The following is a 205,850-nucleotide window of genomic DNA, read 5'->3' as shown; positions in this document are numbered from 1 at the left end:
ATGCCTCCTATTTCTTTTTCTTGCCTTATTGCACTGGTGAGAAGGCCCAGTACAGTGTTGGGTAGGTGTGGTGAGAGTGACCATCCGTGTCTTTTCCTTTTTTTAAAGTTAAAATACTTCTGTATATTTGCAAATGCATAACATTTTCCTGGAAAAATGGGTAAGAAATTGGTCATACTGATTTTCTCAAGGAAAGGGAACTGGGTGGTTGAGGGATAGGGAAGAAGGGTAGTCCTAATAAGTCATTTGTCCTTTTTGCTTCTTGTTCCAGGAGCATTTAAATCCTTTTGAAAATATTAAATGAAGTTAAAACATTACAGAAAATGCTGGAATTCCTTTTCTCCACTGTGTCCAATTCTCATTCCTTCTTGACGTCCCTCTAAGTTGCTTTTTCTGGGGGATAGTCTTTATATTTACAAACATTGTATTATTTTAAGTTTTAAAAAGGAGAACATACTAGGGTATTCTTCCAGTGCTTTTCTCCTGCTTTTACATAAATATGTGTATACATCCACAGAAACCATAGAGTAACATTTTGTATTGTATATGTGCATACTATGTAAATGAAATTATACAGCACATAGAATTCTGCTTGTTTTTTGCTTTATCATTTGTTCAGGAGCTTTATATTGTTATACATACACATCTAGCTCTTCCTTTTTAATAGCTGCCCAGTATTATATAACATGAAGATGTTACTTTATCTACCCTAGAATTTCTCTAGGGTAGCTATAGAGTAATGAAATTATTGGTCCTCAGGGGAAACATATTTGTTGTTGTTTTAGCAAATACTACCAAATTGCTCTATGAAGTGAGTATACCAGTTTATTTCACCCACCAATCAAGTATTTTGTGAGGGTCTACACATTCCCCTACTGACTTGCTGTGACCCTGATTGAGCAAGGCATGTTTTCTCTCTGGACCCCTAGTGACTCCATCTGTAGGAGGAGGGAGTTGGGTGGACCCCACAAGTGTACGAGATGGCGTAATGATAGGCTGTGCAGCCTCAGAGTGGGTCGGGAACGACTGCCCTGGACACAACGGGGAGAGGAGGAGGACGTGGGTAACAGCCAAGCTGAAGCCAGGCAATTTATAAGCATTTGGCCCTTATCTCAACTCCTCCATTAGCACAGTGAAAATGTATCATGAGTTTTCACCCAAAAGCCCCCTCTGGAAGGCCCGGATACCCTTTTCTGGGGGGAATTCACCTCCCAGGGTCTCCCAAAGGAAAGAATGGCAAGCAGGGTTAGCAAAATGTGTGTATGGTAATTTTGCCGTTGAACAAATAAATGCTCTTAACAAATAGAGAGCGATATAATTGCACTGGTCAAAGATAATTACAAGATTTATAGACAATATTAATTCATAATGTACTACAGATGGTGCGGTCCAGCAATGCAACACACATTTACAACTGTATGAAGAATATTTTTTCTTTTTCATCCCTGTCAGTGTGATGCAGTGACTGAACATATGTGTCTTTGGAGAAGTCTAAATTTGAGCAACTTTCTGAATGTGAGATGCACCAAATACTCTCCCATCTTCTCCACCCTACCCAGGCTCAACCATTCCGAGGCTGGCAGTGAAAAGATACAACATGTTTAACGTTTCTAAATCTGATGCCTGTGTCGATTACCCACACTTGGAGCAAATCCGGATGCATTTTATGGTTTCCCAATGTATGCATCTGGAATAAAAGAGAAAAAAAAAGTTCTTCCTCCTTTGGACTTAAGAAAAGGGGGGAGATGACAGGGATGAATGGATTTTAAGACATGATAAAGGTAGATTCTGGGCCACAGTAGATGTGGATTCTGAGCAATAATAGAGATGGTAGAGGTGGTTTCTGAGAGAGACAAGGTGGATTCTGGGACATCCTAGAGGTAGGCTCTGGGACAAAGGTGAGGTGGATTCTGGGGCATGGAAGAGGTGAGTTCTGGGACAGGGACCAGGTGGGTTCTGGGAAGGGGCAAGGTGGATTCTGGGTCAGGGAGAGGTGGATTCTGGGTCGGGGGTGGTGAGAAGTGGATTCTGGGAAGGGGCAAGGTGGGTTCTGGGTGTGGGGGTGGTGGGAGGTGGGGTCTGCGAAGGGGCAAGGTGGATTCTGGGATAGAACGGATGGGCTGTGGGCTGGCCCTCCCACTCCGTGTTTCTAGAGCCCACTCATGCATAGTTCCCCCGGAGCCCACAACACGACCAACGGCCCCTGTTATCTGTCTCCCACAAGCCTTCGGTCGAACATCACTTGCTCAGAGAGGCCTCCCTGGCGACTCCAACCCCGCATTAGGTCCCCCTGTTACACATTCTCATCCTGTCCTTTCTCTTGGTAACCACTCTGCCTGGTAGGTGACTATAGATGTGTACCTGTGATTACTTGGGCACCGCCTACTCCTGTGAGTCCCTGCGGGCAGGGGCCGCGTCTGGACTGCTCGCCAGAGAGCGCAGGGCCAGCCCCAGGGAGGTTGCCTAATAATCATTTGTATCAAGCGAATGAGTTTTTCTTCCATGAAGCTTAAGGATCCTGTTTGATTTGCGGTTTCATTCCAAGTGCCTGCGAGGCCTCTTAAGTATATGAATGAATCAATAAAGAAACAGGGTGTCAGGGCAAGAGGAAGTAAGGGAGAAAAGAAGAGGAAGGGAAAGTGAAAGAGAAGGAAAGGAGGAAATGTAGGAGAGAGAAGCAGAGAAAGGAGAGAGACCAAGGGAGAGAGAACAGAGAGGCACAGAGGGAGAACCAGGAGCGGGTGAATTAACGCCCGCCGGACTTCATGAATTACCCAACGCCCGCCCGCGCGCGCCCTGGGACTGGGCGGGCAGTGCATCTCCCCGCTCGGGCCCACGGCCGCGCCCGCAAAAGCCACGCGAGCGGGCGGCGCAATCCCGGCCCCAGGTCACCCCACGTGCGACTAGCGCCGCTGGCCGCTGGGGGTCTCGGCCCCGCCCCTGAGGCCGCCCGGCGCTGGCCCCGCCCTGCCCGCTCCCGCACACCCTCCTCGAGCCGCCCGGCCGCGCGCGGCATTGTGGGAGTTGTGGTCCCCGCGGCCCCGCGGAGCGCAACGCGGCGTCGGCATCGGCTGGGGACCGGCTCGGCTCTGGCTCTGGCGGCGTGGGCCGGGCAGCAGCGGGGGCTCCGCGGCGTGGGCAGGGGGCGTCCGGGCGTCCGCGCCCTCGGGCGGCGGCGTCGCCCCGGCCCCAGCGGCCGCCCCCGCCACCCGCGCGCTCGGGCGCAGGTAAGCGGCTTCTCCGGGGGCTGCGGGGCAGGACGGCGGCGTAACGGCACAGACCCTGCGAGAGGGGGAAAAGGTGGGGGCCAGGCGGCTGCAGGCCCGCGGTCCCCACGCCTGGCTTCGCGGCCACCGAGGGTGCTCAGCGCCCTGCATCTCGGCCCGGCCGAGGGGCCCCCGCCGCCCAGCGCGCGCTACGTGCTGAGCGCCGCCGCCTTGGCAGTGTACGCGGCCCGGGCCGGGCATCATCCTCCTTGTCCCCTTGCCCCCGCGCGACTCTGTCCAGCGTGTTAACATGCCCCATCACCATCACCTTCTCGGTCACCACCCTCCCAGGTCCCTTCTCTTGTTGCTCTCCCCCTCCCCCCCATCCCTGTGCATCACCCATTTCCCTTATTTCCCGTGGTGACCCTCCTCCCCTGTCCCATGAGCCTCCTTCCCTAATCGCCCACTTTTCCTGTCAGTACCTTTCCGTTGTCCCATTCCCCCCACCCCACCCCTCCTCCCGCCCCGACCTCCTGGTGGTCACCATCTGTATTAACCTATCCTGTGCACTCCCCTTTTCCCCCACTCTCCCGAGTGGGTGGATACTGAAAAAGCTGGACAAGAAAGTGAGGAGGAGAGGTCTCCGGTTCCCCGCAGCAGAGGGCTGGCGCCAGGGCAGCTCTCAAGCTCCTGGATGCATGCATCACACTCCTTGCCTTGCTCCTTGGGGGGCTTCTAGGGTACCCTGACAGTGAGCAGAAGCTCTCCGGCACTGGGCAGCCTCTTGGACTGGTAATGTGAACTGGATTAACCAGGTTTGAGCCGAGTGTCTCTCTCCCTAGGTGTTCATTGTATCAGAAGTTATATTTGATTGGACTTGCTCACCAAAAAGTGGCCATGAATTCGGACCCTATTCCCCAGAGCTGGCTGACTTTGAAGATCTGGAGTTGCGTATTATTAAAGTGCAGAACTGCAGTGAGGTGTCCCCATCCCTGATGAGGACAAGAAATGGGAATAGATGTGTAAAGGAAGCTGGAAGTTACTGTGGTCACAGAGACAAGAGCTGGGGGGTGGGAGTGGGGGTTGGAATTCATGCTCTCCCAGCTGCAGGGCTGGGGTCTATGAGGATCATATGTTTGAACCAGTACTTGATAAACTGCCAATCATCCTGCAAAGGTAACGGTTTAATTTAGTGTCACGTTTCAGCTGTGAGCTTGTTAATCCACCTCCGGGCTCAGGGTCCTGCCAGCGTAGTTTGGGTAAAAGTACATGACAGATGTGAAAAATCCTTACTTGAGCGCTCAGTGCTGTTTGTGATCTTGTGAGCAGGGTCTGAAGCTGGGGTCCAGGGCATGAGGAGCTTCTGCGTTTTGTTTATAGCTCAGCTTAGGGAGCGTTCATGGCTGGTGGTGTACAGAATGAGGCTTCCCTGGGGAGAGGGTAAGTGGTGTGACTGTCCAATGGAGAGATTCCCTCGTCATCTACCCGCTACTCCGCGTCTTCATTTTGATTGACTTAAACTTCAAGCAGGGCTGATGGGAACTAACACTTAACAGGTGTTTGTTAAATGATCATCATGTCACTCTTAGAACATTTAAGAAAAACCTCTCTTCCTGAGAGACTGTGTTTTAAAAGTTCCGATTAGGGCCTCAGCTCAGTGATGGGGAAATCCTTTTAGTAAAAGTGCTTGTTATCATACAGATGTTAGTTTCACCCAGAATTTCAAGAATCCTGGGGTTCTGTTTGGGAGATGGCTTGCAAACAAAATACCTTTCATCATGATTTTCCTTCCCTTTTCCTCAAGAGGAAACAGCTGCCAGTTATGGGAGGACTAGTCAAGAACCAGGGCCCCCGGGGTGAGCGGGGGAGGGGCTCTGTTTCCATCCAGGGGGCCCAGCCTTTCCCTCGTCTTCCAAATCTGTGAAGAAATGGAGAACGTATGAGGAAAAAATTCAGCTTCTAACCTCCCGACTCTTGTATTTTTCCTAGAAACATAAAAATGTCCATGAATATTCAGCATATGCGTTTCTGACTGAATATTATAGTCAAGCGATTCTTTATTCAACCTAAGCTGGGAAGATATAAGTAGGGAGTTAAGGACAATCTAAGGTTTCCCTTTAATTTTAATAGCTTTGCACGTCTGGGGACCCCCCCAAAAAGATTCCTTGAGATGTGTGGCAGCAAGAGTTTACCTTTGGCTGTTGGAATTCTCAGACCTGAGATACCTTTCCCTGATGGCCAACCTGTGGTTTGCTGGCTAATAGAGATGGGAATCCACATGTCACAGCGGTCACTAGCACATTCTGAACTGTCACCATGATGTGATCATCAGTGCTTTCAACCCATCATTCCCCTTGATCCAATGAGAGGAGCATTACCCCATCTTACAGATGAGCAAACTGAGACTTAGAGAGGGGAGTGACCTGCCCAGTTTGGGTTCTTAACCTCTCTGCTACGTTGCAAACAAGAATGTTCGGGCCAAATTTAGTCCCCGGAGAAGGGGGAGGGTACAGCTTTCCTGTTTTTGTTAGTTGCCTTCTCACATTCCTGTGAGACAAGGGAGAGCATGGTACCGAGCGAAATTTCTGAACTATTCTGCTCCTCGAGGTGAGGGAATGTATTACACATGTAGTAGAACATAGACCTGGCTGTTTTCATCCAATTAGAGCAGGATGGACAGAGAGTTTCACCTGGGAAACACGGCCCGGGTTTTATAGACACAGGCAACGAGACAGCTGGGCTTCGATCATCTTTTAGGTTGTTAAGGATAATCAGCATGCTAGACACTGGCCCAAACCATCGGCAGGATACGTGGCAAAGCACAGCACTTCTGTGTGTTTTGGAGACAGACCGGAAAGGGCTTCTATTTTCATTCCATCCATCATTTCACTTTCATAATCCCATGGGTGAGGCCAGTAGATAGCCTCCCAAGCGAGTAGACAGAAAATGCCTGGTGTCCGCCACAGATGTGACCCCGGGGAGCCCACTTCCTTTTCCAGCTTGATTTAAGCCCGACCTATGTCAGAAGGGCAAGAGAGATTAAATAAGAATGATGAAGTGCTGTGAAAAGAGAAAGTAAAATGGAGAATACGCCTTTCCAAATTCCTTTACCATTTGTAAGATGCTTTTGAATCCAGCTTTCTCTGTAATAAAAGATAGAGATTTAAGGAGAGTAAGCATTTATTACATATCTATTATGCAAGAGCATAGCAAAATGGATAGATATTGCTTTGAAGTGAGATGGGCTCTGTGTTCCTGCCCCAGCTGCATGAACTGGGGTGAGTTATAGGACCTCTCTGAGCCTCAGTTTCCTCATCCATAAAATGGGGATCACAGCACCTCCTAAGGATGACAGAAAACAGATGGGACTACTGTAATGATCAAACAGTACTTGATGCAGATTAAACACTACTGGCCTTTTGGGAAAGGGGGTGGTGATAAAATGGAGGGAGAAGGTACAGGATTGAGAAGTGTGTCCCCTTCCAACAGAGACCTGACAAAACAAGCTGGGGCTTTGCGTTTCACTTGAGGACTTTTCCAGGCGTAAAAATTTATGCCGGGTTTTTTGTTTTTTTTTTCAGGTTTGGACTGCTTAAAAAAGTCATTTCATGGTGACCAGCCCCACTTGCCGACGTGACCTCAAGCCGCTCCTTTGCCCCCACCCGCAGTGACTTTTGCCGGGAGCGGGGGGCTGGGCACGGATGTCTGTCCATGCCGCCCTTGGCAGGACCCGAGGAACCGTGGCAGCCATGCCTCCGCCTGCCCCAGCCGCCCCTCACCCCCTACGCTGACCTGCGTGGTATGCATGCCCTCGGGACCCCCAAGGACTGACCGGCTGGCCTCGCTTCGGATCCCCAACAGCTCCCCCAAAATGTCGCTCGAGTGGCTGGTGGCCTGGAGCTGGTCGCTGGACGGCCTGAGGGACTGCATCGCCACCGGCATCCAGTCCGTGCGGGACTGCGACACCACGGCCGCGGTCACCGTGGCCTGCCTGCTGGTCCTGTTCGTGTGGTACTGTTACCACGTGGGCAGGGAGCAGCCCCGGCCCTACGTCTCGGTCAACGCCCTGATGCAGGGCCCCGATGCCACGGGCGCGCAGAACGGGTTCGTGTACTGCCAGTCCCCCGAGTGCGTGCGCTGCAGCCACAGTGAGGGCCTCAACCAGAAGCTCTACCACAACCTTCAGGAGTACGCCAAGCGCTACTCCTGGTCCGGCATGGGCCGCATCCACAAGGGCATCCGCGAGCAGGGCCGCTACCTCAGCAGCCGGCCCTCCATCCAGAAGCCCGAGGTCTTCTTCCTGCCCGACCTCCCCACCTCGCCCTACTTCGCCCGGGACGCGCAGAAGCACGACGTGGAGCTGCTGGAGCGCAACTTCCAGGCGGTCCTGGGCGAGTTCGAGGCCCTGTACCGGGCGTTCTCGAACTGCAGCCTCCCACAGGGCTGGAGGATGAACAGCACCCCCAGTGGGGAGTGGGTCACCTTTCACTTGGTCAACCAGGGGGTCTGCGTCCCCCGGAACTGCAGGAAGTGCCCACGGACGTACCGCTTGCTTGGAAGCCTTCGGACCTGTATTGGGAACAATGTTTTTGGGAACGCGTGCATCTCCGTGCTGAGCCCCGGCACCGTGATAACGGAGCACTACGGACCCACCAACATCCGCATCCGATGCCATTTAGGTATGTGGCGGGGACGGGGCCTCCCGGCACGTGCTGTTCTGATAAGTACCTCCCAGCCCGTCTGCCGGATGGGAGTCCAGACACCACGGATTGTAGTCAGTAGCCAGGATTGTGCTTTTTCACATGCTTCGCTGTACTCTGATCAAAAATTGATGGGTCACATGTAAACAGTGTTGGCAGCAGAGGAATGAGTCAGAAAAGAAACGTGTGGTCGGTATAAACCTAATTTGTGACAGAAACCCCATCCGAAGGAGCTGTCTGCTGAGATGGGAATGGTCTCCATCTGCACTGTCCAGTGCAGGAACCACCAGCTGCATGTAACTTGAGTGCCTGAAAGGTGACCAGTGCAACTAAGGAGCTCAATTTTTACTTGACTCCAAATTTTAAAATATGACGGTTGCCTACTGTATTGGACAGAGTAGCTCTAGAGCCGAAGGCTATTGGGGTGATTCAGGAGGCTGAAAGATACCCAAGTGCCTTCCGAACCACCAAGGACGCAGTGACGCTTTGTGTGAAGTTGATTTTATTCGGCTCCCAGGGAGGTTGGTAATATGGGTAGTGTGTGTAGCAGTGGTTTTGAGAACAGGGTCTGGAGTCAGATTGCCTGTGTTTGCGTCCTCACCCCACCGTGAGCTGGCTGTGTTACTTTGGGCAAGTCAGTCCACCTCTCTGGGCCTCGGTTTCCTCATTTGGGAAGTGGAGGTATTATAAAAAGATCATCTTGTACAGAGTTATGTTGAGGCTCTGGTATGATAACACGCGTCGTGAAGCATTTGTTCACGCAGAGCCTGTTAGTGAGTACTTGATAAAAGCAGGCTCAAAAACTCCTCGGGGAAGAGGGATGTTAGTTCCCCAGAATGCCTCCTTCCTAGTGAGTCATGATAGCATATTGGTTACCAGGGCAATGGCACCACTGGTTAGCATCCCAGACTAGAGGAGCTGCCGAGAGCCTGAGCGGGGTCCAGCTTTGGAAGTTCGCAGTGTGCCCGCCCCAGCTTTGTCCAGTGTAGGCTGGAGAAGGGGGTTCGTAACTATGGTCCACAGAGGAGCCTCGGGGCCGCCTGGGTACCTGAGCCCGAAGCCCCGGGCCCTCCGGCCCCTCCGGCTCCTCTTCACCCAGAGCCCTCTGCTCCTCCCACTCTCTGTGGGGACTGGACAGAGGGCTTCACCGCTTTAAAAAAACAAAAGGAACTAGATTCGAGCAATTGACATGGTTTTGAGTATTTCAAGAGTGAAAGCAGGACAGGGTAGGGGCTCTGGAGGGAGTGGCCTGGCCTCGTGGCTGGCTGTGAGACTTTGGGAAATAACCACGTCTCTCTGGGCCTCAGTCGCCACATCTGTAAAATGAGGAGATAGTACTTACTCAGCAATGTTGAGAGGTTTCAATAAAGTACTATCTGCCATGGCTACTTGACACGGCGCCCGGCACGCGACGGTATTCGATAAACGGTAGCTAGTAGCTTTGATGATCAAACACTTGTTGGGCAGTGTGAAAAGAGACCCATGGGACATAGTCCCTGCCCCCAGGAAACAGTGGAAAATGAGCAGACTCTCGAAGCGAACATACCTGGACTCAGATCCCGGCTTAGCCGCGTTTGCCGGGTGTCCCTGGGCAGGCTCTGAAACTGAGCCTCCAAATTCTCCTCTCTGAAATGGGCGTAGCACCTACCTGGAGGGCTGTTTGGAAGATTAGAAGTATGTCCCGTGTGTGAAGTGCTTGGCGGGTAGAGGGCAGTCAGTTAAAGGGGGCTCTGGTTGATCTAAGAAGTGAGATGATCGTCTTAGTGATGATTACTGTAATAAAATCTCTGTGTGAGGCACCAGGGCGTACTCTGAGCTCAGGGGACACAGGGGCTGCCTGTGGGCTGCTCCGGGAAGGGAGTCTGACCCTGCAGGACGGCTGGGACCGCCGGGGTGGAGCAAAGGAGGAGCCTTCCCCTGGGGTTGGGGCGCCGTATCTGGGCTAGCTGGGGAGCCCGCTGGTGGGGCTCAGCTTGACCAGCTCAGTGGGAGCAAGCCGCAGGGGGCCTCCCTGCCAGGCTGTGGGCGTCGGGGAGCGATGCTGTTCTTTTTAAAGGTTTTCCTTGTAAGTTTTTTAAAAGCTTCAGAACGACGTGTAGGGAAGGGCATTTGAGGTCGATGTGGTAGAATTCTGGGCAGCTGTGTGGAGTAGGAAGGGCTGGTGGCAACAACACCTATAGGATCTGCCTCCCGGGTGTTCATGCCTGCTGTGTATCTGTGGGGTGTGTGTGTGTTTGTAACGTGTGCCCGCGTGGGCCTCTTTATGACCCATCATTCCCCTCCCGGCCCAGAGAGTCACTTGCCACCAGAAAAACCGGGTCATCCGTGTCACCCTGGACAGCACGCGGCGTTGGAAGGCGTCCCACTAGCGTGGGCTGTCCCCATGGCAAGGGTGAGCGCCAGGGTTGGGTTTGCTCCGTTTCCTCCTCTCCTCTGTCCTTCCACCCAGGAAGGAAAGAGAGGGGTGTGAGACTCACGTGACCTCGTGTGTTGACATAGGGAGTGTCCGGAGAATGAGGTCAGAGGCAGGAAGGGCCTGGTACGTGCCAGCGGCCACACCTCCGCCAGTTACCTGGCAGACGTGGGGAGGCACCTGCGGTTCCAGAACTGTGTCCTTTTTTTTTTTTTTTTTTTTTTTTGCCGTACGCGGGCCTCTCACTGTCGTGGCCTCCCCTACTGCGGAGCACAGGCTCTGGACGTGCAGGCTCAGCGGCCATGGCTCACGAGCCCAGCCGCTCCGCGGCACGTGGGATCTTCCCGGACCGGGGCACGAACCCGCGTCCCCTGCATCGGCAGGCGGACTCTCAACCACTGCGCCACCAGGGAAGCCCCAGAACTGTGTCCGTGAAGTGCCCCGCAGCCTCCCTTTCCGCCTTCCATCTTGAGTGGGGACTGGGGGCGTGGCCCAGCCACCGCTCTTCAGCCGTCAGCGCCTCCGGATGGCACACGTTTGCCGAGCCTGCTCTGAGCTTCTGCTAGAGGTGGCATCACTCAGCACCCCCTCCGTGCAGCCCAGCCGTCACCCAGCATCGTGTACGGGGCTGCGAGGTCCCCACCCACTGTCAACAACCTCCAGGGAACAACCTCTGAAACTAATCAGGCAGCTGTTAGCCAGGAGGCAGATACCGGTCCAGTGGCGGACCCTCAGGGAAGGGTAGATGAAAATGAGTGTATCCAGATTCTCGCTACAAAAGCCCATTAGGCTCTCATTTTCCTTTCGTGAGTATATTGTTGGATTTCCTGGCCGTCCGACTGGGTGATACAAGCTGGTCAGCTCCTGTCTGCCTTGCCCACCCTGAGTGCCAGCTGCCAGCCTCCTGAAGCGGTGGACAGAGCCCTTTCTCCACCCGTCTTGCGCCTCTGTCCATGGGCATTGGGGACAAAGCAGTGAGCCCTAAGCCAGAGGGGGCCTGGGGATATGGGACTGGCCGAGGCCACGCGTGGGGCCTGTCTGTCCCCAGGAGCCGCCCTAATGCTCTGTTTGGGCGAGTGTCGATCATATCTGCCAGCCAGGCTGGTTTCTGGCAGTGGGCGGGGGTGGTGGGCCGCTGGAAGGCTGGGGCGCAGTGAAGGGAGGCGGAGGCGAGTGAGCAGGGGCTGGGAAGCCGGCAAGCCAGGCCGTTTTTCTGTTGTACCATACGGGGTGGTGATGAATCATTTCGTGGCCCAGAAAAGGGGGAGCTTCTTTTTGGAATCCTGGGCTGTTCTGTCCCTGCAGAGAACCACCTCTCCCTAAAGGCCTTCTCCACTGAACCAAGCGGTGAGGGCATGCATGGAAAGGTGTGGCGTGTGGGGCTCTGCATCCAGGCCAGTGAGCGGCAGGCAGAGCTCCTTACAGCCCTGACCTCCCCAGTGGCTGTTAACGGCAGGGGAGGCCCTGGTTCCCAGGCAGAAGGGACAGCGCCAGCTGATTCAGTGAGATGTTCTGTTGACAGTTGAAACTTATTAACTACAGGGAAGTTGACAACCACTTAGCCTCACTGCTACCGATGTAACAGCTAGCATTTACATCCTACTGTCCAGTGTTGTAAGAGCCTGTTCCATGGAGCCAGGCAGTTTGGGTTCAAACCTCAGTTCCCACAGGACTAAATAGCGACTTCCAGCAGGTCACTTAACTTCTCTAAAGCTCAGTTGCTCCATCTGGAAAGTGTGGGAAGTGATGTCCGTAAAGTGTTTATTTAACACAAACCTGCTTACAGTAAGTCTTCAGTGATCGGTAGCAAGGACAGTGGCCACACAGCCTGGAAGGCAGGTGTGCTCATGGCCTCTCTTTACAGATGAGGAGGCTATAGCTCAGAGAGGTTGAGTGACTTGCTCGGAGTCACCCAGCACGTAAGGGTGGTCGTCTGACCTGAAGTCCTCTCTCCTGTCCATTACTCCACGTGACCTCTTCGTTTGAATTCTTACTCCATATGTGCTTCTTGGAGCCATCCATTTCTGGTTCAGAGGGTGTGTTAACTCCTCAGGCTGTTAGAGAGTACGCTGTTTCATGTGTGTCGTAGGGACATTAAATCAGAGCGGGGATGCTGACCGGCCCAGAGTAGTGACTGTCAGGGCGGGTCACTGAAGACAGAACACCATGACCCCAGGCCCTCTCGCAGGGCCCACCTCCTCCCGGATCGGGGCCTACCCAGCCTCCTCCGAGTCAGTTAGGTCACTGTGCCGGTGCCTTCATTCACAGACGACCAGGTAGTGCCGGGGCCAGGCGTTCCTTCAGACCCTTGAGTTGGAAACGGGGGTGTGGAAGTGCATGCACGGCAGTGTTTGAAGTAGACCCCCCTTTCCGGGGTTATATACCCGAGCTCGGGTTCCCCACCTGCATTTTGAACATATGGCTCCCTACGAGGGTGGCAGTCTGTTTCCTCTGAAAGCTCAGGCGTTGCTTTAGGGGTGTCACCCTTTTCCCAGAATGAGGCTGGGGAAACTGGGACTGGGAACACGCCATCCTCAGGCCTCACAGTGGATTTAAACGTTGGACCCTAAAGAGGAGGGCGCTGTGTGAGTCCCCGAGTCTTTAATCTCGACTGAAGCAGCCTTTGCCTATTGGGCAGGCAGGGTTCTGAACCTGGCCTCCCTCGGTTTCCGGGGTCCCACGACTGGGCTTCCGGAGTCTCACGCATGTAGCACAAACCTTGGTCCGTGCTTTAATCAGAGTAGTCCCTGGCCCAGAACAGAGTGAGCCAGCAGAGGAATGAGTTTCTCCAGGGAGCACGGCAGGTGCACAGAGGATGCAGGTGCGCGGCCTGCATCTGTCCTAACGGGCTGCCTCCACCCACCCACCAAGCGGGGCTCCCGAGGGGCGAGGCGCAGGGTCGGGGCTTTGGAGGTTGAGAGCTCCCTCCAGAGCTCGCCACTCCCGACTTCCGGGTCCCTGGCCCTGCCTGCCTTCATTTTCTTTTCTCTGCTTTGCCCCCAGGTCTGAAAACTCCGAGCGGCTGTGAGCTGGTGGTGGGCGGGGAGCCCCAGTGTTGGGCAGAAGGCCGCTGCCTCCTCTTCGATGATTCTTTCCTGCACGCCGCGTTCCATGAAGGTGAGTGTCTGTGGGCCCCGTGGCCGCCTTTAAAAATATAACTATATCTATTTACGTGTATATTTAAACTTTCTTTTTAGAGCAGTTTTTGGTTTCCAGAAAAACTGAGCAGGAAGTACAGAGTGTGCTCCTTGACGTGACCCCCCATAAATTTCCCCTTCTGTGAGCCTCTGGTAATAGTGCGGTACGTTTGTTACAAGGGACGCGCCAGTTTCGACACATCGTCATTAACTCAGGTCCGTAGTTTACATGAAGGTTCACTCTTGCTGTTGTACACTCTGTGGGTCTGGACAAACGTGTGATGTCACGTGTCCACCGTGACAGGATGGCACGGAATAACCTGCCTGCCCTAAAAATCCTCCGCGGTCCACCTACCACGTTTTCACCCTTCCCTCCCTCTGCCTGTTTCCTTTCGCGCACTCTGCTCAGAACCTTCTGGGGGCCTTCTGATAATGTTGTTGATCAGAGAGGAGGAGAGCTTGCGATCTGTGCTGGGGTCAGCCGGGGTCCCTGCCTGAAAGCTGACCGCGTGGGTCTGGCTCTGCCCGGGTCCTGGCTCCGGGCGGTTTGAACCTCTCCTCTCTCGCCGCCCTCCCCCAGGTTCGGCGGAGGACGGCCCACGGGTGGTTTTCATGGTGGATCTGTGGCATCCCAACGTCGCAGCGGCCGAACGGCAGGCCCTGGATTTCATCTTTGCCCCGGGACGATGAGAACATTGGTCGTGCTGGAGTCGCCGAGAGTGGCCGCGGTCCGCCTGGGCAGACGGGTGCGGCCCGGCCCCTGCCCCTGTTCCAATTCCATGCTCAGAAACCTGTCTCGACAGAATGCTCTCATTTGGGATTTGTTTTTTAGATCATGTTGGGTCCCTCTTTCCTTCGGTTATTGAAAAATGGGAAATTTTCAGCTTGTATTTCCTTAGATTTTTTTTTTTTTTCCCTTCCAATCATTTGCTTCTGCGATTCCTTTCTGCCTAAAAGCGCATTACTTTGCTCTGTGACCAGAGGCTCTCGGTGTCCCTGTCATCTGTGTCATGCTGCTACTTGGTTTCGTCAGTGCTCTGAAATAGGATCGCCAAATGGTTACTCGTCTGGATGTAATAGCATAAATCTTCTTGTCATCTTAAAAGAAAAAAACAAGAGAAAACACTGCAGATCCGAGAGCTGGAGGACGTGGCCTCTGCTGCTGTCACGGTCACCCTGGGCCTCAGCCGCCCGGGCAGGGGGGCCCGCGGTCCACATCCCTGGCCGTCCCCGGCTGGCTTCCTCGGCAGGGTGGCCCGGTCCGGGCGGGGCAGACTCACCATTGCTCACCTCACCCTGAACCCAGTCAGGTCCCTGATGGCAAGAGCATCGGGCTGGTGGCACACTGGAGGCTTTTCTGTAGACATTGCTTTCCGACAAAGCTGAGGCTGGTGTCTTCGAGAGCCAAGCTGGGGCTCCCTCGGATCAGCAGCTGAACATGTGATTTGATTACCTCACTGCCTACAGAAGCCCTACTGCCAAACCGGGCCTGGAGAACTCCCCGTTTGAGCTGTTTGGAGTCCACGGTGATGAGCGTTCAGACCAGCCGGCTGGCTGATGGGCGCCGAGGTGGGATAAGACCTCACTCATCCAGTGACGTTCTGCAAAAGCCTTTCTCTGGCAAAACTGCAATCGTAGATCCGCCCAAAGTGTCTGCTTTGCTTTGGAGTTCTGTTGCCTATGATTTTCCATTTATTTGTCTGTACATAAGTGTTCAAACGCTAGGCTCAGAGATCATGGCAGAGTCAGCCCTGTGTCTCTGTCAGTGCACAAGGGTGCAGTGAGGGCCACCTAAGCCAGTGTGTGCACGTGAGGACACTGGGGGGACCTACAGACCCAAAGGACCCACGGTCGCGGCGCTGGGTTTCCTGTGAAGGACGTGGCCAGTTTGAGGCACTGAGCCTAGAAACGGCCCCCCGTTAGCCAATGTGTGAAGGAGTCTCCTCCAGCCACACTAGAGATGCCTTCTTTGAATAATGTATTACGGCAGAGTCAGGTTTATAAAGCCTTGGAGCGGCACGGAACATACTGCTTGTCCCATGTCTGGGTCCAGTGTTTCCATCCGAACGGAAACCAGCAGCTTCTGGGAGGAACAAGCGTCAGAAGTAAACGCGGTCTGAAACGCACTAGGTAGTTACTAGCAAGTGTGCAAAGAAACCGTGTCTACATTTGAGTACAGTTTCTACACAGATATTTTTCAGCGATTAGAACGCAGGAAAGGGCAGAAATGTCAAACACACCTGAAGTCTTTTTACTTGTTAAGTTTCTTGTTAACGAATCACTGAGGTGCATGATTTCTATACGTACTGACTGCTCTACGTTTACAAAGCCGGCAGCCCACGCAGGTCCCTGGCTACCTGTGCTCACGTGACGCGGTTGGGGAGCAGGGGGTAAATAAAAGATCTTGCTGAAAACCAGAGTGAAGTGGTAAAGTGGTCTGTTGGAAAGGTGACGTGTGACTTAGGCAGAGGCTCCGAGAGGGCCACTCGTTGGAGGCTCTCGGTTTCTGGATCGTGTCACAGAGACAGGCGGGCCCCTGACGGTGATCATGTACAGGGAATGAAGCAAGATGTAGTTCTAAGTAATGGGCATGGAGGGGGGCGGAAAGGGCAGATCCATGGAATGTTCGGGAACTGCAGATGTCACTCTGGACAAAGAACAAGGACCGTGCTTCGGGAAAGCTGAGGATTCGGGACTCGGTGCCAGGAACTTGCTCCCATGTTACCTTGGGCAAGTCACGGAGCCTCTGGGAGCCTCAGTTTCCTTCACTGTAGACACAGTGCCTGGCACATGAAGCAGCGAGGTTGGTTCCCTTCCTGACATAGCAGTGGTTCTAAGCAGTTATAGAAAAACAGGTGAGGAGGAAGGATGGGTGAGGAAGAGATGGACGAACCCACTGGATCAGTGGTAGAGGTGGCCAGGGGCGCTGCGGCTTCTTGCCGTTGTCTGTGTCGAACCTCGGGGAGAAGCAGGGCCCGTGGTGGCTCTGTTTTGAATTTTTCCCCTTGTCTTAGAAGAAGGACGGGGGGCTCTGGTGGCCTGGAGCCCCAGGAGATGCCTGGCTGCCAGGTGGTTTCACAGCAAAGCTGGCCAGGCTGCCACAGCAAGTGGGAGGGAAGAGCACATGGGCCACGATATTTCTCACTCTCCTGAAGTGTGCGTTGCCAACTAGGCAATTGCTAAAGTAATTTACATGTTGCAGCCGGGGATGCCCAAGGTGAGAGAAGGGAGGCAGCATGCCTGCCCAGCTTCGAATGGGAAGCCCTGCCTCCCACCCGGAGACAGCCTGCCTCAGCTGCAAGGCCGGATCGGTAACTCAGTTTGACAAGGTCACCTCCCAGGTCTCCCAGGCACCTGCTCGTCACCCCCCAAAGTCGCCTAGATTGTCTGGGTTCTGAGCCCTCCTTTGCTGACAGCAGCCATCCTTGTAGCATTGAGTAGGGCCCTGCAGCGTGTGGTGGAGGAGGAGAAGGGTGGTCCTCACCCACTGGTTCTGGACTTTGGCTGCACAGTACAATCACCCAGGGAGCTTTTGAGAAATACTGATGCCCACGCCCTGCCCCCAAGGCATCTCAGTTCTTGGGCCGGGTCTCGGTATTTGTTTCAACTCATTTCCTGGGCTGACTCTAATGTGTACCTGGAGCTGAGGGTCCATGCCCCGAGTAGCAAAAATGGCAAGGCCTTTGAAATCAGCCAGCTGGAGGCTCAAGGCTCAGCTGTGCCCCTGTGTGATACTGGGATAGGCCACCTACCCTTGGCCTCTAGGGGATGGTCACTGTTTTAACACTCTCCTCCAGCAGTACTTTGAGGAGCCTCTTGCAAGACCGTAACATTCCCCTTTCTCAGTCCTTGGAGTTCCAGGACCTGACCCAACCCCAGCTGCAGGGCTAGGCACCTGACCCACACCTGACCAATCAGAGCCTTCCAAACTCCTGGGTACTTAGGGATTGGGTCAGCCCTGGGCACATGACTCACACCTGACCAATCAGAGCTTTCCCAACTCCTGCGTGCGAAGAGATTGCATCAGGGCTGGGCACATGATCCAAGTTCTTTACTGGGACCATTGAGAAAGAGAGGCTTACTTTTCGAGGGATGGGAGTGGGGGATCCAGTGTAAAGAAAATCTGAGAGTGAAACCCACAGAGGAGAGCAGGTCTCTCATCTTGTGGAGATCATCTGAGTCCTAATATAGCTTTACCTGGAACCAGCCCTACCTCTGGACTTTTCCGTTACACGAGCCAATAAACTCCCTTTTAACTCTTAAGTCTGAGTTGTGGTTTCTGACTGTCGCTACCAAATGTCCAAATCCACTCCGTGAACTTCATCTCTAAAATGTGCCTAATGCTTCCTCTAGTGGGCTTAAAGTGAGGTCTGAATAAGGTAAGATTACGGCAAGTTGTGGGTGGGTAGGAAGTGCTTCTTACATGCTTTTAAAATGTAAATATGAGAAGCGGAGGATAAGTGCAAAATGCTGTTTTTAAGGACCATCATGCCCTGCTGGCAGCCGCCTCCCCATGACATGTATGTCCCCGGCTGAATCTTGCTAACCAGATGTAAACATAGGGAACAGGACAGAATAAGGCTATATATTTTAGAGCTGCTGACAGATGGCAGTGAAAATACTCAAGCAGACTGTAGCATTGGGTGGCAGGAGGCAACACACACAGAGATTGACTGACTTTCCGCCTCCTTCCCAGGCACGCACGTTGGTCCTAACTTCGGATCACCTACCCTTCCCCATGTTTCCCACTTCCGCCGCGTTAGCCAGCCCAGATTCAAGGTGAGTGTGTTTCGTCCTCGAGTACAGACAGCACTGTTCCCTCTGGAAGATTCTGTTGTATACATTATTATCCCATAATACTTGTGGCCCCGCGGGGGTGGGTGCTGGGACAGTTATGCACACTTAACACGAGAAAACGTAGGCTCGGGGCGGTGGGCGAGTTCAAGGCTGTGGTGCCGGCTGGCGGGCAAGCCGGAAACAGAAGCCAGGTGTCCTCGCTCACGGCTCAGCATCCCCAGGCTTTTGAACTCCGGTCATGTGTTCAGGCCTCTCTCTCCACGCGCTCAGAGGGACCCCCCCCCCACGCCCACCCCCGGGAGGCCGTTTGCCTTCTCAGGACACACACACTGAGCCCCACTTTCTGTGTGTCCACGACATGCCACACTTTACGTACATCGCCTTTCCTCTGCATTTTAAAGAAGATACTGAGAGTTTCCGCAGCACTAAGTGGTAGAGCTGCGATCTGAGCCCTGGTCTCACACCAAAGCCGAGCGCTCCTGCTGCCCCAGGAACCAGCTGGCGCTGATTGGAGAGCAAGGACACACCCTCTGAGCACACGGGAGGGGGGAGTGGGAGTGGGGAGAGGGCTTGCCCCACCCTCCCCGTGCCCCACGCCCTTCCCAGGGGTCTCTCCGGCCCGCTGAGCAGGAGAGCAGGGCAGAGAAGGGCTAGCGCTCGGCTTGGACCCCAGCACACTTAGGCTCTCATGAAATGGCCTCTTCTTGGCGCTTGACAGGATTCAAAAGGCACTCTGGGTTTTGTTCCCCAGAGAAACACAGCTGGTTTCAAGGTCAGACATTGAAAATAAACAGAGAGGAAGTGTCCTTTTTCAGCCTTGAAGCCCTTAGAATCTTCACCTTAAGCTTCCCAGATTCAATGAATGTACTGAGAAAAGATCCAGAGCGTCTTTTTTTTCTGGAGCTAGGGTGATGAGCGTGGCTCTTACACCCCGCCCCCCGGGGGAGGGGACAGGGTACTTCCCCTCCTGCTGCTCTTCTCCCAGGACAATCCACAGTGAAGGGGTGTGTGTGTGTATAAGGCGGGAGGGGGTGAACAGATGCTAGCGTTGCACGCAGTTCGAGAGCGTCAGCCGTCGGTTCCCTGCTCACCCCCGTGGACCCCTTATTAGTAGGGGTCTCCCTCTCCCTGTGGCTTCCTCCGTCCGGAGACAGTGCCCATCATAAAGCAGGCACATGCCTCTGTCTGCCCCAAGTGGGGCGCTTCCAGTCTCCCAAGTAGTCCTCAGATCTGCCCATTTCTCTCAGTCCTGTCACCTCCCTGCTCCGCGCCACTAGCCCTTCCCCCCTGGACAGGCACAGCCTCCTGGTGGGCCCACTCCTGCCGCTTCTCACCCACCTGAGAGCCGGTGGTGTTCCCAACGAGAACCAAATTGAGTCACTGCCCTGCTAAAGGCTCCCCTTCGCCCAGTGTCTCGGCCACCTTGCAAGGACCTTCGCGGTGCGAGCCCTCGCTCCCCGCCCGCGCTCCGTGGCACCGCACTGTTGAAAGACAGAGGCTTGGAATGGCCAGAAGGACAGACACGTCGAGTTTGCAGGGTGGGCGCGTGGCTGCTCTAACAAACGACTACGAACCTGGTGGCTTAAAACAACCGAACTCGTTCGCTCATGCTTCTGGAGGCCAAGGTGCAGAACTGGTTTCGCTGGGCCTAAGTCAGCGCGCTGACAGAGTCCTGCCCTCTAGTGGAGAGTCCATCCTTTGCCCCTTCTGTATCTTGTGGCCGCATCGCTCAACCTCTGCCTCCGTCCTCACTTGTCCTTCTCTTCCGTGAGTCACCTTCTTCTGCCTCTGTGACCAGCACACCTGTGACGGCACTCGGGTGACCTGCGTCTCAAGACCCTTCCTCACGCCTGCGCGACCCTGATCACACGACGCAACCCTCACAGGACCCGGTTGGTATCTTTGGGGGCCACGGCTGGGCCCACAGCGACACAGGGCCTGTGGTCCGGTGTGAGAATGCACACTCAGCGGGGAGCAGCCGCACCACCTCACTTCCTGCAGGACGGGTGTGAGGAACGCAGTGACGGGGGCAATGTGAAGAGCATCTCGGCCACACGAGAAAGGCCCACCACGGGGCTTCAACGCTCAAGAGAGGGGGACCAGTCTCCACTGGCTGTACTGCCAAGGTGACAAGAGCCATAAGCCTCGATGCTTCCCTCCAGCGGGAGGCAGTTTGATTAGGCTCAGCAGCCCTGCGAGGAGCAGAGAGCCTCTCCCGGCAGGAGTCTGATTGATTGCTGCTGCTAATCACGCCACGGGTCTTTTTTCCCTGAGGTTCGCAGGTGGCAGCCGCGGGGACTGAGCCCAAACAGAGCCTCTCACTCCTCTCCTTCCTCCCGTGTTCCCCGCTCACTGGCGGGAGGCAGTTGTCCTGGATGATGGGGGCACTCGGGGGTGTGCCGTAAATCAGGGCGTCCTGCAGACACCGCCGTCCCTGGGGGGCACCGGTGTGGAGGAGTGGGGCTCGCCCCCGCGGGAAGGATCGGACTCTGGAACTGGCAGGAAGACAGGGGAGGGAGCGCTGTTTCTTCCTTAGTGGTGCGGCCCGGTGGGCGAGCTGGTGGCTGGGATACGGACCGAGGCTTCGTCCAGAATTTGGCTGAAGGGTCCCCGGACCACAGCTCTAGGGAACCTGGTCGGGGGGTAAGATGTGGGCTTGCGAGTGTACTGTCTATTGCTGTGACAGATCACCCCAAGAGTGGCTTCAAACAACACACATTTATTATCTCCCACAATTCCTGAGGTCTAGGAGTTCAGAAGTGGTTCGGCTTGATGGTTCTGGCTGTTTCTTACGAGGTTGAGTCACATGTCGGCAGGGGCTGCAGTCCTCTGAAGGCAACCGGGCTGGGGGGCCTGCTTCCAAGAAGGCTCACTCACGTGGCCATGGGCAGGAGACCCTCACCACGAGGGCTTCCCCATAGGGCTGCCCGGATGTCAGCCTCTCCCCAAAATAGGTGAACTGAGAGAGAGGTGGCAGCGGTGATGCTTTGTAACCTACTCTCAGAAGTCACACTGTCATTTTTGCCACATTCTAGTCATTAAAAATGAATCACTAAGTACAGCCCACACTCGGGGGAGAATCAGGTCCCTAATTTGTAGCAAAGAAATTGTGGACTTATTTTAAAATGGCCGTCGCATGCAGGTCTCACATTCTGCTGTGCGGACCTGAGATCACAGGACCTCATACCTGTGATCGCTGAGACTCAGCTCAGAGGGAAGCACCGGGCTGCCTCGAGCACTGATTCTCAGAAACAAACGTTTTGTATTACACACGTTTGAGGCTCAGCAGCAGCCCTGGGAAATTAGATGGGAAGAGAGGTTTCTGAAAGCAAAACAGAGGAGATTAAGCTCTGCCAATGGCCTGACAGCAAGGAAAGGGCTCAGAGACAGGCAGGAGATTTCCTTGTGAAGCACATCTTGTTTGGAAGAGTCCCTGAGCCCAGGTAGTTAGCTGAGGTACCGGGGTGGGGGGGGGGCCGATGAAAATGGACTCGGGGGCTCCAAGTGCTGTCCCTGCGTCAACACGTTGACAGGTCAGAATTTCACCAAACTCAGGACTTGGAGATCTCACAATTCTGGAGCTTCAGTGGCAAGAGGAAAAAAAGTGTGGATGCTTGAAAATACCCCAGGACAGAAAGGGAACAAGTTCTGTGTAAGTCAGTCATGGGAATGTTCCTTGAAAGCTTGGCCCCGGGATTTGTAAGGGACTTTTCCTTGGAGAATCAGGCAGAGAAGCAGGACGTTGTACATTTCTCCTAGCTTGAGGTGTGGTCCTCCTCCATCTGGGAAGCTCACCTCTTAGGCCAGCCAGTGGCAGGAGGGACCCCAGAGAGGTGACAGAAAGGGTGACGAGGGCCTGGTGTGCGGTCCAGCAGCGCTGAAGCTGCTGCTCCCTGGAACAGCCCCCCCCCCCCCCGAGACCGTTCGGACGTGCGCTCTTCCTCTCCCGGCCAGGCTGGACCAGGCAGGGCAAAGAGAAATGTGACCACGTGAAATATACACGTATGTACATATATACGTACATTCCTTCATCCTTACTTTGTCACTAGAGATGTTAACTGTTACTCAGAACTCATTAGTGTTTTTGGCTATTTTATTTTTAGCCCTTAGAAACTTGTTTCAAGAAAAAGACACCATGTCAGAAACATGAGATAATGGTTCACTGACATGAAGTGATTAACATCACAATTTTCAAATGGAATCTCAGGTACTTCCAGTGAACATCTGGTTAGGATTTTGTGAAATATTTTCATCCTGTGATCTGCATCATATCATCGTAAAATGTCAGAATATATTATGTAACAGAACTGATGTTCTAGTACTACTCCAGCCCAGCAACACACAAACGAATGCTGTTCCCTTTCACACACCCACCGCTGAAAAGCACAGTTCTGCTTTCGCACCAAAACCTTTTAGAAACTCTCGTTTGGGACACTCACTTGGGAGGAACCAGCAGCACAGCCCACTTCCAACCAAGGGGCCCAGTCTGGCCTGTCGTCACCCAGCTCTCGGTCCCGGCACCCCAAACTCCCTTCCACGTCGTTGAGATCTGCCCCCGCTACGGGTAAGCCAAAGAGCAGGCTCCTCATTTTGAATATAGTTCCAGAAGATCCAAACAGGTGGTTTCAGCACCCCTGACTGCTTCGCTGCACTAGGCGTCCCGACCTCCCAGAAGGACTGCTCTGAAGATAGCCTGAGAAGTGGGGGCTCCGGTCTGCTAGCCGACAAGTCCGTCTCCTGGCTGGGCAGTCACACCTCACACCGGCCCCCTGGAGGCAGGGCTGGACAAGCACTCTAGACGGGGCCAACCTGGTTCTAGGAAAAACGCCAGCCTGGGTTTTTATGGTCCGAGTTAAGGCTGCGGTGCAACAGCAGCAAGAAGTGTCAGGTGCCCGGGGCTCAGTGTGACAGGGGGACTCACTGGCCCTGTGCCCCTTGGGTGTAAGGAGCCAAGGCGCCCAGTCTGGCCGCAGTGCTGCCCACATCATCAAGTTCTTTACCACGTGCTCTAGGTCTGCTGAGCCGGAGGGCTACCTCCTCCAACGCCAATCTGCAGAAGGGGCAACAAACACTCAAATATCGTTACATTCCTAAAAACAAGGGACTCTTGCAAGGAAAACAAAATAGAGGGACTTTTCCATTTAACGAGGCAGAGCTTCCTTTGCTGGGATTCGATGTGAGAGTCATCTGCTGGGGTCATGAACCCACGGTTCAAAGTAAGTTCACCCCGTGCTTCAGCAGCTTCTGCTTGGCTTTGCCCGGGAGGCTGAAGGCGCTGTCCTGCGGACTCGGGAAGCCGGAGCTCCGCCCCGCCGACGCCAGCTGCTGGAAATAGGTTTCCTGGACGGGGCTGCAGCAGGCGTACACAGCCGTGGAGGCATTCCTGTTGGAGGAAGAAAGGAGACCACAGTCCAACGCTGCCTGTGAGCCCTCAGAGCCCGGAGACCCCCGGAGGTGCTGTCAGGGACCCGGCAGGACGTGTCATGGACCAGTCACTACGGCCGTGGAGGGGGGCACCTTGGCCTGCGGGTAACGAGCACGGATCTGGAGTCACACAGACCTAGGTGCTTATCCCACCGCTGCGACTTCCTGGCTGTGTGCCCTTGGCTGAGTTGCTCCAGCTTTCTGAGTCTCAAGCTTTCTCATCAGTCAAATGAATATGACAACAGTAAATTCCCTCACTGAGATTTTATAAAGAGAGTAAATGAGTAGGAATATATACAAACTGCTTAGCCCATGGTGAGTGGTTAAGAGATGGAGCCTGTTTTTTCTGTTTCTATTATTCAAATGAGCTACGTATCCCAACGCTAAAACCCTCTCAGCTCCAAGGAAGATGAAATACTACAGGGCCACAAGGTGGGTGATGGATCTAGGTTGCCAGCGTGGGGGCGGCTGTGACTTGGAGCCAGAGGAGACACATTTATTACGGAAAGATATACAGAAATATTGGCTGGAGATGGCGCTGGGCAGCAGAAGTGCCCGCATTCCTGTGTGGCCGGTGACAGGCATTAGAACCTGGTCAGCAGCAGAGCCGAGCCCAGAGCCCACACGCCTCCTTCTCAGCCACACTGTCCCTGGAACTGGAAACGTGTGTGTGGCGGGGCCATGTGCTTGGAGCTGAGACACCTGGGCTCAAATCCTGACTCAGCCTCTGAGTAAGAATGTGACCCTGGGGCGAGTCGTTCATTCTGTTTGTGCTTCAATTTCCTCATCCATAAAATGAGGCTCAGAAGAATGCGCTCGACCAAATCATCCCAAGGACTTAACTGAATGGTATACACAGAGCAGGCACCCCCCTTCTGACCCTCTAACTTGCCTTCTTTTCTGCTACCGGTTTCATAAGAGAAGCGTGTAGAGAGAAAAAGTAGAAATTCGGTTGGTTAAAGACTGTAAATGACAGTAATAATAATAGATCGAGATCTGCTGGCACAGCGGCGTTCAGGACATGCAACAAGGTGAAAAAAAGAAACTTGTAAAACAGCACATTAGTATGCTCCAGTTTTCTAGAAGAAAGACCATTAAATAATCAAAAATTCTAATCGTCTATCTTTTACATGCAAAAAATAAAAACAAAACCCAGCGAAACCTGGAGTAACACACACCAAACTGTTAACTGTGGGTGTCTTTGGGCCACACCGCCGGCGAGGGGAGGACAGCATTTGACTTGGGAGACTTGGTCGTGAGCATGCGGCGCGGGACTTGTTAAGTTAGAAGATGGAAGACAGCACTTCAGCATCGTTTATGGCCGAGACGGAGGCCCCTCCTCTCTCCCCAGTGACGGCTGGAAGCACTGAGGTGGTGAGGGCCTTAGGTCTCCTCCCTGCTGTACCCCAGTGTGTAAAGCAGTCCGAACCCCAGGATGGGACCCAGCAAATACATGACATGGGAAGCACAGGGGCAGATGACAGCAGCACCGGAGCAGATCAAAGAAAGCCCTGACTGGTTCCTGGACTGTCCTTCATTTGGTTATGAATGAGGCTCTGCCCGGACCCCGGGAAGGCGGCTCCCGGTGCAGGGCTGTCCGTGAGCCAGGGACGCTCACCTGACGGTCACTTCGTACAGCGCTGGCAGCCGGGCGAAGTCGGAATGCATCAGGCTGATGGCCTGGAGGAAGCGGCGGTCCTGGGCTGTGGCCACCTGTGGCAGGTTGGCTTCCAGAAGGGGACACAGAAGTCATGAGTGGCAGACCGCCCCCCTCCACCAACATCCCCCGAACCCAGAACCGTACGCTGGGACAGGGTGAGGCCCCGGCCTGGGGTACGGGTGCCCAGGGGCAGCGGGACAGAGGCCGGGGTGCTGGGCCCTCCAGCTGCGCCCCGCCACGGAGCACACGCCGCCCCCGATGGTGGGCAACACCGGCCTCTGCACACGAATGTCCGGATCGGGAGGCGACCTCATCACAGACACCTGAACGTGTGTGTGCTTCTCTCAAAATGTTGGAGAGACGGCCAAAATAAGATAAACGAGAAAAGAAGTGTTTGCCAAGAGAATTTAAACCCCGTGGGAGCTGGGCTCCAAGTGAGAAAGCAGCACCCTGACTGCAGGGCACTCACCCCGCGCGCGGGGCCCCGGTTCCCACTCCCACCCACCGGAGGCACTCCTTACCCGCCAGCACGTTCTGGACGCGGTCGTAGTGCGCGAAACCATAGGCTCTGGCCGTGGGGGCCGCCTGGTCCCGGGGCAGCGTCTCGTTCAGGTGCACCTCCAGCCCATTGAGGGACGCCAGGCTGCCGTGGTACTGCGGGGCAGGGAGGGGACAGGCTGCCACTGAGCAAGCCACCCAAGGGATGTCTGCGTGGCTGCCTGACTTAGCAAGAAGGACTCTGACCAGTGCTTTGACCTGTTGTTAGAGAAGTCCTGACTTCTGCCCTTATGTCCTAATGCATTTCAAACTTGTAGAAAACTCAGAAAATAGGAGGGAGCAGAAAAATAAAATAAAATTTTAAAAAAGCAAGGAAAAATGGCCCAGAATCTCACCATCCAGGCAGAGCCACTGGTGGCGCCCTGGCGCATCTCCTAACCACGGCTGGCGTTTGTGCCCCCGCCCCTCCTCCCCGACCCCGTGCTTCTTGACTGTCTGCAGTGAGGCCACCTCCCTCCCGTGTACCTAGAATGGTACCAGCCACTGTTCTCGAAGGACTGAGAAGTGTGGGTGAAATGGTTTTCTGTGCTCTCTGGCTCAGAGGAGGAACCCAGCTGAGGAAGGCCGTCCGGGAGGTGAGGCCCAAACACACCTGTATTTTAAAACACCTCCCAGGGGATGTCACCTGCAGGTGCAGTTGGGAACACTGGACTGTCCCGTTTTGTACGATTCGTTGTTTATAAACCAAAGATGGAGTCAGACCATAAATAACGACTGATACTAGTTCTGTGACCTAACGATCTAGCATGAACTTCGTCCTTCATCCTTGAACTATTTTCCTGCAACGTCATTTTCAAACGGCTGAACTCCACCGTGGGCCCCGCCAAATAGCTCCATCACGTCCAGATGGACTCAGCCTGTAACAGGGCCTCCTGGGGCTGCCCCAGGCTGCTAAAGCCGCAAGGAGGCCGCGGGCCGTTGGCCCCGGGCAGCAGCTGGCGCCCAGGTGAAGGACCTCCTGGCGCAGCCTGTTCCCGGCCAGATGACCCGGGGCAAGTTACTGGCTTTTCTGCGCCTCGCTTTTTTCCGTCTGCGAAATAGGGATACTACAGGGCTGCTGAGTGGCTGAGGTCAAATAGCATCTATCCATTCTGTCCGCTCTGAAGTGCCGGGTTCTTAAAGTCAAGAATATGAAAGCTGTCGTTATTAAAGAAGTGGGACCTCTTCCATGAGCGCTCGTCCCTAGACTAATACGACTTGTCTCTGGGTTGACATATTTCACAACAGCTGTGTAAAAAAATAAGCTCACATAAAAGGACCAGAGATGCAAAGAGAATGTTCTGAGGTGAATGTCATGAAACTCAAGTGTCATTCTGGGGAGTGTCCTGGACTTAAATTAGCATTTCTAGCCCATGTCGTAGAAATGGTACTTCAAGGCATCAGGTTTGGCAGCAGGGTTTATGTGACACCCTCATCTCTGCGTCCCCAGGGCCCAGCAGCGAGCCTGGCTCCCAGGAGGTGCCGCTATGCCAGACGACACACGGGCAATTTTCTGCTGGTAACCAAGTGCTTTCATATATACGAGGGGTCAGCAAACCATGGCCTATGAACCAAATCCAGTCTACTGACTGTTTTTGATAGCCTGAGAGCTGAGAGTGGTTTTTATATTTTTGTATGGTTAGGGAAAACAAACTCAAAAGGATAATATTGTTACGTGAAAATTATATCAAGCTTCAATTTTTGTGTCCATGAACAATGTACTGGAACACAGCCACGCCGTTTATTTACATATTGTTTATGGTTGTTTTTGTACTACAGCAGCAGATTCGAAGAGTTGTACAAAGCAGAAAACACCAGCTATGTGTTCCTTTACATTAAAGTTTGCCAACCCAAGACACACTAGCACATACAAGAGCCTCACGGCAGCCCGAGGAGACACGGAGCCGGGGCTGTTACTGGGTCCTCCGCCTTCTAGTCCACAGCAAAGCAAGCGGCTCCATGTCAGTGTGTCCCCAAACACGCAGAAGAAGTGATGCAGGAACACACATTTACTCGGAAGCACCAGTTTCACGGGAAAGGGGTGCTTTTTTGTATTTTACTAACACACTAAACCCAGGCTGTGTCTACTGTACCCATAGCTCCGTGTCCTACTGTAGTGATGAATAATTGAAGGTCAGTGAGAGCATTATCTTGGGTTTTGAGCAGGAAACGATCAGCGGCTCTCTGCTGCCCCCTGGCGGGAGCCTACTGTGTTCCTCTGAACCAGCGCCGCCCTCTCCTGGCTGCTCCCTCCATCACCCACTTCACCCAGCTCCCGCCCGCACCCTCAGCAAACAGAAAAGGTGGCAGTTGAGCCACTGAAAGGCGTGACGGCAGAACGACCCAGGGAGCCGTGGTGATGTGTCCTTCCCAAGGGGGGCTGTGCTCACGGTCACTTCTGAGCTGTCGCTTACCATGCTGCAGGGGTTGGCTTTTTCTAGACAGCAGCAGAGGGTCTGGAGGGAAATCAGGTCGACTGTTTCGTGTGCAGAACCGGGACAAAAAGGCAGTGAAAGCTCTGCTGATTATAAAATAGACGGCCTTTGGGTCTGATCAACCGACTCCACTCGCAAACCAGCAAGCTGATCAAAGTTCGTTAATGCCCTACTCTTCTAGAAAAGACTAGTTTTCTTTTTCCATAAAATTGCGTTCTCTTTCCTGCCCAACACCAAACCCTACTTTCCATGAAAGCCCAGGGAGGTCGTTGCCCTGACAACAAGGATGGGCTGTGACAGACCAAGTCCCATGTCCGAGTATCAAGGGCCACAGAAGGCAGGGCCTTTACTCCTTCACCTTCCCACCTACCATGCCAAGGTCAGATCCGCGGGGGACAGAGGGTTGAGCGTGGGAGACAAGAAAAAGGCAGGAATCCTGGACCCCACCATGTGCGTTAGGTCTTGATCTCAAAGAGGCGGTTTTCTTAAGGGCAAAATGGGAGTTACCGTGCCTGCCCCCAGAGCTAGCTGTTCCAAGGCTTGGCTAAAGTAGCAGATGTGAAGTATTTACATACAGCGAATGCAGAATACATCTTAATTTACCTTCTTCTCCCAGAGTAGCCTGCACTATTTTTTCTTTTTCTTTTTGGGGGGAAAGTAGAAAAAGAGGGGTGGTGTCCACTTTACTGCATGCCAACACTGGGCCTGCAAATGCCGCGTCTAAGCTCGGCGCTGAGCAGGACAGACCATGAAACCAAGGCGTCGGCCAGCAGATAGATGCACAGAACTGCAGCCCTGGATCCCTGAGCTGTTATAAGGAGGAGGAGGTGGAGACATCGCTCAGAGCCTTGGGGAAGGAAGTGGTGGGAAGCCCCCACTCAGAGAGGGTGCTGCGGGGCCTGTGGAAAGGGGAGAGGAGCCAGGCAGGTGCGAGAGGCGCAGGCTCTGTCTCCAGGCTCCGTGCGGAGGACCCACCGCCCTCCTCCACTGCGTTCCAGGGGACCCGCTCATTTACGGAGGGCCACGGGCCTGCCTGCTAATACGATGGGCTTAGAATAATATAGATTTAAGAACAGAAACAAGGCAAGCCCCAGGACACCATTCACCCTGCAGCAATTTCAACCTGCTGTTTTTGTCGCTGCTGTTGCCTGGCCAACTAAAGCAAGGCTGTTACTATGGCAACTGGATCCAGCGTGGGCCCAGGCCCCAGAGAAGGTCAGCTTACCGCTCGAAGGGGGGAAGGGGCTGCAAGGGTTTGAGAGGAGCCTTCTGGATCCAGTTAGCATTTCAGACGTCCTGGGCCTTCTAGGAAGGGGCTCCAGACGGAGGGAAACTCCCAGTCCAGGCGGTGACACGCACAGACTCCGGCCACACAGAGCCTAGAGCTGCCGGGCTAGGGAGTGAGACCGTGTGTGGTCATGGCCTGCGTGGTTGCACTGCACCCCACTGCTGATGACGAACCAGAGGCGCTGAGAAAATGGAAGAAGCTGGAAAGGGCAAGACTTGTGGATGCCTTTGCACTTGGCTCTGTGCTCAGCACTGGATGCTCGCTCACCCCCCACAAACAGCCGAGGAGGTGGGCACCACCGGCACCCCACCGTATGAACAAGGATGTTTGGCACGAGGCCACACGGCTGCTGGCCGAGCGCCCCTGCCTGTCCCGGCTCCGAGGAGGCGGGGGCAGGCTGCCAGGGGCCGGGGGGCCTGCACACTCACCACGTCCTCGACGGCCGCGCCGTCTCCCAGCAGCGGCTCCTCGGCCAGCAGCAACAGCACCAGGCCTCTGACGCTGTGAGTGTAGAGGTTCATCCGCACGAGCCGCGCGCGGGACACGGGGGCCGCCCTGGACCCGGTTCCGTCTGCGGAGGGGCCGTCGCCTGGGGGGTCTGCCGAGCCCGAGGTGCGTTCCGGGCCGGAGGCGGAGCGACCCCCGGGAAGCCCATCGCCGCGCTGCCCCTCGCCTTGCTCCCCCACAGGCAGGTCTGTCCCCGTCTGCCTCGAATCCAAGCAAGGCGCCGGCAATGGCCCGCTCGCTGGGCTGAGGAGGTGGTCCCTGGGGACGGGGGCTTGGCTGCTGTTGCCAGGAAGGTCTCCGGGCCGTTCTAGGGCTCCATTCTGGGTGAGCATCTGAGGAGTGGAGGGAGGGAGGGGGCCGCCCACGGCTGTGCCCGCAGGCAGGGCCTCGGGTGGCTTGCTTCCGGGGTTGCCAGAGTCACTGACAGATGCCCTGCAGCCAGGAGGCCCGCCATCGGAGGCAGAGTAACCCAAGGATGCTCCCGTGTCCTGAGCTTCTGGAACGTGGATTTCAGACAAGTCCAGTTCCTCTTCCCCGCTGGACAAACCGCTCTCCTTCGCCAGGGAGAGGCCGAGCCCAGGCCCCTGGCCGCTGGTGGTGTGGTGCGGTGTTGGGGGCCTGATGCTCTTCAGATCACAGCCAGACCAGCGTCCGTTCTCCCCGCTGCCATTTGGCCAGGTGACGTCAGGAGACGTGGGCTCAGGGGTGGTCGCTGAGGTCCGAGCCGTGGATTCCACGTGTCTGGGGGCGTTTTCTTTCGGGGCAGATGTGTTCAAACCCTTTGGTGGGCGCTGGGCTGGGGGCTCCGGGAGTCTGGCTGGAGATGCCAGAGTGCTGGCGAACAAGGAGGGCGTGAGGAAGGGCAGGCGACAGCGTGGGCAAGGGCCCTGCCCTGGGGGAGACTAGAGCAGTGCTTCCCTAAAACGCACGGGCACTGGTGACAAGTGGGTGCTGAGGCCACAGAGCCTAAGAGGTCATGGTCAAAGCACAGGAGGAAACCTAGGGCAACGCCTGGCCCTCGGGGCTTCACACAGCGACACCGGGATCACCTACAGGAAACGGCAGAGCCCACTGAATCAGGGACACGTTTGGAGGCCGACTGTGAGTCAGGCCCTATACTGGGTGCTACACACATACTATGCCCAACTTTCGCAAGGAACCCGTGAAGCAGACATTACCGGGTCCATTTTACAGCTGAAAACACTGAGGCTCAGGCCAGGAATGGACTTGCCCAAGGTCACACAGCTGATAAGCAGCAGACCTGGCATTTGAAACCTACTGCTCATCTCACTCCGCCAGATGCCTCTGATCTCTATGCTGAAGCTCCAGATGCCCCCGCCAAGGCAGAGCGTGGAGAAGATGGAATCAGTTATCAAATACCAGGGGCTCACCTGGATAAATCCGTGGGAGGGAGTGCCCGATGCATGGGTTAAGAGGAACCCCTGTGAGCTCCCTTACCTGGTCGTGGGCTCCCGGGGGAACTCACGGAGACTGGCGGCTTCCTCCTCGGTCAGGAAAACGGGCACAATCTGGACGTTTGGAGGGAGAGCTGCTCCTAGAATTGCAAAGTGATGTGACCAGGGCCCTCCCCTGGGCCGGAGAAGACGGGGGCAGGGACTGTTCTTGGGGTGACGCATCCAACCCACAGGCCGGCTCAGAGAGCAGCTCTGGGCTATGTTCCTCAACCCAGAACAAAAGCCACAAAACTGCAGCTGCAACTTCAGCCATCAGCAGGGAAAAGCCCGTGTGGGCAGCTCTGCACCCAGGGTGACGTTTGGTGGAAGAAAATTTAGTGGCACTTAAAAAAAAGACAGAAGCTGGAAAAAAAGCACTTCACCTGACCAAACGGGTCTGCCCTGACTTATGATGCAAAATAAAACAAATCCCCCTCTTGGGGGCACCTGCACTGCTGCAAAAGGTCTTCCTGGCAGTGGCCGCCGATGGCGCCCTCTCCTAATCGTGACCTTCTGGAACTCGTCTGAGTAGTCTCACAATGGGGAGGATCTCATAAGGAGGATCTGAAAACGGGCATTTAAGAGGTGTGCCTAAAATCAGGAGCTTTACCACTGGGATTCTGATGGGTAACTTTGTCCTTGAAGCTCTATATATTTTCCTAATCTCACGAGCTGATGGAATAACCATATCGGACTACTCGGCCTTTCACGTGACTCAGATAGGGCCAGGCAGCTTAAAGACCATTCCCAAGATGCAACAAGGCACCTGATTACTTACCATGTTCCTGCAGGGCATCCCCTCCTATAGGTTTTCTCTGAAAATAAACACACAGAGAAGTTGGTGCTGGGCACCGCGTTCTCCCCCCAACCTAACCATCAGGACCGCGCGGTGCCATCTGTTCGTGAAATGTAGCCAGGCCCGGGGTGCTGGTGCCAGCCGCACGCCAACAGCAAAGCAGATGGAACAGAAGCTCCCCCAAGCTGCCTGCCCCCCGCCGTGGCTGGGGTCAGCCAAGAGCCGGGCCCACGCCGGCTGGGGCGGCCACACCACCCAGGCTCACGCCAGGCTTCCTCCCGTTCTGATTTCTCAGTTTCTCCTCTCTGGGAATAACAGCAAGCATTCATTCATGTTACCTCTCAGACCTCCAGGGAAGTCATCTCCTGGAATAAAGCCACATCTGCCATAGCCCTGGCCTAGAGCTCACACAGATATCCCATTATAACAAAAGTGTGAAGGGCCCGAGACCCTCACAAGAGAAGAATTCAACCTAAACCAGACGTGAGGTCAGATCTCTTGTTCTGATTTACAATCAAGGTGAGAAACCCATGAATCTCCTCAAAAGAGCTTTCCAGCCATCTCCACCTAAAGGTTCCAAAAGGACCCACCAAAACAAAACAAAAACTGCTCTTCTCCCCAAAGTGGCTTTCACTCCTAAGAAGTGTTGTGGTTTTCTTTTTTTCTTTACATAAACTAACTCTAGACAAAAATTCTTTTCCAAAAAAATCACATAGAATTCCCTCACCCACAAGCTAATCCTGTTAACATTGGGCACATTTTCCTTTAAGTCTATGCATTTTTTTAATACTCTGAGGCCACATTACGTAAAACTATTTTTTTTTCTGCTTGAAAGAGTGACACACAATTTCTGTCATTAAAGCATCTCTGGCCATTTGCAATGGCTGACTAAAATTTTATGAAGTTTACAGTGGTACGGGAGAATTCGTCGTTTCCCTACTTGAGACCAGCAACCGGCAACCAGTCTGTAAGTGGTGAGCTAGTGAATATTTTGGGCTTTGCGGCCATACAGTCTCTGTCCAACTACTCAACCTGCAGATGTGGCTCAAAAGCAGGCCAAGAAAATTCTGTCTGTAGGCGACTGGCCCACAGCCCACGGTCTGCCAGCTCCTACCGTAGACATTTAAGTTATATCTGATTTTTCACTTTCGTAAATCCTGTTGCGATAAATTTTGAGTATAAGCCTTCTTCAGCAGTCAGATGATTTCCTTAGTATTGATTCGTAGTGCTGAACAACGAGGAAAAAGGAAAGGGCATCCTCAAGCCTCTCATTATCAAATAGTTTACCAGGAAGGCTGTTCTAACGACCCCTGCATCACGGTGGGAAGGAGCCGGCTAGAGCCACACACGTGTTTTAAATGTCTACTGATTTAGTAAGTGTAAAAAGCTAGCCTGATGACACGTTTAAAACCAGAGTCTTGCACAGTAAGAATCAACTAGTAAAACAAAAGAAAAAAGAACTCAGAGGAAATATGCCAAATGCTAGCAGTGATTATCTCTGTGCAGTCCAGTTGTGGGCAGTTTTATTCCCATGAGCACATATGACTTTTCCTTCATTATTAAAAACAATTAAGTAAATATTTTTAAAGTTTCTGTTGTCCTAAGCCATCTTTTACAGTCTCTCTCTCTCTCTCTCTCTCTGAAAAATCCAACATCTCTTTGACATAAAGCCCATCCTTGAGGGAAGTCAAATTCTCAAAGCTCCACTTGGATCGAAGAAAAACCCACCAAGTCTACCACGCAGAAGACAACATTTTCTTTCAGCTTTGCCAGTGACCTCACTCGAAGGACACCACATGGATGGACCTGGGGTCCTGAGAAAGACAAGGCAGCAGCAGCCGCCCCCATCCATCTAGCACTGGGGACCAGCCCTGCCCGATATAAAGACGGCCTCGCCGGATGAAGCATCCCAGCCAGCAGGGTGGGCTCTGCGATACCTGGTCCCGACGCGGGGCTCGATGAAGCAGGACCTTGGCTGTGACAGAGGGAGGGAGCTGGGTGCTGACGATCCTGGGGGGTCAGACACAGGAACAAGGACACCGTGAGAAGAAACACACTCAGGACTCTGAACTGGAAACATTCCTGACACCCTGTGGTGGCGAGGATCTCGGGGACACAGCTGGTGGGAGTTTCAACTGGGAAAGCCCTCGTGGAGGGCACCCTGTCTGTTCCCTCAAAGTTTAAAATGTCCAAATCCTTGGACTCGACTTGTACCAAGGTGTGTGCTTAAGAATATTCTCGACGGGGAAAATGGTAAAATCATCTTTTAATGGGTAAATGATTTAAACATCCATCAAAAAGAGAGTAAATTCATCCTTTTTTTGTTTTATGACACCAAAAAACGTGCCGCTGTTACAAGAGTGAGGTGGACCAATAGGGACTGATAAAGAAATCCCTGCTATACACATTAGGGTGAGGGACCGTAGGATCCCATTTACAGAGACAGCAGAAATAAGCAAAATCAATACACGCGTATACGTGCAGGTGTGTGAAAACACGCAGAACAAAAAGGACGCTCAGCAAACCGCTAACAGTGGGGATGGCTGAGAGGGAGGGGGAGGGGAGGGGAACCTTTGTGCGCTGCATGTTTCTCTCTTGGTTCATTTTTTTTTTTACCATGAGAATGTGTTCACGCATTAGGTGTATGATTTAAAAATAACTAAGAAATGCAAAATAAGAAAAAAAATATGATCTTTGACACCACGTTGCTGGTGAGCTTGGCAGCACCACAGGCTGATTCAGAGCCGTCATTGTGAAGAGCAAGGGGAGGTCGTGTGTTGAGGGCCACTGGGAACAGGGACTGCACCCCATCGGTCACCTCATTTCCTTCTCCACCAAGTACGTCTACTTGCCAGAGGAGAGAGCGGAGATGAGGCAAGGTCTCCGGGGCTGGGAAGAAGCACAGCCAGAGCCCGCTGAGTGCCTGGAGGTCTTCTCCAGGGCCCATCCCTCTGGGATCAGAGAGCTCTGGGCACAGAGCACCAGCTCTCCTGCCTCACGCTGTGAGAGCCGAGCCCCCGCGGAGCCTGGAAGAGGCGTGGAGAGCTCTCGGGTGCTCAAGCTCACTAAGAGGCCCTCCAGCTGTGTGAAGAGCTGCAGTGAGACCTCAGAGGCCAACTGGAGATGGACCCAGCCAAGAGGCTGCAGGAGCCTGAGGTGGAGCTATGGCCAGCACACCAGGGCCCCGGGCAGCGGGGGAAGGTGCTGTGGGCCTCCTCCATGCCCCATCTGAGAATTTCACGGATCTCTTCAAAGCTGTCTTTTATATTCCCAACTCTTTTCTGGACACAACAGTTTGCAATTTCCCAGCTCTGCCCAAAGACAGGCAGGGACCCTATATCAAACCTAGACTACCCGCTAGTTGCCAAACAAGACCACCCGGAAGTGGCCACACACAGAGCTCCCCGATCGAGCCTGATAGATCAGGGCGGTCAGCTCTGCAGCAGGGGGAGGGCTGGAGGAGCAGGGCCCGGCAATACTCACAGTCCCTTATAGAGGATGCAGCCGGCTAGAACATGGGGCGAGCGCTGGCAGGTCTGCAGAATGAGGGCCGCCTTCAGCAACAGCAGGGGCTCCACCTGCGCCGGGCGAGAAGCGTGCCACAAAGTCAACACGCCTACCATCAGCGGAGGAGGGACAGGAAGGGGGCTCTGGAGAGCAGACGGACAGCTCAGAGCCCAAGCCTGGAGGGACAGCGTGCCGCACAGTGACGGCTCCGCCACGCCTCTGACACCCAGAGCAGCTGCCGCCACAAGTGCCAAATTCTGGGGACAAGGAGGCCTCTCTGGAAGCTGGAAGGTACAGCAGATATGGCATATGGCTCTTCACAGGTGACAGTGCAGATGGCCAAGGAGACCCTGACGATCAGCGCTGAGACCAGAAGGCAGCAGGAGAGGAGAACCTACCTCTCAAATTCAGGTCATGGTGCCGGTGAACCCACCCACCCGTCCTCCACCGTCCCCCTGAAGCCCAAGCACCCCTGTGACGCGGCTGGCTTGATGTCTGACCAGGTCCCGTAACTGTTGCGTAACAGAAAATGATAACATCATGGCCTTTCGCTCAGGGGTATATGCCTCAGTCCACGGTCCTTGTAAAAAGTCCCGAAAAAGACCAGAAAAGGATCTGACCCTGGTCAAGAATGGCCAGCAATAACCAAAAGCCTCTCTTCCTGCTTCCTGCTGGGCAGCGGTTAGAACCGAGTGCCAAGGAGCCAAGCAGGCAGTTAATTCTTTCACGCCCTCAAGACGCACCCAGGCCCAGCCAGCCAGTCTGGAAAGCTCTGGGCCAACTCCAAGAAGCCCTCCAAACAGGAGCGGGAATCCCGTCCCTGTTTCTAGCAGCATCCCGGTGCCGCATCCCTGTTAAAGGGACACAGTCAACGAGAGCAGCGAGAGCCAGCCCACACATAGCGGAAGGCTCCCGTCCCCCGAGATGCTCAGGGCACGGCGGGCAGTTCTCAAGGGGCAGCGCCTTGCATCTCCCTTTGGCTGCCTGACTGTGAGGGTGTGATGCTCACCACGATCAAGGCCACCGAGCAAGAGGCAGTGCAGGCGACCGGGCCAGCCACGCAGGTGGCCTCCTGTCACCGCGTGCCAATGGCAAAAGCGACAGCTCGGGGACAAAACACCTCCCAGTCCCGCAGTCCCAGATATGGCAACCCTGGTGTTAAAATGTCAGCCCTGGGCCTTTCTGGATGTCAAGAATAATTAAATCACATAACGGCGCTATCGAGAAGGGGACCTTCACATGACTGAGTTTCAACACTCCCGGGCATCAGCGAAACAGCAACACCCGTCACCGAGCACCTGCTTTCCGTCATTACGTGCTGTCCCATTTCATCAGCAGAACAGCTCTGGGAGGCAAGTCTTATGCTGTGGCCGTTTTACGGGTAAGGAGAATGCGGCTCTGGGAGGTGACCTGACTTGTCCAAGCCCACACGGCTCGTGAGGGCTGCATGGAATCTGAGTAAGGTCTTAACAACTGTGCGCACTGAGGTACACCTCATTCAAGGGGGAAAACACGTGTCCAGAAGCCCTATTCCTATCCGTGCAATGAGCAGGGGGCTGAGCCTGTTACTTTCGTTCGGTCCAGGTTCCAGAGGGAGTTGAATATCTTATGCAGGTCACCGGTGTTTCTCAGGATCTGGTCAATGAAGGTGTCCCACTCCCTGCTCAGTTCTTCCCGAGAGCAGCTCTGAAACAGAACAGCTGGAGGTCAACACCCAAGATTCCAAGAGACACACTCTTCGGCAAGGACTCCAACCACCCACAAAATTGTTCCTACACGAAAAACAGGCCAGAAGGGAGGGCCTGTCCTGAACTTCCCATCCAGGCGAGGCCTCACCCCCTGCCCCCCATAACCTGCCCCCCACAGAGCAGGGCCGCTCGGGGCAGGGAGTGGGGGGGAGGGTGTGACCAGGCCCTGCTCTTCCCAGCCATCCTAGGAAGGAGAGAACGGGCATAAACATTTGCGTGAATGGGACTCAGGCCACCGGGGAAGAAAGGCATCTGAGAGGGGCTCCAAGGGCCCATGCCCTTGTCGCTGACACGAAGTGTTTATGTCAAGTGTACCAGACCCCCGGGTGAACACTGTGTTCTGCCGACAGCGACTTTGCTAAGGAGGGTCCACCTAAGACTCCTCAACACCGTACCTTGTAGGCCAGAGAAACAGGCCCATTGTAAAAATTAAAGAAGCCGATGAGCTGATCCAGAAGCTGCTTGCAGCTGACATCAGGGAGCTCAACAGCACAGCCCAGCACCTGTAAAGGAGGACAGGCATCTTCCTTTTCTCTGAGGCCAAGCTCAGAATCCTGGCATCCAGGGCTCACTAAAGCCGGACTCCACTGGCCCATCAAAATCCATCTTCTGCTGTGTGACGCTGCACCCTCCACCAGCCTCGCTGGTCTCCACAGGAAACAAGTACTTTTTGTAACTACTCATGTTGCCCAAGCTGAAATCCCCCCGCCTCCCATTCTTGTTCATTTGCCTGGGACTCCGCCCCCCCCCGCCTGCCCCCCCGCCCCGTGCCCCCCACAGATGCCTGTTTTCATCACTCCAGACAATGCCGACCTGTTTCCTGATCCCTGGTATTGTAAGCACTGTTATTTGGACACTGGATGTTTCATTTGGGTTTCACAGCAAACACTGGACCCAGACCGTTTCATGAACGGCCATCCCGTCTCTCCAGCTGGATGGAGTGCTTCCAGAACGGGGACCGACCGCATCATCGCGCCAGCCACGAAAGATAAACACTTGCTCAGTTAGGAAATGATCTGGGCCGATGTTTAAAGAGCCTGAAAAAACTTCGTATTCTTTGACTCAGTAATTCTACCTGTAGGAATCTTTCCTAAGGGACTCATCAGAAACTTAAACAAACAAACCAACCCTGAAAGAAAACAAACAAACAAACAAAAATGCTCTCTGAATGTAAGCTCCACTGGGGCAAGGATCTGCATTTTGTTCACTGATGTAATCCAAGTGCTGACAACAGTCTGGCACCCAGTAGGTGCTTATGTCTCCCCTAATTAATCTATAGAGGGAATGAACTCCTAATAATCCCACCAGTTTTTCTTTAGAAACTGACAAACTGATTCTACGACAGAAATACAAAGGACCTAAAACATCCAAAGCTGTCTTGGAGAAGAATAAGTTTGGAGGACTTCCACCCTCTGATTTTAAGACTTATTATAAAGCTACAGACATCAAGACAGAGTAGTACTTGTATAGAATCTTCAGAAAGATCAATGGGAAAGAATAGTGAGCCCAGAAGTAGAGCCACACTGAAATGGTCATTTGATCTTCAACAAAGGAGCCACAGGAATCTAATAGGAAAAGGAAAGTTTTCAACAATGGTGCTGCATTAACTGGACATCCATATGGAAAAAAGGACCCTTGACCTCTGCTTCACACCATACACAAAGATATATCCAAGGTGGATTACAGACCTAAATTTAAAAGCGAAAACTGTGAAACTTACAAAACAAAAAATTGGAGAAAGTCTTCTCCAATGGGGTAGGCAATGGTTTTAGACAGAATACAGAAAGCAATAACCATAAAAGATAACACTGATAAATCAGACCTCCTTAAAACTAGGACTTCCCTGGCAGTGCAGTGGTTAAGAATCCACGTGCCAATGCAGGGGGCATGGGTTCGAGCCCTGGTCCGGGAAGATCCCACGTGCCGTGGAGCAACTAAGCCCGTGCGCCACAACTACTGAGCCTGAGCTCTAGAGCCCACGTGCCACAACTACTGAAGCCCACCCACCTGGAGCCCATGCTCCGCAACAAGAGAAGCCACCGCAGTGAGAAGCCTGTGCACTGCAATGAGGAGTAGTCCCCGCTCACCGCAACTAGAGGAAGCCCGTGTGCAGCGACGAAGACCCAACGCAGCCAAAAGTAAATAAAATAAATTTATTAAAAAAAAACTAAACTAAAAACTTCTCATCAAAAGACATTATTAAGAAAGTTAGGGCTTCCCTGGTGGCGCAGTGGTTGGGAGTCCGCCTGCCGATGCAGGGGACGCGGGTTCGTGCCCTGGTCCGGGAGGATCCCAAATGCCGCGGAGCGGCTGGGCCCGTGGGCCGTGGCCGCTGGGCCTGCGCGTCCGGAGCCTGTGCTCCGCAACGGGGGAGGCCGCGGCAGTGGGAGGCCCGCATACCGCAAAAAAAAAAAAAAAAAAGAAAAAAAGAAAAAAGAAAGTTAGGCAACACCACAAACTGGGAGAAAATATTTTTTAAATGTATATCTGACAAAGAACTGGTATCCAGTATGTATGAAGAAACCTACAACTCAAGCAAAAAAGAAAACCCAGCTTAAAAAATGGGCAAGAGCTTTGGACAAATACTTTGCGAAGGAAGATATACAAATGGCCGTATGCACACAAAAAAGCCTTAATATCACTAGTCATTGGGGAAATGCAAATTGAAACCACAATGAGATACCACTTCACATCCAGCAAAATGGCTAAAATTAAACGGATTGACCACATTACTGCTGATGAAGATGTGGCAGTGTCTGGAATCCTCACACACTGTTGGTGGGAATGTAAAATGGTGCAGCCGCTCTGGGCAAACGCCTGGCAGTTTCTTGTAAAATCAACACACACCTACCCTGTGACCCACCAATTCCATGCCTAGATATTTACCTATGAGAAATGAAAACATATGTCCACAGAAAGACTTGTATAGGAATGTTTCTAGAGCCTTAATCCTTTTTAAAATTTTATTTTCTTGAAGTACTGTTGATTTACAATGTTGTGTTAATTTCTGCTGTACAGCAAAGTGATTCAGTTATACGTAGATATACATTCTTTTTCAGATTCTTTTCCATTATGGTTTGTCATAGGACATTGAATATAGTTCCCTGTGCTATACAGTAGGACCTTGCTGTTTATCCATTCTCAGTATAATAGTTTGCATCTGTTAATCCCAAACTCTCAATCCTTCCCTTCCTCTATCCCCCTTCCCCTTGGCATCTACAAGTCCGTTCCCTATGTCTGTGAGTCTGTTTCTGTTTCACAGATGTTCCTTTGTGTCATATTTTAGATTCCACATATAAGTGGTATCATATGGTATTTGTCTTTCTCTTTCTGACTTACTTCACTTTCTGACTTACTTAACTTAGTATGATAATCTCTAGTTCGATCCATGTTGCTACAGATGGCTTTATTTCATTCTTTTATGGCTGAGTAGCATTCCATTGTACATATGTACCACACCTTCTTTATCCATTCATCTGTCGATGGGCATATAGGTTGTTTCCACGTCTTGGTTACTGTAAATAGTGCTGCTATGAACACAGGGGTGCGTGTATCTTTTTGAATTAGAGTTTTGTCCAGATATATGCCCAGGAGTGGGATTGCTGGGTCGTATGGTAATTCTATTTTTAGTTTTCTGAGGAACCTCCATACTGTTCTCCATAGTGGCTGCACCAACCTACATTCCCACCAGCAGTGTAGGAGGATTCCCTTTTCTCCATACCCTCTCCAGCACTTATTATTGGTAGACATTTTTTTAAAAATTTATTTATTTATTTATTATTTTTGGCTGCGTTGGGTCTTCGTTGCTGCGCGCGGGCTTTCTCTAGTTGTGGCGAGCGGGGGCTGCTCTTCGTTGTGGTGCGCGGGCTTCTCATTGCGGTGGCTTCTCTTGCTGCAAAGCTTGGGCTCTAGGCGCACAGGCTTCAGTAGTTGCGGCACATGGGCTCTAGAGCGCGGGCTCAGTAGTTGTGGTGCACGGGCTTAGTTGCTCCACGGCATGTGGGATCTTCCCAAGCCAGGGCTCGAACCGTGTCCCCTGCATTGGCAGGCAGATTCTTAACCACTGTGCCACCAAGAAAGTCCCATTATTGGTAGACTTTTTGATGATGGCCGTTCTCACTGGTGTGAGGTAGTACCTCACTGTAGTTTTGATTTGTATCTCTCTAGAGCCTAATTCTTTTTTAAAAAAAAAAAAATTTATTTATTTATTTACTTATTTGGCTGCGCCAGGTCTTAGTTGCAGCTTGCGGGATCTTTGCCGTGGCGTGCGGGATCTAGTTCCCTGACCAGGGATTGAACCCGGACGCCTTGCATTGGGAGCGTGGAGTCTTAACTGCTGGACAACCAGGGAAGTCCCTCCAGAGCCTTATTCTTAAGTGCCCCAAACTGGACACAGTTCATGTGTCCACAAAAAGGAGAGTGAATAAGTAGACTGTGATACATCCAGACTATGGAATTCTGCTCAGCAATAAACAGGAATGAACCACCGGTACCGGCCACAATGTGGATGAATCCCACAGGTGTTAAAAGAGAGGATAAAGCGCTGAATATATAAATGTGTGATAAAGCAGCTGTAATGGGGTGTTCTGTAGAATCTAGGAGCTGTGTGAGTATTCACTGTAAAACTCTCTCAGCTGTTCAGTATGTTAGAAAATTTTCATAACAAAATGTTGGAAATAGTACCTACGAAGGTGAAGATACTTCCTCACACTTAAGCATCCCATCCCCTCAGGAATAAATTTTTTTTTTTTTTTTTTTTTTTGCGGTACGCGGGCCTCTCACTGTTGTGGCCTCTCCCGTTGCGGAGCACAGGCTCCGGACGCACAGGCTCAGCGGCCATGGCTCACGGGCTTAGTTGCTCCGCGGCATGTGGGATCTTCCCGGACCAGGGCACGAACCCGTGTCTCCTGCATCGGCAGGCGGATTCTCAACCACTGCGCCACCAGGGAAGCCCAGGAATAAATTTAAAATAAGAGGAGGCATGAGACAACAGTACTTTAGAGTCTATGGTACTACTAGCTGTAAATTGTTCTTTTTTTCTTAATGGTTCTTTGAAACCTAACATATATGCACCCGTGTCTTCGAGTTTCTGGCTCCCTTCCCCAGTAAGCGTGGAGAATATAGGGAAGTATAGAGAGTAGAAACAAGAAAAGATGGAGATTAAAAACTCAATTTGCATCACAGAGCAAAGAGAATTTCCAGAGGATGACCTAAGTGTTTCAAAAGAGAGGAGAAAGCAGGCGGGTGCAATGCAGATGTGTTAGCAGTGTTTTGGAGAGAGCACTCAGTTCTGATGGGCACCTGCAGAGAGTGACATGGGAATCGCGGATGACGGGGGGGGGGGGCAGCACACGCGGGGAGAGGAGGAGGTTCTAGGCTCAAAATCCATGGCAAGCATTATTTCTAAACCCTAGCATCGCAATACTTCTCACCAAGACAAAAGACTCTTGGTAGAGGCTACCCTGCAAGCACTGGTTCAGCCTGGTACACTTACCCAAAGGTAATCACCGTCAGCCTTTACGGCGAACTTAAGTTTCCGCAGACGGACGATGGTGGGAGGAGAGCCGGAAATCTCAGAAATGCAGTGGACAACCCCGGCGATCTGTCCACAGAGCAGCTCCTGTTGGTCAAGCAGGGTCTAGGGAAAAGAGCCAATTCCAGACATGAAGTTGAAGTTCCCGAACTCCCGTGTCATTCCTTAGAGCAGGGGTTGGCAAATTATAGCCTGGAGGTCAGATCAACTCTGCTGCCTGTTGTTATATAATCCGGGAGCTAATGATGGTTTTTACATTTTTTAAGGGTTTTCAAAATAACAACAAAGAAAAATACATGATAGAGACCTCACATGGCTTGCAGAGACCAAAACATTCCCACATTGGCCCTTTTGAGACAGAGTTTGCCGAACCCTGCCTGAATTGTCACAAAACACCCACAGTGAATGCATAAGATGATTGCCTAGAACTATGTTTTTGTTCCTAGGATTATAGGCCTGTGCGTGGGTGGAAGAGTGAGCCTTTATCCCCGTTCAAATCCCCTGCAGAGTGGCCAGAGCAGCCTAGACTAGTCCCCACTCTCCAAGTCAAGTGTGATCACGAGTGAATACACAGGCCTCCTAATCCATCTTCGCGTTAACTAAACCGTGGGGCAGACAGACATCATGTGATACAACGGAAAACGGAGAACTCTTGACTGAAAGAGCTGAACTTGAACCTAATCAAGGCTCTAGATCTTACTACTAGTTTAAAGGAAATGCGCTGGGTAGAAAGCATTAAATGATACCATCGTGAGGAAGTAATCAGCCCAATCCAGAGTGGGGGACGTGCTGACATTCTACTGCATAAGAGACCTGGCTTCTTCAATAATTCAGTGGCACAGGGGGAAAAAAGGATGGGGGGAGGGGGGAGGAGTGTTATATGATAAAAGGGACTTGAAACACAAAATAACCAAATGGGGTATGTGAACCTTGCTTGAATGCTGATTAGGAGAGGGAGGGAAGCGGGGTGGGGAGGAAGGAAGGACTAAGTAACATCTAAGATAATAAAGGCAAAATTTGAATATAGACTGTATCAGATGATATTATTGTTACTAATTATTGTAACTTTTGCTGAGTGGGATGTTAACAAAATACACCTTTTTCAGTTAGAGACGTTACTTGATACTGGTGAGATGACACCATGTCTAGGATTTGCTTCAAAATACTTCAGGAATGGACTTCCCTGGTGGCAGTGCTTAAGAATCCGCCTGCCAGTGCAGGGGACACGGGTTCGAGCCCAGGTCCAGGAAGATCCCACGTGCCGCGGAGCAACGAAGCCCGTGCGCCACAACTACTGAGCCTGCGCTCTAGAGCCCGTGAGCCACAGCTCCTGAAGCCCGTGCGCCTACAGCCCATGCTCCACAACAAGAGAAGCCACTGCAATGAGCAGCCCGCGCACCACAAAGAAGAGTAGCCCCCGCTCGCCGCAACTAGAGAAAGCCCACGTGCAGCAACGAAGACCCAACGCAGCCAAAAATAAATACATTTATTTTTTTAAAAAATACGCCAGGAAAAAAAGAGTGGGGAGGAGTTAGGATAGCTCATATCACATTGGTCAAGTGTTGATTATTGTTGAAGCTGGTGATGGGAACGTGAGAGCCGACGATTCTCTCCTCTTTACTTTGGTATATGTTTGGAGAAAATTTTTGATCCCGCGGGGCAGACGGAAAATCATGTCGGTAACAGAGCTAGAGAAGGCGGAAGTACTGGGCTGCCTGGGCACTTCAACACCAGAACAAAAACAAATAATACAACTAAGAATGAGAGAGTAGAAGTGGAGAATGCCTGGACTACGCAAAGAAAACTGTCCATATGTTACCCTCCCTAGACCTTTGAAAAGTCACCACTTTGAGGCAGTGGGACCCCCACCAAACAAGAAAATGCTGTGTGGCTTACCTGAGGGGGAAAAAAGTAACAGATACCAGCTCTGGTTGGATCTCCTTCTCCCTTCACCTTGGAACCATCATAAAGGAAAAAATAATTCCACCTGTCAAGAGAACAGAAGGGAGCCGTGTTTCCTTCCATCCGGTGAGCTGGGCCTTGTAAAACACAGCTTCCTTTTGCCCAGCCGGAGAGGGGCTCACGATTCGGCATTTGAAAAGCCTTCTGGTGGCCCCAGAGGAGAAGGAACCCAAGAGCTACAAAGAGATAAAACCATTTCATAAGTGCAGCCAAGTCAAACTAAAGATACGCCTCTATCCAGCCGTCAGACCATCTGCCCCAAAAGACAGAAGAGCAGCTAAAGAAAGACAGGGCACCCACAATGATGCCTCTTATTTGAGACACTGAACCTTAACTCTATAGCCATGTGGTTTGGTCAAGTGTCTTTTAAGGCTCTGATAATGAAGTAAGTTAGGGATGTCTTAGTTGTCTTCATAACTGCTGGGCATGAGGTCTCTGGAAATTGCCCTTCTGCCATTTAACACATTAATGAATTAATTAATTAATTTAACACATTAATTCATTTAACACACATCTGCTGAGGGCCTGCGGTGTGCGCTGCGTTTGCCAGCCCCGGGGGCCATCGCGAGGAAGGGGAAACAGGAAATATGCAGTTTACCCACAGGGCAGGGAGTCTATAACGGGAAAAGCGGGGGCATCTGAGAGCTCAGAGAGGCACCACACCCCTCCTTTAACACGATCTCTCATCAAACTTCTGACTTCCTCCCTGCAGAGGAAGCTCTCTCCTCAATACCCATAACCCTCCACCCCTCCCTAAAGACTCGGGGCCTCCTCTCTGGTGTAACTACAATTACTTACTTTAAGACCGCAAAGCAAACTACCCAGGCTGGACCTGGGTTTTAACCTCTCAGTCTCCAAAAGCACACCCATCAGGCCAGAGCAGTGACTACTCTGTCACCTGCACTCTTCTCCCCTGATCTACGCCCTCCCTGGCTCCCACCTTATCTTCCTGATGACAGGCACTAACTCTGTTCCTAGCACAATCTGCTTTCCCGAGTTGTAGGTCCCAACATGCAGCTGGCTGCAGGGCATGGACAGATCAAAGAGCCTCCAAAATGTTTCAAGCCCAGCTCGGAAACCCCACTGCCAGGTGGTGAGCATATTGTAATGTATAGGAATAGCAAATCACTATGTTGGGCACAGTGTTATAGGTCAATTATACTTGAAACAAACTCAGAGAAAAAGAGTTCAGATTTGCAGTCATCGGAGGCAGGAGGTGGGGGGAGGGGGATTGGATAAAGGTGGTCAAAAGGTACAATCTTCCAGTTATAAGATAAAGAAGTACTAGGGGGCTTCCCTGGTGGTGCAGTGGTTGAGAATCCGCCTGCCGATGCAGGGGACACGGGTTCGTGCCCCGGTCCGGGAGGATCCCACGTGCCGCGGAGCTGCTGGGCCCGTGAGCCATGGCCGCTGAGCCTGCGCGTCCGGAGCCTGTGCCCCGCAACGGGAGAGGCCACGGCAGTGAGAGGCCCGCATACCACAAAAAAAAAAAAAAAAAAAAGAAGTACTAGGGATGTAATGTAGAACATGATACATGTAATTAACACTGCTGTATGTTATATATGAAAGTTTTTAAGAGTAAATCCTGAGTTCTCATTACAAGGAAAAAAAAATTTTTCCTTTTATTTTGTATCTATATGAGATGATAGATGTTCACTAAACTTGTGGTGATCTTTTCATGATTATGCGAGTTACAGTGCTGTAAGTCAACTATATGTCACTAAAACTGGAAGCTAGCTAGCTAGATGAATAATGGAATGAATGAATGAAACCCCACTGCTCGGCCCCATTCTACCGTTTCCTTATGTTCCCTGGGTGAAAGTGACCCACTCTTACAGGCACACAAAAGAAAAACTTACTGTCACTTTGAACTGCACACATATAATCAGTCATAAATCCCGCTCATTCTATTGAAACCATGCCTCTCACTTTCCTCTCCTTGATAAATGTTTGCTGAACCAAATTAAGACAGGCTTATTAACCCATTTGCGGTTGAGAAGGGAACTGAGTTTCAGGCAGACATTACGTAATACCCTTGAAGAGCCAGTCTGGCCAGACCTCTTCTCGTGGTGTAATTCTGCACCGCCACAGCTTCTTGTCTCTCAAAAGTGAACACTTCAGTGCCCACGGTATTATCAAGGCCGGCTGCAGCATCCAGCCACGGCTCTCTTTTCTACCTTCTACCAGCAATGCTGGACTCGTCAAATCCTGCAAGAGGCTCGTGTGGTTACAACACATCAGCTTTGGAGAGAAATGGCCCTTGATTCGCTGCTCTGAGGAAAATGGTATTTTTTATTTTTTCTTAATAAAATCAAGACAATCTGGCTGGGGATTCTCAGTTCACCCAAAACATCCGTGCAGCAGCCTGCAGGAACTAAACCCCTGCAGGCCCTGCTACTCACCAGGAGGCTGACTTCGTCTCTGTCAAGGTGGAGGTGGCCATTTACTCTTCGGTGGCCCTCATTCTCTTTATTTGGGTTTTCTTTTCCAGTCTGGCTTCTTTCTCCTCGGCAGTGACAGTTCCTCCGCTGAATCCGGATGTGGGACGTTTAGGTGTTTTCAGTCTCCAACAGTCTCTTGTCTAGTTTTCATTCAGCATGAAAGTGCTGCTTCCCTTCCTTCCACGCCCTTCGGTCCCATCAATACCTCCAGCCTCTCAGAGCTCTGGGAAAAAAATCAATAAAGCAAGAGAATTCTACCAGAAAGTCAAATCCACCAATCTGGTCCCGTGAGCATCGGCTCCCTGGCCCTCTGCAGAACGACCCCTTCAAAGAATGACCCCTTTGCCAGGGAAGCCTGACAGGGCAGCTGCATGCTGAAGGCGGTGCTCTGAAGCGATGTCTAGCTTGTCGGGTTCAAAGCCATTCTGAAGGTTTCTTTAAAAAGTTTTGAAGTCAGTCCCTTGACCCTAAAATAAACACAAGGAATAGATTATTTCAGAATCCCATGAGCGAGCATGTGACCCAGCAGGGTTAAACATATTGTATGCTTCAAGAGTTTTCCAGAAAGCTGAAAAGTGTTTCAAAATCCAAAAGAGAGGGGAGCAAAACTTCAGAGTATGTCCCATAGTTAACGTGAAGAGATATGTCACACAGAAGATAGAATTAGATAACCGGTGTGAAAAAACTCTGGGTGTCAAGGACAGCTATACAAATAAGGCGGTTGGTGTAGTAATAATGGAACTCAAATTAAGGAACTGTCACCTTGACAGCCCAAAATTAATCTTAACATGTAGAATCCCAGAGCTGGACAAGTTTCCGAAAGACAAAAAGAGAATTTAACAAGTGGCTTTCAAACTCCCACAAGAGGAAAGAGAATTCAGAGTATCAAGAAATTATAGGCTCAGAAGGGACGCTGGCATCACACACTCTAATCCTTACTCTCCTTCAAAAACTACCTTGACTGGCTCTTGCTTACTCCCTCCGGAGATAGGCAGTTCTCAGTGTTCAATCTATCCTTCCACCAAGCTGAAATTGGCTTCGCAGTAACCTCCACATACTCTCCAGGAAAACAAAACAAGGTCTCATCCTTCCACAAGTCAACCCTTTGGTCACTTCAAAACTGTATCCCTACTGTCACTTTCTCCAAGCTTAATGTCCCCAGCGACATGGTTTCAAAAGCTTGCTCACCATCTGCCATCCTCCTGGGAACACAAGAGAGTTTTTTTAAGCTCCTCTGGTAGAGGGAAGTCCCTAGAAAGGACACCACCGAATCTTTGAGGGCCTGTAAAACCTCTGTCTTTTCTCAGCTCTGGGTATCTTGGGGTGGGCCTCCCTCGGGTCATACTCATATTCGAATGCCTGTGGAGGCGGCATCTAAGCCCGTGGAACCAAGGACTGCAATCTGAAACCCCCATCCCTTGTTCCCATAGGACTGGGCCCTGCACTGCCAGGGTCCACTCGCTTATACTCTGAAAGGTCCAGAAGAAGCCGGTAATGGTCCGGCGGGGACAGGGCAGGTGTTGGGATGTGGCCAGAGAAGGCTCTGGCCTGGGAAGTGGCAGTAACGATCGGGGAATCGAGACGTGGCCGGCAAAGGCCTGGCGGGGCGCGGGGCGGGGGGGTGATGGTGTAGGAAGTGGCCTCGGTGTGTCAGCAGAGCAGGAAAAGGGGCGCTAATTATTGCGATGGGCCAGGAAGCGATCGGTAACCGCCGGCAGCAGTGGGAAGTGTGTGGCCTCAGCTCTAGGGGGCTGGGACTGGTGGGCAAAGAAGGTGCGGGGATCAATCGGCGCCGGGTCACAGCGCGGAGGGCCGCCAAAAGGCGCTCTCGGCCGGGGTCCCGCCCTTTGGTGTCCCCGCGCCGCCGGGCGCCGCCCACCCGCCGGAGTAGCCAGGCAGCCCGGGGATCCGGGGTCAAGGTTCGGGACTAGGGATCCGAAGGTCCCAGCGACTCCCGCCCGATACCTACGCGCGCGGCGGAGAGGCCCCAGGGTCACGCGCCACCTGCGCTTACCGCCCCCTAAAGTTCCCGCGGAGCTGGCGCGCGCCGATGACGTCAGAGACCAATGGAGGCGGCGGCGGCGTTGGAATCCTGGCAGGAGGCGTCTCGTCGGAGAAGGCGCTCGGCGGCGACGCGTCCGCGGCGTAGGGAGGCGGCGGCGGCGGCGGCCCGTGCCCCGGGAGCCCAGCCCGAGGTGGACGGCGGAGTCGTGCTTCGTCGCATCCAGGAAGCCAGGTGAGTACGGGCTCGGTCCTGGGTCCGAATCTTCACGCCCGTGGAAACCTCCCCAAGCCCCAGTCTCGCCATCTGTAAAGTGGGAATAACTGCAAACACTTTAAGGGTTATGGTAGGATTTAACGGAGGTAAAGAGCTCATTACAGACTGGAGCATAGTAAGCGTTCAATAAAGTTTGTCATTCCTCTTACTGCAGTTGTAGCTGCTTGACCTTGGGCAAGGTATGTAATCTTTGTGCCTCAATTTTCACATCTGTGAGATGGACGTGGAAATAGTACCTACATAGGCTTGTTTTGAGGATTCAGTGAATTAGTCAATGGTTTACCATCCCCAACAATGTCTGGCGTGTGGTAAGCGCAGTACCAGTGTTTGGTATTAATATTATGTTAATGTTGGTTATTAGCGGTTTTGCTCACACCATGGCCGCAATTTGCACACGTGATTGTCATCTTCACGATTATCATCACGCGTTAATTGAGGTTAATTGAGGCAGCTACGTGCCTGGCGCAGGCTTGAGCTCTCTACACACTTTGTCAGAATGAACATCTCAGCCACGCTAGGATCCTGGCAGGTCGCTCAGTCTCAAAGAAACATAGGTAATGTGTGGAACCAGGTTTCAATCCCATATCTTCGCTAACTTCAAAACCTGTGCTTAAAAACTCTCCGTTTTTCTGCTTTATCCCACCCCTCCCCCCATCATCGCTCCGTGCCTTGCTGTGTACCTTACGTAGTGTTGGGGAGGAAAAGGTTTTCCTCTACAAGTCTAGGTTCTTTTGGCTCGTCTAATAAGAAAATTGACACAAGGCAGGTTAACAGGAGGGAAAAACAAATTTAATCAGGAATGTGCAGGAGTCCCATAATAACATGGCACCCCCCAAAAGTGGCCAAATCAGGCACCTTTTATATCTTTCAGACAAGGAAACAATTATTTGTTAGAAAACAAAGGGGCTTGGACTTAGGGTAGCAAGTTCATGAAGTAACAAAGTGTGTTTATAAAGCGTTTCTTAGCCTTGCCTCATCTATCTCTGGCGATAAAGGTGCCTTCTATTCTCCTGGTATACGAGGACCGTTTCATACGGGAGTTTTATTTCCTGCCTTCAGGGGAACAAAGGAGGGTCAGAGTGTTCTTGGCAGTGAATGTTTCTCGAGTAACTATAATTCCAGATAATCAGTATGCCACAGTGGCATATTGGGGGGCAGTCTGCCCTGAACCCCATCAATAGCACTTAGAACAGTGCCTGACACCCAGGAAGCACTCAATAAATGTTACCTACTTTTGTTATTCATCATTGTGCCTTTATTTTCAGTCCTTTAAGGGCTCAATAAATAACAGCTTTTGTTAGTGGAAGGACCTTCACAACTGAGAGAAATGAGACTAATTTTATATATTCCCCTCCCCCAGAATTAGGGCCTAGAGTCAGTGGTGACTGAGCCTGAAAAAAAAAGCATCAGTGACTTTTTCTAGGATCTCAGGTGATGCTGGTGAGAATGAGTGTGCCTCGGGGCTTGGAGATCTCTTAAGAGGTGTCCTGACACTGTTATTCCTCCTCAGCTTCTTCAGTATCCCCTGGAACTCCCTGCTTCTCCCTGTAGCCCCAGGTGTGGTGCAGTCTCCATTGCCCTGAGTAGAGAAGAGCCCAGCACTTTACACGCTGTTCTCCTGTGCACACACTCACCAGTTTACAAAGCACTCCCTGTACATTACAACCCTCCTTTACCATCTGGGCAGAACCCGAGGGCAGCCTCTTCAATTCTGTCTCCTCTCTGAGTCCCCTGAACACTGGCTTCTGGCTTGTCTGTTCAAATTCCAACAAGTTGTGTTTTTTTTCTTTCAGTTTTTTTTGTGTGTGTGATGAGAGCTTAAGATCTGTCTTAGCAACTTTCAAGTACACCATACAGTATTTTTAACTGTAGTCGCCGTGCTGTACATTACATCCCCACGACTGATTTATTTTATAACTAGAAGTTTGTACCTTTGGGAACCCCTTCACCTGTTTCACAGCACCACCCCCTCCCACCCCTGCCCTTAGCAACCTCCAGTCTGTTCTCTGTATCTGTGAGCTTCATGTGTGTTTGTTATATTCCTCATATAAGTGAGATACACCATTTGCCTTTCTCTGACTTATTGCACTTAGCATAATGCCCTCAAGGTCCATCCATGTTGTCACAAATGGCAAGATTTCATTCTTTTATGGATGAATAATACTCCACTACATATATACACGTATAGTATGTGTGTGATATACACACACACACACATATATATCACGGTTTCTTTATCCATTCATTCATGATGAACACAACGGTTGTTTCCACATCTGGGCTATTATAAATAGTGCTGCAGTGAACGTGGGGGGTGCGTGTATATTTTCAAGTCAGTGTTTTCATTTTCTTTGGATAAATACCCAGAAGTGGAATTGCTGGCTCAAATGGTAGTTCTAACTTTGTGAGGAACCTCATACTGTATTCCATAGTAGCTGCAGCAATTGACATTTCCACCAGTGGTTCCCCTTTCTCCACATCCTCACCAACACTTAACTATTTCTTGTCTTTTTGCTATTGCCGTTCTCACAGGTGTGAGGTGGTGACTCCTGGTGGTTTTGATTTGCATTCCCTCCTGATTAATTAGGTTGAGCATCTTTTCATGAGCCTGTTGGCAATCTATATGTCTTCTTTAGAAAAATGTGAATTCAGATCTTCTGCCCATATTTTAAGTGGATTGTTTGGGGGTTTTTTGGTATTGAGTTGTGTGAATTCTTTATGTTTTGGATATTAACCCCTTATCAGATACATGATTTGCAAATATTTTCTCCCATTCAGTACGTTACCTTTTCATTTTGTCAATGATTACATTTGCCGTGCAGAAGCTTTTTAGTTTGATGTGGTTCCACTTGTTTATTTTTGCTTTTGTTGCTTTTACTTTTGGTGTCAGATTTTTAAAAATCATCGCCAAAAAAATAAAATAAAATAAAAATAAAAAATCATCACCAATACCTATGTCAAGGAGTTTACTGCCTGTGTTTTCTTCTAAGAGTTTTATGGTTTCAGGTCTTATATTTAAGTCTTAAATCCATTTTGAGTTAAGTTTTGTGTATGGTGTAAGGTAGTGGTCTAATTTTACTCATTTTTTGTATGTGGCTGTTGATTTTTCCAAACACTATTTATTAAAGAGACTGTCTTTTCCTTTGTATGTTCTTGGCTCCTTTGTCATAAATTAATTAACCATAGATGCATGGGTTTTTTTTCTCTGCTCTCCATTCTGTTCCATTGATCTGTGTGTCTGTTTTTAAGCCAGAACCATACTGTTAATTAATATAGCTTTGTAATAGAGTTTGAAATCAGAGAATATGATGCCTCCAGCTTGGTTCTTCTTTCTCAGGATTACTTTGGCTATTTGAGGTCTTTTGTGGTTCCATACAAATTTTAGGATTGACTGTCCTATTTCGTTAAAAATGCCATTGGGGGCTTCCCTGGTGGTGCAGTTGTTGAGAGTCTGCCTGCCGATGCAGGGGAAACGGGTTCGTGCCCCGGTCTGGGAGGATCCCACGTGCCGCGGAGCGGCTGGGCCCGTGAGCCATGGCCGCTGAGCCTGCGCGTCTGGAGCCTGTGCTCCGCAATGGGAGGGGCCACAACAGTGAGAGGCCCTCATACTACAAAAAAAAAAAAAAAAAGCCATTGGAATATTGATAGGGATTGCATTGAATCTGTAAATTGCTTTGGGTAGTATGGACATTTTAACAATATTAATTCCAATCCCTGAGCAGGGATAGCTTTCCATTTATTCTTGTCTTCTTCAGTTTCATAATGTCTTGTAATTTTCAGAATACAGGCCTTTCACCTCCTTAGCTAAATTTATTCTTAGGTACTTTATTCTTTTTAGTGCAATTGTACATGAGATTGTTTTCTTTTTTTCTGATAAATATTTTTTATTGAAGTATAGTTGATTTACAATGTTGTATTAGTTTCTGCTGTACAGCAAAGTGATTTAGTTATACATATATACACATTCTGTTTTTTAATATTCTTTTCCAGTATGGTTTATCATAAGGTATTGAATATAGTTCCCTGTGCTATACAGTAGGACCTTGGTGTTTATCCATTCTATATATAAAAGCTTACATCTGCTAACCCCAACCTCCCACTCCAGCCCTCCCAACCCGCTTCCCCTTGGCAACCACCAGGCTTTTCTCTATGTCCATAAGTCTGTTTCTGTTTTATAGGTAGGTTCATTTGTGTCATATTTTAGATTCCACATGTAAGTGATATGATATGGTATTTGTCTTTCTCTTTCTGACTTGCTTCACTTAGTATGATAATCTCTAGTTGCGTCCATGTTGCTGCAAATGGCATTATTTCATTCTTTTTTATGGCTGAGGAGTATTCCATTGTATATACACACCACATCTTCTTTATCCATTCATCTGTTGATGGACATTTAGGTTGTTTCCATGTCTTGGCTATTGTACATAGTGCTGCTATGAACATAGGGGTGCATGTATCTTTTTGGTTTTGTTTTTTTATAAATTTATGTATTTTATTTTTGGCTGTGTTGGGTCTTCGTTGCTGCACACGGGCTTTTCTCTGGTTGTGGAGAGCAGGGGCCACTCTTTGTTGCAGTTCACGGGCTTCTCATTGTGGTGGCTTCTCTTGTTGCAGAGCACGGGCTCTAGGCGTGCAGGCTTCAGTAGTTGTGGCACACAGGCTCAGTAGTTGTGGCGCATGGGCTTAAGTTGCTCCACGGCATGTGGGATCTTCCCGGACCAGGGCTCGAACCCATGTCCCCTGCATTGGCAGGCAGATTCTTAACCACTGTGCCACCAGGGAAGCCCCCACATGTATCTTTTTGAATTAGAGTTTTGTCTGGATATATGCCCAGGAGTGGGATTGCTGGATCATATGGTAATTATATTTTAACTTTTCTGAGGAACCTCCATACTGTTTTCCACAGTGGCTGCACCAACTTACTTACCACCAACACACCCACAGTGTAGGAGGGTTGCCTTTTCTCCACATCCTCTCCAGCATTTATTATTTGTAGACTTTTTAATGATGGCCATTCTGACCGCTGTGAGGTGGTACCTCATTGTAGTTTTGATTTGCATTTCTCTAATAATCAGCAACGATGAGCATCTTTTCATGTGCCTATTGACCATCTTTGGAGAAATGTCTGTTTAGGTCTTCTGCCCATGTTTTGACTGTGTTGTTTGTGGTTTTTTGTTGTTGAGTTGTATGAGCTGCTTATATATTTTGGAAATTAAGACCTTGTTGGTTGCATCATTTGCAAATATTTTCTCCCATTCTGTAGGTTGTATTTTCATTTTGTTTATCATCTCCTTTGCTGTGCAAAAGCTTATAAGTTTGATTAGGTCCCATTTGTTTATTTTTGCTTCTGTTTCTGTAGTCTTGGCAGACTGACCTAAGAAAACATTGGTGCAATTTATGTCAGAGAATGTTTTGCCTGTGATCTTTTCCAGGAGTTTTATGGTGTCATGTCTTATATTTAAGTCTTTAAGCCATTTTGAGTTTATTTTTGTTTATGGAGAGAGGGTGTGTTCTAACTGCATTGATTTACATGCGGCTGTCCAACTTTCCCAACACCACTGCCTTTTCCCGTTGTATATTGTCGCCTCCTTTGTCAAATATTAGTTGCGCATAGGTATGTGGGTTTATTTCTGGGTGCTCTATTCTGGTCCATTGATCCATAGGTCTGTTTTTTTGTTTGTTTTTTGTGTGTGTGGTATGCAGGCCTCTCACTGTTGTGGCCTCTCCCCTTGCGGAGCACAGGCTCCGGACACGCAGGCTCAACGGCCATGGCTCATGGGCCCAGCTGCTCTGCAGCATGTGGGATCTTCCCGAACCAGGGCACGAACCCTGTCCCCTGCATCGGCAGGCGGACTCTCAACCACTGCGCCACCAGGGAAGCTCCATAGGTCTGATTTGATTACTGTAACTTTGCAGTATTGTCTGAAGTCTGGGAAGATTATGCCTTCTGCTTTGTTCTTTTTCTTCAGGATTGCTGTGGCAATTCTGGGTCTTTTATGGTTCCATATGAATTTCAGGATTATTTGTTCTAGTTCTGTGAAAAAATGTCATGGGTAATTTGATAGGGATGCATTAAATCTGTAGATTGCTTTGGGTAGTATGGCCATTTTAGCAATATTCTTCCAATCCAAGAGCGTGGGATATCTTTCCATTTCTTTGAGGCATCTTCAGTTTCCTTTATTAATGTTTTCTTGTTCTTAGCGTATAAGTCTTTTACCTCCTTGGTCAGGTTTATTCCTAAGTATTTTATTTTTGGCAGTGCAATTTTAAAAGGTATTTTTTTTCATTCCCTTTCTGAATTTCATTGTTGGTGTAAAGAGATGCAGCCAATTTCTGTATGTTAATCGTGCATCCTGCTACCTTGCTGAATTCGTTTATCAGGTCTTGTAGTTTTTCTATGGAGTTTTTAGGGTTTTCTGTATATAGTGTCATATCATCTACATATAATGACAGTTTTACCTCATCCTTTCCAATTTGGATACCTTTAATTTCTTTTTCATGTCTGATTCCTGTGGCCAGGACTTCCAATACTGTGTTTAATAGAAAAGGTGAGAGTGGGCATCCTTGTCTTCTTCCAGATTTTAGCTGGAAGGCTTTCAGCTTTTCACCATTTAATATTATATTGGCTGGGGGTTCGTCATAAATAGCTTTTATTATATTGAGATGTGTTCCCTCTATACGTACGCACTTTAGTAAGAGTTTTTTTCATGAATGGTTATTGAATTTTGTCAAATGCTTTTTCTGTATCTATTGAGATGATCATGTGGTTTTTATCTTTTCTTTTGTTTATGTGGTGTATCACACTGATTGATTTGCATATGTTGAACCCTCCTCGTGAACTTGGGATGAATCTCACTTGGTGGTGGTGTATGATCGTTTTTTAAAATTAATTAATTTTATTTATTTATTTATTCATTTATTGGCTGTGTTGGGTCTTTGTTGCTGCATGCGGGCTTTCTTTAGTTGTGGCGAGCAGGAGCTACTCTTCGTTGCAGTGCATGGACTTCTCATTGCGGTGGCTTCTCTTGTGGAGTACGGGCTCTCGGCGCGCGGGCTTCAGTAGTTGTGGCTTGTGGGCTCTAAAGCACAGGCTCAGTAGTTGTGGCGCGTGGGCTTAGTTGCTCTGCGGCATGTGGGATCTTCCCAGACCAGGGCTCGAACCCATGTCCCCTGCATTGGCAGGCAGATTCTCAACCACTGCGCCACCAGTGAAGCCCATCTTTTTTGTGTTGTTGGATTCAGTTTGCTAATATTTTGTTGAGAATTTTTGCATCTATATTCATCAAAGATATTGGTCTATCGTTTTCTTTTTTTGGTGGTGTCTTTGTCTGGTTTTGGTATCAGAGTGATGGTGGCTTCATCAAATGTCTTTGGGAGTTTTCCCTCCTCTTCATTTTTTTGGAAGAGTTTGAGAAGGATTGGTATAAGTTCTTCTTTGTATGTTTGGTAGAATTCACCTGTGAAACCATGTGGTCCTGGATTTTGTTTGTAGGGAGTTTTAAAATTACAGATTCTATTTCACATCTACTGATCAGTCTGTTCAAATTATCTATTTCTTCTTGATTCAGTTCTGGTGGGCTCTATGTTTCTAGAAACTTATCCATTTCTTCTAGGTTGTCGAATTTGTAGGCATATAATTGTTCATAGTATTCCCTTACGGTTTTTTTGCCATATCAGTTGTTATGTCTTGTTTTTCATTTCTTATTTTGTTGATTTGGATTCTCTCTCTTTTCTTCTTGTTGAGCCTGGCCAGAGGTTTGTCAGTCTTGTTTATCCTTTCAAAGAACCAGCTCTTGGTTTTACTGAGTTTTTCTAATCTCTATTTTATTTATTTCCTCTCTGATCTCTATTATTTCCTTCCTTCTGTTGATTTTAGGTTTTGTTTGTTCTTTTCATAATTCTTTTAGGTGGTAGGTTAGGTTGTTTATTTGAGATTTTTCTTGTTTTTTGAGGAAGGCCTGTATCTCTGTGAACTTGCCTCTAAGAACTGCTTTTGCTGTATCACATAGATTTTTTTTTTTTTTTTTTTTTTTTTTGCGGTATGCGGGCCTCTCACCGCCGCGGCCTCTCCCGTTGCGGAGCACAGGCTCCGGACGCGCAGGCCCAGCGGCCACGGCTCACGGGCTCAGCCGCTCCGCGGCACGCGGGATCCTCCCGGACCAGGGCACGAACCCGTGACACCTGCATCGGCAGGCGGACTCCCAACCACTGTGCCACCAGGGAAGCCCTCACATAGATTTTGTATGGTTGTGTTTTCATTTTCATTTGTCTCAAGGTATTTTTAAATTTCTTCTTTGATTTCATCATTGACCCATTGGTTTTTTAGTAGCACGTTGTTTCATCTCCGTGTAATCATTTTATTCTCATTTCTTTTTCTGTGGTTAATTTCCAGTTTCATGCTTGTGTAGTCAGGAAAGATGCTTGACATAAATCCTGTGCTCTTAAATTTGTTGGGGCTTGTTTTGTGCCCTAGTATGTGGTGAAACCTAGAGAATGTTCCATGTGCAATTGAAAAAAAATGTGTATTCTGGGTTTTTTTGGATGTAATGTTCTAAAAATATCAATTAAGTCTAAAATTTTCTGTTGAATCGTTTAGGATCTCTGTTGCCTTGTTGATTTTCTGTATAGAAGATCTGTCCATTGATGTGAGTGAGGTGTTAAAGTCTCCTACTATTATTGTATTACTGTCAGTTTCTCCCTTTATGTCTGTTAGTATTTATTTTATGTATTTGGGTGCTCCTGTATTAGGTGCGTATATGTTGATGAGTTTAAAATCCTCTTCTTGGGCTTCCCTGGTGGCACAGTGGTTGAGAGTCTGCCTGCCAATGCAGGGGACACGGGTTCATGCCCCGGTCCTGGAAGATCCCACATGCCGCGGAGCGGCTAGGCCCGTGAGCCATGGCCGCTGAGCCTGCGCGTCTGGAGCCTGTGCTCCGCAACGGGAGAGGCCACAACGGTGAGAGGCCCGCATACCACACACACACACACAAAAAATCCTCTTCTTGTATTGATCCTTTTATCATTATATAGTGTCTTTCTTTACCTTTCTTTATGGCCTTTGTTTTAAAGTCCATTTTGTCTGATATGAGTATTGCAACCTCTGCTTTTCAACCTGTGTGTGTCCTTTGCCCTGAAGTGGGTCTCTCTTGTAGGCAGCATATTGTAGGCTCTTTTTTTTTTTTTTAAATCCAGTCTGCCACTCTGTCTTGTGTGTGTGTGTGTGTGTGTGTGTGTGTGTGTGTGTGTGTGTGTGTGTGGTACACTGGCCTCTCACTGTTGTGGCCTCTCCCGTTGCGGAGCACAGGCTCCGGACGTGCAGGCTCAGTGGCCATGGCTTACGGGCCCAGCCACTTCGCGGCATGTGGGATCTTCCCGGGCCGGGGCACGAACCCGTGTCCCCTGCATCGGCAGGCGGACTCTCAACCACTGCGCCACCAGGGAAGCCCCACTCTGTCATTTGATTGGAGCATTTAGTCCATTGACATTTAAGATAATTATTGAGAGGTATGTATTTATTGCCATTTTAAACCTGTTTTCCCATTGATTTTATGTTTCTTCTTTGTCCTTTTCATTTTTCCTTTTGTGGCTTGATGATTTTCTTTTGCATTATGTTTATGTTCTCTCCTTTTTGGTTTTTGTGAATCTATTGTATGTTTTTGATTTGTGGTTACCCTGTTTTTCATGTATGTTACCCCCTTCCTATATCTACTTGTCTTAGACTGGTACTCATATAGGCTCAAACACTTTCTAAGGAAAAACAAAACCTGCATTTTCGTACTCTCCTCCCCCACATTTTATGATTTTGACGCGTCCTCTGTTACATCTTCACGTTCATCCTTTTGCTGTTCACTGTGGTTATAATCACTGTCACAGAAATTTTTTGATTTTTTTAAAAATCTGTGTACTGGCTTATTTAAGTGATTTGCTTTCCCATTGTGATTTTTTTTTTGTTTCCTATATATTCTTCTTTTCTATTTTGGGAAGACTTTTCAATATTTCCTTTAGGATAGGTTTAGTATTGCTGTATTCTTTTAGTTTTTGCTTGTCTGAGAAATTGTGTATCTTTCCTTCTGTTCTAAATGATAATCTTGCTGGGTGGAGTATCCTAGGTTGCAGATTTTTCCCTTTCAGGACTTTGAATATATCTTGCCACTTCCTTCTGGCCTGCAACATTTATGGAGAGAAATTGATGGCCTTATGGTGGTGTTCCCTTGTAATTAACTCTTTGTTTTTCTCTTGCTGCCTTTAGAATCCTCTCTAACTTTTTTCCATTTTTATTATATGTCTTGGTGGAGGTCTGTTTAGGTTTATCTTGTTTGGGACCCTCTGTGCTTCCTGTACCTGGATATCTGTTTCCTTCTTTGTTTTTTAAAATTTATTTATTTAATTTATTTATTTGTGGCTGTGTTGGGGCTTCGTTGCTGCGTGTGGGCTGTCTCTAGTTGTGGTGCACGGGTTTCTCATTGTCGTGGCTTCTCTTGTTGCAGAGCACGGGCTCTAGGCACAGGCTTCAGTAGTTGTGGCACGTGGGCTCAGCAGCTGTGGCTTGCAGGGTCTAGAGCACAGGCTCAGTAGTTGTGGCACACGGGCTTAGCTGCTCTGCGGCATGTGGGATCTTCCTGGACCAAGGCTCGAACCGGTGTCCCCCGCATTGGCAGGCGGATTCTTAACCACTGCACCACCAGGGAAGCCCCTGATTCCTTCTTTAGGTTTGGGAAGTTTTCAGCCATAATTTCTTCAAATTCATTTTCGATCCCCTTGTCTCTTGCTTCTCCTTCTGGAATCCCTATTATGCATGCTTTATATTATCCTGTAGGTCTCTTATGTTGCTTTCATTTTTTTTCATTTGGCTTTCTGTCTGTTGTCCTGATTGGGTGATTTCCATTATTCTATCTTCAAGGTCACTTATTCATTCTTTTGCATTATTCATTCTGCTGTTCATTGCCTTTCAGTCAGCTTTCATATCTGTAAATGAGTTTTCTAATTTTTCTTGGTTCCTCTTTATAGTTTTACAGTACTCTGCATTTCTGTCGATAGCCTTTCTTAATTCCTTCAGTATTTTCATTATCTCATTTTTGAAATTGGTATCTATTATTTGGGCTTCCCTGGTGGCGCAGTGGTTGAGAATCCGCCTGCCAATGCAGGAGACACGGGTTCGTGCCCTGGTCCGGGAAGATCCCACATGCCGCGGAGCAACTAAGCCCGTGAGCCATGGCCGCTAGGCCTGCGCGTCCGGAGCCTGTGCTCCACAACGGGAGAGGCCACAACAGTGAGAGGCCCGCATACCGCAAAAAAAAAAAAAAAAAAAGAAAGAAATTGGTATCTATTAGACTGAAGAGGTCTGTTTCATTGTTCTTTCAGGGGAATTCTCTTGGTCATTTAATGGGGAGTTGTTCCTCTGCTTCTTCATTTTACTTACATTTCTCTTACTCTGTGAGTTTAGGAGAAACAGTTGTCTACTGTGGTCTCAGAGGGCTATTTATATGTGGAGGTGTCCCTGTGTAGCTTGTGGGGTGTTAATATATTTGGTGCAAGGGTTGTTTTTAGTATGGATGCCTGTCGCCTCTTTCTTCAGCGTGTGCTAGGCGTTGTCCCCTTGATAGGGGTGTGCAGATGTGGTGGCTGATGCCCAGTCCTGGGGTTCTTGGTGGCAGTGTTGGCTTAGGCGCACCCCCTGAACACACAGTGGGAGCGGAGGCGGCTCTCAACCGCCCCTGGCATGTGGGTGGGTGGCAGCGGCAGCTCACGACTGCCCCTGGAACCCATGCGGTGTCCTGCCCTCTGCGAGCACGCACACAGGTAAAAAGGCTACGGTGGTGGGTCCCGCCGCTCCCCTGTCCACCCCGCAAACAATGTCACCTGGCCCCTAAGGTGGTCTGGGCTTCCTCTGCATACACGCTCAGTTGTGGTCACACAGATTCCAGCCCCTCAACTCCCCGCCCCAAGCTTTTTTCCACACAGCCACCCCCAGCCCTCTCTCAGGGTCTGATCTCTGAAACCCAAGTTCCAGCACCCAGCCCCTGCCTGTGCCAGCGAATGCACGTCTCAGGTTGGGGAGTGCAGGGCAGCGGAACTGACCATCTGTGAAGTCCTCTGTCTGCCACAAACTGGCTGCTGTGTTCTCCCCAAGGCTCTGAAGCTGTCTGTCTGTCCTGGCCAATCTCCTGACCGGTGACGGGGCTTCCCAGGGTGTAGAAACCTTTCCTCATTCACAGCTCCCTCCCAGGGGCACAGGTTCTGTCCTGATTCCTTTCTCATTTTCTTTCTTTCTTTTTTTTTTCTTTCTATAGAAATGCAACAGATTTTTGTGTATTGATTGTCTGCTGCAACATTACTGAATTTGTTTATTCATTCTGACAGTTTTTTTGTAGAATCTTTAGGGTTTTCTATCTATAGTATCATGTCATCTGCAAATAGTGACAATTTTACTTTTTCCTTTCCAACTTGGATTCTTTTTACTTCTTTTTCTTGCCTAACTGCTTTGGCTAGAACTTCCAGTACCTTGTTGAATAAAAGTGTTGATAGTGGGCATTCTTGTCTTGTTCCTGATTGTAGAGGAAAGGCTTTCAGCTTTACATAGTTGAGAATAATGTTAGCTGTGGGGTTGTCATATATGGACTTTATTTTTTTTGTTTGTGTTTAAAGTACTTTATGATTTTACAGAGCATCTTAAAACACACAGTATCTTATGTGATCCTAACAATAACCCTAGAGGTATGGGTTACAATGCCAGTTTTACAGGGGAGGGAATGAAAGTGGTGAGATACACACAGGCACACTACTTAGAATTCTACTAAAACCTTAATGCTGTGAATCCTGGGACTGAGTGTTATCCTTGAAGAAAAGGATAGTTGTGAAAATGTGATCTGTTAATTAATAGAGAGAGATTTAAAAATAATACGGAATCCCACATTTTCCCTTTTTTTGGGGGGGGGGTGTCTGCCTTTTTTCTCCTTTGTCATTTTTAGCCCTTTCTTCATCTACACAAAATGTCTCCAGCTCTACTGAAATATTCTTTTTCTCCACAATCTATACTGGATATTTAAGGCATAAAATGCAAAGAGCTTTTTAGAATAATAAACGTCAGCATTTTTGTTTTTTATGATCAAAATATTATTGCTTGAAATGGACAGTTAATTTTTTTTTTTTTTTTTTGCCGGTATGCTGGCCTCTCCTGTTGCAGAGCACAGGCTCCAGATGCGCAGGCTCAGCGGCCATGGCTCACGGGCCCAGCCGCTCCGCGGCATGTGGGATCCTCCCGGACCAGGGCACGAACCCGTGTCCCCTGCATCGGCAGGCGGACTCAACCACTGCGCCACCAGGGAAGCCCTGGACAGTTAATTTAAGGAAACAAGCTTTGGTGTTTGGTTCAAATGTGTTGAATGAACTGCCCCAGCTCTACTTATTTCACTATAAAACTTGAAAAAGATAAGTTGTAATTTGGAGAATAAGACAAGAAAATATATTAACCAAATATTACTTTGTTAAAATTCTAAGGAATTTAAAAATCTTGATCTCCTCGGAACACCTATAGAGCCCTGTTCTTCCCCCCATATAGCTCTGCTGTGTTGTATAATTGCCTGTTTACATGTCTGTGTCTTTCAGAGACAGTTAGCTCTGTAAGGCCAGAGACAATAACTATCTTATTAGCTGTTAAGTCCAGCTCCAGAAGGTACACAAATGAACATATGCTGAATGAACAAATGAATGAGTGAACGAACGAATGGATTTTCTTTTCTGGCCTCCCTATCTCTGGTTGAGACTAGTGTTTTTGATGTAAAGAATCCACATAGAGTCAGTATCCATGGGATTTCTTCTAGAACCCAGTGGGTGACATCAGGTTCAGTAAGACAGCGGAGGAGTGGGTGGCAGAGGACTCCTGGGGCCTGGTGGGAGCCGTCCACCAGGCAGTACATGGGCAGCATCCCAGCTCAGAGCGCTGGCGGATGGTGTTGACAGTGGGGTACTGGAGTGGGGAGAGATGTGAGTGTGGGAGCAGAAGCCCAAACAGCACCAACAACCAGGAGAGGAAGCCATGTGGAAGCTGGGTACCAAACGGGAACCAAGGGTCGTTTGGAGGAGACACAAGGGATCTTGGAGTCAGTTGTGCTGATGACTTGTGCAGAGGTGAAGGGCCTTTTAACGAGATGGTAGCACAGCGTGTCCCACCCAACCCACCTGATCTTTTTTTTTTTAATTAATTAATTTATTTTTGGCCATGTTTGGTCTTTGTTGCTGCGTGCAGGCTTTCCCTAGTTGCGGCAAGCGGGGGCTACTCTTCATTGTGGTGCGCGGGCTTCTCATTGCAGTGGCTTCTCTTGTTGCGGAGCACGGGCTCTAGGCATGCAGGCTTCAGTAGTTGCCAACCCACCTGATCTTAAAAGGGCCCTGGCCTCCCTGTCTTCCCCATTGGTCCTGGGAATCCTCAACTTCGAGGAAAGCCAGTTGGTCTCCAGTAACCTTTAGGACCTGGTGGACCTATTGGACCTGGAATGTCTCATGGACCACCACCTCTAGTGGGACGGGACCTCTCTCTCCTTTTTCACCTGAGGGTCCAGGAGGACCTTGAATTAAAATGGTATTTTTCAATGTCTGAGAATGTTCCCAGTCTTTTAGCCTGAAATCATTAGTGATGTTACTCAGTAGTTTCACTTCTTTTATTTCCTGTTCCAAATGCACTTTTTTTCCCCCCGAGACATAATTTCTGCTGATGCATTGTATACATGCTCCTTTAACATCTCCTGCCACTATTCTGATGATAGGTACAAGAACTGCAAACACAAGGAGATAAAGGGCCATCAATGCAGCTTTGAAAGACTTACCTTCTCTTGAAGGGCAAGGCCATTTTTAGGATTCAGAGGAAGCAAAGCTGCCATTGAGCAAGCGTCAGACTTCACAAATTCTGAACAGCTATCAGTGTTCTCCTGTTGATTGGGAAAGCTATCCCACTGTGTCATACTTCTGAAGCAAAGCCACTAGAGCCATAAACTGGTGAGAACACTTAAATGATGATCATTTTGATGAATTCCTGGAAGCTGGGTGAGGACTAGTGTGAGAGTCTCTGAGAGACTTCTGGGGGCTGCAGTCCTAGGGGGCGCCCCCAAACTTTCCTGGGCTTCACCTCCAGGAACCCAACCAGGGTCTGACGGTGAAGAGCCAAGAAAAATCACCTGGTGCCTCTGGCAAAGGGAGGGGAAAACTAACCATTTAAAATACATCCAGAGCTTTCTTCATAATAAAGGCTTACTCTCCAGTGAAAAATCCATATGTATATGGCCTTTATTATGTTATGTTCCCTCTGTACCTGCTCTGTTCAGAGTTTTTATCATAAATGGAGGTTGAATTTTGTCAAATGCTTTTTCTGCTATTGAGATGATCATGTGATTTTTATCCTTCATTTTGTTAATGTGATGTTATTACATTGACTGATATGCAGATGTTGAGCCAACCTTGCATCCCTGGAATATTAAATCCCACTTAATCGTGGTGTATGATTTTTTTAATTCGGTTTGCTAATTTTTTAAAAAGACTTATTTATTTTATTTTTGGCTGCGTCAGGTCTTAGTTGCGGCACACAGGATCTTCGCTGAGGCACACAGGACCTTTTTGTGGCATGCAGGCCCTTCGTTGTGTGTGGGTTTTGTCTCTAGTTGTGGCGCGTGGGCTCTGTAGTTTGCAGCACGCGGGCTCTAGTTGAGGTGCGCCAGTTCAGTAGTTGTGGTGCAACAGGCCCAGTTGCACCGCGGCATGTGGGATCTTAGTTCCCTGACCAGGGAATGTGTCCCCTGCATTGTAAGGCAGATTCTCTACTACCGGACCACCAGGGAAGTCCCCGGTTTGCTAATATTTTTGATGAGCATTTTTGTATCTATGTTCATCAGGGGTATTGGCCTGTAATTTCCTTTCCTTATGGCATCCTTGTCTGGTTTTGCTAGGGTTATGCTGGCCTCATAAAATGAGTTTGGAAGTGTTCCCTCCTCTATTTTTGGAAGAGTTTGAGAAAGATCAGTATTCTTCTTTGAATATTTGGTAGAATTCACCAGTGAAGCTATTTGGTCCTGGACTTTTGTTTGTTGGGAGTTTTTTGATTACTGATTCAACCTCCTCACTAGTAATCAGTCTGTTCAGGTTTTCTATTTCCTCATGATTCAGTCTTGGAAGGTTATATATTTCTAGGAATTTCTCCATTTCTTCTGGGTCGTCCAGTTTGTTGGCATGTAATTGTTCCAAGTGGTTTTTATGATCCTTTATATTTCTATGGTATCAGTTGTTATGTCTCCTCTTTCATGATCTTCCCAGACCAGCCCTGTTTTTTTTTTTCCCTTGGTGAGTCTAGCTAACGGTTCGTCAATCTTTATCTTTTCAAAGAACCAGCTCTTAGTTTTATTGATCTTTTCTATTGTCTTTTTAGTCTTTATTTCCTTCATTTCTGCTCTGATCTTTTTTAAAAATAAATTTATTTCATTTATTTATTTTTGGCTGTATTGGGTCTTTGTTGCTGTGCACGGGCTTTCTCTAGTTGCAGAGAGCTGGGGCTACTCTTCGTTGTAGTGCACAGGCTTCTCATTGCGGTGGCTTCTCTTGCTGCGAAGCACAGCCTCTATGCGTTTGGGCTTCAGTAGTTGTGGCACATGGGCTCAGTAGTTGTGGCTCTTGGGCTCTAGGGCACGGGATCAGTAGTTGTGGCACACGGAATTAGTTGCTCTGCGGCATGTGGGATCTTCCCGGACCAGGGCTTGAACCTGTGTCCCCTGCATTGGCAAGTGGATTCTTAACCACTGCGCTACCAGGCAAATCCCAAGACTTTTCTTGTTTCTTGAGGAAGCCACTTATCACTATGAACATCCCTCTTAGAATAGCTTTTGCTGCATCCCGTAAATTTTGGTATGTCTCTGTTTTAAAGTCTATCTTGTCTAATAGAAGTATAGCTCTCCTGCTTTCTTTTGGTTTATATTTGCATGGGATATCTTTTCCTAGCCCTCATTTTCAGTCTGTGTGTCCTTACGTCAGAAATGATTCTCTTGTAGGTAGCATATAGATGGGTCCTGTTTTTTAATCCATTTAGCAACTCTATGTCTTTTGATTGGAGAATTCATTCATTTCATTTAAATTAACTATTGACTGTGTTTTGCTCGGGTTTGCGGAAAACAGTTTGACTTTAAAGAAAGCCTAGACACTTGGTTTTGCCCCTTCTTTTACTTTCACCTTGGAATTATTTGTAGTAACAGAGGCCATTTATTGAGTACTTGCTGTGTACCAGGCACTGTGTTGAGTGTTAACCCATTTCACTCCTCCCATAACCCTCTGTGATGGGTACGGTTCTTATCCCTATTTTAAAGATGAGGAAACTAAAGTTCAGAGGCTAAATTTCTGCATCTAACCACCAATTGTGGAGCTGCACCTGTGTGCCAAGACCCAGACTTGTCCCCAGGGGTCGGGGGCCTCCTCCAGGAAGCCCTCTCTCCTGCCCTCTCTGAGCCCCAGCAGCTCTGCTCTGGCCATATTCACCTGGTACCCTCCTCCAGTCTCACAGGTGGACTCTGCATTGGAGGGTGCTCCACCATCCCCACATCCCAGCCAGGAGGAAGGTCCCTGTTAGGGCAGCCCTGAAAGGGACGAGAGATGACCACGCCATTTTTTCTCAACAGGGAGGACCTGCTTATCTCTGATTTCTGGAGTTCAGCACTAGGTGGGTACCATCTGGCTCAAGCTGGAGGCGGTCAGGGTGGGAGGAGGGCCTGGATGTGGGCAAAGCAAGGAATCCAGCTCTCATTGGGTGATGTTTTGCTTCACAGAGTGGTGTGCATGCTGGGTTCTAATTCTGACTTCCCCCTTACAACTGTGTGTCTTATGGCACTTAACTCTCTGGTCCTCAGTTTCTTTATCTGTGGAAGGGACATGAAAATGTGCATATCCTGTAGTGTGATTTTGAATATTAAATGAGGCATTCAGTAAAGTGCTTACAACAGTGCTTACCTGCTGCACAGGAGGCAGTAAATGTTAGTTGTCATTATCAGTGTTGTTGAAATTTATATTTATCCTGCTCTTCCCCTTGATGTTACATTGTAGACCCCACCCCCTGCTGTTATAATCTCTTCCTAAACATAATCTGTGGTGACATAAATATTAATACACAATGTGAATATACCATAGTTGTAATTTTTATTGAGGGACACTTAGTTTGTTTCCTTTTTTTGTTGTTGCTTTTTAAAAATTTATTGTACATAATTTTTCTTTTTTTTAAACAGGAATCAAACCTTAAAAATTTTTTTCAATTAAAAAAATTTTTTTAGCCGCACCATGCAGTGTGTGGGATCTTAGTTCCCCAACCAGGGAATCAAACCCCTGCTCCCTGCGGTGGAAGCACAGAGTCTTAACCACTGGACCACCAGGGAATTCCCAATATACATAATTTTTCAGTGAGCACCCTTATGCATACAGCTTTTACCAAATTTAGGGCAACCTTCTTAGTCTATATTCCCAGAGGTGGAAGTGATCAACTTGATATCCACTGTCAAGCTGTTTTCCAAAAAAAGCTTTTACTGATTCTTTGACCAGCATGGATGAACAGAGCCAGCTTTTCGTGCAACCTTTCCCAGCCTGGGTCTTAATTAAAGATATCTTTGCTGCTAAGGCAAAACTGGTATCTAATTATGGGAATATAGGGCTGTTTGCTTTTTGTTTTGTTCTACATACAGATTTGTTCTGCTAAATTCTTCAGTACCAGTATAAGAGGAGAGACAAGAGAACTCACCACTCTGTGAAATGATTTAGACAGTATTTTTCATTTTTTTTTTTTTTTTTTTGGCGGGCCTCTCACTGTTGTGGCCTCTCCCGTTGCGGAGCACAGGCTCCGGACGCGCAGGCTCAGCAGCCATGGCTCACGGGCCCAGCCGCTCCGTGGCATGTGGGATCCTCCCGGACCGGGGTACGAACCCACGTCCCCTGCATCGGCAGGCGGACTCTCAACCACTGCGCCACCAGGGAAGCCCAACATTAAATATTCTTATTCCCAGTTATTTATAGTGTCATTTTGAGAGCTCTGCTCCTCTGTTCTTTTTTATGATAAGAAAAAAGTAGGTATTTCAGACCATAACTTGCATTTACCAGGTTGCCTCTTATTAAATTAGAATGAGTTGACAATGAGCATTAGATGGAAACCGTGCCCATGAATGAAACCTGACTTTTGCTTGAAACATTCCCTTCGGTTGTAGGCTGTGGGTAGCCAGGGACGGGACAGCCATCAGTTCTGAGTGGACGTGGCAGCACGTTTGGGAGCGAGGCCGGAGGAGCTGAAGCCTTTTCAAGCCTGCCCCTCTTCCCCCGGGTCTGTGGATGATTTCGTTCTCAGGGTCGGAGCGTGCCCTCTGACTGTACTGGGCCTGCTCTTTCAGAAACCATCAACAGGTGTCTTAGGAAATATCTGGAACAGCTGAAGGCCCCTGTGGGGCCTCTTTCAGAAGCCCTTGGAAACGTGCATCTCGACTCATCACCAGGTGAGTCAGATGTGGCCCCCGGCTCCGTCCCAGAAGAGACCCCAGTCACAGGATCCTGCCGTTTGAAGTGTGTGTGTTACGGCGTTGGGAACTTCGCCACCTGCGTCATAGCTAGAAACCAGCTCGCGTTTTTGCTTCTCTTTCTGGAAAAGTGCCAGGTAAATTTTGGTATCCTTCTTTATTGTCTCCTTCCTTGGTCTTGTGCACACAGATTTTGACTAAGCCACTCATTCGCCCTCTGCAGATCCCCAGAAGTCACTGCTGGGTGTATGACCCTCTGTTTAGCCAGCTGGAAATTGCGGTTCTTAGCACCCTTGGTGTGGCTGTTCTCCGTGAGAACGAGGTACGTGGTTTAAGAGAGGGGGGCAGGGCGGGCTGGGCAGCTGCTCACCAAGCTGACCCCGGGCCCTGTCCCTGGGCGCCAGGCTCTGTGTACTAGCGGTGCCTCCTCCCCAGGGTGTCCGCACGTGGCTGGTCTGTTACCCTGTTTGGACCTGTGTTGTGCCCGTCAGAAGAGAAAAATCACACGATGGCACAAACACGTTAGGTTTGCAAAATTCTCGTTAAGAGTGTGTCCCCATTTTATGCTCGGTTGGTATCTGCTGTTGCTGCAGGAGGATAAAGAGGGCACAGTCTCCGTACCTCAAATGAGGTCCTTCTGGTTGGAGCGTGCCCTGTCCCGGGGGAGGGAAGCCGTAGAGCAGTCACACGCATAGCACGTGGCTGAGAGTTACGGCTGAGTCCTTGGCCTACCCTGCACCCCCTAAAAAGGTTGGGATTCAAGATTTCTGAGACCTCTGAAAAAAAAACCTCATTGCACAAGCCAGGGGCCGGCGCGACTCGAGGCAGATGCGTCTCCGTTTAGTCGGGCAGTGTCTTGGGGTCACAGGATCATCATTTTACTCCTCTCTGTTTCTGAAACCGCCGTCTCACTGATTACGAAACATGAAAATTAGGCCCAGCTGAGAGGAGAGCCAGTCTCTGATGTTGGCGGGGTCCTAAAACACTGCCGTCCAGCTCAGGTCATCCTGAGCTCTGAGTGCCCGCTCTGTGCGAGGCAGGGAGCTCTGGGGAGCACGAGGGCAGTGGGTGCTGCTCGCCGCCACTGCAGGGCATGTGCCGTGAACGGGTGCATGAGTGGACAGCGAGCAGAGCCATGTCTAGGAACTGAGACCGAGGACACTGTGCTGTTCGGGCCTCCAGGAAGGCTTCCTGGGTCTGAGCTGGGATTTGAAGGTCTCCCGAGAGTTTGCTGAGAGCCAGGACTGCAGGCGGCCTGGGCAGAGCCGCTGCTCAGGACCCACGGCCAGTGTGTCACGGGCCGGGGAAGCTGCAGGGAGAGAGCTTCCAAGAGAGGCCTAGGGTCACCGGCACCAGACAGCAAGGGCCAGGGGGCTCGTTCCTGCCAGAGAGGTGGCAGAGATGGCATAGAGCAGAGGTTCTCAAGAGGCGGTGACTGGACCCCCAGGGCACGTTTGAAAAGGACTGAGTTACGATAGGGATCTGCAGAAAGTGACTCAGGAAAACACAGTACCTGAGGGACAGTGACCTCTGCTGTCCCTCCTGCGGTGCTGTCACGGACCCAAGCTGCCCCTTCCTTAGTCCAGAGCCTTCTGCGTTCGTGGGACACGCATTTGTTAAGTAAACACGAGTTCTTTCTGGACTTCATGATTTGACTTTTAGTCCCGTATAATCCTATAGATTTCACACGCACTACTAATGTAACTATTCCACAAGAGAACATAGGAGTTTTTTCCATTTGATGCTTCAGTTTGCCTTCCCCTCAGCTCATTATTTGTCCCGCTACATTGACCTGTGGTGACATGTGACGTGTTAAGTTGAAGGTGCACTAGTTGATTTGATGCGTTTTTCGTTTGTAAGATGACTGCAAGCGAGCGAACACACCCTTCAGCACCGCACACAATTACATTCACTTCTTGGTGGTGAGAACTCACGGCCACTCTCTCTGCCCTTCCCTCTCCCTCACCTTGTTGTAAGCAGTGTGTTTACACCTGTGCACATTGTACCCCAGGAAGGAAAACGGAGTGTGCACGGCGAGCCCACCGTCTTTTACATGCTCCACTGTGGGACGGCGCTCTACAACAACCTTCTATGGAGGAACTGGTCCATAGACGCCCTTTCCAAGATGGTCATCATGGGGAACAGTTTCAGGGGACTCGAGGAAAGGTAAGCCTGGGAATGCCGAGGGCCACCAGGCCCTGAGGTGAACCCACTCCTCAGACCTGCAAGCAGGAAACATTTCACACTTGGAAAGGCGTTTCCATCGGAACCTGGACAGAGGCTTGGAGCTGGGAGACGTCAGCCCTGAGTCAAGCAGGGAAGCAAGTTAAGGAGTCTTTCTGCCAATAATTCCTCCCTTCCCTTAGGACAGGCAGAAACGGCTTTTTAAAGTGGGGAAAAAAACACTTCTCTTCTTACAGCTACATAACATCCTCCTCCTGCTGCACGATGCCTCAGTGTCTGCTGTCATTTTTCCCTGATGAAATGGGCAGTGACTGGGGCATTCATACCTTCTACTAAATATTTAACCTACTCTGCATCCCACATTTTTAAAAGATTTTTTGATCTATTTCAGTCACCTTGCCCTTCTGTGTCTTAAGTTGAAACCACTCTCAAACCGCCTAATCAGATTTTTAAAAAATTTTTGTTCTAGGTTATTGACAAGGATTCTGCATAAACATTATCCATATGTTGCAAAGGTACCTGCCCGGGTGAAGGGGCTGGGGTGGGACATCATACATACATCTCCATCACCCTGGAGAATTCTGCCTTCACCTGTAGCGGCGGGAGCTCCTGAGGGGCTAACCGAAGGCACAGCGAGGTTATAGCACTGTCAGCTCTCGCGAGGGGTCTGTGTTCCAGAAAGCTAGGACGTTTTAGTGCAGCACCTCATTTTTTCCCAATTATTTCCTCTAGTCTTAGTATCTGGTCTGCTGTAGGCAGACCTGCCCTTGGGGCTTCCAACTCATTGCACAAAGCACTTAAAATACCTTACTCCGTATTTTTTTAAAAAAAGAATAACGTGGGAGGTGGGGGTGAACAGTAAAACGGGAATCTAACCCCAGGAGGGTGGGCCTTACCGGGACTCTCAAGGTTTTGCTTTACTTTTGAATTTTCCCGCTCAGATTTTGAAAGGACGGGAGGAGCTGGCGTTCCCTCAGACCTCACGGTACACGGATGTATTTAATGATACCTCCATCCACTGGTTTCCTGTACAAAAGCTAACCCAACTCTCCACGGACACTTGGGCCTTTCGGGAAGAACCAGATTACCAGGACTGTGAGGGTCTCGAGATCATCAGGAACAAGACAGAAGATCCTTCAGCCGCTGACTTGAACCCGCTGTGATGTGTCTGCTGGGCAGAGGCGGCCGCCACGGAGGGACTGCACGCAGTGAGTCCCCTTTCAGAGAGGGCAGGAAGTACGTCAACTGATTTAAAATGCTGTGTGTCTATTCACAAATCCGTCCGTGGCAGGTGCCGCGGTCTACTTGGCCATGTCAATCAGGCTCTGCAGGGAGGTGGGCACCCAGGTCTTCTCCCCCTGCACGAACACCACGCCCCGATCGATGTAGATGACGATGCGGCCGAAGGTGTACAGCTGCTTCCCTTCGTGTCGCTTCCCGATGACGGGCATGAAGACGATGTTGTGCTCCTCGGCCTTGGTCTCAATGAGGTCTTTAAAGTTCATGGGCACGGAGCTGGCAGCCACGCCGATGCCTCTCTGGGCCATGTTCTCAGCCTCGCGTCGCTCCTGCATGGCCTCGTACTGGAAGTCCTTCCGCCGCTCCGTGTGGGTGAGGTAGGCGATGTTCTCCCGTGCTCCGGGCTGCATGTAGGCACCTGGCAGACACAGAGGGTGGGGGAGGGACAGGTCCCAACATGACAGAAATGGAGATGCCGACTTGGCCTAGGGCTGGGTATGCCACAGGCGCCCTCTCCTAAGGCCTCCTGCTGCCTCAGAGCACTGGTTTAAAATGAACCAGACGATCAAGCACCTTGGGGGAAGTGTGTGGCCCGCTGGCTGCAGTTGCAGAAAAATTTCTGGTTATACCTAATAACCAGAGCTTATTAAATATTCCACATAATAAAGAAGCATCAGCAAGGGATTTCTTCTCTGACAGTCAGTAGCCACTGTTCCGTTCCCTTCTTGCTGGTTTTCACTCCACACTTCCCCCAGGGCAGCTTTTAGAACCCTGAAGACATATGGCCTATAGTAGTTATATATTTAACTTACCCGTGCAGGCCCCCAGCCCTGGAAGAACTTTAAATATATCTGGGGAGCTGAAACACAGATGTTTCCGCTTCACAGATGAAGGGGTAAAACAGGACCATACTTGCCTCATTAAATGCAGTATGTGTCTATGAATTCTAACTCCGTTTTCATGTAATAGGCTAAGTAGAAAGCCCCGCCTTGGGAAATGGAAATTACAAGCCCAGCTGCCACTCCGCTAGACTAGGTGCTCCACGGGCCTCCGCTTTGAGGCGTGAGCACCCTCTTCACACAGGACTGGCTGAGGGGCTCCCACGCAGAGGGACTTGCCTAGAGCTGAGTAGTTGGGGAACGGATAGTAAACGAACAGTCAGCTGCCTACTTCTGACACACCAAAGACACCACCTAGTGAGTCTATGCCATCCACGAACAGTACCGTGGTCCCTCTAGGTTCTTAATAAAAACCTGGAAGCAGGTCCTTAGGTAAAGAAAAGGAGCTAAAGAGGTTAAGCAACTACTCAGTGTTAGACTGTCACCCAGCTCCACGCCATGAGCCGTTACACTGGAGTGGCCACAGAACGCCGGCCAGGCAGACCTGCCCAAGAGCGTCCATTCAGGAAGAACGCCCCTCTGAGCCCCAGGAGGTGGGGGCGTGGCTGCTAGCTAAATAAGTACGTGATGGGTCTTGGGGGCAACAGTCGGTGTGCCCTGGAGGCGACTGCGAGCCCACTGGTACCTGAAAACTCTGTCATTTCCATGCTCAGAAACATGGAGCTCAGGCCCAGGACCTCCACAAAATGGAACCCTCACTCACCGACATTGGAGGACACCGCCCTGTTCATGATATCAAGTGCCTCGTTAAATTTGTCCTTGACAGATGGGTGCGCCAGCACTTGGTCTGAGAACATGGACTTCCAACCCAGGTACCACTTGGTGATCTCCTCGTAATTTGGGCTGTTACTGAGCCAGGAGCACAGCACCTGCCAAAAGGGAACAAATGAGAAACCTGCATCCACAGTGGCAACAAATGGGAGCAAAAGTTCCAAAGGGGCCACTTGTTTTGTTTGGGTCCTGCTCCTACAAGCTGATGATACCTGCAGGGGTTTTAGGGGGCCAGCTCGGTAACTAAGTGCCCTGCATGTAAACTGCACCTCGGCCTCCCACCTACACAAGCGATACCAGTCCCCACCTTGCAGGGCTGTTGTGAAGGCGGGCGGGGGGGGGGGGGGTGGCGGGCATGTGGCAAATGTCCAATAAAGTGGCGCTCGCCATTCCTGCCCGCCTCATTCTTACCTTGCCGTGTAGTTTATCTTCCCGGTGTGGCCACAGCACTGCCACCCAAGGCTCCAGTGACTCCCTCCCTGTCCCCAATGCACCCCCAACAAAGCGAAGCAAAGCATACCTGAAGCCACTTGGGGAAGAAGTGCTTTTCAAGAAGCCCCACCAGGCTGGAGACAGAGATCATCCCTTCCCAGTCGATGACCCAATAAAAAGCATCCATGTGCTGCTGGTGGGGGTTGATGACCAACTCCCCGAGGCACATCCCTGGAAGAGAAACCCAGCCTCTAAGGCAAAGCCACACAGCAGCGGCGTCACCAGACAACGTCGGCCTTCGATCTGCTTTTAAAGGTCAAGTGTAAGCTCTTGTGGCAATTCTTAAAAACTGTTTTCTTCCCTAATCCAGAAATAGCTCTATTTTTAGAATCCAGTATGACAAAAATTTCAGAATACCTGTGGCTATACTGTCGGCAAAGGCCCGAACCGGACCAATCAGGAGGCAGGCAGGGTCTGATGTGGTTAGTGCAGAAAGGGGCCTGGTTAACATTTATATTCGGCCTCAGTGCACAAAATGCCACCTCTTATATACTGAGAAATATCATGCGCTCAGAGCTCAGAGGCCATCTTTTTAAGCAGCACCATCATTACCACCAGCCACAGAAACCAGTCACTGAAGCTGCTTGACTTGGATGCATCTCCCCGTTTCCTTACCCAGTTTGGGCACTATGTTCTTGACCATGAATGCTTCCCAGGAGCCGGGGGTGAAGACATCTTTCCAGGGCTGGAGGATGAGCTTGGCCGAGGAGTCGCTGGGGTGCCACTTCTGCAGGGCGCTGGCCAGCTTGCTGCGGATGGGGGAGTAGAGCGGCTCCAGGCGTGCCTGCATGAGAGGTAGCCACGGGTGGATCCACGAGTGGATGGGGACGGTGTCTGTCAGCGGGTTCCAGTTTTCCACCTGCAGGAGGAGTGGGGGAAAGGCAGCAGTTCACGCGGCCTGTGGGGCAGTCACACGATGACCCCCGTGCTCTCCTGGCGGAGGTCCCCGTCTTTGGCGCGTGTATGGGCGACACGGTCTCCGTTACATTTCCCCCAGAAAGGGACACCGACCCACCAACAGATGCATGCCATCTGTATTAAAGCTCAGAAGTGGCACAATTCTGATTTTACTAAAGAAGCCAAGTAAATGGATTCCCTATTAAGGGGTGGTTTTGGGGAAAAGTGCTGAGCAAAGGGCTGGAGTTAAGGAGTTAACATTACAGAACAGCGGCCGTGCTGAAGAATTCTGTGAATTCTGCGCATTGTAACAGCAGAAGAGAAACGCGAAACGAGTCCCCGTGCTTCCTGATGACCACAGTTTCCCACGCCCGGCCCCACCTCCTTCTGCAGCTTGGGGAAGACAAGCTGGTCCAGGATGTTATCCAAGATCCACACGGGAATGATGTGCACCCAGCTATCCAGAAAGTCCACCATCGGGTCACAGTTCCTCGGCTGCCAGTGAGTGACGATATTTCGAACAAATGGCATCCAGACTTCCCATATCAGCCTATGTGAGAAAGGCAGAGGGCGGCTGGCTAAAAGCACTGACTGGTTTCCACGTGTGCAAAGTACACCGCCACCCACCTCTAGGGTAAGAATGAAAATGGCAACAGCGGGGCAATCCGGTCACAGAAAACCATCGGACTGGCCCATGTGTTGGCCAGACGTGTGCCTGCCTCGACCCTGCTCCCCTGGCCGCCCACTTGGCCTCGGGGCCTGTCTCCTCAGTAGCACCTGCCTCCCTGGCAGGGCTGCTGCCAGGTCCCTTCCCACACCCACCCCCCAACCCCGCCCCAAGCGTCGTGTGCCTCCCCAGCTGGAGCTCTATCTGCACAGCCGACGCCCCTCATGCTTTGGGTCACAGCTTCAACGTCACCTCCCCCGAGAGACCTGTGCCCCCCCCCACAGGTGCACATACACAGGTGGGCACCCTTGTCATTCTCTACTGCCGGACCCAGGTGGCAGCCTGGGTTTATCTGTCCACTTCCTTGGTTGCCACCTGCCTTTACCACCTGCCTTTTCCCCTCACTGGAGACAGGCCACCTCTCCACTCCCAGGGTAAAGGCAGCACGGAGCACAGGCAGGTCCTCAGCGGCCACTTGACAGGTGTGGGGTGAACTACTGAATGAATCTAACCCCCCCGAGCAGCTCCGGCACGTGGCCGAGGGCTCATACAGGCAGTGCCCCCGCCCCACCCCCGGAGCACCTGTGGAAGGCATCTGCCGAGAGGTCCTGCCCCCCATGGGACAACAGCTGGTCGTTCTCCAAGAGGCTTTTCCACTTGGAGATGATCTCGGTGCCGTGCGTACAGTCCTGAGGAGAAACACTGCAGCTGAGAGGTAGCCGGCTGACGGCCCCCTTGCCCGTCTCGCACCCAGGCCCGCCCCGGAGGAGAGGCAGCGCAGTGGACCCCCTGCCCACTCACCTTGAGGGGGTCCCACTCCTTGAAGTAGTCCTTCATGAGCGGGTAGACGATGGCCACGGCCAGGTCCACGCGGTCGGACATCCTGTACTCCTCGTAGTACTTGTCCTGCAGGGTCTCGAAGATGCGGGCGCACTCGTCCAGGGTGAGGGGGTCACTGCAGCTGGGCTGCAGGCGCCGCTCGCACTCCTCCGCGAGCTCCAGGACTTTGCTCAGGTTGGAGATGACCCGCTGCTCCTGCTCCAGGACCTCCGACATCTTCTCCAGCTCATGGGACAGGGTGACCACTGTGTCCCGCTCGTGCTGCAGCCGCCGGTCGTTCTGGATGATCTCCTGCTCTGTGAGGTCGATGAGCAGCTGCAGGTTGTGCTCCAGCTCCGGCAGCGCGAAGCCGGGGGCCTTGGCCTCCTTGCCGGGCTGCGGCGGCTGCTGGGACTGCAGCGGGAGCCCATCGTCGGGGACGCTGTGCTTGTGGCTGATCTGGCTGTAGCTGTAGTAGACCTTCTGCTCCCGGCCCGTCATGTCTATGACCTTGGAGAAAGCGGCAGAGGGCACGCAGGTTAACGCTCACCACTGCTGCCCCGTCGGACACACACCTGAGCCCGGGGAAGGCACGACACTAGTGGGAACGTGTCAAAACCACACCGGTCGGCAGAGCTGGAGAAGGGCAGTGTTTCTCAAAGTGGGGCCTGGGCTGCGCTAGATTGGAAGAGACTCCAGGAACAAAACAACCAGGTACAAACCACCATCCGGTTCTTGACTCTGTCCCTCTGGACCAACCGGGTGGAGAAGACTTTTTAGCAAAACTGATGAAATATGAATGTGGACTATTTAGTTGAGATGAAAGTCTATTTTCATGGAAAAGTAGAGGCTGTACTGATCAAAGCAGGCAATGAGACAACATACACAATCAAAATATTGTATTTTGGTACCAAAAAAGGCATATTTAGATAAAAACACCTGGAAGGATGTACATCACAGGTGTGAAAACCGGTCATTTATGGGAAAGGAAAGTAATTCTAATATTTTTGCCTTTATTTCCTAATTGTCTAAAATGTACTGCATACTGCTCTGTAATAATAGTTGTTTTTTGAATTTAAAAACAACATGAAACATAACAAAAGCCATAAAGGCAACCGAGGAAATGAGCTAACTTCAATGTCTGAAGGAGACTGAGGAAACGAGAACGTGGCTGTGCTGAAGGAAACAGAAGCATCGCCATCACCTGAGGTGAGAGGGTAACCTCTGAACCACCTGTATTAGAGATACCTGGGGGAAAATAACTGAGCATGAGCCCCCAGGCCCCGTCTAGATCTGCAGCCCCAAGTAACCTGATACACAACACCCTGCCCTTTCAGAACCCCACTCGACTTTCTGTAGTACACAAACACTGTATCTCCTACGCTATGTATGTCCCATACAACAGACATCTGTCACCAATGTTCTCTGGCCACTAGAGACAGTAATGGAAAAGCCTCAGAGACTATCTGTACAGAACAGTGGTAATCATCTTAAATGCAATGCTGGGATGCCCTGAGGGCCCACTCCTGCTCGAGAAGTGACAACCTTCCCATGATTTAAGAGCCTTAAAGACTTTAACCTGGTGCCTGCGCTTCTAGGAATCTATCCTTAACAGCTGTAAAACAAAGACAAGCCTTTATACATAAACCAACCTGCCCCAAACCAAACCAGAAATGTTAAAGGTCCAGCAACAGAATAACAGGAACGTCCACAGCAACAGAATGACAGGAGCATCATTAAATTCACTGACGGCAAGCTCCAGAAAGCCGGGGACATTGTTCGACTTAGCACTCTCGTGCCACAAAGAGCGCTTGGCACAGGGCCGGGACAGTGATGAGCCTGAGCGTGAGTGGGGGGAGTGGGCGCAGGCTGCTGCTTGCCACAGAAGCAGCACACACACAGCTGGGACGGAGGGCCCGCGGGAACCTCACGAGCAAATGTTCGGTGACTGCGCCGTGTGTGGGTTATTTGTGTCTTCCAAGCCCCCATCCTGGACCAGACATCCACGGGCCCCGTACCTTGACCTGAGAAAGCTCCTTCTGGGGAGCAGTGAGCTTCTTGCTAATCCTGCCCTTGGCTTTCAACTCTTCCACTGTCTTGTAAGAGTATTTGGGCTTCTTCTTGCTTCCACTGGGGTCTTTCCTCCACTGGCTGAGCTCCTTCTGAAATTCCTGAATCAGAGGGATACAGTCCATCACAAGAAGGAAGGGCCACTTTTCACCACAGGTGGGGTCACTGAGACGTTCACAAGGTTCTGTGCCAAGGACCGTGCTGTGTAACACTAAACCCAGCCAAGGACACTGCTTGACACCCGCTCCCCACCCTTACCAATGCTGAGACCCCTTCCCCACACACCCAACCTTACGTTCTCCCCAGGACTTCTTGGCACTACTGCTCTTTTCAACCACACCGTGGTTACTTGTTTACCACATCCCTGTCGACCAGGCTCCACACCCATCCAGCGTGGGACACCAGCCTCCAGCATGGTGAATGGCGCACGGTAGCTGAGCGGGTGAGCGAGGTGAACAAACACCAGCTGAAAGGGGCACAGACGGCACCCGGCCCGTCTCCTGACTCACCTCCTCGGCTTCTTCTTCGGAGTCAGCCATGGGGAAGTCTTGCAGGGGCTGAGTGGTGCGCTCCGAGCCATATGCCCCCACGGCGCCCTTCCCTTTTCTCTGCTTGGCTTCGATTGGGTTGATGATACCTGACAAATTTCAGCAAAAGACAGACTTCAGGTCACGGCAGTTGCCATGTGTGAGAGCCACTCGGGGACCGCGCTCCCGGGTCCTTACTCAAGACGACGCACCACCCAGGAAGGAGAGCGCACTTCTGCCCTCACAACACTGTTCCGCTCCCGCGTGACGGGAGGCGTCTGTGCATTTGCGCTGCCAGAGCAGTGTGCTGATGTCACCGTATGTATGTCCTAAATACAGATTTCCATTTCCACTTGGATTCACTTTTTTAGCGGATGGGGATATTCGTTTATAACTGGAAACTCTGGCATCCTAGAGTCTACATTTTGTTAATTTGGAAGCCTATTAATACAGAAAGGGCAGTAATTCAGATAATATATTAATTGTGATCAAAGTGAGGTGAAGCTGCCGTTTAATATGAAACTCCATCTATTTTACTTAGTACTTCATGTCTCCCATGCTTCACTTGTTCTATAACATGTTTAAGCCTTGGAAATAAACGTGTCTTTCCTGTAAAAAAGTTTACAAACAGGACTACATTTCAGTGAAGAACCGCCCTCACCCCAGACTTCCCACCACACCGCTTCCAGCCAGCACTGTGGAAACGCCACCTTAGAACGCCCCTCACTCTCATTCCACGTCACCTTTTCCATCTTCACTCAAGTCCATGGATTTTTCATACGGCTAATAGTTACCTGTCCTGCCCCTTTGTGAGCAGGGACCACAAACTCATATGCCTTCAGGGCCCAGAAACGTTAACAGGAACAAGGAAAGTGGGCTGGGGTGTGGAGAAGGTTTCCAGAATAAGGCCGTGGCTGCTACCTGGGGCGGGAAGATTCAGCTAAACCAATCACTGCCAAGCAAATCTAGAATTCAGATTTTTAAATACTGGCAACCAGCTTGATTCTTTTAGAAACACTTGGGCGGGCCAGAAAGAGGCCTGTTTTCGGCCTGTCAGCCTGCAGCCTATTTGAACCCTAACCTCTCCCTCCTGCTGAAATAAGTGTATTCTATGTAACGTGAGTTCTGATAAAGTGCAGTGGCTTGGAGCACAACTGTCATGTGCTGCCAGAAAAGCGAAAAAGCAGAGAAAAGGCAAACCACGCCCCAGCTGCTCTTCCGGCCTCTGCCTGGCCGCCCTCGTGTGAGACTGTGGAGTGGGGGTGCCGCACCTTGTGCATTCTTCCCTAGGCCTCTTCCAGGGACATAGCCCATCTTCTGAAGAAGCTTCTGTCCAATTCCTTTTGTGTGTCTTTCCCAGCTGCCAAAATCCATGAAAGACTTGGTTCCTCCTGCAAAACCTTTCTGGCTGGGTTTAAAATTGCCACCCTGAAAAGAAGAAAAAAGAAGGAAAAGCCTAAGAAAGCAAGCTTGGCTGATGGGAACATGGCCTGGCAGTCACAGAGCACTGTGAAAAGTATCCTACTGTACAAACCAAACATACCTGTGATGTGTCTCAGGAAAGAGACAAGACCGCACTGCACATATCACCCCTCAGGGAAGCCTACCTCACAGGGAGAGACCCACACGACCGGCCTCCAGCTGAACCCTCCCCCAGCGGATGCTTGGGCCAAAGTGATCTTCCAGGGATATTACTAAGGTCACAATCCTTCAATAAAAATGCTACCGTTTTTAACTTCTTTGGTCCGAAATCCTTAGGAAATTCATCCTGCTTAACAGGTTTCTCCTCATCGTCGGAGCCTTCCAGCTCCAGCTCTTCTGCCGCCCCCTTCTTGAGCCCCGCGCTGATGAAGTTGACTGGCGCCGAGTAGTCGCGGGCCCTGCAGGCAAACACAAGGCCCCACGGGGTCCATAAGAACTCTGCAGGCATCCCTTGTAGCAGCTTTGCTGGCCAGAGAACTTCCTTAGAGTGGACCTCGTAGGATCCATTTTAAAGACCAACCCATTGACTCGTATCAAAAGGGCCCCAGTAATCAATCACATTTGACATTTTTGCCTGATGTGTTCAAGTCAACTCCATGGCTTAAGAGTTACCAATAACAGGGCTTCCCTGGTGGCGCAGTGGTTGAGAATCTGCCTGCTAATGCAGGGGACACGGGTTCGAGCCCTGGTCTGGGAGGATCCCACATGCCGCGGAGCAACTAGGCCCGTGCGCCACAACTACTGAGCCTGTGCGTCTGGAGCCTGTGCTCTGCAACGAGAGGCCACGACAGTGAGAGGCCCGTGCACCGCGATGAAGAGTGGCCCCTGCTTGCCGCAACTAGAGAAGCCCTCGCACAGAAACAAAGACTCAACACAGCCATAAATAAATGAATAATAAACTCCTACCCCCAACATCTAAAAAAAAAAAGTTACCAATAACATAGTTGACTAAAAATTGTAAATATGATGTGACTGTCCACCTTCCTTTTACGTTTATAAAAAATTAACATACTTTAAAAAGCGTTTGTGACATTGAGTCAAGATGGCAGAGTAGGAGGATGTGGAGCTCAGCTCTCCCCACAGTACATCAAGAACACATGTACAAATGGAACAGTTCTCAGAGAACACCTGCTGAACACCAGTGGAGGACCTCGGACACCAGAAAGGACAAGAAAGAGCTCCGCGTAACCAGGTAGGACAAAAGAAAGACAAAAAAAAAATTTTTTTTAAAGCAGCAGGACAGGACCTGTGCCCCTGGGAGGGGAGGTCCTGTCACCGGCGGAGAGATCGGCCAGGACAGAAAAGGAGCTTCGGAGGCTCAGAGGAGAACGCAGCAACCGGTCCCTGGCAGGCAGGACAGAGTGAGAACTAGGCGGATGGTCTGTGCCGCAGCCCTACACACCCCAGCCTGAGGCCTGTGTCCGCTGGGGCGGGCAGGGGCTGCGTGCCCAAAAGTGGGGGTCAAAGAACAGACCCGGGGAGAGGACTGCTGCTAGCTGTGCAGAGACAGGCTGTAGGGGTGGGAGTGCGGAGCTCTGCAGCCAGGAATGCTGGTGGAAGCAGCCCAGGCCGCCACAGAAGCGAAGTGCCATTTTTACGACGCACGCGAAGTGCAGGGCCACCACCACAGCCTCTTCCCTGACGCGCGGCCCCTGCCTCTCCAGGCTCTGGGAGGGGCTCCTGTCTAGGCAGCCCGCTCGCCCAAGCCGGCTCGTGCGCTCCAGCAGCAGATGCCCGTGGGTGGTCCGCACGCAGAGGCGGGGCTGAAGCCACAGCTGAGCCCCAGGGGCTCTGGAACTACGGAAGAAGAGCTGAAGACTCTCCTTGCAGCTGCTCGAACTGGATTTACACCTCCGCTGACGGCTTTATGAATTCAGCTCCTGCTGAACGTCCGACTGGACGAGTGCCCCCTCAGCTTAAACAGGCCTGGCTTCAGCAGCCGAGGGCTCCCTAGGCACATACACGCAGGGCTGGGCCAGGCCGGAGTCCGAGCTGCCCCCACAGCAGGTCCAGGTGCAGCACTGCTGCGGTCCCGGGACCTGAGTTCATTGCATGTGCACTGGTGGCCTGGTGAAAACAATGCCTGAGAGTCACCGGGGCCAACTGCCGGCACACTGCAGTTAAGGTGGGACCAGTGCCGACAACAGCGTACTTTGTGAGCCCATGCAGCGGCGGAAGAGTGACACAACCGAGCACATTCACAGGTGAAAGCTCCAATGGAGGAGTACTGAGCGGCTTCTCTCCCAGTGGGAGTGCTCCAGCCCTGCCTACCTTGCCACCACAGCTCAGAAACACAGCTCAGAAACAGATCTGGGGGCTTCTATTCCAACAGCTAGGGAGCAGACCCTGCCCCTGACACGGCAGTGACAGCCACAGAGCAAAGAGGAGGCCTCACTCGATAGCCAGTGTAGGCTCTGGTCACCACAGCATCAGTCACACCACCTATCAAAGGGATAACGGCCAGCATACACTGAGGAAAGAGGTGGCAGACGTCCATTCTTAAGGCAGCACTTGCACTAAAAAAATATTAAACCCACGCAGGCTACACAGGGACATTCCCACTTAAAAATAGCCTTCCAGGGACTTCCCTGGTGGTCCAGTGATAAAGAAACGACCTCACAATCGAGGGATGTGGGTTTGATCCCTGGTTGGGGATCTAAGATCCCACATGGCGTGGGGCAACTAAGCCCGCGCGCCGCAACTACTGAGCTCACACACCTCAACCAGAGCACGCATGCTGCAAACTACAGAGCCCAGCCCTCTGGAACCTGTGCACCACAAAGAGAGAGAGAAAATCCACACGCCACAACGAGAGAGAAGCCCATGTACCACAACAAAGAGCCCGTGTGCCTCAACGAAGATCCCATGTGTGCCGCAACTAAGACCTGATGCAGCCAAAAATAAATAATAAATTAAATAAATAATAAATAAATCTTGAAAAAAAATTGCCTTCCAAAACAGTCTGAGGGTCTGGCGTCAAGAGGAGGAACCCCCAGGGCAATTTAGCTTTGAAGGCTAGTGGGGCTTGAGTGCAGGAGTTCCACAGGGCTGGGGAAACAGAGACTCTGCTTTTGAAGGGCACACACAAGGTCTTGCGTGCACTGGGACCCAGCACAAAGCAGTACCTCCATAGGAACCTGGGCTAGACCTACTTACAGGTCTTGGAGGGTCTCCTGGGGAGGCAGGGGTCAGCTATGGCTCACTGGGGGGAGCAAGGACACTGGTGACAGAGGCCCCGGGGAACACTGGTCAGTGTGAGCTCTCCTGGAGGTCCCCATTTTGGCACCAAGACCCGCCCCCACCCAACAACATGCAGGCTCCAGTGCTGAACGCCTCAGTCCAAACAACCAGCCAGATAGGAACACAGCCTCACCTATCAGCAGAGAGGCTGCCTAAAGTCATACTGAGCTTAAAGCCACCTCTTGACACAGCCCTCCCCACCAGAAGGAAAACACCCAGCTCCACCCACGACAGGGCAGGCATCACTCCCTCCCACCAGGAAGCCTGCATAAGTCCCTGGACCAACCTCACCCACCAGGGGGCAGACACCAGAATAAAGAGAAACTACAATCCTGCAGCCTGTGGAAAGGAGACCACAAACACAGAAGGACAAAATGAGATGACAGAGAAATATGTTTCAGATGAAGGCACAAGATAAAACCCACAAGAACAACTAAATGAAGAAGAGATAAGCGATCTGCCTGAAAGAGACTTCAGAGTAATGATAGTAAAGATGATTCAAAATCTCAGGAAAAGAACAGAGGCACAGACCGAGAAGACACAGAAATGTTTAACAAAGAGCTAGAAGATTTAAAGAACAAACAGATGAAGAATACAACTAAAATGAAAAATACACTAGAAGGGGGACTTCCCTGATGGTTCAGTGGTTAAGAATCCGCCTTCCAATGCAGGGTACACGGGTTTGATCCCTGGTCAGGGAACTAAGATCCCTCGTGCCACGGGGCAACTAAGCCTGCGTGCTCCAACTACTGAGCCTGTGTGCCTCAATGAGAGAGCCCACGTGCCGCAAACTACAGAGCCCACACACTCTGGAGCCCGTGCACCACAACTAGATAGAGAAAACCCACACACTACAACTAGAGAGAAGCCCACACAGAGAGAAGCCCACACATCACAACGAAAAGCCCACGTGCTGTAGGGCCTTAACTATACTTACACCCCTACTTCCCTATCGATACTTTTGAGCTTTAAGCTTTTTCGGCTGGCAATAAGATACTGGAATGTCCCCCCTGGGCAGAAACCGTTCCGAGCAAACAAGTATGGCGGGGGATGAGACCTCGAGCAAACCAGTATGGCGGGTGATAAGAATGATTAAGCCAGAGTTTAAAGGTCGCCCTAGCCAACCATAACTAACGTGACTCAACCCCCCACCACAAAAACACGAAAATGTAAAGTAGGCATCCGACAGCTAACCAATCAAGGAACTAGAGCCAAGACCCCACTCCGGTAAATGTAAAGTAGGCATCCGACAGCCAACCAATCAAGGAACTAGAGCCAAGTCCCCACTCCGGTCCGGAACAAACAAACCAATGAGAAAAAAACCCTTGATATATCCACACTTTGCATAATGAAAAATGAAAGCTATAAAATGTATGTGATTCCGCTTGGGGGGGGTTCCTCTTCGGCCTCCTGCGTGAGGACCAAGGAACCCCGGTGCACCGGCTCCTAATAAACCTCTTGCGTGTTGCAGCGACTCTCGACTCTTGGCGGTTCTTGGGCGAGCTGGGATCCCTCGGAGACCGTTCAGGTCTAACAGATTGGGGGCTCGTCCGGGATCCCCACTCGCCCCGGGTCGCAGGAACCTCGGGAGTTGAAGGTATCAGGTAGGCCTAATTGTCTGTCTGTTCGTCTTCTGTCCTCTGTAAGCCGCCATCAGAAAGAAGCCATGTGAACCGGCTCGCTGTGAAATCTGTATTGGACTCCTGGCTAGGCAGACGTGCCAATAGCTGGTGTCCACGGACCCTGGGGGACACCCTGGTGGTCCATCTGGAAGGAGAGACAAATTTTGTCTCCCCTTCACCGGTCCTGGCAGGATATACAAACTGCCATCTGAATCTGAGTTGGTTGCAGTTTTAAAACGAGCTCGCGGCGGCAATATTAAGGTATGTCTTCTGAAATTTTATTGTTCTCCTGTGCTCTTTCTCCTGACGGACGATAATGGGACAAACTATGACGACGCCTCTCTCTCTCACTCTAAGTCACTGGACCGAAGTTAAGTCTAGGGCCCACAACCTTTCGGTAGAAGTAAGGAAAGGGAGATGGCAAACGCTGTGTACCTCTGAGTGGCCTACATTTCAGACAGGGTGGCCACCCGAGGGATCCTTTATGTTAGATCAGATCAGGCTAGTCAAGTCTAGGGTCTTTAACACAGGACCCCATGGACACCCAGACCAGACACCATATATCCTGGTCTGGGAAGATCTAGTTCTCTCCCCGCCTCCATGGGTCCGGCCCTTTGTTCCCTCAACAGGCATGTCTACATGCGCACCAGCACGGTCGGAAGTACTGGCCCTGAAAAAAGCCCCGGACGCCGAGAAGTCATCTGAAGCCCCGGACCCACGGAAGGCGATATATCCAGACTTGCAGTCCGATCTGCTTCTCCTCGATCCCCCACCACCACCTTACCCTCCAGCCCTAGACCCCATACCGCCTCCCGATTCCCCAGCTCCACAACCCTCCGCACCAATAGGGCCACCTGTTGTGGCAGAGGGGGGTGGTCCCTCGGCGGGCACCAGAAGCCGGAGGGCTATTTCCCCGGATTCTACCGCTCTACCCCTTAGAGAATATGGCCCCCCCGATAACCACGGGAATAGGCCCCTCCAATACTGGCCCTTTTCCTCTGCAGATCTTTATAACTGGAAGATGCATAACCCTACTTTCTCTGAAAATCCACAGGCTCTCACTGCTCTAATAGAGTCTCTTGTCTTCTCCCACCAACCCACCTGGGACGATTGTCAACAGCTCCTCCAGACTCTCCTCACAACTGAGGAAAGGCAACGGGTTCTCTTGGTGGCTAGAAAGAATGTGTTAGGCGCCAATGGGCAACCTACCCAGTTGCCTAACGAGATTGATGCCGGTTTTCCACTCGTCAGGCCGATTTGGGACTTCAATACCCCAGAAGGTAAGGAGCACCTGAAGATGTATCGCCAGGCTCTGGTGGCGGGTCTCCATGGAGCGGCCAGGCGCCCCACGAATTTGGCCAAGGTAAGAGAGGTAACTCAGGGGCCCCAGGAGTCGCCAACCGTGTTCCTAGAACGCTTAATGGAGGCTTTTAGACGGTTCACTCCTTATGATCCAACTTCTGAGGAACATAAGGCCACCATAGCAATGGCCTTTATTGACCAGGCGGCCCCTGACATTAGAAAAAAGTTACAAAGGCTGGATGGCCTACAAGGTTTCTCAATTCAGGACTTAGTAAAAGAGGCAGATAAAGTATATAATAAGAGGGAAACAGAAGAGGAAAGGGAAGAAAGGAAGCAGAAGGAGCAAGAGGCCCGTGAATTAAGGCGGGACAAGCGGCAAGAGAGGAATTTGAGTAAGATACTGGCCACTGTAGTCAGAGGAGGAAATATTAGAGACAGGAATAGACAGGAAGGGCGGACAGGAAGGCGACCATTAGACAAGGATCAATGTGCTTACTGTAAAGAAAAAGGTCACTGGGTAAGAGAATGCCCTAAAAAGAAGAATGGGGGAAAACCAACCAGAGACAAAATTTTACCCCTGGAAGAAGAAGATTAGGGAAGTCAGGGCTCGGACCCTCTCCCCGAGCCCAGGGTAACTCTTAAAGTGGAGGGGGAACCCGTCCAGTTCTTGGTAGACACCGGCGCTCAGCACTCAGTCCTCCTCCACCCAAAAGGCCCCCTCTCAACTAAAAGGTCATGGGTCCAGGGGGCTACAGGAAATAAGCAGTACTCATGGACCACACGAAGGACAGTAGACCTTGGGATGGGACAAGTAACCCACTCATTCTTGGTCATACCTGAGTGCCCATACCCTCTGCTAGGCAGAGACATACTCTCTAAGGTGGGGGCCCATATCCACTTCCAACCAGAAGGACCCACCATAACTGACAACAAAGGGAGATTACTCCAAATTTTGACTATGAAGCTGGAAGATGAACATAGGTTATATGAAGTGCCCTAGCCTCCACAAGTTGATATGCAAGATTGGGTGACCAGGTTTCCACAGGCTTGGGCAGAAACTGCCGGTATGAGAATGGCAAAATATCGCCCCCCCGTGGTGGTAGAACTCAAAGCAACCGCCACCCCGGTGACAGTCCGCCAGTACCCTATGAGCAAGGAAGCCCGGGATGGCATTCGTCCTCACATACAAAGGTTGCTGGAATTAGGGATCCTGGTAAGGTGCCAATCTGCATGGAATACCCCTCTTTTACCAGTTAAAAAGCCAGGAACTAATGATTACCGGCCGGTACAAGACCTACGTGAGGTGAATAAGCAAGTAGTGGACCTCCACCCCACGGTGCCCAACCCCTACAACCTCTTAAGTACTCTTCCACCTCAGCACACTTGGTACACTGTTTTGGATCTTAAAGATGCTTTCTTCTGCCTGAGACTCTCCTCTCTCAGCCAGCCTTACTTTGCATTCGAATGGAAGGATCCAGCGTCGGGGATGTCAGGCCAGCTGACCTGGACTCGCCTACCCCAAGGATTCAAGAACTCCCCCACCATTTTCGACGAGGCCCTACACCAGGATTTGGCATCCTATAGAGAGTCCAACCCACAGGTAACTCTCCTTCAATATGTTGATGATCTTCTTTCAGCGGCAGAGACCCAAGAAGACTGCGTCAGGGGGACTGAAAGGCTATTAACGGAACTTGAGACACTGGGATATCGGGCTTCAACAAAGAAAGCACAAATATGTCAACGACAGGTCAGTTACCTGGGGTACTTGCTAAAAGGACAGAGATGGCTCTCGGAAAGCAGGAAAAACACCGTTGCCCACATACCGGCCCCCAAGAGTCCTAAACAGGTTAGGACATTTTGGGGGACGGCCGGATTCTGTAGGCTATGGATTCCGGGGTTTGCTGAATTAGCAGCCCCTTTGTATCCCCTGACCAAGAATGGCATCCCTTTCGCTTGGGGTGATAAAGAACAACGGGCTTTTGACCAAATTAAACGAGCCCTGCTATCAGCCCCGGCTTTGGGGCTACCAGATGTAACTAAGCCTTTCCATCTGTACGTGGCCGAGAATAAAGGTATCGCAAAGGGAGTACTAACTCAGAAACTGGGCCCCTGGAATCGCCCGGTTGCGTACCTATCAAAGAAATTGGATCCTGTGGCAACAGGATGGCCCGCCTGCTTAAAAATAACCGCCGCCGTGGCCGCTTTGGTCAAAGATGCTGACAAATTGACTTTGGGACGGAACTTAACGATAACAGCCCCCCATGCATTAGAAAGTGTGATTCGTCAGCCACCCGACAGGTGGCTAACAAATGCCAGAATGACTCATTACCAAACCCTGCTGTTAAATTCAGACCGTATTAAGTTTACATCAGCCACAGGACTTAACCCGGCCACCTTGCTGCCTGACCCCGACCTAGAAGGCACCACCATCATCCATGATTGTCAGGAAGTATTGGCTGCAGCACACGGTAGCAGGCCAGACTTGATGGATCAGCCTCTCCCCGATGCCAACTTTACCTGGTTTACCGATGGAAGCAGTTTCCTAGAAGAAGGTAAGCGTCGGGCGGGAGCAGCTGTGATAGACGGGAAAGAGGTCATCTGGGCAGCCGCATTACCGCAAGGGACATCGGCCCAACGGGCTGAACTAATTGCCATGACCAGGGCATTGGAACTAGCAGAAAACAAAAAGGTAAACATCTATACGGACAGTAGGTACGCATTTGCTACCGCCCACGTCCACGGAGCCATCTACCAACAAAGAGGGTTGCTCACCTCAGCGGGCAAAGAAATTAAAAACAAAGAGGAAATAGTGGCCCTGCTAGCTGCCCTCATGCTCCCCACTAAAGTCAGCATCATTCATTGCCCCGGGCACCAGAAGGACAATACCCCGGTGACAAGGGGCAACAACATGGCAGATAGGGTGGCACGAGAAGTGGCGCTAGGGGAAATCATACTAGAACTATCGGACAAGAGTCCTGGGGAACCAAATGACAGGGGAAGAACCCCCCCAGCCATAACCAAAGACACATTGTCTCCTCAACAAGCGAAACCCATGCTACAACAGATTCACAGATGGACACACTTGGGAACCAAAAAGATGGTATCCCTACTACACAAGGCAGGTTATGATACCCCTGGACTAACCAAATTAGCCGAACAGATTGCACGGGAGTACATTCCATGCCAACAGGTAAACTCCCATGAAGGAAAACTTGAGAGCGGGAAAAGGCTCAGAGGAGACCGCCCAGGAGCCTATTGGGAGGTCGACTTCACTGAAATACGCCCTGGAAGGTATGGTAACAGCTATCTCCTAGTTTTCATAGATACCTTCTCAGGATGGATAGAAGCTTTCCCAACGAAAAAGGAGACAGCTACTGTGGTGACCAAGAAGATCTTAGAAAAAATATTCCCCCGGTTCGGGGCACCAAAGGTAATAGGATCCGATAATGGTCCTGCCTTCATCGCCCAGGTAAGTCAGGGTGTGGCCAAATACCTGGGGACTGATTGGAAATTACATTGTGCCTATAGACCCCAGAGTTCAGGACAGGTAGAAAGAATGAATAGAACTCTAAAAGAGACCCTAACTAAATTGTCCATAGAGACTGGCGGTACAGATTGGACGGTGCTCCTTCCCTTAGCCCTGTTTCGGGCTAGAAATACCCCCTCCCGCTATCATCTCACTCCATTTGAAATTCTATACGGGGCCCCACCTCCCCTTCTCACGCTCGGGGAAGGAATAAGTCCTGACTGCCAGAATAACACTGACTTATATGCTAGGCTATTGGGACTCCAGTTGGTCCAAAAGGAGGTGTGGTCCCAGCTGGCAGAGGCTTACCGACCCGGAACACCAGCAGAGGCTCATCCTTTCCAAGTCGGAGATTCCGTGTACGTCCGTCGACACCGAACCCAGACACTAGAGCCTCGGTGGAAAGGACCATACATCGTCCTGCTCACCACCCCCACGGCTATAAAGGTAGACAGCATCGCTGCTTGGATTCACGCCTCACACGTAAAAGCTGCGCCAGCGTCTACATCATCATCGGAATGGCGGGCCCAAAAGACCAGCAACCCGCTCAAGCTCAAGCTCCTGCGCTCACCAGACTCATAACTCTGACTTTGTTACCCCTACTGGCTGTGAGTAACTTTAGTCCTCACCTGCCCCAGCGTTTAACCTGGCAGGTAATTTCCCAAACTGGAGATGTAATATGGTCTGTTAGCCATACCACTGCCCCTTGGACCTGGTGGCCAGACCTCTTCCCCGATGTTTGTAAGTTGGCCCTGGGAGCCCCCCCTAACTGGGATGTAGGGGGATATCACGATCAACAAACTGCCCCGAATCAGCGGCCGGGGACAGCGCCCGGGGACTGGGGATTAGTCCCTGGGGGGGGAAGTTGTTCGACCAAGAATCAGAAAATCATGCTCAGGGCCCTCTCCTTTTATGTATGCCCTGGATTCCATCGTCACCGGTCTTTAAATTATCGGTGCGGGGAAAGAGAACATTTCTATTGCAAGAGCTGGGGATATGAAACCACTGGGGACACCTACTGGAAACCCACCTCTAGCTGGGATTTTATCAAGGTAATGGCCAACTACACTCATCACGACAATGTGCCCGAATGTTCAACGTGGTGCCATCCCCTTAAAATTTCTTTTAGTGAACCTGGGAAGAAAAACAAAAATTGGATAGGTGGCCATTCATGGGGTATAAGGTTTTACAAAGCAGAATATGATGATGGGCTCCTAATGACCATCAAATTAAAGATCGAGACCCCTACTCCCGTCCCTATGGGCCCCAATCCTGAGATTGGGCACCCTCTGCTACCCTTGGCCCCACCCACAATACTACCAGGGATAAGAAACCAGACTTCTGGACTAAAAGAAATAACAATCAAACCCAGAGCCCCCCGAGACCGAATGCTCTCATTGGTCCAGGCGGCTTTTGGGGTCCTAAATGCCACAAATCCAGAGGCTACCAAATCATGTTGGCTTTGCTATGCTGCTCCTCCCCCTTATTATGATGCTATAGGATATAGTTCTAATTTTAGTAATGTCAACTCTTCAGATCAATGTCGATGGAAACAGGAAGGAAATAGTAAATTGACCTTGTCTTCAGTATCAGGAAACGGTACATGTGTAGGAACGCCCCCCCCCATCCCATCGACATCTCTGTACCAATTCAAGCCTCCCACAGGGCTCAGGATATCTCCTCCCTCCTCAGGATGGATGGTGGGCATGTAACACGGGATTGACCCCTTGCATTTCTCTAGAGGTCCTCAATGCTTCGGCCGACTTTTGTGTGTTAGTCCAGCTGGTCCCCAGACTTATCTATCATTCAGATTCATCTTTTCTAGACGAATATGAAGGCAAAAAGAGACTTAAGAGAGAGCCCGTAACCCTCACCCTGGCTGTACTCCTAGGACTAGGAACGGCAGTCGGGGTAGGAACAGGTGCAACAGCCCTCATCCAACAACCTCACTACTATGCTAACTTAAGACAGGCTGTAGATGTCGATCTCCGGGCGTTAGAAAGTTCCATAACTCAGTTAAAAGAATCACTCACCTCGCTCTCAGAGGTAGTAATGCAGAACAGGAGGGGACTAGACCTGCTGTTCCTTAAGGAAGGTGGACTATGTGCCGCACTAAAAGAAGAGTGCTGTTTTTATATTGATCATTCTGGGGCTATCACCGAAACTATGGACAGGCTTAGGGAGCGCCTGGACAAAAGGCAACAAGAAAGGAAAAATCAAAAAGGATGGTTCCAATCATGGTTTGACAAATCACCCTGGCTTACTACTTTAATTTCCACCTTGTTAGGACCCCTCATTATTTTGTTGCTGCTCTTAACTTTTGGACCATGCATTTTAAATCGCTTGATAGCCTTTATCAGGCAACGTGTCAGCGCAGTACAAGTGTTAATGCTAAGACAACAATATCAAAGCTTGCAGAGAGAGGCTGAAATTCCATGATTGAAATTAATTGCAAAAAGAAAAGGGGGGAATGTAGGGCCTTAACTATACTTACACCCCTACTTCCCTATCGATACTTTTGAGCTTTAAGCTTTTTCGGCTGGCAATAAGATACTGGAATGTCCCCCCTGGGCAGAAACCGTTCCGAGCAAACAAGTATGGCGGGGGATGAGACCTCGAGCAAACCAGTATGGCGGGTGATAAGAATGATTAAGCCAGAGTTTAAAGGTCGCCCTAGCCAACCATAACTCATGTGACTCAACCCCCCACCACAAAAACACGAAAATGTAAAGTAGGCATCCGACAGCTAACCAATCAAGGAACTAGAGCCAAGACCCCACTCCGGTAAATGTAAAGTAGGCATCCGACAGCCAACCAATCAAGGAACTAGAGCCAAGTCCCCACTCCGGTCCGGAACAAACAAACCAATGAGAAAAAAACCCTTGATATATCCACACTTTGCATAATGAAAAATGAAAGCTATAAAATGTATGTGATTCCGCTTGGGGGGGGTTCCTCTTCGGCCTCCTGCGTGAGGACCAAGGAACCCCGGTGCACCGGCTCCTAATAAACCTCTTGCGTGTTGCAGCGACTCTCGACTCTTGGCGGTTCTTGGGCGAGCTGGGATCCCTCGGAGACCGTTCAGGTCTAACAGTGCAACTAAGGCCCAATGCAGCAAAAATAAATAAATAAATATTAAAAAGATACATTAGAAGGGATCAGCAGCAGAATAACTGAGGCAGAACAAATAAGTGAGCTGGAAGAGTGGTGGAAATCACTGCCACAGAACAAAGAAAAAGAATGAAAGGAAATGAGGACAGTCTCAGAGACCTCTGGGATAACATTAAACACACCAACATTTGCATTATAGGGGTCCCAGAAGGAGACGAGAGAGAGAAAGGGCCTGAGAAAATATTTGAAGAGATTATAGCCAAAAACTTCCCTAACATGAGAAAGGAAACACTCAGTCAACTGCAGGAAGTGTAGAGAGTCCCATACAGAATAAATCCAAGGAGGAAACCACTGAGACACATATCAATCAAACTGACAAATACAAAGAAAAAATATTAAAAGCAACAAGGGAAAAGCAACAAACAACAAGGGAATCCCCAAAAGGTTATGAGCTGATTTTTCAGCAGAAACTCCGCAGGCCAGAAGGGAGTGGCACAATATATTTAAAGTGACAAAAGGGAAAAAAAGCTACAACCAAGAATACTCTACCTAGGACTTCCCTGGTAGTGCAGTGGTTAAGACTCTGTGTTCCCAATGCAGGGGGCCTGGGTTTGATCCCTGGTCAGGGAACTAGATCCCACATGCAGGCAGAACTAAGACTTCGCATGCCATAACTAAGGAGCCAGCAAGCCTCAACTAAGGAGCCCTCAAGCTGCAACTAAGGAGCCTGCCTGCCACAACTAAGACTCAGCACCACCAAATAAACAAATTATTTTTTTTTTAAATAAGAATACTCGACCCAGCAAGGCTCCCATTCAGGTTTGATGGAGAAGTCAAAAGCTTTACAAACAAGCAAAAGCGAAGAGAATTCAGCACCACCAAACCAGCTTTACAACAAATGCTAAAGGAACTTCTTGAGGCAGAAAAGGCCACAAACAGAAACAAGAAAATTATGAATGGGAAAGCTCACCAGTAAAGGAAAACATACAGTAAAGGAAAGAAATCATCCACACACAAATATGATATCAAAACCAGCAACTATGAGAAGAGGATAGTACAAATGCAGAAAACGGGAAATGCATCTAAATTAAGAGACCAGCAACTTAAAATAACGTGTGTGTGTGTGTGTGTGTGTGTGTGTGTGTGTGTGTAGGCTGCCATATCAAAACGTCATGGGAACTGCAAACCAAAAAACTACAATAGATACACACACAAAAAAGGAAAAGCAATCCAAACACAACACTAAAACAAAAGGAAAGAAAAAAGACCTACAAAAACAAACCTTAAACAATTAAGAAAATGGCAGTAAGAACATACATATTGATAATTACCTTAACTGTAAATGGATTAAATACTCCAACCAAAAGACAAACACTGGCTGAATGGATACAAAAACAAGACCCGTAAATATGCTGTCTACAAGAGACCCACTTCAGATCTAAGGACACATAGAGACTGAAAGTGAGGGGACGGAAAATGGTATTCCATGCAAATGGAAATCAAAAGAAAGCTGGGGTAGCAATATTCGTATAAGACAAAAGAGACTTTAAACGCTGTTACAAGAGACAAGGAAGGACACTACATAACGATCAAGGGATCAATCCAAGAAGAAGATATAACAATTGTAAATATTTATGCACCCAACATAGGAGCACCTCAATATGTAAGGCAAATGCTAACAGCCATAAAAGGAGAAATTGATTTTACAGCGCACTTTTATCAATGGACAGATCATCCAGACAGAAAATCAATAAGGAAACACAGGCCTTAAATGACACATTAAACAAGATGGACTTAATTGATACTTATAGAGCATTCCATCCAAAAGCAGCAGAATACACATTCTTCTCAAGTACACATGGAATATTCTCCAGGATTGATCGATCACATGCTGGGCCACAAAGTGAGCCTCAGTAAATTTAAGAAAACTGCAATCATATCAGGCAACTTTTCTGACCACAACACTATGAGATTAGAAATCAACTACAAGAAAAAAACTGTAAAAAACACAAACACATAGAGGCTGAACAATATGCTACTCAACACCCAAGGGATCACTAAAGAAATCAGAGAGGAAATCACACAATACCTAGAGACAAATGACAACAAAAACACGACAATCCAAAACCTATGGGACACAGCAAAAGCAGTCCTAAGAGGAAAGTTTATAGCAATACAATCTTACCTCAGGAAACAACAAAAATATCAAATAAACAACCTAAACTTACACCTAAAGCAACTAGAGAAAGAAGAAACAAAACCCAAAGTTAGCAGAAGGAAAGAAATCATAAAGATCAGAGGAGAACTAAATTAAATAGAGACAAAGAAAACAACAGAAAAGATCCACGAAACTAAAAGCTGGTTGTTTGAAAAGATAAATAAAACTGAAAAACCTTTAGCCAGAATATCAAGAAAAAAAAGGAGAGGGCTCAAATCAATAAAATTAGAAATGAAAAAGGAGAAGTTACAATGGACACCACATAAATACAAAGGATAAGAGACTACTGCAAGCATCTGTATATCAATAAAATGGACAACCTAGAAGAAATGGACAAATTCTTAGAAAGGTACAATCTCCCAACACTGAACCAGGAAGAAATAGAAAATATGAACAGACCAATCGCAGGTACTGAAATTGAAACTGAATAAAAAAACTGCCAACAAACGAAAGCCATCCAGGACTAAATGGCTTCACAGGCAAACTCTTACCAAACATTTAGAGAAGAGTTAACATCTATCCATCTGAAACTATTCCACAAACTTGCAGAGGAAGTTAACATTCCCAAACTCACTCTATGAGGCCACCATCACTCTGATATCAAAACCAAACAAAGATATCACAAAAAAGGAAAGAAAATTACAGGCTAGTTTCACTGATGAACATAGACGCAAAATCCTTAACAAAATACTAGGAAACCAAATTGAACAATACATTAAAAGGATCATACACTATGATCAAAGGGGACTCATCCCAGGGATGCAAGGATTCTTTAATATCCGCAAATCAATCAGTGTGAAACACATCAACAAACTGAAGAATAAAAACCATATTATAATCTCAATACATGCAGAAAAAGCTTTTGACAAAATTCAACACCCATTTATGATAAAAAAAAAAAAAAAGAACTCTCCAGAAAGTGGGCATAGAGGGAACATACCTCAACATAATAAAGGCCATATATGACAAACCTACAGCTAACATCATATTCAATGGTGAAAAGCTGAAAGCATTTCCTCTAAGATCAGGAACAAGGCAAGGATGTCCACTCTTGCCACTTTTATTCAACATAGTTTTGGAAGTCCTAGCCATGGCAATCAGAGAAGAAAAATAAATAAAAGAAATACAAATTGGAAAAGAAGAAGTAAAACTGTCACTGTTTGCAGATGACATGATACCATAACATAGAAAATCCTAAAGATGCTACCAGAAAACTACTAGAGCTCATCAATGAATCTGGTAAAGTTACAGGATACAAAAATTAATACATAGAAATCTTTTGCATTCCTATACACTAACAAAATATCAGAAAGAGAAATTAAAGAAACAACCCCATTTACCATCATCAAAAAGAATAAAATACCTAGGAGTAAACCTACCAAAAGACCTGTACTCTGAAAACTTTAAGATGCTGGTGAAAGAAACTGAAGATGACACCAACAGATGGAAAGATATACCATGATCCTGCATTGGAAGAATCAGTATTGTCAAAAAGAATATTCTACCCAAGGCAATCTACAGATTCAATGCAATCCCTATCAAATTACCAATGACATTTTTCACAGAACTAGAACAAAAAATTTTTAAATTTGTATGGAGACACAAAAGACCCCAAATAGCCAAAGCCATCTTGAGAAAGAAAAATGGAGCTGGAGGAATCAGGCTCCCTGACTTCAGACTATACTACAAAGCTACAGCCATCAAGAGTATGGTACTGGCACAAAACCAGAAATACATATCAATGGAACAGGATAGAAAGTCCAGAAATAAACCCACACACCTATGGTCAATTAATCTACAACAAAGGAGGCAAGACTCTACAATGGAAAAAAGACAGTCTCTTCAATAAATGGTGCTTGGAAAACTGGACAGCTATATGTAAAAGAGTGAAATTAGAACATTCTTTAACATCATACACAAAAATAAACACAAAATGGATTAAAGACCTAAATGTAAGACCTGATACTATAAAACTCGTAGAGGAAAACATAGGCAGAACACTCTCTGACATAAATTGCAGCAATATGTTTTTCGATCTGTCTCCTTGAGTAATGGAAATAAAAATAAAATAAACAAATGGGACCCAATTAAACTCAAAAGCTTTTGCACAGCAAAGGAAACCATAAACAAAACAAAAAGACAACCCACAGAATGGGAGAAAATATTTGCAAATGATGTGACCGATGAGAGATTAATCTCCAAAATCTACAAACAGCTCATGCAGCTCATTATCAAAACAAAACAAAACAGAAAACCAATCAAAAAATGGGCAGAAGACCTAAACAGACACTTCTTCAAGAAGACATATACATGACCAAGAGGCAAGTGAAAAGGTGCCCACATCACTAATTATTAGAGAAATGCAAATCAAAACTACAATGAGATATCACCTCACACCAATCAGAATGGCCATAATCAAAAAATCTATAAACAGTAAATACTGGAGAGCGTGTGGAGAAAAGGGAATCCTCCTATACTGTTGGTGGGAATGTAAATTGGTACAGCCACTTTGGAGAAGAGTATGGAGGGTCCTTAAAAAACTAAAAATAAAGCCATCATATGATCCAGCAATCCCACTCCTGGGCATATATCTGGGGAAAACCATAACTCAAAAAGATACATGTACCCCAATGTTCACCGCAGCACTATTTACAACAGCCAAGACATGAAAGCAACCTAAATGTCCACTGACAGATGAATGCATAAAGATGTGGTACAAACAATGTTCACTGCAGCTCTATTTACAACAGCCAGGACATGGTAGCAACCTAAGTGTCCATCAACAGATGAATGGATAAAGAAGATTTGGCACATATATACAATGGAATATTACGCAGCCATAAAAAGAAACGAAATTGAGTTATTTGTAGTGAGGTGGGTGGACCCAGAGACTGTCATACAGAGTGAAGTAGGTCAGAAAGAGAAAAACAAATGCCATATGCTAACACTTATGTATGGAATCTTAAAAAAAAAAAAAAAAAAAAGGCTCTGAAGAACCTAGGGGCAGGATAAAGATGCAGACGTAGAGAATGGACTTGAGGACATGGGGAGGGGAAGGGTAAGCTGGGACAAAGTGAGAGAGTAGCAGTGACATATATACACTACCAAATGTAAAATAGCTAGCTAGTGGGAAGCAGCTGCATCACACAGGAAGATCAGCTCGGTGCTTTGTGACCACCTAGAGGGGTGGGATAGGGAGGATGGGAGGGAGACGCAAGAGGGAGGAGATATGGGGATATATGTGTAGCTGATTCACTTTGTTACACAGCAGAAACTAACACACCATTGTAAAGCAATTATACTCCAATAAAGATGTTTAAAAAAAACAGATGTGGTACCTATATACAATGGAATATTACTCAGCCATAAAAAACAATGAAATAATGCCATTTGCAGCAACATGGATGGACCTAGAGATTATCATACTAAGTGAACTTATTTCCAAAACAGAAACAGACACACAGATCTGGAAGTCAAACTTATGGTTACCAAAGGGGAAACGTGGGGGGAAGGGATAAATTAGATTAGGATTAACATATACACACTATTGTATATAAAATACATAACTAATAAGGACCTACTGTGTAGCATAGAGAACTCTATTCTGTAATGACCTATATGGGAAAAGAATCTGAAAAAAAAAAAAAAAGCATTTGTTTCAGACACTATTTCAAGTAGAAAAATCAAACAAGAAAGACATTCTCATAAATCAAAATCATAAATAAAATATATTAAGAGAGATTATATGAATGTAAAGTATATTAGCAATTATATCAATCAGATTCTTAGAAAATCTCATGTCCATTAAATTTGTTTATGAAAACTAAAATACCTAAGAGGGACTTCCCTGGTGGTCCAGTGGCTAAGACTCTGTGCTCCCAATGCATGGGGCCCAGGTTGGATCCCTGGTCAGGGAACTAGATCCCACATGCTGCAACTAAGATGTCGCACAATGCAATAAAGATCCCACATGCCACAACTAAAATACCCCGCATGCCGCAACTAAAAAGATCCCGCATGCCGCAACTAAGACCCGGTGCAGCCAAATAAATAAATCAATCAAAATAAAATATTAAATAAATAAATAAAATACCTAGGAAATTAACTCCGTGAGATGGAAAGTATTGATTTTAACCCTGAATGCCTCAAGAACAGTAGTTACAATAAGTCATTAGCAACTGTTCCCTTTTGTACAAACGGCAGCTGATAGCTTTCTATTGTGTAGTTAAAGGGAGAGAAAAGATTCCAAAGAAAAGCCCCGGGAATACTGCAAAATAAGGTGATGCTTTACAAAATGACTAACCTAGTAAATAAACATCCCCATGGCAGCAATAAAATTCAGAGAATTTCTTCCTAAGAGATGCAATATAAGAGCCCAACTCTAGAGTCAGACAGGCCCAGATTCTCACAGCTTAGCTGCGTGACTTTTGGCTGCTGTTTCTTAATCTGTAAAATGGGATAATAATAATGGTACCTTTCTCGGACTTCCCCAGTGGCGCAGTGGTTAAGAATCCGCCTGCCAAATGCAGGGGACACCGGTTCAAGCCCTGGTCCGGGAAGATCTCACATGCTGCTGAGCAACTAAGTCTGTGCACCACAACTACCGAGCCTGCGCTCTAGACCTCGCGAACCACAACTACTGAGCCCGTGTGCCACAACTACTGAAACCCGCGCGCCTAGAGCCCAAGCTCCACAACGAGAAGCCACCGCAATGAGAAGCCCGTGCACCGCAATGAAGAGTAGCCCCCACTCGCTGCAACTAGAGAAAGCCCACATGCAGCAACGAAGACCCAATGCAGCCAAAAATAAATAAATAAATTTATTTATTTATTTATTTAAAAAAAATAAAAATAAAACAGTGGTACCATTCTCATAAGGTCAATGAGACCAGGACTGTGAAGAACCCACAGATTTTTGTTTTATTTAATTTATTTATTTTTGGCTGTGTTGGGTCTTCGTTGCTGTGTGAGGGCTTTCTCCAGTTGCGGCGAGCAGGGGCCACTCTTCATCGTGGTGCGCGGGCCTCTCACTATCGTGGCCTCTCTTGTTGCGGAGCACAGGCTCCAGAGGCGCAGGCTCAGAAGTTGTGGCTCATGGGATTAGCTGCTCCGTGGCATGCGGAATCTTCCCAGACCAGGGCTCAAACCCGTGTCCTCTGCATTGGTGGGCAGATTCCCAACCACTGCGCCACCAGGGAAGCCCAGAACCCATAGATTTTGGCTGCTATTATTATCTTATGATCTTGCAATTCTTGACCCCTGATCTATTCATCATCCGCTGTTAGATTTCTTGCCAGACGAAAAAAGGTTGAACTGATCTCTGCTCTTTCTCCCCAGTTTCTTTTGTGAAAAATGTACAATATCAATGGGCTGGAGCCTCCAAGCCTCAGGTGGGGACAGGGAGAAAAACCCAAATCTACTACACACTCTGGTCAAGTGAGTTGCAGCCAACACACACACGACTTCACACCAAGGAGGAGGCTTTCAGCCTGAATCCTCATCCCTGTGCTGCCATCTTAGCCCAGGTCTCGCAAACCTCTGCCAGGACCACTGCCTGGGCCTCCTCACAGAGCCCCCTCTTCCGCTGTGGCTCCCCGCCAACTCTGCACATGAGCAAAATGGTCTTCTACGCTTCTCCCCGGGTCATACCCTCTCTACACAAACCCACGGCCTCTTCTCAAACTATACTCCCCACTCTCTCCCCGCTTCAGCCCACAAAACCTCTCGTATCCTCGTGGGTGCCCTGCTGCCTCCCATCCAGGGCCTTTGCTTACTTGTGCCTCCCCTACCAGCCAATCTTCCCTGACCTCCCAGAATAGGTCATACTCCCTAAAATGTGTTCCCTCTCAGGTCCTAAATCAATGACACCCTTCCACTGTGTGAGCCTGTCTCCATCCACTAGAGTCTGGGCTCCTGGAAGGCAAGGACTGGGTCGACAGCACAAGGCTTAATATACATAACTGCTCACTTGACACCCACTGATGCTCAGCCAGTCAGAGAGCAGCACTCTAACCTAAAGCGGAACTGGGCTCCCGAGCTGATGTCGCAGCTAAGGGACTCAGTGAGGCAGGAGAGAAATGTACTCAGTGGGGTAGCTCCCCAGCTCCTGGGAGGCAGCCCGTGCCAGCCATACCGTTTGCCCCCAAAGCTGGGCCTCTCTTCATCCGAGTCTCGCTCTGCCCACACTCCGTAGGTGGCCTCTTCCTTGGTCTGCCAGTGGCGCTGCCGGTTGGGGTTGAATTCATTCTGGAGATCCCAGTCGGTGATCTCAAAGTTCTCCCGCTCGTCCTCATCGTCCATGTGGCCTTGGCCTTCCCCGTCCCGGTACAAGTGGGACAGTGACATGCCCTGTCACTAAAGGAAGGGATAACAAAAGGTAGAGTCTGTGACAAGTTCTGGGAGCAGCAGGCAGGCTTCCCTGTGAGTTCCCACTCCTCGCTGCCTTCAGACCTTCCTCCAAACTAAAATTCACTAACATCATTGTTACAATTCAATAAAGCAGACACTAAAAACATATTGTAGAAAACAGGTACTAAAACAGGTGGAACCAAAGACCAGTCCCAACAGTCCATGGGATTCTTAAGCATTTATTTCCTTGTCAATGTCGTAAAACATCACACACACTAACCACATAAAAACAACTAAGGAAGTATGTTGTTCTATGTATCATTGCCTCAGAAATGAGGTAGACATCTTCCTGGACCCCAGATTTTATTAGTTTTTTTCTATTGTCGAGTAAAGAGTTTCATCTGGACCTCTGACAGTCGCAGCACAGTGAGTTTTTTTCGAAGACGCTTTCTGAAACACATTATTTGATGAGAACCTCATCAAATGAGCCTTAGTTTTCCTCACAAAACATGAACCTCTTCTGAGGCGCCAGAAGGCCGTAGTAATTATGAACACGACCTTAACAGTACACAGCTGTGAAGTGGAATGCAGACATCATCTCAGGGTAGCTAGGTGATGAGATTCAGCTGTCTCTTAAGTGGACTAACTGCAGTACCAACCTTACAGCATGCTTGTAAGGCAGATTCAACGAGATGGTGCTTTAAAATCACTTAGCTCACAATAAGTGCTCAAGGAAGAGCTTGTTATGGTAATCCCATGATTAGGTTCATAGCCCTTCCTATTACTGGATTCGGGAAAGAGCCGAGCAAAGTGACTGTGAAACCAGCTGCTAAAATCACAGCCCGAGTTCAAATCTCCACTCTACCAGGTACTCAGTGTATGAGTATTAAATGCAGATGAAGTGCCACGCATGGGTCACCACACAGCAATACATTCAATATATGACAGCACTGTGATTTGCCCCTAGCAGTTGCTGCAAACAGCCTTCAGGGACGGGGGCTGGCTACTTCCCCAGGCGGTGTTAAACTCTGGTCAGCTCTGTTTGAAAGTTTTCCCTGCTTACTCTACTCACTGGCGCACTAGTTGGGTGCTGCCGGTCCCAGCCTCACCCAGGAGCGCAAAAGATGGAAACATTCTCAGAGGAGGCGGGGAGTCCCAGATACATGGGAGTCACTAACACCGCTGCCTCGCTGGGCACAGAGCATGGGGATAACCACATAGTTGTCACGAGTTATAGAGCCCCCGGGGGGTGCTAAGCACTCGCTGGACGCTTCAGGCCGATAATCTCAAGTAGGCATCAAGACACTTCTACGAGGAAGGTACTACTAGCGTCCTCAAACTTCGGATTAAGTAAAATGAGGCTAAGTTAAATAATTTGTCCTAGGTTCCACGGCTGGCGGGGCTCGAAACCAGGTGGGCCTGAAGCCAGGGCTCGGGTGTCTCCCTGCCACGCTGTCCAGGCCCCGCGGCGGAGACTTGGTGCCTAACTCGGCCCAGGCCCCAACTGCCCGGTGACCCCGAGCGGCCCGCCCCTCTCCCCGCCTCGGCAGAGCAGTCTGCGAAAGGGAAGCGCAACTGGCGAGGCCGAGGCCCACCTCCCCCGAACCGGAGCCCCCACTCCCACTAGCACTGAATCCCCCGAGTCCCCTGCCCACTCCCGGGCCCCCCTCACCTCTCTCCTGCTCAGCGTAACAAACACAACTGCCCGCTCCGAGATAGAAGCGCGTCGCTTCGGGGCCGGAACCCGGATGTGCCGGGACAGGCGCGCCGGAAATGACGTTTCTCCACAGCGGAAATGTCGCGCCGGTTACCATGGCAGCAAGGGAACGCTAGGGCGGCGTGGATCTAGAATGGCTGAGCTACTAGGGAGGGTTTTCAGGGCCCGGAATGGCGGAGGGCTGATTTCCCTGTCGCGCCCGCTTCGTGGCGACGCCCAGCCTGTGACGACGGGTGTGGACGTCGTCGAGCCACCCTAGCCTAGGGAGACTCCTTTGCCAGCCTAAGATTTTAAATCTGCAAAATGGGGATATAGGACTAGCTCATGGCATAGCTGTTGTGTGAGACATCTGCGGGGGGCGGGGGGCGAGTTAGAGGTGGGGACGGGACATGGCATTCAAATAGGAATAATGAAGGTCAAGACTGTCTCCTGGATCTTTGGGTCTCTCAGTATAAGTACCGTCGTGGACACAGATCAGTTGCCTTATACAGGTGTTTGAGGGAGTGAAGGAATGAATGGGCAAACTCTAGAACTCCCAAGTATTCCCGCCAGAAAATCTTTCTATTCTCTTCCTTTCCACCAGGTTGGTAAATAAATCCATTCAATGATCTAATAAAAATGTACTGAGGGCCTACACTGTGCTAGGCTCCAGAGATCCAGGGGAAAAAGAGGCACCAGGCACTCCCAGGGAATACTTCACCAGCTCTGGACTCTGTGGGTACACAGAGTCCAGAGTTCCGATCTCAGCTCTGCCACTTACCAACTGTGGACCTCGGGCAAGGCATTAATTACATGTTAAGCCTCAGTTTTCTCTTCTGAAAAACGGCTGAGATAAAATATGTAAGCAATTAAAACTGTACCTGGTATGTAACAGGTGATAACGGAGTGTTAGCTGCTAATTTTTGCTTTGTTTTCTCTCACTCTCTCTCTCTCTGTAAGATGAAAAGATCCAGGAGGAATTGTCAGAGTATACACAGAGCACTGGACTTGGAGTCAAAAGACTTGGGTCTAAGTTCCCATGGTTGTTATTAATTAAACGAGAACCTACATGAAGCCAATTACATGACAGCCTCTTGAGAACAGGGACTGTGACTTAATGGTCTCTGTATCCCAGTGACATGTCCAGTCCATGTGCCTTACACATAGACACACACTACATAGTATGTACTCAGGAAAGAATCTGGAAAGTGAGGTTTTAGTAGAGAAGAAGGCGGGGGAGAGAGTCTTACAGACTGAAAAGTCCACTTCGGAGCAGAGTGAGGGAAACACGGAGACAAGATAAACCATGCTGAGCCTGGGCCTGAAAATGTATATGCTTCTATTTATAGGTCAAAGTCAAAAATAAAAATAAGCCTGGCTTCTCAGTAGCTATGTCCATAGCTTTACAGCAGATTTTATGGATCTGAGTTACTTTGCTCTTGATGGACTGATGCTAGTGGATTTGTTTCACCAAATGGACCCTACCATGTGGCTTCTGGAAAAGGAAACCTTCTGGATGGTTGTGGGGTCATTGAGAATACAGGCTCTGATCAAGTGTGCGTCCCCTAGAATGGGGCGAATGGAAATCACGTGATAGGATGTCCTGAGAAGATCGACGCATCACTCCTGTGATTTCCTGCCAAGCTGCATAACCTGAATGGAATCATGAGGATACAGAAGGCAAACCCCATTAAAGGGACTTCTACAAAACAAACGGTCTGTCACCTTCAAAAGTGCCAAGGTCATGAAAATGAAAGACCCTACAACTCTTCCAGACTGAAGGTGACTAAAGAGACATGACAACTAAATGCAACACATGACTCTGAACTGGATCTTTTTGCTATAAAGGAAGTTATTGGGGCAGCTGTCAAAACTTAAATGGGGCCTGAGGTTTCCATGGTAGTGATGTGTCCATGTTCATTTCCTGATTTTGATGGTTGTCCTGTGGTTACGATGGAGAATGTCATTGTTTGTTGGAGATACTGAAGTATTTGGTGCGGGGTGGAGGGGCATCACACAGGCAACTAAATCTCAAATGATTAAGATAAATAATGTTTTCTCTATGTACTTAGAATTTTTTTAAAGTGAAGGTTCTGGAGTAAAACTTTAGGGATCCAAATCTCCACTTTGCTGCTTCCTAGATATGGGACCTGGAGCAGGTTGCTTTGCTTCCCTACACCTCAGTTTTCCCACCTCTGAAATGGAGATAACGATAGCACTGCTCTAAAAAGGTGGTTCCCAGGACCAAAATAAAAAGGGGGAAGGCTAATTAATGCATGTAAAGCCCCTGGCATAGTAAGATCTTCTTAAATGGTTGTGGCCCTTTTCATTTAAAAGACCCAATCTCATATCTCTGCATAGATGGTCTCTAGCCTCAAAGATAGTGGGTTTTCCAGATTTTTGGACTCAAATGCACAGCCTCAGGAAAAGCAAGGAGAGAGGTGGCCAGAGGTGTAGTTTCAGGATCTCATACCCAGCCTGGTCTCCTGGCACTGCCCAGATAAACCCTTGACTTGGGACCCAGGGACATCCAGGCCCATGTCTAGATTCCCAGTGAGGTGCTCAGACATGTAGCCTTCCCAGGAGGGGGGTGCCAGGCAGTAAGGTTCCTCAGCAGAAGCCTGGCAGGGCTCTCGGACAACCATTGGTCCACCCCTCCCTTCTCACAGAAGAGGCAACAGAGGAGGCCATGCCACAGGGGAGGTACCAGGGCCACACAGAGGACTGAAGGACACAGTCAGACCAGTCCTTTCTCTGCTACACGGTACATGCACCCACCCACATCGTTTCTGTCCGCTTAACTTGAGCTAATACTTATAGAGTGACTACTGTCTGTTCAGGGTCACAAAGACCTCTGCATATGTCATCTCTTCGATTCCTCAACCTTCCAAGGTCGTTTCTAAGCCGAGTCCACACTCCTAATCACCCCTTAGGCAGCTCACACCATGCAGCACTGTTTCCACATTGCCTTCAAAAGATCTGGAGGGGAAAATCCTCACTCAGTTACAACTTTAAATAGGTTGGTACCATAGAAACAATCTGTAAGTGGCATTTCAAAGATGATATATTTGAAGCCTAGCACAAGTACCTTTTCTGGGACACTGACATTCTACAGTTGCACATGGCTTAGTCTTATTTTGAGTTTTGTTCAAAAAATATATATATATCATGTCCTGAACTTGGCAGAATTGAAGACCCAGACCAGCTGAGATTGGCAAATTTGGTTTCCTTTTAAGTGTTTCTTACAGATGGTTTCTACCCTACTTATCTTTCAAGAATTTGTGAACACTATCCTTAGATAGAAAGCTGGGACGAGGTTCTGCAGGCCTGGGACATTATCTGTAAAGCCAAGCGTCCTCAAAAGGACACAGGTGAGGTGAGCGGAAGTGACACTGCACCAGACCCAGGCATATCCCTTAACTGCATGGCATCTACTCTGGGGGAGCCCAGCCACCATATAAGGAGCCTGCTTCACCATGCTACGAGGAAGTCCAGGCTCGCCGTGTGGAGAGGCTACATGATAATGACGCCTCCAGATCCTCCAACCATCCCAGCCCAGGCACCCACACATGTGACTGCAGGGGCCTTCAGTGGACAGAAGCCCCAGCCACCATCTGACTATGAGAACACGGAGCTCACTCTAATTAACTCCGAGAACTGAGAGATTCGACAATAAATGCTTTTAAGTCACGAAGCTGGGGGCTGTTGAGTCATGCAGCAATAGATGGGCGGAACAGCGAATGAGGCCGGATGTCTTCTGTTAACCCTTGAGGGGTGATCATGAGATTCCTGTGTCCGTGACTCCATCAACTACGCATCCCATCTCTGTCTCAAGACAAGGAGAGACGAGAGCTGCCTCACACTGCGGGCTCATCACACACCAGGCACCACTGCCCACGTCACCCATCGGCCCCTCCCAATAAACCTAGGAAGTTCTACCTTCCTCATTTTACAGATGAAGAAAACAGGGGAGCAAACCACACAGCTGGTACTCTGGCCTGACTCCAAAACTCCATACCCCACGCCACTGTGAGTAACTACCTGCCCAAAGCCTCACTACTGTCGTGGGAGCTAAGGCAAGGCAGTGTGGGTAAAGCATTTAACCCTGAAAAGATACCAAACTGTTCTGGGCCTGGTTGATCCCTAAGCATTTGAGCAGCCAAGGACGAACTCAGCAGGCTTGGAGAGTTCCAACAAACCCTGCAGGTGACAAAGAAAGGACCAGCCTGGACCAGCTCCTGGGAGCTCACCTCTGAGCCCTTGGGATGTCCTCACTAGAAGGAGTGTCTTTGAATACCTAGGACTCTGGACCACAACAGGCCATAGAGTCTATGTTAACAATGTGATTTATGGGGGGGGGTCTTGGATCACACTGTATCATTTGACCTCTGGAAGGGCTGGAGACCAAGTAACTACGGTCGGTTGCTGCATACCTTTGTGACTGATGCCAAGTAAAACATGCTGGACACTAATGCTCAGGTGAGCCTTCCTGGATGGCAATACTTCATACATGTTGTCACACATTGTTGGTGGGAGAATCACGAGTGTCTGTGAGACTCCACTGGGAGAGGACATCTGGGAGCTTGTGCCTGGGCTCTCCTGGACTCTGCCCTATGCGCCTTTTTCCCTTGCTGATTTTAATCCGTATCCTTTCGCTGTAATAAACTGTAACTGTGAGTCCACCAGGTTTTCTGAGTTCCGTGAGTCCTTGTAGCAAATCGCCAAACCCAAGGGTGGCCTTGGGGCTCTCTGACACAGGAGTTCAGCTGTGCCCTTGGGTGGACCTATTCTCCAGCCTTTGTTCATCATCAATCCATCTGACAAAACTTGACATGGAAGAAAAAAATCTATTCACTCTGTAAAGTAAGGCACAGACAAATGAGTCCCTGTTCAGTTTATTCAAATAATATATATATTTTTTTCTCTGTGAGTAGAACTGAGGAGAAATCAAAGAAAGCCTCATATATTAAATTCTTAAATAGATTCTTTGAATTCAAAAGTAAGGGTCAACAGGAGAGGCACGGGTGGTGGGCCTTGTCCCAGTAAACAAAGCCACCAAGGCAGTCCTTCAAATTCAGGAGGATGGCAAATCCATTTCTTAAAAAAAACTTCTCGAGGGGAAAAATATAAAATACCTAAGTTTCAAAAGCCGGACTACCTCCACGCTCTTGGTTCTCTACCCCAGACTATCCTAAGATAGAGTGTTTCAAGGTTAAGTTTTCGATGATTCAGCTTTTGCAAACATATGCAAATACATTCCTCGCGAGCAGTCCTGTTTTGGCGATTAATAGCAAGCAATATGCTTGGATTAGAGGTCCGATTTCCACTCAAATGCAAAGTTTCTTCTCTTCTGGCAACAAAGCCATTTGCAAAGATCTGAAAGGGGAGAAAACGGGTGTTAGGCCCATAGTCGCAATTCTGAAACAGATCTTGTATATTTGCATGTGTGACTGCAGGACAGATGGTCTTCATGCACTCATGTAAGCATGTGAGATTTTCTATAGCATCCAGATGGCTGGTGAGAATTTACCTTTAAAAATGTTTCTTGGGTCCTTACCCACATCTCAACCTGTCGCCACTTGACCTCAAAGATATCACTTTTCTGATTTATGAAGAGCAGATGGCAATGATTAGCTAAAGTACCCTGTCTCTGGGGCCTCATCTAAGGAGTAAAGAGAGAAATAGATCTGGCTTTCGTCAACGAGAAGGTTCAGGATTCTACTAATGAACCTGCAGAAAGAGAGAGAGGGAAATCGAGTTGGGGAAAAACCTGGAAGAAGACTGCTTTCAACGTGAGACTTCTGAGGAATTAAACGGAAGTCCTGGATCTTAGCACAACTCAAGATGGGAATGCTGACAGGCAGGGTGACTTCGTGTCTCCAGCCTCGTGGGCTGGTGCAAAGTGGATTTCAAGAAAAACTTAAAAATATGCTGATTATTTAAAAATAAGATAAGGAAACTAAAAATAGACTCGAGGCTAGGAGCACTTTTACAGTTTAAAAGAATAGGCCAAATATGCAGGCAAGTTGGTCCTGGCCTCTCTGACGCCCCCAGGTTTCCCTGAGGCTGATCAGGGAGGCTGAGGAGCATAAGGAAGTGAGCTCACTCGCCGGAGCCCTAACTCCAGTGCCCACGTCCGCCGCGAGGTCCCAGCGCTCCCAGCGATCCCACCCGGGCCGGCTCACTTCATCTCACAACCACCCTTGGAGGCGGACAGTGAAGAATCCCCATTCTCCAGATGGGGAAAACAGAGGCCAACGGGAGTTGAACCTCGAGTGAGTTCTTAAATCTTTGACTTCCCAAGTTCAGAACCTGTTTCCCTGCCCCTTGGCAAAACGTGGATGGATAAATATGCACTTAAAATCGTTTGTTAAAAGCAAACTCTGGGGGAGATGACTTTTGGTGCCTGTGTGGCCTTAGGCAAGTCAACGCCCTTCTCTGGGCTTTGGTTTTCTCCTCCGTAAAATGGGACAGTCATGTCACCTGCCTCCCAGGGATGCTGAGGGTTAAAGGAGTAACACGGGAAGAGCACTCAGCCCAGTGCAGTAGGGGTTATTCTTAGACCAGAACCGCTTGTGACTATTATTACAACGTTAATTGCTTTGGGCCAACCTGATGCTGTTTATAGAAGCTGGGTTGGTGGACAGCATTCTGTGCAAAATGGTTCTAGAATTCCCCCCATCACAACTGTCCTCTGTACCCCCTCCCCAATGCCAGATAAACCTTTTTCCGGTTGGTTCAGCATTGATCCCTGCCCACAAGCCGGATCCAGAGCTAGGAGACTAAGCCTTGATTCTATAAATAGCTCCCCAGGGAAGCTTTCCCCAGGCTGGGGCCAGGGAAACCTCCTGATGGGGCTGGGTCAGCCCACCTTGGTGGCCACTCCTCCCCAGGGAGGCTCAGGAAGGACAAGCTTTTCAGAAAAGTGACTCCTGGGCTCAGAAGTGTCGGAAGATCCCGGCAAAGTCTGCAGGCCTACCTGGAAATCATGAGCTTCCGAGGTGGGCAGAGGTGCTATTCTGGTTCACCTGGAGGAAGACAACACACAGAGAAAGGGTCACAGCCAAGTAAGTGGTGGTACGAGGGCCTCGCTGCCCTGAGGTCCAGCCCTCAGCATCACTGCATCGGGCACACTCCCTCAGCGAGTAGTTGCCGCACACCTACTATGTGCCGGGTGCTGGGGCTACTGTGAACATGAGATACACCCCATCCTATCCCCACCCAGCTCACATTCTCGTGGGGAGAGCCTGCTCGACAAACACATCCATAAGATACTATCAAGTCCAGGCAATACAGTGGGCTGATATGAGTGACTGGTGTTGGGGCTCCTTCAGATAAAGTGGTTCGGAGAGGCCACTACAGGGGGATGACATTTAAGGTGGAGTGTAATGAAAAACCTACATGCGATCTCTGCCTTGGGTTCCTGGCACCAAAGCTCCTAGAACCCTTGGAATCTCCCTAGTGAGAAAAAGCATCTTTTGTATGCAGATGAGACGACTGGTGGCTGGGGGCCCCTAGCTTCAGGATGGGGGCTTGGTTACCAAAAAGGCCAACGCATGATTAAAGGGTTGGAAATTTCAGCGCCCTCCATCCCAGCCTCTGGGGAAGGGAGGAGGCTGGAGATTAATAACCAACAGCCAATGATTTAATGCCTACTTAATGAAACCTCCATAAAAATCCATAAATGGTAGGGTTCAGGGAGTCGGGGTGGGTGAACACAGGGGGGTGCCGGGAGAGTGGTGCACCCAGAGAGGGCAGGGGAGCTCCACGCCCCTTCCCCCCTACCTCACCCTACACATCTCTTCCACTTGGCTGTTCCTGAGTTACAGCCTTTATGATAAACTGGTGATCTAGGAAGTAAAGTGTTTCCCTGAGTCCAGTGTGTTGTACTAGTGAATTACCAAACCTGAGTTGGGGGGGGTGGGCGTGGGGACCCTGCAAATGTGTAGTTGGCTGGTCAGGAAGGCAGGAAGCCTGGGCATCTGAAGTGGGGGCAGTTTTGTGGGGCTGGGCCCTTAACCTGTGGGGTCAGAGGCTATCTCTGGAAATCAGTGTCAGAATTGAACTGAATTACGCAACACCTAGTTGGTGTCCAGATAATCAGAGAATTAGTTGTTGGTGTTGGAAAACACCCCATAAGCAAAGAGCTAAAAGACGAAAACGAAGCCGGCCATGCACGGATGTGGGTAGAAAAGCATTCCCGGCACAGGGAATAGCAAAGCCCTGGGAAGGAGAGGGTGTTTGGAGTTTAGGGATTGAGTACACATTTTTGCATGAGCTGCCATTCTAATGCGTGAGCAGCTTTGGTTTGCTTGCTTCCTATCTTCCTATTTTTGGGGTTTCACGATTACCATTTTGGATGGCTACATAGTATTCTATACAATGTACACACCGCCGTTACTCAACTGTTGCCCTAAGATTGTTTCCAGGTTTTGCAATAATATCCGGCACGAGATCACGTGCACAGTGGGGGACAGTGGAGGAGAAAAGGGAAGAAAGAAGGGGTTTGACGTAATTTGTGGGGCAGCTCTCCGGAGGGTGGGACTGCTCACGATGACAGAGCATAGGCCATTCCTCTACATTTTGCTCCTAAGAGAGCAAAAAACAGTCCCAGGCCAGCTTGAATACGCCACACAGTGCAGGAGAGTGTAAACTGGTCCAACTCTTCCGAAAAGCAATTTTAACCTAGTAGTTCAAGAGTCTCAAAAAAAGACCCTCCCATGGGGAATTCCCTGGCAGTCCAGTGGTTAAGAATCCACGATTCCACTTCAAGTGGCACAGGTATGATCCCTGGTCGAGGAACTAAGATCCCACATGCAGCACGGCCAAAAAAAAAAAAAGACCCTCCCATCCTCTGATTCCACTCCTTAAAAATGTATTTGGGGACTTCCCTGGTGGTGCAGTGGTTAAGAATTCACCCGCCAATGCAGGAGACACCGGTTTGAGCCCTGGTCCGGGAGGATCCCACATGCTGCGGAGCAACTGAGCCCGTGTGCCACAACTACTGAGCCCACACTCTAGAGCCCATGAACACAACTACGGAGCCCGAGTGCCACAACTGCTGAAGCCTGTGCGCCTAGAGCCCGTGCTCCGCAACAAGAGAAGCCACCGCAATGAGAAGCCCGCGCACCGCAACGAAGAGTAGCCCCTGCTCGCCACAACTAGAGAAAGCCCACGCACAGCAATGAAAACCCGATGCAACCAAAAATAAATAAATAAATTTATATTAAAAAAATTGTATTCGAAGGGAACAATTCCATAGAGGCCCCCCCCAGCCCTCGCCCCACAGAAGAGAAGCAAAAATCAGGAAGATAGGTGCATGACATAATTTGAAATATTGCAAAATATTGCAAAAATTACATAGGGCAACAGTTAAGTAATTGGTGGCACATAATGCATTCCAGAGAAAACTATGTAGCCATCCGAAATGGCCACAGTGAGACCCCCCAAGATGGAAAAACAGTAAGAAAGTAAAACAAAGCAGCTCATACAACAGAATTGCAAGGAACACAAAAATGGATATCCAGGTGGGCAAAAAAAAAAAAGACTGTTATGTAAAAATGAAAAGAGCTTCAGATTGTGGCTAATTCCCCTTACCCCACCTCTGTCTGTTGTTCTCGTTACATCCTCTTTGGGTTAAAACAAATGAAAAATTAGTGCTGACTCATTGTGGCAATATTCTTTCACAGAGGCAAGAGATGGGTTTCTGATTCCCACAAAGGGAGTGTGGACTCATTCCCAAAGGACCAAAATCTCATTGCCCGACCCATGAGAGTCCGTGAGTTTGATGATTAAACTGGGGGTTAGCATAGGGTGGCCCAGCCTTTCCTGGCCAAGTTAAATAAAACACACACACAAACGGAAACTACTGATTGTAGCATCACTACCCTTCATGTAAAAAGGACCACTTTGGCACCAAAAGGAGGGTGCTAAAAGGTCAGTCCTGGGAGCGGTTCTTGACAAGGTTCAGGGACAGCCTCCACGGACACGCCCAGGATGCATGGGAGGCCAGCCTTTGGGGATGCGTGTGGGGACACAGGACCGTATTATGTCTACATCTGCACACATACCTGCACCACGTGACCCTCATTTTTTGGTAGACGGATGAAATTTTTGTGCTGGGTTGGGAACTGCCACTTTATACTTTTTTATTTTGGCCACACGGTGCGGCACGCGGAACTTCCCTGACCAGGGACCGAACCCACGCCCCCTGCAGTGAAAACACGGAATCTTAACCACTGGACCGCCAGGGAAGTCTGGGAACTGCCACTTTAAATGAAGCTGAATTTAAGGCGAGAGGCAGAAAGTCTGACAGAAAGTCCCCACTAGGTCCCTCCAACTGCTTTCAAGCCAGGGGACAAGGAAGGGGCTCAGGCTGAAGGGCTACTGAGATGTGGCCCCCGGTGGATCAGACACTTGAGAGCCTCTGGCCGGAATCCCACCCCCACCCAATTTTCTGATGGGCAAACCATCAACCGTATGAGAGAAGTGAAGTGTTCAAGGGCACAGAGGAAGCTAGTGGTGCCGCAGAATTCCCCCTGGGGCTTCTGACCTGAAGATAGCCTTTCAGATTGGCTGGTGTTCTATAGTCCCCTTTCAAGACCTAGGAGAGAAAAAATTATCGCTCTTGTAGAAATGATCAAAAAATAAAATTTAGTCCATCACTTGCACACCCACCCATCCATCCGGGTACCCACCCATCCACCCTCCCATGCATCTACCTCTCCATCCACCCACACCCCCCCATCCACCCTCCCATGCACGCCCCCCATCTACCCTGCCGCCCACCTACCCACCCGTTCATCCATCTATCCACCCAACCCACCCATCCACTTATCTATGTATCCATAGATACATCCATGTATCCATCCTACAAACATGTATTAATAAGCTCCTCTAATTCCGGGCATTATTCGAAGCTCGGAGGTGGGGAGGGGGTTGGGGGCCATTACAACATTGCCCAGACAATTAGAAGTTCCATCCTCCTGGAGCTTCCATTCTGGAGTGGGGAGGGCCAGACAATCCACAAGTGACAACAGACACAGTTAAACAAGAACATATCAAACCATGGGAAGTACTACAAGGAAAGTATGTGATTAGGAGTGGCCAGGGGGCTTCTTCTGAATGGGTGGTCAGAAAGGGCCCCTTGGAACGCATGGCCTTTGTGCTGAGACCTGAGTGACGAGGAAATCCTGCCAGGCTAAGCTCTGAAGGAGAAGCGTTCCAGCCAGAGGGCACAGGGAGGACAAAGGCCCTGAGGTGGGAACCAGAAAATTCCAGGCCTTTCCACCATCTCTCGAAATACAAGGCACTGGATAGACCAGCACTGTCCAACAGAATATAATGTGAACCTAGTCTGTAATTTAAAATTTTCTAGTAGCCACATTAAAAAAAAAAGTGAAACAGATGAAATTAATTCTAGTGGGTTTTTTTTTTTTTTTTTTTTCTGGCCACACCAAGCAGCTTGTGGGATCTTAGCTCCCCAACCAGGGATTGAACCTGGACCTTCAGCAGTGAAAGCATGGAGTCCTAACCACTGGACCGCCAGGGAATTCCCTCTAGTGGTATTTTTTATTTAACCTGATATAGCTAAAATATTAATACTTCAACATGTAATTGATGGGGTTCAGGGCAGGTCGCCCCCAAATCCACCACTTTGGCATATTCATTATTTTGAATTAAAGTTATTTAAGAAACAGCCGGTGCCAGAAGGACACTCTGACCCTCCTTTGTGCCCTTGAGAGCAGGGAATAAATCTCCCAGGTGAAAGGTACCCTCCCTGCAACAGGAGGTAGAGAGCCATCCTTATCACCAGAGATGGAGAAATCGGGGCCAAGAGGGCTGTGTACACAAACCTTGTTACTACTTCAGTAATTTACTACCCCAAGCCCAAATGTCTTTGTCTTATCCGTACTTCACAAATGGGTTCTTTCTTCATCTAAAAGGCATGAAAGATGCCTGCTTTGGCCCCTTCTTATGAGTCTCCTGTTTTTATGAGCCCCTGTATGTACGATATTAAATTTGTTTTCTCTCCTATTAATCTGCCTTACGTCAATTTCATTATCAGACCAGCCAAAGAACCTAGAAGGGAAAAAGGGAAAAGTTTTCCTTCCCTATGTAATCAATATAAAAATGATTAAGGAGAAGTTTTACATGCTTTTTTGGGGTACGAAGACCTCAAAATCCAGTGTGTGTTTCACACTTACACGGCACCTTTCAATTTGGACTCATCACATTTCACATTTCACTGGTCACATTTCAGTGGCCACACAAGCCTAGTGGCTTTAATGAACAGCATAGGTAGAGACAGTTACATTAGCACTGGGATCCTTACACACACACACACACACACACACACACACACACGCACACCCTTGTGGCTTTCAACGAGGGGACTTATCTTTGTAGTTATAGCAAAACCACTGTGAAGACTAAACAAGGTGTCTGGCACTTGTTAAAACTTGTGGAACCCCCAAGGAGTAAAGCTCTTTTGTTTTGTTTTTGTTTTTCCTTTTTTTGCTTTCTTGATTTTACTTTCCAAGTACACAGGGTCACAAAACTAGAGCAAGTTTTTGGCTTCTTTTAAACCACATTTAGTTCTCACAAATGTAAAAATCTGCACTGTTGGATATCTAAGCCAGAAACTTGAAATACAAAAAATCATTTTTGAAAGTGACCCTATCAATTCTCTACTTGCATAGATAGATGAAGTGTCAAAATATCTCTTCTCAGTAGTACAAGTGTTATTTGTCACAAAAATTCAGTTAGGGATGAGAACAAGTGAATCAGGGGACTGTGGTTCCCTTAACACTTGTGTCATTAAATAAGTTAGTAGAAAACAGAGTTTTTCTTCGGGGAGTAAACCTCTTTGGAAGAAACCCAGAGACATCTTCTGTTTTAAATAAACAGCAGAGCTCCAAAGAGCTGTTCTTACCCATCACTGCTCATCAGAATTTTTTTTATACAACACCCAAGGTCAGGCCTTACTCTGGGAGCTTCTGACCCATAGTCTAGGACCTGCCAGGGGCCTCTGCCTTTTAGAGAGACTTCAGAGGAGCTGCTGCTGGGTCCCTGGCTAAGAAAGCAGGTAAGGAGAGGCCAGCTTTCTCTGATGCTCTCATCCTGTCCCAGCCAACCCTTCTGAGAAGCATTTGGGGGCTGGATTTCAAGGTCATCACCAGCTGCTGCTGCTTCTTTTTAATCCCGTTAATGAATTTTTTTAAAAAAATAAATTTATTTATTTATTTTTGGCTGTGTTGGGTCTTCATTGCTGCATGCGGGCTTTCTCTAGTTGCGGTGAGTGGGGGCCTACTCTTCGATGCGGTGCATGGGCTTCTCATTGCGGTGGCTTCTCTGGTCGTGGAGCACGTGCTCTAGGCACGCAGGCTTCAGTAGCTGTGGCACGGGCTCAGTAGTTGTGGCGCACGGGCTCTAGAGCGCAGGCTCAGTAGTTGTGGCACACGGGCTTAGTTGCTCCGCGACATGTGGGATCTTCCCGGACCACAGCTCAAACCCGTGTCCCCTGCATTGGCATGTGGATTCTTAACCACTGTGCCACCAGGGAAGTCCCTAATCTCGTTAATGAATTTTTTATTATGAAATATAGCATATATACAGGAAAGTATATAAAGCACCTAAGTACAGTTTAAAGAATAATAACTATTATTAGTTAACATTAAAATTAATAATAAAAATATTTAAAACAAAAATAATAAAATCATAAAAATAAGCCACATCCAGGTTGCCAACACCCACACTCTCCATGCACTCTGGGTATCTACCTTGGATCCCTGAGTATTCCCACAAGTAGATGTTTACAAAATCAACTGATGTCGGGGGAAGAGGAAGTAATGAGACCTATAGATGGGCTTGCATTTCAAGGACAAGGGCAGAGCCGCCTACGCTCAGTGTTAGTAAATTCTCTCTGTTACAAAGAAAGCTTGTGGGAATTCCCTGGTGGTCCAGTGGTTAAGACTCTGCACTTCCAATGCAGGGGACATAGGTTCGAGCCCTGATCAGGGAACTAAGATCCCACATGTCGCACGGCGTGCCAAAAAATAGAAAAAGAAAGAGAGAGAGAGAGAGAGAAAGAAAGCAAGCTTGTACATGTTAAGGACTTGTTGGCATCAAATGGAGTCTTTCTCCTTGAGTCCATTGAAGAACTAAAGGAGAATAAAGAGTAATGACTCTCTCCCTTTCTGATTCAATACAAGAACTGTTGGGTTGGGAGGGGGGAGGTGAAATGGGTGAAGGGAGTCAAGATAATAAAAAAATAAATAACCCACAGGGATGTAATGTACAGCACGGTGATTATAGTCGGTAATATTGTACTGCATATGTTGTAAATTTGTATGGTGACAGACAGTGGGTAACTAGACTCAAACTGTGGTGATCGTTTTGCCATGTGCACAAATATCAAATCGTTCTGTCGTACACCTGAAACTACAATAATATAGTAAGTCAGTTATAAGGCAATAAAAAAAAGAGAAAGAAAAAAAAGAACTGTTTACTTTCTAAAATCAGCATGTGCTCAGAAATGCCAAACTCGGGTTTCCCTGGTGGCGCAGTGGTAAAGAATCCGCCTGCCAGTGCAGGGGACATGGGTTCGAGCCCTGGTCCAGGAAGATCCCACATGCCGCGGAGCAACTAAACACGTGCGCAACAACTACTGAGCCTGCGCTCTACAGCCCACGAGCCACAACCACTGAAGCCCATGCACCTACAGCCCGTGCTCCGCAACAAGAGAAGCCACTGCAATGAGAAGCCCGCGCACCGCAAGAAAAGTAGCCCCTGCTCGCCACAACTAGAGAAAGCCCGTGCGCAGCAGTGAAGACCCAATGCAGCCAAAAATAAATAAATTAAATAAATAAATTTAAGATGAGTGCCCTTTCTTCTCTACTTCAACAGACCAAACACAAAGTAGTTCTCTGAAAGCAGAATCAGAGGACTTTAGAATTAATTTAAAAAAAAAAAAAAGAAAAGAAAAAAGAAATGCCAAACTCAGCTTAAATTAAAACTCTGGGTCTCAATGACATAAGGGATAGAAGGGCTCTTCCTCAGGCCTGGGTCCCATTTTCAGATATTTTCATTAACTTAGTGTCTCTGAGGAAGCCAGAACACAGCAACCAGAGTAATGGAGAAGCTGTGGCAGTGACATGTAAATAATATCGACTTGGTTAACTGCTCCACCCGGGATTAGCCTACTTGTATGCTCCAAAAACATCTTCTCAGAGTCATTTCCCCTTGACCAACTACACTAAGGAGAAGTTAAAAAGTAATTTAAACCACCCTAAACTTACATTTGTCTTGAGAAGTAAACATTAAACCTTATGGGGGCAGGGACTTCCCTGGCGGTCCAGTGGTTAAGACTGCGCTTCCACTGCAGGGGGCATGCATGGTCTCGATCCCTGGTTGGGGAGCTAAGATCCCGCATGTCTCGAGGCAGGGCCAAAAATAAATAAATAAAATTAAAAATTAAACCTTACAGGGGCAATAAAGGGACCACTCGTTGATTTATTCACACCCAGTCTCAACAGAGACTTGAAGTGCTTTACAAAGAGACGAACAAACAGCCAGGGAAGCAGGGGGAAAAGGGTAAATCAAAGTAGAGAAATGGGATGAATTAGTGCACAAATGGGCCTGCCATGAGATGCTATACAGTGTGAGAGGCAGGCTGCCAGTTGGTTTCGAGCTTCCTTGTGGCCCAAGCAAAAATGGAAATACAAGCAGCCGTACGAAGCAACGTGTCCCCGAGGCAGAAACAAACCAGTGGCATAGGAATCAAGAAACTAAGTGTTTCCTGGGGTAGCAAGAGCCTCCAGCCCCACCGCAGCCCGAGCACGCCTCTCCCTGTGTGCGTGTGCACTCACCCGGTGTGTGTTGTTGATGACGATGGGATCGGGGTTGCCGTAGTTGGGCGGGTTTGCATAGGGGTCATAGCCGAGCCGAGCCAGCATGGGGGCAATCTGGGCCATGTCCCTCAACACATCCCCGGGGATGTGGCCAGTCCACTTGGAGAGAGCTTCCAGGTTCACGGGCTTGATGACCTGGTCTGTGGATCGCTCGATCCTGGGGAGAGAGGACGGGCTGGACGGGGCACGGGCAGACCCAGGTGGTGCTCAGGCGGGCTCCCTGCTCAGGGACTCCGGGGCAGCAGGAAACATTGGAGGGACTGGTCCCCAGGGCCCGCTCAGCTCTTATCAAGTATAAGAATGTGGGCAAGTCATATGGCCTCATCATACCTGCTCTGTACAATGGGGATAAAAGCACGGGTTGGGAAGCTGGGAGAAAGGGCTAGACAGTGCACACCACTTCAGCGGTGCTGAAATTCTGCTTCCTTGACCTCGCTGACTTTTTCTAAATTACTTTTTACTTATATGACTAAGATGGACATTTTGTTCTTGAGAAGTAATTCTAAGACACAAAGAGTAAGGCGAATAGCCCCTGGGGTCACCACTCCGAGTCCTTCAGCTCCCTACAGGGACCTGTCCATAGCATTCTAAAGCATAGCCTATCAATCTGTTTTCTGTACTTTTAAAAACAGAGTGGCTAAACGCAGACTCAGGGGCCAGACTGCCTGGGTGCAGATGCCAGCTGTATCAACACTGGCTGTGTGGCCTTGGGAGACTGACTGAACCTCTCTGAGCCTCAGTGTCCTCAACTGTAAAATGGGAATCATAATAGTACTTACCTCACGGGGCTGTTCTGGGGAGTAAAGGAGTTAACAATAAAAGAGTATCTGGTACATTTTAAGGTCTCAGTGTTAGCTCTCTCTCTCTTTCTCTCTCTTGCCCACACATATACACGCTGAAAATCTATGGTTTCGCTTGCAGATTTAAAAACAGAAATTATATGCTATACATAGTACTGGTTTGCAGGCAGGTTCTTTTTTTTTCCCCACTCTCTCAATACCTCATTCTTTTTCCATTCCCCTAAAGATGGATATTTAGGTTGTTTTCATTTTGCTGTTAGGATGAAACAGTCATCATCTTATATGTGCGTCCTTGCTCTCCCATATAATAGGGTTACCAAGCTGTGTGAATCATGACGATCTTACCAATTATAGTTCAGAGGCTTTATAGGATAGAGGGTGGGGAACTCCTAGGATCGAGGACCTATTTCTAGATGCTTCCATCCCAACTAATCGATAACTTGGGAACGAAGAACAGAAGCAAACAGAGCAAAAGGAAGATGGGAAGGGGGCTGAGGGGAACTGGGGAGGGGAAAGGGTGTGGACTGGTGGGGAGGGCACGGATCTGGAGTCTGCAGACCCGGATCTAAATCTCAACTCTAGCCAGTGTGTCAAAAATCACAAATACGGTTCTAGGTATTTTCACCATAAACATCTTCGCTGCAAGCAGTTTCACCCCACAATTGGCCATAAGGCCATTCTGTCATAAAGGATAAAATCACTGGTTGACAGCTACATTACATGAGAAAGTGGTAACATATCAGTTTCTGCAAATCCTTCGGTGAGCTAATCTAAGCCAGATTCTGTTAGAATTTTCACCGTTTGCAAGACACATCAGGAAGCAAGTAACATTCCTTTTTGAGGGGATAGGAGGAGCTTGATTCTTCTTTTGTCTTTTTTTTTCAAACTGAAGTATAGTTGATTTACAATGTTGTGTTAGTTTCTGGTATACAGCAAAGTGATTCAGTTATACATACGTGTGTGTGTGTGTGTGTGTGTGTGTGTGTGTGTATGAATTCTTTTTCATATTCTTTTCCATTATGGTTATTACAGGATATTGAATACAGTTACCTGTGCTATGCTGTAGGACCTTGTTGTTTACCTATTTTTTAATTTTTTAAATTTTTTTAATTTTTATTTTTTTGTTTTGCCTTTTAAACATCTTTATTTGAGTATAACTGTTTTACAATAGTGTGTTAGTTTCTCCTTTACAACAAAGTGAATCAGTTATACATATACATATGTTCCCATATCTCTTCCCTCTTGCATCACCCTCCCTCCCACCCTCCCTACCCCACCCCTCTAGCTGGTCACAAAGCACAGAGGTGATCTCCCTGTGCTATGCGGCAGCTTCCCACTAGCTATCTATTTTACATTTGGTAGTGTATATATGTCCCTGCCACTCTCTCACATCGTCACCGCTTACCCTTCCCCCTCCTCATATCCTCAAGTCCATGGTCTAGTAGGTCTGTGTTTTATTCCAGTCCTACCACTAATCTCTTCATGACATTTTATTTTCTTAGATTCCATATATATGTGTTAGCATACGGTATTTGTTTTTTTCCCTTCTAACTTACTTCACTCTGTATGACAGACTCCAGGTCTATCCACCTCATTACAAATAACTCAGTTTCATTTCTTTTTATGGCTGAGTAATATTCCATTGTATATATGTGCCACATCTTCTTTATCCATTCATCTGTTGATGGACACTTAGGTTGCTTCCATGTCCTGGCTATCGTAAATAGAGCTGCAATAAACATTTTGGTACATGACTCTTTTTGAATTATGGTTTTCTCAGGGTATATGCCCAGTAGTGGGATTGCTGGGTCATATGTTAGTTCTATTTTTAGTTTTTTAAGGAACCTCCATACTGTTCTCCATAGTGGCTGTATCAATTTACATTCCCACCAGCAGTGCAAGACAGTTCCCTTTTCTCCATACCCTCTCCAGCATTTATTGTTTCTAGAGTTTTTGATGATGGCCAATCTGACCGGTGTGAGGTGATATCTCATTGTAGTTTTGATTTGCATTTCTCTAATGATTAATGATGTTGAGCATTCTTTCATGCGTTTGTTGGCAATCTGTATATCTTCTTTGGAGAAATGTCTATTTAGTTCTTCTGCCCATTTTTGGATTGGGTTGTTTGTTTTTTTGTTATTGAGCTGCATGAGTTGCTTATAAATTTTGGATATTAATCCTTTGTCAGTTGCTTCATTTGCAAATATTTTCTCCCATTCTGAGGGTTGTCTTTTGGTCTTGTTTATGGTATCCTTTGCTGTGCAAAAGCTTTTAAGTTTCATTAGATCCCATTTGTTTATTTTTGTTTTTATTTCCATTTCTCTAGGAGATGGGTCAAAAAGGATCTTGCTGTGGTTTATGTCATAGAGTGTTCTGCCTATGTTTTCCTCTAAGAGTTTGATAGTGTCTGGCCTTACATTTGGGTCTTTAACCCATTTTGAGTTTATTTTTGTGTGTGGTGTTAGGGAGTGTTCTAATTTCATACTTCTACAGGTAGCCGTCCAGTTTTCCCAGCACCACTTATTGAAGAGCCTGTCTTTTCTCCACTGTATATCCTTCCCTCCTTTATCAAAGATAAGGTGTCCATATGTGTTTGGGTTTATCTCTGGGCTTTCTATCCTGTTCCATTGATCTATAATTCTGTTTTTGTGCCAGTACCATACTGTCTTGATTACTGTGGCCTTGTAGTATAGTCTGAAGTCAGGGAGCCTGATTCCTCCAGCTCCATTTCTCGTTCTCAAGATTGCTTTGGCTATTCGGGGTCTTTTGTGTTTCCATACAAATTGTGAAATTTTTTGTTCTAGTTCTGTAAAAAATGCCAGTGGTAATTTGATAGGGATTGCATTGAATCTGTAGATTGCTTTGGGTAATAGAGTCATTTTCACAATGTTGATTCTTCCAATCCAAGAACATGGTATATTTCTCCACCTATTTGTATCATCTTTAATTTCTTTCATCAGTGTCTTATAGTTTTCTGCACACAAGTCTTTTGTCTCCTTAGGTAGGTTTATTCCTAGATATTTTATTCTTTTTGTTGCAATGGTAAATGGGAGTGTTTTCTTAATTTCCCTCTCGGATTTTTCATCGTTAGTGTATAAGAATGCAAGAGATTTCTGTGCATTAATTTTGTATCCTGCTACTTTACCTATTTTTTAAAATTAATTAATTTATTTATTTATGGCTGCATTGGGTCTTCATTTCTGTGCAAGGGTTTTCTCTAGTTGCGGCGAGTGGGGGCCGCTCCTCATCATGGTGCGCGGGCCACTCACTATCGCGGCCTCTCTTGTTGCGGAGCACAGGCTCCAGACGCACAGGCTCAGTAGTTGTGGCTCACAGGCCCAGCTGCTCCGCAGCATGAGGGATCTTCCCGGACCAGGGCTCGAACCCGTGTCCCCTGCATTGGCAGGCAGATTCTCAACCACTGCGCCACCAGGGAAGTCCCTGTTTACCTATTTTATATACAGTAGTGTGTATCTATTAATCCCAAACTCCCAATCCATCCCTCCCCTACACCCTTTCCCCTTTGGGAATCATAAGTTTGTTTTCTACATCTGTGAGTTTGCTTCTTTTTCATGAATTAAGTTCATTTGTGTCATATTTTAGATTCCACATATAAGTGATATCATACAGTATTTGCCTTTCTCTGTCTGACTTACTTCACTTAGTATGATAATCTCTAGGTCCATCCATGTGGCTGCAAATGGCATTATTTCATTCTTTTTTATGGGTGAGTACTATTCCATTGTATATACACCACATCTTTATCCATTCACCTGTCGATGGACACTTAGGCTGCTTCCATGTCTTGGCTATTGTGAATAGTGCTGCTATGAACATGGCCTCCAATGTTTAATACTGTGTGATAAATCTGGTAAAGATGGCAGGAGAGAGAAAAGTAAATGTACCTAATTAGCTAAAGAATCATCATTAATGCTCTCAAAGGCAGCTGTCCCTTTCCTATGAACCACAGCTTGGTACCCTTTTGGTTTTGACAGGTGGGAGGGATAAGTGCCCACTGAAGTATTTGCAGAAACTGGTATGTTATCATTTCCTAGAGTAATGAAACCAGAACTGCCAATCAACCAGTTATTTCATCTTTTGTAACAAAATGCTTGCTGCAAAGATGTTTACAGTGAACATACCAGACACGATCAAACATGTGCCTGACCTTTGCCACAACCCTTGTGTCTCCAGGACTTCACGGGACAGAAATCACATAGATACATCCCAGAACTTGGACAGGAGCCAGGCTTGATACGAGTCAATAACCAAAGGGTCCAAAAATAGATGTTAAATAGAATCTGGTGATCGTGTAGTGGAATATTATGCAGCCATTCAAAATGATATCACTGCAGAGTGCTGGGGGCCATGGGCCAGTGTCCCAAATACAAGGTGAAGAAAGGTTACACGGAACATGACCAGCAGGACTCCAGTTTTATCAATATACCCTGATCAAGGACCAGCGAGCCACAAATCAAAATCTGGGTGCTGGGATTATGGGTGGTTTTTCTTTCCTGTTTTATGTATTTTCCCAATTTCCTGCAATCAGGATGTATTCCTCTGGTCATCTGATGTCTTGTCATGATGATTTACAAAAATCCCAGCTCCGGCACCAACTGGCGGGGGTACCCAGCCCATGGGCACTTCGCTGCCAGGAGCTGCTGAGAGCCCTCCGCTCTCAGGGATCTACTCAGGGATCAGGAGCTCTTGGGGGCAGAGCCTGGGAGGGTCCAGCCATGAAAGCAATGGGAGGTGCTGGCCCAGGAAGGACTGCCCTTCCACTGGGCTGTTAAGGATGATCGCAAATGACCAGGATGGAGACGTGGAGATGGCACAGTCTGGTCCTGCACTGTCTCAGGAGAGGGACGGCCTCCTCAAAGGAGGAAGGCAGACAGCAAGGGACAGGAAGAGAGGGCGGATGGGTCCCAGCCACGGAGAGCTTGAGAACACAGGCACCGGAGTCCAACAGACCTGCGTTCAAATCCTGGCACCACCCTTTGCTAGCTGTGTGGCCTTAGGCCAGTAACCTTCCTGAGACTCAGTTTCTCCATTTGTAAAATGGGGATAAGAGCAGTTCCTACGTTCTAGGTGGCTGTGGGGATTAAAGGAATAATGATTGTTTGTGGCTTCACTCAGTGCTGGCCACACAGCAGACACTCAATAAATGAGACTGAAGGTGAGCCTGATGCATATTCCAACAAAAGCAAGATCAACACTGAAACGATGATAACGGGAATAAACCACCTAACGTGTATTAACCCATCTGATGTTCACACGTGAACATAGGTCGATTCTATCCCTATGCTACAGATGAGGAAATGAAAGCACAGAGAGGGAGAATTACTTGCTCAAGGTCACACAGCTAAAAAGTGGCAGACCTGGGATTCAAACCCAGACAGCCTGGTTCCAGAAACTAAACTCTCAACCTTTACCTGCTACAGCTCACTACAAAGCATATTCACAGTCTGGAGAGGAACGACTGCCCCATGTTTTGGTTAATAAAGCCGAAATTCAGAGAGGTACAGAGACTTATTCAATGCCACGGAGCTATGAGGTGGGAGATCTGGTTCAAGGCTGTGCTCTTAACTGCTCTCTTCCCAGATCTTCTCCAGTACAACAGAGGAGGCTCAGAGAGGCACAGTGACTTGCCCAAGGCCACACAGCCTAGAGGGGCAGAGCTGACCTTCCCACTGAGTGCCTCTGACTCCGGGACCAGGGGTCTGAGCGGGAGGTGGGGGCTCCACTCACTTGGACAGGGAGACGCCGCCGGGCTTGCCGATGAGGTCCTCATGGTGCAGGACGGCGTCGCTCCAGGAGATGCCGAGGAAGTCGAGGATGAGCTTGAGGGAGCGCCGGGGGTGCAGCACCAGCTGCTCGTAGTACACGGGCAGGCACTTGTCCTTGCCCACCTCCATGCACTGGGCATACATCACCTCAATGGCCTTGTTCCACTTGGCGAGGCAGTCACGGTAGCTGCTGAGGTCGAAGCCGGCAATGGTGACCTTGCGGGTGATCATGGAGTGCACGGAGGCCCGGCCGTCCCGCACCATCAACAGGAACTTGGAGTTGGGGAACAGGCGCGACAGGTAGACAGAGGACTTGAGCGTGAAGGGGTCTTTGTTGCAGAGGATGCGGGCCGGCTCTCCGTGCTTGGCGATCACCTCCAGGATGAAGGCCTGCATGGCGGCGTCCAGCACCTCGTCTGTCACACCCGCCTCGTCCAGCCGCAGCTTCTCCCGGCCCGACTTGGACCAGGCCTGGCGCATGGCCAGCACGCGGGGGATGATGCGGGTCTCCTCCCCGCAGCGCACCTCGGGGTGGGCGTCCAGCATCGCACGCATGAGCGTGGTGCCACTCCGGGGCACGCCCCCCACGAAGATGAGCGGCATGGCCTTGCCATAGCGGTACTCCACGTGGTCCGTGCTCACCATCACCAGGTCCTCCTGCTCCGGCCGCATGGTACGCCGGGGGCCCCGGGGGCCCCCCAGCGCCGCCCGGCACTCCAGCACCTGCTGCCCCATCTGGACTGCCAGCAGCAAGGCCAGGGCGAGGCCGGCTGCCAGCAGTGCCCTCCGCGCCGACAGGCGCATGCTGGGCCCAGGGCGGGGGGCGCGCTTCAGCGACAGGTGGGCGGGAGCCCCGCCGGGCTCACATCTGGGGAGAGAGAGGGACACGGGCGGTCAGGGAGGCCTGACAGACTGCAGGCGCTTTACCATCCAGACCCCAAGAGCGGCAATATGAGGGTGCTGACGTTCAGAGCAGAACGCTGCAGGGCACTGCATCCATCTTAACTCATGAGATCCTCCAACGACCCTAAGTGTAGCTGCTACTATTATCTCAGGGGGCCCGGCGGCCTGGGTTCAAATCCCTCCTGGCTGCTTCCTAGCTGCGAGATCTTGCCCAGTTCCTTAACCACTCAATGCCTCAGTTTCCCCAACTGATAAATGCAAAGAGTAATAATGCTTTCAAAAATGGACTTTCTTGAAATACATTAATGTGAAATTCCTTACAATGTGAAAATAATAAAGCACCAGAACATCAGATTTCAGCAGCACACTCGTTTGATAAAGACATGAGTTTTGCCTGTTTTGTTCACGGCTGTCTCCCCAGCTCCTAGCACGGTGCCTGGCCCCTAGTAGATGCTTAACAAATATTTACAGAACGTGCTTGGGTCCAATGAGCGGGGCCTGGCACGGAGTAAGTGCTAGGAAATGGTTATGGTACAGAGAGGAGGAAACCAAGGTACAGAGGGACTGTTTACAGTTGTCCCGCCGGAAGGAGGCCAAGCCAGGGTCCATGATTTTGACCCAGGCCAGCAGGCTCATCAGCCGGCTCTGTGTCTGCTCTGAGTGACCACAGTCTGCCTCTGCAGGAGAGGCTTTTCAGAAGGTGCACAATATCCTGGCCTGGGCTTCTTCCAGAATCGCTGTCCATCCATTCAGTCTTCACTCAGAAGCAATAAAAGGTGTCAGGCACCTGCTCGAGGCTGGAGACAGGACAGTGGACGAGACAGCCAGGCCTCTGGCCTCAAGGAGCTTACAACCGAGTGGGGGATGTGGACGGTACACAAGCTACCGCCAGGCCGTGACAATGGCTTGCAAAGAAATAAGCTGGACACCACGAGAGAGATCAAGAAGGGGAAGGAAGAGGGAGATTAAGAAGGACTTCTTGGAGGAGGTGACGTCCAAGTTGAGACCTGGATGAGAGGGAGCTGGCGGTGTGAAAATGTGTGGGAAGGGTGCTCCAGGCAGAGGGAACGGAAAGTGCAAAACCCCAAGATGGGAGAGGGTTTGGCGTGTTCAAGAACCTGAGAGGAGGCTTCTGGGGCTGGAGGGGAGGGAAGGGGAAGATGGGGTGCAGCTGCCAGGCGTGTCCTCAGGGGATGGGGAAGGAGCTGGACTTACTCTAAGGGCAGCCCCTGGGGAGAGGGCCTGCAGGGGTGGGAATGGAGGCGGGGAGGTGAGTCAGGAGGCGCCTGCCCGTGTCCTGAGGAGACTTGGGGATGCTCAGACTGGGGGGGTGACGTGCGAACAGGGGGAGGGGATGACTTAGGACACGAATTATGACCCTGAGCCTAGCTCCTCACCCCTCCCAAATGTCACTAATAAAGATGATGAGACCTCAATGCCAATTCTTTAGGTAGGGGCTGGTTTCAAAAAGTAGGGGTCCACCCAGCCCAGCCACCCCTTCTCTAGTCACTCAAATGTCAGATCTGTCCTCCTCCCCAATTCACCCTCAAGGCCCTTTGATTATGCAACCTCAGCCCAACGCAAAAGGTGCAGACCCAGATGCTGGACAGACAGCCCACCTCCGACCACCCAGCCCTTCTCTGCCTCACCCCCTGCTGTGTTTCAGAACCTTCGTTTCCCCTCTCACCTCTTTCTAGAATCCAAGTGAGGGCTTGAGGTCTCTGGGCATTCAAGGAGTCAGACAGACCTGGGTTCCAATCCCAGCTCTGCCACTTCCTGTGTGGCTGTGTGAGCCTGGGCAACAGACTTCACTTCTCTGAGCCTCATCTATAAAATGGGTCTAGGAGTGTCCACCTCAAAGGGCTATGATGAACATTAAATGACCCCCTTTAAGAACTTAAGAATGTGCCCGGCACAGAGGGAGCATTCGAAAGAATATTAGCCATGATCACTGACTGGTTATTCATTTACCCCAACATTTCATGAGTTCCTACTGTGTGTGGGAGTTGGGCTATGGAGTTAAGAGACACAGCCTCAGCCCCCCGAGTCTACTCATTCTGTGGACCCACACTAGGGAGGGGGTGACAGGTTCGACCTGTGTAGGTGAGGGAAGGCTTCCTGTAGGAGGCAGCCCTTGTGCCGAGTTCTGAGCAGCGGACAGGGAAGAGTTTTGAACAGCCAGGTGGAGAAGAGAGAGAAGGGAGTTCCTGGCAAAGGGAACAGGCCAGTGCAAAGTCACAGGCAGGAAAGAGCCCAGCATGACGGGGGGCTTCAGGTGGCTTGGCAAATGGGACAGGGTCTGGAGGGAAAGGAGTGGGAGGCGGCTTTCTTCTTTGGATGGGAGGTTCAGCCGAAACCACCAAAGGACCCGGTTGGCAGCTGGACCAATCCACCCACGAGGGCCTGGGCTGCCTGTGGCCCCTCAGGCCATAGCAAGTGGAAAATAAACATCAAAGCTGAAGAAGCCCACAGCCTCGGGGCCTGGGGTCGAAACTGCTAAGAGGCCCTAGCATTTCCTGACCATGTGTCTTTGGGAGAGTCACTTCCTCCATCTAAGCCACAGTTTCCTCAGCTGCAAAGAGGGGTGGATCCACTGACCTCAAAGGCTGCTGTGAGGGTTCTAGAAGCAACTGACAAAGCAAAGATGAGTCTCATCCGGGGGTTGCTGGCTTCTCTGAGCATCAGAAAACAGCTGGGGACCCTCTCCCCCAGAAACCTGAGCCTATCATATGCTGCTGAAACTGTTGGCAGTTCATGTGTACACTGGATTCATGTCTGGCATGGGGAAATCTAATTCCAGGACTACTTTCGGGGGAAGGCAGGCTGGACAGGACACAAACTCCCTTAGAAATCCCTCTGTGGAGCCCTCGGCCTCTTTAAATGCTCACTGAAATTCTCCCCTTAGACCTGAGAGTAGAATTCTGCCAATGATTATTATTTCAGTGTCAAAACCCTGGGGGACTGTCAATCACACTTTAGCTTGAATTAGTACAATCACCCTTTCTTCCTGACGCTTGGTGGGGAGTGAGAGACTGAAGCTTTGGGGGAACAGATGGCGATGGGGGCTGCACAGAAAGGGAGAAAAGGGGATAATTTGGGAAAGTGGTTTCCAAAAAGGATAGACACAGTGTGCCAGCCCGTGTGTGTGTGTGTGGTGTGTGTCTGTGTGTGTGTGTGTGTGTGTGTCTGTGTGTGTGTCTGTGTGTGTTTACGTACTCTTCGAGCTTCTGTTTGGGGTTGGAAGTGATTTGGATACTAAATACCAGGGGAAAAGGCCTGGAAGAAGGGTTAGACAAAATGTTTTAAAATGTTATCAACTTGGGGCTTCCCTGGTGGCGCAGTGGTTGGGGGTCCGCCTGCCGATGCGGGGGACGCGGGTTCGTGCCCTGGTCTGGGAGGATCCCGCGTGCCGCAGAGCGGCTGGGCCCGTGGGCCGTGGCCGCTGAGCCTGTGCGTCCGGAGCCTGTGCCCCGCGGCGGGAGAGGCCATGGCAGTGAGAGGTCCGTGTACCACAAAAACCAAAAAAAAAAAAAAAATGTTATCAACTCATGAGTTTTGCTTAATACTGAGCATTCATCTGGCTACAGTACTTCAAAACAAAGCACTGAGTTGTGTGTTTTTACATTTACTGAGCACGTCCTCTGCTAAAGCTCATTCCATGCCTCACGTAGCGGGATCCTCTCCGCCACCTCTGGGGTAGGGATGCCTCCTGCCCAGCAAGCAGCTCAGAGAGAAGAGGCAACTTGCCCGAGATGGATGGCATGGCTGGAGTGGCCGGCCTGGATCAGAGCAGGCTGAGGCTGAGCTGTTCACTGTCCTTGGACAGCACCCAGTGAAGGACTCATCTCAGTCGCCAGGAGAAAACAGCTCAAAGCGGGCAAGTCAGCCGTGAGGAGGAGGCTGCACAGACCTGGAGGATGCCTTGAGAAGCAAAGGCAGGGCCACTTGGCAGAGGGAAAGCAGCTGGGAGCCTACAAAGCAGAAGGTGGCTTCCTGACCACACAGAATCAGACTCCGCCCATTCCAGGAAGGGCCAGGGGACTCCGGCCTGCCCTCCGTCCCCACCACCCTGTTGGACACTGTCAAGGGAGGTGTCCCAGCATCCTGGCAGTGAGGATGGTGGCTAAGACCCTCAGACTTGGAGTCTTACAGCCCCAGGTTCAAATCCAGCCCCTGCCACTTGCCAGCTGGAGAGCTGGACAAGGGACTTCGCCTCTCTGAGCTTCTGTTTTCTCCTCCACAAAAGGGGGGATGATAAGATCCCTTTCTCGGGGAGCTATTATGAGGTTCAGGGAGCTTTTGTGTGAAGGGCAAAGCAAGCACACCAAGAACACTGATGCTGGAAGGCGGCAGGCAGAGGGTTTGACTGGCCGTGCCTCGAATCTGCTCACTGATGCTGGGTAAGTCCTGCCTGCTCTGGGACTCAGCCTTCTCCCATCACCAGGAGAATCATTTTCCTAAGGGACGAGGAAGAGCAGAGGCCTGCCCTCTCCACGCTGCTGGGATCCAGCTTTGTCTGGCACTGGATTTCTAACAGAGGAGAGAGCTGCCTGGGGGAGTTTTCTCGGCTGCCCGAATCAGGAGGCTGGGGGCTATCCCTCCCTGGAGGAGCCGGGTCTCTGGGGGACCTTTGGGAAGCACTTACCTCCCCTGGACGCTCTCATCCCTGGGATCTAGCCCTCGTGGCTGCTTGCTAAGACTCTCCACGGGCTGAGCCCTGCAGAGGCAGAAGAGACGCTGCATTAGGTGCATTAGGGGTGGGTGCTATGGAGAGGGGCTGGGCCCCCTCGGAGGGGCAGAGGGGATGCTGGGCTTCCCAAGGGTGCCCAACAGTGACTCTGGGGGACGAGCGGCAAGGCAGGGACAGGCCACCTCAGCCCAAGATGTTGAAACTGGGGTCTAAATTCACTGATTCAGCCAGGGAGTGAACTGGCCCACTGCAGAGTGAACTCTGCCAGTGAACTGGTAGAGAGGTGGGAGCGGAGAACCTGAGCTAAGGCACTGTTGCCTTAGGAAGTAATGGGTCTCTTACAACCGGGCTCTCCCTTCTTCTTGGCCCAGGGACCTCGGACTTCAGGAAAAGTAAATATAACAAGAAGCAACAACCACCACCACTGTACCACTAATCACCATCTGGAACTGCTGGGTATGGTTGAACAGGCTGTGCACTGCTCAACTCCAAAGGGCACTGCGTACCCAGCCCATGACAAATATGGCAACCCCTGGAGTTGGAAAATGCCATGCCACCACTGCCACCTAACACTGACCAAATGCCTGCTGTGAGTGCCTTGTGCCATTTAATCTCCCAACGAGGAAAGTACGGTACTCCCAATTTTACAGGTGAGGAAATGACACTAAGAGGAGGAGCAACTGACCCAGGGAACCAGGATCGCCATCCACATCCACAGTCTGGCATGAAGCCTGGCTGATGTGGAACCAAGGGGATCCTGGTGTACATGTCACTACAATGTCCTTACCATTTACTGGCGGAGGGGGTGGGTGGCAGATTTTTAGTCCAATTCTCGCCTTCTCCCATTTTACAGATGTGAAAATTGAGGCTTGGGAGCAAAAATCTCTTCACAGAGTCACAGAGTCTGAGGCTCAACTTCCCTCTGCTTAGTCCCAGCCCAAGAGGTGGGGTGGGGGGGGTTTAAAGATGCAGCTCTGGAGTTGAATGATTCCCTGACTAGGTAGATTGTTGTTCTTCTGAGCCTCGGTTTTCCTATGCTGTAAAATGGGCTCTTGGGAGGTTTAAACAAGACAATAGCAAATACTCAAAAACCTCAGCAATTATTTTATTTGTGCCATGATGCAAATACATTGGGCATAGGACCATTTTGGGGGTCCTCTTTCCCTTCCTATTCGCTCTCTCCCTGGCTCTATACAGTTTTTTTTTCCTCTCCCTGAAACACCAGGGATTATTATACTAACCCCAGGAGAAGGGTTCCCAGACCCTCCCCCTCCTCCCAGCTACAGAATACACAGGCCTGGCATTCCCAGGGCATATGGGTGGCCAGTGAAGAGAAGCCTGGTTCTCGGAATAACAACAACAAACACAATTAGGGACCGGGGCCCTTGAAGCTTTTCCGGAGACGAGATGGCTCAGGCCCAGCTGCCCTCAGGCGGCCCTTGAAATGCCAGAGAGTTCAAGAGGCCTGCCAGGCAGGCAGCTCCCACGGCCCCTTTCAGGGCGGTGAAACAGGGCTGTCAGAGCCTTCAGTCACTCAGAGCTGCGATGCCAAGATTCCGACATGACTCATTAGCCACAGATCAGTATTTAAATTTAAATGAAGTAAAATGGGGACCTCTCTGGTGGCGCAGTGGTTAAGAATCCACCTGCCAATGCAGGGGACACGGGTTCGAGCCCTGGTCAAGGAAGATCCCACATGCCATGGAGCAACTAAGCCCGTGTACCGCAACTACTGAGCCTGCACTCAAGAGCCTGTGAGCCATAACTACTGAGCCTGTGTGCCACAACAAGAGGAGCCACCGCAATGAGAAGCCCACGCACCTCAACGAAGAGTAGCCCCTGCTCACCGCAACTAGAGAAAGCCGGTGCGCAGCAACAAAGACCCAACGCAGCCAAAATAAAATAAAATTAATTTAATTTAATTAATTAAAAATAAATAAATAAAGTAAAATTAAATAAAATTTAAAATCCAGCTCCTCATTGGCACTGGTCACAATTCAAGAGCCCAGTGGCCCCCTGGGGGGCTGGTATACATACAATACTGGGCAGAGCAGATTTAGGAAGGAGTCAGCACATGATGGCCCTACGCGCAGGCTCAGCGGCCATGGCTCATGGGCCCAGCCGCTCTGCGGCATGTGGGATCTTCCCGGACCGGGGCACGAACCCATGTCCCCTGAATCAGCAGGCGGACTCTCAACCACCGCGCCACCAGGGAAGCCCAAGAATGACTTATATATATATTTTTTTTTTTAAGGGAAAGAGGAGGAAGAGGACGTGGGGCGGGGCTGGGGGGGGGAGGGGGAGGGGGAAGCAGCAGCAATAAGAAAAATTCTACGTGTTCCCCAAAACCTGAAATATTTACTACCTGGTCATTTATAGAAAAAGTTTTCAGGCCCCTGATCTAGAATATTCCCATCATACACACAAAGTTCTACTCGATAATGCAGACTTGGCAGACACATGAGAGGCATGGGGAGGGGTCATTGAGCCCTCCTTTTCTTGTAGGAGGAACATCAGCATTCATTAAGCACCACTGTATATCTAATACCAGACCCAAGGGTGTTCCACACTGCTACCTCATTTTATCCTCACAATAACTCAATGGCAGGGCGGAGTGGAGAGGAGGCGCCTTGGTTCTCCAATTTACGGATGACAAGGGCCCATGGGGGTGCAGGGTAAGCATGACTATGCCAAAAAGCGAAACCGCCAAGTCAACCGAACTAATCAGCAAACACAAACCCCATGTACGAAAAATGAGAAGGGAACAGACTCAAAATGCCACAGGGGTGGTAGGTGATAATATTTTTCTCCTAAAAACACATGGTGTTGGGCTTCCCTGGTGGCGCAGTGGTTAAGAATCCGCCTGCTAATGCAGGAGACCTGGGTTCAAGCCCTGGTCTGGGAAGATCCCACATGCGGCAGAGCAACTAAGTCCGCGCGCCACCACTACTGAGCCTGCGCTCTGGAGCCCACGAGCCACAACTGCTGAAGCCCACGCGCCTAGAGCCCGTGTTCTGCAACAAGAGAAGCCACTGTAATGAGAAGCCCGCGCACCGCAACGAAGAGTAGCCCCCACTCTCAGCAACTAGAGAAAAGCCCGTGCGCAGCAATAAAGACCCAACGCAGCCAAAAATAAATAAATTTATTTTAAAAAAAAAACACATGGTGTTGTGATATTACCTTGATCTATATAATAATAAAATGGCTAGTATTTTTTGAATTGTATGCCAGCCATTGTAGGGGGTCAGACTGCTTGGGCTCAAATCCTGGCTCCACCAGTTACTGGCTGTGTGATCTCGGCAAGTCACTTAACCTCTCTGAGCCTCAGTTTCCTTCTGTAAAATGGAGATGACAACAATACCTCCTAGGAGGCTCACGTATGGCACCAGCGCACTAGAAATGTGGCCAGTGTAAATGTGGAACTAGCCTCATACGAGTATTGGGAAGTATAAATGTTAGAACATGTTAGAACAGAACCTGGCCCATAGCAAGTGTGCCTTACTAAGAGGGAAAGCCAGTTTCCAAATCTGGTTCTGTCTTAGCAATAACATCCTTGGTCTCGTGTCACATGGCTCATAAAATGGGGGCAGCAGGAGAGGATGGGAGAGGACTTCGCTCCCTTCCCACTGACCCATGGGCTGCCCTGAATGACCACTGGAAGGAAGGGGAGGGGAGGGGGCTGGTCAGTCTTCAAGATGCCCTTAGGCTGGATTCATTCATTCCCCAAATGTTTACTGAGCAGTATTATGCTTGGAAGTAGATGCTGGAACACGTTAAGGGAGGCACACCAAGGCCTCTGCCCTTACGGAGATGATGTTCTAGTGGGGATCCAGGAAACCAGCATGTCAGATAATCACGATTGTGATTGTGTAATGACCCCCGGTGGGAGGGGAAGACATACCCTAAGGGGTCAGACTCATTTGAACTTTCCAATTCTGCATGTTTTCTCCAAGCTCGGCAGATCAAGAGGTTCCCAAGATTGGGGGGCAGGTGTGGTGGGCTGAAGCACAGGACGCCAGCTCAGGGGGCAGGTCATGGGCACTTGCAGAGGAGCCTTGGAGGGGTACCTGGTAGCCACATGCCCAAGCTCAGCTATCAGCCTTGCAGGCCCTCTCAGCGGGGACCAGCTCCCAAACATTCCATCACCATGGCGACCACCTACCCCGTTGGGCCCTGCGACCTCACTGCCCCAAGCCTCCCGACCTCAGACCTCACTGCCCCAAGCCTCCCGAGCGGAGTAGGTCAGTAGGGAAGACGGGAGTTCCCCCTTCAGGATCCCTGGGGATCAGAGACCTCCAACCCACTCCAGAGGGAAGCCAGCCAAGAAGAGCCTGCCAGAATCCAATGGGGCAAGAGGAAAAGGCAAAAGAATAATTCTGAGGTTCTGGATGAGGCTTGAGCATAAGAAACACCACGGGGTGGCTCAAGAGGAAAAAGGAAAACCCAGGCTGGAGCGCGGCCTTCAAGATATTAGCTCATGCTTACCAAGCACTTTCTGTGCACCAGGTACTGAGCTAAGGGTTTTACATATATCACGGAATTTTGTCCTCACTATCCTGTCCATGACCCCATCTGACTCTCCCTTATTAACCACCTCTTTACTGGGGCTCAGAGAGGTAGGTTCACCTGCCCAAGGCCACACAGCTGGTAAGCAGGGGAGATAGAAGGAAAACCCAAATCTCCCTCTCTCTCCATAGCCCGTGCTCCTAGACCTCTCTCTTTCCTGGTGAGCTTTGCATTTTTTTTTAACCTAAAATGATCAAAGCTGGACCCCCACGTGCCACCCTGCCTCCCTCTCAGAGGCCCAGTTCAGCACCCTGCTGGCACAAGCTGAGGGTGGGGAGTGATGAGGGCGGAGGTTACTTCTTGGCTCTTGTACTCAGAGGCTGGGTGTCCTGCGTCAGTCCATCTCCCCAAGCCTCAGTGTTGCCACCTGAGAAACGGGAGTAACACTTGGGACCAAGAGAGTCATGAGGAATTCTGTGACTTCACTGTGCCCAGCACAGACGTGCAAAAACGTTAGCTCTGAATATCACGATCGTTGTCATCACAGCACGCGGATGAAGACTGGAAGGAACCCGAAGACGAAGAAGCCCGTGGCCCGGTGAGGCGGGGTTGGCAAACTTCTGTGAAGGGCCGGGAAGCCAATGATTTTGGCCCCGTGGGTCAGAGGGTCTGTGACAGCTACCCACTCTGCCTCTGCACCGTGAAAGCAGCCAGAAACAACACAGCCAGGAACGCAAATGGCTGGCTTCCGGCCGAGACTACTTACGAAATCAGGTGGCAACCTCGATGCGTCCCTCAGGCCATCGTGGGCCCTGCTCTGTATGAGCTCCCAGGGGAACTGGGACAAAACCACAAAATGCAAATGCCGTGGGTGACCCTGGAAGCCGGTGTACGTTCGGGTTCTGGGCCCAATCTCGGAAGGCCTAGTGGGAGGACTCAGGCAGCCGGCCTCTGGTGAGAAAAATGGACAACTCGGGAAAATATTTTATATTTTTTAGAAAAAGAAACGCACATGTGTCCACGGAACCAGCCGGTGTCTGGCCTGTTGCCAAGTAAAGATTTAAGGAGAGAGACTTGGGTGTGCCTGGCACTTTGCTGTGCATTTTGCCTCTAACAACCCCGGGGAGTAGGGGGAAGCCCGCTTATTAGCCCCGTTTGACAGAGGCGGAAGCTGAGGCTCAGAGAGGTGAAGTGTGCAGCCCGAGGTCGCACAGACAGGAACAGTCTGAGCCTGAAGTGGAACCCAGCTCTGTCTGATGCCAGAAGCCAAGCTTTTAACCATCACCCCCAAACCTCTACCTTGCCCAACTCACGGATGGGGGTGATGCACGTCCAAGGTCATGCAGCTGCCCGGGGCAGTAACCAGTTCAGCCTCTTGGCTCCCATGTCCCAGCCTTGCCCCCAGCGCCTGGTGCAGCCCTCCCTCTGGGCTTCCTGTTCGGGAACACACAGGCCCCTGCCTGATAGAGTATAAACAGGAAAGGGCCAGGGTGACCTTGCAAGGCGGGCTTCCTTCGCCCACGCCACACAACACACCACACACACACACACACACACACACACACACACACACGACCTATCTCCATTCCTCCGTCTAGAAGCTTCCAGAAGTAGGGGTGGGGGGATGAGATGAGCACCGTAATGGAAGTTGTACACACTGGGCTTGGAGTCCTGGTTCTGGTGGTTACTAGCAATGCAGCCTTGGTTGGAGCAGGGGAGGTAAAGAGTGATGTTACCTAACTCCTCTGTACCTCAGTTTTCTCATCTGTGGATGCTAACACGAACGGATAGTGCTCAGAGCTTTGTTACTGCGTCACTGTTATTTCTCCCCTTCAAGGTGGTTCGAAACCTCTGCGCGTATCAGAATCACCTGAAGTTCTTAAAAGACAGATTCCTGGGTCCTGCCCCCAAATATTCTGATTTGGAAGTTCCCCGACGGAGCCCAGGGATCTGCATTTACCGAGCGCTGCCCCTCCCCCTGAGCTATGAAACACTGCGTGGGGCACTGAATTCAGCATTTGAGGGCTATTTACTGGCCGGGCTCGGGAACTGCAGTGGTCCCGGCATGGAGGCCAAGAGCCGGACAGGCCCAGGTGCAATCTGGGCTCACCCCCCCACCAGCTGTGTGACCCTGAGCCAGCGACTTCTGCTTTCTGGGCCTTACTTGCCTCCTCTCCAGAATAAGGGTGCAAAGCGCACCCACCTGGTGGGCTGTGGTGAGGCTGGCACACAGCGTGAGCTTAGTGACATCGTTTCTTAGGAGACATGCAGGTCTGCCAGTGAGGAGTGTCAGGGCAACAGACAACAGGACAGACAGACAAGCCACCCACAGGGGGATGGACCCCGGGACAGGGGGCGTGCACATCCGGGTGCTAGAGCTCCCAGGGCCACATCCAATGGTCAGCCGGACGGACCCCGCAGGGGGCAGCATCCAGCACCATCACTGACTCTCCCACAACCCGGAGGGAGAAAGCACCTCTCTGATCAGGGCACAAAGAAGAAATGCCGACTGGGGAAGCGGCTGCCGTGCTCTCAGGACTTGAACCCACACCCAATGGGGTCTTTGACCTTTCCGCTGCCATGGACCCCCTAGGCCAACTGGTGAAACCTATGGACCCCTTCCCAGAAGAGTGTTTTTACATGGAATCAATTACGTAGGAGTAAAAGGAAACCATTTATAGTCGAGTCTGGCTAAGAACACACTGATGAAGATGCTGTGATACTGTCACCTATATGCTGCTTGATTAAAGCCATGAATAACCAGATGGAGGGGTGGGCCTCATAACGACTGTCATTTGCGTGTTGTGATGGGTAGAGGTGTCTGCGGCAACAGGAATAGGATATGAAGATACATATGGTTTCTATCGGTGACCAAGGCCCAGGTACTGCTGCTACTACTATGATTGCCATCTGTCACCTACACTGATGCCTAGAGATGTTAATTAGTATAAATAAATATGTCATTTTTTTTCTATCCAGATTCCCAGGCCCCTGGGAACCAAAGACTGTGACTCGGGAGCCAGGAGCTACACCCCGGCCTCAGGAGGGCCCCTGGGCTCCCATTCCTCCCTCTCCCTGCCCATTTCCCTGCTCCACCATCGAACAAGAGCATGGGAAGGGTGTGTACCAGGAAAAGCTCAATGGCATATTCTGGGGTGTGGTTTAGCTGTTTTCATTTTATTTAAAAAAATAAAAGGGACTTCCCTGGCGGTCCAGTGGTTAAGACTCTGTGCTTCCACTGCAGGGGGCCCAGGTTGGATCCCTGGTCGGGGAACTAAGATCCCGCATGCTGTGTGGCACGGGCAAAAAAATAAATAAATAATTTTTTAAAATAAATAAATAAAAATCAGAGACAATAGAACTATTATGAAAGGCATGGGACGTCCACCCATGCTGGCCTCACATGCCAGCACATGACCTTGGAGAGTAACTCCAGTCAAAAGTGGGCGGAGGACATCAGGGACCGGAGTGGGGGTGACCTTGGCCTCAGACACTGCACACAGGGCCCTGAGGGGAAGCAGGACAAGGCGTGTGCATCTCCGTTGCCAGCAGAGGACAGAGTCCCAGGTATGTGGTCAGTCGGCCCGGGTGTACACCTGCCTCTGCTCCAGGCCCCTAGTGGTGTCCTCTCCTCTCCCTGGGCCTCAGTTTCCTCATCTGTAAAATGGGTCCACCAACTCTTACTAGCAAGGCTGCGGCAAGGATTTAAGTGAGATGGAGGCTTAACTGTGAGAAAGCACAGAGGGCTGGGGCTGATGCTGTAGCTCTTGGATAAATATGGGTTCCACACGAACCTGTGAGACAGAAGTCAGCAATGGGGGGCAGGAGGGTGGGGAAAGGAGGTTGGCGGGGCCCAGGCTGTAAGTAAGGAGCTTGGGGTTATCCTGGGGGCAGTGAGAAGTGGTGAGTGCTGGTGAGGTTGGGGCTCTGGGGGTGGACACAGCTTTTTCTAGGGTAGGATTAGGATGGCTTAGAAGGCGAGGGCTGGAGGCCAGGTGAGAGGTGCCGGGGGATCCAGAGACCACCTCAAAGGAGAGGAGACAGAGGACAGAGGGAAGAAGGTGGCCAAGAGGCCAAATGCTCTGGGCCAGAGGAGGTGATACGGAGACCCCACTCTAGCCTCACGCCAGGCAAACTCACAGCCTTTCTTGCCATGGGCCTCACCGGCCTCATCTGCCCAATGGGAGCCAGAAGGGAGAAAGTGGCCAGGGAGCGCCTGGCCACCCAACGGAGAGCGAGAGGTTTGCCTGGCAGGGCCGGGATGATGAGGCCTTGACCACAAAATTTAAGGGGGTGCCCCCAACTCAGTAATCAAGATCAATAACATTTTAATGCAATGTTTAGAAACGAGTGCCCCAAAACAATGACGAACAAAACATCACATTTTTAAATAGGATAAATAATGGCGCTATGCTAAGCTGTATTAGAGCCTGAGGCAAAAGGCAAACAAATCAGTAATACTGATCCTGTCTTTGTTTAAAATGTGGACTTATTGTTCATCATGGATAGTTTTTCATCGATTTAGATTTTTTTTTTGCTAACGGCTTTACTGAGCTCTAATTCATCTATTGTAAATTCACCTATTTAGAGCGTACAATTCAACGGTTTTTCGCGCACAGAGTTGTGCAAACATCACCACGATCAACTTTAGAATATCTTCATCACCCCACGGAGAAGCCCCGCACTCAAGCTACACCCCCTACCCCTCCTCCCCCCAGCCCCTGGCAACCACTAATCTATTGGGTTGGCACAAAAGTTCGTTCTGGTTTTTCCACAACATTTTAGGGGAAAACCCGAACAAACTTTATGGCCAACCCAATACTTTCTGTCTCTATGGATCTGCCTCTTCTGAACGTTTCATATAAACGGAATAACATAAAACGGGGTCTTTCGCTTCTTTCCTTTAGCATAGTGTTTTCAAGGTTCACCTGTTGGTTTTGATTTTTTTTTAATTGGCATTAAAATAGTATTTATCTTGATTGCGGGGCTTTGGGGCACCCCCTTAAACTCTGTACCCAAGTCAAGTGCCTCACATACCTAATCTCAGCCCTGGGTCTTGGGATCCCTCCAGACTAAACCCGGGTATCTGCAAACCCTAAATTGAGAACACAGTTCTGTTCACACTGTACCCAGGAGCCGGGGAGCTTGGGACACCCCCCAAAACACCCCCGCTCTTGACAGCAGAGGCTGCTGCGAGTCCCTTGAGGAAATCCATGTGGAGTGGTGGAAATGGGTCCCACAAAGCCCCACTCCTCCTGGAGTGATTCTGTCTCCACCTGCCCTGAGAAATCCTACTGCAACTTCTGCTTTGAGAGGAGCATCTATTGAGCTCTGGCTGTATACCTCATGTGTCACCTCTCCACACACTGGGCTCAATGGGCAGCCACTTCATCCCCTTTCCTTGGACAGTCACAGCGCACCCACCTCACAGACAAAGGGCATCTGAGAACACGGGAGGTGAGGCACACGGCAGGGTGGCCCAGTGGTTAAAGGGCCTGCATGGAGGGCTCGGGAGGGGCTGGGGCCGCACCCGGCTCTGCCAAGGACAGGCCAGGAGACCTGGGCCGGGTTAACGTCAACAGCCTGTTTCCTCATCTGTAAAATGGGGCTGAACTGCCCACCTCAGAGGGTTGCTGTGATGACCACTGAGGCAAGTACTCAGGGCAGGACCCGGCAAGAGGAGGATTGCAGTAAATGCCAGCTCTTAATTTATCATCATCTCTAACTGGACACCCTAATTAAATACTCCACAGTACAACAATAACAGACCTGTTATTTTTTTATGGATATGACTGTAAAAAAAGAAGGATTCATCACCCTATGGGTCATCTGGGATGTGATGTTAGGTGATAAAAAGGTCATCTGAGTCCACTCTGGTAGACATTTATGTTGAGAAAATACTCCAGAAAGGTATACCCTAAACTGCTAACTGGAGCTTCATTAATTTCTCCTTTTTTCCCTCTGAATTTTCTAACTATTTTACAGTGTATATTTATCAATAGTGTGATGTAAAATAAAAGAATGGAAAAAAGAAATTGGGTGATTTCTAGGTTTGTTGCACAGTATTGAGACCTTAAGCCTCGGAATGTAGAGCTGGCCTGGGAGGAAGCCTGGTGAAAGCCCAGAGAGTCTGGCCAAGGTCACACAGCAAGGTCATGGTGCAGCCGGGCCTGGGCCCAGCTCTCCAGACACCCCGACCCAGGCTCCTCCCTGCTGGCATCACGCTGGTTCAGGCTGGCCTCCTGGTTAAGAGCCTGCCTCTGGAGTCAGGCTGCAGATCCTGGCGGGGCCATGAGCTACGTGACCCTGGGCAAGACGCTTAACTTCTGTGCACATCAGTTTCCTCCTCTGTACAATGAGAATCAGACTTGCAGCAGTGCCACAGGGCTTGTGTAAGAGTTAAATAAGATAATGCATGAAAAGCACTCTGTACCATGCCTACCAAACAGTAGGTACTCTAGGCCCTGTTATTATTATTGTTACTATTATTATCACTACCAGTATCAGCATTTGGAATCTAGCAATGTCATAGAGAATCTTTTGCAGGGCATGGAATGCTAACTCAACAAGGAAGGAAATTTCGACTTGGGTACTAGGGAGCCATGGCAGGTGTTTGAGCAGGAGAGGAGCAGTACGACTCTGCAGCTGCACAGGGCCGGCAGCCAGCACCCACCTACAGGGACTGTCTCCGCCAAGGTCCTCCATCACAGGCTCCACATCCTTGGCAGTCCTCCCAGAGCTGCTGGGCCAAACCACAGTGCAACTGCCACAGGCTACAGCCCTGCCACCTCTGGCCTTGCCCGCTTCCTGGGTGCCAGTTGGGCTGGCGAACATCAAGTGATCAACAAGCTGGGGGACTTGAAGCAGCCCACACAGCCTCACATGTTATGACCAGGAGGTCCAGATGCCCGGCAGGGAACACAGGGTGGCAGAGGAGAAGTGGCCCCTACATCAGAGCCATGAAGACCGATTTCCAGTCAAGCCTAGCTCCTACTTTGCTGTGTGACCTTGGGAAAGTCCCTTCCCATCTCTGAGCTCAAGTTTGCCCATATGGAAAGAGGAGCTTAACTGCTTCATATGCTTAGGGGCTGCCAGAGGGATGCAACACAGTAAAACAACAATGGTTTCCTCCGACTGCGCTTCTGCTAGGTGGCAGGCGCTGTGCTGAGCCCTTCCGGTGTGTACTCTCACTAAATCCCTGCACTCTAGAAGTGGGTCCCTGGACCATCCCTGTTTTTTAAATTTATTTAATTACTCAAGTCACAGTTATAACCTCCATATTTAAAAATAATAGAAAAGGCTTAAGTCTCCTTGGAGCAAAATCTCCAGTCTTGTCCTCTTCCCTCATTTCTAAGAGGTAACCGCTGTCGATCATCTTAGGGAGGAGCCCCCCTAACCTGCTAATGAAGTTACAGCCAAAATCATATCTGAATGGAAATCACATAGGGCCTCTCTCCCACCCTCCCTGACACCCATCCTTTCGTCCTTCCATTCACCCTTCCTCCTTCTAGCCACATACTGTCCTATCACACAGTAGATCTCAACTGGGCCTGATTTTGCCCCTCTGGGGCAAACTGGCAATGTCTGGAGACAGTCTGAGCTGTCACAACTAGGGGTCATCTGATGGGTAGAGGCCAGAGATGCTACAATGCCCAGCACCCAACACAAAGAATCATCCAGCCCCAAATGTCGGTAATGCTAGGGCTGAGAGGCCCTGGATCACACGTAACCTGAAACTGGCGCGGTTCACGCCACACCAGGTTGGGGAGATTTTCCCATGTCAGCATACTGATTCTGTCACTCAGTAAACACTGCCTGAGCACCTACTGTGTGCCAGGCCCTGTTCTAGCACGGGGCCACACCAGTTAATGACACAGGCAAAGCCCTGGCACTCAGAGAGTACTGCCATCCTCTCGGCAGACAAGACACATCAATGTGCAGGACCCCGATGGGTCTCCCTCCCTGTTTTTAATTGCTCCAGAGCATCCCCGGCAGGGATGGCTGACCATTCATTTGGCCAAAGCCTTCCTGATGGACATTTAGGCTATTTTCATCTTTGACGCAACACGCCCCATCACAAAGGGACGTGCCTCCTTGTGCTGGTGAGTGAGAGGCACCCCACGGCCTTGATAATGCATCAGCAGGGTTCCCTGGAAGCTTGCTAGTCCCACTCCAGAGGTACAGGATCAGAGTCTGCATTTTACCCAGCCCCCAGGCATCCCCACGCACATTAAAACTTGAGAAGCACGGCTCCACTCTAAGTAGCCACCTAAAAGCAGTCGGCTGGCTTGGGGGCCAGGCATCCTCTACGTTTCAGCAGAAGTGCCTTCCAAAGACCCTCCTGCCAACGGTCTGCAATTCCCCCGTCTGCACCAACCCTGTATTGTCAGATGTTACTGTTTTTGCCGAGCTGACGATTCCTCCCATTTTCCAGATGTGCAGACTGAGGCTAGACAACCAAAACCCGGGGCTGATGACTTCTGAGGCCTCTGCCATCTCTGGCTTTTAGGATTTGGCCACATCCTGGGCACGTTCCGTGTCAGCTTCCCGCCCAAGCACTCTGGCTCTCCGAAAGCAAAGCTGCTCACCTAGCAAAGGAAGACGTCCTGCGGGAGAGCAACTCTGGAGAGGGAAGGGGAGCTTCTGTAAACACCACCGGGGAGGCTGCCCTGTGCCCATTCATGCCCAGTCATCCGGGACACAGGACCAGCTGGATCCTGGTGCCCACCTGCCCTTTAATGCACAGGAGGTGACGCCAGGACTCCGGGATGAGGGCAAGGATGGGGGAAGGAAAGGGCTCTGGAGGCAAGGAGCTGGTGGGGACCCCAGCTTTGCTCTCACTAGCTGCACATCAGTTTCCTCTCCTGAAAAGTGGGCTCGTGCCACTCACTGTGGAGAGCTGCCGTGAGGACTTACGTGCAGATCAGTCAACAAACAGTAGCCGCCATCTGGGGCCCTGCCTCGGGCTGGCGCTGCGCTGCTGCACTCAGCTTACTACCGCTACACGGCAATCGGCTGTGCTCAGCATCGCCACCCTCCCCACTTGACAGATGAGGAAGCTGAGGCTCAGAGAGGTGCCGCGTCCTGCCCTTCAGCACACACTGAGCTATGGCCATGAGAGCGGTGGCCTTGGACCTTATAGGGTCAGACTCCTCATCAGAATCCTGCCTCTGTTGTGCCGTGTGATGCTGGGCAAGCTGCTTCGCCTCTCTGAGCTTCAGCTTCCAAAGCTGTGAAATGGGAACGTAGTGCAGGGATCAGAGATGGGAAACCCCTGCAAACTGGAGGACGTACCAGATGTTCCTCCCCCCGGGATCCATGCTGTCATCCCCCAAAAGACCCAGCCCAGGAAGACCCGTCACCTGTCAGCACCTATAATCTCTCCTGTACTCTCTGTACAACACGGGTGAGGCCAGGCAGAGCCGGTGGCCCGCTGGGAGGGAAAGCCACCTGCTCAGGGTCGCACGACTGGTAAGCAGCGGAGAGCAGGGCCAGGCAGCAAGAGGTGGGGTATCCAACCTGAGTGGGGTGCAGGCAGCAGCCAGGGTAGGGGTGCAGGCCAGGCTGGGGCTGGTGGGTGTCTGGAGCGGTGGCCACCAGGAACAGGTGGACCTGTACCGGCCGAGGTCTCTCCTACCGGCTCTTAGCAGTGAGGCCCCTTTGAAGGATTGGTCAGTCCCAGGATGTGCCCACGTCTCCCCAAACGCTCCTCCTCCCTGGGGGCCCAGCCTGGCCACCTGTTCATGGATTGGCCGTGGACACTACCCATCTGGGACATCACAGCTTCTCTCTGCGGCGAGAGCTCAGGCCTTCCAGGCTATTTGGTCTCCCTATGGCTGGCCTTGACCTGTCCTCTGGAATCTTCTCTCGCCACTGTGGCCAGAGGGTGTAGCTGCCACGGAAACCTGACCACGTCACCCCCAGTCTAAACCTTTCCATGAGCCCTCAGCCTCGGCATCATGCTCCAGCTCCTCCCCACGGTTTACAACAGCAACATCCAGTAGAAGTTCAAGGTCAGCCACACGCGAAAGTCAATTTTCCAGCAGCCACATTAAAAAGGTAAGAAGAAAAAGGTGAACTTAAACTTCAAAATAGATTTTATTTCACTCAGTATATCCAAAAATATTATTAATCAATATAAAAGTGATTAATGAGACAATTTACTTGCTTTCTTAGTACTAATTCTTTGGAATTGGGGCTGTGTCTTCTATCATCCGTGCATCTCAATTTGGATGATCAACTAACTGTCAGTAGAAATACCCGATCTGTAGCTAAAGTGCATAAAATTCACAGATGGAAAAGTACATCCACATCCCCGAATAGTTCTACACATATTTAAAAGTTCTCCAAGAATGGAATGGATTCTCTGTTTTGAAATCTAAATTTAAATCATATTAATAGAAAATTCAGTGCCTCAGCTGCATTAGCCACATTTTGAGGGCTCAACAGCCACAAGTGCCTTGTGGCTCCCGGCGCAGACACACAGGTTCACTCCTTAACTGTCTGGTCCCCACAGCCCTCTCACACCTCCTTTCCAGGCCTGGCCTAGACACGAGTGGACTCTCCGAGCACGCCCTGAGCTCCCATCACCGTGATTTCCTTTATCCGCGTCCTTCCTCAGCATCCCCCACTTCAAGCCCTCTCCGACATCCTCTGCTCATCTCTCTTATAATAATTTCACGTGGCGCTGGCATTGTCCATCTAGAGGTTCCCCAACCTCACCACTATCGACATTTGGGCCAGATAATTCTTCTTATGGGGCTGTCCTGTGCATTGTATAGCAGCATCCCTGGCCTCTATTTACTAGATGCCAGCAGCGTCCCCTCCCCAAGTGGTGACGGCCAAAACTATCTCCAAGTGTCCCCTGGGGACACAATCATTCCTGACAGGAAACCAGGGCCTGGTACACAGAAGGCACCCAAGCGTGCACCTAAACAGAAGAGGCTTACCCAAGTATACTCTACTATGAAGCTCGCCTACTCTGGGAAGCCTTCCATGATGCCCTAGCCCGCTTAGTGTTCTTCTGGGCTCCCACAGCCCCCTGAACTCACCCTGGTGCAACCTCCTCCAAGGGCAGGAACTGGGTCTTGTTCACTGCCATATTTGCAATCCCTAGCTCGGTGACTGCTAGATGCTTAATAGATATTTATAGAACTGACCCAAGAAACAGGGATGACTTATGCTGAAAAGCCCCACGGGGCTACTTTTGCCTGTTTTAGTTCAGGGCTTTCATCCCTGCAAAAGTGCTAATAACAGGCCCAGCTCCGTTTACACACCAAGCACTAGGCTAAACACTCTAGCCTAGCAGAGTGTTGAGAGAGGGAAACTGAGGCTCAGACAGGTGAGAGCTTGAGCTGTGCTCAAATCAATGACTTGGAGGCTTAAAACTCCTGGTTCTACCTCTTACTGATCAAAAGAAGTTACACATGGAAGAAGATATTTGCAATATATATGGCAAACAAGATATCTGTAACCAGAATATATAAAGAACTCTGGGAAATCAATAAGAACAGGACAGGCAACCCATTAGGAAAAGGGGCGAATTTTAAGAGACACGTCATCCAAGTCGTTATCTATATAGTTAATAAGCATGTGAAGAGGCGCTCAATCTCATTATCCAGCAGGGAAATAAATGCAAAATAAAAGTACAACGTGGGGCCACTATACCTCTGAATGGTTTAAAACAAGAAAAACAGAGGATAATACCAAGTGTTAGCAAGGATGTGATTCGATCAGAGCTTTCATGTTCCACGGGTGGGAGAGTAACCTGGCACAATCTCTTTGGAAAAACTCTTTGGCGTAAGAGACCAAAGCTGACCTTGCACCTTCCCTGTGACCAGCAATTCCACCGTTAAGTACATATCATCAGAAATGCAGCTAACTGTTCACCGCAGAGCACCTGTCATGTTCCTGGAAGCGTTACTTGCAACCGCCCTCAACTGGAAACTACTCAAATGCTCACTAACAAGAGGATGGATAAATAAGCAAATACAAATAAATCCATCCATACTGAACAGCCAGGAGAGAAAACAAGCCAAAACTTCACAAAATATGGGTAAATCGCTGAGATACTAGCCCCCAAAGCCAGCACAAAAGAGAACATAAGTTTTTATGTATGTAAAGCATTTTTATGTATGTAAAGCACTTTGTATGTAAATAAAGTACAAAGACAGGTGAAGTTAATCTCTCGTAGGAGACTTAGGGATGGTGGTCACCCTTTGTGGAGCCTGGAGGGGGCACAGGTGTCTTGGGGGGCTGGTGCTGGACATGTGTTTTTCTTGATCTGGGTACTGTCACACGGGCATGTTTATCTTTTGAAAATTCATCGAGCGGTCCTCTTATGATGCGTGCACCTTTCTGTATGTCTGCTTGACTTCAATAAAAATAGTCTTAAAGAATCACACTTTGCCAAATGCAGCTGGGCATCCTCCCACCCACACACCTTTCCTGTCTGTTCCAGAGGGAACACACAGGACTCCATTCACTCATTCAAGGACCTCTGGCTGCCAGACACTCTCCAGGGGCCCGGCTTGGTGCCAGGTGCCAGGGACAGAAAAGCGGATTGAGCCTCGGCCCCCGATTTTGCCACTCACACCCCAGTGCCTGGCACACATACCCCCCAAACCCACACGCAAAAAATGAGCCACCAGGCCGGGGTGGCTTCTGATCAGGGGCCGAGGAGGTGACGTCTGCTTGCTTTGCTCTCTCTCTCCCGCTAGGTGTGAGAAAGTTTTCAGGCTTTTTCCTTATGCTGGACCAATCCCGGCCATTCTGGCACAGGTAGAAAAGGTTTCGTACTCTGCTACTTGTCTGCCACCGTCTTTCCTCCCTCCTGCCAGGCTTTCCTCTGCTTCCCACAGGCTGAGGACTCCTGTGTTGTCATCTGCAGCCCAAATCTCTCTCCTCGACACCAGACTTGGCCATCAACTGTCTCCACGTCACCTCCACTTGGCGTTGAGTTGGGACCTCAAGCTTAACGTATCCAAAGCTGATCTCCTCGTTTCTCCCCCTAACTCACTCCACTCCAGTCGTGGGCAGCTCATTATGCCCAGGCCAAAAGCCTCAGAGGCAGCAAGAAGCCCTGACCCCTCTCTGTCTCTTCTACCCCAACCCAACGTTGCAGCCAGTCCTGTCAACTGCACCTTCCAAACAGAGCCAGGCAATGATTTCTTGGATCTGACAACAAAGGCACAGGTAATAAAAGAAGAGAAATAAACGAACTGGACTTCCTGAAAATGACAACACTCTGTGCTTCAAAAGACACCATCCACAGAGTAATAAGGCAAACCACAGAACGGGAAAATAATATTTGCAAAACACAGAACTGATGAGGGATTCATATCCAGAATCTACAGAGAACTCCTAAAACTCAACAACCAAAACCAAGCAACCCGATTCAAAAATTGCTAAAGGACCTGACAGGACATCTCTCCAAAGCAGATAGATATACAAATGGCCAACAAGGACATGAAAAGATGCTCAGCATCACTCATCATCAGGGAAATGCACATCCAAACTACAGTGAGATGCCACCTCACACGGAGTAGGATGGCTAGTGTTAAAAACTAACAAAACCCAGAAAAACAGAAAATAACAAGTTGGTCAGGATGTTGAAAAACTGGAACCCCTGTGCACTGTTGGTGGGGATCTAAAATGGTACAGCCGCTGTGAAAAACAGTATGGAGGGTCCGCAAAAAATTAAAAATATAATTACCATATGATCCAGCAATTCCAGGTCTGGGTGTCTACCCAAAAGAATTGAAAGCAGGGTCTCAAAGAGGTATTTTTACTCACAGCATTACTCACGATAGCTAAGATGTGGAAGCAACCCAAGTGTCCGTCGACAGATGAATATACCAACAAAATGTGGTAGTTTATACAATGGAATATTATTCAGCATTAAAAAAGGAAGGCAGTCCTGATACATGTTACAACATGGATGAACCTTGAGGATATTATGCTAAATGAAATAAGCCAGTCACAAGAAGACAAATACTGGATGATTCCACTTATATGAGGTCCCTAGAGCAGTCAAATTCATAGAGATAGAAAGTAGAATGGTGGCTGCCAGGGGCTGGGGGAGGGAGGATGCGGAGACAGTGTTTGATGAGTACAGAGCTTCAGTTTACAAGATGGATGAAAAGAGTTACTGGGGCGACGGATGGTGGTGATGGTTGAACAGCAACGTGAAGACATTTAATACCACTGAACTGCACATTTAAAGATGGTTAAGATGATAAATTTTATGTTGTGTGTATTCTACCACAATAAAAAGACAGACCCCCCCCCCACCAAACCAGAGCCAGAACCCACTTGCTCCATATCCCTCACACTTGCTGGGTGTTTGTATTTTGTGTATCCATGTCTCATCACCCTGGACCAAGGCACCCAGGTCTCTTGCCTGCCTAATTCCTAACTGGCCTCGCGGATGCCGCCCTCGTCTCCTCCACCCATTGTCAGTGAGCAGCCAGAGTGACTGGATAAAGGTGGAAATCAGGTCTCGGCCCTCCTCTGCTCTGAATCTTCCCATGGCTCCCACTTCACTCGGGAGAAGCCAGTGCCCACAGGCTCTAGAGGCTCAACCCTGCCCACTGCCTCTGTCCACATTCCACACCTGCCCTGCCTCGCCCTCCTCCAGCCACACGGCCCCCTTGCTGTTCCGTACACACACACGCGCGCACGCACGCACGCACGCTGCCTGGACGCCCTTTCCCCAGACATCCACTTGGTCTTCCTCTCCTCGTTCATGCCCCCTCCCCATCACCCATTTCACACTGCAACCTGCCCCCACCAACACAGCACCCCAGACCCCCCTAACCTGCACCATTTGTCTTTTCTCTCCAGCACTTCCCAGTAGCTAACAGGGCCCGTAACTGACTTCCCATACTTACTGTCTGGGGTCCTTGAGTGCTTTGCTCGCCAGAGTGGAGCATAGTGCATACTTAGCACTAAATACTTACTGAACAGAATTCTCGCCCTGGGCCCCTCTCCGGGCCCCTCTCTGCACAGCAATCATGAAATACCCAACTTCTCAGGGCGACCTCACATCCCCACGTTATCTCCTGACCTTGGTTCCCTTCCAGGCTTCCCTGTCGAACAAGCCAGAGAATCCAGATCCCTGTGAACCCCTTCCCTTCCATGAGCCTGATCCAGCTCACCACTCAGCCTTGTCCAGCACCCCAAAGCACCATCACCTCCGACCTGGCCCCCTGCTCTTGCCCCTCTCTGCACAGCGGGCCTGTCACTTTCTCCCTGTACGACACTGCTGAGACTCCCCAAGGCTCCCCACTACCTTCAGGAGGTAATTCTTCACATGGCTTATGGGGGCCTTGCAATCTGACCCCGAGCCCTGGCCAAACAGAACTACTACTATCAGCCCGGAGGGTGCCATGCACCCCTGATTTTCCTATCCACAATTCTCAGTCTACCTTAGACTCCAGGTGCGGACACCTGACCCCGGCCTGGATAATGATAGCATTCTGCTCCCAGGTCACAGTACTGGTTCAGGGATGGATACATGACTCAATCTAGGTCATTGGCAGTTGGCTAGAGACTCTCGCAAGATCCTCTGGGGAGGAGAAACAAGTAGGGTACAGGGCCATTTCTAGTCACCACTTCAGAGCCTTCCTGAGACTGAGGTCAACCCAAGAAGGTGGAGCTGAGAGATAGAGACATGAATCACTGATATTAGTTGGCCTCCTGGATCCACCCATGCCTGAACCCATCACTACCCCCCAACTTTTTACATGAGCCTATAAATTTACTTTTTTGCTTAATTCCATGGAAACTGGGTTTCTGTCTCTGTTACTCAAGAGCCCCAACTAACTGGTACCTACATACCCTCTCCTCATCCTTACCTTGGCCTGTTTGTTATTGCCTTTACTTAAGCATCACCTTTTCCAGAAAAATCTTCCCTGAACACCCAGCTTGTAGTAAGCACTCCACTATGTCTCCCGGTCCCCTATGTCCACCCCTTACCATTCTCTATGATAACTGCTGTTTGCACCTCCTTGAATGTCAGGAGCTCATGGACTGAGGGGTCCTACAGTCTTAAAAAAAATTTTTTTTTCTCTTCCCAACCTTAACACAGAGCTTGGCCCACCCAAAGGCATTCATATTTTATTTTTTGAGCTCACTCTGCAGGTTACTAAGTTTCCCCAGGTATCAGAGAGCTGTGAAAAAAAAAATGGGTTTTACAGGAAGATGGAGGTGAGTTTGAATTCTCCACCTGTCAGCTCTGTGACCTTAAGTGAGTCACTTAACCTCTCTGAGCCTCATTTTCTTACCTGTGAAAGAGGAGAGCAGCTAAATACACGTAAAGGCTTTAATACCATATTGGAGCAGATTAAATACTCCATTAAGGGCAGTGCCTGCTTCCACTTTCTCCCCCAGGACATAAACCCTGCCTTTCCCTTTCATTGCTGCTCCACCACTGGTGTGGGCATCTGTCAACCTGCCTGCTGAGAATGCATTCTCCAGTCTTCTGGGATCTGTCCTTGTGACTGGGGTACAGCTGACCCCATGCCCAAGACCAGCAGCTGAGGTCTGGTCAGTGAGAGGGTATAGATGCTCATGGATGGGTAAGAGACTCCAGGTGGATGAATAGGAATCAATCCCAGAATTTGCAAGAATTATTAGAGAAATAGTTCTCTTATAGCTGAGATAGCTAAATTAGCAGGATGTATGCCTGGAGATGTTACTGGGGACAGCATGCCTGAGAAAGAAGCCATCACAGAAGAAAGCCCATCTGAGAGACAGACAGCAAAAGAGAGAGTGCTCTGAGACAGTGGAGCACCTGGATACAGCTGTACCTGAAGGCAGTCTACCTTTGGACTTAACCATTTACCTAACTCAATAAATTCCCTTATCTTCCACCTTAACTATTTTAAATTCGGATTTTACCACTCAAAGCCAACTGATACAGACACATAATAGACTCTTTTTGACCTCTGCACACTTACCACTCAAGTGGTCTTCTCCCAGGCCCCAGCATGACTTTTTAAAAAATTTGTTTTGACAATCTAAGCAACGTTGATTTCCAAAGTCTTATTTGAAGACTCACAGTGATGGCTGGAGCCAGCTAACCACTCTCACTTCTGCCCCAAGAGTGTGGATCTGAGTTTTCCTCAAGCGAAACTAACCCGAGAATATCCTTACCAGAGGTCAGAAGGTTGCTCTGATACTTTATGCTTAGAAAGTCTTTGATTAACTTCCCCCTTCCCCTGCCCCTTAATTGTAGTTCATGGCTTTTCTGATTGCACTTCTTTGTTGTAGAGGTTTTGCAGTGGCCGACAGCCAAAAAGGTAGAAAGGCTTGACCAAGAACAAAGCAAGCGGGTAACAAATACTTGCTGATGTAATGTTCCCAGATAAGACAGGTCTTCGTCCAGGTGATCTTTAAGGCATCTGAGCAGGGGACGGGGGTGGGATTTGCGTGGGGGTCTTAAGAGCACAATTTGCAAGCAGCACATTCCTGGGAACCTAGTTTTCTGGGACATCAACCTGCCCTGCTGCTTCCCTCTTGGACAAATACAGCCCAGGACTGGGAGACCCTCCTCCCTCTCACTTGCTCCTGAAGCACGTGGAAAAGAAAGAATTTCAAAGAGCTTCAAGAGCTGCTCAGAACACAAACACTTGAAAAATCAAAGGGAGGAACCCATGATGACAACCGTCTCCCCACAGTTCACTGACTTCTGGAAGCCAGATTCAGAGTGAGTGAATGGCCTTTCCTTAAAGGAAAATGGTTTGGAGCTCTGAGGGGGCCTGGGACCTTGTTGGAGAGTATCTGAATCTGCAGACTTGCCCAGACATCAATAGGAACAGAGCCAGGGAGCAAGATGCTGTGGAGAGAGTCCCTGAACTTCTCTGAGTCTCAGTTTCCTCATCTATAAAATGGGTGAACAACACAAACCCAATCACTGTGAATTACTGAGCACGTCTATGCGTCAGGCACCACATAACCTTATCTATAATCGTGCCAGGAACTCAAGAGATGGTCACTAATATCATCCCCATTTTACAGGTGAGGAAACTGAGGCCCAGAGAGGGGAAGGGGCTGGCCCAAGGTTTCACAGATTGTGCACGAGCCAACTCAAGTGCGTCTGACCCAAAAGCCCCATCTTTCCACCAAATAAGCGCTCCTCTTGATGCCTGCCTCATGGGTCATTGTGAGGTGTCAATGACATCACACACAAAAAGATAAAGATGCAGCTGTTTGCTCAGAAACTGGCAAGTCATAGGGATTTAGGTATTTGAGAAATGAATGGATGGAGACACACAGAAACCTCCTGAGTCCTCATTACCTGCTTCATCTGGGCTCCTGCTGTCCCTAGTCCTAAGTGGAGAACGTCCCAGACAGCAGAGCTGGGAGACAGTGACAGTAAGCAAAATCACAGCCTTTCAGTAAAGGTGCACACACACCTGGGTGTCCTCACCCTCCAAAATGTGGGCTTTCCGCCAATGGGTCTGGCTGTGCCCACTACTTCCTGCCACACCCCCGGCCCCACGGGGAACTTGCCACCCACCAGTCGACCTCACCAGAAGCAGGCCAGGGAAGAGCCACCCCTTCTCACCCATCCGTGTGGGGCTTTTACCCCACACTGGTTTTCCTGGACCAGAAGATGAGAAGATGATGTGCTATGGACCTCCCCGCCCCATGCAGCCCAGGACCACCCAGGGTCTCCAGCAGGAAGACATGCTAAACGACCTCTGGGCTTCAAGGCAAGAGTCCAGCCTTCCGCACCTGCCCCGGCCCCACCAGTTTCACCTCCCACTACTCACTTATGGAGCCTGCAGGCCCCCCGAAGAAGGGCTGGGTTCAAATCCCATCCCTCCACTTCCCCAGATAAGAGGCCCAATTCCCCTCATCTGAAAATGAGGATAAAAATGCACCTCCCTGGAGGGTGAGATGACTTTTGTCCCTAGGAGGCCCTTAGCGGAATACCTGGCACACACTGGGTTATCAGTAAACACTGGCTACAAATATCATGATTGTGACACCAAATGCCTTCTTGTCCCTATACTGTCACTGACACTATACCTTCTCCCTGTGACACCTCCCTTCCCTTCTCATCTCCTCTAATAATTACGGTAATAACAATAGTAATAATCACAATTACCAATTGCTGAGGGCCTCTTACTTGCCAGACTGTGCCCAGAGTTCTTCACACGGCCTACCTCCTTCCCAGCACATCCTCCGGGAACAATGCCACTGTGATTCCTGTACTTCTCCTGTGATGGTTAATTGTATGTGTCAACCTGTTAATTGTATGGGCAACCTAAGGGATGCCCACATAGCTGGTCAAACATTCTGGGTGTGTCTGTGAGGGTGTTTCTGGAAAGGATTAACGTGTGAATTGTTAGACGGAGTAAAGATCCTAAAGGAGGGGCTTCCCTGGTGGCGCTAGTGGTTGAGAATCCACCTGCCGATGCAGGGGACATAGGTTCATGCCCCGGTCCGGGAAGATCCCACATGCTGCGGAGCGGCTGGGCCCGTGAGTCATGGCCGCTGAGCCTGTGCGTCCGGAACCTGTGCTCCACAACAGTGAGAGGCCCGCATACCACCAAAAAAAAAAAAAAAAAAAGATCCTAAAGGAGTAAAGATCCTAAAGATCGCCCTCAGCAATGTGGGCGGGAATCGTCCAATCCATTGAGAACAAAAACCTGGAGGAAGGAATTTGCTCTTTTTCTGCTGGAGATGCATGCTTGACATCCATCTCCTGCCCTCACACACAGATGCTCCTGGTTCTCAGGCCTTCAGACTCGGACTGATTTACACCAGCAGCATTCCTCGGTCTCCAGCCTGCAGATGGCAGATCATGGGGTTTCTCGGCCCCCATAACTGGGTGAGCTAATTCCTGCAATAAATCTCCTCTTAAAATACATCTGTCTCTCTCTACATGTCCCACTGGTTCTTCTGTTTCTCTGGCGAACCCTAATACATCTCTCTGTGCGTCTGTCTTTCCCCCTAAAACGTCAGCGCCCCAAGGGCAGGGATGGTGTGTCTCGTTCACTGCTGGATCCCCAGTGCCTAGCACGGAGTCTGGCATACAGAAGGTGCTCAATATTCGCTGCATAAATAAGACCCCATTGAATCCTCACCAAAACCTACTGACATCAATGATGACAGATAGTGTCACTTTAAACGGAAGATGTGAAGGGTACAAATAACTAAGAAAATTACCCAAGGCGGCACAGCGCTAAATGGTAAAGCTCAGATTTGAACTGGGGCTTTCAGACGCCAAGCTCATGCTCTTACGAATTAGGGAAATCCCACATCCCAAACAGGGCTCCACCTCACAACCGGGAGGCTGCCGATGGGGCCGGCCTTCTTGAAACACATCAAGGCTGTACTTTGCGGGTAACGTTTCCAAGGTGACCTTCCTTGTGCCATCAAAGCCTGGAGAAGTCGGATCTGAAGGAACCTGTGGGTCACCACGGGAGACTGATGCCCAGGTAACTGGATGACGGGCTGAATGAAGTGAGAGCTGGATTAGGGAAGTAAGTCATGGGATCAGGGAAGTCAGAAGGCTGTGGATTCTGGCTGGGGCAGGGCGGGGGCGTGGCGAGGCCCAAGCAGGAATCTGTGCTGAGTCTAAAAGGGTGGGCTGCGTTTTAGCAGGTGCAGAGGGGAGGGGAAGCACCCCAGGGGGAGGGCAGCGCTTGATCACAGAGGCCCGGAGGTGTGAATGTGCGCTGCAAATTAGGAGACCGGCAAAGGATTCCCCATAAGCAGAACAGTCTGGGGGTGTGGGTGGGGGAGAAGGGAAATTATAATGGTAATAAAAATAACAACAACAGTAATTGTAATAACAGCAAACATGGATATAGCGCTTACTCCGTGCCCGGGCACTGTTCTAGGAAGTATATATGTATTAGCTCATTTAATTCTCACAGCTAATCTATGAGACGGGTGCTGTTATTATCCCATTTCACAGACGAGGAAGCGGAGGCACAGAGAGGTAAAGTCCTCGCCTGAGAGCTCAAGGCAGGGAGATAGTGGAGCAGGGTCTTAAGCCTACACTGCCTGGTTTTAGAGCATGCACTACTATGGTGGTTCTCAAACTGGGTTCCCAGACAGCTGCATCCTGCAGCACCTGGGAACCGGTAAGAAATGCAAATTCTTGGGCCCCTTGCAGACCTGCTGGATGGGGGATTCTGGGTATGGGGTGCAGCAAGCTGTGTAGAACAAGCCCTCCAGGGGGTGCTGCTGCTTGTTCAAAGGTACTGCACTACCAGGAACCCTCTCACAAGGGGTGAGGAGGCGAGAGGTGGGCGGGGGCCGATCTCGGGGCCTGGAGTCGGGGGAGGAGGAGTACCCCTCCGTCCTCTGCAGGCAATAGGGAGTTATGTCTTCTCCTTCTGGGTTTCCCCAGCGAACCCACAATATAACCAGAGGACTAAGGTTCCCAAGGCTAGGGCAGCCACAGACACTGCTGAGAACAAGCACACTGTCTACCCGCTGTGAGGTCAGCAGCCTCCGACCCCAGAGACCCGACCCCGTCTGCAGTCCTCAGGACTGTGCATCGTTACCTGGAGGGTATGCAGAGACAGAGAGGGGCTCCAGGGAGGAAAAGCTTGCCCAGGGTCCCCCAGCAGGAGGGCAAGGTGGCCTCAAACCCGAGTCTCCCGCCTCCTAAGAGGTGGTTTTCACAGGACACCTACAGAGGGCCACTAGAGCACTCACCTGCTCTCCCTGTCTTGCTTGGGGTCGGGGACCCAGACTCTGCTCTGTGCTCCAAACCTGTTCGCACGATCCTCAGCAAATCACCTCAACTCTCTAGACATCAGTTTCCGCACTGGCGAAAGGAAGGGGCTGGACCCAATCTCTAATCTGGCTATGCTCCCCCAAACTCTCAGTCCTTAAATATGCACTGCTGCCCTACTGCATGCTCAAGGGGAGCCAAGGACACACTGCGTGGTGCCTGCCCGTGGAGCTCACAGCCTCTAGGTGGCCCAAGGAAGGGCAAAGGCGACATCCCATGGGCCTCGCACCTACTCCTGGGAGCCAGGATCCTCGATCAAACCGAAAGCAGCGTTCAGCCCTCTTGCTGTCAACCCAGGCTCCCTCTCCGCACCCTGGGCCCCCACGGCCTGGGGCCAGGGCTAGATTCCAAACCCTGGACTACGGCATGGCCTCCACAGACCTCCTAATCTCCCTCTCTTCACTGGGGAAGCGGCCCACACCAAGCCTCCCACACCTCCACTGGGGATGCTTGGCCGGGTCGCCCGGCTCTGCAAGGGCTCTGATGGTTCTGAGGCAGGATATCACTCACGGCCAAAGGAAGTGGGATGGAGATGGAGGAAGGGAAAGCAAGGAAGAGTGGTGTTAGGGTGTGTGCGTCGGGGGAGGAGAAGGGGAAGTAGTGCAGGTGGGGGAGGGAGACGACAGACAGACAGACAGAGATAGAGATGGGGGAACCAGGGATGCAGAGAGACAGAGGTGGGAGAGAGATGTGGGAGAGAGAAACAAGGAGAGACAGAGATGAAGGGAGACAGAGACAGGGGAGAGACATAAACAAGAGGGAGACAGGGATCAGAGAGACAGACAGGGAGCAACAAAAATAGAGACCAAGACAGACACAGGGCGTGAGGGAGGAGGGGCAAGGGGGAGAGGGAGTAGCCTGGAACAGGAACCTCGGCTGCCCAGCGAGAACCACGGCTGCCCAGCGAGAACCAGGACCCACGCCTGTACCACCATGGCTAGTGGAGTCCTCCCCCAGCCCCACCCCAGGTCAAGGCCCCTGGGGCTTCAGAGAAAGAGCAGAATATTAAGAAGAAGGCTGCTGCTGGTCTGGCCCCCTCCCGCCACGGGGCTCCCAAAATTCCCACCTGCTGAAGACCACCTTCATGATGCTGGCTACAGCCAGAACCCCCTTTACTCTCACCTACTTAATATTTTTGTTAAATGGATTCAATATCGTTAAAACATTTTCAAAGGAAACTCTAACCCCCCAGCTTAAATTAAAAACACGCCCTAATTAAAAGTAACTGCAAAAACACACGCAAAGGAAGCGGTCCTTCTGCCTTCTAGCTGGAGACTGCCGCCTGCCCAAGGACCCCAGCGGGGCCCAGTGGGGGTCTGCTCTTTCTTAATCCACAGGACTCCGGAGAGAAACACTGAGGTAGCACCTAGTGAAGACTCTGTCCAGGAAGTCATCAGAGGGTAGAAGGGGACTTGGAGAGGAAAACTCTTTTTCATTCTCCAGGGTAAAATCCAGGTTCTCTGACCTGGCCAATTTTAACACCCTCCCACCCACCACATACACACGCAAACATACTAAAATCTCAGTGCCATGAACTCTAACCTACAAAGCCCAGTTTTGTGGCTGTGGTTCCCTTCTCCCAGAAAACCTTTCCTGCCTTCCTCTACCCAGCTAACTCCTATTGATATAATTTATATCCCCTCCTCCAGGAAGCCTTCCCTGACTGCCTCCCATCCTTGTGTCAATGTCCCTCAAAGCGCTTAGCAGCCTGCATGGCCTCCTCCACCGGAAGGCAAAGGGCTGGGCATCCCCCACATCTTCTCAGGACTCAGCAAGGCCCCCAACTCCCAGCATGGGCTGCAAGGATATTTGTTGACTCAATGGAAGAACAGACAAATAAAGAAATGAAGGTACCTGAGCACCCTTGGACGGGTTGAAATCGAAACAAAAGCTTCTCTGCGCTCCGTGAAAAACGTCCAGGCAAAAGCTCTCATGTAAAAAGAATGAGCTGACCTGGTTCCAACCGGCCTCACCCAGCTCCTGGCCCCCCCAGTCTCTGGGCCAGCAACCCAATCCCTATGAGCCTCAGTTTTCTCACCTATAAAATGGATACAGCAGTGAACTACCCATAAAGTACCCAGGCGGCCCTCAAATGTTAACTGCAATCATTCTTTTTATTACCACCTTACACTCACCAAATCACAAAATATTATTACTTGAAGGAACCCAAGAGATGAGTAGATTGAGACTGCCAGACTTTCTGTAAAGGGCCCAATAATTGTTGTATTTTCAGTCCTGCAGACCACAGCGTTGTTGGAACTACTCTGCTCTGCCGCTGTAGATTGAAGCAGCCATAGACAAAATGTAAGTAAAAGCGTGGCTGTGTTCCAGTAAAACTTTACTTACACAAACAAGCAAATGGGCCGGATTTGGCCCAGGGGCTGTCGTTTCCTGACCTCTGATATAGGCTGTCACTGCTCCAAGTGTGGTCTTTAGACAAGCAGCACTAGAATCTGCTAGGAGCCGGCTAGAAAGGCAGTCACAGGCCCTGTCCCCACCCCACCCAATCAGGATCTACACTTTGGCAAGAGCTCTAGGGGATTCGTGAAAGTGTTTAAGTTTGAGAGGTGTGGTCCCCAGTTTCCCAGCTCGGCACCTTGGGTCAGAGATGTGATTTACCCTTTTTCTCGTTTGCTGCCTCTACCAGAAGGTGCACTCCGGAAAAAGTGGCACCTGGTGGCTTCCTGAATCCTGCACCCGGCCTCTAGCTGAGAACCTGTAGCATGTCCCTTTTCAGCAAGTTACTGAGTGCCCAGTATGACCCAGGCCCAGGGCCAGGTGCAGGGGACACGCCAATTACTGCAGACATCACTCCGTGGCTCTCCGTGCAGTGATGGGATGGATGGATGACTCCCTCGGGCAGCCACTGGAGTTGGGCAGATCTGGGTTCGAATCCCGGTGTTGTCACTTCAGGCCTGTGTGACCTCGGGAAAGTGACTCGAGTCTCAGTTTCTGGGAAATGGAGTTGTCAATAACAAAAATGTCTCCCTGATACCCTGTGAGGACAGGGAGAGGGTATGGGATGGTGTCCCAGCAGCTGTGCAGCTGATGTGGATGCGCTGGTACATGGACACACACCCGCCAGTGCTCACAGCAGAGGGACCTCGGCTGGCCCCAAATAACTCTGTGGGTTAAGCAGGGACCTGGACCAGGTAAGGCGGGAACCTGGGGTCCAGAGACAGGGGCTCCTCACCCGGGGAGTGTGGGATGGGGACAAGGGTGTGTTAAAAGCTTTGAGGGTTTACAGTGGCAGAAGAGGTATCAGAGGCCTCACACAGCCTCCAATGACCTAGAAAAGCAGAGCTGGAAAGACTCTTGGAGAACATCAAAACCAGTGGTTTAAAAAATATACCAATTTTTTAAAACTTTTTAAAAAAATAATTAATTAATTAATTAATGGTTTTGGCTGTGTTGGGTCTTTGTTGCTGCGCGTGGGCTTTCTCTAGTTGCGGTGAGCGGTGGCTACCCTTCATTGCGGTGTGTGCGCTTCTCATTGCGGTGGCTTCTCTTGTTGTGGAGCACAGGCTCTAGGGCGCTCAGGCTTTAGTAGCTGTAGTGCGTGGGCTTCAGTAGTTGTGGCTCACAGGCTCTAGAGCGCAGGCTCAGTAGTTGTGGCGCACGGGCTTAGCTGCTCTGCGGCATGTGGGATCTTCCCGGACCAGGGCTCAAGCCTGTGTCCCTTGCATTGGCAGGCGGATTCTTAACCACTGCACCACGAGGGAAGCCCTATATTACTTTTTAAAGCAACGGATCTGCTTGTTCAAGTGACACCCAGGCAGGTCCCTGGTGTCCTCAGAGCCCTGAAGGCGTGCACTGGGCCAGGGGGCTCTCGGGGCCAGGGGACCGTGGGGAGCGATCAGGACAGCCCAGGCCATCAATGGGGCAGCTTCAGGCCACTCTAGTTTGGCCCAAGCTCTTGAGTTTCCAAGAAGTGAGACACTGGAATTATTCTCTAAAATTATTTGAATGTTTTCTCATTTTAAAATACAGCACTACATTGGGATTGACACATATACACTATTGATACTATGTATAAAATAGACAACTGATGGGAACATACTGTATAGCACAGGGAACTCTCCTTAATGTACTGGGAGTGTCCTAAATGGAGGGGATATATGTATATGTATGGCTGATTCATTTTGCTGTGCAGCAGAAGCTAACACAACATTGTAAAGCAACTACAGTCCAATAAAAATTAATTAAAATAAAATAAAATACAGCACTGTGGGAGCTACACAAAAACCAACCTGCAGAGCGAAGCCGTTGACTGGCAGCTTGTTACAGCCCTACCTGCCCATTTCACAGGTGGGGAAACTGAGTCTCAGAGAGGGGAAGCACCTTGCCCAATGTCACACAGCAAGGCGGAAGCAGAGCTGGGACTCAGTTGCCTCCAAGCTCTTGTCCAGCCCCCAACTGTTCATGAGAGTGGGGGGAGTGGGGGGACATTGGGGAGGGGGGTAGGGATCTAGTCTTCACAAGCCAAGAGCCCTGCTTGTTCTGTCCGTCTAGGACAGAACTTGTACACGAATGCTCACAGCCGCACTACTCGTAACAGCCCCGTAAATGGCAACAACCCAAATGCCCAACAACTGATAAATGGATAAATAAAATGGGTATAACCATACAATGGAATATTATTCAGCCACTAAGAGGCAGGAAAAGGGATGAACAATTATTAATAACATAATTTTACAATCATATAATATGTAGGAATAATTCTATAATAATGTAATAATAGCAACTGACATTTTCTGAGAGTTTTCTGTGTGCTAGGCATTAAGACAGGGTATCAAGAAGAGGGTAAGATGAAAAATAAGAGTGTAGACTCTGGATTCAAACCCTCTCTCTCCCACTTCCTAGCTGGGTGACCTTATGCAAATTACTTCACCTCTCTGTGCCTCAGCGTGTACATCTCAGAGGGCTGCTGGGAGAATTAAATGAGTTCAAGTACATAAAGTACCTAGAACATTGCCTGGCACCCAGTAAGTCCTGTTGACATTTTATTTATAATTATTGCCTCTGGACAGATGGGGAAGCCGAGGCTCACAAAGGGACACGTTCAAGTGTCTCCGAAGATCCTGTCTGACCTTGGGGCCTTGCATTTTGCCTGACAGAAGGGTAGGTATTAGGTTGGCAAAAATGTTCATTTGGGTTTTTCTATAAGATGTTACGGAAAGGGACTTCCCTGGTAGCGCAGTGGTTAAGAATCCGCCTGCCAATGCAGGGGACATGGGTTCAAGCCCTGGTCCGGGAAGATCCCACATGCCGCGAAGCAACTAAGCCTGTGCGCCACAACTACTGAGCCTGCGCTATAGAGTCCGCGAGCCACAACTACGGAGCCTGAGTGCCACAGCTACTGAAGCCTGTGCGCCTACAGCCCATGCTCCGCAACAAGAGAAGCCACAGCAATGAGAAGCCCACGCACCGCAACGAAGAGTAGCCCCCGCTCGCCACAACTAGAGAAAGCCTGTGCACAGCAACGAAGACCCAATGCAGCCAAAAATAAAAATAAATAAATTAAATTAAATTAAGAAAAAAAAAATGTTACGGAAAAACCCGAACGAATATTTTGGCCAACCCCAATACTTTATCCCCGATCCCTCCCATCAACAACTGCAGGAGGCAGGTCCCATTTGCGCTTCTGTTCTGCAGATGAGAAAACTGAGGCATGGGAAGGCAGCTAGGGAACCCAGACCCATCGCCCCTAAGTGGACTGGCCGGATTCGAACACAGGTCTGAGCCCTGGAGGATGCTATCACCCAGCCCGCTTTCTGGCCACATGCCCACCTTCTGGCTACAGCCACGTGGGTCAAAAGTCTGGTTGATGCAAAATTCACTTAGCAGCCCGGGCAGCTGCCCTGCCCTTGCTGCCCACCTTCTGAGCAAGCAGGATAACAAGCAGCTTCTCCGGGCGGCAGCCCCAGACGTTCCCCAGGGCACGTGGGCACTGCCCTCTTCGGTCCTTCCCTGCAATTTTTAGCCCAGCTCTCAGGCTGATCTGAATGACTCATTCCCACAAATCCTCCTCGGGACGCGGCAGCCCAGGGTGGAGGAGACCCAAGCAGGGGCATGGGAAGGGGCAGGCATCCCAGAACCTTCTCTGGAGCAGCCCTATTCAGGGTGGATGTGCCTGCAGAGAGCAAGGGGCTTTGCAGGCAGTAGGAATGGGCGTTAAGTGGGGAGGCTTCCACGCCGCCACATGGCAAATCAAAGCCACGCAGGCCACACCCGGGCTTTCAAGTCGTCAATACCAGCCACTTCTGACCTGCCACTCCTGCTACAAATTGATCCACGAAGCCACATCGGTAAAGTATCTGAACACTTTATGATTCCCAAGGTGGTACTGCATTCAGTCCATGCCCATTCCCCAGCAGAGTACACTGAGGCCCAGCAAGGGGCAGCCCCTTGACTAGCCTCCTCAACCCTGTTTCCGTTTCCCCAGGCTGCCTTCTTCGTGCACAGGAAATCAGGACTTTAAAAGGCCAAGAGGGAAAGTATGCACAAGTGAATAAAAGCAGGAGGGGCTGGACACGGACACCAGAAGGCCTGGTCTCCACAGCCCTCCCAAAGAGCAGCTGCCCAGGTGGGAAGAGGCCGGTGGCTGGGACCCAGGAATGCAGAGCCCAAGGCTGGTTGAAGTTCCCGAACCAGCAGGTTACAGGCTGAACCTCGTGAAGAACGGATGACCTTCAAACCCCTTTGTTATCCTGTGATGCTGCCACCCTCTGACCTAGGATCTTCCCTGCAGCCTGGCCTCATGGAAGGCAAAGAGCACGTGGGAAGAGGTGGGTGACCCAGGTGAGGGGACGACACCCGAGAGGAGGGAAGGGGGTGTCTGTGTGTCCAGCGTGTCACAGGTGGGGCATCTGTCGCTCAGTACTGCTGGCCTCAGGCCTGGGGGTGGCATCTCTGGAAATAAGCAGTGGCTCACTTAGGGTGTATCTAAGGGAACCATGTGGCCACCGGGGGAGGTCACCTTCAGATGAGCGTAGTGGTAGCAGGTGGAACACAGGCAGGACCAGACCCCACTTCCGAGCCAAGGGACAGGCCCTCCTTTAGGGCTGCAGTCTAGGAAACCCACCAAGGGTCTCCCTGGCCTCCACATGGAGCCTCAGTTGTCAAGAGACCCCCGCTGGCCTGGTGTGGGAAGGTCTGAGCTGTCCTCCCCGCTTTTCCTTCATCTCACGCAGAGGTCCCTAAAGGCACTACCAGATCCTGTGCTGGGTCCTGGGTTGGGCACTGCAAGCCCCTGGGTTCCTCGTGGCCTCCCCTGATCCCGCTCAGGAACAGAAGGGACACAGTGCACACGTACCTCGCCTAAGACGTCCACAGGCTTGATCTGTTTCCCTAACTGATGGTCTCAGAGGCATTCCCAGTTACTCTGCTAAGGAGGAGCTTAACTTCACGTGTGTTAGTTTCATGCACATTAATTTCATGTGTGTTAATTTCTAACGAGCACATCAAAGCCAGTGATTTCAAAGATTAGGTCTGCTGAAGGCTACATTTGTTTAAGATTACATCCCAACCCTCATCTGCTGCTGGTGGGACTATAAAATGGTGAAGCTGCTTTGGAAAATGTTTTACCACTTCCTCAAAAGGTGGAACACAGAATTACCATATGACCCTACAATTCCACTCCTAGGGCTGTACCCTAGAGAACTGAAAACATACGCCACACAAAGACTTGTACACGAATGCTCACAGCAGCACTACTCGTAACAGCCCCGTAAATGGCAACAACCCAAATGCCCAACAACTGATAAATGGATCAATAAAATGAGGTATAACCATACAATGGAATATTATTCAGCCATTAAAAAGAATGAAATACTGAAATAAAAAGTAACGAAGTACTGCATACTAGCATGTGGACAAACTTTGGAAACACTCTAAGTGAAAAGCACCAATCACAAAAGGCCATAGTGCATGATTCCATTTACAGGAAATGTCCAGAACAGGCAAATCCACAGAGGTGGAAAGTAGATTAGTGGTTGCCAGGGGCTGGGGTTGGGGGGGGGTGGATTGGGAGTGACCACTGATGGGCCCAGGGTTTCCTTTTGGGTGATGAAAATGTTCTAGAATTAGACAGTGGTGATGGTTGCACAACTCTGAAAACCCTAAAATCCACTAAATTAAATACTTTAAAAGGGTGAATTGTATGGCATATGAGTTACATCTCAATAAAGCTACTATTAAAAAATTACATGAGATTTTAAAAAAGAAGGTGATATATATATTAAGTAAATAATAGTAACAATATTATACAATTGGGATTTGATGAGTTAAAACGGTTCATTTATAAATGACACAATAAACCCGATTTCACAGTCATGGAAACTGAGGATGAGTGAGGGGGAATGACTCGCCCAGTCCACATCACTACTAAACCAGAGTGAGTCACACCAAAATTTGTCCAAACACAGAAGCTTGGCCTAACCATCTAGACACGCAGCTGAATGAAGGGATTTGAGATGGGATATGGGGAGAGGTGCCCACAGCCCAGAATGGGGGACAGACCTGCAAAGAGGTTAATAAGTGAGGGAAAGGGCCAGATACCTCTGTGAGATTCAAAACACGAAGCACCCAACAATGCCTGGGGAGTGCCAGGGAAGGCTTCCAGGAGGAGGTGCTGCCCAAGGAGGCTTCTGAAGGATGAGTAGGAGTTTACCAGCCCTCCCACCCCAACACCTCTATAAGACGCATGAAGTCAGGGGGCCTAAGGGTGAGTTTCAGCTCTGCCACATAAGGGTGAGTTTCAGCTCTGCCACATCCTAGCTGTTGGACCTAGGGCCGTGGGCACAAGACATCTCTGAGCCTCAGTTTCCCTGTCTGTAAAAGGGGAAGCAGACAAGGCGATCAGCCCTTCTAACTACTGCACTCAATAGGATGGTTCCCACCCTTCCTCCAGAGGGGACCAGCCTTTGAGTGGAAAAGCCAGACCTCGACCTCTGTTCCACATAACAATAACAGGCTTTGCCAGGCCAGGCGTGCCCAACCTTGGTGACCGTGCCCCTTTCCCTTGCTGCCACTCACGTCCCAGCTTTACGAGGCACCTCCCGTTTAGCTCACACTGAGAAGGGGAGGTTACTGGGCGGTGGGATCCTCTGGTCAAATTCCGCCCCCCCTCCTTGCGGGTGACCCCCAAGTTCACCAGGGCTGCCCCTATCCCATGCTCTCGGCGCCCCACTCCCCAGGCAGCGATTTCGACCCCCAACCCCTTCACTTTAGATACGCCTCGTAACTCCACGGCGGCTGCAAGTTAACTTCAACGCGCCCCCCGCGCGTCCAGGCGCCCGCGTGTGGGGCACGCCGGGGAGGGGTCGGGGGCTCAGACAGCGGAGACACGCCGCCTCCCCCGCAAAACACACACACAAACACACACAGACACACACGCTGAGCGTCTCCCCCGCGCACGGTCCGAAGCGAGAATCGCGGTCACGGGGGGCGGGTGTCCGCCGCACCCGGGGGAAAGCGTTCGCAGCGCCGGGCGGGTGCGAATCCGCGAACCTCCCGCCCTCCCGCGCCGCCTCCCTCCCAGCACCCAGCCGCGGAACCCGAGCAGCTGCGCCGGGCCCGGGAAGAAGCCGCGAGGGCCGAGGGCTCCCCGCCGCCCGAGGCCGACCCGCAGGCGGCCCCCTGCCTGCAGCTGCAGCCCAGGCCCCCCCTCGCCATCCCGGAGCCACCTACCACGAGCGGCGCGCCGCGGAAGCCCCGCGTGCCCAGCGACTCAGCGCTTGCCAGCCGCCCCGGCCGGGGGAGGCGGGACCATGGCGCCGTGACGTCGCACGGGGTCGGTCCGGGACGTGGCCCCGCCCCCAAGCCCGCCCACGGCAGCTTCCCCGCCCCCCGTCCCGCCTCCAGACCGCGCTGTGGGGCGGGGCGTCCCTGGCAGCTGACGGCCCGCCCCGGAAACTCTGGTCAGCCGGCCGGCTTACCCACAGGGTGGGCAGCTCACCGCTTCCTCCACCCCCTGCCACTACTCTGCTTAAGAGAAGTTCCCTCTGTCTACAACCAGGGGAGTGGATGATCGCCAAGAAGTGGTGTAAAAGAAGAAAACTAGACCCTGAGCAGAGAGTTTTAATGCTACTGTCTGTAGAAAACAGAGGAAACTGGGAAGGGCCATCATACAATTCCTATACATCACTTGTTCTCAAACAGGGTGTGATTTTGCCCTGCGGGCCACCACCCTCCCAGGGAGACATTTGGCAATGTCTGAAGACATTTGGGGTTGTCACAACTGGGGGGTTGGAGGGGATACGTTTCTACTGGAATCTAGTGTATAGAGGCCTGGGATGCTGCTAAACATCCTACAATGATCAGGACAGCCCTCCACCCTGCCAACCAAGAGCCATCCAGCCTAAAATGTCAGTAGTGCAGGGTTGAGAAACCCTGTTAGATAAGAATAAAATAAAACTCCAGGCTGGTAGAGCTCAGTTCAGTCTAACCTCTCTGTGCCTCTGTTTCTCCATCTGTAAAACTGGGAAGATAATAGATCTACCTATGCATCATATGCATATGCATTGAATACCTGAAGGAAGGGGAGGAAAGGATGCAGGTTTACTTTTCACTATGAACCTTTGTTCTTTGTTTGATTTTTTTTTCTTACCATTTGTATATATTACCTATTTAAAATAAATTTCTAGGACTTCCCTGGTGGTGCAGTGGTTAAGAATTCGCCTGCCAATGCAGGGGACACGGGTTCGAACCCTGGTGCGGGAAGATCCCACATGCCGCGGAGCAACTCAGCCCGTGTGCTACAACTACTGAGGCTGTGCTCTAGAGCCCGCGAACCACAACTACTGAGCCCACGCGCCTAGAGCCCATGCTCTACAACAAGAGAAGCCACCGCAATGAGAAGCCCGCACACCACAGCAAAGAGTAGCCTCTGCTCGCCGTGACTAGAGAAATGCCTCGCGCAGCAACGAAGACCCAACACAGCCGAAAATAAATTAATTTTTAAAAATTAAAACAAAAAATAAAATAAATTTCTATAGTAGTTACCACCATAACAGCAAATGCATATATATATCTATATAATTACCTTTATAGTATATCTATATAATTACATACTATTTAGGCATTGCTCTAAGCACTCTATCTATATTTACACACTTAAACCTTTAATAACCTTGTGAGAGGTCTATTATCATCCCCATCTTAAAGATAAGGAAAAGATGACATACAGATATTAAGTATTTTGTCCATGGCCAACCATGTGTTTATTCATAGCTCATTAATTCATTCATTTATATGTCTAATAAATAGTACCTGCCATGTACAAAGTGCTGGAACTGACAAAATGAAATCTCCTGCTTCCATGGAGCCAGCTGTTACTGGCCTGGAAACAATGGAATAATGTTATATAGTGTTTATTGTGCACACATCACAGGCTTTGTATGACTCACTACGGGGTAGCCCTGCTGGGAGTTTTATAATGTCCCTTTCTGGGAGGAGAAATGGAGATCAAAGGAAGAGGTCTGAATGGGGCATGTGTTTAAGAACATTCTAGCAACATGCATTTCCTGAGCACCCTGTGCTGGGCGTTGGGAGTCAGCAGGTAAGAGGAGGACTAGGGTCCTGCATCCAGTTGGGGTAATCTGGACCCTCCAGCAAGCATCGTGGAGTTGGGAACAGGGTGATCAACCTGGTCCAAGGAGGGAGGGCCGGGGGTGTTTACACTGAGGCCTGAAGCACAGCTGAGGGTTCATAGGAGATTGTGCTTAATCACAGGGCCCCGCGGGTGCAAAGGTCTGGCAGGAAGGACCTTTGTCAAGGGGCCCTGCATGAAGTGCAGAGTGGACAGGATGTGGGGCGGGTGAGAGGAGGTTGCGGGGGTCTGCAGGGGCTCATGCTGCAGGGCTTGGTGGGCTAGAAGGAGTCATGACTTTATCTTGCAGAGGTGGAGAGATATGGAAGGCGTTCAGCAGGGGAAGGACGCGCCAGCTTTGCTTTCTGCAGTGATCCTCTCGCTATTGTGCAGAAGAGGACAGGCAGGGAGACTGGTTTGGAGGCTGTTAAAATTCTCCAGGGGAAGCTGGTCAACCCAGGTGGGGATGGGGACATAGGGGTGTGTTCGGGTTCCAGAGATGTCTGGAAGACAAAACTGGCAGATCTCAGCGGTGGCGCTAAAGAAGGGGACCAGAATGATCTCCTGGTTTCTAGGTTGGACCTCTCCTCTCAGCACCCCAACTCAGCGAACCCCTTCAGGTCTCAAGCTGGCTGTCCCCTCCTTGAGGAAGCCTAACCCCACCTCCCCACCCTTGGCGAATGTCCTGATGAGATGGGCACTGGACCAGGCAGTCGGGGAAATTGATGTGACTTCAAAGGCAGATGAACGAGCTCATTACTGTTTGCTCCTCCAGCCTGTGAACAACTGCGGCAGGGGCCTCTTCTCTCTTCCCCAACCTGTCTCCCCAGCTTCTAGACAAAGCCTGGCATATGGGAGCCCCCTCAGTCAATATTCATCGGAAGCAGGAAGAATAAATGTAGCATAAAGCACATGGATTCTGGGACTTCCTGGTGGTCCAGTGGTTAAGACTCCAAGCTCTCAATGCAGGGGGCACAGGTTCGATCCCTGGTAAGGGAACTAAGATCCTGCCTGCTGCACGGTGTGGCTAAATCAATCAATCACGTGGATTGTAAACCCCTTTCCATCTCTGACATTCAAGAAGATGATGCCAGTGATGATTCAGATGCTTGCTATGCTCTAAGCACCTTATAAGAATTACATTCAAGCTAATCATTTACTCCTTCCAACAACCTCTAAGATTTTATTACCATTACTCCCATTTTACAGATGAGGAAACAGAGGCTCCATCAAGTAACTGGGCTCCACCAAGGGCAAGAGCTAGTAAATGTCGGAGCTGAGATGAAAACTCAGGACAGTGGGGGAAGGAGGTGGCCCAGCAGCAGGCAGGAAGCTAGGATAGAGGGGCAGGTTCCCTCCTCTTGCTGGAAGGATGTGGGGTCATCCTTCCTAGTTGGGTACCCAGGCTTCACAAAGTACCCTGATCTTGGGTTCTTGATCCAGATGACTGGCTGTCATGGCAACATGGCCCTAAAAATATGCTCCTCTCTCTAGAACCTCCTCAGGGCACCCTGGCACCATACTCTTTTTCCAAAACTCAGTTGCTGTGTATCCATCACGATCTAGCGCTGGTACAAAAGGGAATCACGCCTCAGGTGGTCCTCCCATCCCCATCCTGCTCTTGCACACACACCGCTAACTTTGTGTCCATGTCTCTATGCCCAAAAGGCTGTGGGCTGCCTCCGGTCACTGTGGGTGCGAGATGATGTTCCATAACCAAGGTGCTTTATTTTCCCAAAGGCCTGAGACTCAAAGATTCATGAGCTGAGATCTAGTGTGGAAACATGGTGACGTCCCAGCGCCCAGGCATTGCACCCTGAAGCCAGCGTTTACAGCAGAACTCATGCAGAATCAAAACAGCGCTGAGAAGCCCCCGAGAAGCCTGTGGGCGCCACGGCCACTCAGTCAAGTCCAGCTCTACTGCTATCCTCCAGCATCGTACCCATCATCACTTCTGCTGAGCACCTGATGAAGTCGAAACTGAAAGTTTCTGTTTTGAGGCAAATATGTGACATCTTTAAGCTCTGAAATTCTGTTCCAGGTGGTGAGATGCTCACATTTCAAGAGATGTTTTGGAACTAGGACCCACGGAAGGAACAATAGGTTTATAACTCTCATGTCACACTCCTGGCCCTTTTACATGTTCTTTTCTTTTACTTGTTTCTTTTTATCTTTGTTACTTATTTTTGCTTGTAATTTTTATTTATTCTCTGTTTTCTGTTACCGTGTTTTATTTATTCATAAATTCAGTAGCAAAAGTTACATAAATGTATGGATAAATCAAATTAAATATAAAATAATTGCTTTGTTATTTTCTTCCAAGTTATGTTGGTTTGTTTCGCCAAGTGTGTATATCGTTTCAGCAATGCTTACATGTATATTTTTTATATAACACCTGTGAGAAAATAAGGACATCAACAGCTTTGAGTTGAAAGCAATCTGGAAGGTCTAGACTATGAATGCAAAGAAATTTAAGGACTCACTTCATTGATGGATGTCTATTGTGTTTTTCTTTTTTAAAAAAACATTCATTTATTTATTTATGGCTACATTGGGTCTTAGTTGTGGCGCGTGGGCTCTTCGTTGTGGCGCACGGGCTCCAGAGCACGTGGGCTTTGTAGTTGTGACACGTGGGCTCTCTAGTTGTGGCACACGGGCTCAGTAGTTGTGGCGTGCAGGCCCCGCAGCATGTCAGATCTTAGTTCACAGACCAGGGATCGAACCCACGTCCCCTGCTTTGGAAGGCAGATCCTTAACCACTGGACCACCAGGGAAGTCCCCTATTGTGTTTTTCTTTTATAGGACTCACAAGATTGATACACTGAAAAAGTTATGTCTAAGTAAGTTTAAAATAGTTCTTTCAATAAGAATGAAATAAAAATTCTAAGTGATCAGAAGGCAGCTGTGTTATATTTGAATGGATAGTAATTCTCTTTTTCTTTCTCAAATCATAAAATCATGGGGCATCTTGCCATCGATGAAGTCTTAGCATTGAAAAAATGTGAAAGTTGGTTTTGTGTGATTCCACCACAGTAGAATTTTAGAGCTGCACTCACACACCTTAGGAACCGAGGATGGGAATCCATGTAGCTTGACACTGGAATCAGAGAATAGTGGGCACTTAGACATAAATTACAGAATCTTGGAGAATCACAGAACTTTGGAACCATAGAATCACAGCATCAGAATCTTGAGGCTGGATGGACATTGGAGCTGTCATTTTACAGATGAAAAGAATAAGTCCCTGGGGAATGGAAGTGATTTTTTCCCAACACTTGGTAGCTTCTAGCAGTAGAGCAGGGTTGACACCCATATCTCCTGATTCCTACCCAGGAATCCTATCTTCTGATCCAAGACAAGACAGCCTGTCTTCTAACACAAGATTCTGGTCAAATTGGAGGGTGGAGGTTGGGAGAACTAGGGTGGGAGGAAGATGGAAAATGCATGTCCCAGAGGGTTAAGATCTGAGGTGGTGCTTCAACTTTGAAGCTCAGCAAAACCACGGAGCGGGGTGTCACAAGGCCCCACTTTTCTTCCCGGCTTCCTCTTCTGCCACACTTAGCATTCCCTTCCCAACCCCGACATCCACCCACACAAACATCAAACTACTCCTCCTACCTTAATAAGCTTGGACCCACCACAAGCTCTCTCAGCCTCTGTGCCTTTGCACATGGTGCTCCACGGCTGCCAAGTACAGCTGTGCAGGTTGGGCACTGCACAAGGGTACAATAATGACATTGTAGACATCACAGATTTATACCAATACTATCTGGCAGATGGCAGTCAAATGTCCTGAGGAAGTAGCATCTTTTTATCATTTGCACAAAGGTGCCATATGGGGTAGCAGGGACCATACTGTTTGCTCTGCCTGGGATGTCATCTCCCTCATTCACCACCACGCAAGGTCCTGCTCAATCCTTCAAGGCCCTCTTCAAATATCCCCTCCTCCAGGAAGATATCCATGGCAACACCTCCCCTAGGCTTCCTGCATAGATTAATGGTTAATAACATCAATCAATGCTACTTGTTGATTCAGGAGTCAATACTGCCTGATGTAGATTTCCAGAGCAGGGCATGTGCCATTTGTAGCAGGAGAGATTATTCTAGGTGGAACTTGGACCCAGGATTAAATAACACTAAATCAGATACAAGAAAATAACCTCTTTCTACTCTTCTTTAAATCAGGGAGAAACAACTCAGTTTGGGCAAGCGTGTCTTTTAGACCTCTCTCTGACTCTTGCTACTCACCCATTTTGTCAAAGAGCGAGCAGATTGCAGGCTAAAACCTTCAGCAAGCCGTGCTGTCTGCTGAGAATTCAATACTTGGCCTTCTTTAAATTGTATTTACTTATATGAATGTTTTCTATCTATGCCATATGATGCCTGTTTTCCACATCCTGTAGTGTTATCAAGTTTTATTTACAAGTCAGTGCATTTAAGCACACAATATTATTTATTTAAATAAAAATATTAAGTAACTAACAAAACAGGTGGTAAGCAGAGAAGGCAGAAATCAGGAGAGTGGTACCTGAAGGAGTAGAATTTGAAAACACAGATTTGTTTAAGAGCGTGGCTCTGGAACCAGACTGCCTGGGTTCAGATTTTGACTTGGCACCCGTGTGACCTTGGGCAAGTCACTTTCCCTCTCTGAGCCTCAATGTCCTCACTTGTTAAATAGGAATAATTATATAATACCGGCCTCCTAGAGTAGTCCAAAATACACATGTATTTTGAGAATAAGAGAATGTAAAGAACTGAGCAGTGCTCACTGTTTTGATTATTATTATAATTATCAAGACAGAGGAAGTCACATGCCAGCAATGACAGGGGACCTTGAGGCATCCATCTGTTCACAGACCCAGGAGACAATTTTGGCTTCAGGAAGTTTTATTTGCATGGGGAAGATGAGCCTCCGGAAGGGTGGGCCACGAGAGAAGAGTGGTGTGTAGACTCACTTGGGGGGCTCAGCAGCCAGGACGGGGAAGCAGCCTTCACGGTGCCACTGTCTGTCACGCAGGCGGCGCACAGCCTGCATCTGTGGCTGGAAGGCTCCCCACTCATTCCAGTGCCGGAAGTCACCAGGCTCCAGGAGATACTGGTACCCGCGGTAGCCAGGATACTGATAGCCGACCCAGCTGGTAGGAAAGCAAGGACAGCGTGGAGATGGCTAGCCTCACTACCTGGCACTTGGACCCCCACCTGGACCAGTCAGTTCTCCATCCATCCATCCATCCATCCATCCATCCCTGCAGCCTGCTCTCCATCCCTCACCTGTGAGGGTTTGGGCTTGGGTTCATCAGGGGCTCCTCTGTCCTGGCTTTGCCCCTTCCTGCTGGCTTCCTGCTGGCTTTGGCCAGTGATCTCACCTCTCTGACAGATCTCAGTTTTCTTCTCTAGAAAGTGGGGATGGTCATGGGAGCTGGTTTATTAGGGTGTTTGGGGGCCAAATGGGAAAATGCATCTAAAGTACTTACTAAGTGGGTTACATGTACATGGTAGGGAGGTTAATACACATCCCACTGAAAGTGGTGACCCAGAGCTCAGAGAACAGGATAAAGGGGAATGAAGAAGATAGGGCTTGGGGACTGGTGAGCAATGAGGTAGATAAGAAGGGGGAGTTTTGTTTCAAAAAATAGTTTCCTTTGTATGAAAGTGAATTTGCATGTAGTGGTTGGGAACACACATTCTGGTATTGGATATAATCGGTTTAAATCCTAGCTCTGCCATTTACTAGATAGATGACTTATCAGAACACCAGCTTGCTATCTGTGAAGTGGGCATGAGGACATACCTGCCTCATCGGTGTGTTGTAAAGACTCAATAACTATTCATTGAAAGTAGTTAGTGCAGTGCTTGGTCCACAGTAAGCACTTAATACCAGTTATTATCCATGATTTATTTCTAATTCTGTCCTTGCCTCTGCTGGGAGGGTATTTCCAGGCCTCTCCCAGACCCCCTGCCCATCTTTCAAAGTCTGATTTAAGTTCCAGCCTTGCCAGATAAGCCTCGGACCCACCCTCCACTCCAGCACACATACCCTGGTCCCAGAAACCTTCCTTCCTCCTCTGACCTCCTGTGGGGACCATCTCTTACCTATTATTGTTGGACATCATCTCACAGGTGTACTGACATCTCCCTGCTAGACTGAGTAAGCCCCCTGAAGGCAGGAACTGGCCCTTCTTCATCTCTGCCTCCCCCAGTGTGCTGAGCACAGAGCCTGGCTCACAGGCAATGCTTAGTAAATTTCAGATTGCTTGAATGCAGGGATACTGGGTTTCAGGGAAGGAGAAAAGAGCAAGAAAAAGGTCAGAGCCCTGACGGTGTTACAGGAGCTCAGAAAGAGTCTGGGGTGGAGAGGTAGACACTTTACATTTGCCTAGAGGAGACCGGGGGTGTCTGGCATGGTTGTTTGGAGGCAGGGGGATGGATAAAGTGACCTCCTTCAGGTATCTGGCCCTTCCCTGTGTTCTCATGGACATGGGGACGTGGGGCTCTGTTTTGAAAGCTTCACATCCTGAGAGTTCAGAGCAGAAGGAGTCCTTCGGAATCAGGAGTCTGCTGAGCCCACTGTATAGATGGCAACACTGAGTCACAGAGAGGGCATGTGGCTCACCCAGGTCCCACAGCGCATCAGTGATGGGCTTAAGGCCCTTTCCTTACACAGTCTCACCTCTCAGATGTCATTCTACTCATGTCCCCAGAGGCTCCGATTTCCCTGAACAGTCCCTTTCCCTAGACACATCCAGACTCATCTACTCGCGTCCACTCTGCCCCTTGTACTTAATTCTTCCTCCAACCCAAATACAGGGTCAGAAGCCCCTATTCGCTCCATCTTCCCACATTTTAGAACAACTTGCTAGGTCTGTTTACATTGACATGTAGTTCGTCAACAAATGACTCCACTCCCCAGAGGGATGAAGCTCTCTTCGTGGAATCCCAGCCACTGGCACAGAGAGAACTTAGGAGGAGCCGGGGCCTTTCCTGTATGTCTGACGTCACATCCTGTAAGGGGAAGGGCGTCCGAGCCTGTCTGAGCTTGAAGCAGGGGATGAGGGCCCGCGGGAGGGATGCTTACGTTCCGCTGGAGACCTTCACGCTGCCCACGCGGTCACAGAAGCCGTAGACCCAGAGACTGGGCACATCGTCCTCCTGGATCTCCATGGTGTTGCCCTTGAAGTTGGCACCTTCAAACAGGCAGAGCTTGTGCTCCTGGGCGTCCTGGGGAAGGAGAGACTGGGTCAGGGCTGTGAAGTCTGAATGGGGCAAAGAGAAGTGACTTAGCAGGGCCATCTGGGTATGGAAAGAGAGAACGGAGTCTGCTCAGGACACCACGGGACTCATCCAGGACTGCAGTGGTCCAGCCTCGAAGCGCCCTCCTCATCTGGGAAGAGGGGGCGTCAGCCTCTACTTCCTGGAGTTAATCCATACAGAGCACTCAGCATGATGTCTGGCATACATACACCAAGTGCTCCAAGCAAATTTATTATTTTTATGATGATGATCAGGGCTGCAGAGGCTCAGAGAAGTCAAGGTTCTTGATCAATGTCACGCAGCCAGCGAAGGGCAGAACCTTCCAGAGAAGCGTTTCATTCCTCCCACCCCATCTTGCACCCTGTTCCCTTCCACTCCCTCTGCTGCAGCCACAGTGGCCCTATTTTAGTTCCTTGGTCCCACTCACTTCATCTTCACTCCAGGAACTCTTTCCTAACTGTTCCCTGGGAGGCTGTTCGCGTGGCTGACTCAGTTCCCATCCTTTGCGAGCTGTCTCTCCTGATCACCCCCGACCACTCCCACCCCCTCTTCCCCAACATCAGAGCCGCGGTTTCCTCTTCCCCTCTCCTAGCACACTGCACGGCCCCCGTGCAGCACGTGCAACAGTTGTTCGCCATTACACGTTGATTTTTGTGATTAGGTTTTCAGTAGCTGCCTCCCACGAGGGCAGGGACCTTGCCTGTCCCAAGCACAGCTGCACACCCAGAGCCTATGACACAGCCCTGGCAGAAACACATCAGTGTGTTTGTGGTTGAATGAATGACTGTAGGTGCACGATGGTTGAGATAGAGATCCCTCTGACTTTCCCGGAGAGAGGGCTGGAAAGGAGTCAGCTGGCAGGGAGTTGGAGCCACCCAGGTATGAGAGAAGACGGGTCACGTTAGGATGGTGGCAGAGATACAGAGGAGGAGTTAGACCAGTGGCTCTCAGCCCTGGCTACCCAGAGACTACCTAGGAGGCCTGAAAAGGTATCAGTGCCTGCGACTTAGCCCCAGAGATGTGGATTTAATTGGTCTGGGGTGGGGTCCAGGCATTGGGAATTTTTTCTTTTTTCTTTTTTAAAATATTTTACTTTTATTAGAGTATAGCTGAGTTACAATGTCGTGTTAGTTTCAGGTATTCAGTTACACATACATATATTCACTCTTTTTTAGATTCTTTTCTCATATGGGTTATCACAGAATATTGGGTAGAGTTCTCTGTGCTATACAGTAGGTCCCCGTCAGTCATCTATCTTATATATAGTAGTGTGCGTGTGTTCATCTCAAGCTCCTGATTTTTCCCTCCCCCTCAGGGATTTTTTTCTAATAATATATTTTATTTAAGCAAATGTGTCTAAATTATGATGATTTCAATATGTAGCCAATATGGCAATATTAATGAGGTATTTTACATTCGTATTTTTCTTTTTTACTATGTATTCAAAGCCTGGCGTGTATGTTACACATCCCCATTCAGACTAGCCAAGATTCAAGTGTTTAATAGCCATATATGGCTACTATATTGGACAGCAAGGCTCTAGAAGCTACTGGATACGCCCTAGCTGATCGCTCTTCTAAACGAGGTCCGTTGACATAGACTGCCTTATAAGGACCATTGACTGAGAGATTTCTATGAATCCTTGCAGAGGGTCCATTACTAAGGCTGATAATTCAGCCTCAATTTGAGAAAAACATTAGGAATGATCGGAATGGATAATCCATTAAGATAAGTTCGGTGATGTCAAAACAGCTGGCTGTGGGCACCTGATAGCCTCAAATGGACATGCATGAAAACTCTTCACGAAAGTTCCCATCTCAGACGGCAAAAGTTGGTTCCCATCAGACACTAACACTGGTGAGTGAAGATGCGGCTGGTTCGTGAATCTTCAGCAACATAATTCTAGAAAAAACCTGTGATTGGCTCGGCGATGACTCCACCTATTTTGGCTTTGAGTCTTCTTGAAGTTATACCACTTACTTTAGTTAAACATTATAAAGGGGCTAATTCAGTATATAGTCTTATCACCAGGATAAGGTGCCTTTCATGGTGCCTTTCTACAATAGCCCTCTTTTCAGCTATCACACGAGCTTCAACCTGCATGTCTGATGATTTGGATGCACCCTGGGATTTTTCGAAGCTTCCCAGGAGTGTCTCATATGCAGTCAGCAATTAGAAACATTCCACAAAGAGAGTCAAGGAAGACAACAACTGGGAGATTCAGTCCACTCTTGACCGCAGCAGAGAAGGAAAAAAACTAGGTTCCATTTGCCCCGGGCTCCTAGTAGGAGCTGGACACACGATGAGTGTATCAAGGATGCCTTATGAATTGTCGAGCACAAGAGCCATTGCCCTTGGACAACTCAGAGGTCGCTGCGCCTCCCTGCCCACCAGTCCTTCTTTATTTTTCTTGCTCACCTGACTCCTTTGCTCTCCTGGCCATCAGACCTCACGCTTGCTCCTGCCCTGCCGCACTAATCCCCCAGGCCGGTACAGGAGCCACTCACCATCCTGATGGGCCGGAAGGACATGAGCCGGTCGCTGCGGTAGCTGCTGGACCACGTGTCCCATCGCGGGTACTCGCCCTTCTCCAGGATGAACATCTCCCCCCGGAAGTTGGACTGCTCAAAGGCAACCCAGCTGGACATGAGAGAGATGGGGATGGAGGGGAGAGTCAGGAGGGCCAAAGGCAGAGAGGAGAGGAATCGTTAGCAGAAGCCCCACCCCCTACTTGCCTTCCGATCTTCCCCTTACAAGGCAGCCCCAAGGCCGGTGGGTTTGATCCCAGGCTATGCCACTGACTGGCTGTGTGACCACAGGCAAGTTGCTTCACTTCTCTGAGCCTCGGTTTCCTCATCTAATACGCCTATTTTCTTGAAGTTGGTGAAGGATTAAATGAGACAATGTGTGTAATTATATGAGCAAAATGTTCCCCCAGATGTACGATTTACACATAATTTAAGTATTATAAGGACTTGAGAGGAATAACACATAAGAAGACATTTTTTTAAAAACGGATTCCAGCTAGGAGAAAGTCTTTGTTGGATGCTAATGTGTCTTTAACACTTACTAATCTCTCTTTGTAGCAAAGGAAGAACAGGCCACCAGCCCAGAGCCTTGAGCAGGCTATTATGCTGTGCTCATTGTATAAATGTGTTTATGGATACCTTTTACTTATAGCAGATGATATTAGCTGTCCGTTTGTAAAAGAGATGCAAAGGTTCTTTTGATATATGTTTACTTGTGTCAAAAAAGGGTCTTTTAAAATGAAATATATTAAATAAATAATAGTCCTGGAGGTATGGGGGTAGGGAAAAATTGATACCGGTGCTTGAATCACCTGTATTTTTGGTAAAGACCGGCCTGGCACACAGAAGACAGTAATCGCAATGAGGGCATGGGAGGGAAACGATAGTAACATTCACCTCTCAGATATCTATGAGAATTAAATGTGATTGTGCATATGCAGGTGTTCAGTTCTCTAAAAGGACTAACTAAGCTTGATGTCAGATGGGGGCTTTCTCAGTGCAGCCTGATTGAGGATGGCAGTGAGCTTGTGTTAGAGGGACCAGGGATTCTGGGGGAGATAAGATGATCCCCATTTCATAGATGAGAAGGCTGAGACTAAGGAGCCCCTTGAACTTCGCTCTCTATGGGTTCAGGAGTTCTGAGGGAACATGAGAGGGCTGAGGGGTCACTGACATTAGTCTTATCTCCCTGGGGGCTGCTGGGACCTTCCTCTACCCAGAAGGAGATGGGGTAGATGGAGGGGGATGGGCTACCACCACAGACTGAAACAGAATGTGTCCCAGGAGCCTCAAGTCTTGTCTGAGGAATGCACCAACCCACACTGGAGTGACAGAATTGAAGATGCAGACTTATTCTTCCAGAATAGAGGTGAATCTGCCTCAGTCCTCCCTAGTCTGGAGTAGAGGAGAAGAGGGAGGGAGGGAGGGAGGGAGGGAGGAAGGAAGGAAGGAAGGAAGGGAGGGAGGGAGGGAGGGAGGGAGGAAGGGAGGGAGGGAGGGAGGGAGGGAGTTTGAATGGATGAGTAGATAAGTGGATGGACAGGTGGATGGGTAGGTGGATAGACGGATAGATGGCTGGATCTATGGATGAGTGTATTGATGGATGGATGCATGATGGAGAATGGATGGATGGAGGGAGGGGTAAATAGAGGGATAAAGAAATGGGTGGAGAATGAATGGACAGATGGATGGATGGATGGGTTGATCTACAGATGGATGAATGGGTGGAGGGGAAGGGAGCCTTGGAAGATGGTGCCTTGTAGGAGTTAAGAACATAGACTTTGGAAACAGATGGACCTGAGTTCTAATCCCAGTTCATCATTTATTTTCTATGTGACTTTCGGCAAGTCACTTAAGCTCATTAAGCGTCCGAAAAGGAGAAGAAATGGTTGCATCTACCTTGTCAGGAGGTTATAAGAGTTTAAAAGAGAAAGCACAATCACTAATATCTTTCATGACTAAAGAGGAAGGGAAGCTGCTGGAGATCTGAGCCTACGGAAAGACAGACACTGATGTGGTCCTGCCACCCTGCCACCCTCCCCCCAAACCGTCTTATTCAGAAGTCATAATGCCCAGTGAGGACCTGTTAACATGAGTGAGGAATTGTCAATATTTATTTCAGTGCCTTTTCTCATCTCCTGCGGTTCATTTGAGTTTTACAAGCAAGGAGAGAGGTAGGGCAGGAATCTGAATTCCCAGATATGGAAACTGAGGCTCAGAGGGGCTAAGTCACTGGTCTAAAGTCACATGATGGTGTCAGGTGTCAGTTGAGGCCTCCTAGGTTTCAGGCAGGCATGCCTCCCCTCCCCATCTATGTGAGGGCACACCTCTCCTCCCCTCCCCCTGCCTACCTCATCCCCTCATTTTTTTTTTTTTCCACCACTGTTTTTCCCATGACCCTGCTGGTCCTGACACAGACCCAGGGCCCTGGAACACAGGATCTTTTCTCTCCCATCGGGTGCAGTCCCAGAGCACACATCAAAGACCAGCTGCATCTTTGTTGGAGGACAGATACTCTGGGTTTGAGTCACAGACAACGAAAAAAAGCCTGAAAACCCAAACTGGCCACATCCGGCAGCTTCTGCTCCCAGCTGGGCAGTCTGAAGGTGGGGCTGAGGTTAGCAGCCTACCCCGGCCCAGGGTAACTTGGCTAAACTCACAGGGCAACAGGGAGGGTAAATAGTCCTCACCGCCACCTGCCATGTTTGGGCACCCCCAAAGTGCCAGGCCCATGCTGCGTTCTCACCTTCAGACCTTAGAATAATCCAGTGGAGGGTAGTGGGGACAATTACTCTGCCCACTTCGGAGATGAGGAAACTGAGGCTTGGACACTGAACAAGGCAAACAGGGGAGCTGGGACTCAAACCCAGACCTGTCTGACCTCAAAGCTTATCTCTGCTCTTTGTATGCTGGGTGTACAGGCTGACCACACTCCTTGAGGGCTTTTTTGCTGGAGAGACAAGAGGCAGGGTGGCCCTGTGGGTCTTATCCGGGGGCTGGCCCCGCACCCTGAGCTTAGTGCACAGGGGCTGAAGTTGGTGCAGCCATTATGTCCAAGGGACAATTATTCTTGTTTTACATGGGGGTCACTAAGGCCCAGAGAAGCCCAGAGAGTTAGGGGCAGGCTGTGGAGCATGGTGATGAAAGCACTAGAGGTGAAACTGATCAAGCTGAGTTAAACCCAGGCTCTACCACTTACCACTAGGTGACTTTGGCCAAGGGACTTGACCTCTCTGAGCCTCGGGTTTCCTCATCTGTCAAATGGGAATAAGAATACCCCTACCTCATACAGCACTGTAGGATCATCTAGGTAAAGCCCTCAGCCAGTGCCTGGCACTAATGGGTACTCAACAGATGCTTATTATTACCTTTAAGGCTGCTTGATGTCCAGGAGAGGGGACAGCTAATGGACACCTGGCTCTTTGGCCTCCTCGTGCTATCAGTGATGGGCAGGGTTCCTTCTATAGCAGAAAACATCTCTCTGGAGCCTGGAATCATGACTGACTGTCAGTGTGACCTTATGCTAATCAAATCACCTCTCAGAGTCTCAGTTTCCTCACCTGTAAAATGGGAAGGAGAATCATACCTCTCTTTCCTCCCTCTTGGGTTTGAAAGAAGTACTGGAAATAATATACAGTCGGCCCCAGTATCCATGCATCCTACATCTGCGGATACAGAGGTTCGGCTCTACTACGGGGACTTGAGCATCCAAGGATTTGGGTATCCACTGGGTATCCCGGAACCAATCCACCTCGGATGCTGAGGGATGACTGTATGTGTCTCGAATAGCATGGTGATAGGCATGGAGTGGAGCGGGTGGCCAGTAAATGGCAGCTACGGCCGTTTTCTGGTTACTTTACTAGGGTTGTGGGAGTGCCCTTCCACTGCCCAACACTCACGGTCCTGAGGTGACAATGAGGCTCCGCACTCGGTCGAAGCCGCGGTCTCCCAGGTTCAAGCACTCCCCAGAGAATTCCACCCGCCGGCCCTGGAAGTTCTCCTGCTCAAAGACCACCAGCTGCAGGAGAGAAGCCCCCATGCCAAGGGGGCAGAGTGAGCGGGGAGAGGCTCCAGGTCAAATATGCATTAAGTACCTATGTCAATAAGAGCAGGCTGTGCCCAGATCACACGAGAGCTTGCCATGAGCCAAGGTCTGTGAACTTAATATCTGTACCACCTCTAGGAACTGATGGATCTTCCTTCCAGGCCCTTATCTGTGCTCTTCCTCCTGTCCGGAATGCCTTCTTCATCACATATCCCCATCCTGGAGCTCATGCCCCCTGTCCTGTTCTGGGCTCAGATGTCACCTCCTCCAGGAAGCCCTCCCTGATACCCTCTCCCTGGGTGAGTTTGGTTGAATGCTTCCCCCCCCCCACTGTGCTCATCCCATCGGCAGCACAAGTAACACAGTCACTGCTGCTTTGCTTCTGGGTATCTCTATGCACCCCTCTCCCCTTTCACTCAACCCTTCCAAAGACCAATGGGGTGAATCCATTTCTTTATCTCCAAGCCCCAGCCCCTGCCAGAGAGCTGATGCTCAGGAAACATTCACCAGTCTACCCACCAAACCACAGGGGAGGCCAGAAGCAGGGGCCCCTGTGTAAACGTGGGCTAATCCCCTCCTCTCACTAAGCATCCAATTTTGGTTTTCATTTGTTTGTTGTCCCAAGTCGGGAAAACGTTGCCATTCACTTGAACCGAGGCAAGTGGGTGCCTTCTCTCGAGCCTCAGTTTCCAGCTGTAAAAGGGAGAGAGGTTCACATACCCTTGACCCAGCCCTTCCACTCCTACACTTATCTGCCCAAGAGAAACTCTTGCAGTTGACATGGCTAAGAACACCCTGACCAAGCCGCTCACGACAGCAAAGCTACCAAGCACCCAGGAGTGACGGTCACACTCTGAAACATCACACAGCAACCAAAACGAATGACCCACAGCAATGCACAGCAGTATCAGTGACTACTAGAAATCTCATAGGAAGTAAAAAGAAATCTCATAGGAAGAAAAATGAAAAAGGAAAAATCCAGAAAGATTACATATGGTATATTTCAGTACGTTAAAAACAAATAAAATATATACACTTTTAAAGGAACAATGCATCAAAGTACATAAAAAAGCAAGCAAGCAGGTGATGGACGGGTGAGGATGGCAGTTGCCTCGCGGAGGGGAGGAGGGAGGTGGGCTCAAGGGATGGTGGGGGGCGGGTAGGGGGCTGGAGTGGGGGGAACGGAGTGGGGCGAGAACACTTTGAAGTTAGATTGAGCGTGTTTACCAAGTCCTGGCTTTTCACACAAGTGGTGGGTTTGCAGGTGCGTGTTGTATTATTAAAAATTAAATTGAAATTAACCATTAAATAAGCGACTACATAAATACAATCTGGCCAGGGGTGGACTGCATGACAGCCTGTCATGAACCAAGGGTGGTGAAATGACCCAGTTCTGTGCACCCGAGGTTGAAACCCAACCCAACCCAATCCGAGGGGACCGGATGCCTCGCTTTCCAGGAGCCCTTTCAGCCTGACCGACCGCTTGGAACACTTTTCTAGAGGGTCTGAGGCCGGCCTTCCGCCCTGGAGGACCTCCTGGGACAGCCGTTTCCTGCTGCTAAGCCAGCCCGCTTTCTCTCCTTCTCCATCTATTTCTTGGCATGCGACAAACTGTAAGCAGGTGCAAGCCGGTTGGGCAGACTGGCGGGGAAGGGAGCGGAGGAGGGGGAGGAAGAGGGAGGGGAGGAGGGAGAGGAAGCGCGGGGTGGAGCCCAGCCACCCCGCCCCCAGATCCTCACCTTGTAGCTCCCGGGAGGCAGGTCCCCTTTGGCAGCGGGCACCCGCTGGGCTGGAGCCTGGGCGGGGCCGGAGCCCGGGGCTGATCCTGGGGGCGGGGCCCCCTTCCCCTTCCCATCAGGCCCTGGGTTCACCGCAGCTGTTGTCGAGGTCTTGGCCGCTGGCTGAGACATGGTTCCCAGCTGCAAAAGTCTGTAAAAACCCCTTCGGCCTGGGTTCAGTCAGGGATGGCGCCCCCAAGCTGCCTCCCCGGCTCTCATCCCCCATCACCCTGTGTGCTCAGGCTTCTCTGAATTCATCTAGTGTTTCTCCTTCTAAAACAGAAGCCTGGAAGTTTTCTGTCCCCATCTCCCTTTGCCGTCGAGGATTTCCTGTCTGGGGACCACTCATCCCTGTTATGCTTTTCTCCAGGCTTCAGACCCTGCCGGTGCCTCCACCAAGCCGTGTCCTCGCTGTCCCCCTACTATGTCCTTCCTTTGCCCCCACCACCCCCGGAGTCACTTATCATGCTTCTCACCACGTATCATGCTTCTTGGCTTGGGCAACCTCAACTTGCCTCAGCAGATTCATAACAAGAAGTCCCATTTGGGAAAGCCTAAGGGAGGCCAGGCTCTGTTACATTCATGAATGAACGCATCGCATCGGTCCCTCACCGTAGCAATCTGAGGCTGGGGGGCGGGGGGTGACCTGCCCAAGGCCACATAGCTACTGAGCAGTAGGACTGCAATTTCAGTGCAAGCAGACAAACCCAGCAACTGGGCTTTGCCATTTACTTGTTCTGATTGATTCATCCTTCCATCCCCAGCACCTGGCTCAGCACCTGGCACACAGGAGATGCTCAGTGAACATCTGTTCAGAGATTGCATGAATGCATGTTCCTTTCTCCTTTCCCAGTCAAACTGCTGCCTCTGGTACTGCCTGGGAACGGGTGTGTGGGTGCAGACACAGGCCTGGGACTGGGGCGTGAAGGAGGCTCCAGGAGGACGTGTTTAGCCCATGGCAGGGTTCTAAAAGGAGGCTGTGGCTGTGTAGGCTTTGGGTGGAGAGGACTTTGGTCAATTCCAGTGGTTCCTCATTACTTTGGGGTCATGGATGCTTTTGAGTGTTTGAAGAACGCCTTGTCCTTGTCCCCAGGGGGGAAAAAAAAATGCCCCCTTTAATTTTGGAGACAATTTCCAGGGGGCTCCAGGACCCCCTGATGGCGCAGATCATCAAGACCCTCTGGCAGTGGATTCCTGAACACTTTCTGTAAGAAAGAGCTGGTTGGGGCAAAGCAGACCCCTCCCTGCGTCTCCCCCTGAGAAAGACTGTGGTGTCTCTGGGGTGCTCTGCCCACAATGGGCAGGGCCACACATCTGGGCCCCATCTGTGGCTTCCAGGCGCTTGCTTACCCCCACCTGACCCCGGCCAAGTCAGTCTATGAATCAACATTCCCCTCGGCTGGTAGCTGGGTCCCTTCCTTTCTGGACATGTGCTCATTCCTTCAATATTCTCTCTCTCCCCTCCCCCCCCTTTCCCCTCCCCCTCCCTCTTGCTGCCTTCCTGTTTATTTCTGTTTTTACTTCTCTCTCTGCCTATGCTTCTGTCTCTCTTTCTGTTTCTCTCCCCAGTACCTTGCTCTCTTTATACCTCTGCATCTCTCTCTCTTATCTGTTCTTTGTCTTTCTTCTCTTTCTTTTCCTCCCTGCCTCTCTTCCTCTCCCTGCCTGTGTCTATTTTTATCTTTTCTCTCTCTCTCTCTCTCTCTGCCGTTCTCCTGATTACCCCAACTCCCTGACTCTCTTCTGTCTCTGCTCTCTCTGCCTCCCCCTCTCTCTCTGCCTCTGTCCTGTCCCCTCCCCTCCCCTGGGGCTCTTAGCTGCGGTGGGTCCCCTCTTACCTGGGGCCCTGCTATTTCCTGCTGGAGGGCAGGCAGGAGGGCAGGCTGGTGCAGTGGGTGACAAGGGGCCGACCCCCCATTTTATAGTCTGGCAGACACCAGACCCTGTGGTCTGTGGCACAAAGGGGGAGCTGGCTCAGCAGGCCCCAGGCAGAGAGTCAGGGGCCTCAGAGCCCTGACCCTGCCGGGTTCCTGCGAAGAGCAGCACTTTCCATTGTGAGCCCGGCAGGCACAGCAGAAACGCTGGCCAGTAGCCACATTGCCTGGCCTCACCTCTGCCCAGCCTCTGCCCAGATGCCGCTCTCACAAACCCCAGCCGGGGATGGGCCCACAGGGTCCCCTGCTGGCTGCCAATTCCGGGGCAGGGAAAAGGGGAGCCCCCGGAAGGTAGGGGACCTGTGTTTGAGTCCAGGCTCAGCCACTCTGCACTGTGTGGCATTTGGCAAGTCTCTGTCCCTCGGGGCCTCTGTATCTGCAGTTATCAGTGGCACAGGTATCCCTATGGGGTGCTGCTGCACAGGAAAGAAGGGGACCGTGAGTAGCGCTAAATGCATTACCCCTGCCCTCTGGTCAGTTCCCAGGACAACCCACCTTATTTGGCACTTTCATTATACCCATTTGGCAGATGAGCAAAACTAGGGTACAGAGAGGTCAGAGTCAGGAACTGGCCCAGGTAAGGGGGAGCTAGGGAAACCAGGTTGGGAGAGAGAAATAGGGAGACAGATTGGGAGAAGTGGAGAGCGACAGAGAAAGAGAGATGATGGAGATGGACATACAGAGGGGCAGATGGACGGTGACGAGGAGAGAGACAGAGAGAGAGAGAGAGACGGATGTCAGGCAGAGCAATAAAGAGTCAGAGCAATGGAACAGATGCCAGAAGTCACATCATTCAATCCCCCCACATCACAAATGGAGAAACTGAGGCCCAGGTAGAACAATGGACTTCAACAAGGTCACACAGGGTGAACTCATAGTAGAGCCAGGGCTGGAGGGACCCAGGGGTGCTGCTGGGCCAGGCCAGCCTGCAGTCTGACTCCCTGGCCCCAGGTGGTGGTGGGGCGGGGAGAGGGGGTTCTGCATAGGTTTTTGCTTCTTCTATGGGGGTCCAGGAACCCAGATTCCCCGCGGAGCCCAGCTGCGCCTTGAGGTCACCGTGGCCTGGGGCCAGCTCTGCCTTCTGACCTTCCACCCCTCCCCCCCCCCCGCCTCACTTCCTGGCCTCCCCCTCAGCCTTTCATCCTGGGCCAAGGCCTGGGAGGGGGCCAGAGACCGCAGGATGGGGCAGCCACTGTAATGGGGGCCAAGATGCCTGTGGTAGGGGCCACCCACAGGTCTGGGTTTCAAGGTCAAGATGTCTGGGGCAGTTCCATGATTCCCCGTGGTAATGGGCTGCCAGCCAAACAGTGAGGGAAGTGGTAGGGGGTGCTCGGCCCCATGCTGGATGGCTCCACTGGGAGCATCTGACTGACTTGGCTCCTATAATCCTCATTATGATGGGGGGGACTCTGAGGTTAATCCTCTTTGCAGATGAGGAAACCGAGGCAAGTCCCTTTCTCCTCTCTCAGCCTGTTTCCTCATCTGTAAAATGGAATTGGGAGTCACATCTTTTTTTTTTTTTTTTTTGGATGTGGACCTTTTTTTTTTAAGTCTTTATTGAATTTGTTACAATATCGCTTCTGTTTTATTTATTTATTTATTTGGGGTTTTGGCCACAAGGCATGTGGGATCTTAGCTCCCCAATCAGGGATCGAACCCACACCCCCTGCATTGGAAGGCAAAGTCTGAACCTCTGGACCGCCAGGGAGGTCCCAGTCACATCTTTTGAACTCCTGAACCCAAGCTCTTAAAAACGATGCCCTCCTGTATTTAAGAGTAATCATGTTCCCCAGCTTTAGTGAAATATAAATGACACACAACATAGTGTAAGTGTAAGGTGTGCCATATGTTGATTTGATACATTTACAAGTTGCAAAATGATTGCTACCTCCATCCCATCCCATAGTTACCATTTATTTTGTTGTGGGGAAAACATGTAAGATCTGCTCTCTAAGCAACATTCAAGTATATGATACGTATTAGCTATAATCACCATTAGGTGATTATACAATGTACATTATACATTCATTGTACATTAGGTCCCCAAACTTGTTTTAACTGGAAGTTTATACCCTTTGAGCACCATCTCCCTGTTTCCCCCACCTCCCAGCCCCTGGCAACCACCATTTTACTCTCCACTTCTCTGATTTTGTCTTTTTTGTGTGTGTGTGTGGTACGCAGGCCTCTCACTGCTGTGGCCTCTCCCGTTGCGGAGCACAGGCTCCAGTCGCGCAGGCTCAGCGGCCATGGCTCACGGGCCCAGCCGCTCCGCAGCACGTGGGATCCTCCCGGACCGGGGCACGAACCCGTGTCCCCTGCATCGGCAGGCGAACTTTCAACCACTGCGCCACCAAGGAATCCCTGATTTTGTCTTTTTAAGATGCCATATGTAAGTGAAATCATACAGTATTTGTCTTTCTCTGTCTGATTTATTTCACTTAGCATAATGCCTTCAAGGTCTAGCCATGCTGTTGCAAATGGCAGGATTTCCTTCTTTTTCAAGGCTGAATAATATTCCATTATATCTATATACCACCTCTTCTTTATCCACTCATCCATTGATGGATAATTAGGTTATTTTCACTTCTTGGCTATTGTGAATAAAGCTGTAACAAACATGGGAGTGCAGATGTGTCAATAGTAATTTTTTTTTATTAGCAATGATGATGACAATGATGATGGAGACACATGATGAATGTTATGTTGCAGGCAAAGTTCCAGAACAGCAAGTGTTGTTCATGTGTAATTCACACTTACCCTCACAATACCCCTATCTCTTAGGCTAAACCCAATTTACCTTGTTATACCCATTTTACATATGAGGAAACTGAGGCTCAGAGAGATTAAATAACATACTCAAGGTTACCCAGCCAACAAGAGTGGGACACAACCCCAGGCAGTCTGGCTACAGAGCCTACATTCTTAGCCTTTCATCTTCATGGCAACCTAATGTTAAAGTTATGCATTTGATAGGGCTACATTTAACCCTCTCAGGAGGGAACTAATATTGCCATTTTAAATGCCATGAGCTGACATCGGACATCCTCCAGGTCACCCAGAGCGATCTAGTTTCCAGCCATGCTCTTTCCCATGCTGTGAAAGCCCCCTCTTGGGCCAACTCAGAGGGTGGGAGTGTGGGGAGAGGGCGCACAAAGCGAATTTTACAAAGCCTGGATATTCAGCAGGTGCGGTACAGTTTGCAAAGCGTGTTCACACCCACCACCTCCTTCATTCTGCCCACAGAGCCCTCTGGACTCCTCTCTGAGCTTTGTGGGCCCTGGAGGCCCTGGCCCAGCCACCTTTCCTGCCTGTGTCTCTCTGCTCTCCTTCAGGGTCCCTGAACTCCAGCACCATCAGGCCACCAGCCCCATATTCCTACCTCTGCAGATTTGCCTAGCGAAAGCATTTCCTTCCATCTCACTTCGTACAAACCCTCCTCACCCTTCAGAGCCTAGTTTCAATGCCACCTCCACCATGAAGCCTACCCTGATTGCCCCCACCGGAAGAGGAAGGGACGTGGGAGAGGGAAACGTATAGGCATTTGTTGAATGTCTGTTCCAGGCATGTTACATAATCTCACACCAGTCCTGTGATATAGTTTGTTCTTGTCCCGTTTTCCAGGAAGAAATAGGGGAAACGACCTGTCCCAGGTCACACAGCTAGGAAGGACAAGGTTTTTAGACTCTGTGTCAACCGCTCATTATCCTTCTCCAGTCAGGAGTCCCATGGAGCTGATTAAGGCAGACCTTCCTCCTCTTGCCTTCCTCATGGGTAATCCCTGAGTGGGTGCAACCTGACCTTTCCCTCCCAGCTGAAGCCAATGCTGCTGACACCTCTCTATTGGAGTTCCAGCCAGGGCTGGCTTTTGTTCCTGTCGCTCGCTTGCTGAGTCAGGGCTCTTTCCCCCAGGGGCCCTCTCTCCTCCCTGCCTATAAGAGCCTGACCTCCGCTGGTGCCAGGTCTGGCATGTTCTCTGGGTCCATCTCGGTAAGTCCCAGGCTCGGAGAAGGGGTGGGATCTGAGCTCTGGGTGAGCATCCTGGGAGGGAGGGGAGCCCAGGTCCCCAATCCTGGGGACATCACTGTGCCATCCTGAATGCCATCCTCATCCTAACCCCAAGGCACCCTAACTAGCAACCAGACATCAAGACCAGTACCTGCAACCCCCATTTAAAACCAGAATTATTCCTGCAATCCTGTTGCCTCAACTTCCACTATTAGAGTTCCCTTTTTGGGTCAGATGCTGTCTTTGGGAGGCTCTCTTAAGCTGAGCACCTTGGTTCTTGCCTGGGGTGAAACATCCGCCCACCAGCAGCCACGGAAATTTTCCCATAGTGAGCAGATAAAACAATACAGAGCAAGGCTTAGAGGAATGGGACCCAGGGTGGGCACATTTTGAGACAGCGCTAGGATGGAAGAAAAGGAGATGGTATTGGTCACAGATGGAAAGGGTAGGAGAGGGACAGGCCAAAGCCGCACTTTGCCCCCAACCTCAGGCACATCTGGACCCCATCTGGATCCCAATCAGCCCAAACTAGGCTTCAGCCTCAAGGAGGGGAGCAGAGTCAGGGCAGAAGCTTATCACGTTCTTCTCTTGTGTAGGAAACAAGCAACATGTCTCTGCAGTGCACCAAGTCAGCGGGACACTGGAAGGTAGGAAGAGGCATGGGAGGGAGGCGATGTCTGCGAAGTGGGAGGGCACAGGTCGAACCCAGGTCCTGGGGACGACCGCCCCCACCTTCATTGAATCCCCGCCTCACCCCTGGCAGGCGGTTAATGAGGGCCCATTTCACAGAGGATGCAGTCAAGGCTCCAAGAGGGAGAGGGTCTTGCCCCAGTTCACACACTGGGGTCTTGATTTGAACTTGTGTCCTATGGTCCCAAATTCAACGGTCTCTCTGGCAGAGATGGCAAACTGGTAATTGCACATAGTCTCTGGGCATGATTTCTTTGACTTCCTCTGTGTTAAAAAAGAAAAAAAAAAAAAAAAAAACCAACGTTTGAGTTTGTCATCAGCCTTTGAAAACATGGAAGGTCCACAGAAAAGTCCAGAATTAGGGGTTGTCTTGGGAAATTGAACGGTTGGTCGCATTATCACGTGGCAACAGTAGGTGGCGCTGAGCAGACGCCCCCCACTTCCACAGGGCCTGTCGTGCTCCTGGGTTCTCAGCCCTCACGCTCCTTTCCTGGCCCCTGGAGGCATCTGAGTTTGCAATCCCTGCTTTACCTGATCTGCCCCGCGCTGAGTCCTGGGGTGAAGCCCTAACCGCTCATGGGACTCTGATGCGCATCTCCATCTTTTCTCTCCGGCACAGATCGTGGTGTGGGATGAGGAGGGCTTCCAAGGCCGGCGGCATGAGTTCACAGCTGAGTGCCCCAGTGTGCTGGAGCTTGGTTTTGAGACTGTGCGATCTTTGAAAGTGCTGAGTGGAGCGTGAGTCCAGGGGGATTGGAATCGGGGTGGGGGAGACAGGAAGTGATCTAGAGAGGGGTGCTGGGACTTTTATATGTTCTGGGTGTTATCTTCCCAGACTCTAACTGTACCGGTGTGCCTTCCTTGGGTCTGAGATGCTGGGGAGAGTGCAGGATGACAGTGTAAGGTCGTGCAGGTTGTGCACTGCTCAAACGTAAGGGGCGCCATTCACACAGAGCCTTCCCACTGGATGAGGCAGCCCTGCGGGGGCAGACCTTTAAAACCCAGTGTTGGGTCTGAAATGTCCCTCTTAAGCACAAATCAAAAGCCAATATCACTCACCAAAAGTAGAAGGTAACTATAACTAAATATAGTAAAAAAAGAAAAAAAATACTAGCATTCTGTAGTTGAACATTGTTGCCTGACTGAGGCTCTGAGCATGAGATATGTTTTGTTAAGAGAGAGAGAGTAATGAGATGGCCAAGGCTTAAGTCAGCATGTGGTCAAGCCTCATCTACATGGCCTAGAGAGACACGTGCAAGAGTGCCAGGTACCTGCACGGAGCCGGTCCCCTACCTACAAGGATGCGCAGCGAGGCAGTGGGCTACTAGGTCTAGATTGGACTTCTCCATGTCGACAGGTTGGATGTTTGGGGCCGGGTGGTTCTGTGCTGGGGGGCTGTCCTGTGCATTGGAGGATGTTTAGCTGCATCCCTGGCCTCTACTCACTAAATGCCAGCTGCAAAACCCTCTGCTCCCTCCTCCCTGCATGACGACTAAAAAATGCCTGCAGACGTTGTTAAATGCCTCCTTGGGGACCAAAGTCACCCCTGCCTGATAACCACTGGTTTAGAGCTCGGGGGGGGGGGGCCTCTTAACCTCTTGTACTCTCTACCGTCTGTCTGCAGGTGGGTGGGTTTTGAGCACGCGGGTTTCCAAGGGCAGCAGTATGTGCTGGAACGGGGTGAGTACCCGTCCTGGGATGCCTGGAGTGGCAACACGTCCTACCCCGCCGAGAGGCTCACCTCCTTCCGGCCTGTGGCCTGCGCTGTGAGTCCTACCACTGCCTGGGCCTGGGCGGGGGGGGGGTCTGAGGCCCTCCAGTGGGGGTTTGGGAACCAGATGTCCCGGAGTTCAAATTCTCGTGTCACTGCTTCAAGCTGTGTGAGGTGGCAGTCCCTCCCCTGAGCCTCAGTCTCTTCATCTTGAAATGGGGCCACAGTACCTCTGTGGCGGGGCAAAAGGATGTACGTATAGCATCTGGACAGAGCCCTCCACAGACGTTCTGCCCATTGCAACTTTGGTTATAATATGAGCGCCTCCGTGTTTTGTGTCCTTCTTTTCATGACTGAGGGACAGCGGGAGAGTCCGGGTGCCAGGGCAAGTGAGGAAGGAGCGTGCTATTTCTTGTTCCTCATTCATTATCGGTGTTCTTGATTTTATATTTTTGCTACTGTTTACACAGCATGGGTGGAGGTGGGCATTATTACTCCCATCTTACAGATGAAAAAACTGAGGCTTGGAAAGTTGGACTTTTTTCCCTTCAAAAACAACTTTTATGGATTTTAAATCACACGGCACACATATTTATCACCTAAAGTTCAGGGAAAAACCTGATATGGCCGAATAAGAAAATAAAAGTCACTTATACCCACACCTCTGAGACAGAAGCGCACTGTTATCAGTGCTGGAGATTTCCTTGGTCTTATATGCTACCCAAAGATTATATCTGCAGTGTTGATATCAGTATCTATGTCTAGATCTGTATATCCATCTATATCTATATATCTATACATGCATGTCACTCGGTTATAAAAATTGAATCATAACGAACCTAACGCTTTTCTCCCTCTGCAAGTATATCACAATCATGCTCCCAGATGATTAAATCTCACCTATGGCATCATTTTCCATAGCGCCCTAGTATATCATTTGGTGAATATTCATTGGTTTCACAAGCAGCCCGGGCGTTGCGCCAATACCGGGACTCGGAAGGACTCTCACAGACGCAATTCCTGCCTTTATCCAGTTTACAACTTCTGGTTTCATTTCGTTCTCAAAACAATCCTGAAAAGCAGATGTGGTTAGTTTCATTTTAGAGATGCGGAAACAGGCTCAGAAATGCTGTGTGACGTGTTTTCGGTTTTTTAAAAATAAATCTATTTATTTATTTCTGGCTGCATTGGGTCTTTGTCGCTGCGCGCAGGCTTTCTCTAGTTGCAGCGAGCAGGGGCTACTCTTCATTGAGGTGCGCGGACTGCTCACTGCGGTGGCTTCTCTTGCTGCGGAGCTCGGGCTCTAGGCACGCGGGCTTCAGTAGTTGTGGCACGCGGGCTCAGTAGTTGTGGCACACGGGCTTAGTTGCTCCGCGGGAAGTGGGATCTTCCCGGACCCGGGCTCGAACCCGTGTCCCCTGCATTGGCAGGAGGATTCTTAACCACTGCACCACCAGGGAAATCCCTCATACTTTTTTTCTTTAGATGATTAAGCTCAGTCAGCGGCTAAGTGGCGAGTCAGGATTCGAACCCAGATCTCCACACCCTTCTCTTAACCGTAGTGCAATATCCCAGTGTAGCATCTGATCCTCTGTTATCGGCTATTCAGGTTGTTTTTTCCCTTCTCTTCCCCCTTCCCTTCCCCCTCCCTCGCCCCCTCCTGTTATCAACAAGGCTTCTTTTTTCCTTGATTATCTTCTTTGTGTAAATTTCTGAAACAGGAATTTCTGGAAGGACAAGCAGTACACCTCTTGTAAGGTTTCTGGTGCCTGTTGCCTTACTGTACTTCCAGAAAGTTTGAAGGAAGGCTGATTTTGGAGACAAGAACAAGGGTGTAGGGGCCAGCAGAGGCTGCTGGGTTTCCGACCGAGGACCTGATGCTCTGACTTTGTTCCCTGTACCGGCAGAACCACCGCGACTCGAGGCTGACCATCTTTGAGCAAGAGAACTTCCTGGGCAAGAAAGGAGAGCTGAGCGATGACTACCCCTCCCTCCAGGCCATGGGCTGGGATGGCAATGAAGTGGGCTCCTTCCACGTCCACTCGGGGGCGTAAGTGGATGCGAGGCTCTGCTTGGCAGGGACAGAGAGGATGTTGAGAGGGATGGGGACACCTCCTGTGAAAACAGTATGCTGGGGACTTTGGAGATCTGCTGCCCACATTCCAGAGGAGGATACTGAGGCCCAGGGAGCTATCAGGCAACAGTTCTGGGATTCCAGTAGTGGACACGCAGATCACACTGATATTAAGCTCAAAGGTTATTTATTGGCCCCTGTAACTAGCTTCAGGCACAGCTGGATCCAGCTGTAACAGTAGGGCTCTGTCTTTCTCCCCCTCTTGCTCTGCCTGCCTCAGTGTGGCTGTATTCTTAGGCAAGCTCTTCTCATGTGAAGATAAGATGGCAGCTTCATCCTTATATTCCAGCCAGTGCCAGGGAAAGAGAGTGTCTTTTTCTCAGTGATTCCACGAAAGGTTCCAGGAAAGGCTCTCATTGGTCCAGCTTGGGTCACGGGTTCAACTCGAAACTAATCACCATGCCCACAGGAATGGGGTGCTCTGGTTGGCTAGACCTGGTCACATGCTCATTGCTAGAGTGAGGATTTTCCCACATTGACTGAGGCAGGTGGATGTGACAGGGTCTGTCACCAGAAGAGGAAAGGATGGATGCCCAGCGGTAAACAAACAGATGTGGGTTAAGGAACTTGCTCCACATCCAACAGCAGGTAGGTAACTGAATCCAGCTTCAAGCCCAGGACTCACTGACCCTTCCCACCCTTTTCACCCAGGGGGTGGCTGAGGTGTGAGATCCTCAGTTATATAGGATATGAGAGTCACCTTCTGAGGTGCCCCTTGGCTCCTGGCTGGAAGGGGCAAAGGTGGGAGGTAGGGTTACTTTATTTTTTTAGTTTTCTCGGGAAGCACCAGAGGATCTTGTTTCAGAGTAGGATGGACCTCTTGTGATTCTTGAGTCCACCTCCCTCTTACAGAAAGGGAGAGGGAAGCTCAGAAAACGAGACACCAATCCTTATCTAGTCCTGAACAATGCAGGGGTCGACGAATTGAAAGAATAGCCTTTTCCTTGGAAGTACCCCTGAAGAAGGCAGGAGGGGGAAAGCACAAGACTCCCCACTTCTTTCTCCCTCCATCCATCCCTCTCTGTCCTTTCCTTCCTTCCTTCCTCCCCTCCCTCCCTTTCTTCATCAAATATTTATTGAGCTCCTCTGTGCTGGGTGTCATGTTAGGCACCAGATAATGACGAACGAGGCACACACACCCCTGCACCCAGGAGCTTCCTGTTGGCAGAGGAGCCTGACATTTTTACAAATCATCTGTTAATTACCTAACTACATGAGTGCTACAAAGGTACGATAGGGGGCTGTCAGGCCGCCCTGAGGAAGTGATGACTGAGCTGAGACCTGAAGGATAAATCCAACTTAACCAGGCAAAGAAGGGTTGGAATGGTGTTACTGGCAGAGGGAAAAGCGTGATCAAAAGGGCCCAGTGGTGGGGAGAGCAGGGCACCTTCGGGGCAGGGGTGCCAGGGAAGGAAGTCCAGGATGGCTGGAGTGTGTTTGCAGCACGGGGTCCCCTTGTCCCTGCCTTGATCACCATGCCGGTGTCTCGTCAGGGTAACAGTCTGCCTCTTCCCTTTTCCAGCTGGGTTGGCTCCCAGTTTCCTGGCTACCGAGGCTTTCAGTACGTGCTGGAGTGTGATCACCACTCAGGCGACTACAAGCATTTCCGGGAGTGGGGCTCGCATGCCCAGACCTTCCAGGTGCAGAGCATCCGAAGGATCCAGCAGTGAGCAGGGGGGCCAGCGCTGAGCAGTGACCACGTGCTTGTCTGGAACCGAGGAGCTCTGGAGGCTGTTACATGCTCTCTCCTCTGCCTCCCCCTGCAACCCCGTACGACCCCAGCACCCATGTGGGCCAGTCCATGCACAGTCAGCACGAAAAACTAAAAGTAATTAAAAAAAAAAAAAAAGTCTAGGGTTAGCCTGTGGTTTTCAATTTTATTAATCCCTTCAAAGAACCAACTTTTTAGGGCTTCCCTGGTGGCGCAGTGGTCGAGAGTCCGCCTGCCGATGCAGGGGACGCGGGTTCGTGCCCCGGTCCGGGAGGATCCTGCGTGCCGCGGAGCGGCTGGGCCCGTGAGCCGTGGCTGCTGCGCCTGCGCGTCCGGAGCCTGTGCTCCGCAACGGGAGAGGCTGCAACAGTGAGAGGCCCGCGTACCGCAAAAAAAAAAAAAAAAAAAGAACTAACTTTTAGCTTTGTTGATTCTTCTCTGTCATTTGTGTTTTATTTTACTGAGCTTTGCTCTCATCCTTGGTGTTTCCTTTCTTCTATTTACTCGGGGTTTACTTTATTCTTCTTTTTTCCTCGCTTTTAAAGGTAGACTCTTGGGTCATTAATTTTGGCCCCTCTTTTCCTTCCCCCCAGTATAGTCGTTGAGAGCTGTAAGTTTCCCTGCAAGTACTGCATTAGCTGCTTCCCAGAAATTTTGATTTGATGTGTTTCCATTATCATTCGGTTTGATATTTTCTAGTCTCCCTTGATCTTTTTCCTTGACCCATGGGTTGAAGGTGTGGTATATAAATATTTATTTTCTAGATATTTTATTGGGATTTTCTAGATATTTTGCTGTCATTGATTTGTTATTCACGTCCCTTGTAGTCAGAGAACATACTCAAGACTTCAATATTCTAATGAATGGAAACTTATTTTATGGCCCAGCTTATGGTCTATTTTTGATAGACTTGAAAACTGTTTAAATCCTGCAGTTGTTAGCTACAGTAAGTCCTCTACATACAAACCTTCAAGTTGCAAACTTTCAAAGACGCGAACGTGCGTTCATATGTCCGATCACGTCAGTTAGTTCACGTGTCTGGCGTACATTGTCACGTGCGCGCACCCTCTGCGAGCGGTTGTGCTTCTGTATACTTTACTGTACAGTACTGTATAGAGTACAGTAGTACAGTATCTTTATTTTAAGCCTAGGATGTCCAGAAACAAGAGTAAAAGCAGCGGTACATAGCTGACTGTATTAGTTGGGTACCTAGGCTAACTTACAAATTGGACTTACGAACACACTCTCAGAACAGAACTCGTTCGTATGTTGGGGTCTTACTGTATCATGTTCTATAAACGTTGATTAGGTTGAGCTGGTTCACAATGTTGGTTACATTTTTCTATATCCTTTTGCCAATTTTTTTAAAAATCAGTTTTTCATCCATCACTCAGAGAGGGCTGTTAGTATCTCCTACTATGATTTGGCTTTATCTGCCTCTCCCTTTAGTTTTGTCCAGTTTTGCCTCCTGATTTGTTTTTTTCTTCAAGAATCTTGATGCTCTGTTATTAGGTGCACATACATTTTTTTTTTTTTTTTTTTTTTTTTTTTGCGGTACGCGGGCCTCTCACTGTTGTGGCCTCTCCCATTGCGGAGCACAGGCTCCGGACGCGCAGGCTCAGCAGCCATGGCTCACGGGGGGACCAGCTGCTCCGCGGCACGTGGGATCCTCCTGGACCGGGGCACGAACCCGTGTCTCCTGCATCGGCAGGCGGATTCTCAACCACTGCGCCACCAGGGAAGCCCAGCACATACATTTATGATTGCTGTCTTCCTGATAAATTGTCCCAAGCTTATGTTTTTTAAAGCCATGCATGGAGGGAGCCAGTTCTCTCCCCTAAAGCTTCTCACATTCCTCTTCTCTCTCCCCAGTTCTTTCTCACACATACTACCCTGGAGTCTCATTTAACATCTTCCACCTTAAAAGTTTTTAAAACAAAGAAATAAACTCCTGTTCCATTTGCAGCCTGAGTGGCAAGATCTACACATACATTCCCCACCCCCACCCTTCCTTACTCTCTCTCCTGGTTCTGTACATATAGATTGTCTTAACAGTCATAAGCCATCTGGCTATTCTTCTAGACAATCTTCCTCTGTCATAAGTAAGTCTGATAGAATCAGGAAGGGGTGGGGTTCTGAACAGCCTGCTGGAAAAGATAACATTATCTGGCTCAGGAAGGGGAGGGAAGTGTTTGGGAACATTTGCACTTCGGTAATTTTTAACCCCTCTTTGTGGCATCCCATTCATTCAAACAATCATTTGCTTGGGACCTACTGTGCGCCAGGCCCTGGGAAATGGTAAACAAGATACACAAAGTCCTTTCTCTCATCCAGTTGGATGGGGAAGACAGACAAGTCTACAGTGAACTATAGTATCCTGTGATATGCGCTGTGATGGGAAGCACAGGTTTGTAGGGTAGATAAGAACAGGCCTGGGGCAGAGGATTGGAGAGGGATGGGGAGGCAGTTCATCCTTGGAGCTTGTCTCTACTCAGACCTCCCCTCTGAATCCCAGCCCTGAATATCAGCTGCCTCCTTGACACCCTCCGAGTGGATGTCTAATGCACATCTCAAACAGAATCCATCCCAAACCAAAGCTACACTTTTCCAGCTGTCTGGGCCAAACCTTTGAAATAATCCAAAAACTCTCACACCCACAATCCAATCCGCTGGCAAATCCTGATGTCTGCACCTTCAAAATGTAACAGAACCCAGTCCCTTATCACCATCCCCATTGTTCCCACCCTGGTCCACGCCACCCTCCCCTCTCTCCTCCTCAGTTTCCCCGGTCCCACCTTTGCCTCTGAACAACCTGTTCTCCACACAGCAGCCAGAGTGGTCCTGTTAAAAATGTAAGGCAGATCTTCGCTCCCCTGCTCAAAACCCTCCCACTCTTCCCATTCCACTCCAAAAAACAAAACAAAACATTTCCTAGTCCTACAAGGCTGGCCATCATTTGCCTCCCCTGTGGTCTCTCTGACCTCATGTCCCTATAGCGATGCTTCCTTAAACATCCGAGGTGTATTCGTTCGCTATGTTTGCCAAGACCAAATAGCACAGACTGGATGGCTTCAACAACAGAAATTTACTTTCTCACAGTTCTGGAGGCTAGAAGTTCAAGATCAATGTGCCATCAGGGTTGGTTTCTGGTAAGAGCTCTCTCCTTGGCTTGCAGATGGCCACCTTCTCCCTGTGTCCTCCCGTGGCCTTGCCTCTGTGTGTCAACCCCTGGTGCTTCTTTCTCTTCTTATAAGGACCCCAGTCCTCTTGGATTAGGGCCCCACCCTAAAAGCCTAATTTAACTACCTCTTAAAAGACCTTTTCTCCAAATACCCTTATATTCTGAGGTATTGGGGGGTTGGACTTCAATTTGTGAATTTGGGGAGGAAACACTTCAGTCCATAACACCAGGTTTATTCCTGCCTGAGGTTTTTTTTTTTTTTGCGGTACGCAGGCCTCTCACTGTTGTGGCTTCTCCCGTTGCGGAGCACAGGCTCTGGACGCGCAGGCTCAGAGGCCATGGCTCACGGGCCCAGCTGCTCCGCGGCATGTGAGATCTTCCCGGACCGGGGCACGAACCCATGTCCCCCTGCATCGGGTGGCGGACTCTCAACCACAGCGCCACCAGGGAGGCCCCTGCCTGAGGTTTTTGATTCTTGCTGTTAGCTGTTCCCTCAGACATTTCCCACCAATCCTTTCACTTAGAATCAGGGATTCATAGACTGTCAGACCTAGAAGGAAGCTTCTAGATCAAGTCTAGTGTTTCTCTTTTTTTCATTATTGCCACTCTCCAGAGTCTTTTTAGACATTGTTTTCCTAACTGCCACCCCTCTCCTCCATGGAATCTTAATACCACAGATATAATGTATATCTGTGTATGTCCAATACGTATATCTGTGCTTTATACATTAAAAGAATAAGGTTTGGGGGGTTCTTTGGTTTGTTTGCTCCTCAAGAACCAATTTTCACCTCTTTGGGGGCACAACTGCCCCCGCTGTAAACGTGTAATGTAGCCTTATCCCTTTTTTACGTGTAGGGAAATGGAAACCAGGGAGGGATGGGGACTTGCCCAAGGACATACAGTGAGTTAGAGGCAAAGCTGGGATTAGAACACAGACCTCCTGACATTCTCCAACTCACCTCCATTCATTCATACATTTATTCATTCGACAAACTTTTATCAAACGTGTACTATGTACCAAACACTATTACAGGCATTGAGGATCTAAAAGGGAACAAATCGGATACAAATCCCTTCCCTTGAAGGATTTACATTCTAGTTGGAGGGACACTGATGTTATCCCCACACTCCAGGGTTCCTCAGTTAGGCTTTATCAATGGCCATTTGGGGATATTGTTACTTTGTTCCTTGAAAAAAAATTATGTCCTATAGCTTTGGGCACCATTGGTGTTGACACTGCAGGAGTTGTCACAGCTTGCAAGAGTTTAATGTGTATTAGGACACTCTGGAAGGGAGAATAGAGTATTCAGAGTTTCTCAAACTTATTTGACCACACAACTATTATTATCTTTTATTTTTTTGGCAGAGCATCTTGCATCATGAGTGACCTGAGGAATATAGGTGGGAAAATCGGCAGTTAGCTGTGATAGTCAATCACAGCCTAGTATGAATTAGTTTGGGGGGCGTTTAGGTCCCGGCATTCACCAGGGCTTTAGGAAAGGCACTGTGGAAATGCTAAGTGCTGCCATGGGAGCAGGGATACTATCCAGGAAGTGGTTTCATGGTCAGTCCTAGGGAATGGGCATTAGAAAGACATAGGGATGAGGACAATTTAGAGAGAGGGTCCTGAAGTCAATCTCTGTGGATTCTGAGGTTTTGCTGAGGCCTAGGATGGAGGTTGGGCCTGGTCACCATCTTCCAAACAGAAGTGTCTTCACCCTGAGCCCCTGAGACCCTAGAAGGCACTGGATGTAGGGAGGTTGTACCCCTAAAACTGTACCCACCATACAGGGGCAGCTGTCTGACCCTGACAGCTCTGAGTTGGTACCACCCTCTGAGGCAGAGGCCATCACAGCCCTGGATTTGCATCCTGGGCTTACCAGCTTGTCACCTCAGTTTCCTCATCTGTTACCAGGGGAAACACGATATCCGCCTCTTTGTTTGTGAAAAGTTAAATGACATATTATTATACATGCCTGTGCCCAGAACATATACAAGGTACTTGGTAAGCTCTCAGGAAAAGTTGGTGGAAGTTGTTGGTATCATTCTCAGTATTGTTATTAGTATTAGTCTACCTTTCTCTGTCTTTTTGCTTTCATAGCCCCCCATCTCCACCTCAATCCCCTTACCTGGGGTATGCCTTCCTCATACTAACGATGATGATGGTGACACTGATGATACATATTGCGTTGGTTTCTTTCACATGGGATATAATTTAAACCTCACAATAACTCCTTGACATTATTATTATCCCTATAAAACTCATCAAGAACTTGAGGCTCAGAGAGGTCAAGCAACTTGCCTGAGGCCACCCAGCCTGTATGAGCATTGAGCTCACTAAGGGTTGTATAAGGTTTCATGGAGGATTAAAGAGATACTAGGCACGAATGGGATTTATAAACAGTAAATTGCTAGGTTCATGTCCTCCTTTAAAATCGTTAAGAAAGTAGCCTCTCACACTTCAGCATGAATAACTAGGGAACTTCTCATCTAGCATAGGAAAGCTGTGGATTCCTGGGGTCAAAGCAGGCAATATTTGCATAATGAATGAATGAATAGGGGGAGCCTCATTGGAATTTGATGGCGGCCCTATTAAGAGTCAGCCCCAGTCAGAGCCAAGAGTGAGACTGGTAACTACAAAAAATGGGACCCCAGATGTGAGATGACGGCTGGAGAGACAGGCAATAAAGAGACAATTTTTCAGTGGTGATCTTGGGAGGGAAGGAAAGAGAGCATGAAATTATTTTTCATATCTTGCTGGGAGACAAATTCTTCTAGGTTATAAAGGAAGGGGAATTTGAATTATTGATGCTATTTGTTCAGAAGTAAGTGGTAAGCACAGAACACCCATCATCCAGAATTCCACACTTGGAGAACGTGACCGACCAAAGGGTCGGGGGCTGCGGATCTCAAACCAGCATCCTCTTAGCCCAGATAGGGAAAGGGACTTGTCTAAGACCACACAGCAAGCACTAACCACGTGGCTGCTCCTAAGGCTCATCACCCAGATACTCCCACCCCAAGTGGGTGGCATGGCACAAAGGATGGCGACACATTTGGGACTGCACACACCTAAGTCTGAATCCTGGATCCTGAGTTTTCCAGACAGGATGATCTTTGGTGTGGGGTGAGGGGAGGGTGCTTTGCCTCACTGAGCCTCAATTTCCTTATCTCATAACGGGGAAATTGATACTTGAGAAAGTGCTGTGAGACATAGAAAGCAAACTTATGGTTACCAAAGGGGAAAGGGGAGGGATAAATTAGAAGTTTGGGATTAACAGGTACACACTACTGTGTATAAAATAGATAAACAACGAGGACCTACTGTATAGCACAGGTAACTATATCCAATATCTTGTAATAACGTATAATGGAAAAGAATGTAAAAAAGTATATATATACGCACACATATACATGTGTATATGTATAATTAAATCACTTTGCTGTACACCTGAAACTAACACAACATTGTAGATCAACTATACTTCAATTAAAAAAGAAAAACAGTGACAATACCAAAAAAAAAAAAAAAGTGCTGTAAAAAGTGAGATAAGACATTGTGTGAAGTTTCTCTTTCTTATTCTTCACTTGCTCTGCACACCCGCCCCCGCCCTTCCGGTTCTTTCTCTGGTCTGCAGCGTCCTCACACTACTGTCTTACCGAACAAAGAGGGAGAGAGAGAGAGACAGAGAGATTGAGAGGGAGATTGGGCTTTTTCCTGCAAATCCTGCCATAAGCGGCTGGGTGGAACACCTATTCATCACTAACGAGGACCAAAGCAATGATGCTTACAGTGACAAAGCTCATCACCACAGCCCTTTGTAAAGAAACAGCATCTATTGAAGTTTGTGTCAAGCTGGGCACAGCGCCAGGCACTCAACCATTTCCTCCCCCACTCAGCCCCGCAAGCAGGCCATCGCCCCCAGCTCACCAGCTGAGGGACTTGAGTTTGGGAAGCCGCCACTCAGCCACAGCACCCGGGGTGGGGGGCGGAGTCTGGCACAAGCCCACTCGGTGGGTGATGACCGCCCCCCATCCCTACTTCCTGGGGCTGTTTACCTGTCGCCTAATTACAAGACTAATGGAGGTGAACGATCTCAAGGTGCAGAGGCTCTTTTCCTGCCTCAGGCTCCTGAATCTTCTCTTGACACAAAACCTGGGGGAGGCAGGCCAGCAGGTCATGACCGTTTCCTCCCTGAGGTGGCAGTCTGCCCTTTTCACCCCAGTTTCGGTTTAGAGAATTGCCCATCCTCCTCTCCAAATCGACGCATCCAATGAGGTTGACTCACCTGATTCCAGAGGTGAAGAAGACACCAGCGACCCAGGTTAACAGTCACCGTGATTGGGCCACGGGATGGGCACGTGACCCAGTGGGAGCCAATGACAGTTTGCTCTGGAACTTTGGTTGGAACCGTTCGGAAAGAGACGCTTTCTAGGTGCTGGGCTTGTTTAGTTTACAGGTGTAAGCTTGCGCGACCTGCCTT

General features: G+C 49.8%; 7 protein-coding genes across 21 annotated transcripts; 3 read left to right on the top strand and 4 right to left on the bottom strand.

Moving 5' to 3' along the window:
* The first annotated feature begins 3,140 nt into the window (after window positions 1-3,140).
* Window positions 3,141-15,875, top strand: ASPHD2 (aspartate beta-hydroxylase domain containing 2). Of its 3 annotated transcripts, none has more exons than XM_059039530.2 (4): window positions 3,141-3,227; window positions 6,788-7,885; window positions 13,323-13,436; window positions 14,037-15,875. In XM_059039530.2, exons 2-4 carry the CDS (start codon window positions 7,012-7,014, stop codon window positions 14,144-14,146), a joined length of 1,098 nt encoding a protein of 365 aa, XP_058895513.1. In that variant the 5' UTR covers window positions 3,141-3,227; window positions 6,788-7,011; the 3' UTR covers window positions 14,147-15,875. The 3 variants fall into 3 exon arrangements, with proteins under 3 accessions (XP_058895513.1, XP_066871274.1, XP_066871275.1); XM_067015173.1 differs by lacking the exon at window positions 3,141-3,227 and adding an exon at window positions 3,842-3,998; XM_067015174.1 differs by lacking the exon at window positions 3,141-3,227 and adding an exon at window positions 4,360-4,382.
* A 6,457-nt stretch (window positions 15,876-22,332) lies between these two features.
* Window positions 22,333-49,715, bottom strand: HPS4 (HPS4 biogenesis of lysosomal organelles complex 3 subunit 2). Of its 5 annotated transcripts, XM_067015169.1 has the most exons (15): window positions 49,515-49,574; window positions 48,502-48,747; window positions 47,507-48,012; window positions 45,039-45,129; window positions 43,104-43,247; window positions 38,005-38,112; window positions 37,431-37,547; window positions 35,838-35,932; window positions 34,292-34,364; window positions 32,337-32,373; window positions 31,563-31,659; window positions 30,026-30,938; window positions 25,859-25,991; window positions 25,296-25,404; window positions 22,333-23,636 (listed from the first exon to the last, which is right to left on the bottom strand). In XM_067015169.1, exons 3-15 carry the CDS (start codon window positions 47,545-47,547, stop codon window positions 23,465-23,467), a joined length of 2,130 nt encoding a protein of 709 aa, XP_066871270.1. In that variant the 5' UTR covers window positions 47,548-48,012; window positions 48,502-48,747; window positions 49,515-49,574; the 3' UTR covers window positions 22,333-23,464. The 5 variants fall into 5 exon arrangements, with proteins under 5 accessions (XP_066871270.1, XP_066871271.1, XP_058895493.1 ...); XM_067015170.1 differs by lacking the exon at window positions 48,502-48,747 and having other exon boundaries at window positions 49,560-49,715; XM_059039510.2 differs by lacking the exon at window positions 48,502-48,747 and having other exon boundaries at window positions 49,515-49,599.
* On the top strand, window positions 49,193-73,688 carry SRRD (SRR1 domain containing). Of its 2 annotated transcripts, none has more exons than XM_059039522.2 (7): window positions 49,193-49,781; window positions 67,472-67,512; window positions 69,218-69,477; window positions 69,564-69,662; window positions 71,352-71,506; window positions 71,994-72,039; window positions 72,466-73,688. In XM_059039522.2, exons 1-7 carry the CDS (start codon window positions 49,612-49,614, stop codon window positions 72,685-72,687), a joined length of 993 nt encoding a protein of 330 aa, XP_058895505.1. In that variant the 5' UTR covers window positions 49,193-49,611; the 3' UTR covers window positions 72,688-73,688. The 2 variants fall into 2 exon arrangements, with proteins under 2 accessions (XP_058895505.1, XP_066871276.1); XM_067015175.1 differs by having other exon boundaries at window positions 49,483-49,781; window positions 69,320-69,477.
* Window positions 71,966-104,528, bottom strand: TFIP11 (tuftelin interacting protein 11). Of its 2 annotated transcripts, none has more exons than XM_059039505.2 (13): window positions 104,426-104,528; window positions 102,539-102,759; window positions 81,632-81,785; window positions 81,177-81,333; window positions 79,888-80,015; window positions 79,327-79,479; window positions 77,291-77,818; window positions 77,072-77,178; window positions 76,204-76,372; window positions 75,541-75,784; window positions 74,954-75,096; window positions 74,366-74,531; window positions 71,966-73,181 (listed from the first exon to the last, which is right to left on the bottom strand). In XM_059039505.2, exons 2-13 carry the CDS (start codon window positions 102,748-102,750, stop codon window positions 72,826-72,828), a joined length of 2,517 nt encoding a protein of 838 aa, XP_058895488.1. In that variant the 5' UTR covers window positions 102,751-102,759; window positions 104,426-104,528; the 3' UTR covers window positions 71,966-72,825. The 2 variants fall into 2 exon arrangements, with proteins under 2 accessions (XP_058895488.1, XP_066871268.1); XM_067015167.1 differs by having other exon boundaries at window positions 75,541-75,709; window positions 104,426-104,519.
* A 4,800-nt stretch (window positions 104,529-109,328) lies between these two features.
* Window positions 109,329-168,628, bottom strand: TPST2 (tyrosylprotein sulfotransferase 2). Of its 7 annotated transcripts, XM_067016127.1 has the most exons (8): window positions 168,499-168,545; window positions 138,359-138,505; window positions 132,495-132,566; window positions 126,909-127,814; window positions 120,319-120,517; window positions 115,002-115,052; window positions 111,429-111,477; window positions 109,329-109,825 (listed from the first exon to the last, which is right to left on the bottom strand). In XM_067016127.1, exons 2-7 carry the CDS (start codon window positions 138,385-138,387, stop codon window positions 111,436-111,438), a joined length of 1,299 nt encoding a protein of 432 aa, XP_066872228.1. In that variant the 5' UTR covers window positions 138,388-138,505; window positions 168,499-168,545; the 3' UTR covers window positions 109,329-109,825; window positions 111,429-111,435. The 7 variants fall into 7 exon arrangements, with proteins under 7 accessions (XP_066872228.1, XP_058895498.1, XP_058895500.1 ...); XM_059039515.2 differs by lacking the exon at window positions 138,359-138,505 and having other exon boundaries at window positions 168,499-168,628; XM_059039517.2 differs by lacking the exon at window positions 138,359-138,505 and having other exon boundaries at window positions 120,319-120,535; window positions 168,499-168,581.
* A 6,539-nt stretch (window positions 168,629-175,167) lies between these two features.
* Window positions 175,168-186,173, bottom strand: CRYBB1 (crystallin beta B1). Its single transcript, XM_059039523.2, has 5 exons — window positions 185,962-186,173; window positions 184,077-184,195; window positions 180,157-180,289; window positions 177,474-177,616; window positions 175,168-175,533 (listed from the first exon to the last, which is right to left on the bottom strand). Exons 1-5 carry the CDS (start codon window positions 186,130-186,132, stop codon window positions 175,350-175,352), a joined length of 750 nt encoding a protein of 249 aa, XP_058895506.1. The 5' UTR covers window positions 186,133-186,173; the 3' UTR covers window positions 175,168-175,349.
* A 5,727-nt stretch (window positions 186,174-191,900) lies between these two features.
* Window positions 191,901-198,167, top strand: CRYBA4 (crystallin beta A4). The gene is made up of 6 exons (XM_059039531.2): window positions 191,901-191,921; window positions 192,536-192,586; window positions 193,249-193,367; window positions 194,254-194,395; window positions 196,248-196,390; window positions 197,997-198,167. The coding sequence occupies exons 1-6, from the start codon at window positions 191,901-191,903 to the stop codon at window positions 198,142-198,144; spliced, it is 624 nt and encodes a 207-aa protein (XP_058895514.1). The 3' UTR covers window positions 198,145-198,167.
* Window positions 198,168-205,850: the final 7,683 nt, after the last annotated feature.

Source organism: Kogia breviceps, chromosome 15, assembly GCF_026419965.1.
Source record: "Kogia breviceps isolate mKogBre1 chromosome 15, mKogBre1 haplotype 1, whole genome shotgun sequence".
Lineage (NCBI taxonomy): Eukaryota > Metazoa > Chordata > Mammalia > Artiodactyla > Physeteridae > Kogia > Kogia breviceps.
This window is presented reverse-complemented; position numbering and strand designations above follow the sequence as displayed.

Bases quoted from the DNA above. Each gene is read 5' to 3' on its own strand.
- TPST2 (XM_067016127.1), bottom strand. From the start codon at position 138,387: ATGACCTTGGACGTGCATCACCCCCATCC. The intron at 127,815-132,494 runs GTAAGTGCTTCC...CTCTCTCCCCAG, and splicing joins GATGAGAGCGTCCAGGGGAG to ATGTGAGCCCGGCGGGGCTC. The intron at 120,518-126,908 runs GTGAGTGGAGCC...CTCTCTCCCCAG, and splicing joins GGCGGCGTCTCCCTGTCCAA to GATCGAGCGATCCACAGACC.
- TFIP11 (XM_059039505.2), bottom strand. From the start codon at position 102,750: ATGTCACTGTCCCACTTGTACCGGGACGGGGAAGGCCAAGGCCACATG. The intron at 81,334-81,631 runs GTAGCATTTTTA...TCTTCTTTTCAG, and splicing joins GACCAAAGAAGTTAAAAACG to GGTGGCAATTTTAAACCCAG. The intron at 79,480-79,887 runs GTGAGTCAGGAG...CCTCTGATTCAG, and splicing joins CCGAAGAAGAAGCCGAGGAG to GAATTTCAGAAGGAGCTCAG.
- HPS4 (XM_067015170.1), bottom strand. From the start codon at position 47,547: ATGGCCACCTCCACCTTGACAGAGACGAAGTCAGCCTCCTG. The intron at 25,992-30,025 runs GTGAGTGTGCAG...CCTGCCCCGCAG, and splicing joins GCGCGGCCGTCGAGGACGTG to TACCACGGCAGCCTGGCGTC. The intron at 25,405-25,858 runs GTAAGGAGTGCC...CCCTTCTGGAAG, and splicing joins CGTCCAGAACGTGCTGGCGG to CCAACCTGCCACAGGTGGCC.
- CRYBA4 (XM_059039531.2), top strand. From the start codon at position 191,901: ATGTTCTCTGGGTCCATCTCG. The intron at 192,587-193,248 runs GTAGGAAGAGGC...TCTCCGGCACAG, and splicing joins AGTCAGCGGGACACTGGAAG to ATCGTGGTGTGGGATGAGGA. The intron at 193,368-194,253 runs GTGAGTCCAGGG...GTCTGTCTGCAG, and splicing joins TTGAAAGTGCTGAGTGGAGC to GTGGGTGGGTTTTGAGCACG.
- ASPHD2 (XM_059039530.2), top strand. From the start codon at position 7,012: ATGCCCTCGGGACCCCCAAGGACTGACCGGCTGGCCTCGCTTCGGATC. The intron at 7,886-13,322 runs GTATGTGGCGGG...CTTTGCCCCCAG, and splicing joins CCGCATCCGATGCCATTTAG to GTCTGAAAACTCCGAGCGGC. The intron at 13,437-14,036 runs GTGAGTGTCTGT...GCCCTCCCCCAG, and splicing joins GCACGCCGCGTTCCATGAAG to GTTCGGCGGAGGACGGCCCA.
- CRYBB1 (XM_059039523.2), bottom strand. From the start codon at position 186,132: ATGTCTCAGCCAGCGGCCAAGACCTCGACAACAGCTGCGGTGAACCCA. The intron at 180,290-184,076 runs GTGAGTGTTGGG...TCTCATGTCCAG, and splicing joins CTCATTGTCACCTCAGGACC to CTGGGTTGCCTTTGAGCAGT. The intron at 177,617-180,156 runs GTGAGTGGCTCC...CTCCTTCCCCAG, and splicing joins CCTTCCGGCCCATCAGGATG to GACGCCCAGGAGCACAAGCT.
- SRRD (XM_059039522.2), top strand. From the start codon at position 49,612: ATGGAGGCGGCGGCGGCGTTGGAATCCTGGCAGGAGGCGTCTCGTCGG. The intron at 49,782-67,471 runs GTGAGTACGGGC...TTTTCTCAACAG, and splicing joins CGTCGCATCCAGGAAGCCAG to GGAGGACCTGCTTATCTCTG. The intron at 69,663-71,351 runs GTACGTGGTTTA...ATTGTACCCCAG, and splicing joins CTGTTCTCCGTGAGAACGAG to GAAGGAAAACGGAGTGTGCA.